This window comes from Oryctolagus cuniculus, chromosome 11 (genome assembly GCF_051225735.1).
Source record: "Oryctolagus cuniculus isolate XC-2025 breed Fujian yellow rabbit chromosome 11, ASM5122573v1, whole genome shotgun sequence".
Classification (NCBI taxonomy): domain Eukaryota; kingdom Metazoa; phylum Chordata; class Mammalia; order Lagomorpha; family Leporidae; genus Oryctolagus; species Oryctolagus cuniculus.
Window position 1 is genome coordinate 50,446,619 of NC_142877.1, and position 250,741 is coordinate 50,697,359.

Sequence of the window (250,741 nt, forward strand, 5' to 3'; positions counted from 1 at the left end):
TTCACATTCAATTTCCTGATAATGTGCCTGGGAAAGCAGCAGAGAACATGGTCCAAGTTCTCAGGCTCCTGACCCCAAGTGAGAGACGTGGAAGAAGGTCCTGAATCATGACTGTAGACGGTCCCAATCCAGGCCTTTCCAGCTATTTGGGGAGTGAGCCAGTGGATGAAAGATCTTTCTCTCTGTATCTTCCTCTCTCTCTCTAACCTTGCCTTCCAATAAATAAATAAATATTAAAAAGAGAATTAGCACTGAGCAATAATATTCAAATAACCACATAGTGAAAATTACATATTAATTATTTGATGAACAAGAGTCCATTGTGGGTTGTAATAAAATTGGAAAAACCACAAAAATTAATGAAGATAAATCAATCAAGGAAAAGGCAAACCATTTAAACAAATGATGAAATACACAGGTAGTAATATTAAATTCAAAGATAAGCTGCTGGCACTGTGGTGCAATGGGTTAAAGCCCTGGCCTGTAGTGCTGGCATCCCATATACGTGCTGATTTGAATCCCAGCTGCTCCATTTCTGATCCAGCTCCCTGCTAATGCACTCAGGAAAGCAGTAGAGGATGGCCGAAGTCCTTGGACCCCTGCACTCATGTGGGAGGCCTAGAGGAGGCTCCTGGCTCCTCCCCTCAGATAGGCTCAGTTTGTCCATGCAGCCAATTTGGGAGTAAGCCAGTGGATGGAAGACCTCTATCTGTGCCTCTACCTCTCTGTAACTCTGTCTTTTAAATAAATAAAAATAAAAATCTAAAAAAAAAATCAAATATAAAATATACAAAAGAGGTACACTATTTAAAATATAAATTATATTGCATTTGCCATAAATAGACCTCAGTTAGTAGGAATAATAATGTGACCATAGATATAGAAAAGTGGACTTGCTGAAAAATAATTCATCACAATTAGCTAGAAATTGAGAGAAGAATACATGGAAATATATAAAAAGCCATGACAGCAACCAGAGAAATTTTCAAGTGAAGTTTCTGGCATCTAGATAAACTCTTTAAAATTTAATAATGGAAGTAAATTTACTGTTTCATAGAAATCAGGAATATACAAGACATATATAAACTTTAAAAGGAAAATAATAACATTAGACTGTGATGGTTCTGAGAAATATTTGCATGAAAGTGTACAAGAGAAATTTAAGTTCAGTGATCTCAAAATTAAAATATGACAAAGATGCACTAGGTAGGAGGTAGCAAAGGCTAACAGTAGAATAGTCATGATGTACAATCTATTGGAAATAAATTCAAAAACAAACCTAAAAGTACAAAAGGATTGCACTTGTTAATGTAAATTCTATATTGTTTACAGCAAGTAAAACTCAGTTCATTGATGGGTGCAATAAGAAGTGAGACGTAGCTATAATGACTATTTGGTGAAAAACTCTGAATTACCTTTACATCAAAATAGAAAACAGGAAAAATACAAATGAATGAACACAAAATAAAATTATGTTGAATACCCAATAAATTTTAAATGAAGATATTTATAATTAGAGCTACATTATCAGCTTCAAAACAATAAGATAATTTATGTAATATTAAAAAACTATCTGTGAAGTTGTCAAGAAGGTTCTGAGAAATTGCTAGTAAACTGTCAAGAGAAGACAGAGATTTTCATTGAGTTGATATAATAATTAAAAAGATTACCAGGGTTAATATGGTTATGATTGGTTTTCATTAGGACACTGATGATTTCTACAGGTGATAGTAGTAAACTAAAACAAAAATAAAATAAAAAAGATATACCTATTATAACATAAGTCATATACTATTTACTGGAAGTAGCACTCAGAAATAATGTAGGTGCAATAGTAGGGTAGTGGCAGAAAACAGGAATTTTATGAACAATACTCAATTACAATTAAATAATTAGATAGTTACAAAAAGGAAAAGGAAACATCAGGCCAATTATCAGGATAATATTAAAGAAAACATATGCACATCAAGAACTACAACTATTAATTTCACAATTTATAAGTTATACTTGCCCAGACAAGAAGCTGAAGAGGACCAAGCTGCTGTCACATTAGGTGCTGCGGGAGCACCAGTCTCACTCCTTGATTTCTGAGGGCTTCACAGTTAAAACCGTGGTGAAGAACTCAGTTGTAAGGGATCTTCCTGAATTACAGGTGCTTGCTCTAAGGTAGGGGACTCGAGATATAGAGATTTGCCACCCTAGAATGAATTCTGACCCAATTTCCTGAATCATCTTCACCAAAAATCACAATTATTTATGTGCAACAGTGTGTTCCAAAACTAGTCCCACTCAGCAAAAGACCTTATAGAAGACAAGTTCTTAGCTTCAATGAACTTGAAAAATGTAACATGAGCTGATAGACAACTGAGAATGTAAACTCCTTAAATCATCTGCAAAAAGAAATTTCATCTATTTATCCTTGGAAATTTTAGAGTATCCTAGCATTTACTGTAACAACATTCTTACAAAATGGTAACATCCTGTGAGAGTACTGAAAGGCAACTCAATATGAAACTTGTCTCCTGATAGGCCTTTTATAAATCTTTTAAAAAATCCAAGCTTTATTTAGGTATTCCTGCCTTTTAACCAATTCATATTTCCTTTCTATTGTTTGGGATAATAAAAATAATTCTCAATACTTAAAAAAAAATATTTACAATGCACACCTGGCTTAGGTGTCGGTGTAACAGGTGTAACAAAGCCTTACCATTTTTTACATAGTTCTACATTCGGTATGCAAAAACAGATTTGCCGAGTAAACACTTGAGTGGGAAGAAGGCATGAAGTAACAAGCACAGCTTTCAAATCCATGTAATCTGTGTATCCCTTGGAGGATATGATGCATTATATGCTGACGCCTTTGTGAAATGAAGGGTGTTGTTTTCCAGTGTCACATTATTTGTTTTACTTATGTGTTGCAAACGTAATACTTGTTGCTAAGTTATGAAACGCTATGGTAAACCTTTAGACCAACTGACTTGCAGCTACACAAATGGATATTCTCATTTTTGAAATGTATGTCAGTTGAGATTAGTTAACACTATTGGAAATAGACTAAAATTCATTCTTGATGTAACTGCATTCCTTTTTCATGAAATTGCACATGGATAGGTTCTCATGACAGTCAAGATTACTCACCTTTTAGCAGTGTAGAACACCTTATTCAAGTTCAAAATCCATTTTTCTTTTACATAGTATTTATAATTATAATTTTGCAGATTTTTGAATGTTATATTTTAACTTCAAAATTGTGTAAGAAAATTGATGATTTTTTCCAAACATACGTTCATGCTTTCCTAAATCATGTTTTTTTTTTAAAGGTCAATTATTTAATTTTTTAACTTTATAAAACAGTTAACATTACATTGAAACAGAAATCTGGTTTAAGATAACAAATTTAAATATTGACATTTCATTAAAATATGTCATTTCCAAAAAGAAAACAAATCTAGAGAAGATGCCATTTTGTTATCTATGTCTTCACTAATGAAATAGACTGCAAAGAGAAAAGCAATGTTTCAGTTTGTTTTCACAGAAATAAAACATATTAAAATATATATTGCAAAAAATAAAAAGGAAAAACAATGCCTTTGTTGTTACAATTCGCTATACAGTAAGATAAACTTTCAGAAACTATAATTTTCTTCTTCAAGGCAAATACACATAAGGTTCTGTTGTCTTATTAAGTCACCAAAGAACAAAGCCTATTATAAAGATGGCATAAAATCTCTGTGAGTGAGATCCCAGTGGAAAGAACAGGTCTTCAAAGAGGGAGGTGCCTTTCTCTGAAGGGAGGAGAGAACCTCCACTTTGACTATGACCTTGTCTAAACAAGATAAGAGTCGGAGAACTCAAGGGGCTTCCATAGCCTTGGAAACTCATGACTGGTGCATAGGGAGATTATTGATGCCATAAACAGGAGTGTCAATTTGTAAAGTCAACAACAGGAGTCACTGTGCACTTACTCCTCATGTAGGATCTCTGTCCTTAATGTGCTGTACACTGAGGCTTAATGCTATAACGAGTACTCAAACAGTATATTTCACTTTGTGTTTCTATGGGGGTGCAAACGATTGAAATCTTTACTTAATGTACACTAAACTGATCTTCTGTAAAAAAAAAAAAAAAAAAAAAGAAATTATCAATTCCCAACTTGACTCTCACTGGGATTAAACATGACAATAGGTCTGATCTGATTTCATCATCATTTAAAAAAAAATCATCTATTATTTTTCACTTTATGTTTCTGTGTGGGAACAAACTGTTGAAATCCTTACTTAAGGTATACTAAGCTGATCTTCTGTATATTAAGATAATCGAAAATGAATCTTGATGTGAATGGAAGGGGAGAGGGAGTGGGAAAGGGGAGGGTTGTGGGTGGGAGGGACGGTATGGGGGGGAAAGCCATTGTAACCCATGAGTCGTACTTTGGAAATTTATATTCATTAAATAAAAGATAAAAAAAAAAAAATCCAGGCATTACTTTCTAGCTGACCCTCAAACACCAAGGACTACAAACAAAATTTAAAAGTATAATCTGTTACCTTCATATAAGTATAAATTAGTCTTATCTAAGCTTTCATTATTTGGCAGTGTTTATAACATATCTTTTAAGTATATTTTTCTAGGTCTTTTGGTTAAAATTAAGACTAAGAAATATTTTATTAGCAAATACCAATATTTTATAACACTATGCAGATTATCAAAGTGTTACATTTCCAAAAGTAATAATATCCCAAATTTAAAACAATTCTTTTTTTTTTAATTTATTTTTTACAGGCAGAGTGGACAGTGAGAGAGAGACAGAGAGAAAGGTCTTCCTTTTCCATTGGTTCACCCTCCAATGGCCACCGCGGCCAACGCGCTGCAGCCTGCGCACCACGCCGATCCAAAGCCAGGAGCCAGGTGCTTCTCCTGGTCTCCAATGTGGGTGCAGGGCCCAAGCACTTGGGCCATCCTCCACTGCACTCCCGGGTCACAGGAGAGAGCTGGATTGGAAGAGGAGCAACCAGGACAGAATCTGGCGCCCCAACTGGGACTAGACCCAGTGTGCTGGCGCCGCAGGTGAAGGATTAGCCTATTGAGCCACAGTGCCAGCCTGTTCTTTATTTTTTTGACAGGTAGAGTTATAGACAGTGAGAGAGAGAGAGAGAGACAAAGAGAAAGGTCTTTCTTCCATTGGTTCATCCCCCAAATGGCCACTAAGGCCGGAACTGCGCAGATGTGAAGCCAGGAGCCAGGTGCTTCCTCCTGGTCTCCCATGCCGGGGCAGGGCCCAAGCACTTGGCCCATCCTCCACTGCCTTCCAGGACCACTGCAGAGAGCTGGACTGGAAGAGGAGCAGCCGGGACTAGAACCGGCACCCATAAGGGATGCCGGCACCGTAGGCAGAGTTAGATTAACCAAGTGAGCCAAGTCAGCCCTCCCCCCCAATTCTTTATTACTTTGCACCATATGCTAAAGTAAAAATACATAGTAAAGGAAGACATTTAATAATAGGAACCCCAAAAACCCTAAAAGTTTCATTTAAAGTAGTCCAGTTCATTTCTTCAAAGCAAAAGAAGTCAGCATTTCTTTGACTTTCAAATTTTAGATATTCAGATTGCCATAGTGCCCTGCAAAAAATCATCATACACGAAATTCACAAATCCTTGTTGCAAGTGGTCTCTTCTCCTAAAGAAATCTGTCAAGGCATGAAGCTTCACACAACAAGCAACATAATCATCAAAGAAAATTCTGCCATTCTTACTGTAGCGTCTAACAATAGTATTTAACGTCTGAGGACTCAACCTATAACCCATAATAGCAATGGATTGACTCAACTCGTGATGCTCTACTGTGCCACTTCGGTCTCGATCAATAGTTATGAAGTTTTCCTTCCATGCAGTAAGAGCTGCCCAAAGCTCCTTGAATTCATTAAATCCCATTTTTCCTGTATAATCTCTATCCAACATGGCAATCATAATTCTGCATGTTTCCAAACTGAAGGGAGAATAAGTTCCACTAATTCCAGACTCTGTCAAACATCTCTGAAGTTCTTCAGCATCCACTTCACCATCCTGTCCAGCAACAGCTGTGAAGTAACTCCACATGGGGTCCCCAGCTGAAGAGTAACTGTCTGAATAAGGCAGGGGTCCGGGGTACCCACCAAGGAACACGTTTGGACCTGCCCCTGGCATTGGCTGCATCCCTGGCATCTGACTACTAAAATTTCCAAACCCTCCTTCGTATCCTGGGTAGGCCATGACGAGCCGAGCAACCTTCAGCCCTCCTGTCTGCATCCGCCCTCCTGAAAGAAAGGTACAGGTGCAGATACAGGTGCAGGCGCAGGTGACTCAGAGCAGCACCGGCCGCCTAAATCATGTTAATTCAATAACATAGCCTTACATCTAAAGTCATAGTTCTGAAGAATTAATATTTTAGTATTTCCAGACATGATAAATATGTCTACAAGATTAACAAAAGAATATGAAGAAGTTTTCCATATAGTTAATTAATTTAACGTTGTTATCTTCTTCCTTTTTCATATCATAAAGGTAAAATCTCTTAATGGTAATACATATCTCTCATTGGGTAAGTACTTTTTTACTTCATTTATCATAAATCATAAAATTTGAATGTAAATATTATTTACATTTATTCAATAACCATTTTAAGCACCCACTCTTTACTAAGCACGTGTGGGGATTTGGGATCAGCAAAGCACAGTCCTCATCCTTCATACTTCAAGGAAAAACATCAAAACCAAAAATAAAGTCTTCATGAGAGAAATACAACACCACTGTACAAAGTGACTTCAATGTGACACGAAGTGAACGTTTTCTTTTCCTATCTGGTATTTACATTTCACCATTTTAGTCTTCAGCCATGTAGATTTTTCAACATTACAAAGGAGAATATTCCTGCTCTTTCTGAAGGCCTTTTTCTGTTCAGAATGTGTATGCTGATTTGCTACTTGCCTTATAATCTCATGTTTCAAAAGCCACCATTTTTACAGGGAAACTTGAATTCTGCAAAGTAAAGCTAATTAATTAGATACTTCACCATCCCGGTGGTTTCCTACACAAGATAAGTGGAACTAAACACACTCCCAATGTTTTTCTTGAAGGTGCTAATAGTGGTAAAATATGCAAGCTAGATCTAAAATAGATTTGGTCAAATGGGCTATGCACACATAAATCTTCACTTAAAGCGATAATTTGTATATCAGAGTTCAAAAATACTCACCAAATGATAAAGGTTAATGGCAAGTTTTTAAAATCCTGATGTCAATAGTTTTTAATAGTGATTATTTTGCTTCTAAGAAATTTTCATTGCAATCTATATGAAAACAAGCAATCCCAAAAGCTCTGCAATCAGAGAATAACATCCAAATTAATGTTATTAAAGCATTAAAGACTGACAGGGAAAATACAGAATTTGAATATTTCATGGTTGATTTTCCTTTTTAAAAAAGATTTTATTTATTTAGAGATAAAGTTACAGACAGTGAGAGGGAAAGACAGAGAAAGGTCTTCCATTCACTGATTATCTCCCCAGATGGTCATAATGGCTGGAGCTGGATCCATCCAAAGCCAAGAACCAAGATCTTCTTCCAGGTCTCCCACATGGGAGTAGGGGCCCAAGCACTTGTGCCATCTTCTACTGATTTCCCAAGCCATAACAGAGAGCTGGATGGAAGAGGAGCAGCCAGAACTTGAACTGGCACCAATATAAGATGCCAGTACCACAGGTGGAGGATTAACTTACGTACCACAGTGCCAGACCCTGATTTTCCTTTTAATGGCCTGTGACCAGAAACCAGTAACCTGTAATGTGTTGTGTTCATCTCAGAGGATAGTGGATGCTTTCTGTGCTAATCTACCCTATCATAAACAAACTCGGATTTAGATGTGATAGTAGAGAAGTTCACATTAAACTTTATAAAACACAAATCTTTCTCTATAGATGAACTATGCTCATGGTTGAGGGAAATGGGAGAAATAATTTTCTCTTATTACTTTAGATACAGTTTTATATTTATCATACTTCATGTGATACACAGTGATAATGATCCATATTTGTAATTTATAAAGTAAGATATTGAATTAGCTGCTTTAGCAGAGACCAAATAACAATAGCTTTAAAGAGATGAAAATCGTCTCTGTCTCTTATCAGAGTTCAAGTTTGTCGGTAATCTAAGGAAGTTGCTGTTTTCCCTGTTCCCTGTGAGAGCAGGAGCCCTGTGTGCTATGACTGGAAATTCTGCGACTGCATGACAGGGCATGGTGTGTAGCTGGATCCCTGAGCAATCACTGTGTCTGGATTAAGAAAATCAGAGTTCCCTGTGTGCCTGGGGTAGGTCATTGCAGAGGTATCTGTGCTCACACTGAGGACCGCACAGATCCATTTTGTGGTACATATGCCTGTTTGATAGGGATGCGTAGTTACTGTTGGCTCATCCTGGGCATTGATCACCATGGAAGAGATGAGGTAGTGATCAGTCCTCATTTGGTAGACACTTTGGTTTCCTTTTCATTTCTTGAATATAATGAAGGTTTGCCTATTTAATTTTCTTTAGATATATATACACCCAGGAGTAGGACTGCTAGACCTTATGGTCTTTCTATTGGAGGTGTAGTAAGGATATAAAAGAGCACAAAGAAATTATAAGTTGTAAACATCAATTTCTAAGTCATAAAATGCGAATATATTGGATAATGTTTATATAGAGAGGTAATCCATAAAAACAAATACAACTGATAAAATACATTATTAGAAATACCAATTATATATATATAATATATATTCATATTCTACTAATTACTAAGTACCAGCAAGAAACAAATAGAAAATAGTATTAAAGGACAATAGGCAGACTAGAAAAAAACGTGCAAGAGAAATGAGAAAAAGGATTAAATTATGCAGTATCTTTAAACATTCTTTAAATCAATATGAAAATACAGACGACTCAACATAAAAAGAAGTGCACACATAGAATGAATAAGAATGGCTCTGAACCAATAAACAGCCATTAAATTGTAACTGACCTGAAGGAAGTTCCTGCAACACCCAAGTAGGATCTTCTAAGGAAGACGGACCGGGAGGCGGGAGGGAGGCCAGCAGTTGACAGGACCAGGGAGGAGAAAATCCCTCCTGCCACAGCGAGGCTGGAGCCGAAGACACAGTTGTGGAAATCAACCGGACTCCCTCTTATTTTTCCCATCTGTCACGACCAGAACTCCTGTGTCCCGCTACAGAGGATGCTGATTGGCTGCGTCTTTTAGACTTCGTGCCTGCACACCACAATGCAAGCTGTCCAATCAAAAGTGGTGGCTGAAAGCTGCGAAATCCCACGGGATGTTGACGTCATAGTAGTCTTCGGTTACCGGGAGGAGACAAGGTCTAGGACTGGGCCCCGTTGCTGGGGATCTGCAAAGGCAGCCGGCCTTGCTGGTCTCTGTCCGCGGTTCTCTGACCTTACATTGAAGGACGCCGCCCACCTCGGACACTGGGAAATGGTGAGTGTGGGGCCCGGGCTTGAGGAGAGGGGGAGGCGGAGTTCCTGGAAACTGTTGGAAAAGGCTGGCAGGATGCTGGCCTCACAGAGGTCATCTCTCTAGTCCGTAGGCCCCATCTCGCTGCTGGCCTGGCCCTTCCCTCGGCCCCCTCTGGTCCGCAGTGTGGGGACTCCGGGTGTCCTGTCCCTTTCCTGCTCACAGCCCAGGGCCATCTCTGGGCAGCTGCTGGCGGCAGCCCCTGCCTTCCCCGTTGATGCAGTGGGGACAGGAAGGTCATTCTGGGGAATATGGGCTGTGTGGAGGGTTCAGGCAGCGAGGAGCTGTCGTTCAAGGGGTCCTTGCTTCCTCTTTTTTCCCAGGGGTAACATGAATCTCCAAGTTTTCTGAATATGTGGGAGTCTTGGTTCACTTAGTCTAAGTCTTATGCTTAGTGACCTCAGTAGAGCTCTTCTGCGGGCCTGACCTCATTTTCTATCGGAAATAACAGTGTCATTGACACTGTTAACAACAGAGCAGTTTTATTTCTCTCAGGGATTTGGTCCAGGTTTTAGGGGGGCAGGAGGACACTGTAATTTGGTACTTGGGTGTCATCTAACCCATTACACGTTCCCAAAATATAAATTTTAGCTACTCACATTCATGGGTGTTTTAAAGACTGTTTCTGTTCCATGACAACCTTCCCAACCCCAAAGATATAAGTCTAGATTCCTAAGTTAGTTTTCACTTTTATTTTGGTATAGAGTGATTTTTTCAAGGTTATTGAAATATAATTGGCAAACAAAATTTGTATATAGTCAAGGCCTGCCACCTGATGTTTTGAAATGTGAGGGAACTTCTAAAAGTTTATAGAAATTCATGTGTTCTATTTTAATTTTGTTTGGGGCACCTCCATAGTGTTTTTCATAGTAGATGTAGCAATTTACATTCCCTCAAACAATTTATGTTTCTTTTTCTCTTCATCTGGTCCAATACTTGTCATCTAATTTTTGACAATAGCCATTTCTACATATGTAAGGTGATAGCATCATGGTCTTGGTTAGCAGTGCACAGCCCCTTTTAAAATATCTGTTGGCTGCTTTCATATCCTGATTGGAAAAACTGGTCTGATCCTTTGTCTATTTTTAATTACAGTTATGTGTTGTGTATTTCTTTGTATTACTCCCTTAATCATACTAGGTCTGCCAATATTTTCTCCCATTTTCTGTTTTCTCTTTTTAGTTTTCCTTTTAGAATGCAGAATTTTTGTTGTCTTTTAGTTTTTTGCAGTTTTCCTTCCTTTTGTCACCTGTGCATTTTGTGTCATATCTGAATCATTATTGAGGCTTGATACTAACACAGCTGTTTTAGGCATTTGTGAAGTGAATATTCTCTTTCCCTATCTGTTTGTGTGTATGTGTGTTTGTGTTTTTTTCTTTCAAACTAATTAAGAAACTTGTAAAAACTATTTGGAGTACTTGGTACCAAATCAGAGTTAGATGATAAGAGTAAGGTCCTAGTGTTACATAGAACAGTGGGGTGACTATCGTTCAGAGTAATGCACTCCTTATTTTATGAACAAATTAAAAAAAGATATTCCAAGGCTCTGATTATGAGCTATAATGTCAGAGAAGGGAAAATGTATCCTGATTTGATCATTACACATTGTATACATGGATTAAAATTTCACACTGTAACCGTAGATATGAATAATTGTTGTCAACAAAATATAAACTCAGATCCACATCTTACTGGGTATATAATGTTAAGGGATATCCAACTATTTAAATTAGAATCACAGCTACAATTAAGATCTTTGGAAGTATTTTATAAAGAGAAACATAATCTGAAAATAACTGAATTGGTGTTTTCCCAGGAAAAGTGGAGAAATTAGGAGGTGGTACTTTATGTTATATTGGTACTTAATACATGTTTTAAACTGTTTCACGTAAGCAAAATGAAGTGATTCTTTAAGTGCATATGTTATTAATTTGAATTAGAACAGTATCACACAAGAAGTAGGGAATGAAATGGTAGATTAATTTTGTTGAAAAAATTCTTGAAACGTGCATAGTATTTCATGCTTATCATTGTCCATGAATTGCAAGGCTCCTCATATTTATGATTTTAAATATTTTTGAGGCTGGCGCTGTGGCTCACTAGGCTAATCCTCCGCCTTGCAGCGCCAGCACACCGGGTTCTAGTCCTGGTCGGGGCGCCGGATTCTGTCCCGGTTGCCCCTCTTCCAGGCCAGCCCTCTGCTGTGGCCAGGGAGTGCAGTGGAGGATGGCCCAGGTGCTTGGGCCCTGCACCCCATGGGAGACCAGGAAAAGCACCTGGCTCCTGGCTCCTGCCATCGGATCAGCGCGGTGCGCCAGCAGCAGCGCACCGGCCGCGGCGGCCATTGGAGGGTGAACCAACGGCAAAAGGAAGACCTTTCTCTCTGTCTCTCTGTCTCTCACTGTCCACTCTGCCTGTCAAAAAAAATATTTTTGAACCAAAATGAGTATATTTAATTTCATGTTCCATAAAAATGTGAAACCCTCTCATATCCATTGGTATTCAGTTTCTTCTGTGAAGCCCAAACTCAGGAGCCTGTCTGCCCAGTCCTAACTGTCCTTTGATTGAAGTGAATGTTTCATGCTTTGTACTGCATTGGGAGCTACATAATCGTAAACATAGTCTAATATTAACATGTTTCCATTAATCTCAAAATTCTTCATATTGCTTACAGGAAAGCCTCGTTCACCATTAATTAATGCCTGTCCCAGACAGGCATTAATCTAAACTCTGTCTCCAGAGATTTGCTTTTTCTGGACATATCATATAATGGAATCATACAGTGTTATAGTATGTGAGGTTTTGTTTCTAATTTCTTGTTTTTGAGTTTTTATTTTTGTAGTCTGTCATTCTGATTGCCAAAAAGTGTACTACTAGAAAATATATACTACACACTGTTATTCTTACATATCAGCATTTGAGTTGCTTTCGCATTTGGTTTTCATAAACATTGCTGCAGTGAGCATATGTGTGCATGTTGATTTTTTATCTTTTGGCATATCTGGGAGAGAAACTGCTGAGGTAATAAGTAGTCCATGTAGAACACACTAAGAAACTGCAAATTATTTTTCACAGTGGCTGCACTATGGTCCTAAAAGTGTATGAGGGTTCCATGTTCTCCATTTATCTGTGTCAGCATTTATCCACAGCTGAATCACAATCATTTTACTGAATATTAAGTGATTTTTTTAGGTTTTGTTTGCATTTTTTGAATATTAAATGCCTTGTTGAAATAATTGCTTGCTGTTAAAAATTTTATGCTTATTCTGATATTTTTTAATTTTTCCAGTACAGAATCTAAGGTTTTTATTTCTTAAACTTCTTAGTGCATTTTGACTTTGATGCTACCTTGAATGTTAATGTTAATTATATTTTCAGAATATTCATTACTACTAAACAGAAATGTAATGGATACTTGTATCTATTTTATATTCTATAACATTGTGAATTTTACTTTGGGTTTTTAGTGAATTCCTCAGGATATGTTTTACTTACAAGATTTTTTTATATAAAAACACTTCAATTTGTTCATTAAAATAAGACATTTTAAAGACTTTAAAGACTTTATTTGAAAGATGGAGTTACAGAAAGAGGGGTAGACACACACACACACACACACACAACAGAGAGAGAGGGAGACAGAAAGAGAGAGAGAGATATCCTTTGTACTGGTTCACTCCACATACGGCCTCAATGGCTAGGGCTGGGCCAGGTTGAAGCCAGGAACCATGAGCTTGGAGCTTCTCAGGACTCCCAAGTGTATCTGTTTTTATGCTAGTACCACCTTTTGATTACTTTTGCTTTTGAATTAAGAGAATGTGAGACCTCCAACTCTGATTTTATTTTTAATAATATTTTGGGTATTTGGATCTTCGACATGCCATAGAGTTTTCTGTATATTCTATTTTATTTTATTTTCTGCAAGAAATAACTATTGAGGTCTTATAGTCATTTCAATCTATAAGTCATGTAGGATCATATTGACTTGTTACACATATTTTATAATCAGTGAATACAGTATATATTTCCATTTATTTGTATGTTAATTAATTCCTTTCAATAATACTTTATAGTTTTCAGTATTGAGATATTTTATTTCCTTGGCTAAGTTTTTTTCTAAGTACTTCATTCCTTTTCATGCTATTCAAAATTCAATTATTCCCATTTTTAATTTTTTATAAGGTGGACAAATTTCATGTGTTTCATATATACAGACTTAGGAACAGTTATACTTCTCACCTTACCTTCTCTTCTACCCATAGTCCCGACTTACTTCCATCCATCCTTTCTTATTTGCCTTTTAATTTTTAGAATAGCATACTTTCAGTATATATTATAAGTTTAAATGCCCACTAAGTAAAAATTCAACAAATAGTAAGTAGAAAACAGACAAAAAAAATGCTGTTCCTCAAGAATATAAACAAGGCCTGTCAAGCAGTAATCTGTTCTTGAAATGTCAATTTTATTCATATACATTTATTTTGTTGTACTCTGTATACTACTTATTACAAATCAGGAAAGATATAGGATATGTGTCTTTTTGGGTTTAGCTTATTTCACTGAGCATAATGGTTTCCAGTTCCATCCATTTTATTGCAAAATACAGGATTTCATTTTTTTGCCCATTTTTTTTTATTTAGTAAATATAAATTTCCAAAGTACAGTTTATGGATTCAATGGCTTTCCCACCCACCCATAATTTCCCTCCGACTCACACCCCTTCCAGCTCCCACTTCCTCTCCCATTCCATTCACATCAAGATTCATTTTCAATTATTTTTATATACAGAAGATTGATTTAGTATATATTAAGTAAAGATTTCATCAGTTTGCACCCACACAGAAACACAAAGTGTAAAATAGTGTTTCAGTACTAGTTATAGCGTTACTTCACATTGGACAACACATTAAGGATTGATCCCACATGAGAAGTAAGTACACAGTGACTCCTGCTGTTGACTTAACAATTTGACACTCTTGTTTATGGAGTCAGTAATCTCCCTAGGCTCTAGTCATGAGTTGCCAAGGCTATGGAAGACTTTTGAGTTTGCCGACTTCGATCTTATTCCGACAGGGTCATAGTCAAAGTGGAAGTTCTCTCCTCCCTTCAGAGAAAGGTACCTCCTTCTTTGATGGCCCATTCTTTCCACTGGGATCTCACTCGCAGAGATCTTTCATTTAGGTCTCCCTTTTTGATTCTATCAGTTAGTGTTAGCAGACACTAGTCTTGTTTGTGTGATCCCTTTGACTCTTAGACCTATCAGTGTGATCAATTGTGAACTGAAATTGATCACTTGGACTAGTGAGATGGCATTGGTACATGCTACCTTGAAGGGAATCTATTGGCATCCCCTGGCACGTTTCTAACTCCACCATTTGGGGCAAGTCCGATTGAGCATGTCCCAAATTGTACATCTCCTCTCTCTCTTATTCCCACTGTTATATTTAACAGGGATGACTTTGCAGTTAAAATTTAAACACCTAAGAATAATTGTGTGTTAATTACAGAGTTCAATCAATGGTACTAGACAAGACAAAACGAAACAAAATACTAAAATGGATAAAGTTTTACATTGTACATTAACAGTCAGGACAAGAGCTGTTCAAGTCACTGTTTCCTATAGTGTCCATTTCGGTTTTTTTTAACTTTTATTTAATGAATATAAATTTCCAAAGTACAGCTTATGGATTACAATGGCTTCCCCCCCCCATACCGTACCTCCCACCCGCAACCCTCCCCTTTCCCACTCCCTCTCCCCTTCCATTCACATCAAGATTCATTTTCGATTCTCTTAATATACAGAAGATCACTTAGTATACATTAAGTAAAGATTTCAACAGTTTGCTCCCACACAGAAACATAAAGTGAAAAATAATAGATGATTTTTTAAATGATGATGAAATCAGATCAGACCTATTGTCATGTTTAATCCCAGTAAGAGTCAAGTTGGGAATTGATAATTTCTTTTTTTTTTTTTACAGAAGATCAGTTTAGTATACATTAAGTAAAGATTTCAACAGTTTGCACTCCCATAGAAACACAAAGTGAAATATACTGTTTGAGTACTCGTTATAGCATTAAATCTCAATGTACAGCACATTAAGGACAGAGATCCTACATGAGGAGTAAGTGCACAGTGACTCCTGTTGTTGACTTTACCAATTGACACTCCTGTCTATGGCATCAGTAATCTCCCTATGCACCAGTCATGAGTTTCCAAGGCTATGGAAGCCCTCTGAGTTCTCCGACTCTTATCTTGTTTAGATAAGGTCATAGTCAAAGTGGAGGTTCTCTCCTCCCTTCAGAGCATAGTGTCCATTTCACTTCAACAGGTTTCCCCTTTGGTGCTAAGTTAGTTGTCGCTGATCAGGGAGATCATATGATATTTGTCCCTTTGGGACGGGCTTAATTCACTCAGCATGATGTTTTCCAAATTCCTCCATCTTGTTGCAAATGACCGGATTTCATTGTTTTTCACTGCTGTATACTATTCTGTAGAGTTCATGTCCCATAATTTCTTTATCCAGTCTACTTGCGATGGGCATTTGGGTTGGTTCCACGTCTTAGCTATTGTGAATTGAGCTGCAATAAACATTAGGCTGCAGACTGCTTTTTTATTTGCCAATTTAAATTCCTTTGGGTAAATTCCAAGGAGTGGGATGGCTGGGTCGAACGGTAGGGTTATCTTCAGGTTTCTGAGGGATCTCCAGACTGACTTCCATAGTGGCTTCACCAGTTTGCATTCCCACCAACAGTGGGTTTGTGTCCCTTTTCCCCTATATCCTCTCCAGCATCTATTATTGGTAGATTTCTGAATGTGAGCCATTCTAACTGGGATGAGGTGAAACCTCATTGTGGTTTTGATTTGCATTTCCCTGATTGCTAGTGATCTTGAACATTTTTTCATGTGTCTGTTGGCCATTTGGATTTCCTCTTTTGAAAAATATCTATTGAGGTCCTTGGCCCGTCTCTTAAGTGGGTTGTTGGTTTTGTTTTTGTGGAGTTTCTTGATCTCTTTGTAGATTTCTGGTTATTAACCCTTTATCTGTTGCATAGTTTGCAAATATTCTTTCCCATTCTGTCGGTTGCCTCTTCACTTTCCCTACTGTATCTTTGGAAGTACAGAAACTTCTCAATTTGATGCAATCCCAAATGTTAATTTTGGCTTTGACTGCCTGTGCCTCCCGGGTCTTTTCCAGAAACTCTTTGCCTGTGCCAATATCTTGAAGGGTTTCTCCAAAGTTCTCTAGTAACTTGATGGTGTCAGGTCGTAGATTTAGGTCTTTAATCCATGTTGAGTGGATTTTTGTGTAAGGTGTAAGGTAGGGGTCTTGCTTCATGATTCTGCACGTGGAAATCCAGTTTTCCCAGCACCATTTATTGAATAGATTGTCCTTACTCCAGGGATTGGTTTTGGATCCTTGATCAAATATGAGTTGGCTGTAGATGTTTGGGTTGATTTCTGATGTTTCAATTCTGTTCCATTGGTCTATCCATCTGTTTCTGTACCAGTACCATGCTGTTTTGATAACAACTGCCCTGTAGTATGTCCTGAAATCTGGTATTGTGATGCCTCCGGCTTTGTTTTTGTTGTACAAGATTGCTTTAGCTATTCGAGGTCTCCTGTGTCTTCATATGAATTTCAGCATCATTTTTTCCAGGTCTGAGAAGAAGGTCTTCGGTATCTTGATTGATATTGCATTGAATTTATAAATTGCTTTTGGGAGAATGGACATTTTGATGATATTGATTCTTCCAATCCATGAGCATGGAAGATTTTTCCATTTTTTGGTATGCTCTTCTTTTTCTTTCTTTAAGGTTTTGTAATTCTCATCGTAGAGATCTTTAACATCCTTGGTTAAGTTTATTCCAAGGTATTTGATTGTTTTTGTAGCTATTGTGAATGGGATTGATCTTTGGATTCTTCCTCAGCCATGGCATTGCCTCTGTATACAAGGCTGTTGATTTTTGTGCATTGATTTTATACCCTGCTACTTTGCCAAAATCTTCTATGAGTTCCAATAGTCTCTTAGTATAGTTCTTTGAGTCCCCTAAATAAAGAATCATGTCATCTGCAAAGAGGGATAGTTTGAGTTCTTCCTTCCCAATTTGTATCCCTTTAATTTCTTTTTCTTGCCTAATAGCTCTGGCTAGAACCTCCAGAACTATATTGAATAGCAGTGGTGAGAGTGGACATCCCTGTCTGGTCCCAGATCTCAGTGGAAATGGTTCCAACTTTTCCCCATTCAATAGGATGTTGGCTGTGGGTTTTTCATAGATTGCTTTGATTGTATTGAGGAATGTTCCTTCCAAACCCAGTTTGCTTAGAGTTTTCATCATGAACGGGTGTTGTATTTTATCAAATGCGTTCTCAGTGTCTATTGAGATAATCATATGGTTTTTCTTCTGCAGTCTGTTAATGTGGTATATCACGTTGATTGTTTTGCGCACATTAAACCATCCCTGCATACCAGGGATAAATCCCACTTGGTCTGGATGGGTGATCTTTCTGATGTGTTGTTGCATTCTATTGGCAAGAATATTATTGAGGATTTTTGCATCTATGTTCATCAGGGATATTGGTCTGTAATTCTCTTTCAGTGCTGCATCTTTTTCCGGCTTAGGAATTAAGGTGATGCTGGCTTCATAGAAAGAATTTGGGAGGATTCCCTCTTCTTCGATTGTTCTGAATAGTTTGAGAAGAATTGGAGTCAGTTCTTCTTTAAATGTCTGGTAGAATTCAGCAGTGAATCCATCTGGTCCTGGGCTTTTCTTTGTTGGGAGGGCCTTTATTACTGTTTCAATTTCTGTCTCAGTTATGGGTCTGTTTAGGTTTTTGATGTCTTCCTGGTTCAATTTAGGTAAGTTGCATGTGTCCAGGAATCTATCCATTTCTGATAGGTTTCCCTGTTTGCTGGCATACAAGTCCTTGTAGTAATTTCTGATGATTCTTTTTATTTCTGTGGTGTCTGTTGTTACGTTTCCTTTTTCATCTCTGATTTTATTGATTTGGGTCTTTTCTCTTCTTTTTTTAGTTAGTTGTGCCAATGGGGTGTCAATTTTGTTTATTTTTTCAAAAAACCAGCTCCTCGTTTGGCTGATTTTTTGTAATGTTTTTCTTGATTCAATCCTGTTGATTTCTTCTCTGATTTTAATTATTTCTCTTCTCCTACTAGATTTGGGTCTGGTTTGCTGTAGGTTTTCTAGATCCTTGAGGTGAATTGAAAGCTCATCCATTTGGTGCCTTTCCAATTTCTTGATGTAGGCACCTATTGATATAAACTTCCCTCTTAACACTGCTTTTGCTGCGTCCCATAAGTTTTGGTATGTTGTGCTGTTATCCTCATTTACTTCCAGAAAGTTTTTGATTTCTCTTTTGATTTCTTCTATGACCCATTGTTCATTCAGGAGCATGTTGTTCAATCTCCATGTGTTTGCGTATGCTCCAGGGATTCCTGAGTTGCTAATTTCCAACTTCATTCCTTTATGGTCTGAGAAGGTGCATGGTATGATTCTAATTCTTTTGAATTTGCTGAGACTTGCTTTATGGCCTAGTATGTGGTCAATCCTAGAGAAGGTTCCATGTACTGCTGAGAAGAATGTAAAATCTTTAGCTGTAGGATTGAAAGTTCTGTATATATCTGTTAGATCCATTTGGGCTATAGTGTCGTTTAAATCTACTGTATCCTTGTTGATCTTCTGTCCTATTGATCTGTCTATTTCTGAGAGTGGAGTATTGAAGTCCCCCTGTACTATTGTATTGGGGTCTAAGTCTCCCTTTAAGTCCGTTAACAAATCTTATAGATAAACTGGTGTGGTGCCCTGTAGTTAGGTGCATATACATTGATAATTGTTATATCTTCCTGTTGAATTGATCCCTTAATCATTATGTAGTGTCCCTCTTTGTCTCTCTTAACGGTTTTTGTGGTAAAGTTTATGGTGTCTGAAATTAAGATGGCTATGCCCGCTCTTTTTTCATTTCTGTTGGCATGGTGTATCTTTTTCCAGCCTTTCACTTTCAGTCTGTATGGATCTTTGTTGGAAAGAAAGATGTGTTTCTTGTAAGCAGCAAATAGATGGGTTTTGTTCCTTAAGCCAATCAGCCAATCGGTGTCTTTTAACTGGACAGTTCAGGCCATTCACGTTCAATGTGACTAATGATAAGTGGTAACTTTGCCCTGCCATTTGCCAAAGGTAAGTTCTAATATATGCTTTGAATTCCCTGTGATCTTTTGCTGTGAGCTTTCCTTCCTTGGTTTCCTTCCTTTACCTTCTTTCATACTGATGACCGTGTTTCTTTGTTTCTGTGTGTAACACATCTTTAAGCATCTTTTGCAGGGCTGGACGAGTGGCAACAAATTCTTTCAATTTCTGTTTGCTATGAAAAGTCTTTATTTCACCTTCATTCACAAATGATAGCTTTTCAGGATATAATATTCTGGGCTGGCAGTTGTTCTCTCTTAGTACCTGGGCTATATCTCGCCATTCCTTCCTAGCTTGTAGAGTTTCTGATGAGAAGTCAGCTGTGAGTCTGATTGGAGATCCTCTGAGAGTAATCTGACGTTTCTCTCTTGCACATTTTAGGATCTTTTCTTTATGTTTCACTGTGGAGAGTTTAATTACAACGTGTCGTGGTGAGGATCTCTTTTGGTCGTGTTTATTAGGGGTTCTGTGAGCTTCCTGTACTAGGATGTCTCTGTCCTTCTCCAAACCTGGGAAATTTTCTGCTAATATCTCACTAAAAAGGCCTTCTAATCCTTTCTCCCTCTCCATGCCTTCAGGAACTCCTAGAACCCGAATGTTGGGTTTTTTAATAGTATCCTGAATATTCCCGACAATATGTTTTAGATTTCTAATTTCCTCTTCTTTTCTTTGGCCTGACTGTATCCTTTCCTGTTCTCTGTCTTCTAAGTCCGATATTCTCTCTTCTGCTTCACCCATTCTGTTTGTAAGGCTCTCTATTGTGTTTTTCATTTGATCTATTGAATTCTTCACTTCAGTCACTATCCCAGTTTCCTGTTGTACTAGTTGTTTCGTTTCATTTTGATTCCTCCTTAATATTTCATTTTCACGAGAGAGATTTTCTATCTTGTCCATTAAGGATTTCTGTAGTTCAAGAATTTGTTTTTGAGAACTTCTTAATGTTCTTATCAATTTTTTGAGATCTGCTTCTTGCATTTCTTCTATGTCATCATCCTCATAATCTTGAATTGGGGTGTCTTTTTCATTTGAAGGCTTCATGGTGACTTCCTTGTTTTTATTACCTTGGTTTTTGCGTTTGTTATTTGGCATATTGGAGATATTTGGTTTCTTCACTGTGGTGCTTTTTCTTGTTATACTATGACTCTAGATTAAGTGGACTATCTGTTTTTGATGGAGCCTTAGGGCTTGAGATGGGTGTGGCCTGAGAGCTCTGTTTGGTGTGCCAAAGGTGACACTCCCAGGTTGGTCGTGGTAGACCTCTCTCTCTCTCTCTCTCTCTCTGTTTTTTTTTTGATTCAAAAGGGAAGTTATTCTGCACAGCTGAACGAAGTTGGAGGTAGTTAGCAGGCAAATGATATACCCACAGGAGCCAGAGATCAGAAGCTCTTTCCCAAGGACCACACAGGGAATCTGTTCGGCCCTCGGAGTGGGCTCAAATTCTCCTTCAGTCTCCCACTGGGTTGCCAAAGTTACGGAATTGTAGCGTCTCTGGAGAGTGCTCACGTGAATTCCGTGAGTTCTCTCCCCCACCGTCTCTTTTTTCACAGTCTCAGTTCAGTAGCACCACAAATTTACTAGGTCCTAATCTCCTGTTAATTCGCCCCGCCCAGAGTCAGGTTTTTCTGCTAGGCTCAGGGCCGGTGCAGACCTGAGGTCACTCTGCTTATGACGTATGTCCAAGATGGCGCCTGCTCTTTGTCTTGCTCGCCCTTGAGAGGTGAGCGGAGAGAGAGAAACCCGTGTCCGTACCAGTCATCTTTTTTTTTTTTTCCTCTCTCTCTCTTCCAGTTAGCCTGGTGAAGTTCCCCCCCCCCCCCGGGGGTCGTTCCCTCTAGTCTCCTCTCTCCGCTTGCCTGCCGGTGTCTCGGGCTATTGAGGTTCGGCTCACCTCGCGTTCCAGCGCTGGTGTGTTGAGTCTGCCGCTGGTGTCCCGAACTGTGGGCTCCCCCGCTCTCCACGCAGGTCCGCTCCCCTTCCAGTGCTGATGTGTGGACTCGGAGCCCTGGACATCCCAAGTCTCCCCGCTGTTGTCTGTGTGGCATGCATTCCCCTTTGAGCACTGGCGCGCAGACCCTGCAGCTTGCGCAGCTCGTTCCTGTGGCTCGGCTTCCGCGCGGTGGGTGACCTTGTTCTCCCAGTAGGTCCTCCAATTCACGGCCACTCAATCCAGAAGAGTTTCCTCTGCAATATTTTCCTGGTTCTTTTTTCTGAGGCTACCGTAACTCCCCTTTTATTAAACTAAATTTTCCCGGACTATCGGTGTGCGCCCTCACTATTCCGCCATCTTGGCTCCGCCTAAATAACATTTTTTAAAAACTTTCCTCCATTATTGTGAGATTCTGAATTTCCCTGTGATTTTTAAAATACTCAATGAATTAGTTCTACATAATATTAGTTCTACATATAACATGTAGAATCTTATTTTAAATAAAATATTTATTTTAAAGACAGGCTTAGAGAGAGAGAGAGAGAGAGAGAGAGATCTTCAAGATCTTCCTTCTTTTCACTCCCCAAATGACTGTGTTGGTTATGGATGGGCTAGGCCAAAATCAGGAGCTTCATCAGGTGCAGTGAAACAAGGATATGGAGCATCTGGGACTCAAATCAGAGCCCACATGGGATTTTGGTGCTGCAGGCAGAGATCCAATCTGCTGTACCATAGTGCCACTCTCCCCTTTTTTAAAGATTATTCACTTATTTGAAAGGCAGATATCACTGATGAACCAATGACTATGAGGCAGCTCAAGGGCAGAGCAATGGGCACTGAAAGAATTAAAGGAAACACAAAATAAAGAGAAGAAAAGCAGAGATCAGCGTACTCTCACATGATAGCACAAGAATGCCACTTCTCCCTTGCTCCTCACTTTATTGAGATGTGCAGGGTTAATCAATAATTGTTATTGTGTTTGGGGTTACAATACAGTAAAAATACGGATAGTGGATATATTCTATTAATGTACACAAATATATGTCAGTACAGAATGTATGCTCAAAAACAAAGTAATTAAAGGAACATAATTAACAAGGTTGTAACCCATCATCTGAATTTCCAAGTGCCAGGCAGTCTGGTAAAGGTCATCAGACAGCTTTTAATCCATATATCACTTGCATGGAACAAAGATCTCAGACATTGTTTGGCCAGACATCCTGTGTGACTATAGTATGCCTACAAGTCACAGGCTTTATTTCAAAAGGCATATTTATGAAGAAAATCCTTAGGGTATGCTAAAGTATTCCCAGATACCAGTACAAGCAATCAGTGACAAGTATAGTTTATAAGAACAAGCATGGTTCAGCACAAGGGAAGGTAAATTTAACAAGACTTTAGCAAAAGTTCAACAAAGGTAAAATGAAAGAGAATAAAAAACTCCCCACAGGAAGGGCGAGAGAGAGAGAGACTTCCCAGATGGCCACAACAGCCACAGCTGAACCAGATGGAAGTCAGAAGGCAGGAGTATCAACTGAGTCTGCCACGTAAATGACAGTCACCCAAACACTTGGAGCCATACTTCACTGATTTTCCCAGGACATTAATAGGGAGTTGGATTGAGAGTAAAACAACTAAGACTTAAACTGGTGCCCAAATGTGATTCTAGCATCACAGGTGGCATCTTGACCCATTAAACCACGATGCTGGCCACAACTGTCGCTTTTTTAAAAAATCACTTATTTTTCTCACAATAATCACAATTTGTATTTCATAACATTTGCATCCCTTATCATTTTGGGTTTCTGCCTTTGACATTGTAACTACCACCTTTTTGTGCCATCAGTATCTATTGTAAGCTGATCCTGGTAATTTGAAGCCACAGCTGTTCATGTGATTTCCATTGTGATTCCATCAACTCCCTGAAATTGTAATTCTCCCTTGCAACCTTTATGTACACAAGTTTTCAGAGAAAGTAAAGGCAAGACTTGACTATTGATCCTTTCTAGATAACATTTTGCAGATTTTGTGGATGCTTATGAGAATCTAAATTTACTTTTTATTTTTGAAGGTGTGTGGCATACATCTAGATAGTCAAATCCTTATTCAAAAAAATCATTTTAAAGGCAGAGTAGAAACGATAGATGGGGGGATCCCATCTATTTGTTCACCCTCCAAATTGCTACAGCACCTGGGACTGAGCCAGTCCTAAACCATGAGCCAGAAACTCCATCTGGATAGCAGGAAACTATGTAGGCCATCATCTGCTGCCTCAAAGATGCATTAGCATGAAGCTCGATCAGTAGTACAGAATAGGTGGTACTCTAATCCAATACTTAATATGGGATAGGGATGTGCCCAGTGGTTGCTTAATCGAATACACCACAACACCTCCCCCCTAGCATTGACATGTTTATTTTGACTTTGTAATAATATGGTCTTTATTATAGCTTTGTTGAAAAAAATTAATATTTATTTTTAATTCAGTTGTAATGATCTGTGCTTCAATCACTTTGTATATATTCACTTATCTTTCCATTATCTCCCCTACAAAGTTATTCATTTTTTTCTTACACTGATAATAATGTTTTTCACAATTGCATGACTTTTTAAATCTTTTTTTAAAATTATAGCTATTATCAGTGCATATTTTGAATATTTTAGTCTGAGCTACCCTAATACTATAAGCTTGTGGCAAGCTTGGTTAGCATTTTGTGAAGTCATCAACTCACCCAAATTTCTATAAGTTTCCTGACAATGGTCAGGAAACATTTTCTCACAGTTTCTCAAAAACATGATAGGCCACATGTTTTTTATTCTTTCTGGATGTTTATGAAACCCTAAATTTGCCTTTGATTTTTGAAACTTCTGTGTAATTCTATATATGTGAATCCATCATTTCATGTATTATAGAACATAATATGATCTTTGTGTGTTCTGTATTTCTGGGATTTTTTTCATATTTTCCAATATTGATATATTTATAATGAATTGCTTATCAGAAAATTTTATATGTCTGCATTTTATACCATTATTACACTTTTCAAATTGCACTTTTCTTCTCACAGTAATCACACATTTTATTTCATAACATGTGCAACCATTTTTATTTTTGTTTTGTCAGTAATCACAACACATTTTTATAACATCACCATGCCTCTTTTTTTTTTTTGGTCTGTTAATCTATTACTATGACTTTTGTGTATCACTAACATTCTACTCAGCTAGTGGTGATAACATGAACTTGTGCCAATCTTGGTTAGAGTTTTCATTGTGAGATCATCAGCTTGCTCAAAGGTCTGTAAAATCTCCTGGCAAATTTCATGTATATAGTTCAGAGTTTTAGGCCAGTTGTCTTTATTCTCCCTTTTCAGCTAACATATTTTACCTTTTCTGGATTTTTACCAGTGGTATATGAAATTTTCCATCACGTATTTCTAGACCTTGCTATATTTGTGTGAAGTGCAAAGATCTCTTCAAAATTTAAGATACTCAATTAAAAAAGTGATTTTAAACTTTATTTTAATGAACTCTTTTTCATCAAATATCTTTATATCTGCTAGTTACTCCATTATTATTCCTACCAAGTTGTTCAGTTTTACTTAAAGATTTAGCAACATATTTTATATCATGAATATCCCTTTTTGTTTTTGATTTTGTGTTTGAATTTACTGTTCTATCTATCTATCTATTATCTATTTGTCTATCTATGTATCTAATATCCTAGTTTAAGGGAGTCCTAGTATTACCAATCTGGAAGCATCTTGCTTGATTTTTTAGATTATGATGTCAACACGTCACTCAAAATTCTGAAAGTTGTGCTAGCAATATTCATGTACACTGTACATGATCTGTCTAGATTAAGTTTAATCTTTCACACTTTCAAAGTCGCATATTTTTAAACTTTCTTGATTTTTATGACTCCAAAGTTATCATCCACTGAAATTTTCCAAATTGTAGCTCTAGACACACTTTATCATAAAATTATTCCAGTAGGTGGAATGATCTTTGTTTTGCATTCATTGATTATTACTTTACTTTCACTTCAAATTTAATTGTAAATAACTATTTTTCAACAAATTACCTTACATCTAATTTTAAATAGAATTTATGGAATGTAAATTAAGATTTCATTTTAGAAATTTTCTTAAGTTTAGCTCTGGATACTAGGATGATTTCTTTAAGTTTATTTTCTCAAGCATCTTGGTCATTCCTAGATTCATGGTATTGGGAGATTCTTTAGTTTTTTAATGTAGTGGAATGTTTCTCCACCAAGTACTCTTTTATCTGCTTCTCACTATGTTATTGCTCATATCGCATTACTCAGCTTTGCTCCAATAATCTACTTTCTGTGTATTAGATAAAACATCTGTATCATCCACTTTATTTTGGGGATTTTTTTCGTTAGATCTGGAAAGAGACTATCAGTCAATTTATTCCAATTGATTTCACTCTTTTTTGGAAATGTAACATTTTAAAAAAATTTATTTATGGTATATAAATTGCATGTATTTCTTATATACAGATTCAGGAACATAGTGATATTTTTCACCTACTGTCCCTCCTGCCCATGCTTCCACCCCTCTTCTTCTTCCCTCTCCTATTCCTATTCTTAAATTTTTTCAAAAAAAATTATTTGAGAGATACTTAACAGACACACACACACACACACACAGAAAGAGGAAAAGAAGCCTTCTATCCATGGATTCACTCCCCAAATGGCTGCAATGGCTGGATTGGGCCAATCTGAAACCAAGAGCCAAGAGCTTGTTCCAGGTCTCCCACATGGGTGCAGGGACCCTAGCACTTGGGCCATTTTCTACTGCTTCCCCCGGTCATAGCAGAGAACTGGATCAGAAGAAGAACAATCAGTACATAAACTGCTGACCATATGGGGTACTAGCACCTCAAGCAGAGGCTTAGCCTACTACACTACAGTGCCAGACCCTCCCATTCTTAATTTTTACACAGACTTATTTTCAGTTAACTTTATACACATAAGATTAACCCTACACTAAGAGCTCAACAAATAATATGAAGAAAAAGCATTGTTCCTCAACAGTTGAGACTAGGGCTATAAACCATCATTGAAATTCAGAATATCAATTTCACTCTTATAGGTTACCTTTTAGGTACTCTATTAGTTATTACAGATCAGAGAAAGCATAATATTTGGCAAATTTCACTATGCATAATCATTTCCAGTTTATTTCATTTTGTTGAAAATGACAGGTTTTTTTTTTACCACTGTGTAATTTTCCATAGTGTATTTATACAAGAATTTCTTTATCCAGACTTCAGGTGATGAATATTTGGGTTTATTCCATATGTTACTTATTGTGAATTGAGCTGCAATAGACCTGAGGGTACAGATCACTCTTTCATATGCTGATTTCATTTTGTTTGGTTAAAAATCCAGGAGTGAGATGGTTGAGTCATATGGTAAGTCTATATTCATATTTCTGAGGTACGTCCATATTGTGTTCCGCTGTGGCTGTGCCAGTTTACATTCCCAAAAAACATGGACTGGGTACCATTTTCCCCACATCCTCACCTGTATTTGTTGTTTTTTGATTTCTAACTGGTGCAAGAAGAAACCTCATGGTGGTTTTGATTTGCACATCCCCAATGAGTAGTAATTCTGAGCATTGTTTTCATGTGTCCGTTAGCCTTTTGAATTTCCTCTTTTGAAAATATGTCTAAGTCCTTTGTCCATTTCTTAACTAGATTATTTATTTTTGTGTTCCTGAGTTTCTCGAGCTCTTTATAAATTCTGGACATTAATCCTTTATCAGTCACATAGTTTGCAAATATCTTCTCCCATTCGGTTGGTAGTCTCTTACTTTGCTGAGTGTTTATTTTGTAGTGGAGAAGCTTCTCAGCTTGATGTAATCCCATTTGTCAAATTTGGTTTGGTTACCTGTGCTTCTGAGGCCTTTTCCAAGAAATCTTTGAGGCCAGCACAGTGGTGTAGTAGGCTAAGCCTCTGCCTGTTATGCCAGCATCCCATTTGGGTGCCAGTTCGTTTCCTGACTGCTGCCCTTCTGATACAGCTTTCTACAAATGAATGTCCATTGTCACTCTGGAGTGACTGTGGGAGTCCAAAGCATGGCATAATGTTCTTAAGCAATGCTATGGATACCCCCTGTGCCTTTTCTGTTCTAGTTAGAAAGGCTTCTAGCCATACTTGGAAAGTATTTATTACCTGGGTAAGATCTACTATAGCTTAACCTGCCTTTCTAATACCTTCCTTCATGTAGCTACTTTCATCAGTAAACCACTGACATTTGGAATATCATTAAGAGCCCTGAGGCCTTTAACCTTTTTGTATCCTCTATTTGGCTTTAAAACATACAAGATAGGTGTATTACAGAGAGACATGGATATAAGAGACCATGTTTGAGAAACTTAATTAACTTTAATGAAGCACCTAAAGATGATAACAATCTCTTACAAAGGGACTGGACACTTAAACATAATTAAATCTTATGAGACATAAGCATACCCTCTACTTAACACACTAAGACAAAGTAAATCTTTTAGAGCATATTTACCATTAACTCTAATAATATAATTCTTTGAGGATAGAGGTCCTTCATGGGAAGTTAGTACACATTGGCTCCTGTTAATTTAACAATTAACACTCTAATGTGAGATATCAGTGATCACCCAAAGCTCTTGACATGAAATCCCTAGGGTGGAAGCCTCTTGAATCCATGAACCCCATCAGGTTTTAGACAAGGCAGTCCAGAGACCAGAGGCTGCAAGCTAGAGCATGCTAGGGAGAGAGAACAGGTGAGAGGACAGGCAAGAGAGAGAGATGGGCCCACCACTCTCCAGACTACTTACTAACTTCCAAAAGGCAAGTGGTTAAATAGCCCGATTAACAAGTGGATGGATACAGGCGAGATTACATGGAGACAAAGAGGTTATGGCCTCCAGCTCATGAAACTATTTCATTGACCAGTCCCATATCACCATATGGGCACCAATTTGTATCCTGGCTGCTCCTCTTCCCATCCAGCTCTCTGCTGGTGGCCTGGGGAAGCAGTGGAGGAAGGTCCAAGCTCTTGGGCCCCTGCACCCATGTGGGAAACCCAGAATAATCTCCCAACCACTGGCTTCAGATCAGCACAGCTTTGGCCATTGTGGCCACTTGGGGAGTGGACCAGCAGGAGGAAGACCTCTCTTTTGTTTTTAAGATTTATTTATTTATTTGAAAGTCAGAGTTACACAGAGAGAGGAGAGGCAGAGAGAGAGAGAGAGAGAGAGGTCTTCCATCAGATGGTTCACTCCCCAATTGATCACAATGGCTGGAGCTGTGCCAATCTGAATACAGGAACCAGGAGCTTTTTCTGGGTCTCTCATGTGGATGCAGGGGCCCAAGGACTTGAGCCATCTTGAACTGCTTTCCCAGGCCATAGCAGAGAGCTGGATTGGAAGTAGAGCAGCTGGGTCTCGAGCTGGCACCCATATGGGATGCTGGTGCTTCAGGCCAGGGCAGTAACCCACTGCACCACAGTGCCAGCCCCTGGAAGACCTCTCTCTCTGTCTCTCCATTTCTCTGCCTGTAACTCTGCTCCTCAAATAAATAAATTAATCTTTAAAAATACAGGATAAAGCATTATAAGTATATTATGATTATGCTTGTATAAATAATATCTGGATAGGAAAATGGTTCAAACTATAATATGGTTTTATCAAGCTACAAAATCTTTTTTGGAAAGAGAAGAAATTCTGTAAACAATTAGTTTAAAAACCCTGTAATTCCATCATCCAGGAAACCCACTGTCCACGCTGAAGTAGGTTCTGCTTTGTGACTGGTCTTTCCCCACTTAGCTTATTCTTTAGGCAACTTTTAACAGTCACATAGTATTGATATACCACAATCTATATGCATACAGTCATATTTGATATTATAAATTATTTGCAATATTTCATTGGAAAAAACAGCATAGAGTCAGGTCACTACCCTAAATTACTGAAATAGCTCTTATGGAAGTGACCATCAGAGTTTAAAGGAAACTGGTTAGAAATAGGGCTGGGAGTAGGGGGTGGGACTAGTGATCAGGTGGGGGTGCCTGCAGTGGAAAATGCAAGGAATGCATGTGGTTATCTAGGGGAATCTACTCTGCAGGGGTTTACAGATGTAAAATCTTAATGTTTTGCACTTAAACATGGTGAAATCTACATCTGAAATAGACTGAAGAATTCCTGAGCTCTAAACTCTGTCCTAAGCAAATGAAATTTGTCTCAAGTCTTTGTCTTGCACAGGAGACTTCACCTTGAGCCAGAGGCAAGGCAAGGCCTGGAGGGGCATCCTCCCTTATATCACTCTTGCAATCTGAGCTGTGGGTTGAAGCTGACCACGCAAAGCAATAGAGTAGGAAGCAGAGAATTGCTGCGTGGATACTTAGAAAGGCATGGGTGGTTGGGGCCAGTGCTGTGGCACAGTGGGTTAAAGCCCCAGGCTGCAGTGCCGGCATCCCATATGGGCAACAGTTCATATCCCGGCTTCTCTTTTGATCCAGCCCTCTGCTATGGACTGGGAAAGCAGTAGAAGATGGCCCAAGTACTAGGGCCCCTTCATCCATGTAGAAGACCCAGAAGAAGCTCCTGGCTCCTGGCTTCAGATAAGCTCAGCTCTGGTCATTGCAGTCATTTGGAGAGCGAATCAGTGGAATGGAAGACTTCTCTCTGGCTCTACCTCTCTATATAACTCTGTCTTTCAAATAAATAAAATAATTCTTTAAAAAAAAAAGAAAGGATGGGTGGGTCCAAAAAATCTGCAGATGGCAAAGAGGAAAAACAATGACAGCCAGGATCAGGGATGAGGCAGGGTTTCTGAGGGCAGAGGGGGCAATAAGGGATCCCGAGTGTGCCTGGGTTGCAAACGATACATGATGGGTGGCTGGTTGGTGCATCAGGGGTAGAGCTAAGGTCAGGAAAGTGGAGTGTGGGTTGTTGGGAGAACAGCAAGATCTTATACCTCTGGATGGCACTTCATTCTATGCTTCCATTCAGATGCCCCCAAATTACCCCTTTCCTTGAAGAAAGTGTTAGTCTGTGGCTGCTAGGCTAGGGTTCTGTGTTAGTAAAATGGCACAGTCTTATCTGTGGAGTAATCTATGTCCCAGACACCATCCTAGGCTCTAGCCCCCACTGCCATGGCTGGAAGCCAGGTGACCACATGGCCCAGCCACCAGTGTCAGCTCCACCCCCACCCTAATGGAATTCGCTGCTCCTACTTCCCTGACCACCCTGGCAAAGTTTTAAGCTGACCTGCTCCTGAACACGTGGCTCTGTCTCTCTCAGTCTCTCTTGCTCTCTGTCTCTTGATCTCCCTCACTCTCTCTCTCTCTTGATCTTTCTCTTATGCTCTCCTTCTCCCTCTTTTCCTTTTTTGTCCCTTCCCTCCCATCTGTCGGGTTTCCCTCAATAAACCCTTTCACTTACTCCAGTATTTGATGTGTTTTGTGGTGGCCTTACATTCTGGGATGTGGGGGAAAACAGGCAAGATAAGAGGGGGCTGATGGCTTGAATCAAACTGGAGGCAGTTCCCACCATCACAATCTACCCTGGCTGGGGTAAAATTATACCAGGATCAGCAGCTGACAACATGAAAGTCTGGAGGCCCAGATACTTAAGGGTGTAGCTGCCCTTCTCATGGGCCTGGTAAGGATGACCCTTGTCAGATCCATCCATGCTGTTTGCCATGGGAATGCTGGCTGCCAACTGGCAGTGAGGAACATGAGGCCAGGTTACCTCGGGCCTAGGTTGCCAGGGGGCTCCTAGGCCCTGCAGTGGAGATAGGAAGGGGGCACTGTAGCCACTTCTGGGTGGCCACCACCTGTCAGAGATGGAGGGTGGAGCCTACTTGCTGCCAGGATGAGGAATCTGTCATTCTCTCTGGTCTTTGCCTCTCCTCAATGTGATAGGCTGCTTCTTTATGCTGTCCTCATCTCCACAGACCCCCTCCTTTTTGACCATGATCACAGTCCCCATGATTCTTGAGGCCCTATTTGCTCTGCATTGCCCACCCTTAACCTCCTTTCAGCAGACTCCACACCTGGTTCCTGGCTCTATTCTCTGCACAGGCTCAACTTTTCCCTGTCCCACCCTTCCCTCTGTCCTTACCCCCTTCTTTTGTCTTGATCTCCCTCTGATTCATTGGCTCTTTTATCTGGAAGCCACATCAATGCTACTATCTCTGAGAATGACCAACGCTTAGCCAACATCACCCCAGAGGTGATGTCTGGCCAGCCACCTGTCCATCCTTGACCATGCCCAGGGCTGTGACTTCCTAAGGCTCTTGTGCTTGTTGCTCATTCTGGGGGCACTGGGTCAGCCTGCCCATGTGAGTGTTGACTCCATGGGCAGTGTGGGAAGTTATACCAGAATCTAATGATGAAGTGAGGAAAGAGGCAAAGCTGTTGAAAATGTGGATACTGAAGGGGAGATCTAACTGGGGGCAGCCTAAGATAAAACCCAGAATGCACACCAGTATCCCTAGCTCACAGTTTCTAACCTTTCTTGGCACCTTCTGAAATATTTCTTTAAGAACAATCTGTGGCCAGTGCCATTGCTCACTTGGCTAATCCTCTACCTGCAGCACCGGTACCTTGGGTTCTAGTCCCTGTTGGGGCGTCAGATTCTGTCCTGGTTGCTCCTCTTCCAGTCCAGCTCTCTGCTGTGGCCCAGGAAGGCAGTGGAGGATGGCCCAAGTGCTTGGGCCCTGCACTCTCATGGGAGACCAGGAGGAAGCACCTGGTTCCTGGCTTTGGATTGGCACAGCACGCCGGCTGTAGCGGCCATTTGGGGGGTGAATCAATGGAAAAGGAAGACCTTTCTCTCTGTCTCTGTCTCTCTCACTGTCTAACTATGCCTGTCAAATATATATATATATATATATATATATATATATATATTGCTCTTACTGCCTGAAACCCTTGGGAATAAAGAGCCAAAAATCAGGGCTTTGGCATTAAAGGTTGTGAAAGAACCTAAGGCATCAACCAGCAAGATTTTTTTTTTTTTTTTGACAGGCAGAGTGGACAGTGAGAGAGAGAGACAGAGAGAAAGGTCTTCCTTTTCCATTGGTTCACCCTCCAACGGCCACCGCTGCCGGTACGCTGTGGCCGAAGGCAGGAGCCAGGTGCTTCTCCTGGTCTCCCATGGGGTGCAGGGCCCAAGGACTTGGGCCATCCTCCACTGCACTCCTGGGCCATAGCAGAGAGCTGGACTGGAAGAGGAGCAACTGGGACAGAATCCGGTGCCCCGACCGGGACTAGAACCCAGTGTGCCAGCACCACAGGCGGAGGATTAGCCTAGTGAGCCGTGGCGCCGGCCAACCAGCAAGATTTAAAAACAATGCAGAACTGACTATAAGGAAAACATAGGAAGCACATAAAGATCCTCATAAGGAGGTGATGAGATCTGCTGAGGAAGTTGCATCAGTATTAGCTATTTCCATTAGTCCAGAGCAATGCATCAAAGTGCTTTGTCCTATCATCCAAACTGCAGATTACCCAATTAACCTGTCTGCAATCAAAATGCAAACAAAAGTGAGAGAGAGAGAGTCCAAGGAAACCCTTAACCTACTTTTTCCAGAAATTATGCCAGGCCTAATACAGGGTTACGATAACTGAGAGAGCTGTGTTCAGGAAGCTGATGTCTTCTGTCTGATGGCTGTTCATGCAGTGATTGGTGATGAACTAAAACCACATTTTAGTCAACTCACCAGCAATTAAATGAAGCTACTGAATCTTTACATCAAAAATTCACAGACAGGTTCTGGAGGAATTGATCCCACTACAGATATTCCTGGACAAAGTTAGTGAAGCTCATCAAAGTGATCCAGGTCTCTCCCGAAAAGGACAGACTACCCTCCTTAGTGAAAAGGAATTCTCAAATACATTTTTTGGAACTTAACCATTGTTCCCTAGTTTTAGCTTTTTTGTTTGTTTCATTTTGTACTTTCTGTAACAGAAGACTGTCCTTAGTCTGCATGTAACTTTTACGATAGTTATTCCAGATTTATGAAGAAGCAGTATTAACATCAATTGAACAGTACAAAGTAATTTTTAACCTAATTCATCATTTCACATGTTTGAACTTCTTTGTCTTCCCATTAACCTTTGCCAATGTTACGGCTAAATAATTTTTTAAAATGATGGTTAAACAGGAATGCTTAAAGCTTTAAAAATTAATACTCTTAAACATTTTTTGCCTTTATTCCACAGCAGAATAATATTTTTATGGCTACTTTGAGTTTTGTTCTGTATCATGTCCTATGCTAGAGATACTTAAATGTGTGAAACAATGCAGGACTAAGTTGGACTTCAGCTGACCTCTGTCAGTGTGATGGTGACACATGTCATTAGTTGGCACTTCTTAGGGGGTGATCTGTAGTTTGAAAACTAAGATCTCAAAGAGAAATGTTACAGAATCATCCAGTTCAGTAAAACTGATATTGTTTGTTGGTTATTGATCTTGCCATTTTTATTTAAAACCATATCCTTCTATGGTCCCTTAAGAAAGCTGCACCAAATTATCTCCCTGTTGTTTTCTTTTTTTTAAAGATTTATTTATTTATTTGAAAGTCATAGTTACACAGAGAGAGGAGAGGCAGAGAGAGAGAGAGAGAGAGAGATAGGTCTTCCATCCAATGGTTCACTCCCCAGCTGGCTGCAACGGCCGGAGCTGTGTCAATCCAAAGCCACGAGCCAGGAGTTTCTTCCAGGTCTCCCACGTGGGTGCAGGGGCCCAAGGACTTGGGCAATCCTCCACTGCCTTCCCAGGCCATGGCAGAGAGCTGGACTGGAAGAAGAGCGGCCGGGACTAGAACCAGCGCCCATATGGGATGCCGGCACTTCAGGCCAGGGCGTTAACCCACTGCACCACAGTGCTGGCCCCTGTTTTCTTAATATTTATGAAAATAGAAGGTTTAATTGCAGTGGTTTTGGTTTGTATCTTTGTTGTGAATGATGCTTTTTTGTATTTATTAATATCAAATTCACTTATGAATAAACTTGATAATGGAAACAGACAAAAATGAATCAAGTGCATGTGTGTCCTTGACCATATTCTGTTTCTTATGCAATAGACTAATTATTGAGACATGGGAGTCAATCAGCACCTTTTCGTTTGGTTATGGAACTTCCTGGTTTCCTGTTACCATAAAATTGTCTTACTTGAAAATGTTGATCCTAATCAGAGAGAAGATGATGCCAAGACTGTCTTCAGATAATGTTCTCAAATTCTCTACCTCTTCAGAGCAGATATATTTTTAAAGATTTATTTATTTATTTGAAAGTCATAGTTACACAGAGAGAGGAGAGGCAGAGAGAGAGAGAGAGAGAGAGATAGGTCTTCCATCCAATGGTTCACTCCCCAGCTGGCTGCAACGGCCGGAGCTGTGTCAATCCAAAGCCACGAGCCAGGAGTTTCTTCCAGGTCTCCCACGTGGGTGCAGGGGCTCAAGCACTTGAACCATCCTCCACTGCCCTCCCAGGCCACAGCAGAGAGCTGAACTGGAAGAGGAGCAACCAGGACTAGAACCTGGCACCTGCATGGGACACTGGCACTACAGACAGAGGATTAATCAAGTGAGCCACGGCGCCGGCCCCAGGGCAGATATTTCTAACTGAACTGCTGCCTATGGTGTCTTTAGGAAAGCTATTTCAAGGGTGATTTTCTATTAATTTTTAAGAACTTTTAAAATCATGTTGTGCTAGACCTGTTCTTTTCATGTGCAGCAAAACTTCAATAATTACCAGTTTTGGTGAAAGGCTAAATTAGATCATTTTGAACCAGAATGCTAATGGTTTCTCATCTTGACTTTTATTATTTTTTTAAATTTATTTGACAGAGTTATAGACAGTGAGAGAGAGAGACAGAGAGAAAGGCCTTCCTTCCATTGATTCACTCCCCAAATGGCTGCCACGGCCGGCGCTGTACCAATCCGAAGCCAGGAGCCAGGTGCTTCTTCCTGGTCTCCCATGTGGGTGCAGGGACCCAAGCACCTGGGCCATCCTCCACTGACTTCCCGGGCCACAGCAGAGATCTGCACTGGAAAAGGAGTAGCTAGAACTAGAACCCGGCAACCATATGGAATGCCGGCGCAGCAGGTGGAGGATTAACCAAGTGAGCCATGGAGCTGGCCCCTATTTTTTTAATCCTAACATAAAGTGAATTTGACTGGAAAGGCAAATAGCTATTATGGAAGCAATTTGTTATTGTTACTGAATTATCTGCACTTTCTTTGTGTAATTGAAAAAATTTAGAAATATATGTAAAGAATTTAAGACAAGCATGCTGAATGGATGACTCATCCTAGGCTTTTCTCTCCCTTTGTTTCTCTTTTAGCAGCAGGAAAATAGTTTCTCTATGCCCTCTCCGTATTACTTGTAACAGTTTTATTTTCTAATGTTAATGACATTGTATATTTATAGTTCTAAGCTTACTGTTGCACATATATTGGCAATAAAACTGTACATAATCTTACTTGGAAAAAATAATGTGTATCAACTGCTTTTCTGTCTTACTGTGTAATAGTTTTAGAAGTAGGTCTTGTAGCAGTGGTGTTCCCATGAATTTTGTAAGTGCATCTGGGGAGAAAAGATTCACCAGGAGCACAACTACAATCCAGTGTATATAGATGGTCGTATACATATGTAATATTACACCTTATCTTTAAGAAGAAAAGGCATTTTAAACATTGAAACATTATAAACATTTAAATGCAAAATTGCTTTATGTACCATGATCTCTGGTGTGTTTTACATTCATTTTAAATCAAAATATTGGTTTAATTTTAACCTCTGTTTTAGGATTCTGCTTTAACTACTGTTGACAGTTCTCAGTAGAATGACTTAAGCTGAATGATAATTCTGCCACTGGATCAAGGACCTGGCATTGAAAAGCAGACACTCAAGCAGTGGGTGAACTACGTAATAGAAAAGTATGGTTTAAAGTGTCTAAGTGGGGGCCAGTGCTGTGGCGTAGTGGGTAAAACTGCTGCCTGCAGTGCTGGCATCCTATATGGTCGCTGGTTTGAGTCCCAGCTGCTCCACTTCTGATTCATTTCTCTGCTGTGGCCTGAGAAAGCAGTACAAGATGGCCCAAGTCCTTGGACCCCTGCACCCACGTGGGAGACCCAGAAGAAGCTCCTGGCTCCTGGCTTCAGATTGGTGCAGCTCCGGCCATTGAGGCCATCTGAGGAGTGAACCATCGGAAGGAAGATTTGTGGCCAACTGGGGAGTGAACCAACAGATGGAAGACCTCTCTCTCTCTCTTTCTGTGACTCTCCTTCTCTCTGTGTAACTCTGAATTTCAAATAAATAAATATTTAAAAAAAAGAAGAAACCTTGCAAGTCATTAAAAAAATAAAGTATCTAAGTGAAAGCTAATTTATATAAGCAATAAAAAATAATGTTTAAAGTTCTCTATTTTCAGCTGATAAGACTATAATGAAGTTATTGCTTTTTCAGTTCATCATAGGCAATATTCCCTTACCTTTTTTATTCTAGAAACATACTTCAATGTCAACTATAAAAGAATTATAGCAAAAAACTGTTCTTTAAACTTTTTCCTCTCACTTTTCTCTTTCGAACTAATTCAATGTCATTCATTTACTGCATTGCTCAAAACTAATTAAAATCATGTCATTCCAAGTTATAAAAAATAAATAAAGAAAGAAATGGCCTCATTGCAACAAACCCAAAGGCTTATCTCTAAATGGAAGCAAGTGGGCATCTGGCTGCTTCCACCTGGAGTAGAGGGAACAGTATCCAGTTAAGTCCATAGCATGTTCAAAGGCAAATAGCTCACTACTACCTGAAGGGAATACACAAGGACAAGTATCATTTCTCTCCCCAGCTCTCTCCTGCCATACTGGATTAGCCACACCCACTTGCATATTGACTATGTGTTATGTGCTAATGTGAGTCCTCAAAGTATGTTTCCTCTAGTGAAAGCTCATGGGGATTCAATGATACTAAGGCCAAAAATTATGTTAAATTCTTCCTAGGTCCTACCAAGCACAGCATTTGTTTTCTCCATTGCTTTACAGTCTCTCCAAAAGTTTAGCCAAAAATCCCTGGGAAGACAAAGGCTGCCTTGTGTTTCACTATGGAATCTCTAGGAGAGGCAAATGACCAATATCCCTTTGAAAGACAGAATGCAATATACCTCTGTACATCACCCACTCCTGGAAGTTGGCTGATATGGGAGACACCAGGATTCTTAGAATTCTCATTCAAGGTGGGGTAAGAAGTCCTTTGGCCCTCAAATTCTTCTCTAGCTCCATCAATTTAGGTCATGTATAATGACTTCTGAAAGTCTTAACCTTCTCCATTGTGCAGAGAGTATACAGAATATGTACAATCAGCCAGACTCTGACACATCCAACTAAAACTAAGCATCATCATTAAGGAATCCTTCCAGGTTTGAATGTTGGCTTTGCTACTTCTTTTTTTTTTTTTTTAAAGATTTATTTATTTATTTGAAAGAGTTACACAGAGAGAGAAGAGGCAGAGAGAGGCCTCTCACCCCCAATTGTCCGCAAAAGCTGGAGCTGTGCTGATCAGAAGCCAGGAGCCAGGAGCTTCTTCCAGGTCTCCCATATGGGTGCAGGGGCCCAAGGGCTTGGGCCATCTTGTACTGTTTTCTCAGGCCATAGCAGAGAGCTGGATGGGAAGTGGAAGCAGCGGGGACTTGAACCGGTGCCCATATGGGATGCTGGCACTTCAGGCCAGTGCGTTAACCCACTGCACCACAGGGCCAGCCCAGCTTTGGCACTTCTTAACGATAGCATCTTGTGCAATCTCTGTTCTTCACCTGTAAAATTATGACAATAATGATGCCTACAGCTTAAGCAAGAATGGAATGGGGCAATACATTTAAAATGCTAAGAGCCATATCTGGCATGTAATGACTCAGTACTAGCTTGCCATTATTACTACTGTTGTCCCATCAAGTTAAGTCCAGTGGGCCACACTTGAGTTCCCATACTCTGAGCCCATAAGCCCAATCAACACATGATACAGCCTCAAACATAAAAATGTGTCTTGTATCCTGAGTGATCTAGACCTCACATAGTGTAAACTATATCCAAAAGGATTTTTAAAAGTTCATAGGAGAAATGGAGTTAAAAAGTAAGATAATGTTGGTACAAGTTTTGAAAATCAGTATCTAGTTTTTCCCTGATACACATTTTTAATCGAATTCTTGAAGACTCCTCTTGCACCCTAGTCTCTAATATGGACAACATATTGATGGCCAGAGTCCTCTTGCTTGTACATTATCCTTTCTCATCTGATTTCACTCACATGGAAAAGCTGTAGGAAATCATGGGAGTAGCCATTAGGAGGTCAGGCCTCCCAATATCAACAGTCCCTGGATTCCACACTCCTCTTACTTCTCACAACTAAATTCTGCTATGTAAAGGAAAAAAGGGTAGTTCTTTGTCTTCTCTTCCTGAAAACTTCACTCTTAAAACATTAAATGAAGTCCTCTTTAGAAATTTCAAATTGGAGAAAGAACACTTAGCAGAGGTCTATGACCTAGATAGCTGATTATTTTCAGCATCTTTGAGTAGGAATTGTTAATGAGCTTTTAATCTGAAGAGCTTAAATCACCAAAGTGTTAAAAGCTTTAGTGAAACACCCAGAATTCATAAAGGAAACCTCATCAATCTCTTCCCAGCAACTCCCTTCCTGACACCCACCTCCCAATAAAAGTAGCCAAGAGGGTTTCTAAGATCACAACATTCCAAGTCCTTGTTTATAAATTGGCTTTTAAATTGTAGGAGATTGAGGTAGTATACTTAAATCTCCAAACACAAGTCCACAAAACAAGAGATGCTGTGTGTTAGAAAGAGGAGAAAACATAAAGCCATAGTCAGACCAGTTTTATTTGGAAGAATAAAATCTGGGAGGGGCTCCCTCCCAGGTAAACTCATGGGAGAGAGTTGCCAGTGAACACATAGCAGAGGGAGAACACCCTCCCTTACAGACTAGTGGTTTATATAATACAAAGGGGCTGGAAGGGACTTGGAGGTTTGAGCTAAAGCTGGGCTGCTGAGACAGAGGGAGGGTTTGGGCTAGTGTTAAAGGTCCTTTGAGATAACAGTGTGAGATATGAGGGGTTTAGACTGAGGCTGGACTGTGAAGCTGAGCTTCTGAGAAGGGGAAGACAGCTTGAGAGGAGTTGGAGAGCTCTCAGACTGATAGAGTCTTCAGATAGTGCTGTGTCTAATAGTCCAGTTAGGGCAGGACTAGTCAATGTAGGGTGGGGATGTATTAGCAAGGTAGAGAAACAGGGGACTATTTGTTATGTAAGTAAGAGGTTAACATGGATTTAAAGCTTTTTGTCCTTACTCCATCACTGTGCATGAAAAAGTCAGAATAAAGCAGACTTTGATGAAGGCAATTTCTGGTAGAAAGTTAATAATGAAAATTTGGCCAGTCACAATCTATTGCAGTTCAGCTAGATTTCAGTATTTAGCTAAAGAGATTCATGTTTGCTGCCTTTCAGCTGGGAACCTGAGGAAATGACTAACAAAGGTAAATGCAATAAGAGTGGTCAAAGACTGTAATAGAGACAGTTTTGTACACCACCAGAGGCAAAATCCAGCCCAAATGATGAAACTACAAATCCCCAATGAAGGGCCACACATATAACATCTTTCAAGTCTGCAAGGAGTACTTATACTTTGAAAGAACTCTCAGTAAAACCTCACACTATGTGCATGCCTATTTTGTTTTAAGGAAATATTATTTGCTGGATCTTTTGCAGGAAAGACAAGCAGAATGTTAGCCACATTTAGTCCCTTCATTCACAACTTCAAACATTACTACTACTACCAATTCAGATTTAAGAAGAAGTCAGCTGCTAACCTTGGGTGTGCATCTTGGGGAAGGGGCAAATGGGATGTACTAACTGCTACCTCTTTGCTCTGTTTCTAGACTGCAAACCTCTCCACCCTTCTCTAGTAGTCCTAGGTAAGAAGTCAGCCTGTTCACTCACTCACTAGTCTGTCTTGAAAACCCCATGCCATATTCTCTCTGTGTCAGACCCTCACTCAGATCATGCTTGTGGGTGAGCACATTGGTCAACACCCAATGTTGCACATACTCTTTGCACTGTGACTCACAACCTGCATACATTAACCAGAATCTCATCTGGTGGCCTCTCAGCATTACCCACCCAGGTGTTGGGCTCAACCCAGGCTCAGCTAAGTTTAGAGGAGCATAAGAGGAAGGACATAGGATCAGGAGACCAGCCCACCTTCCCAGGACTGCCCCTGCCACATCACCCCCTGAAAATGCTGTTGCTATGGCAATCTCCAACCTTGTTGTGGCAGTGCTTCAGACTTCCTCTAACTTCAGGTCTCCATGTATCTGATGGCCTCAGCAGGCACTCCAGGTGCAGGCTTGGTCCATGTATACTGTGGTGCTGGCCAGACAGAGGCAGGGATAGCTTAAACTGCTGCCTACCACTCATTCCTAGTGTAGCTTCAGCTGCAGTCAGCATCACAAGGCCACAACCCACAATAAACCTTCATGCCTTCTGTGCCCTGCCTCCCCATGGGCAAATGTGTGATGAGACCAGCCTCTGAGGCTCCTGCTGGATCCTTTGACCAACGGATTCTAGTGGGTTTAGCTCTGAAAGGTATTTTTTTCTTTCTTTCTTTTTTGTTCTTTTTTAAGGCAGACTGTAAGGTTGAGCATGACCAAAATCCCCTCAGTTTCATCATCTTGAAGTATACCATAAAGTAAGTTTTGACTCATAAAATGAGTCTTCTATTTAGATGACACCTCAGTATTCTGTTCACTCAATACGTCATTATCATCTGTCCTCTGATGTGGACCTGTGGAGATCTGGTTGTAGGAGAGGTTTATGCTAAGAAGAAAATGTTAGAAAAGAGCCTTCTTACTAAAGAGAAAACCTCTGGGTAAAAAGATTCTTGCCTCAAATATAGGGAACTCCCACAGTCCCTCTAATCAGCCAAAGACAGATATGAGTTTCTCTTTCTTGGTAATGCCTCTCTTCTCTGCAAAGACATGGGAACCAGGATAGAAGCTTGGAGAGCTCAGACTTGTCCAGGTTAATGATAGGTTTGACAGCCTCTCAGTTAGGATCCATGTTCTGGCCCAGCTTAAGTTACCAAGCCTCTATATACCATATGTCTATCTTCATTTCAGATAATGGTATCATTTCTGGGCTCTGCCACCTCTCAAATCTGACCTTAATCCAATGTTTCCTGCCTGTCATGGGGATAGCATCCACAAATGATGTAAGTGATTCTATTGTGCACCTACAGCTTTTTTCACATTCTTTTGTAATTGTTTATGTCCTTGTCATCTGTCCCCCAGGAGTGTAGTTGCCTTTATATTAAGCATTATATACACATCTTTCATGTTGTATCAATTATATCCAGGGAAGTATCAGACATAATGCAGAAAAGTCACTCCCGTCTTCCTCCCTCCTCAGTTCCTCACTCCCACAGTGCTAGGGGCTCTTGCTCATTTTCTCCTCCACCACCCCTCCCTCTGCACACTTACCACTACCATGAGACACCCACACACCATGCTCCTGGCTCCATGTGCTCTCCAGCTCCAATGGCTCCAAACAGAATGATAGAATGACATAGCAAGTGAGTGAGGCTTACTTGTATCCGTGAAGCCAAGTGACTGTGCTCCATTAACATTAAGTGAATTTTGGATGCTGGCCTTGAATGCTCTGATTGTGCTCAGTTCTTATGGTTCCATGACAAGTGAGAGCATGGCAGTCTCCTAGAAATTAAAAAAAAATGGTTGCCTGAATATTACATTAGTTAAGGCCCATGGAGCTCTGCAGCACTGTTGTTGGAACCCTTTTCACTTACTGTTCACAGCTATTGCTGTGAACATCCACTCCCACCAGAGTAGCCAAGACACAGTGAATTTACTTAGGAGTCATGATGTTGACCCAGTGGCATGACACCTCATTTGGACTTTATAATGCATATTTTGGCTATTCTGGGAAAATTTTTACTTATTTTCTGCTTCATTGACATTGAGTACCTGAGGTTGGTGGATACATGAACTGTGAATTAGTGAGGTATGCCAAATTCAGCTTTGAGTGATTATAATTTTGTGGGTTTTTTAATTTAACTTTTTTATTTAGATTGTTCTTATACACACTTATTATGTCTTCTAGTTTCTAAGTAACTGCATCATAATAAGGACTATTATATATGGTAGCAGTTAAAAATGATTGGCTTGATGATTGACATTGCATCAACCTATGGGATTGTGGCCTGGTTTTATGGGAACTCTATAAGTTGATTGGAGGTAGATATTTATTATTGATGAGCATTATGCACTGAGAGCTCCTTGTACTTTAAATAATAAAATCTAATTTAAGATTTACACAGGAGTTTCCTTCTGCCTTCATCTACCATATTTGAGCATTGAAATACTATTGATTCTACCTTTTAGATCTCACTGTAATGTTTTGCCTCTTCTTCATTCACACTTGGTGCAGGTCCTACTAAATTACCTGTTGATAGCTTTGGGATCTGCAGGAGAAAAGGTTCACACTTCTGGGAATGGAGAGTCCCTACCCATACTTCTGGGAACAAAAAGTCCTTGTCAAGGTCCCTGTGGGTGCCTAAAGGTCAACCAGTGAGGGTCAGACCTGCCTCAACCTTTAACCCCCACACCCTGTATCTACAAAAGGAGCCCTCCCAACCTCTGACAAGTGACTTCCTCGGCCCCCGCTCTGTTGGGACTGATGAACCTCGCCTGTGAGTGGAATTCCAATAAAAGCTTGTAAATTAATTGATTCATCTGGCTGGGATGATTTGTTATGCATCAGACAACTTGCACCTGTAATAGACTCTTTTTTTTTTTTTTGACAGGTAGTTATAGACAGTGAGAGAGTGAGAAAAAGGTCTTCTTTCCATTGGTTCACTCCCCAAATGGCTGCTACAGCCGGTGCTGCTCTGATCTGAAGCCAGGAGCCTGGTGCTTCTTCCTTGTCTCCCATGCAGGTGCAGGAGCCCAAGCACTTGGGCCATCCTCCACTGCCCTTCTGGGCCACAGTAGAGAGCTGGACTGGAAGAGGAGTAACTGGGACTAGAATCGGGCACCCACATGGGATGCCAGTGCCGCAGGCGGAAGATTAACCAAGTGAGCCATGGGCTCTGGCCCCTGTAATAGACTCTTTAACTGACTTCCTTGCCTTTTGTCTTTTTACTTTTGTGTTCAAAACCTTTTGTGATTCAGCCCACTCTCTCTGCCTGTATTTGGTTGCTCAGTGTTTCTTACTCCAATTTCTAAGGAAATCAGGTGTCTGGTAGTTCTATCAACACACCACACAAAAGATTGCTCAAAAATGCTTATTAAATAAATAAATAGAAAGCCTTACATAGCTAGGATGAACATTTAACCTGTGTGGCCCTGGATGGTCTCTGTTTATACACTTCGACCCTGTGTAGTGATTTATATGCTCCTTTTATGATCAAATTTGTATCAGAACAACAAATTTTATATCCATCCAATTGTGGCAGTCATTAAATAGAATTTTAGTTTCTTGAATCCTCTACTAGACGATTCTTGGAGGTCAGAAATCTCATTTGTTTATTTTTTATATTTTCTTTTTTCTTTTTTTTTTTTTTTACTTTCAACAGTCTGTTTTAATTCAATATCAAGTTAACCTCAACTGCACACAAAAATTGTACTTCTATATTGTCTCCCACACTTTACATTATACATGTTCAACTTACACTTATTTATATTGTGTATCCATGGCATATTTTTACTTAGAGTTATTTCTAATAGTTTTTTTTAACTTTTATTTAATGAATATAAATTTCCAAAGTACGGCTTATGGATTACAATGGCTTCCCCCCCATAACGTCCCTCCCACCCACAACCCTCCCCTTTCCCACTCCCTCTCCCCTTCTATTCACATCAAGATTCATTTTCGATTCTCTTTATATACAGAAGATCAGTTTAGCATACATTAAGTAAAGATTTCAACAGTTTGCTCCCACACAGAAACATAAAGTGAAAAATAATAGATGATTTTTTAAATGATGATGAAATCAGATCAGACCTATTGTCATGTTTAATCCCATTATTTTCAACTATTCATGCAGCTAAGAGACTGTCAAGATGCTGAGTTACAATATCAGTGCAAGCATGTTTCTTGTCCTCAAGAAATTTTCAATTTGGCAAGAAAGAGGAATCTACTGAAAGAATATTGCCTGATGTAATAAATACTAGTGTGAAGTAAATGGATAAAAATTTAAGCATTCCTAATCTAGCAACAACCTAACCCCATGAACTATAATTGACAGAAGTAATCATAAACATAGAACTCAATGTCATCCAGTTATCTACTTATATTTTTATTAAAAACTAAAAAAAAAACACATATACTTAAGAATACTTAATATTTACATGCTTTCTTGATATTAAACCTAAAAAACCATGGAATAATAGCAACTTTGAATCTCCTTCCTTTTTTAGACAAATTATAAGTTATAATTGTTGGTGGTTCTCTACAGTGTAGATTATTTTTGTAGGTACTTTTCCTGTTTCTCAGTGTTTTTCCAGATGAGAAATCTAGGGTTTTAGAAACTGAGCCCCAAGACGAAAGAAAGATTTCCTAAACCAGTATTAGATTTTGGTTGACCTTTAACCCAGACCTTTTAGTGATATCACCATGAGTAAATGCTAAACTCTTTGCACCTCAGTTTCTTCTTTGTAAACTCCTGATGTTACTGTCTCCAGAATTAATCTAAGGTATAAATGATATGATGTAAGGTATTTAGTTCCTTAACCTGGCTCCTATAAGACACTCAACAATGTTAGTTCTGTATCCAGTTCTGCTGTTTGTTTCTGTGCTTGGTGAGTTAAAAGATGGTGAAAAATAATTTGAAAAGAACTATAGAGGCTGGCACTGTGGCGTAGTAGGTAAAACCACTGTCTGCAGTGCCAGCATTCCATATGGGCACTGGTTTGAGTCCAGGCTGCTCCAGTTCCTATCGATTTCTCTGCTATGGCCTGGCAAAGCAGAGGAAGATGGCCCAAGTACTTGGGCCCCTGCACCCATGTGGGAAACCTGGAAGATACTCCTGCTTCAGATAGGTTCAGCTCCAGCCACTGCAGCCATTTGGGAAGTAAATCAGTGGAAGGAAGACCTCTTTCTGGCTCTGCCTCTCAGTAACTCTGCCTTTCAAACAAATACGTAAAAATCTTTAAAAAAGAAATATAAACACCAATCAAACACAAATAAAAATTGTATTTTCAAATTTTGATGCTAAACTATGCCTTCTACATCTTTGCTGAAAGTTGTATTGTATTCATCGTTGTTTATTACCTGAGAGAAATTTCCAGGGACAAAGCAGCAAATAAGACTTTCTCAGAAGAATAGAGTTTATAAAGGAGCAAAAGTTTGGGTATCAGTTAGCAGCAGCGGGTGTCACTCTTTAAGATTTTTGTTCAGGAAAGGAAGAACACCAACTGATCCTTGAGATTTTGAGGTGAGAAGAAAGAGGAGGGATGTAAACAAAAGCAAAATCCTTCTGAAGCTCCTGGGGAGGGCCAGATGCCCCATTCTGGACTCCATTTCCCAGAGTCCTCAGGTGTCCTGACGTATTCCGTATCTGAGCCTGCCAATAAGAAAGAAACTGCGCGTGCGCGTTTCCTCCCCTGAGCCTCTGAGGAACAGAGGAAGCTCATTCACTGACCAGAGTGAGTACCAAAAGGCTGCTCTGATCTTTTCCACACTTTGCCTCTCGCTCCGCACTGCAGTCCCAGGCAGTTTGCGAGCACACACCCAGAGCCTGCCACACGCTGTGGCTGTGCCTCTTCATTTGCCGCCTGTGGGTTCCACGTGCTGAGGACTTTTTCTGCCCCACACTCTAATTTTCTCCTCGTGTGCCCTGAAGAAAGAGGACGTGCTCCCAGGACTTTCTATGGCAAGTATAGAGAATAGGAAGGTACTCGGATGCGTGTGTGGGGGAGGGGGTGGGTGCTAGGGCGGCTGGCGGCTCCCAGATGTGGCTTACTTGCTTCTCTCATCTGGCAGCTTTTCCCTGGGAAGTCAGGGCTGGAATCCGGGCTGTAGGGCCTCCCACTGCCGCTTGCAGCCTCCCAGCGCACGAACAGTTGCACGCTACCTCGCCCAAACTTTCCTTAATGTGCTATATTTAGTGGTTACAAGAGGAAAGTTATCGGATGGGGGGACTGCACAAGCAGGACAGGTAAGAGCACAACGAAGACAGCGAGACTCCTGTTCTCTATATTTACCTAAGGCCGGTTCTTACTTTGAGTAGATCAGAGAATGGTCGAGCCTCCCGTATCCAGAGGCCATTCCAGCAGGGCAGGTCTTGATGGCCTTCAGCTGGGAGCTGAGGGGGCAGGAGGTTGGAGAAGGAGAATCAGACTAGAATCTGCTCCCCCATCCTGCACCTCCTCGGCCCGATGGGGACCCTAAATGTTCAGCTGACTTTTTCCAAGCGGGAGCAGCATGAAGGGTGTGGTGTAGCTTTGTGGATTTTTCAATCTGGAATTTGAAGACATGGAATCATAGCTGTTGATTTATTTTGCTGTTTTTTGATGTCTGTCTTCAGCCCTTCTCCTGTTAGCAAGAATGTCAACTATTACTGTTAGGAAAAGAGTTGCAGATTGGTGCCTCCTCACACTGGGCACCAAAATGTCAGGAAAAGTGCAGAATAGAGAGGAGGCAGTGTATGAATTTACAGCCAGACTGAATTTATTCAGAGAAAATAAATTCCTAGAGGTGGGTGACCAACTGCCCCCATGCATGTTTATGGAACACGTGGCAGAAGGCCTCGACCCCTGTGGGCTGGGCCTTTGATAATTTAGGAGGGTTAGGGATGGGGGTGGGGATGGGGACAGCAGCTAGAGGGGAATTCCAGGAACTGGGTGGGGTCTTGGGAACCTGGAAAAGAATGCAGGGTGGGGATATGAAGGCAATGGGGTGTGAGACTCGATTGAAATTCAAGAGCAAGGAATAATGTTTAGCAAGGATGGCTAAGGCTTATATCCTTGTTCCATCAATTACTTGCCACTGATCCCTTTGCAAAGTTAGCTGAAGTTAACACAGTCTACTCTGTGGGTCAACTGGAGCTATTTTTTTATAAAGTAGAATTTTTTTTTATTTTTATTTTTTATTTATTTGACAGAGTTAGAGACGAAAGGTCTTCCTTCCGGTGGTTCATCCCCCAAGTGACCACCAGGGCCGGAGCTACGCCGATCTGAAGCCAGGACCCAGGTGCTTCTTCCTGGTCTCTGATGTGGGTGCAGGTGCCCAAGCACTTGGGCCATCCTCCACTGCCTTTCTGGGCCCCAGCAGAGAGCTGGACTGGAAGAGAAGCAACTGGGACAAGAACTGGGTGCCCATATGGGATGCCGGTGCTGCAGGTGGAGGATTAACCAAGTGAGCCATGGCACCAACCCCAGCTGGAGCTATTTTTATCTGGATTTGCATAAGTTGGAGGACTATAAAAACATAAATATAGAAAAGTAACACTTATTCTCTGCCTAGTTATTTTTTTTTTTTTTATTTTTTTTGACAGGCAGGAGTGGACAGTGAGAGAGAGAGAGAGAGAGAAAGGTCTTCCTTTGCCGTTGGTTCACCCTCCAATGGCTGCCGCGGCCGGCGTGCTGCAACCAGCACACCGCGCCGATCCAATGGCAGGAGCCAGATACTTATCCTGGTCTCCCTTGGGGTGCAGGGCCCAAGGACTTGGGCCATCCTCCACTGCACTCCCTGGCCACAGCAGAGAGCTGGCCTGGAAGAGGGGCAACTGGGATAGAATCCGGTGCCCCGACCGGGACTAGAACCCGGTGTGCCGGCGCCGCAAGGCGGAGGATTAGCCTAGTGAGCCGCGGCGCCGGCCTCTGCCTAGTTCTTTAGCCACCCAGTGATCCACCAAGCTGATTATCTTAACAGTCATTATGGTTTTAATTAAGAGGGCCCATTATTTGTCTTATTTTGGGTTCTGTGTTTAAGCCTATGACATTTTTGACATGGGAGGATATTAATTATATATTTTCATAATGACTATGTTCTGTGGAGGTATCTATACAAGTTGTTAATGTGAGGAAGGGTAAGAAAAAGAAGACAAAAAAGTGCCTCTCTCCCCACACAGAGATGCCCACATAGTGGAGTAGAAGAGGTGGCCTTGAAAACTGTTTCTGAGTTTTAGTATAACGAAGTTTTCGCATGCATAACTGTGTTTCAGTGATTCATGTGCTGTGGTTTTATCACAGATTACTAATTGTTGAGCATAATGAGACCATCTGGGAAGTAAAAATAGAAAGTGAATCCTGGATAGTGTCCTTTGATAGCTCAGTTGGAAAGTAAATCCTGGACAGAGCCTGGAACTCCTTTTGGGACTCCCATATGGGTGGCAGGGACCCAAGTTGTTAGGTTTGGAATAGCTCAGGATTCTAGCCTTTTGTATCCTCTAGAGATGGGAAAAGGAAACAGATCAAACTCAACAGAGACGGTTGCTTTATTGGAGACAAAGAGGGGTGGCAGCCCATTCTCAGGAGAGGGCAGCAGGCAGGCGAGTCAGGACTCACAGGTTTTATCCATTTAGGAGGGGTGCATTGCAAGGAGAAAGAAGGGTCACTTTGGCACCTAGGATATCCACAAAAGTGAGGAAATGGGGGGAGGAAGAAAGGGAGGAAGGGAAGGGTGGGACAAGTCTTTTATAAGTGTTGAGCCACCTTCTGCTGCCTTTCCCAGGCCTATTAGTACAGAACTGGATTGTAAGTAGAGCAGCTGAGACTTGAACTGGTGCTCTTATAGAATATTGGCATTGCAGGAGGTACATTAAACCAGCGTGCCACAAAACTAGGCCATCAATAGACAACTTGAAGTAGAATTAGTGGCTATGAAAATGCACTCTAAAGTTACAAGGGAAATGGGAAAAAGTTTCTTCTAACTCCAGTAGGTTCTAAGGGCCTTTATTGGACATCGGTCTGACTTGGCCAATAAGCAAAGTGAAAGAAGTCAGAACTTTAGTTAACATTTTACTCCAAATCAGAGTTGGGGAGCAGCCAATTTGTGGGCCATATAGGGTCCATGAAATCATCTGTTCTGGCCCTGCCAAGGCAACTGCATGTGGCACTGGATAATCAATCTATAGCGTATTAATTTTTAATTTGGTAATTTTGTGTGATCCATGAATGATGTTATAAATATCCAAATGACCTTGGCAGAAAAAAAAAATACATTCCCACCCCTGTCAAATGTTAATGGCAAATCCAAGGCCATTCACAAATTTGCTTAAGAGTGAATGAATGGCTACAATTACCAATCCTGTGGAAGACAAACAATTCTAGACAACATATTCCAAAGACATTAAGTTTCTACATACTGTCAAAGGATGTCAATCATGTGGTTGAAATGGTTCTATTACTTCTCAGAAAGAGAAATAGGAATTCTGTGTGATGAGAGAGGTGTGTGCATCCTAAATAATGTTGCTACTGGTGGCTCACAGAGAACCTGTTTCTGTAACAGTCTTAAATGGCATGTGGAGATGCATGCTTATGGCTAGTGTTCATGAGATATCCATGTGCACAATTTGTACCAACTCATGTACAGATGTTCTTTTCTAGATGTGCATGATGTGGAGACTCTTCAGTGTCTGTTCTTTCTTGGGGGAGGTAAAGAGAGGATGCATATGTGGGGGGATTGTGAAACTCAAAACTAATCTCTGAATATCAGGCCTACCATGAATGGCACTTTTTTAAAATATAGATTCCCCCATCTACTCTACTGGGTGACGTGGCTTTGCAAAATTCATTTCCCATGGAATATTGTATTCGAAGGTTTTTGTAAGTCTTTTTCTTTACTTGATTCAGGTGCATTTATTTCACCTGGAATGTGTACAGACCAAAATCAGCTATGTATAGACAACAGGGAACTGTTGATTTTTCTGACTGACCATGATATGCTGCTGCCTCCCAGTGGCTTCTGAAGCCTGTGGTGGCTCTTGGCTGAGCATCTGTAAGCCAGGAAGATGGAGTCTACAAATTGAGAACCCTAACTTACTTCTCCACTTTTTCTCTTGGCTGTTTCTGCTGGTCTGCAAAGAGGATGATTGCCCAGCAATAGTCACTGCCTTGATCCAAGATGCCACTTGGCCTCTCTCCCTGGGAAGACTGCTTCTTGTGTGACACTGGCCATTGAGAGACTCTGATGGACTCACATTGGGTACCTTCAAGTAGACAATTTGTCCTACCTTCCAATGTTTTGGCAGTGGAGTGAATGGCACTACATTAGCAAGTATAGTTTCCTATGGAATTTGATGGAGGAAAAGGGCTGAGGAAACTCATCCATCCCTCATTTTGTTGCTTTTCTCATTATGTTTCTCTGGTTGTGACATTATTTTCTAGCTTTTCCACTGATTCACGTCTAGCAGACTGCATGTAATTCTGCTTTCATAACTGTCAGCCCTTGTCCACATCAGGCTATTTTTCAGAGAAGGACAAATATGTTTTTAGTCACCATAAAATATTTCAAGTAACTGTGTTTTCCTTGTAACTGCAAGACTAAAAAGCTGACTTCTCTTCGGACCTAACAGGTTTGCTGGGTGGTTATTCTGAGGCTCACATTGAGTACTGGACATAGCTTTTCTGTGTGACTGGTTTATATTTCATGTTTCATCTTGTGGAAAAGCTTTGCTCATATTCTCTGAGTGCCTGGTTGGGTTATACCTGCCCATAGTGGGAACTAAGCCATTGTTTGGCTCACATGGGCAGTTTTCCTGGATCCTGGTGAGAATTGATGAATTGATGATGTTTTTTCAACCCACATTCTATTCTGAAATTTATTTCATTTTATTTTCTTAAGAAAACTATATCTAAACTTTGCTTCTACCTCTTCTGAAATTGGTGTGCTTCCATCCTCTTTATAAGCACAGACATGCATACCTTTTTTCTTTCTGTTTATGATATTGAGAAGAGTAATGGAGACATTTCAGCTCTTCAGGCTGTATCCTTGAATTAGGCACTGAGTTTAACTTGGTTGCACTAAAAGGGATCTGCCTATTGTTAATGTAACTTTACAATAAAAGTCATCATAAAATCAACCTGCCTTGAAAACCTCTCATCTGTTATTTTGAAATATGTTGTAAGTGTTTCTCTTATGTTGATGTCTGTAAGCTGGAGACTTCTAACATAGGGCAGGAGGCTGCCGAGGAATAGCACAACTGTAGCTTTGCTCTGTTATTTATATGTGGCTCCTCTTTTATCTTTTCCCTTTTTTTGTAAGAATTAAGCATTTTATTTTAAAGGCAGGTTTACAGAAGACACGGAAGGATGAGGATCTTCAATTTGCTGGTTCATTGCCACAATGAACAGGATTGAGCCAGTTGAAAGCCTGGAGCCTGGAACTCCATCCAAGTCTCCCATGTGGGAGCAGGGGCCCAAATACTTGGATCACCTTCTGCTTCTTCCCCAAGTGCATTAACAGAAACAGATCAGAAGTGGAGCAGATGTTACTTAAACTGGCACTCACAGGGCCAGCATTGTGGCACCATGGCTAAAACCACTGCCTGCAATTCTGGCATCCTTAATAGGTTATGGTTCATATCCCAGTTGCTTCACTTATGATCCAGCTCCCTGATAATGGTCTGGGAAAGTAGTGGAGGATGGCTCAAGTGTTTGGGTTCCTGCTTCCCAGTGGGAGATCCAGATGAAGCTCCTGGCTCCTGATTTCCACCTGACTCAGCCCTGGCTGTTGTGCCCATCTGGGGAGAAAACTAGCAGATGGAAGATCTCTCTCTCTTTCTTTTAGGATATATTTATTTGTTTGAAAGGCAGAGTTACAGAGAGAAACAGAGAGAGAGGGATCTTCCCTCTACTGGGTCACACCCCAGGTGGTTTTAGTAGTGAGGGCTGGACCAGGCCCTGGCTAGGCCCACACCAGGAGCCAGGAGCTTCATCCATGTCTCCCTCATGGATGGCAAGAGCCCAAGTACCTGGACCATCTTCTGCTGTCCCCGGCCCATTAGCAGGTAGCTGGATCAGAAGTGGAACAGCTGGGACAAGAACTGGTGCCGATATGGAATGCCAGCATTGCAGGTGGTGGCTTTACATGCTACACCACATTGCCATCCTCTGTGTGTGTGTGTGTGTGTGTGTGTATAACTTCAACTTTCAAATAAGAAAATAAATGGTATTCATGTGAGATGCCGTCATTTGAGGCTGTGGTGGCTTAACCCACCGCTTCCCCCCATTCACCCCACCATTTCCTTCTGTTGACTTGTGTGTCAAGATCTTGGAGAAGCCTATTAAACAAGTGTCAGCATTTTGTCAGACTGTTCTTTTAGTTTGATTGTCATTTGTTTAGTGGGAGATAGTGATCAAGGCTAGTTGTTACGTGATCAGTGGCTGAAGATGCTGTGTGTTAGGATGGAACTGGCTCAATCTTTTTATTTCCTCAAATATAAGTAGAAAATGAAATCCTCTCAAGGCTAATATGCTACAAAGTAACTACTAGAGACCAATATTCCTTTCTTCTCACCTAAGAGATGCAGCTGGTTTTTGTGTTTCTATCTTTTTAGTTCAAATCTGTATCAGACTCCTAGAGCAGAGGAAAACTTTTTAGTCCAGTCAGAACTCATAGATGTTATCCATTCTTCTTAGAGCATCAAAGCCATAGCTCTGCTATTAGCCTGGCTTGCATTGTGTGGTGGTGCCATGCCCACATGGAGATGGTTTCTTCATACAGGAATACATCTGAGTGGGGAAAATTCAGGTAGTCTATTTCTTGAACTGGAATGGAATTTTGATCAGGGCATTCTTGAGATTGTGGTTAGCAGGGTAGAGAAATTTTGTTTAACATGTTTCTGCCTTGTGGAGTGCTCTGTGTTCTTCCACTGTACACACAGAGAGCCTATGGCAATGTCTGTGATTGATTGAAAGTGTTTGTGCAGCTCTGCAGTATCTGAAGTTCCCTTTATGACCATCTCTAATTAGAAACCAAGGTGCAAAGTAAGGAGGATGCTGTCACCCTGAAACCATCCTGGGTTTGTGCCCCTTGCTCCTTTTCTTTTCCTTCAATACTGAAGCAGCCTTAAACAGAGTTATACTGGATAGCATTGGTACTTTTGGTATTTGAGTGCTTGGACAAGATAAATGATTTTTCTGTTGGAAAGCATTAGGAGGCACTAGACAAAGTAAGCAGTAGCTTTCTTGGATCCATCATATGTCAACTTGAGTCATAATATTTATGACCAGTTGTTTTCTTATTTTATAAAACTTTTTTTTTTTAAATCAGAAAGACAGAATGACAGGAATTTTTTTGTGTTTGTTTCTTTTTATTTTTTTGTTTTCTGTTACTCTAGGAGAGAGATGTTCCATCTGCTGGTTCACTCCCCAAATAGCCATAACAGCCTGGGCTGGGCTAGGCTAAGCCTGGAGCCAAAAGCCAGATCCCTGATGTGGTTGCAGGGGCCCAAGAAGTCAGGCCATCCTCTGCTGCTTTCCTAGACCATTAGCAGGGAGCTGGATGGGAATTGGAGCCACCAGGAAATGAACTGGTACCTTAAGGGATGGTGGCTCTGCAGGTTATGGTTTTAACTAGCTGGACCACAGTGTGGACCCTTTTTTGAAACACTTTTTTAAAAAAATATTTATTTATTTATTTGAAAGGCAGAGTTAGAACAAGGGAGACATCCACACCCCCACCACACACAAGAGAGAGAGAGAGAGAGAGAGAAATGAATCTCCCACCTACTGATTCATTCCCTCAGCGGTCACAACAGCCAAGGCTGGGCTGGGTCAATGCAGGAGCCAGGAGATTCATCCAAGTCTCCTATGAAAGAGCAGGGACACAAACACTTGGGCTATCCTCTGCTACATTACCTGGAAGCTGGTGGGACATGAACCACAGCCCATGTGGGATGCCAGTGTCATATGTAGTGGCTTTACTTAATATGCCACAATGCTGGCCCCATATATGCTGGAAATATAGTTAAGGGATATTAGAAGGTCTGCTTATTGCCATTAGATGCCATTCAGGCATGCACTACAGAATCATTTTGAAGTAAGTAAGATTTCTCCCATGACTGAATTGCAGTCTACAAGACCGTTCCAAAGGGAGAGAGTTTCAGGAACATGTGGGGCTGTGACGCAGAAAGGGGGTGAGGGATGAGTGAGGAGGAGAAAGCCAGGGGAGAGGTCAGGAAGTATTCAAAAGTACAAATAGAACACAGGTCATTTCTGTAGATTGCCAAAATTAACCTTTTATCTTTTTTTATTTTTTTTTAACTTTTATTTAATGAATATAAATTTCCAAAGTACAGCTTATGGATTACAATGGCTTCCCCCCCCCCCATAACTTCCCTCCCACCCACAACCCTCCCCTTTCCCTCTCCCTCCCCCCTTCCATTCACATCAAGATTCATTTTCAATTCTCTTTATATACAGAAGATCAGTTTAGCATATATTAAAGATTTCAACAGTTTGCACCCACATAGAAACACAAAGTGAAAAATACTGTTTGAGTACTAGTTATAGCATTAAATCACAATGTACAACACATTAAGGACAGAGATCCCACATGAGGAGTAAGTGCACAGTGACTCCTGTTATTGACTTAACAAACTGACACTCTTGTTTATGGCGTCAGTAATCACCCTAGGCTCTTGTCATGAGTTGCCAAAGCTATGGAAGCCTTTTGAGTTCCAAACCTTTTAGAGTTTTTTTTTTTTTTTAAATATTTATTTGTTTTTTTTTTTTTTGAAAGTCAGAGTTACACACAGAGAGAAGGAGAGGCAGAGAGAGAGGTCTTCCTTCCACTGGTTCACTTCCCAGATGGCCACAAAGCTGGAGCTGTGCCAATCCGATGCCAGGAGCCAGAAGCTTCCTTCGGGTCTCCCACATGGGTGCAGGGGCCCAAGGACTTAGGCCATCTTCCACTGCTTTCCCAGGCCATAGCAGAGAGCTAGATTGGAAGTAGAGCAGCCAGGACTTGAACCAGTGCCCATATGGGATGCTGGCACTGCAGGTGGTGTCTTTACCCGCATCTCCACAGCACTGGCCCCGGGGTTTTTTATTTTTTTAATTTAGAATTAATTAAAAAAATTTTTTTTCTGATATAGTTGACTCACTTTTCAGTTTTTTTATGTAGATATTTTTATAATTAGTAGAGAACTGCTGTAATTAAATGCAAAATGACACTCCTAAATAAGCAGTTCACAAGAGAGTTTTCATAGAGGGGTGAATATGGCTGTGTGTGTGTGTGTGTCCCTTGCTAAAAGCAGAAGTTTTATGACTGAATTGAGGTCATTAAAATCAGTTTTATAATGGAAATGCTGACCACTTTTACTGCTGTGGTTACTTTTAGCCCACACTCTACTTCCCTATGCAGATAGTCCACATGTGAGTAGAAGGAAAAGGGGTGAGACCTGGAATAATGCACATGTGCCCTTTGCTTAAACCAGGGGGCTGGAGTTCTTGGTTTCAGTTTGCATTTTTCTGAAGAATGAAATTAGCAATTTGGGCAAAGTATCCTATCTCCTAGAAGATGACTCCAGTTTGCTTGCTTGTTCATCCATCTGACATCACAGGTAATTTCCAAGGCAGTTGTTGGGCTATATGGAAAAAAAGAAGCCTCTTTAGGGATGAATTGTTTTCCCTGAAAAAATAATACAAATAATAACAATAGAATGATGAAAATCATGAGTTATTGATTCTAAGACAGTAATCCTATCCAGTATAGAATATAGAAAAAAAGATTCTATTGTTTTTAAATGAAAAATAAGAGAAGTGGTTGTAAGAAGAGCTTCATGGAGGATGCAAAATTCCCTAGGAAGGGGTCTGAAGTAATTCCCTTTAATTGTTCCTCCCTGAGGTAGTTCCTGATGCTCATTGCTCAAGGAAATAATAATAATATTTTTTTTTTAATTTTTTTTTAAACTTTTATTTAATGCATATAAATTTCCAAAGTACGACTTATGGATTACAATGGCTTCCCCCCCATACCGTCCCTCCCACCCACAACCCTCCCCTTTCCCACTCCCTCTCCCCTTCCATTCACATCAAGATTCATTTTTGATTATCTTAATATACAGAAGATCAGCTTAGTATACATCAAGTATGGATTTCAACAGTTTGCTCCCACACAGAAACATAAAGTGAAAAATAATAGATGATTTTTTTTTAAATGATGATGAAATCAGATCAGACCTATTGTCATGTTTAATCCCAGTGAGAGTCAAGTTGGGAGTTGATAATTTCTTTCTTTCTTTCTTTTTTTTTTTTTTTTTTTTTTTACAGAGGATCAGTTTAGTATGCATTAAGTAAGGATTTCAACAGTTTGCACCCCCATAGAAACACAAAGTGAAATATATTGTTTGAGTACTCGTTATAGCATTAAATCTCAATGTACAGCACATTAAGGATAGAGATCCTACATGAGGAGTAAGTGCACAGTGACTCCTGTTGTTGACTTTACCAATTGACACTCCTGTCTATGGCATCACTAATCTCCCTATGCTCCAGTCATGAGTTTCCAAGGCTATGGAAGCCCTCTGAGTTCTCTGACTCTTATCTTGTTTAGACAAGGTCATAGTCAAAGTGGAGGTTCTCTCCTCCCTTCAGAGAAAGGTACCTCCTTCTTTGATGACCTGTTCTTTCCACTGGGATCTCACTCACAGAGATCTTTTGCCAGAGTGTCTTGGCTTTCCATGCCTGAAATACTCTCATGAGCTTTTCAGCCAGCTCCGAATGCCTTTAGGGCTGATTCTGAGGCCAGAGTGCTATTTAGGACATCTGCCATTCTATGAGTCTGCTGAGTATCTCACTTCCCATGTTGGATCACTCTCCCCTTTATTTACTCCATCGGTTAGCGTTAGCAGGTACTAGACTTGTCTATGTGCTCCCTTTGACTCCCAGTCCCTCCACCATGACCAACTGTGAACTGAAACTGATCACCTGGAACAGTGAGATGGCATTGGTACATGCCACCTCGATGGGATTGAATTGGAATCCCCTGGTATGCTTCCAACTCCACCACTTGGGGCAAGTCAGCCTGAGCATGTCCCAAATTATACATCTCTTCCCTCTCCCATTCCCACCACCATGTTCAACAGGGATCACATTTCATTTAATTTTCAACACTTAAGAATAACTGTGCATCAATTACAGATCTAAACCAGTCATATTAAGTAGAACAGATAAAAAAACTACTAAGAGGGATAATGTATTTAGTTGTTCATTAACAGTCAGGGCTATGCTGATCAAGCCACCGTTTCCCATAGTGTCCACCTCACTCCAACAGGTTTCCCTCTTGGTGTTCAGTCAGTCGTCACCGATCAGAGAGAACATATGGGAAATAATAATAATATTAATATTAATAGACCAATTGCAAATGGCCCATGTGTGTCTTACATATGAATTGTCTACAGATATGTTCCCCAAGGCCTTTAAAATAAAACTGTACTACAGAGAAGAAGGTTGGCACTGTCTGCTGTCTTGGGCTAGCATCTGTGCATTTATTACCCGCTTACCACCCTTGCTCCTGTTGTACATCCCTTGATGGTTCTTTTTAGGTCACTCTTGTATCCAGATTCCTGAATAGGTGACACAGTTTTTTTTTAAGATTTATTTATTTGACAGGTAGAGACAGAGAGGCATTTTCAATCTGCTGGTTCACTCCCAGATGGCTGCAATAGCTAAAGGTGGGCTGATCTGAAGCCAGGAACCAGGAGTCTCCTCCAGGCCTCCAATACAGGTGCAGGGGCTGAAGGACTTGGGCTATCTTCTGCTTTCTCAGGCCATAACAGAGTTGGATCAGAAGTGGAGTAGCCAGGACTTGAATTTGTGCCATATGGGATACCGGTATGGCAGGTGGTGGTTTTTAACCACTTCACCATAGTGCCAGCCCCTTGACACAGTCTTTGATCAGCCTGCTGGTCTGTTCACTCAGCCTAAATTGGAGTTGGCTAGTTTGCACACCCATTCCAGGGTTAAGGGGGCCCAGAACTGCCCATGGCTGGCTCTTCCTCTGCTCACAGGTCCCAAGTGGCTTTGCTTGGTCCTCTTTCCTTGGTTTCCCTAGTGACCATGTTGATTCTCAGGTAGGCAAGGAAACCTGTTAGCTCACAGCAGCCTCTGGATTAATGTTTTACTCTCTGTGATGCAGTTAAAGTTTTCTCTTAGATCCCAAAAACCTTCAGTAGGGGGTGTTATTTTATACTAAGAGTCTCTTTATAAAGGCAGATATCCCTGAGGATTCTGTCCTCAGGAACAGCTGATCTCACCCAGGCCTGGATGGAGTTACAGGATCCTGGCTTCAGCCTGGCACATTCCTAGCTGTGTTTTTGGGCATTTGGGGAGGTACCAGCAAATGGAAGAAATCTCTGTTCTCCCTCTTCCCCTGCCTTTTAAAGGAAATGAAAAAATAGTTAAAAAATTAGAAAAACAATATTTTGCCTTATGTCCTAAGGAAAAGAAAATTACTGTTGCTGTATATAGTACTCATTTGTACACTTTGCAAATACTCATAAATCTCAACTTAAAGGCTGATTGATCATTGTTCTCTGGGCTGCCTACTTGAGCTCTCATTCTGTGATCCATCCCTTTTCATCATCTGCAGTTCACTGTGAGTGCTCATAAATCACCAAACTGCCTCCCAACTTCATATCCTGTGTTCTTTATACATAGCTTGGTCATAATCTCACTTTAGCAGCCTGCTTATTTCTCAGATGCTTCGTAGGCAAAGAGATAGTGAAGCGATTGATTTTTCTCTGAGCCTTCCCCCTAAGTGGTTTATTTTATGAAGCTGATTCTGGGTGATTGGTCAGAAGTTGGGGTTCAGAGGTTGCTGTTAGAGGAATAGGACTGTCACTGCCCATTCCACTCTGCCTCAACCCTGCAACCCATGCTTGCCTTTGGATTCTGTTTTTAGAGGCAGTAGTGATTCGATAAAAGAAAAAAAATTAATTTTTAAACATATTTATATTTATTAATATAAAGAGAACAGATTCCATGTATTTAATGGATATAATTTTAAAAACATAACCATACTTCTTTGTCTATATCCTCTTCCTTCATTTCTGTTTTTAAGGATTTAAAAAGTAGGCTTTATTTCTTAACCTAATTTTTATTCCCTCTTCTCCTGTCTTCCTGTCCAATCTGGTACTTTTAGGTTTTTATGTTTTCCCATTCTTTCTTCTACTTTTTTGCCTATCTCCACCCCAGTTCCAAAGATGGAATAATGAATAAAAATCATGAGCTATTGATTCAAAGACAGGAATTCTATCTAGTATGGAATATTAGAAAAAAAAGATTCCATTGTTTTTAAAGTTACCTTTTTTTTTTTATCTTTTTATAAGGTGTATTTACTTGAAAGGTAAGAGTTACAGAGAGGGAGAGACAAAGGCAGAGAGAGAGAGATCATCTATCTGCTAGTTGACTTCCCCAGTGACAATGGCCAAGGTGGGGCTTGGTGAAGCCAGGAGCCAGGAGCTTCATTTAGGTCTCCCAGGTGGGAGCAGGGGCCTGAGCACCTGGGTCATCATCTGCTACTTTCTCAGGCTCATTAGCAGGAAGCTGGATCAGAAATGGAACAGCCAGGACTCAAATTGGCACCCTTATGGGAATCCAGCAGTACAAGCAGGAGCTTTACTATGGCTATGCCACAGCACCAGCCCCAGATTCCATTTTAACAAAAGACAATACAGAATCCTTCTAGATGGCTTTTTCCTGTGGCTACACCAATAGGAATTTTTATTTCTTCTTAAAATGTGACCCAGATTATTTCCATGTTTCCTTATTAACATTCTCTATTGGTTCAGGAGGCTGGCAGGTTCACAGGCCAGGGAAAGAGCACCTGTTTTCTGTTTAGTTGTGCTGAGCTCCATGGAAGCTATACAAGAAATTTGTGAGCAGGAAAAATGAGGTTGGAGGCATGAGAGAAGGCAATGAAGAGGGTATATATAGAGAAATAAGTGCAGGACCATATTCACAGAGAAGTTTGGTATGAAATCTAAGTATTATCAGAGAGCTAAAAAGAAGAAAAGCTTGAAGATAGAGATCAAAAGAGATGGTAAATTGAAAGTATCTGAGGGAATTCTGACTGATCACACATACACATATTGAAGTTGTGAGAAAACAGGTTCTTGCACTCATTGGTGTGAGTGTAATGCAATAGAGTCTCTTTGGAAGAAAAATATGACACATCTCTCTATAAAATACTTTAAATGCAAATATTTTTTGGTATGATTCAACTGCAGGAATTTATCTTACATATACATACAAATACATAAAGCCATGTAAGTTCTTTGTAATATTGTTCATGATGGGAATAAAACAGAACCTAAATGTATATTGATAGAGAATTGATAAAATACATTATGGTATATCTGTACAATGAAATACTAAATATATAATGAACTGAAAATTATTTAGGGACAGAGTGCTTGTAAGTAAAACAAGGTACAGAAAAAAAAATGCTGCTTTGCAAAGAAAAAAAAGACACATGTATATATATATATGTCTTTTAAAAATTTTATTTACTTATTTTCATTTTATTCATAAGATAGAGAGACAGAAAGGGAGGGATTTTTCATCTGCTGAATCACTCCCCAATGGGTACAATGGCTGGAGCTGGGCCAGGCTGAAGCAAGGAGTTCCAACTGGGTCTTCCGCATGGGTGCCAAAGCCAAGGACTTTGGCCATCCTTTGCTGCTGTCCCAGACACATTCACAGAGAGTTCAATCAAAAGTGGAGCAGCCAGGACACAAACTAGTGCCCATAAGGGATGCCAGCCATTACACCACAATGCTGGCTCCATGCATATATATCTTTATGAAGGCACTTCAAAAGGTTCATGAAGTTAAAAGCTGACATTATTTTAGTGCAAAAATTGAAATTCATTCAATTTTTTTTTCATAATACACCCAAATGGTTTTGAAACCTTCTTGTATGCATGGGCTTAAAAATTTATTACAGTAAAACAGACAATAATTTAATTCCATTTTTTTATGATGCTTTAAAGTACCCTTCCATATGTGCATATGGAAGTCTCAGAAGGAAATGTAAGAATCCTTTAAGAGTAGTTTGTTCTAGTACTCCCTAGAAAGAAAGGAATAATGCTTATATTTTATGTTCTTTTGCAGTATTTAATAGCTAATATGCACATTATTGCTAAAGATGTATTTTTTTAAAGGCAGAGAAAGTGAGAGAGAGAGAGAGAGAGAGATCTTCCATTACTGGTTCACTCCCCAAGTGGATACAATAACTAGGGTAGGCCAAGATTAAGCCAAGAACCAGGAACCCCATCTGGGTCTCCACATAGTTGATAAGGACCATCTTTTTTCTGCCTTCCCAAGTGCATTACCAGGAAGCTGGATTACCAGAAAGCTGGAACAGAAGAGCAGCCAGGACTCATATCAGGCTTGCTATTATAGGATGCTGGCATTCCAAGCAGTAACAGCTTAACCTGCAGAATCACAATACTGCCCCATATATTATTTTTATAATTAAAAGATCTAGATTCTGATTTTCAAATAATAATTTGGAGTTATTGGAACAGAAAAAGGATATTCTATAATATGCAAGGAAATGAAAATATAGACTTTAGTTAATGATATGTCAATATTAGGGTCAGTGTTGTGGCACAGTGGGTTAGGCCATCAACTACAATGCAAGCAGTCACACCTCAGCGTTTGTTGAAGTCCCAGTTGTAACACTTCCAATTCATCTAACTGCTAATGAACCTGGGAAAGTAACAGACTATGGCCCAAGTGCTTGGGGCCCCTACTATACATGTGGGAATGCAGATGGAGTTCTGGGCTCTTTTTGGCTTTGGCTGATGATGGAAAAAGGATATAAGCCTTAGTCATTTTAGGTTCTTTTTACCCCTGCCTTCTTTAAAGAGGCAGTCTCACATCCTGTATTGTTTCTCACCCCAACCTTACATTCTTCTTCAGGTTTAAAAGCTCATAGAAAACTTGAAAAACCTGTATGGAGAAGCTCACCTCCACCTACTGTCCCCTACCGCCACCCCAGCCCACTTAAGATATAAAAAAGTTCCAGACTGCTGGGGTCTGGGCCCTCTGCCACATGTTCAGTCTGTGTGCACACTGGCAGTTGGTCAATCTGAATAAAGAAAGCAGAAATATTTGGAAATAGTCTTAATCTCCAATTTTGAGGTATTACAGCATCCCTTTTTAATAGTTCTTTGCTTAATTCATGACTGTCAATTTTCTAACCAACTTCAATAAGCTCTCTTCAATAAGCTTCTCTTCTCTTTCCCATTTCTGACTCTTAAAATTGTTCCAAGTTATAATTCCATGTGCTAATTATGACAGATCAAAGAGACATCCATTTTGTATCCTATTGCAGTAATCTTTCTCTGTCTCCTTTGAATATATACTCATTCTAAAGCATTTGAGTGATCACTTTATAACAATGATCAAGTCTCGTCTACATTATATCATAATGTTGAGGGCTCCTATTTCTACCAAATATCTTAAGCCTTCTTGGCATTTTTGACAGGCAAAGTTCCAAATTCTTTGGACTTTGATATTTCCAGGAGTGAGCTAGGCAGCAGGAGCAATGTAAGGATAGGTGGCAGGCCAATTAACAGCTGCTTTATATGGTGGTTTACCATCAGGGAGACCCAACAAGGCTGGTCCATTCCCAAATGGCACTGGTTTCAATATGAGGAGTCATGGCACTGGGCAAGCAGCTGTTGTCACAGAAACTGGCTCCTGAAGAGCCCTGCCTGTTCTGCTAAGAGCAAGGCCACTGAAAATAACTGCCCTGGGGGTTGAAGGACTCCTGGGACATAGCTCCAGGCCCTATTGGCCTTCCCTAAACTGAAAAAGCCCTCTGCCTAGCTTCCAAACTAACCACCACTGTTGGGGTGATGACCTAGGGTAACATTGCAGGCTCGAATTTTCTTTTAGAGATGCCACCAATTCAAAACAAACATTCAGTCCAACTCTTCTCCTAAGCCAGCTAGGTCGTGGAAGTCAACAGGCTGTCTTCCCTAAAGAGATTCACATCTCCCTTATGATGTCTCTCCTTTTTAAAGATTTATTTATTTATTTGAAAATCAGAATTACACACAGAGAGAAGGAGAAGCAGAGAGAGAAAGAGAGGTCTTCCATCCGCTGGTTCACTCCCCAATTGGCCACAATGGCCAGGGCTGTGCTGATACAAGGCCAGGAGCCAAGAGCTTCTTCTGAGTCTCCCACATGGGTGTGAGGGCCCAAGGACTTGGGCCATGCTGCACTGCTTTCCCTTTCCCAGGGCATAGTAGAGAGCTTGATCAGAAGTGGAGCAGCCGGGACTCAAACCAGCACCAATATGGGATGCTGGCACTGGAAGCAGCAGCTTTAACTGCTACACCACAGTGCTGGCCCCCTTATAATGTCTTCTAGCAACCCATATAAAGAGGTCTGGGTCTCATATACCTGGCCAGGCCTTAATGCCCACCTGGTTATTATCAAGCCCCTCTTGTCAGATTTTGCTTGCTTCTCAGTAGGAAAACTCCCTCCTGGTTTGGACAGCAGAAGATTAAACACTCTGTCCTTAGTTTTAGACCCTATGCATCTAATTTGCATGTTAGATTTGTTTCCTCCAGACATGAAGCAATGAAATTCTAGATGGCCATGCACATGAAACCTCAAATGGAGACAGTTTATGTGAGCTGATGTTGCAGCCCCTTGAGAAGCCACCTTCTGCCAAAACCCTGTCTTAACCACAAGTCTCTATATCACCCCTATTCAGCTTGAAGAAGTAAGAGCTGTCCTCACCTTAACCTCTGACAGTACCCATGGTTTCCATAAGCAGAGGGAGGAAATGAGGGATTCCAGGACTAGAAGCAGACCAGACTAACTCCATCCTACAGCTCCTTGCCAGCACATACACACTAAATAAAACAAGAGTGTTCAGACATATACCTATGGACAGGGCTCTTGTTTTCCTATATCCCCCTTTGTCCTCATCATTTTGGCCATCTTTTCCATTATGGTCATATAATTTCTCCTTTTAGACTCATAATCATAGGGCTCCTATTTCTACCATGTATAATTGACATGCTTCAAAGATCATTACAGGAGTGTATCACTTTTATATTCCAAGCCATCATGCAGGAACAACACAAGACTGGCACCCCATCTCCTTATCTCTACTCAGAGTCAGGACATAAGCCTCAGTCATTTTAGGTTCTTGCTACCCCTGCCTTCTTTCAAGAGACCGGTTCAGTCTCACATCCTGTATTGTTTCCCACTCGAACCCCTGCATTTTTCTTTAGGTTTGACAGCCCACAAATGAACTTGAAAAACCTTTGTGGAAAAGCTCACCCCCACCTACTGTTCTCCACCCCAACCCATAGCCCACCTAATTTATAAAAAGGCCCAGCTTCCTGGGGTCTTTGCTCTCTGCCATGTGTTCAGTCTGTATGCACACTGGCAATTGATCAACCTGTGCAATTTTGTTTTCTTTGAATAAATGTGGTCTAGTTGTCTCCTCTCTGTTTCTGCCCCCTTTTCCTTACAGCTTGTCCCAACCCCAGTCATTGCAGCAACTTGGGGAGTGAACTAATGGATGGGAGACCTCTCCCTCTCTCTGTCTGAAAATCTGCCTTTCAAATGATAATAAATATTTAAAAAAGAAGATAGTATATAAGTAGTACCACATTGGTTGTGGTAAGTGTACCATGTTAAAAGGAAATGTTAGTAGTAGTGGAAACTGAGGTGTGGGATATCTGTAAACACTTTTGTCTTTGCAATTTTTTTCTGTAAATCTGAAAAATATTTTTAAATAACATTTATTTTGAAAAAATAACTTGGAAATCTATATTATGGGAAAGGACCATAACTTGGCATTTAAAAGTTGAAAATTGAAGTGATGAATTAATGCAAAAAAATGATTCCTCTGGATCTAGAACAAATTAATTGGTTATGCTTCCTCTGAATGATGAAATGAATGGGAGTAGTAGTTGTTGGAAAAGTGTTTGATTTTGTTTACAAAATTAATTTGATGAATAAGGTTTTTAAAAATTAAGTGATGGTTATTTAAATCTCATAATCCAAAAATCACAGACTCATTGCAAGCTACATGGTGAACAGAGTTTAAAAATGAAAGCCTTGGGGTGGGTGTTACGTTTCATTGAGTTAAGCTGCCACTTGGGATGTCTTCATTGTGTGATAGAGTATATGGAATCTTGTCTTGTCACCACTCCAGTCTAGCTTCTTGTTAATGCTGAAGAATGTGAAGCAACATATGATGGTCCAGGTACTTAGCTTCTGTCTAGCAATATGAGAGAACCTGGCTCCTGGGTCAGCAGGACCCAGTTTCATTTGGGAAGAAAACCAACAGATGCCCTGTGGAAAGAAGGGGCCATCAAAGAAGGAGGTATCTTTCTCTGAAGGGAGGAGAGAACTTCCACTTTGATTATGGCCTTGTCTAAATAAATAAGGTCAGAGTTTGTGAACTCAAGAGGCTTCCATAGCCTCAAGTGATTATGATGCCATAAGTGAGAGTGTCAATTGTTAAATCAAGAACAGGATTACACTTTCTCCCCATGTAGGGACCTCTGTCCTTGATATGTTGTACTATGAGAACTAATGGTAAAACTAATCTTCAAACAGTACTTTATACTATGTGCATCTGTGTGGGTGCAAACTGTTAAAATCTTTACTTAGTATAGAGTTGATCTTCTGTATATAAAGATAATTAAAAATGAATCTTAATGAAAAATGGATGGGAGAGGGAGTAGGAGATGGGATGGTTTGCAGGTGGGATGCTGGTTATGGTGGGAAGAACCACTATAATCCAAAAGTTGTACTTTCAAAATTTATGTTTATTAAATAAAAGTTTTCTATTTAAAAAAAAGAAAAAAGAGGCCGGCACCGCAGCTCACTAGGCTAATCCTCTGCCTGCAGCGCTGGCACCCTGGGTTCTAGTACTGGTTGGGGCACTGAATTTTGTCCTGGTTGCTCCTATTCCAGTCCAGTGCATGGGAGACCAGGAGGAAGCACCTGGCTCCTGGTTTCAGTGTGGCGTGCTGGCTGTAGCGTGTAGCGGCCATTTGGGAGTGAACCAACGGAAGGAAGACCTTTCTGTCTCTCTCTCTCTCTGTCTAACTCTGCCTGTCCAAAAAAAAAAAAAAAAAAAAAAAAAAACCAACACACACACACACACACAAAAAAAACAAAAAACAAAACCCAACAGATGGAAGATTGTCTATCTTTCTCTTCATGCATTTCCCCTCTTTTGTTCACTCTTTCAAGTAAATAAATGAATGGGTGAATAAATAATTTTTTTTGAAGAGATTTAAAAGTGATCAAAAGATTAATGTTTTCTTTAAGTGAACAAAATGGAGTGGACAGAGAGCAGATGTGAATTGTCATTGTAATTCCATTTAGACACCTCTAAGTGGTCATTTCTATGACTTGTTTCTTCAAGATGGCATGATAAGAGCCAGGCCATGACACTTCATTCCTAGTCATCTTCCAAAGTAGATTCCTTTGTTCCTCATGCAACATCAGGGGTGATTGTAGCCATTGTCTGAGTTCTTTGCAGGATTAGGTTTGAGGAACAGAGCCTTACTATTGACTCAATATGATATGTGCTCATCTCTCTTCTTCTTCTTTTTTTTTTTTTTTTTTTTTTAAAGATTTATCTATTTATTTGAAAGAGTTACACAAAGAGAGGAGAGGCAGAAAGAGAGAGAGAGGTCTTCCATCTGATGATTCACTCCCCAATTGGCCACAATGCCTGGAGCTGCACCGATCGAAAGCCAGGAGCCAGGAGCTTCCTCCAGGTCTCCCATGTGGGTGCAGGGGCTCAAGGATTTGGGCCACCTTCTACTGCTTTCTCAGGCCACAGCAGAGAGCCAGATCAGAAGCGGAGCAGCCAGGTCTCGAACCGGCACCCATATGGGATGCTGGTGCTTCAAGTCAGGGCGTTAACTCTCTGCATCACAGTGCCAGCGCCTCATCTCTCTTCTTGCCTTTGGTTAAGACCAAATGTAAGAATTGCCCCTTTGAATCAATTTGTACTCTCACCAGAGGAAGGTGCCTTGGTATTACCTTTCTATGTAGTAGAGGAAGAATCTCTGAACCCTGTTACCCGTTGTTGGCACCTAGTTTAAGAATTGGTATCTTTGGTAGTATAGGGTACAGCCACTCTGGTATATTTATAGCCATTATCTAGTTCTTCAGCACTCAATCACAGGTACTACCTGTGATGAGTAACCTGTTACCTACTCTTCCAAAAATCCACACCTCATTTTGCATTTTTACCCGCAGTGTCTGAGAGTTATCTTTTCCCACATCATCACTAGCATTTGCTCTTTTTTATCTTTTTGGGATAAGATGACATAATATTGTGGGTTTTTTTTTCTTCCTATCAGTTTATTGTTTATTAAAAATTTATTTGTTTATTTGAATGGCAGAGTTTCAGAGAGAGGAAAATACAATCTTTCATCTACTGGCTCACTCCCTGAAGAGTCACAACAGCTGGGGAATGGCCAGACTGAAGTCAAGAGCTTCATCCATGTCTTGCACATGAGAGGCAGGGGCCTCAGACCTTGGGCCATCTTCTGCTGCTTTCCCAAGTACATTAGTAGGAGCTGAATTGGAAGTGGAATAGCCTGGACACAAACTGGCACTCACATAAGATGCTGGCATCACAGGTGGCATCTTAACCCACTGTACTGCAATTCTAGCCCTTCTCTGTATCAATTTAAATTCCTCAAAAAAAGTCATTAATATTGGCATCCACATCATTTTCTTTTCATTGTTATCATTCACTTTAATGAAATCTTAATTTTATTTCAACTGTTCCTCTTAAATTGCTCTTCCCAAGGTCATTAGTGATTACCATATTGGTTAAGTGCAGTTTATGCTTTAAATTTATTTACTGAGTGCATGTCATTCACATAACACTTCTTTAAAGTTCTATGTACCAAACACTCTTCTAGGCACAGAATATAGGCTCCTTTTCTCTTAGAGGTTAATATGACTGCATGCTAATAAAAAATTTATAAAATACAATTTCATTAAGAGCAAATAGCATTATAAAAATGATGCATTGGATAACTAATGAGAATGAAGGGGATTAGAAGGCAGCATCTGCCACATGTCCTAACTCCCTCCTCAAACTACCTCTTTTAGTATACATCATATCTCATCTCCCTGGCTTTCCTCTAGATTTCTTATTATTCCTTTTGAGTTCATTTGCAGTCTCTTCTGTCTAAATTAAATCTTGATATTGCTCAGGTATTTATCATTGCAGTGGTTATCTTTATACTTCATCAGTATATACAGTGCCAAGGTAATCTCATTTATTCCTCATGACTTTATATTTTATATTGTATTAAAGAAATTTACATTTCTCCTGAGCATAGAACTCATATATGCAACTATGATTTTCACAGGTTCCTCAAAATCAGTATGGTCAAAATTAAAAGTAAAACTTGCTTCCCCTTTGGAAAAGTTTATCTCAGAACATGTCACCAACATTCAAGCTCCTATAAAAGGCAAATATTTGGGAATCATCAATTTTTCTCTTTTTTGTCATTCACTTATCCGTGATTAGCTGATTCTATTCCTTAGCTGTTTTTCAAATGTCTTCATTCCACCTGCCACCTTCCTGGTCCCACCTTCCTTATATCTGCTATCTCCTACACAAATAATGTTGAAATAATTATTTAACATGGCTCCCACTCTTGCTGTCAACTTCAATCCATTCCCCAATAAAAAAGTAAAATGCAATAGATGTCACCTTATTTTACTTTCATACCTCAGCTAAGCCACATAATTCTTCCTCATCTCACTTTTGCTTATGTCTCCATCTTCATCTTTGTTGGTGGCTGCTGACCCCAACTCTGCTTTTAATCACTTGTGAACTTTGCACAGTTTCCGGCCTATGCCTTGCCTTTAACATACCGCTTGGCATGTAATAGCTCATGAACACTGCAGACTGCATAAATGAATGAATATTTTGCAGGTCATGATTCTGTGGAAGAATTTAATAAAAGACAGAAGAAAAAAAAGGAAAACAAAAGGTATCCTCAGTATATAAAGGCATTCTACTTTTGCAAGCCACAGAGAAGAGATTAAATAGGAGTTTAGCAGAAGGCAAGTACTGACACTGAAAAGTTCATGACAAGGCTAATAGGCATTGGTCAAGATTCTAACAAACTCTTTAGGAAAAGAATAAGTTTTTCTTTGCTTCTGTACAGACTCTGCTCTTCAAAGGTGAACAGGGTCCTCTAAACCCATTTGTTGCACAGACAAAAACACAAGCATTGCATTCTCTCACAGGTGTTGGAGCCTGATATTATGTTTTGATTTACATTTACCTAATGGCTAGTGACACTGAGCATATTCATATGTTTTGATCATTTGTGTTTCTTCTGAGAAATATCTATTCAGATCCTTGCCTTTCTTAACTGCATTTTTTTGTTAATTCTTTTGGAATTTTTCCGGTTCTGTATATGTTCAGGGTATCAGTCTTTTGTCACATTCAGAGTTTTCAGTGTCTTCTGCCATTCTTTTCTTTGTATAGTCACTCTGATGATTACTTTGTTGTGAAGAAGTATCTTAGTTTGATATAATCAAATTTGTCTATTTTTATTTTTGTTACTTGTGCTTTTGGAATCTTACCCAAAATCTATTGTCTATGCCAATGTTTTATAGTTTACTATGTTTTACATAGTTTTTTTTTACTATGTTTACTTAGTTTTTTGTCTTTAGATTTTTTTTTTTTTTTTTGACAGGAAGAGTTAGACAGTGAGAGAGAGACAGAGAGAAAGGTCTTCCTTTCGTTGGTTCACCCCCCAAATGGCCGCTACGGCTGGCGCTGTGCCGATCTGAAGCCGGGAGCCAGTTGCTTGTTCCTAGTCTCCCATGCGGGTGCAGAGCCCAAGCACTTGGGCCATCTTCCACTGCCTTCCCAGGCCACAGAGGCTGGACTGGAAGAGGAGCAACCGGGACAGAATCCGGCGCCCCAACTGGGACTAGAACCCGGAGTATCGTTGCCGCAGGCAGAGGATTAGCCTAGTGAGCCCCGCGGCACCGGCCTAGATTTTTTTAAAAATATTTTATTTATTTGAGAGAGAATTACAGACAGATAGAAAGATCTTCCATCTGCTGGTTCACTCCCCAAATGGCTGCAACAGTCAGAGCTGTGGTGATCCAAAGCCAGGTTCCAGGAGCTTCTTCTAGGTCTCCCACGTGGGTGCAGGGGTCCAAGTATCTGGGCCAGCTTCTGCTTTCCCAGGCCACAGCAGAGAGCTGCATCGGAAGAGTTGCAGAACTAGAACCGGTGTCCATATGGGATGCCAGCACTGCAGGTGAAGGATTAACTTACTGTGCTACAGTGTCAGCCCCTGGTCTTTAGATTTTTAATTCACTGTGAGTTTACTTTTGTATAGTTTAAGAGGTGTTGGGATATATTTTCAGTCTTCTAAATATGGATAATCAGTTTCCTCTGGACCATTTGCTAATGAGATTCCTCTTACTCCAGTGCATTTTGGATTCTTTGTTAAGGATGAGTTGCCTGTGGAAATGTAGGTTTATTTTTGGGCTGTCTATTCTGTCCTGCTGAATTATGTGTCTGTTTTTATGCCAGTTCTTATACTGCTTCTGTAATATGTCTTTTTTTTTTTTTAGAGAGAGATTTATTTATTTGAAAAAGTTACATAGAGAGGAGAGGCAGAGAGAGAGAAAGAGAGTCTTCCATCCACTGTTCATTCCCCAGTTGGCTGCAGTGGCTGGAGCTGTGTTGATCTGAAGTTAGGAGCCAGGAGCTTCCTCCAGGTCTCCCATGTGGGTGCAGGGGCCTGTCCTCCCAGGCCATAGCAGAGAGCTGGATTGGAAGCAGAGCAGCCGGGACTAGAAATGGTGTCCACATGGAATGCCGGCACTGCAGGCAGCAGCTTTACCCTCTATGCCACAGCACAGTGCTGGCCCCCTGTAATAGGTCTTGAATTCAGATACTGTGATTCAGATTTATTATGTTCAAGATTGCTTTGAATATTTCGTGATTTTCTTTTTTCAAATCAATTTGAGGTTTGTTTTTGCTAGTTCTGTGAGGAATTTTTCTTTATGAAAGATTTATTTATTTGAAAGGCAGAGAGAGAGAGAAGGAGAGAGAGAATTCTTCCATCTGCTTGTTCACTTCCTAAATGGCAACAATGGCTGGGGCTGAGACAGGTCAAATCCAGAGTCTGGAACTCCACCTAGATCCTCCCACATTGGTAGCAGGGACCTAGAAACTGGGTCATCTGCAGCTTTCCCAAGCACATTAGCAGGGCGTTATATCAAAATTAGAGCTGTCAGGACTTGAACAGTTCTTCTGATATGGGATGCTGGTTTGCAGGTGACAACGTAACTCAGCATATCCCATTGTACCACAGTGCTATCCCCTCTGAAGAATTTCATTGGTGTTATGATGCAAACTGCATCAAATGTGCACATTACCTTGGACAGCATTAAAATTTAATTGAACAAATTGTTTCAATCTAGGAACATAAGACACCTTTTCAATTTTTATATATTTAATATTTTCATCATCATCAGGTTTTTTATATACCAGGTTAAAGTTATTGCAAGGTATTTTTTTGTCATAATTGTAAATATTTCTTATATTTTTTCTCAATGAGTTCATTATTATGTATAAAAGTGCTACTGATTTTGTTTATATATTGTATTGTCAGTTTTACTAAATTCGTTTATCAATTCCAGAATTCTCTTGATGATGTTCTTAGATTTCTGTCCATATAGAACCATGCTCTCTACAAAAGGAAATAAAAATTTGAATTCTTACTTTCTTCTTTGAATGGATATTGTTTCTTCTCTTTTTTTTATTTCATTCACTTGAATTGTTTCCTATTTTTCTTACTTTAGCTAGAGAACCAGCTCTTCATTTTATTAATTTTAATATTGCTTAAGTTTCTTCTTTTTTTCTTTTTTTTTCTTTTCTTTCTTTCTTTTTTTTTTTTTTTTTTCTTTTTACAGGCAGAGTGGACAGTGAGAGAGACAGAGAGAAAGGTCTTCCTTTTGCCGTTGGTTCACCCTCCAATGGCTGCCGTGTCCAGCGCGCTGCAGCCGGCGCACCGCGCTGATCCGAAGGTAGGAGCCAGGTGCTTCTCCTGGTCTCCCATGGGGTGCAGGACCCCAAGCACTTGGGCCATCCTCCACTGCACTCCTGGACCACAGCAGAGAGCTGGCCTGGAAGAGGGTCAACCGGGACAGGATCCGGCGCCCCGACCGGGACTAGAACCCAGTGTGCTGGTGCTACTAGATGGAGGATTAGCCTATTGAGCCGCGGCGCCAGCCCCTTCTTTCTTTTTTTTAAGATTTCTTTTGGGGCTGGCGCTGTGGTGTAGTGGGTAAAGCCGCTGCCTGTAGTGCTGGCATCCCATATGGGCCCCAGTTTGAGTCCCACTTGCTTCACTTCTGATCCAGCTCTCTCCTATGGCCTGGGAAAGTAGTAGAAGATGGCCCAAGTCCTTGGGCCCCTGCACCCACAAGGGAGACCTGGAGGAAGCTTCTGACTCCTGGCTTTGGGTTGACGCAGCTCTGGCCATTGTGAACAACTGGGAAGTGAACCAGTTGATGGAAGACCTCTCTCTCTGCTCGCCTTCTCTTTATGTAACTCTGACTTTCAAATAAATAAAGTAAATCTTTTTTTTAAAGGTTTATTTTATTTGAAAAGCAGACTTACCGAAAGATTTAGAGACAGAGAGAGATCTTCCACTCACTGGTTCACTTCCCAAGTGGCCACAATGGCCAGAACTGAGCTGATATGTACCCAGGAGACAGAAGCTTTTTTCAGGTCTTCCAGCTCTCCCACATGGGTGCAAGGACATATAATCATATATATATAGATATAGATAGATAGATAGATATAGATATTATTGATATTATTCAATATTTATTTATAGTTGCTAAAAGATAAATACTGATGTGTCAGAAATAAAGGCTAAATCTTATCTTATAATATAACAGACTAGTCTACATGAAGGATGTCTTCCTAAAACCTTTCACCGGGATGATGCTGTGGCACAGTAGGTTGTCTCCACCTGTAGCACCAGCATCCCATATCGGCACTGATTTGAGTCCCTGCTTTTGCACTTCCAATTCAATCCTTGTTAATGGCCTGGGAAAGCAGTGGAATATTGCCTACATGCTTAGGCCCCTGCACCCATGTGAGAGACCTGGAGGAAGCTCCTGGTTTCTGGTTCCTGGCTTTGGATTGGCCCAGCATCAGCCATTGTGGCCATCTGGGGAGTAAATCAGTGTACAGAAGACCTCCCTCCCTGTCACACCCTCTCTGTGTCTGCAACTCTGCCTCTCAAATAATCTTAAAAAACAGAAAGAAAAAATCTTTCACATTTTAAATTTATATTACTCAAAACTAACACAGGATTACATTACACATAGGAAAGATACATTTTGAAAATCAAAAACTAGTGCATTGTAGCAGAAATTTTAACAAATATTTTTTATTTTCTCAGCATTATATACTAAATTAGTGACATAACGAGTCACTGTGGGTTTTTCAGTTCTTTGACAGCCACTTATAGTACTTAACAGCTTTTCCAGATTTATCACTTGTGTTTTTTTCAACACAGAAACTGGATTTTAATAGCTTAATGAACATGAAGTTGCCTATTACAGGATTTTTTAAAATTGCATTTTAATGGCAAATGTAATCAATATCTGCAAAGCTCTAATACACATATATAATTACATGAATCATTTATGAGACTGACATTTGAATGAGTTTCTTTTAGCTAATTTGGCATTAGTATGTGGCAGTTACAACCATAATTAATAATTACCTACTACTACTACTAATAATAATTAACTAAGCCAATCTAACTGGGGTATGGTGAAACCTCATTTTGGTTTCTATTTGGATTTCTGTGATTGTTAGTGATCAAGAATATTTTTTTAATGAGTCTGATAGCTATTTGAATTTCATCTTTGAAAAAATGTCTGTTTATATCCTCTGCTCATTTCTTGACTGGATTGTTTGTTTTTTTGTTCAGTTTCTGGAGCTCTTTATAGATTCTGGATATTAATCCTTTTTCAATTGTTTAGTTTGCAAATATTTTCTTCAACTCATTCAAATGTCAGTTGCTTCATGTTGTTGAGTGTCTACTTTGCAGCTCAGAAGCTCCTTAGCTTGATATAATTTCATTTGACTATTTTTTATTTCCTGTGCTTCTTGGGATATTTTCCAAGAAATCAGCCTTTGCCAATATCTTGCAGTTTCCCTGATGTTTTCTTCTTGTAATTTGATGTTAACACATCATAGATTTAAGTCATTGATCCATTTATACTTGATTTTTGTATAAGTTGTAAGGTAAAGCTCCTATTTCATATTTCTGCACAAGAAGTTCAAATTTTCTCATCACTATTTGTGATGAGACTGTCTTTTCTCCAAGGAATGCTTTTAGCTCATTTATCACAAATCTGTTGATTGTAGATGTGTGGATTAGTTTCTGGGGATTCTATTCTGTTTCCTTGGTCTACACGTCTTTTTGGTACTAATACCAGGCTGGTCTGATTATAACTGCCCTGTAGTACGTCTTAAATTCTGGTATAGTGATGCCTCCAGCTTTTGTTTTGTTGTTTAAGATTGCTTTAGCTATTTGGGATCTTTTACATTTTCATGAATTTTTGCATCATTTTTTTCTAGATCTGCGAAGAATGTTATTGGTATTTTGATTGTGGTCGTATTGAATCTGTAATTGCTTTTGAGGGGCTGGTTCTGTGGTGTACTAAGTGTAGCCTTTGCCTGTGTCACTGGTATCTCATATGGGCATTGTTTCAGGTCCTGGCTGATCTTGTGATCTAGCTCTCTGCTAATTGCCTGGGAATGCAGTGCAAGATGGTTTAAGTGCTTGGGCCTCTACGCCCATGTGGGACACCTGAGAGAAGCTCCTTGCTCCTGGCTTCATATCAACCCAGCTACAGCCATTGCAGTCATTTGGGGAATAAACCAGTGGTTGGAAGACCTCTCTTCATCTCTCCCTCTCTCTGTAACCCTGCCTCTCAAATAAATAAGCAAATCTTTATATATAAAATAGAACAGTTGCCAGCACTTTGACATAGCAGGTATAGTTGCTGCCTGTGGCATTGGCATCCCCTGTGGACGTCAGTTCAAATCCTGACTAATCCACTTATTTTTTTTTGGGTGGCCATAACTCCTTATTTTCTTTTTCTTTTATTTATTTATGTCTTTTTATTTTGGCAGTGTCTCTTTTACATTTTTAAAAGTTTATATGTTATACAGGTTTCATGTATTTCATATATACAGCTTTAGGAACATAGTGATACTTCCAAGCCTACTCTCCTGCCTGCCCACACTCCAGCCCTTCCTCCTCCTGCTCACATTCACATTTATAAAGATCTATTTTCAGCTTACTTAATGATCATAAAGTTAACCCTACACTATGTAAGAGTTCAACAAACAGTATGAAGAAAAAAACATTGTTCCTTAACAGAAGAAACAAGGGGACAATGGCTTAAACAATATATTATATTGTAGATACTCTATTAGTTACCTTGGAAGAGGGAAAATATATGATATCTGTGTTTCTGGGACTGGCTTATTTCACTAAGTATAATGGTTTTCATTTGCATCCATTATATTGCGAAAGACAAGGTTTCATTTTTTTTTTTTGTGGTGTGATTATTTTATTTTATTTCATTTTTTGTAAGAGTATAACACTTTATTTATTTATTTATTTATTTATTTTTAAACTTTTATTTAATGAATATAAATTTCCAAAGTACGATTTATGGATTACAATGGCTTCCCCCACATACCGTCCCTCCCACCCACAACCCTCCCCTTTCCCACTCCCTCTCCCCTTCCATTCACATCAAGATTCATTTTTGATTATCTTAATATACAGAAGATCAGCTTAGTATACATTAAGTAAGGATTTCAACAGTTTGCTCCCACACAGAAACATAAAGTGAAAAATAGATGATTTTTTTTTTAAATGATGATGAAATCAGATCAGACCTATTGTCATGTTTAATCCCAGTGAGAGTCAAGTTGGGAGTTGATAATTTCTTTTTTTTTTTTTTTTTTTTTTTACAGAGGATCAGTTTAGTATATATTAAGTAAAGATTTCAACAGTTTGCACCCCCATAGAAACACAAAGTGAAATATATTGTTTGGGTACTCGTTATAGCATTAAATCTCAATGTACAGCACATTAAGGACAGAGATCCTACATGAGGAGTAAGTGCACAGTGACTCCTGTTGTTGACTTTACCAATTGACACTCCTGTCTATGGCATCAGTAATCTCCCTATGCTCCAGTCATGAGTTTCCAAGGCTATGGAAGCCCTCTGAGTTCTCCGATTCTTATCTTGTTTAGACAAGGTCATAGTCAAAGTGGAGGTTCTCTCCTCCCTTCAGAGAAAGGTACCATGCTCAAGCTGACTTGCCCCAAATGGTAGAGTTAAAAACATACCAGGGGATTCCAATTCAATACCATCAAGGTGGCATGTACCAATGCCATCTCACTATTCCAAGTGATCAATTTCAGTTCACAATTGATCATAATGAAAGGACTAAGAGTCAAAGGGAGCACATAAACAAGTCTAGTACCTGCTAACACTAACCGATGGAATAAAGGGGAGAGTGATCCAACATGGGAAGTGAGATACTCAGCAGACTCATAGAATGGCAGATGTCCTAAATAGCACTCTGGCCTCAGAATCAGCCCTAAAGGCATTCGGATCTGGCTGAAAAGCCCATGAGAGTATTTCAGGCATGGAAAGCCAAGACACTCTGGCAAAAGATCTCTGCGAGTGAGATCCCAGTGGAAAGAACAGGTCTTCATTTTTTTTTAACAGCTGAGTAGTACTCCATAGCGTATATATACCATAATTTATCCAGTCACCAGTTGATGGACATCTGGGTTGATTCCATATCTTAAGTATTGTGAAATGAGCTGTAATGAACATGGGTGTTCAGATAACTCTTTCATATGATGATTTCTTTTGGTTTGGGTAAATTCTTAGGAGTAGGATGGACTGACTGCTCCACTTGTGATCCAGCTCCCTGCTAATGTGCCTAGGAGGGCAGTGGAAGATGGCCCAGATTTCTTATCCCATGCACCCTTGTGGGAGACCCAGAGGAAGTTCTGGGCTCCTGGCTTTGAATCAGCTTAGCCTTGGCTGTTGCAGCCATTTAAGACATGGACCAGTGGAAGCAGGACCTCTGTCTGTCTCTCTGCCTCTGCCTCTCTCTGAATCTGCCTTTCAAATAAATGAATGGATCCTTAAAAATAAAGCAAAATAAAATTTAAAAAATTTAAATACTGCTTTTGGTAGTATGGGCATTTTGGTGATATTAATTCTTCTAATTTATTAATAGGGAATATTTTTCCTTTTGTGTGTTTTCTTCTATTTCTTTTAATAATTTATAATTTTTCCTTGTAGAAATCTTTCAAATTCTTGATCAAATTTATTCCAAGGTAATAAAAGTTTTTTAGCTACTGTGAATGGTACTGATATGATAAGTTCTTTATCAGCCATGAGGTTGTTTGTTTACGTAAAGAGTACTGATTTTTGTGTATTGATTTTATATCTTGCAACTTTACTAAACTCACTTACAAGTTCCAATGGTCTCTTAGTGGGGTCTTTTGGTTTCCTTATATATAGGATTATGTAATATGCAGACAGGGATAATTTGACTTTCTCCTTTCTAATGCATTCCTTTGATTTCTTTTTCTTGCATTATTGCTCTGGTTAAAATTTTTAGAACTGTTTTGGATAGCTTGGTGAGAGTGAGCAACTTTGGTTCCAGATCTTAGTGAAAATGCTTCTAACTTTTTTCATTTAATATGATGCTGGTTGAAGATTGATCACATATTGCCTTGAATGTGTTAAGAAATGTTCTTTTTATACCCAGTTTGCTTAAGGTTTTATAAAGAAAGCATTTTGTATTTTATCACGTTTTTTCTCTGCATCAATTGAGATCATCATATGGTTTTTATTCAATTTATTAATGTGATATATCACATTTATTGATTTGCTTATGTTGAATCATTCCTGCATATCAGGGATACATCTCTCTTGGTCCATGTGAATAATTTTTCTAATGTATTGGTAGATTCCATTAGTTAGTCTTTTGATGAGGATTTTTGCATATATATTCATCAGGGGTATTGTTCTAGAGTTCTCTTTCTTTGTTGTATGTATTTTTAATGGTTTAGGAATTAAGATGATGCTTGCCTAATACAAGGAGTTTGGCAAGATTCCCTCCCTTTCAGTTGTTTTTAATAGCTTGAGAAGAAATTGTAGAATTCAACAGTGAAGCTGTCTGGTCCTGGGCTTTTCTTTGTTGGAAAGGTCTTTATTACTGATTCAATCTTTGTCTTATTTTTTGGTTTGTTTAGGTTTTCTGTGTGTTTTCATGACTCAATTTTGGTATATTGTATGCATCCAGGAATCTTGACTTTGTTTAGGTTTTCCATTTTGTTAGTCATCGCTTTAGATACCCACATTCTATATTGCAATGGTAATCTGAGTTTTGGGTACTCTACTTCCAAACCAGTTTCATGCTAATATCCCTGAGAAACAGTGGATGATGTATCAAATTCTTTAGTTCCTGTCACCTAGTTGTTTGATCTGTCATCTGAGTGGAGGACTTGAGAGTCTGGTCGAGCCACAGCTCTTGTAGACATTTAGAGAATGAACCAGCAGTTGGAAGATCTCTCCGCCTCTCTCTCCCTCTCTCTTTCTGTGTGTGTGTCTCTCTCTACCTCTTTAAAATCATTTTTAAGAATAGTTACTTATTTATTTGAAAGTCAACAGTTATAGAGAGAAGCAGAGACAGAGATCTTCCATCAACTGATTCACTCCTGAGATGGCTTCAATGGCCAAAATTTGGCCAGGTTGAAGCCAGGAGATTCTTCTGGGTCTCCCGTGTGTGGCAGGAGCCCCAGCACTTGGGGCATCTTCCATTGCTTTTCTCAGGCCACTGGCAAGGAGTTAGATCAAAAGTGGAATAACTGGGACTTGAACTGGCACCTATGCAGGATACCAGCTTAACAGGTGGCAGTTTTGCCCATTGTACCACAGCCAGCTCCCCTCTCTGCCTTTCGAATAAGCAAATCTTTAAAAAAGAATGAAAAGAATACCTAAAGTAGTAAAAGTCATCATGATTGAACACTGGGAAATCTATTGAAGTGATCAAGTTTTTAAAAGATTTATTTATATATTTGAAAATGTCATAGAGTGAGAGAGGGAGAGACTGATCTTCTTTCTGATTTGTTCACTCCTCAAATGGCTATAATGATTGTGGCTAGATTAGACTGATGTCAGAAGCCTGGAGCTTCTTCCAGGTCTCTCACATGGGTGCAGGGGACCAAGTATTTGAAACATCTTATGTTGCTTTCTCAGACACATTGGTAGGGAGCTGGATCAGTTTGGAGCATTAATGACTGTGATACTCTCCTTGCAGTTCAAGGATATAAAACCCACCTGGTACAAAGTCTCATTTATGGAAAGGCTAAGTATAACAGCTTTCAACTCTCCAAGGTTTGGACTAGATGGGTTCTGAGGAATTGTGTTAAAATATATATTAAGCCACAACTCTTGGTTTATGCTTTTGTTAGCAGAATTTCATGTTTGCCTGTGATAATGGCTAGGGCAACTTTGGATCTCTGAATTGCAACCAATGAAAAGCATCCAGAACAATAGTAGTGGGATCAATAGTCAGCAGAATGGTGTCTAGCTGAACTTAAACAGCAATTCTTGTTTGTTAGAGTTGATTTCCTGCAGTAACCTGACATCTGGACATAAACAGTAGACATTGGACGCCTTCCCCTCTGCCAAGTGGAGTATACCAAGTTTGGATCCATCCTATGATAGGGAGGCCTCAGTAGCCATGCTCAGGTTTTATTGTTCTATCTCCATGGCCAAAGTCCTAGTAGACAACATGGCTTGGACAATCACATGCTCAAGTTGTGTAGGAGTCTATATTTTGAGTATAGCACAGTTAACAGTCATCTAATTTAATTTTACTGGAACAAGGTTCCAAGAGAGGTAATTGATTGCATCACAGCCCTTAAGAACTAATGAACGTCACAGATGACCCAGAGAATTTAGAAGGCATGTGAGCCCTTATAGTGAAGAAGTCACTGAGAGCACTAAGGACAGTGCATATAGTATTTATTTTGACTGATTTTTGCACCTTTCATTGGAGGGGGACCCATATAACCTAGACTGATTTGTAGTATCAGTGATAACTTTTTAAATGAGGCATGCATTCCAAAAAAGCCAAGAAGGACTATAAGATATTAGCTTTGTATGTTCTTCACAATGTGTCAAATAGTATCATACAGGGAAGATGTCATCAATGTGATGCATGCTTGTATTTCCATTGGAAAAGTTGTGTTTGCTGGCAAAATCAGTGAGGTGCCCATGCATATCCTAGAAGAATCCTTCCAAAGTGAAGGCAAACAGAGACTGGGGGGCTTTTAGAAAAGCTTTGAACAAAATAGTTTCCACACTTGTAATAGTTGAGACACATCATTTATCTACTGAGAGGCATCAGCTATGTTAATATTAGATATAAGGTGCACTGGACATAATGGGTGGGATATAACATTAAGATTTTAGTAATCTAACATGAGATACTATTTATTTTTTCAGATTTAATAGATAAAATTGAGCTGCCAATAGGAAATAGTTGAAATAATCACCTTTTTGATAATTAAATCTAAGGTAATAAGTTTTAATGCATGAAGACCTTTAGTTTTTTATAGGGCAATCTTAATTATTTTAGTTTGGCATATCATATGAATTCTTATTTTCTCTAGCCAAGTAACTTGAAAACTTTACTCAAAATGTTAGACCATCTCTGCCACCTCTGGGATTTTTTTTTGTACAACTGACTATTGAAAATTTAGGTAATACTATAGTTAAAGTGAAATGCATCAAGTAAATTATTTATTTTTCTTCTGATACATGTTTTGAAACTTTTTAAAAAAAATCTAATGAGTATCCTGCTTAAATTTAGGGGGATCCCTGGATAGGACTACCTTACTACACTTGGCACCTATGAAACTTAAGGAATAAGTGCATATAAAACCTGTGAAAGTTAATGTTTATCAATAAATCTTTAAAAATATTTATTAATTTGACAGGCATAGTTACACAGAGATCTTCCATTCATTGGTTCGTTGGCCAAAATGATTGCTATGGCTAGGAGTGGGCCAGGCTGAAGCCAGGAGGTTCATCTGGGTCTCCCATGTGGGTGGCAGAGGCCCATACACTTGGGCCATCTTTTGCTGCTTTCCCAGGTCCGATAGCAGGTAGCTGGATCAGAAGTAGAGTGACTGGAACACAAACTGGCACAAGTATGATATACCAGCATTGTAGACAGCAGTTTAATCCACTGTGCTACAGTGCTAGTCTCATCTAGATTTTTGTTTTTATCTTTCCTTTAATCCTTTGCCTTTTTTTATCTTTCTTTGGTTTAGGTCTTTAGATAAAAAGTAAACCATAGTTTACTTTTTTTTAAGATTTATTTTTTGAAAGGCAGAGTTACACAGAGAGAGGGAGAGGCAGATAGACAAAAATGTCTTTCATCTCTTGGTTTACTTCCCAGAGGGCTATGAATGCCAGGAATCAGGACTTTCATTTGGATCTCCCTCATAGATTCAGGGCCTCAAGCTACACTCCACTGCTTCCCCAGGTTCACCAGCAGGGATCAGAAATGGAGCAGTCAGGACTCAAACCTATATGGGATGCCACTCCCATAGGCAATGGCTTAACTGGCTGCACCACAATGCTAGCCCCATCAATTTGTAATTTTTATATTTCTCTGAAAACCTGTGTGGATCATGTATGTGGCAGCAGATAATGCAGGCAGAGGTGGACATTCTTTAGTTTACCAAGGTCACGATAACAAATTACTGAACATTGGATTGTTTAAACAAAGACATTTATTTTCACATAGTTCTGTAAGTTGGAAGTCCAAGATCAAAGTGTCAGCAAGTTTGCTTTCTCCTAACAACTCTTCTGGTTTCCAGTTAGACATCATCTTTCTGTGTCATCTCATATTTCCTTTATTCATGTCCATCTCTTGTTTCTCTTCTTATAAGGTCACCAGTCTGGGTTAGGGTCTCATACATTTGATTTTTTTTTTTACTTTAATTGTGCCATTAAAGGCACCATCTCCAGATAGAGTCACACTGCATGTTAGAGACTGAAGATAGGAACTTTGGAGAGACACAATTCAGTGCATCACAATGGAAAGCACCTAGATGTTTGCCTCATGGGCAGCCAACTCTAACTAGGACTTACTGTGTGAAGTGAGTCTTGGGATTCCTTTTGTTACTATTTTAATACTATCTGACTAACCTGGGTGCATGCATGTACCTAACAAATTATCTGTGTACATCTACACAAACTAGAATATAGGTTACTGATAGTAGTGTACATGTAAAATCTATAGAGCTGTCCAGAAGATAGAATATTTGAAACTAAAACTGATGAGTAGAAAAATGATAATAAAATCTGAGCTCCATTATGATATATATGATATCCACTATTCATATTTTTTAAATAAATCACTATGAGGAAAATAAAAAATATTCACACCTTACAGATCTGTCTACATGCAAGTTAATCAGATAGTATTGAAATACTAACAAAAGGAATCTTAAGACTCAATTTACACAGTATGCAATATTAAAATTAATTTCCACATACAATGTGACTTCTGCATAATATGTTCTATACTTATTTGTGAATATGGCTATTAATTTGTAAGGAAATGTGTGAGTATGTCTACTGACCTAATATGGTTAATTCAGGGAACAGACCTTTTGTGCATGTGGGGAAAGGTGCCATTCAATGTTATCTCTGTTTTTACAAAATATGTTAATGAATAAAATTATTAGAAAACAAAACATGATCAGACAATGCTGGTTGATGCATTACTGTGTATTTTCATTAGTGGTGAGTAGCTCAAGATTGGCCTAAAATTTTAGGCCTTGAAGGATCCTGAATTAGCTTCTCTGTGGTCACCACTCTCTTTATATCACAGGGATATATTTTTCATTCTTCAATAAGTACTAATCAAGTATTAGAGCTCTTCTCTCTGACTCAGTGCTTGAAATTATAAATGCCAGTCATTACTCAGAAGGTATAACTAAGACCCAGGGAGAGAAAGTGAGTTGTAAAAGACCAATCAACAACAACCTAGAGTAGCCTTCCCACTTTCTCTCTTCTCAGGAATCCCCACAGAATCTTCATCTCCAATTCCAAAATGAGCAACTCCTGCTGGCAGAGGTATGTGGCTACCACTATAGGGAGCAATAATTCTTGGGAAGGACAAGGGAATCCACTATACCACTGTAGTTCCTTTATGCTTGCAACTTGATTTTCTGTTTAAATTGTATGAAGCTGGGAACTAAGAAATAATTTCTTCTAGGTCTGAGATGAAATTACTTAAGATGGGAGCTCAAGACTGAGGTCCTGGCAGTGGCACTGTGAAATAATAGATTAAGCATCTGCCTGCAGTGCCAGTATCCCATAAGGACATCAGTTCATGTCCTGGCTGCTCCTCTTCTGGTCTAGCTCTCTAGTATGGCCTGGGAAAGCAGTAGAAAATGGTCCAAGTGCTTGAGCCTGTTCACTAGTGTGGGAGACCTGGAGGAAACTCCTGGTTCCTGGCATCAGATCAGCCAAGCTTCTGCCATTGTGGCCATTTGGGGAGTGAAGCAGTGGTTGGAAGACCCCTCTCTGTCTCTGCCTGTCTATTTCTGTAACTCTGCCTCTTAAGTAAATAAATAAATCTTTAAAAAATTCTGTAATTATTAATAAAAAAGACTGATCTCCCTCAATTTGCAGAATAAAGTCACTGAAAGGCAATTGCCAGATTAGAGATGATACAGGAATTTGAACAGCACAATTGATACATTATACATAGAAAAATGACCAATAGCTGTGGGCCAAGAGTCAATGGCCTATGATACTACCACTCAAATGCTCAAGAAGTTGATCATAATTTCATGCCCATTCTCATTTATACAGGAAAAGGGGTAAAAGCAGGAGCTCCATGACATCTTCCTATTTGTCTCTTTGTCTAGTTTGTGGGAGAAACCACAAATTAAATGCAGTTCTCAAAAAAATTAAAGTTTTGTTAAATATATACAGATAGCTGGATGGAGTGATGAATAGATGAATTTCAGTAACTTTTGGGTGTAGAATTACCAGGTAGTGCAATTTTAAATTTTAACAAACATTTCAGAAGGCACTCACTTTTCCATCCGTATTAATCTACTTAATGTATCTGAATAATTTTCCTCACTGTGAAATGCGATCCATTGATGGCCCACAATTATTTTAGTAGGTTATATCAAGCATCATTTTAAAGGATTAAAAATGAGTTTTTCAAGAATATTAGTTTCTTCTGTGAATGTATTATGTTAAAAAGAGTCCTTTGAGGTTTTTTTTTTCCTAAATATCTGTAAAAAAGGATCTGGAACCATAATTTAATTATGAGAATTAAAAAATAATAAATTTCATGACAATTTCCAAAAATTATTTCCAAATTTGAATGTATCCAATTATAGCATGTTTCCTTCAAATGTAAATCTGTCAAACCAAGAATTAATGAGGAATTGGAGTATTATGTGGGTATCTTATGTGGTTAGACAAGTTCTGATGTACACCCTCTGTGTCCCAGGAGGCTGATTATCCAGTAAATATATGGATCATCCTCATTGCTTCCTAATGGAGGTATGCATTGTTTTATGGGAAACATATCCTCATATGCGATGATGTTCGGAGGACAGAACCATGGAAAGTTTCCTCTGGCTACCTTCTCAGCATGTGCCATTCCAAACACTACCACCATCTTTATACATTCCTGGGGCTGTGGCTTTCCTCATTTTACTCAAGAACTGTGTGAGTCATTTCTATTTCTGTGAATGCTAGTGTTGGGGTAGAAGAAATCTTGAAGAGCAGTACAGGTGCCTGTCTTTTGCTGGCATAAGTGACAGTCATGGATCTGAGGTGTTGGAATCTGTCATTCAGATGCACCCTAAAGATCTTGGCTGCTCCAGGAAGAGATGGCAGTGGTAGATCCTCAGTTCTAGAGCTGAAGAAACAGTGAATAAGGTTGGGCTTTCAAGGATTTTTTTGTCCAACGATGCACTGACAGAAGACCAGTGTGACTCCAGGTATACAGAAGGTAGTTCCAAAAGTCCTGTAGACAGTCTGTCTCATCCAAGATGGCCATAGGATGGAGATGGGTTTTTAGACCATTTCGGCTTAAATGTATATGGGGTGAATGTAGGTTGCACCTTTGTCACTCTTTACCCATCTGTAAGATGAGTATATTAGTAGTAGTAGTGAAATGTCCCCACATTTCCTGAGAAATCATTGTGAGATATGTGCAGGCTGACTTACACTGTGTGACAGTTGCATTTGTGGGGATTCATGGTATATCTTCTCCAAATGAACTTTCTGATTTCCTGCACTGTATAGACTGACCAGCACTACTCATTTGAGGTTATAGAAGTATATACAACACCTAGTTTCCAAGAACATGGAAATTTGAGTACCGGGTGTTAGTCCCATTTCCTTTAGAAGTGAGTAGGTTTTATGATACTTGAAGAAGGGAGCTCTAGGACTCAGAATAATTTCTGACAGAATTCTACGTGATGCTCTGAGACAGTACCTTACTACTCAGAGCAGAGAAAAAAGTCACTGAAATGCAAAGATCCTAGATTTGCATGGTCCAAGCAGTTATTGATCATACTGACCAGAATGAACAACATTTAGTTGATATTAACTTACCTCATCCATAAGTTATGAAAGACCAGGTGATATTGGAAGTTCTGGACCAGGCTTCAAAAAAAAAGTTGTGAATGGTTTAGAAAGGTAAGGGCCTTGCAAATGTTACTTATTTAAGTGGTCTTGAGGGTGTGGCCTGGGGTGGAGGGATAACCTCTCATGTCTGAGAGTCACTATCTACATTGCTTCCTACTACCACATGTCTATTACTTCATTCCACTCTTATGATTTCCAGAAATGGAGGGCTGTGAAACCTAGTCTGCCATACACTTGGTATCTAGAGCTATGCTGCTGCCCCCTGTACCCTAGTAATTCTTTTTGGTAGCTCAAGGAATGTCTGTTAGGGTCTCTGCATGTAAAATAAATGAAATAAATTGTATTTTGGGAGATAAGTGGTTTGAGTAGTGTCACATGATTTGTAGATGCATGGCATCCTAACTTTTGAATGGTGATTTCTGTTTTGCCACACTTAATTAGAAACACATTTATTTTTCAGATTAATTTCAGAAACTGTCGGCAGTTTCAAATAAGTATTGCTTTAGAAGATTGCCCTGAGCATGGCTTTCCTTTTGTTCCTGATGTTATTTATATATTGTGTGATTTCAAAAAACATATCATAAAATGTTCCCACTCACTGTCAGTATTTCTTGAATCTCTTGAACAATATTTAGTATACATACAGTGAGCTTTTTCCTATTTTCTGAATAGTAAAATTACACTAAATCAGATTTCATGTGCTAATAAGTTTCTTAAAATATAAACAAAGAGTATGATCACATATAAGCAGAAATGTGAAGCATAACCTTATGATCTCCAATGAATTTATTTGTGTGATTCCTAGGACTAATTTTTTTAGTATCAGAAGCTTTGCTAAGATCCAATTGATAGGCATAGATAATGTTTATAGGGGCTTTTTTCTAAGATTTTTAAAAATTATTTGCAAGTGTTATATATGGAGAGAGGAAGACACACAGATCTTTCATCTGCTGAGTCACTCCCCCAGACTGCTGCAATGGGCAGGGCTCAGATAGGCTGAGTCCACATCTGGGTCTTCTATATTAGTAGCATTTACCCAGGTACTTGGGCCTTCTTCCACTGTTTTTCTCAGGCCACTAGAAAAGAACTGGAACAAAAGCAGAGCACCCAGAATACAAATCATATGGGGTTTCTTTCATTGCAGGTGGCAACTTTATTTACTTGCTGTGTGCCAGTGCAGGTCCCATGTTTATGGAAACTTTTACATGAGAGATTGTGAAGTTCTATTGATTTTATTTTGTATGTAATGGAACTTTCTTCTCTTACACCAGGGTGTATCAGCATTTTTGTAGGAGAAATGAGAAAATACAATGGCTTAACAAATAGCCATTTGATTTATAATTCTAATTCAATATTTTGGGATGGGCTCAGTTGGGCAGTTCTTATGATAGCCTGGGATCAGAAATCAGGGTTTAGTCATCTGAGGAACTGATTGACAGTCATGCCTTAGAGATGGCTTCATTTAAATGTCTGGTGGTTTGTGATGAGTCTTGGTAAGATCCTATCTCTTCAATGGGCAGGCCCCAGGGCTTTCCAGAAGATAAGAAAAATCTGAGAAGGTAAATACTTTACAAACTATCTGTTTCTATTGCATTTACTGATATTCCAGGGGGTTAAGCAAATGAAAAATGAAATCCAGAGTCTTGTGAAGGGATGGATACAGGAAATGGTTTCATTTGGTTCCATCACTACTGATTCTTCAGCATTAGCTGGGAGCTAGAGAATGGAACTGGAACTGGCACTGGAAATTGAACCTAGGCACTTGAAGTAGAAGTAAGGTATCTTGGCTGGCATCATAAATATCAAGATAAATGCCTGCCCTCTTTTTTTTTTTTTAATGCTAAATCAGATCTTTATTTATGAACCTAACATAGGAACATTGCTACAAAAGGGAAATTGTTATCCCACTGATAAGTATTTCTACACAAAAAAATTCTTTAAAGATATTTGTAAAAGTTGTATTGACTTTTTTCTTCAGAGCTATTATATTATTTACTTGAAAGGCAGAGTTAGAGAGAGGGGGAGACAGAGAAAGATCTTACATCTCTGGATCACTTCCAAATGGCCAGAACAGCTGTGGCTGGACCAGGTTGAAGTCACATGGTTACAGAGGCCTAAGCAGCAAGGCCATCCTCCATTGCTTTTCCAGGCACATTAGCATGGAGCTAGATTGGAAGTGGAGCAGTCGGGACTCTAACTGACACCCATATGGGATGCCTGCATCACAGGTAATGGCTTAACCTGCTATGCCACAACACTAGCCCCTCAGAGCTCATCCACAAAGTATCAGTTGTGAATTATTAATTCAAAATTTACTAGCTAAGTCAGATGGAGAGCAAATTGCTTTCATTCAGTTGCAGAAAGTGTTTTTACTGAACTAGTTTTTCAATCTGGAAAATTATGTGCATTTATATACAGAATCTCTCAGATACCAACAAGTTTTTTCTATATATAGAATTTTGAAATGAGGTAGTCTGGAGTTTTAAGTTTCCCCATTCTAAGGGAATGGCTTGTGTCATTATCATGCTGCAGGCCATGGCTATTTTGTCCAGAGGCTGCCAGTTACTTTAATTCTTCTATTTTGGCAGGTCTGACTAATGGAAAGTTTGATCTAAGGACAAGAGAGTGCTTGTCCAAGTTGAAATTTTGCCCTCATCATCAAACCAACCAGATTTTTAAAAATAAAACTCAACTTAATCCTGTTTTTGCTGTTATATAACATTGGCACACATTATACACACTTTTTAAGCTTTTACTTTTAACGATTCTGTATCAAGCAACTTATAATTTATTATTATTTTATTTCCTGTTGTACTCAGTATCTTGGTAACTATGGCAAATCCTAACATGCATCTCATTTTATACAGGATATATTTCAATAAAAGTGTGGTAAACTAGATTTTTACAAACTGCTATCTGTTGCTCCCCCATTTGCGGAGGAACGACACAGGACCCTGCGCTGTTCTTTTGTCTGCTCGGCCCTTCCCGGGTTTGCTGCTGGTCCTTCCCGGGTTGGCTGCTGACCCCTCCACCTCTGTGGAGGGGCGGCTCCCGCTGCCACTTTCCCCGCTTCTGTGGAGGAGCGGCACACCGCCGGCCGGCTCTCTCAGGGGCTGCTCAGGTGTTCCTTCAGATGTTCCTGGTGCATGTTGTTTCTCTCCTCCTTTATAGTCCTCTTCGACCAATCCCAACTCTGCTACCCACACGCCGAGCACGCTGCTCTCCTCCAATCAGGAGCAGGATCAGCTCCTGCAGCTTATCAGTCAAATTGGCGAGAGGCAGCTGCGTAGAAGTTTACTCCTCCCCAGCGCCATATTGTGGGAGAGCAGATGCATAGAATTAGTCCTAGTTCCAGTAATTTAGTCTCAGTTGCTCCCCACAGCTATCCTCTCATATTATTATTTTTTTTCTCTCATATTATTATTAATAAAATGTTTATGCTAACTTCTAAATTATCTTCAGTTAATATATGATATGAAACCCTTAGGTTTTAGGCTGTAGGTAGTTTCCTTTTTCTCTCTTACCTACTTACCCCCAACAAGCCATTACAGGAGTTTATTTAACACAAAACAAACCTATACCAGAAACATTTCCTATTTAGAAAAATATAGGAAAAACAAATTACTAGGATGAGTTTTCTTAATGTATTGTAAAGGTTTCATATAAAAATCTCAGAAACAAATCATGGGAGGCATGATATTAAAAGCATAAAATCTAAGATTTTGAGCAAGACTGACAAAGTTTATCCTAAGTATTTAAGAATCTTAACACACATTAACATATCACAACTAAGCATTTATTATACTGTGAAAGAAGGTAAGCAACTGCAGTGATATTTCAGAAGCTATATCTTTTTTCTTAAATGTAATATATGCTCATAAACTCTAGACAGTATTTTGAAATATACAATCTCTCCAAAAGAAAATATTCAACTTAAAATAGACAACTTTTAATGCAAGTAAAGTGTTACTAGATTTTAAAATTAAAGTTATCATCAGATTTTTCACAGCACAATGTATAGAAATTTGCAAGCTTCCTGTACATAGTAGTATAATCTTTACTCTTGAGCAAGTCACTCAGTAACACACTGGTAATCTCCACTAGTTCCTGAAAGCTTTCTTCCAGCTGTTCATGTTGCATGCTTATTTCTATTTGGTTCATCTGGTTTGTCAGTTCTTCTGGTCTGAGACATTTTCTCATCTTAGCAAAATCTTTCTCTTTTTCTTATATGGGCTAGTCTTCTTTTAATATCCAATCTATATCTTCTATATTGTTCAGCGTTACTCATGTCAGTTACAAGGAGTCGAAGAATTTCATAAACCCGTCTAGCATGTTGCTTATTTATTTTGAATTTTTGTTGTGCCTCTATTGCCATTTCTTCATTGAATCCTTGCATTAACTTTTCTCAGGAAAAATAGGGCAAATCTTGGCAAAGTTTCACAAGCACAAAATCTCCTAATTTCACATAGCTTTTGGATGGATCTTCTGCTGTAATATCAAGAACTGAAGGAGACGCAATGTAGTATCTATGAACTGTTTCAAGAAGTTGAGCACCGTGGCCTTGACCTTGAAATGGAGTCAATATCAGCATCTGACTTACATGTGACCAGGTTTTGTCTGGGTACACATAGTAATTACAGACTGTCATGTAGCCTATGGTCGCAAAGAGTGTAGCTCCATCCTTATTATACTTCTCAAATACTAGAAAGTAGTGCTATCTTTCATCATCCACGTCAATAAAGCTAGCAGTTTCAATAAACCACATCAAAAAGGTCTGAAGCCTTTCATGATATTCTTGAAAGCCTGTACATGTCATGTCAGTCTTATATATCTGAAATGTGAAGTTTTCTCCTCCTGTGGGACTGAGAACTGAGTATGTATGGAGTAAGGTTCCAAATGGCTTGAAATCAACTTCTTTTTCCAGCAAAGAAAGAAAATCATTCGTGTTTGTGCTAAATCCAGGTGGAATGATTTGTCTAATTCTGCCCTCAACATCATCTGCCTCCACACAGTCAAAGTTCTCTTCTACTTTAGATGCATATTCAACACCGAACATTGTTGACAGGCTACCAGCAATATAGTATAATAAGATCTTCAGTCCCTTGTAACCAAAAGCATTTTCATCATCCCCAAAAAGCTGATGGGTATATTCAGGAAAGAAAGTTCTAATGTCATTCTCAAGATCTTCAGGAAAACAAACTAATTTTAGTTCAATGGCTGTATTGGTATTATATTTGTACTCTGCCAGTTTCTTCTCCACTGCGCTCTTGTATTCTACCAAAAATTTTTCCATAGCACCAAATCCCGCCATTTCTGAGCTGCGAGCAATGGCAGCTGAGGGAGGACGACCCTGCCCTCTTTTTTAAAATATTTTTCTCTGCCATATTTGAAGTGACTTTGTACGGTGTTTTTCTTGAAATTCTTCTCTGTTCATTCCCAAATAGCTCCACTGATGGTTTCTTGTCTTCTCACCTGAATATTGTACATTCTTCACCTTAACATAGCTCATTCAAGAGTCAATATTGTCCTTTTTTCAGCCTGCTGTGCAATTCCCCTTGACAGATGTGGCCCTCTGTGACCTGAAACTCCTATTTTCTTCTGGTTAGGGCATTTTTCACAGCCTTTAAACCATAGGTTTGACTCCCTGCTGAATGAATCTATGTGGCTGTCCAAATGCTCAACAAGTTGAAAATTAAAGCACATACTTCCTTCTTCATTCATACCTATGTGTAAGATAAAAATTCTCAGTGTTTGTTTTGTGACAGAGTTGATATATAGACCAGAAGTGTTCTATTACAGGTGATGATAGCATTTGAAGACCTGGCTGTTTACTTTACCTGGGAGGAATGGCAGAACATGAACAAAGCTCAGAAAATCCTGTACAGGGATGTGATGCTGGAGACCTACAGCAGCCTGCTTTTCTTGGGTGAGTGTCACCCACCACATGCCCAATGATAACATTTTCTTGCTATTTGAAAAATAAGCGGGGCCAGCACTATGGTGCAGTGGGTTAACGTCCTGGCCTGAAGAGCTGGCATCCCATATGGGCACTGGTTTGTGACCTTGCTGCTCCATTTCCAGTCCAGCTCTCTGCAGTGGCCTGGGAAAGCATTACAAGGTGGCCAAGTCCTTGGGCCCCTGCACCCACATGGGAGACCTGGAAGAGAAGCTCCTGGCTCCTGGCTTAAGATTGGTGCAGCTCCAGCCATTACAGCTGATTGGGGAGTGAACCAGGGGCTGGAAGACCACCCCTCCTTCCTCTCTTGTCTCTATGTAACTCTGACTTGCAAATAAATAAATAAATCTTAAAAAAAAAGAAAGAAAAAGAAGCGAACACTTTATAAAGTTGAATGTTGGACAGCTATAGAATTTGAGTCCATGAATAATCTGAATACCTATCATCTAGGAAAGGATTCAAATTGGAACTTTTGTTGCATAGCTCCTGGAATAAGCTGTAGTCCTTTAAATAACCCAAGATCGTGATTTCACAAAATCTTACATTGTTTCTATTAATAGGGCACTGCATTACCAAACCTGATTTGATCTTTAAGTTGGAACAAGGAGCAGAGCCATGGATGGTGAATGAATGCCTAAATCAGAGACTTCCAGGTCAGTACACACATATTGATGAGGAGGGGCAAGCAAGAAAGAGTACAGCAGATGTTGATTTATGCTCTTTCCATGAATTTTTCCCAGTGTTACTCCTGAGGACAGCTGGTTTTGTGCATCAGAAGGGGATTCTAGAGTATCTAGGGATGCCATTATATCTCTAACTCTTTTGTTCTTGATGAAGATGTTCTTTGATTTAAAAAAAAAAAATCCAATTCTTTTTCTGATGTTACAAAGGCTTTTTTTGAGGCTAGATACATTCCCAAATTCTAACTTGTCCTTCTCTATATTTAATGCCTTTTCCTTCATGCATTTATTTTTTTCTTCAGTTCTTGTTAGTTGGGTGAGTTATAGAAACTTGTTTCATGTTGAGCCCCCACTCATGGTTTTGGCCAGGCACAGAACTTGCTATTTTAAGCATCTCACAACTGAACCAATAAATGTAAACTCTCTCTCTTTTCTCTTTCTCTGTTCCTTTCAAATAAAATAAGAAAAAAATAGGTTGTTAGAAGCATTTGAGGAGAGAGCCTGTGGCTGGCAACCCTCTGTTTCATTCTCTCTTTGTGTCTTATTCTCTATCTCGCTGATTCTCAAGTTTGTAAATAAATAAGTGAATGCTAAGAGAGGGTCAGAAGTAAGCCTCTGTGCAGTGACATCAGAAATCCTGAAGCTAAGCATGAACTTGTATAGAAACATGAAAATAAGTGATCCTAAACTAACCAAGAAAGTCTTGAGATTCTGAATCCCAAGGTCAAGTAACCTCATGGTTTCATGTTGAATGTCTCAGATTTGTTTAGGAGTAGAGTTCGAAGTATGAATTCTCTCAAACAAAAAAGATAAGAAAGGCATAGGAAATGAAGATTTCTTCGAAAATAAGAGATAGCTTATCAAAATTTTCCAGAAACTCAAATTATCACATATGAATATTTATAGAAAAAGCTGAGGGGAGATAACCAGGGCTGGTGATTTCAGAATGAGCTAGAAAACACTTTTCAAAGAAAGTAAACACACTCTGGGTTGCAGAAACAAATTCTTTAAACTGTTAGGGAGTGTATATCCAAGGTGGTATATTGTGATGTTTCTGTACCAGTTGTAGTTCTGAGAAGCTGAAGATGTTAGATTTCCTTCGGAGTATGGGGAAGCTGTCATAGAGTGCAGATAAAAGCAGAGTTTTTCATCTGCAAAATCCCACAAATGCTATTTTCCTAGGAAGACTGAACATGAGATGACCATAGATTCAAATCTTGTTCTTTAAATGTGATCCTGTTTAGAGTAAAGACACATTTCATTCTTCTTCATCTGCAAGTAAATGATCCATTAAAATACTCCCATATTTATGGTTGAAATATCAGAGAAGCACAAAACATAAAATTTTTAGTAAAAATTAACTGAGGAAAAAGGACAGAGTAAAAAATGGTTGCTAGGCAATGGGGGAATTTATTTACTAAATATTTTTCCATTCTTTAAAATATTATAATTTTCTCATCATTGTTAAAGGCAGAGTGACAATAAGAGGAGAAAGAGATAGTTTATTAGCTCACTCCCCCAATGCCTGCAACAGTTATGTCTAACTAGTCTGAAGACAAAAGGATGGGATTTCATCTAGTCTTCTCTGATGTATCACAGGATCCCAAGCACATGAACCATTATTTGCTGCCTTTTAGTTTACATAAGGTAGAGCTTTGTTGGAATCAGAGTAGCTAGGGCTCAAACTGACACTATTTTGGGATGCAGGCACTTGAATCAGTGAATTAACATATCTAACCGGGAAAGCCCTTCTGCCATACTTGAATAAAATTCAAGTAGTAGACAAGATCATGATTGAACATTGGGGAATCTATTGGTACAACCTAATATATCAATGTCTTAAAGGAAAAAAAAAAAAACACCATAATGGGCATAAATGTCTTTTACTAATTATGTTAAAATCTCATGCCACTTAGATAACAAGCAGCTTCATTACCTTTACATCAGTATTCCAGGAGAAAGCACTTATATGTGATTCAGTAATTTTTTTTTTTCTCATTTCAGTTGCCATGAAAAGTGATGACATAATTAGGACCAACCAGGAAATTCAAGAAAAAAATTTGAATCAGGATGTTATGACAAATATCAAGACATCAACTCCCAAGATAGTTGAATTAAGAAAAAGACTTAATTTAAGTTCAAGCCATGTTTCAAAACTGATTATCAGAAAGGGAAATTATTCAGCAATGAAACCTGAGGAGCACAATGTGTGTCACAATGTGTATCCCCATGGTGGCCCTGATCAGCTGCAAGCTGGAGAGAAACTTGATGCCTCTAAGGTACCTGTGAACTCTGTCCAGTGCTATGAGCCTGTTAATGAGTATCACAAGATTCAGACTATGAAGCATTCATTTGAACGTAGTGGACAAGGGAATGACTTCAAAACAAAGAAGATATTCTTTAGATTTGGCACGGTCCATATGGGAGACATCTGTAATAAGTCAACTGTCACTGTTGGAAAGACAAGTGAAATAGAGAAAACTCTTCATAAAGATACTAATCTCAGTAAGCATCAACAAATCAACACAGGAGAGAAACTATATGAAGATATGGGATATGCGGAACCTCTCATTTACAGATCCGATCTTGCAATAAATCAGAGACAATATATATGGAAAAAGCCCTACACATGTAAGCCTTGTGGAAAATCATTCAATTGTAAGTCCTGCCATACCATCATTCACAGTACTCGCATAAAGGAAAACTCCCATGTGTGTAATGAATGTGGAGAAACCACATACCAAAAGTTAGATCTCTTTAGGCATCAGAAAATTGACACAAAGAAGAAACCTCATGAATGCAATGAGTGCAGAAAAGCCATTTTCCAGAAATCATACCTCATAACACATCAGAGAAATCACATAGAAGACAAACCTCATGAATGTAAAGATTGTGGAAAAGCCTTTGGCCAAAAGTCACATCTTGTAATGCATCAGAGAATTCACACAGGAGAGAAATCTTATGAATGCAATGGCTGTGGAGATGTCTTTCTGTGCAACTCACAGCTCATCAAACATGAGGGAATTCATGTAAGTGAGAAACCTCATGAATGTAATGACTGTGGAAAAGCCTTTGGACAGAAGTCACATAGAGTGCATCAGAGAATTCATAGAGAGAAACCTTATGAATGTAATGACTGTGGAAAAGCCTTCAGCTATAACTCACAACTCATAATCCATCAGAGAATTCACACAGGGGAGAAACCTTATGAATGTAATAACTGTGGAAAAGCCTATGGCTATAAGTCACAACTCCTAATCCATCAGCGAATTCACACAGAGAAGAAAGCTTATGAATGTGATGAATGTGGAAAAGCCTTTGGCAAGAAGTCACAACTTGTAACGCATCAGAGAATACACACAGGGGAGAAACCTTACGAATGTAATGACTGTGGAAAAGCCTTCAACTATAAATCACAACTCATAGCCCATCAGAGAATTCACACAGGGGAGAAACCTTATGAGTGCAATGGCTGTGGAAAAGCCTTTGGCCAGAAATCATATCTCATAATGCATCAGAGAATTCACACAGGGGAGAAACCTTATGAATGTAATGACTGTGGAAAAGCCTTCAGCTATAAGTCACAACTCATAATCCATCAGAGAATCCACACAGGGGAGAAACCTTATGAATGTAATGACTGTGGAAAAGCCTTTGGCCAGAAGTCGCATCTCATAATCCATCAGAGAATTCACACAGGGGAGAAAGCTTATGAATGTAATGATTGTGGAAAAGCCTTTGGCAAGAAGTCACATCTTGTAATGCATCAGAGAATTCACACAAGAGAGAAACCTTATGAGTGCAATGGCTGTGGGAAGGCCTTCATCTATAACTCACAACTCATAATCCATCAGAGAATTCACACAGGGGAGAAACCTTATAAATGTAATGACTGTGGAAAAGCCTTTGGCCAGAAGTCATATCTCATAATCCATCAGAGAATTCACACAGGGGAGAAACCTTATGAATGTAATGACTGTGGAAAAGCCTTTGGCCAAAAGTCAGGCCTCATTAAACATCAGAGAATTCACACAGGGGAGAAACCTTATAAATGCAATGACTGCAGTAAAACCTTTGGCCAGAAGTCGTATCTCATAATCCATCAGAGAATTCACACAGGGGAGAAACCTCATGAATGCAATTACTGTGGAAAAGCCTTTGGCCAAAAGTCAGGCCTCATCAAACATCAGAGAATTCACACAGGGGAGAAACCTTATGAATGCAATGACTGCAGGAAAACCTTTGCTCAGAAATCACAACTCATAATCCATCAGAGAATTCACACAGGAGAATAACCTCATGAATGTAATGATTCCAGAAAAGTTTTTTGCTGTAAATTACAACTCATAACACATGAGCATCGTTTGTAAGGCTGGGTGAGTGGTGACAAATTCAGTTTCTTTTTTTATGACATGTCTTTATTTCACATTGATGAATGAAAACTTTGCATGGTATAGTATTCTCCTTTGACCGATTTTTTTCTAAGACTCACACAGTATCTCCATTCTCTCATAGACCATAGAGATTCTAATGAGAAGTCACCTGTGAATCTATTTGGAAATTCTTGGAAATTTATCTGAAATTTCTGTCGTGCACATTTTGGAATTTTCTTTACATTTTACTGCTGAAAGATTGACTGCAATATCTCATGACCAGATCTTTATGGTCAGTGCTATTAGGAGTTGTATGTATTTATTATATTTGGACATCCCTTTATACCTAAAACTTAGGAAAGTTTTTGTAATATTTTACCGAAGATGCCTAGTAAACCATTCTCTCTTTCCATACCTGGAATTGTATTTTGGATCATTTCATTGTATCCCATAAATTGTCAACACTTTTTAAAAATTTTATTACCTACAATTTCATTTGTTTTTCAAGTTTTATATCGTTATTTATATATAAATATATATGTTAATACCCCCCCTTCGTCCCAAAAAGTTCCAGTCCTTCTCCCTCCTAGCTCTCTTATTCCTGCTCTTTATTTTTACAGTTTTTTTATTTACTTTATACAGATAAGTTTAACCTCACACTACATGAAAAGTTCAACAAATAGTATGAAGAATTAAAATAGTATTACTCAACAGAAGAGACACTTCAATATATTATATTGTAGATACCCTATTAGTTAACCACAAATCAGCAAAAATATATGATATCTGTCTTTTAGGGAGTAGCTGATTTTACTAAGTGTAGTGTTAGCCAGTTGTATCCATTTTGTTGCAAAAGAGAGACTTTTTTTTTCTTACAGCTGAAAAGAATATTTTTCATCCAGTCAGCAGCTATTGGACATCTGGGTTGATTTTGTATTTTAGCTATTGTCAATTGTGTAGCAGTGACCAGTTATCAGTGATACATATCTCTTTTAGATGCTGATTTATTTTGATTCAAGTAAATTCCCAGGAATGGAATGGCTGGATCATATGCTAGGTTTATATTCACATTTCTGAGATATATCCATACTGTCTTCCATAGTGGCTGGACCACTTTGCATTCCCATAAACAGTCCATTAGGGTACCTTTTCCCCACATTCTTGCCAGCATTTGTTGTTTGTTGATTTCTGTATGTGAGCCATTCTCAATGCAATGAAATGAAATTTCATTATACTTTTGATCTTTATTTCCCTAATGGCTAGTGTTCCTGAGCATTATTTCAACTGTCTGTTGGCCATTGTATCTTCTGAAAAATGTCTGTTCAAGTCCTTTGCCCATTTCGTAACTGGAGTGTTTGTTATGTTGTATTTGAATTTCTTGAGTTCTTTGTACATTCTGTATATTAATCCTTTGTCACTTGAGTAATTTTCAAATATTTTTCCCATTCTGTTGGTTGACTCTTCACTTTCCTGAGTGTTTCTTTTGCAATTCAGAAGCTTTTCAGCTTTGTGTAATCCCATTTGTCAATTTTGACTTTGATTAACTGTGCTTCTCTGGTCTTTTCCAAGAAGTCTTTACCTATGCCAATGTCTTGTAGGGTTTTCCCAATGTTTTCTAATAATTTGATGGTATTGAGTTGTAGAAATAGATCTTTGATCCATTTTGAGTCAATTTTTGTGTAAGGTGTAAGGTAGGCATCCTGTTTCATGTTTCTGAATGTGGAGATCCAGTTATCCCATCAACATTTGTTGAAGAGACTGTCCTTGCTCTAGAGATTGATTTTAGCTCCTTTGTCAAAGATAAATTGGTTGTAAGCCGGCGCCGCAGCTCACTAGGCTAATCCTCCACCTGCAGTGCCGGCATCCCGGGTTCTAGTCCTGGTCAGGGTGCCGGATTCTGTCCCGGTTGCTCCTCTTCCAGTCCAGCTCTCTGCTGTGGTCCAGGAAGGCAGTGGAGGATGGCCCAAGTGCTTGGGCCCTGCACCCACATGGTAGACCAGGAGGAAGCAGCTGGCTCCTGGCTTCAGATCAGCGTAGCATGCTGGCCATAGAGGCCATTTGTAGGGGGTGAACCAATGGAAGGAAGACCTTTCTCGCTGTCTCTCTCACTGTCTAACTCTGCCTGTCAAAAAAAAAAAAAAAAAGATAAATTGGTTGTAGATGTGTAGATTGTGTTCTGGATCTTTCTTTTTCATCTGTCTATCCATCTGTTTTTGTGCCAGTACCAGGCTGTTTTGATTATAACTGCCCTGTAATATGCCTTGAAATCAGGAATTATGATGCCTCTGACTTTGCTTGTGTTATATAAGTTTGATTTATGTATTTGGGGTCTCAGAATTATTTTTTATAGATCTGAGAAGAATGTTGTTGATATTTTGATTGGTATCGCATTGAATCTATGAATTTCTCTTGGTATTATGGGCATTTTGATGATACTGATTCTTCCAATCCCTGGACATGGGTGATTTTTTTCATTTTTATTTCTGTTATTTCTCTGTTTTATGTTTGGTAATTTTCATTGTAAAGATCTTTGACATTCTTGGTTAAATTTATTCCAAGATATTTAATTTTTTATAACTATTTTGAATGGAATGATCTTAAAAATTCTTAGCCTTCCCAATGTCTGTGAATGCAAATTCTCCTAATTTTTATGCATTAATTTTATATCCTGCAACTTTACAAAACTGTTTTATGAGTTCCAGAAGTTTCTCAGTGTAGTCTTTTGGATCCCATTTATAGAATCTACTCATTTGCATATAGGGGTAGATTTACTTCCTCCTTTCCAATTTTCATCCCTTTTATTTCCTTTTCTTGCCTTGTGGCTCTGGATAAAACTTCCAGGACTATTGAATAGCAATTGTGAGAGTGAGCATCCTTCCTTGTTCTGGATCTTAATAGGAATGCTCCCAGCTTTCCACCATTCAGTAAGATGTTGGCCATGGGTTTATCGTAGATTGCTTTGGTTGTGTTGAGAAATGCTCCTTCTATACCCAGTTTGTTTAATGTTTTTGCCATGAAAGGTTGCAGTATTTTTTTCAAATGCTTTCTCTGAATCAATTGAAATAATCATATGGTTTTTGTTCCTCAGTTTGTAATGGGGTGAATCACACTTATTTGCAAATGTGGAACCATCCCTGCATATGGTGATAAATACCACTTGGTCCAGGTGAATGATCTTTCTGATGTGTTGTTGGATTCAATTCGCTAGTATTTTGTTGAGGATATCTGCATCTGTGTTCATAGATATATCGGTCTACAGCTCTCTTTTTCTGTTGTATCTTTTTCTGGTTCAGTAATTATAGCTATGATGGCTTTATAGAAGGAGTTTGGGAGCACTCCTTCCATAAGAAAAAGCAAGAAGAAACAGAGAGGAGGCTGGATACAAACTTACAGCCAGTCTGAATTTATTCAGAGAAAAGTAACTCACAGTGGTTGATCAATTGCTAGTGTGAATACAGAATGAACATATGGCTGAGGGTCAAGATTCCATGGCCTGAGCATTTTTGTATCTTAGGTGGGTTATGGGTGGGTTAGGTGGGTGAATGAATGCAGAGGGTGAGACTGAATTGGGATTCAGTACAAGGAATGCCTTCATGACTCAATTTTGGTAGATTGTGTCCAAGAATCTACCAAATTCTTCTATGTTTCCCAATCTATTGACACAGAACTTTGTAGTAATTCCTGATTATTCTCTTAATATCTGTGGTATCCGTTGTTACATTTTGTTTTTTCATCTCTGATTTTATTGATTTGGGTGTTCTCTCCTTTTTTCTGTTGATAAGTTGTGCCAATATTGAATCAATTTTGTTTGTTCAAAAAATCAGCTGTCAATTTAACTGATCTTTTGTGATTTTTTTGTTTCAATTTTGTTTATTCTCTAATTTTTAATTGTTTCTTTCCTCCTAGTAATTTGCAGTTTGTGTTGTTTTTCTAGATCTTTGAGATTCACTGATAGTTCATTTGTTTAATAGCTTTCTAATTTTTTCAGTAGGTGCCATTTGCTCTAAACTTCCCTCTTAACACAGATTTTGTATCATCCCATAAGTTTTGATATGACTTATTGTCATCTTCATTCATTTCAAGAAATTTTATTTTGATTTCTTCTATGACCCACTGTCCATTCAGGAGCATGTTGTTCAGTCTCCATGTGTTTGTATATGATCTAGAGATTCCTGAGTTGTTGATTTCCAGCTTCATTCCATTATTTACATTTATTTATAGTCACATCTTTCTGTTGAATTGATCCCTTAATCATTATATAGTGCCATTCTTTGTCTCTTTTAATAGTTTTTGTTTGACATCTTTTTCCTTTGATATTAGCATTGCAACAACTGCCCTTTTAGCATTCCATTAGCATGGAGTATCTTTTCTAATCCTTTCACTTACAGTCTACATGTATCTTTGTTGGTGGGATGTGTTTCTTGCAGGCAGCAAACAGATGGGTTTTAAATCATTCAGTCAGTCTATACCTTTTAACTGGAAGTTGAGGCCATTTACATTCAAAATGACTATTGATAAGTAATTACTTTGCCCTGCCATTGTTTCATAAATATTCCTATTATTTACCTTGGATTTCTTTTGCTCTTTTGCTTGAGTATTTTCTGCCTTCACATTTTTTAAAGATTATTTATTTGAGAGACAGAGATACAGAGAGGCAGAGGCAGAGGTCAGAGAGAGAGAAGTCTTCAATTCACTGCTATACTCCCTAAATGGCTGCAATGGCTGGAGCTGGGTCAATCCAAAATGAGGAGCCTGGATGTTATTTCAGGTCTCCCATATGGATGTAGGGGCCCAAGGACTTGGGCCATCTTTAGCTGCTTTACCAAGCACAATAAGAGAGAGCAGGATCAGAAGTTCAGTAGTTGGGACTTGAACCAGTGCCTATATGGGGTGTTGGTGCTGCAGGCAGTGGCTTTACCTGCTATAATACAGTGCCAGCCCCTCACATTCTTTTATCATGCCGGCTATCTTTCTGTGTTTCTTGAAACATCTTTTGTAATGCCAGAAGAGTGATCAAAAATTCTTCCTACTTATATTATGAATGGTCTTTATTTCACTGTCATTCATAAATGAGAGCTTTGCAGGGTAAAGTATTCTGAGTTGACAGTTTTTTTCTCTTAAGACTTGAACTATGTCTTGCCATTCTCTCCTAGCCTGTAGGATTTCTTACGAAAAGTCCATGGTGAGTCTAATTGGAGATCCTCTGAAAGTAAGTTGGTGATCCTTTCGTGCACATTTTAGAATCTTCTCTATGTTTTTCTATGGAAAGTTTGACTACAATGGTCATATCTATTTTGAAATTCTATGTGCTTCCTGCAAATGGACATCTGTTTCTTTCTCCAAATTGGGGAAGTTTTCTGTATATATTTCAGTAAATAGACTTTCTAATCCATTCTCTCTTTCCATGCCTTGAGGAACTGCAAAGACCTGTATATTGGGATGTTGGGTACATTGATAGTATATGTTGTGTACATTGATAGTATCCCATAAATCTCCAGAATTGTTTTTAGGAAACCATGGACTCAGTGTAAATAAAAGGGATGTGTTTATCTCACCTCAATCTCCCCACAACAGTACCACTCCCTGGCTGAGAAAGTATGGTTGCAATTTTGGATTTAGGTGGTGGCTGCTGGTGACTTTGTGTACGTGCACAGCAACTGGCCAAGACAGAATGCCATCTTCTTAGTAGTACTGGCAGCAGTGGCAGGGAAAGAGCAGCATTTGGCCCATGGCTCTAGAGTATGTGTGTAATCCAGAGATTCAAATGGAAATAGCCACAGTCTCCACTTACTCTGAGCTTGACTGGAAGGATTGACAGGTGGTAAGGCGCCCATGAAGAACTGTAATTCAACCCCAGTAAGGCATAAAACAAGTTCTGGAGCTCAAGCTGCCTCAGTGTGAGCCTTGCATCCTGTGTGCTAAGACTATGGGGACTCCGTGGTTACATGAGAGGTTGCAAGGTGTAGCTGAGTCTCTGGGTCGATCACTGGTTGTTAGGAATTCAATCCTGGTTTCCCACATGGGTAGCAGGAATTCAATTACTTAGCCAACCCTGTGGACCCACAGAGCTGTGTTATCAGGTCCATGGAGTCACCAAGTGCTCTGATGAGGGGATGAGTGTCTTTACCTGCATCATTATCACCAGGTCAAATGTCTAGCCCAGATGTGTTTCAAATGAACATATTAGGATTGTTAATTTTTATCAACATTAAAGATTTTAGTGTTCATATGTTCTTTCTTAAAAGTTTACTTAATTATTTGGAAAGCAAATTTGGAGAGGGAGAGGAGAGGGAGAGGGAGAGGGAGAAAGAGAAACCATCTTTCAACTGGTTCACTCCCGAAATGGCTATGATGGCTGGGTCTTGGCCAGATTGAAGCCAGGAGCCAGGAGTTTCTTAGCCCTTTTGGGTGATGGGTCCAAGCATTTGAGATATACTCTACAACTTTCCCAGACCATTAGCAGGGAGCTGGATCAGAAACAGAGCTACTGGGATCTGAACCTGTACCATAGTGAATGCTGGCATAGCAGGTTGTGGCTTTACCTGCTTCAATACAATGCCAGCCCAAAATATTTTCTTGATTTTTAAACTATTTATTTGCTTGAAAGTCAAAGTTACAGAGGGAGAAGGAGAGACAGAGAAGTCCTACATTCACTAGATCCCTCCCCAAATGGTAACAATTTTTTTTTTTTTTGACAGGCAGAGTGGACAGTGAGAGAGAGAGAGAGAGAAAGGTCTTCCTTTGCGGTTGGTTCACCCTCCAACGGCCACTGGTGTCGGTACGCTGCGGCCAAAGGTAGGAGCCAGGTGCTTCTCCTGGTCTCCCATGGGGTGCAGGGCCCAAGTATTTGGGCCATCCTCCACTGCACTCCCTGGCCACAGCAGAGGGCTGGCCTGGAAGAGGGGCAACTGGGACAGAATCCGGCACCCTGACCGGGACTAGAACCTGGTGTGCTGGCGCCGCAAGGCGGAGGATTAGCCTAGTGAGCCGCGGCACTGGCCCCCCAAATGGTAACAATTGCCAGTGCTGGGCAAGGTCTCCCGTGTAAATGCAGGAGCCCAAACATTTCATCTTCTTCTGGTTTCCTAGGTACACTAGCAGGGAGCTGCATTGGAAGTAGAAGAAATGCGTTGTGAACCAGCACCTATATAAGATGCTGGCATTGCAGGTTGTGGCTTAACCTATTACAACACAACACTGGCCCCTTTCTGAGTTTTAATCTTCATCAGTATTTATAAGATAGGATAAAAGTTGATGACTTGGTAAATCTAAGCTGAACACATTGTAGAATAACCTGATTTTCTCAAATGACAAAGTATTAGTGAGTAGAATAAAAATTATTAACTGGCCGGTACCATGGCTCACTTGGCAGGTGGAGACCTGCAGTGCTGGCACCCGTTTCTAGTCCTGGTTGGGGCACTTCATTCTGTCTCGGTTGCTCCTCTTCTAGTCCAGCTCTCTGCTGTGGCCCAGGAAGGCAGTGGAGGATGGCCCAAGTGCTTGGGCCCTGCACCCACATGGGAGACCAGGAGGAAGCACGTGGCTCCTGGCTTCAGATCAGCGCGGTGCGCTGGCTGTAGCAGCCATTTAGGGGATGAAGGAAGACCTTTCTCTCTCTCTCTCTCACTTTCACTGTCTAACTCTGCTTGTCAAAAAAATCATTAACTGTAAATGTAATTTACATTTTTGCCATTCTTTTTTGTATAAAATTTAGACATAAATGGATTTTTGACTGTCAGTTTATCAAAAGCCCAACTATAGGCAGAGGAGAGAATATCCACTAACATAGGTTTTTACACTTCATATTTTCAGTGCACTTGAATCAACGTGATCTCATCAAACTCTGTTCTAGAGGGTAATAGAATATTTGGCTTGGAGCAGTGTTCACCTGCAGTATTACACAGGTTTTATCATAAAGTGTAGTTTGATGTTTGGATCCTTTTAAGGGATATAGGAACTACACAGAGCATTGAATTTGGAAAATAAATGGCTTTTAATCAGATCATGGCTAGTCCAGAACTTCACCACTTCATAATTTAATGTTCTTGGGAAACCAACTACTTAGTTTCTTTAGGTTTCAGTTTCATTTTCTTTAAAGTTAGATAATAGAAGTGATCCCATTTTTTTCTGAAAACATAAAGTGTTGGAAATATTGTTTAGTATAGAATAAATAATAGCTGTTATTTTTACGATCTCTTGATTTTTTACTAGCTGAAAAAAATCTAAATGCCATTTGTACATGATATTATACCTTACAAATTTAGGTACAACTGAAGAATTAATTGAAATAAAGTTGTGTACATTCAACTTTAGATTCATAATTTGAAACTTCATATTTCTCTACATTGAATAATAAACATTCATTTCCCCTTTTATTAGATTAGATTAAGCCATCTGCTACCTAATTTTCTAGATACTATTATTTATTTACTCATTTGTGATTTGTGATGGTACATTCATATTTTGAAAAAAGAGTAAATTAATGGTGTCATTTTCTTGTTCAAAAACGACCATTGATTTTGGGACCAGCATTGTTGCTTAAGAGGTAAAATCAATGCTTGCTATGTTGGCATCCCATATGTGTGCTGCTTGAAATCACAGCTTCTCTATTTCTGATCCAGTTCCCTGCTAATGGTTTGAAAAACTCAGCAGAAAATGGCCCAAGTGTTTGGGCCCCTGCGTACTTGTGAGAGACCTGGAAGAAGTGTGTGCTGCTTGAAATCACAGCTTCTCTATTTCTGATCCAGTTCCCTGCTAATGGTTTGAAAAACTCAGCAGAAAATGGCCCAAGTGTTTGGGCCCCTGCATACTTGTGAGAGACCTGGAAGAAGATTCTGTCTCCAGCCTTCATCCTGGAGCAGCCCCTGTCCCAGTTGTTGCAGCCATTTGGGGAGTGAACCAGTGATGGAAGACCTCTCTCTATCTCTCTGTTTCTCTAACTCTGCTTTTCAACTAAATTTAAAAAACTAAAATAAGGTAATATTCTGCTTGGGTACATCTTACTAAGAACAAAGAGTGTACTTTTTAACTGTGTCAGGTGTTTTTCATTCATCACATATTCATTCCCTGTACTAAACTCACAAATGAGTCTGAATGTTTTGAAATCATTTCAAGGTAAATTATGATAAATTAAGATGCTAATCATAGCCTACAAATCAGCGACCAGAAAATAATAAGAAGAGGTATTCAAATCATCCACAGAAATAGAAATAAAATCAGATATCAACAGAAAAGTATGCAGCAAAAATTGTCTATCATAAATGCAAAAGAAATAATAAAATGTAAGACTGAAATTCAACCACATAAGTAACCTGATTAAGTTTAAGTGGTATGAAAACCCACAAAAATGTCAGTTTTAACAGAATAAATATAAACAAAACACAAATATATACCAGTCAGAATTAATACATGTTAAAGATAAAGACATGAATGTGTTAAAAATAAAGGTCCATCTGTTAACACTAGCCAAACGAGGTCCCATTTTTTTAACTTTTATTTAATAAATATAAATTTCCAAAGTACAGCTTATGGATTACAGTGGCTTTTTCCACCCTATAACTACCCTCCCACCGGCACCCCTCCCATCTCCCACTCCCTCTCCCATCCTATTCACATTAAGATTCATTTTCAATTATCTTTATATACAAAAGATCAATTTAGTATATTTTAAGTAAAGATTTCAGCAGTTTGCACCCACACAGAAACACAAAGTGTAAAGTACTGTTTGAGTACTAGTTATAACATTAATTCACATTGTACAGCACACAAAGGACAGAGATCCTACATGAAGAGTAAGTGCACAGTGACTCCTGTTGACTTAACGAATTGACACTCTTGTTTATGGCATCAGTAATCACCCTAAGCTCTTGTCATGAGTTGCCAAGTCTTGGTTTTTTTTTTTGCCAGAGTGTCTTGGCTTTCCATGCCTAAAATACTCTCATGGGCTCTGAGGCCAGATCCAAATGCCTTAAGGGCTGATTCTGAGGCCAGAGTGCTGTTAGGACATCTGCCATTCTATGAGTCTGCTGTGTATCCCGCTTCTCATGTTGGATCATTCTCTCACCTTTTTATTCTATCAGTATTAGCAGACACTAGTCTTGTTTATATGATCGCTTTGATTCTTAATCCTGTCATTATTATCAATTGTGAACTTTAACTGATCACTTTAGCTAGTGAGATGGCATTGGTACATGCCGCCTTGATGGGACTGAATAGGAATCCCCTGGCACGTTTCTATCTCTACCGTTTGGGGCAGGTCAGCTTGCACATGTCCCAAATTGTACATTTCCTCCCTCTCTTATTCCCACTCATATTTAACAGGATTCACTTTTCAGTTAAATTTCAACACCTAAGAATAATTGTGTGCTTTTTTTTTTAAACATTTTTTTTTTAATTTTTTTGACAGGCTGAGTGGACAGTGAGAGAGAGAGAGACAGAGAGAAAGGTCTTCCCTTTGCCATTGGTTCACCCTCCAATGGCCACCGCGGGCAGTGTGCTGCGGCCGGTGCACCTCGCTGACCCAATGGCAGGAGCCAGGTACTTATCCTGGTCTCCCATGGGGTGCAGTGCCCAAGTACTTGGGCCATCCTCCACTGCACTCCCTGGCCACAGCAGAGAGCTGGCCTGGAAGAGGGGCAGCAGTGACAGAATCCGGCGCCCCGACTGGGACTAGAACCTGGTGTGCTGGCGCGGCAAGGCGGAGGATTAGCCTAGTGAGCCGTGGCACTGGCCTATTGTGTGTTTATTAGAGAGTTCAACCAATACTATTAAGTAGAACAGAAAAAAAAATACTAAAAGGGATAAAGTATTAAGTTGTTCATCTTCATTCAGGACAAGGGCTGATCAAGTCACTCTTTCTCATAGTGTCCTTTTCACTTTAGCAGGTTTCCTTTTTTGTAGTTGGTTAGTTGTCACCGATCTGGGAGAACATATGATATTTGTCCCTTTGGGACTGGCTTAATTCACTCAGCATGATGGTTTCCAGATTCCTCTGTTTTGTTGCAAATGACCGGATTTCATTGTTTTTGACTGCTGTATAGTATTCTATAGAGTACATGTCCTATAATTGCTATATGCAGTCTTCTGTTGATGGGCATTTAGGTTGATTCCATGTCTTATTGATTGTGAATTGAGCTGCAATAAAAATTAAGGTGCAGACAGCTTGTTTGTTTGCCAATTTCATTTCCTTTGGGTAATTTCCAAGGAGTGGGATGGCTGGGTTGTATGGTAGGGTTATATTCAGGTTTCTGAGGAATCTCCAGACTGACTTCCACAGTGGCTTAACCAATTTGCATTCCCACCAACAGTGGGTTAATGTCCCTTTTCCCCCACATCCTCGCCAGCATCTGTTGTTGGTAGATTTCTGAATATGAGCCATTCTAACCGGGGTGAGGTGAAACCTCACTGTGGTTTTGATTTGCATTTCCCTGATGGCTAGTGATCTTGAACATTTTTTCATGTGGCTTTTGGCCATTTGGGGTCTTTTCCAAGAAGTCTTTGCCAGTGCCGATATCTTGCAGGGTTTATCCAATGTTCTGTAATAATTTGATGGTGTCGGGTTGTAGATTTAGGTCTTTAATCCATGTTGAGTGAATTTTTGTGTAAGGTGTAAGGTAGGGGTCTTGCTTCTTGCTTCTGCATTTGGAAATCCAGTTTTCCCAGCACCATTTATTGAATAGGCTGTCCTTACTTCAGAATGGCTCTAGATCCTTGATCAAATATAAGTTGGCTGTAGATGTTTGGGTTGTTTTCTGGTGTTTCTATTCTGTTCCATTGGTCTATCCATCTGTTTCTGTACCAGTACCATGCTAGTTTGATCATAACTTCCCTATAGTATGTCCTGAAATCTGGTATTGTGGTGTCTCTCGCTCTCTTTTTATTGTACAAGATTGCTTTTCGAGGTTTCCTGTACCTCCATGCTCATAGATTGGAGAATTTTCATTCTCATGGAAGATGTCCCATATTTACATACAGCAATGGTAATTACTTTTATTTTTGTTATTGTTGTTGGAAAGCTTATATTTAATAAATATAAGTTTCAGAAGTACTGCTTTTGTAATATAACAGTTCTTCCTCTCCATAGCTACCCTCCCACCCCCACTCGTGTCCCACCTCCTACTCTCTCTCCCATCCCATTCTTCATTAAGATTCTTTTTAAATAATCTTCATATACAGAAGATCAACTCTATACTAAGTATATATCTCAACAATTTGCACCCACATAGACAACAAATGTATAAGTACTGTTTTAAGATAAGTTTTATCATTAATTCTCATAATATAACTCATTAAGGACAGAGATACTATATGGGAAGCAAGTGCCCAATGACTCCTCTTTTTGATTTAACTGTTGAGACTTTCATGGTATCAGTGATGACCCAAGACTCTTGTCCTGAGCTTCCAAGGCTGTGGAAGCCTTTGGAGTCCACAAATTCCATCATTATTTAGACAGGGCCATAAGCAAAGTAGAATTTCTCTCCTCCCTTTAGAGCAAAATACATCCTTCTTTGATGGTCCATTCTTTCCACTGGGATCTCACAGCGATCCTTCATGTAGGCCATTTTTTGCCAAAGTGTCTTGGATTTCCATGCATGAAATACTCTTATGGGCTTTTTTAGCCAGATCTGAATGTACTTAGGGCTGATTCTGAGGCCAGAGTGCTGTTTATGGTGTTTGTCATTCTATGAGTCTACTCTGTGGCCTATTTGCCATGTTGAATCATTCTCTGCTTTTTAATTCTCTTTTTCTTATTAGCAGACACTTGGTCATATTTATGTGATCCCTTTGATATTTATTCCTATCTTTATGTTCAGTTGTGTACTTAAAATTATCACTTTTACTAGAAAGATGTCATTTGTACCTTCCAACAGAATGGGTTTTGGAGTCCCATGACAAGTTTTAGCTTTACCCTTAGGTGTAAGTTCATGAGAAGGGGTGAAAAACTGTACATGTCCTCCCTCTCTTATTCCCATTCTTATTCTTTCCAGGGATCAATTTTCAATTGGATTTAAACACCTAAGAATATTTCTTCGTTAAGTAAAGAATTCAACCAGTGGTATCAAGTAGAAAAAGAATAACGAAAAGAATAAAATCTGTTCCTTGACAGTCAGGAAAAGAGCTGATCAAATTATTGCTTCTCATAGTGTCAATTTCACTTCTAGAGGTTTCTTATTAGGTGCTCAATTATTTGTCACAGATCAGGGAAAACAAATGATATTTGTCCCCTTTGTACTGGCTTATTTCATTCAGTATGATTTTTTCCAGATTCCTCCATTTTGTTGCAAATGGCCGGATTTCATTTTTTGTTTTTACCACTGTGTAGTATTCCATAGAGTACATATCCCATAATTTCTTTATCCATTCTTCTGTTGATGGGCATAGGTTGATTCCATGTCTTATGCATTATGAATTGAGTTGCAATAAACATGGTGGTACAGGTAGTTATTTTATTTTCTGATTTCATTTCTCTTGGTTAAATTCTGAGTGGGTGGATTGCTGGGTCATATGGTCAGACTATATTCAGATTTCTGAGGTATCTCCAAACTGTCTTCCATGGTGGTTTTACCAGTTTTGATTTCTACGAACAGTGGATTAGGGTACCTTTTTTCCCACATCCTTGCCAGCATTTGTTGTTTGTTGATTTCTGGATGAAAGTCAATCTAACCAGATTGATGTGAAATCTCATTGTGGTTCTGATATGCATTTCCTTGATGGCTAGTGATCTTGAAAATTTCTTCATGTGTCTTTTGGACATTTGGATTTCCTCTTTTAAAAAATGTCTTCTTAGGTCCTTTGCCTATCTCTTAAGTGGGTTGTTTTGTTGTGGAGTTTTTTGATCTCTTTGTAATTGCTGGTTATTAATCCTTTGTCAGTTGCATAGTTTGCAAAGAATTTCTCCCATTCTGTCAGCTGCCTCTTCACATTTCTTACTGTTTCTTTTGCTGTACAAAAACTTCTCAACTTGATGTAATCCCAGTTGTTAATTTTGGCTTTGGCTGCCTGTGCCTATGGGGTCTTTTCCAAGAAGCCTTAGCCTGTGCCAATATCTTGCATGGTTTCTTCAATGTCCTCTAATAATTTGGTGTCAGGTTATAGATTTAGATTTTTAATCCATGTTGAGTGAATTTTTTGCTTCATTCTTCTGCATGTGGAATTTTTACCCAGCGCCATTAGTTGAATCAACTGTTTTTGGTCCAGGAGTTGGTTTTATCTCCTTCATCAAATATAAGTTGGTTGTAGATGTTTGGATTGTGTTTTTAATTTGTTAATTGGTTTATTCCATCTGTTTCAGTATTAGTACCAGGCCATTTGATTATAAATGTCCTGTAGTATGTCTTGAAATCTGGTATTGTGATGCCCTGGCATTGTTTTCGTTGTATGAGATTACTTTAGCTATTTGAGGTCTCCCGAAACTTCATATGAATTTCAGCATCATTTTTTATGGATCTGCGAAGAATGTTTTTGGTATTTTCACTGGTATCACATGGAATGTGTAAACTGCTTTTGGAAGAATAGACATTTTGTTGATATTGATTCTTCCAATCTATGAACATGGAAGATTTTTCCATTTTTCTGTTTCTTTGACATCCTTGGTTAAGTTTATTCCAAGGTATTTGATTTTTTTTGGTAAATATTGTGAATGGGATTCATTTTAGCAATTCTTTCTCAGTGTGGCATTTTCTGTGCATACAAAGGCAATTAACTTTTTTTTTTTTTTTTGGACAGGCAGAGTTAGACAGTGAGAGAGAGAGAGACAGAGAGAAAGGTCTTCCTTTTCTGTTGGTTCACTCCCCAAATGGCCGCTATGGCTGGCATGCTGCACTGATCAGGAGCCAGGTGCTTCCTCCTGGTCTCCCATGTGGGTGCAGGGCCCAAGCACTTGGACCTTCCCCCACTGCATTCTGGGGCACAGCAGAGAGCTGGAATGGAAGAACAACCAGGACAGAATCCGTTGCCCCAACCGGGACTAGAAATGGGGGTGCCAGCACCGCAGGCAGAGGATTAGCCAAGTGAGTGGTGGCGCTGGCTTAAGGCTGTTGATTTTTGTGTATTAATTTTATTCCTGCTTTTACCAAACCCTTCTATGAGTTTCAGTAGCCTCTCAGTTGAGTCTTGTGGATTTCCTATATAAAGAATCATGTTATCTGCAAATAGGGATAGTTTGACATTTTGCTTCCCATTTTGTATCCCTTGTCTCTTTCTTGCCTAATGGTTCTGGCTAAAACTACTAGTAAAATATTGAATAGCAATGATGAAAGTGGGCTGGTACCGGCTCTCAGTGGAAATGTTTCCAACTTTTGCCCATTCAATAGGATGCTGGCTGTGGGTTTGTCATTAATTGCCTTTATTGTGTTGAGGAATGTTCCTTCTATACCCATTTTGCTTAGATTTTTCATCATGGAAGGGTGTTGTATTTTATCAAATGTTTGCTCTGCATCTATTGAGATAATCATATAGTTTTTCTTTAGCAGCTTATTGATGTGGTGTAACACATTGATTGATTTGTGACTGTTGAACCATCCATGCATAAGGGATAAATCCCACTTGGTCCTGGTGGATGATCTTTCTGATGTGTTGTTGGATTCAGTTGGCTATAATTTTGTTGAACATTTTTGCATCTATGTTCATCAGGGATATTGGTTTGTAATTTCTTTTAATGTTGCATCTTTTTCAGGTTTAGGAATTAATGTGATGCTATCTTTTTAGAAAGAATTTGGGAGGATTCCCTCTCTTTCAATTGCTTTGAATAACTTCAGAGTTATTTGAGTTAGTTCTTCTTTAAATGTCTGGTAGAATTCAGCAGTGAATCCTTGTTGTCCTGGGCTTTTCTTTGTTGGGAGGGCATTTATTAGTGGTTCAATTTCCCTCTTGGTTATGGGTCTGTTTAGATTTTTGATGTCTTCAATTTAGGTAGGTTGTATGAGTGTAGGAATTTATGCGTTTCTGCTAGGTTTCCCAGTTGGGCATACAACTCTTTGTAGTGATTTCTAATGATTCTTTTTATTTCCGTTTGGCATTTGTGGAAATACCTGTTTTTTTTATTATTTATTTATTTATTTTTTGTGGTAGTAGCTTTTATTATTGTACTATGACTCTGTAGATAAGTGGAATGTCTGCTTTCAATGAATCTCTGGAGGTTTGTAGTAGGTGTGGTCAGAGAGCTCTGTTTAGTTCTTCAGGGTTAAGGGCATGCCTAAGGTGACATACTCAGGTTTGGTGTGGTAAATCTTCTAGATCTCTCTCTCTCTCTTTTCTTTAATCAGAAGGGAACTTTGTTCTGCTCAGCTGAGGTCCTCTCCTCAATGGAGACCAGTTCCTGAGCACTAGCCCCAGTGCTTATAAGGGTATAATATTCATCTGCTCTGTCCCAAAGACCAGACAATGGGTCTGTGCAGTCTTCAGTGTAAGATCAGATTTCCCAGCAATGTAACCAGGTAACCAGGAACCCCCATGCTTGTGGAGTCTATCACTGAGACTGCTCAAAGTCCCAGCCACACTGTGAGTCCTCCCTAACTCTCAGTTTTTTCCACATTCTTGGTTCAGAAGCTTCACACAGCGCAAACTCCTAGTTACCTGTTAGTTCTCCCCACCAGAGTCAGGAGTTTTCACTCAGTTGGTTGCTTGGTGCAGACATGGGCTAGCACAGCTGTTACATATGTTCAAAATGGCACCTGCTCTGCTGGCTTCTTAGAATACCTGTAACAGTCTTGTAAAATGATCAGGGAAGAGAGACATGCCCATCCCATTTTTTTTTCTCTCCTCTAATTTGGCTGGTACACTTCCACCCATTGGGCTCAAAGTCTGGTTCCCTCTAGGTTCTACCTAACACTTTTTCGCCAGTGGCTTTGGCTGCTGTGGTCTGGTCTCACCTCACTTTCCAGCACTGGTGCATAGGCTCTAGGCTGTTGTAGTCCTGAGCAGTGGGTGCCCATGCACTCCACATAGGTTCATCGTGTCCCTCGAATTTTGGTAGAGTTTTCTCTGCCCTTTTTTCCCTAACTTCCCAGAGACTATACTATCTTCCCTTTTTTAAACTATCTTCTCCTAGGCTAGAGCAGTAAGCTCCCTTCCCAGTCCACCATCTCAGAAACTCCAATGTCAATTTCAAAACAAAGAATGTAATTCTCATTAAACGAATTTATTTGTCAGTTATAATGGGGAGAATCAAGCAGGAGATCATAACATTCTTTTTTAAAAGATTTTTTTTTTATTTGATAGGCCATGTGACTAGAGGGAAAAGCAGAAATAGATTTTCTATTCACTGGTTTACACCCTAAATGGCTTTGATGGGCCAGTCTAGGCCAGGTCGAATCCCAGAACTCCACCTGGGTGTCCTCCAGGAGTGGCAGGGCCCAAGGATTGGACCATCATCTGCTTCCTTCCCATGTACATTAGCAGGGAGCTGGATCAGTAACAGAGTACCTGGTACTAGAATTGGTGCTTGCATATGGGATGCTGATGTTTTAAGTGGTGCCTTAATCCACTGTGTCCCAAAACTGGCCCAATGTCAGTGATCCTAATAGCAAAACTTCAAAATACATGAAGAAAATATTGATAGAACTGCCAGAAAATAGCCATTCAACAAAATTGATATTAAACAGAGGTTCCAATGCCATATTGAAGGCATATAACATTTATCAAAAGAGTGATATTCCAGATTATGAAACTCTCTGAATATATTTATAAGAATATAATTTATTATATAAAGGTAAGGGTTATCTATTCTACTTCAGTATTGTACCAGGCATTTCAATCTGTTAAGATAAGATGATTTGAACTCGTTTTTCCAAGAAACCTTTATAAATTTCATCAACTTTTCTTTGTGAACTTTGGTCTTCATGATACATTCAATCCTGTCCCATGCAGCTGTGTTTCTGAGATTGACATGACTCCACCTTCATTTTCCAAGAACTTTAATCCAATGCTGTTTGCAAATAGGGCATTAGGAAATGCTTATCCAGATAGTTTGCAAAGAAAAATGATATTTTCTTCCTTTTGGCTACTTACAGTAGCAAACCTCTTGTTACTATAATTGGAATGTCTGACAAAAATAGTTATCCTTTCTCAGCTTTAGGACAAAGCTATCACTGACATGTATAGAAGTAGAATAGAATGACATCTCAATTTTGAGTTGGTAAATTAACCAAATTCTATGTTACAAGACACAATAAGATGTGTTCTGTGATATTTTTATAAAATCAGCATTCTTCAATAAGTAATCATAGAATTATTGTTTGTAATTTGTTCTATAAAGGTTATGATATAATTATTAAATATATCTGCAACTACTATTTTTTATAATACTAATATTTGAAATTGAATGGCTGTATATAACTAAAGAGGGCACAACAAATGGAACTCTTACTAATTTAATTATTTTGAAGTGTGTAGCTACCATTTTTTTGCACTTTTGTTCTGAAAGATTTACAAATCATTATATTCAGGCATTTTATCATCCTTTTAACTTTCATTCACATGTATTTTCTTGTGTAGATTTGAAAATTGTCAATTTTTCTGAATACTGTAGGATTAACTGCACTTTTTAAGAAAAAAATTAAAGATGATAAAATATATATTGTAAAGAAGGGATGCCAAGAAATTTGGATAACACCTTGAATAAGATGGTTTACATTTTCTGGAAAATGTCCTTATGTTATGAGGCTGTCATGTGTGTTTTAGTAATTAGAAGTTAGTGAATTTAGTGAATGTGTTTCACAAATGTACAGATGATGTCCTATTTATTGATAGATAATTTAGGGGAATAGAGAAGTAGATACATGGAAATCATTACTAGAATATTCATTTATGTTCATAGTGTTTCTGTGCTGTTATATAGTGGCTGATATATATTGTGGTTAAACAAATATAAATTGTTTAAACTTTGCAGTGAAAAAGTCACTACATCTTCCCATTTAAAAACTTTCTGTATATCAGGTATAGACATCTGCATCAAATATTGGAATTTTGAAAAACAAAGAATATGTCTTAAAATTAAAAGTTAAAAATAAACGAACTAAACTTATTGCTATTGTAGTTTGGCATACATTTAAGAACAGTTAATATTTAAGATTCATATAGTAATACATTAAATACATTAAAAAGCATGCCCTCAGGTTGAATGGAACATCAGTTATATTGCGTGGAAAACCTGCATCTTGGGATCAGTTCTTATTTCCTCTTATTCCAGCCTCTAACTAATGAACACTCTGGATGGTAGTGGTGACGGTTCAAGTAGTTGGTTTCTGTTGCCCTTGTGAGTGATTCAGATTCAGTTCTGCCTTCTCGTTTCAGCGTGGCTTAGTCTCAATTTTTGTGGCATTTGGAGCATGAAAAAGTGACTAGAAGCTCTCTCTCTCTCTCTCTCTGTATTGTCTCAACCTCCATCTTTTTCTTTCTTTTAAAAAATAGTAACAACTAAAAAAAAAAAAAAAATAGTAACAACTGGCCGGCGCCGTGGCTCAACAGGCTAATCCTCCGCCTGTGGCACCGGCACACCGGGTTATAGTCCCGGTCAGAGCACCGGATTCTGTCCCGGTTGCTCCTCTTCCTGTCCAGTTCTCTGCTATGGCCCGGGAGTGCAGTGGAGGATGGCCCAAGTCCTTGGGCCCAGGAGAAGCATCTGGCTCCAGGCTTCGGATCAGCGCAGTGCGCCTGCCGCAGTGGCCATTGGAGGGTGAACCAACGGAAAAAGGAAGATCTGTCTTTCTCTCTCTCTCACTGTCCACTCTGCCTGTCAAAAAAAAAAAAAAAAAGTAACAACTAGTAACAATAATAAAATATTTTTGGGGGGACTGGTGCTGTGGTACAGTGGGTGAAAGCCCTGGCCTGCAGTGCTGGCATCCCACATAGGTGCTGGTTTATGTCCTGGCTGCCCCATTTCTGATCCATCTCTCTGGTAATGCACCTGGGAAATCAGCAGAGGATGGCTCAAGTGCTTGGATCCCTGCACCCACATGGGAGACCCGGAAGAAGCTTCTGGATTCAGATCAGCCCATCTCCAACCACTAAGGCCATCTGAAGAATGAACTTGCGATGGAAGACCTTTCTCTCTCTCTCTCTGGCTCTCTCTCTTTCTGTGACTCAATCTTTCAAATAAATAAAGTAAATCTTTTAAAAAGGTATTTATTCTATTTTTATAACCCTAAAATTTAAATTATCATTTTAAGTAAAAATTAAGTGCTGCATACACTTATGAGCTACTAACCATTGTGTTGGGCCATATATTTATTATCATTGTGATGTATATTAATAAGTCAACTATAGTTACTTTTTTATATATTATAAGTTACAGTGAATGTTTTTGTGAGATAAACATAGAAAAATAATCCTGTTGCCTTTTTTTTTTTTTTTAACTCAGACCATGGGTTACACTAACTACTGTGAATGAATTGAGAAGCATAACTCTCAGTGTTGAGAAAAATTCTCTATAATACCAACCATTTTGTCAACAATTATAATTAATATTGTCATTTATAAGCAGAAAGCTACCTAGTTTTCTTTCTTTTAAAACCACTTGTCAACCCAAATATAAGGATCTCCAAGAGAAAATGGGTTGTCAGTGTTTGTCTTCAAGAACAACTAGTTCACATATGCTATTGTTAGTATTAAAGAAATGACAATAAAGTTTTTGGTTTTTAAGAAGTGGTTGGAAAATAATGTTATCCATCCATTCTTTCACCAAACAAAAGTTTACTGAGTTATTGCTATGGGCTTTTCATTGTTTTGGTCTCAGTGTTTAATATTATTATTATTTGTTTTAATTCCAAGAGTTACAGAGAGAGGTAGAGACAGAGAGAGGTCTTCCGTCCATGGACTTGGGCCATCTTCCACTGCTTTCCCAGGCCGTAGCAAAGAGGTGGATCAGAGAGGAGCAGCCAGGACTAGAACCAGTCCCCATAAAGGATGCTGGCGCTTCAGGCCAGGGCTTTAACCACTGTGACACAGCACCAGACCTGAGTGCTTAATATTATTAATACACAATCACACCCACCTCTTAGCCATTCTTTTTTTTTTTTTTTTTTTTTGAAGATTTTATTTATTTATATGACAGGTAGAGTTACGGACAGTGAGGGAGACAGATAGAGAGAAAGGTCTTCCTTCCGTTGGTTCACTCCCCTAATGGCCGCAAAGGCCAGAGCCACGCCAATCCAAAGCCAGGAATCAGGTGCCTCCTCCTAGTCTCCCATGTGGGTGCAGGGGCCCAAGGACTTGGGCCATCTTCCACTGCTATCCCAGGCCATAGCAGAGAGCTGGACTGGAAGAGGAGCAACGGGGACTAGAAACAGTGCCCATATTGGATGCTGGCACCACAGGCGGAGGATTAACCCAGTGCACCAAAGCACTGGCCCTCTCTTAGCCATTCTTTAACATTATCATGTAGTAGATTGAACAAATTTCCATAATTTATAATAATCAGAACAAAATACAGGCATGGATGAATGAATGAATTTTAGTCATTCTGTTGTAATGTGAATAGTAAAAATCATTTTTGAGCACTACGTGTTTTACAAGTACTTTTTTCAGAAACATGCTCACATAGCTTCATTTCAAACCAGCAATAACTTTTTAAGGTAAGTACCCTTATCCTTGGTTGGTAAGGGGAGTTATTTAAAGGCAAAAACTATGTACATGGTTACAGTCATGCACAGAATAGCAGAGTCAAGGCTCTCTGATGCCTGCACATTTCCTACACTATTATCCAAAGGTTCAAGTCATATATGATGAAATGTCAAACAGTATGAAGCACAGCACAATTTTTGCTCTAATTTCTATGTCTATACTTGAGTTAGTTGATAATAGTTAGAAGGAGGCAGGGAGAGAAGTACAGAGGTTTAATTTGATTTGTGAAGGATAATCAGGGTAAGTGAATGTGACAGAAGTAAAAAGAGCCTCCTTGGAAAAACCAAAGATTTCTGCAACTGGATGTCAGAATGCCTCCCAGGCAGGCCAATGATATCCCCAAGAATCAAGGGGGAGATTGTGTACCTCTGGTTGATGAAGAATAGTAACGGGTTCACAGACAGGGATAACCTAATCCTATTTGTGATTCTGAGTAATTTTCCTAGCAACGATGTGAAATGAGAATGATCCTAGACAGAATATGGAAAATATTCTACTTAAATTTGGGAAGTAAGATGAATGACTAAGAGGAGTGGTAGGCAGATATGAATGAAAGATTAACACAATTCCATTAATACATGGAGAAGATATAGATGAGAACTCAGCTTTATTAGTGAATAAAGTAACATTCATAATCAAATGCAATATTTGATTGTATTTTTTGCCCTTTGTCTCATCTCATGAAGGATCATCAAAACTGTTCTCCATTGCTGCCAAAAATCCCTGATTAAGAAGTGTTTGACTACATCTTGCTTCCTTGTCCTCTGAATTTGTTCCCTTGTTACTCCATTATACTACTTTCTGAATGAAACTAACCAGAAGCAAATAGCAAGAGTAACTGTTGTGGTGATTCTTCTGGCATAGAGTGAACAGCCAGTTCAGATTCTGTGGAGCGTAAACATATGAACAGCAAACCACACTTGCTACACTATAGCAAGCTGGCTGCTGACCATATATTGATGATGAGGTTTGAAATTTAAAGTGCAGCAAAGAATGGTTATGTAGAATTTTAGAATATGTGTGTGAGAGAATGGTGCCAGCTAAATGAGCCCTCAGTAGAAAGTAAAAAAAAATGCAATCTCTTCCTGTGCCTATGGGCCTCAACCCCTTTCAGGATCAATTTGTTGCTCTAAGCATTTAGGTATATTCACCATGTCCTGGGGCCCTCAAAAATGGACAGCCCAGTTCACTGGACACCCGGAGTGCTTTACAGTCACATATAGAGTTTCCAGTTGGGATCAACATCAGCAAGTATACTCACAGTTAAGATTCCGATGACAGTATATACTTGACTTTAGAGTCAAGTATTTACAGTATGGTGGTATAGACATCAGAATCCAGACACTAGTTCAAACCAAGTACTGACATTAAGACTGGTGATCAGGAAGCTGGGGCTGTGGCATAACAGGTAAAGCTGCTGCCTGCAGTGCCAACATCCCATTTGGGTCCTGGTTTGAGTCCCAACTGCTCTACTTCTGAACCAGCTCCCTGCTAATGCACCTGGGAAACCAGCGTGGGATGTCCTAAGTTCTTGGGCCCCTTCACCCACATGGAAGACCCAAACCAATTTCTTGACTCCTGGCTTCAGATTGGCCCAGCTCTGGCCATTGCAGCCATTTGGGAAATGAACCTGTGAATTGAAGATCTCGCTCTATCTCTTCCTCTCCTCTTTCTGTAACTCTGTCTCGCAAATTAAAAAAAAGACTGATGATCAGGAATATGGAATGTGATGACCTTAGAGAAGCTGCTGAATGGTCCAAGTGATATTTCCTCATGTCTTACAAGGGATGACATGTGAAACTTACATATAAAAATAAGAGGAAAATGTACTCGTTTTCTGTAGGAACTTGCCATTCTTCAATTCATACTTCATTTAGAAATTTTGTAGCTCTCCTCATCAGTTATAGTTATAAGGAGGAAATCTGCATTCCATGTACAACATAATCTTCATATCAAAAAATGTGTAGCTTAGAGAATAACTGGCACAGAAAGAACATGGGGACTCGAGGACAACATGAAATGAAAGAGGCTTTGTGGACAAGAAATTCAGTTACATGCAAGAAGAAATGTGTGGGCTAGCTCTACAGACTATAATACCACAGAATCCAAAACTGTATCCTTTAGGGTATTTGACATACAGGTGAGAAGCTTGAGTGCATTGTGATTTATGAGCCTGCCAAATACTCACCATGTATGATTTTGTTACTGCTTAGCTCTTCTTTACATCCTGCCTGCCGTGATATGAGTTGTGGATCTGGCAGTCTACCCAAGATTCTAACTCTAATAACAAATTGATTCTTCACAGGGAGGCTATTTTTTGTAAGGGTATTCAAACCCACGCAAAAGGAGAAATGGGATGGTGATTCCTCAGTGGAATTACAGTAGTGGCCTTGTATCATCAAAGAAATGACTTCACTTCTTGGAATCTATTTTCCTAGGTTTCTTCATCAAATAAGATCTCACCAAATTCCAACTGGGCTGCTCACCCTGTACCCCATGCCATGTACATGGAACACAATTACACAACACTATCCATACATCTATTGTAGAAAAATTTTATTTAATAAATATAAATTTTTGGCCATCACCGCTGCTCACTTGGCTAATCCTCCGCATACAGCGCCAGCACCCCGGGTTCTAGTCCCAGTTGGGGCACCGGTTCTGTCTTGGTTGCTCCTCTTCCAGTCCAGCATTCTACTGTTGCCTGGGAAGGCAGTGGAGGACAGCCCAAGTGCTTGGGCCCTGTACCCGCATGGGAGACCAGGAGGAAGCACCTGGCTCCTAGCTTGGGATCAGCACAGCGTGCCAGCCGTAGCGGCCATTTGGGGGATGAACCAATGGAAGGAAGACCTTTCTCTCTGTCTCTCTCTCTCTCACTGTCTAACTCTGCATGTAAAAAATATATATATAAAAAATATAAATTTTAAGTACAGCTATTGGAATAAAGCAGTTTTCCCCCCATAACCACCGTTCCACCCCCACTCTCATCCCACCTCCTACTCCCTCTCCCATCCCATTCTTCATTAAAATTCATTTTTATTTATATACAGAAGATCAACTCTATACTAAGTAAACATTTCAACAGTTTGAACCCACACAGGCACACAAATTATAAAGTACTGTTTGAAAATAAAGTTCACTATTAATTCTCGTAGTACAACTCATTAAGTACATGGGGAGCAAGTACACTAACTCCTGTTGTTGATTTAGCAATTGACACTATTCTTTATGATGTCAATGCTCACCCAAGGCTCTTGTCATGAGCTGCCAGGGCTATGGAAACCTTTTGAGTGCACAGGTTCTGTCATTATTTAGACAAGGCCATAAGCAAAGTGGAAGTTCTCCCCTTCTTTCAGAGAAAGATACCTCCTTTGATGTTCCCTTCTTTCCACTGGGATCTCACTCAGAAATCTTTAATTTAGGCCACTTTTTTGCCAGTGTCAGCTTTCCATGTCTGAAATGCTCTCTTGTTCTTAGCCAGATCTGAGTGCCTGGCTAATGCACTGAGGCCAGAGTGCTGTTTAGGGAGTTTGTCATTCTGAGCCTGCTGTGTAACCTGCTTCCCATGTTGGATCAATCTCACCTTTTTAATTTTGTCTATTGTTATTAGCAGACTCTTGGTCTTATTTATATGATCTCTTGGGCAATTATTCCTTTCTTTATCAGAAATGCACTTAAAACGATCACTTAAAGTAGTAAGATGTCATTAGTATCTGCCACCTTAATGGGATTTGAGACCCATGGCAGATTTTTAGCTTTGTTTTACTCTTAGAGGTAAGTCCGTGGGAATGTATGCCAATTTGTACATCTCTTCCCTCTTTTATTCCCACTCATATTTTTTTACAGGGATCAATTTTCAATTGAATTTGAATAATAATTCCATTTTAAGTAAAGGGTTCAACCAATGGTATCAAACAGAAAAAGAAAATACTAAAAAGAATAAAATAATTATCTGTTCCTTGACAGGAAAAGTGCTGATCAAGTCATTGCTTCTCATAGTGTCAATTTCACTTCTAGAGGTTTCCTTTTAGATGCTTAGTAGTCACAGATCAGGGAGAAGAAACGCTATTTGTCCCCTTTGGCTTATTTCACTCAGTTTGATGTTTTCCAGATTTTTCCATTTTCTTTCAAAAAACTGGATTTCATTTTTTTACCACTGTGTATTATTTCATAAAGTACATATCCCATAATTTCTTTATCCAGTCTTCTGTTGATGGACATTTAGGTTGATTTCATTGTACATTGAGCCGCAATAAAAATGGAAGTGCTGATAGCTTTTTTAATTTCTCAATTAAATTTCCCTTGGGTAAATTCCAAGTAGGATGGCTAGCTTGCACGGTAGGGCTATATTCAGATTTCTGAGTTATCTCCTAACTGTCTTCCATAGTGACTTTACCAGTTTGCATACCCATCAGCAGTGTATCAGGGCACTGTTTTTCCCACATCCTCACCAACATTTGTTGTTTGTTGAATTCTATATGAAAGTCATTCTAACCAGGGTGATGTGAAACCTCATGGTGGTTTTGATTTTCATTTCCCTAACAGCTAGTGATTCTGAACATTTTTTAATGTGTTTGTTTGCCATTTGGATTTCTTCTTTTGAAAAATGTTAGTTTAAGTCCTTGGCCCATGTCTTAAGTGGGTTGTTTTGTTGTTGTAGAATTTCTTGATCTCTTCTGGTTGTTAATCTTTTATCAGTTGCATAATTTGCAAATAATTTCTCAGAATCTGTTCATTGCCTTTTCATTTTCCTGACTGTTTCTTTTGCCATACATTAACTTCTCAACTTGATATAATCCCAGTTGTTAATTTTGGCTTTGGCTTCCTGTGCCTCTGGGGTCTTTTTCAGGAAGTCTTTCGCTATACAAATATCTTGTAGATTTTCTCCAAGGTTCTCTAAAAATTTGATGGTGTTGGGTCATAGATTTAGATCTTTAATCCATGTAGAGTGGATTTTTGGTTAAGGTGTATGATAGGGGACTTCATACTTCTGCATGTGGAAACGTGGTTTTACCAGCACAATTTGTTGAATAGACTGTACTTGGTCCAGGAATTGCTTTCAGATCCTTGATCAGATATAAGTTAGCTGTAGATGTTTGGACTGATTTCTGGTGTTTCTATTCTGTTCTATTTGTCTATCTGTTTCTGTAATTTTTTTTGGATTCAATTTTGTTAATTTCTTATCTAAATTTTAAACTCTTATTTAGTAAATATAATTTTCCAAAGTACAGTTTATGGATTACAATGGCTTTCCCCCCCTCATAACTTCCCTCCCACCTGCAACCCTCCCCTTTCCTGCTCCCTCTCGCCTTCCATGCACATAAAGAATAATTTTCAAGTCTCTTTATATACAGAAGATCAATTTAGTATATTTTAAGTAAAGATTTCAGCAGTTTGCACCCACACAGAACATAAACTGTAAAATACTGTTTGAGTACTGGTTATAGCATTAATTCACATTGGACATCATATTAAGGACAGAGATCCCACATGAGGATTAAGTACACAGTAACTCCTGTTGTTGACTTAACAATTTGACACTCTTGTTTATGGCGTCAGTAATCTCCCTAGGCTCTAGTCATGAGTTGCCAAGGCTATGGAAGACTCTTGAGTTCGCTGACTTCGATCTTATTTAGACAAGATCATAGTCAAAGTGGAAGTTCTCTCCTCCCCTCAGAGAAAGGTACTTCCTCCTTTGATGGCCCATTCTTTCTACTGGGATCTCACATGCAGAGATCTTTCATTTAGGTCATTTTTTTTTTCCCCAGAGTTTCTTGGCTTTCCATGCCTAAAATACTCTCATGGGCTCTTCAGCCATATCCAAATGCCTTAAGGGCTGATTCTGAGGCCAGAGTGCTGTTTAGGACATCTGCCATTCTATGAGTCTACTGTGTATCCCGCTTCCGATGATGGATCATTCTCTCCCTTTTTGATTCTATCAGCTAGTATTAGCAGACACTAGTCTTGTTTATGTGATCCCTTTGACTCTTAGACATATCAGTGTGATCAGTTGTGAACAGAAATTGATCACTTGGACTAGTGATATGGCATTGGTACATGCCACCTCGATGGGATTGTATTGGGATCCCCTGGCATGATTCTAACTCCACCATTTGGGGCAAGTCCGATTGAGCATGTCCCAAATTGTACATCGCCTCCCTCTCTTATTCCCACTCTTATATTTAACAGGGATCACTTTTCAGTTAAATTTCATCACCTAAATATAATTGTATGTTAATTACAGAGTTCAAACAATACTATTAAGTAGAACAAAATAATACTGAAAGGGATAAAGTATTACATTGTACATCAATAGGACAAGGGCTGAACAAGACACAGTTTCTCATAGTGTCCCTTTCACTTTAACAGGTTTCCTTTTTTGTGGTTGGTTAGTTGTCACCTATCAGGGAGAACATATGATATTTGTCCCTTTGGGACTAGCTTAATTCACTCAGCATGATGTTTTCCAGATTCCTCCATTTTGTTGCAAATGACTGGATTTCATTGTTTTTGACTGCTGTATAGTATTCTATAGAGTATATGTCCCATAATTTCTTAATCCAGTCTACTCTTGATGGACATTTGGGTTGATTCCAGGTCTTAGCTATTGTGAATTGAGCTGCAATAAAAATTAAGGTGTAGACAGCTTTTATATTTGCCAATTTCATTTCCTTTGGGTAAATTCCAAGGAGTGGGATGGCTGGGTTGTATGGTAGGGTTATATTCAGGATTCTGAGGAATCTCCAGACTGACTTCCATAGTAGCTTTACCAGTTGCATTCCCAGCAACAGTGGGTTAGTGTCCCTTTTTCCCCACATCCTCTCCAGCATCTGTTGTTGGTAGATTTCTGAATGTGAGCCATTCTAATGGGGGTGAGGTGAAACCTCATTGTGGTCTCAAGGATCTAGAAAAACTGCAGCAAACCAGCCCCAAATCTAGTAGGAGAAGAGAAATAATTAAAATCAGAGATGAAATCAACAGGATTGAATCAAAAAAAAAATTACAAAAGATCAGCCAAACAAGGAGCTTGTTTTTTGAAAAAATAAACAAAATTGACACCAAGTTGGCCCTACTAAGTAAAAAAAGAGAAAAGACCCTAATCAATAAAATCAGAGATGAAAAAGGAAACATAACAGACACCGCAGAAATAAAAAGAATCATCAGAAATTACTACACAGAGTTGTATGCTAGCAAACAGGGAAATCTATCAGAAACGGATAGATTCCTGGACACATGCAACCTACCTAAATTGAACCAGGAAGACATAGAAAACCTAAACAGACCCATAACTGAGACAGAAATTGAAACAGTAATAAAGGCCCTCCCAACAAAGAAAAGCCCAGGACCAGATGGATTCACTGCTGAATTCTACCAGACATTTAAAGAAGAACTAACTCCAATTCTCCTCAAGCTATTCCCAACAATGGAAAAAGATGGAATCCTTCCAAATTCTTTCTATGAAGCCAGCATCACCTTAATCCCTAAGCCAGAGAAGGATGCATCATTTAAAGAGAATTACAGACCAATATCTCTGATGAACATAGATGCAAAAATCCTCAATGAAATTCTCACCAATAGAATGCAACAGCACATCAGAAAGATAATCCACCCAGTCCAAGTGGGATTTATCCCTGGTATGCAGGGATGGTTCAATGTGCGCAAAACAATCAATGTGATATACCACATTAACAGACTGCAGAAGAAAAACAATATGATTATCTCAATAGATGCAGAGAAAGCATTTGATAAAATTCAATACCCTTTCCTGATGAAAATCTAAGCAAATTGGGTATAGAAGAAACATTCCTCAATACAGTTAAAGCAAGTTATGAAAAACCCATGGTCAGCATCCTATTGAATGGGGAAAAGTTGGAAGCATTTCCACTGAGATCTGGTACCAGACAGGGATGCCCACTCTCACCACTGCTATTCAATATAGTTCTGGAAGTCTTAACCCGAGCCATCAGGCGAGAAAAAGAAATTAAAGGGATACAAATTGAGAAGGAAGAACTCAAAGTATCCCTCTTTGCAGATGATATGATTCTTTATGTAGGGGATCTAAAGAACTCTACTAAGAGACTATTGAAACTCATAGAAGGGTTTGGCAAAGTAGCAGGGTATAAAATCAATGCACAAAAATCAATAGCCTTTGTATACACAGGCAATGCCACAGCTGAGGAAGAACTTCTAAAATCAATCCCATTCACAATAGCTACAAAAACAATCAAATACCTTGGAATAAACTTAACCAAGGATGTTAAAGATCTCTACGATGTGCATTATAAAATCTTAAAGAAATAGAAGAAGATACCAAAAAATGGAAAAATCTTCCATGCTCTTGGATTGGAAGAATCAATACCTTCAAAATGTCCATTCTCCCAAAAGCAATTTATAGATTCAATGCGATACCAATCAAGATACCAAAGACATTCTTCACAGATGTAGAAGAAATGTTGTTGAAAATCATATGGAGACGCAAGAGACCTCGAATAGCTAAAACTGTCTTGTACAACAAAAACAAAGCAAGAGGCATCACAATTCCAGATTTCAGGGCATACTACATGGTAGTTGTAACCAAAACAGCATGGTACTGGTACAGAAACAGATGGATAGACCAATGGAATAGAATTGAAACACCAGAAATCAACCCAAACATCTACAGCCAACTTATATTTGATCAAGGATCTAAAACCAATCCCTGGAGCAAGGATAGTCTATTCAATAAATGGTGCTGGGAAAACTGGATTTCCACATGCAGAAGCATGAAGCAAGATCCCTACCTTATACAAAAAATCCACTCAACATGGATTAAAGTCCTAAATCTACTACCCTACACCATCAAATTATTAGAGAACATTGGAGAATCCCTTCAAGATATCGGCACCGGCAAAGACTTCTTGGAAAACACCCTGGAGACACAGGCAGTGAAAGCAAAAATTAACTATTGGGATTGCATCAAATTGAGAAGTTTCTGTACTGCAAAAGAAACAGTCAAGAAAGGGAAGAGGCAACTGACAGAATGGGAAAAGTATTTGAAAACTATGCAACAGATAAAGCATTAATTACCAGAATCTACAAAGAGATCAAGAAACTCCACAACAACAAAACGAACAACCCACTTAAGGGATGGGCCAAGGACCTCAATAGACATTTTTCAAAAGGGGAAATCCAAATGGCCAACAGGCACATGAAAACATATTCAAGATTTCTTATCTAATTTTAATTATTTTTCTTCACTTTCCTGACCGTTTCTTTGCCAGTACAGAAACTTTTGAATTTGCCTCCGGGGTCTTTTCCAAGAAGTATTTGCCTGTGCCTATATCTTGCATGCATTCTCCTAGGTTGGTGTATCCATCTGTTTCTGTACCAGTACCATGCTGTTTTGATTACAACTACCCTGTAATATGTATTGAAATCTGGTATTGTGATGTCTCTGGCTTTGTTTTTGTTGTACAAGATTGCTTTATGTATTTGAGGTCTCCTATGCTGTTTAAAAATTTCAGCATCATTTTTTCTATGTCTGAGAAGAATGTCATTGGAATTTGATTGATATCACATTGAATTTGTAAATTGCTTTTGGAACAATGGACATTTTGATAATATTGATTCTTGCAATTCGTGAACATGGAAGATTTTTCCATTTTTCTGTTCTTAAATTTCTTTCTTTGTAATTCTCATCGTAGAGATCTTTAACATCATTGGTTAAATTTATTGTAAGGTATTTGAATTTTTGTAATCATTGTGAGTGGTATTCATCTTAGAAGTTCCTTCTCAGCATGTCATTGTCTGTATAGATAGGCTGTTGTTTTCTGTCTATTGACTTTATATCTTGCTACATGTTCTAGGTGGATGATCTTTCTGATGTCTTGTTCGATTCTCTTGGCTAGAATTTTGAGAATTTTTGCATATACTGTGAAATTGGTTTTTAATTCTCTTGCTCTGTTGCATCTTTTTCTGGTTTTCAAATTAAGGTGATGCTGGCTTCATAGAAAGAATTTGGGAGGATTCCCTCTCTTTCAATTGCTTTGAATAACTTCAGAGTTATTTGAGTTAGTTCTTCTTTAAATGTCTGGTAGAATTCATCAGTGAATCCTTCCTGTCCTGGGGTGCTCTTTGTTGGGAGGGCCTTTATTACTGGTTTCCCTCTTGGTTATGGTTCTGTTTAGTTTTTCTATGCCTCTATGGTTCAAATTAAGTAGGTTGTATGAATCCAATAATCTCTCCATTTTTGCTTTGTTTTCTAGTTTTTTGGCACACAACTCTTTGTAGTAATTTCTGATGGTTCTTTTTATTTCTGTGGTGTCTGTTGTTACATTTCCTTTTTCATCTCTAATTTTATTGATTTGTGTCTTCTCCTTTTTTTGGTTACTTTGGCCAATGGTCTGCACTTTTCTTTCTTTTTTTTTTTCCCCAAAAAACAGCTCTTCCTTTTGCAGATATTTTGTAATCTTTTTCATTTCAATTTTGCTGATTTCTTCTCTAATTTTAATTATCTATGTTATCCAATTTTTTTTTTTTGGTTTTGATGTTTTTTTCTAGATCCTTGAGATGCATTGACAGCTCACTTATTTGCTGTCTTTCATGTTTCTTAGGTTGGCAACTTTTGCTGTTAACTTCCTCTATTTTTTTAACTTTTATTTAATAAATGTAAATTTCCAAAGTACAACTTATGGATTATAGCAGCTTTTCCCCCCATAACCTCCATCCCACCCACAACCATCCCATCTTCCTCTCGCTCTCCCATCCCATTCTTCATCAAGATTCATTTTCAATTATCTTTATATACAGAAGATCTACTTAGTATTTACTAAGTAAAGATTTCAACAGACTGCTCCCACACAGAAATACAAAGTATAGAGTACTGTTTTAGTAGTAGTTTACCATTGGTTGTAGATGTTTTGATTGATTTCTAGTGTTTCTCTTCTGTTCCATTGGTCTTCTATTTTTTTCTGTACTAGTACCATGTTTTTCTAACTACCCTGTAGTATGTCCTGAAATCTGGAATTTTGATGCCTCTGCCTTTGTTTTTGTTGTACAACATTGCTTTAGGTATTCAAGGTCTCCTGTCCCTCCATATGAATTTCAGCATCATTTTTTCCAGATCTGAGAAGAATGCCTTTGGTGTTTTGATTGGTATCACAATGAATCTATAAATTGCTGTTGGGAGAATTGACATTTTGATGATATTGATTCTTCCAATCCATGTTCATTCTGGAGGATGTTATTCAGTCTCCATGAATCTAGAGATTCTTGAGTTGTTGATTTCCAGCTTCATTCCATTGTGGTCTGAGAAGATGCATGGTATGATTTTGATTTTTTTTTTTTTAATTTGCTGAGACTTGCTTTATGGCGTAACATGTGGTCAATCCTAGAGAACGTTCCAGCCACTGCTGAGGCAAATGTTTATTATGCAAATATAGGATGAAAAGTTCTGTAGATATCTGTTAGGTCCTTTGGTCTATAGTGTTTATTAAATCTGCTTTTTCCTTGTTGATTTTCTGTCTGGTTGATCTGTCCATTGCTGAAAGTGGAGTATTGAAGTAGTCCAAAACTATTGTTTTGGAGTCTAAGTCTCCCTTTAAATCCCTTAACATTTCTTTAAATAGCCAGGTGCCCTCTAATGAGGTGCACATACATTTATAATACTTACATCTTCCTGTTGAGCTGATTGATCCCTTAATCATTATATTGTCCCCTTCTTGTCTCTTTTACCAGTTTTTGTGTTAAAGTCTATTTTTTCTGATATTAAGTTGGCTATACCTGCTCTTTTTTGATTTCTGTTGATATAAAATATCTTTTTCCATCCTTTCACTTTCAGCATTTTTGTATCTTTGTTGGTAAAAAAATGAGGATAAGTGATGAACAGTAGAGTACTCAAAAATTAAATGTTATTCAATATTACAGGGAGTGTGCTGTCCAGTAATGAACAGATAAAAAGAATAGTTTTTCAGAGGATAATGCCTTTTTAAAGTTGTTTTATTTATTTCATTTTATTTGAGAGACAGGGAGAAACAATGGGAAATTTTCCATCTATTGGTTCATCACCCAAATCTTAACATCAGCCAGGGCTGGGCTAGACTAAAACCATGAATTCCATCTAGTTCTCCCACATGGGTGTCAGGGACCCAAGTATTTGAGCCATCACCTTTCCTAATTGCACATTAGTGGGAAGCTGGCTCAAAGTCAGAGTAGCAGGATTTGAACCAGGTACTCTAACATGGGATGCAGGTATCCCAAGTGGTTGCCAATCTGCTTTGCCAAATGGCTTCCCGAAAGGAAACCTAAATGCATGTGACTAACTGAAGACAGTCAGTCTGAGAAAGCTGCAAGTTTATATTCAAATTCCATAACATCCTTGGAAAGGCAAATGATGGAGACAGTGAAAAAGTCCATTGTTACTAGTGGTTCAGTGTCAGGAAATGATGAACAGGTGGGGCTCAGAAGGTTTTAGTGCAGTGCAGTGACTCTATATGATAGTACAGTTATGTGCACATCACTTTATATTTGTCCAGACAGAGCAGCAAAGGTGAACCTTAGTGTAAACCATGGACATTGGATGTGTCCATGTAGGTCATCATTTGATGTAAATTTATTGCTCTGGTGGAGAATTGACAATGGAAAACGCTCTGCAAGTGTGAGGTAGGAGGTGTATGGGAAATCTGTGATTCTTTATTCAGTTTTGTTGAGAACCTAGATCTGCCATAAAAATAAATTCTAAAACAAGGCAAGAATTTGAATACCCATTCATAGGCAAAAGCCTGAAGCTAGAACCACCTAACACCCCCCAAAAGTAGATTTCAATGAATCAAAGACAGACATTTATGAGTTCAAATTATGGCAGTTCTGTAACAAAAGACAGGGGGCAAGACCTCATGATCAGTGATTTGCCAATGGTCTTTTTTAATGACACCACAAGCACAGCAACAGAAGAAAAACAACTAATTTGAACCTCATGAAATTTAAAAATAGTTTTTCCTGAAAGAGCATTCTTGAGGGAGTTAAAAATAAAATCCAAGAATGGCAGAAGATATTTGTAATTCATAGATCTGATGGGGATCTTATACTCAAAATATATAAAGACCTCTTAGCACAGAGCATCAAAACAGTAATAACCTGCAACTTCTCTGAAAAGACCAAGAAATGGCCAAGCATCCTGTGAAGATGTGATCCAGCGTGTGTGGTGTGACATGAAGGCAGGCTAGACCACAGTGAGCCCACTCAACATCTGCTACAGTAGTTATGAATCAGGAAAACAGAACATAATACCTGAGAGTGAAGATGTTGAGGAATTGGACGATATGGGCTGTTTGGCGAGAGAAGTAATCAGTTGCAATCACAAGAGGAGGCAATGTGGTAGCTCTCAGAAAGGCAAACACAGCATTACCATTTTCACCTGATATTTTGACTTCTATTCATACCCCGAGATTCAAATACAGGTGTTTAAACAGATATCTGTGAATATTCATGGCAGCATTATTCACAAAATATTCCCAAAGGGGATGCAAACATACACAGATGATGGAAAATCAAGTATTGATGAACTATTTAAAGCATTTGAGTGTTATGAGGAGGGAACACTTCTTCATATAAGTAGCAAGTACTTCCTAAGACAAAAAATGTATAGGACAGATCCATAATGGACATAGATGGAAAAATCCTTCAAGACATATAACTTGCAAACTCTAACAAGATGTTGAAAAGAACATATGTGTTTATCAGTAGTGCATGGTGAATGACATGTGTGTTTCTACAGTGGATTATGATTCAGCCCACATGAAATCAGGAGTTGATAAGTGATCTAACATAGGTGAACCATGAACATATGATGGTATGAAACTGTTTGCAAAAGACCACAGATCACACCATTCTACTTGTGTGCAAAACTGAGAACAGATAAGTGAATAGATATATCCCTCACATCATGATTGTCAGAGAACTGAAGGTTTGGGGGATGGGGAATGACTGATTGATGAGCACAGCATTTCCACTGGGGATAGGGAGAACGTTTGGAACTAGACTGTCAGGATGGCTGCAGCATGCACATGTGTTGATGTCAAGGAATTGTGTGATTTCAAATTTTATGAAAGAAAACTATTTTATGTCATAATATAAAATATAAGCAACCATGAGAAACATGAAAATGAAAAAAAAATCACCAAAAAGAAAGGATTCCCTTGCATGTAGATGATGGGAAGTTTCTGGTTTGGGAGCTGGTATTGGCAGTATCTGGTGCTAGCACTGGAGCTGGTGCCACAGTGAATTCTGGCTGAGTCTGGTCGTAACTCATGGGCATTACCAAAGTTGCTTCTGTTAGGAGGTTCTAGCTCTGAAGCTCACACTGGTGCTCTTTCTGGATGTGATGTCACAGCAGGATGGGGCTCTGCCACTGAGGTCAGACCTGGGCCTGGAGGTGTTGCTAGCCCTGGGGAGGGAGCTACCTTACTAGACCTAATCTGCCTTAGGTCTAGTTTGGAGTGTGTCCTGATTTTGCTTTGGGGATGAGCCATTATGGTGCCATGAGAAGCATTGGAGGTGTCTGGGCTCTGGCTCTACCTTGGAGCCACAGCTGCTAAAGAGTAGCTGCTCCTCTGCAGCCTGTGCAGGTCTTGTTCTGGGATCTTTCAGAGCTGCCTCAGCTCTAAAGCTGCTACTGGGATTATCATGGAGGAGGTCCAGATTTAAGTGCAAAGCCACTCCAGCTCTGCAGTTGCTGAAGGATTGAACTGCTCATTCCTGATCTTTCCCCATATCCTGCACACAGCCTATGCTCCATGATGGAAACACTATGCAGTCTCACAGTACTCCAGGATGCCAGCATCAGGAATGCACTTAGTGCCCCTCAACTACAAAATTTCAAATGACTACAAAATTATAGTTCACTCAATCTAATAAATAAAATAAGATGCAATACAGCGAAAAAAAAAAACCAAGAAAGAATAAAAATTACAGAAATACCATTACAGAGAGAAGGACAGCTCTACCCTTGTCTGGCACTGGAGCTGGTGATTAGACACCTCCCAGAACTGGATTCAGCACCACAGGACTGATAGCTAAACAGAGCAGTGCTTGAATTGAAGGAGAAGAGCCCTTTTTCACCAAGTAAACAATAAGTTCTCAAAAACCACATATAATTCAATCCATGTCCAAGTTCTGACCTATATCTAACCAGACACGATTATACATGTGTATTCTGCTGTCCCCTTTTCCTCTCAGCTTTCATGTCAGTCTCTCAAGATCTGATTTTCTTGAGAACTAACAACTCTAGGTCTTCAAAACAATAACCTAGATCCAAGTAGTCTTTTCTAAAAGACACTGTCAAAAATGCTGTCTCCTTGCTATGCTACAGCACTCCCATCTGCCTCATGAAACCTCCCATTTTTTTTGGTGAGGATTAGATAGAGTAACTCATGCAAAGACCCATTTGAAGCACAAAGCAGATCTGTGAAGGTGTTAGTGCACCCCCCATCTCCTCCTCTTTAACCACCACTCTGCATCTTACAACATACAAATCCTCTCCATATTGGTTAAATAAAATACTAGAAAGATCTCGAAAGGTTAATATCGACACTATGACATAGGATTAGAATATGATGAATGCTGTATTAGTGGTATTTGATGGTGCAGCATATGTATAACTCAGCACTCTAATAAAACCAGGAAACACCTCAAGTCATAGCATAATGCAAACCTTTGTACTTTTAAAGAGATAATACAGTCTTAAATTTGCTTTAGCCTCATTTAGAAAATTTCAGTCCTTTCAACATTATTTTTAGGGAACTTTTTAAAGTGAACCACTCAAACCATCGTTCTATAAGTTAAATCATAGTAATATTAATTTGTTCCCTTTTGCAAATAAAAGTTTTTAACAGTAGCTGCAATTGTTTAACATTTCCAGTCTCACTGTTGACTTTCAATGTATTAGAAAATAAACCAAACAAAGATGATAATAAATATTTTTAAAGATTTATTTATTTATTTGACAGTCAGAGTTACACAGAGAGAGGAGAGGCAGAAAGAGAGAGAGAGAGTTCTTCTATCCACTGGTTCACTCCCCAGATAGCCGCAACAGATGGAGCTGTGCTGATCTGAAGCCAGGAGCCAGGAGCTTCTTCCAGGTCTCTCATGTGGTTGCAAGGACCCAAGGACTTGGGCCATCTTCTACTGCTTTCCCTGGCCCTAGCAGAGAGCTGGATTGGAAGAGGAGCTGCCTGGGCTAGAACTGGAGCTAGTTTCCACAGCATCATCTCTATGTTAAAAGGACAATAATCCTGACAAGAACACAGAGTTCAATGTTAATCATGTTAACAAAAGCACACCTTATTCTCTGAAAGAGTCAATGCTATGCTTATGCACATGTGCACAAAGTAGGACATCTTTGCTGAAGTAAACACATAAGGACACACTGCTCAGTTTCATGGAATCAAGCCCTGAGTGACTGTCTGCTGCTCAAGTCTGCATGAAGTTGATATGCCAATAGTGAAAAAGCAAAATACCTGGAATTAGAAATCAATCATGATACTTAGAAGCTATTTCATTTATGGTGAGTACCATGAAGCTATAAGTTGAAGCTGATATAACATGCAACTCAATGTTTTTTTTTTATAAGAAATTGAAGCAAAATTATAATTTTACATTATTTTGATAACTTCAACCTTCTGAGTTATGATATATAGAATCATTAGGTAAAGGCAGAAATTGCTGACACTCTGTGCATAATAATGTTAAACTAAAAGCTACTTTGCTAATTGTGTTGAATTGTTGGAGACATTGCTGGGTCTTAGTGCCATCAGATCATCACATCCTGACAAGCACTGAATCTGACCAAAGCTATTATAGGTTCAGTCTTGAGACTTTTACATAACCTTTTAAAGAATCTGGTGAAAAGGAAGTAGCAGAAATAATATCAGAGGATCTGAAACCATCCATTTCAAAGATCAAGACACTGTAAGTAGGTAGCTTTCAAATAAAATTTAGCAGAAAAATATGCATTTTTCAAGCAAAATCTTATGCAGGCTTTCAAATGCAACCAAAAATGTGTTGTTGCTCAAAGTTTACATGTTTAAAAGGGTTCTATTGTACATGCATCTCAACAGAACCAAGCAGCTTCTAGAAAATGTTAAAAACCTCTAATTGAATGCATACCAAAGACTGTCTTTGCAATATAAAAGGTATATAAAAGGTGAGCTATACTAGAAATCAAACAAAAATATAGTCATTCCAATTTTAGACTAATTTTTCTCCCTAAAAGGATAAACCTCAACAACCAAACATCACCAAATAAAAATAAAAGATCCCAGTCACACAAGTGGCTCTCCAGTGTTTCTGATAGTGAAATGACTAGTAGTTGTAAGAATCTGAGAGGTACTTGAGCTAAAGTGAAATACATCAATGGAATGCACTGCTATCCCTGTGAAACCCTCTAATATGAAATGTAATTCTTTATGTGATGCATGTAACAAAATTGGTGAGACTCTGATCATACAGGCCCTATGAAATTCAGCACTTGATATGTAGTGTATATTCCGTTTTCAATTCTTTTTTGTAATTTATTTTATTTATTTATTTATTTGACAGGTAGAGTTACAGAGAGAGAGAGAGAGACAGAGAGAAAAGTCTTCCTTCAGTTGGTTCATCCCCCAAATGGCCACTACTGCTGGCGCTCCACCGATCCAAAGCCAGGTGCCAGGCTGTTTCCTCCTGGTCTCCCATCCTCCACTGCCCTCCTGTGCCACAGCAGAGAGCTGGACTGGAAGAGGAGCAACTGGGACTAGAACCCAGTGCTCATATGGGATGCCAGTGCTGCAGGCGGAGGATTAACCAAGTGAGCCATGGCGCCGGGCCTTGTTTTCAATTCTTTTGGCAAGATTTGCCTTAGCATTCAGTTGTGTTATGCTTTAATGCTGAGAAATTTACAAGAGTAGTGAGTAGCATATATCCCTTTTTAAAAACTAAATAAAAATATTTGTATAGGAAAAACATTTTTTAAAGCTTTATTTCTTTGAAAGTCAAGAGTTAAACACAGAGAGAAGGGGGTGGAGGAGAGGCGTATTCCATCTGCTGGTTCACTCCCAAATTGGCAGCAATGCCTGGAGCTGTGCTGATCCAACGCCAGGAGACAGAAGGTTCTTCCAGGTGTCCCACATGGGTGCAGGGTCCCAAGGATTTGGGCTATCTTCCACTGCTTTCCCAGGCAATGGCAGAGAGCTGGATCGGATATGGAGCTGCTCGAACTCAAACTGGTGTCCACATGGGTTGCTGGAAATTCAGGCAGCAGCTTTACCCATTACACCACAGCACTGGCCCTGAAAATCATTTTCTTAAGTTGATGGCCAAATGTTAAAATGTTTTCATATCATTTATAATATTGTCACAATCCAATTAACAAAGTTTGCTTAGATTTCAGTGACAATTAATTCCAAGTATTATTCCCCCCTGATGGGGGTAAGAGTGGGAAATAAACTTACTATAATTAGTATCTATCATGCAAAATTTCATGCAGATGAAGTTTGCCTGTGATGTGATAATTTAAACATAGTTAAACAAAGAAGAATGCACAAATATTCTGCTGCTTAGGACACTGCAAATTTTAGGACACAGTTTGATATACTGATTTAAAAACAGAACAAACTGTTGAAATCTTTACTTAATATATGCTAAACTGATCTTCTGTATATAAAGAGAATTGAAAATGTATCTTAATGTGAATGGAAGGGGGGAGGGAGAGGGAAAGGGGAGGGTTGCAGGTGAGAGGGAAGTTATGGGAGGGGGGAAGCCATTGTAATCTATAAGGTATACTTTGGAAATTTATATTCAGTAAATAAAAGTAAAAAAAAAAAAACAGAACAGGATGAAATTTAAACAGTTGTATCTGACATGAATCTTACTTTTATTTTTAGATGTAGCTACCTGGTCCAGTGTCTTGAAACTTGTCTTGAAACTTTTAGCTTTTTTTGCACTTTCTTTTATTTAAATTTTATTTAAGGCATTCAAACTTCATCATTTCAAATATAAAAATTTGGGAGTTAGTGATCCTTCCCAAACTACACCCCTCTCTCCCGCATTCCCAAACTTCCTACCCCTCCCTCACTCCTATTCTCATTCTTTGTTTTTTTTTTTTTAACTTTTATTTAATGAATATAAATTTCCAAAGTACGGCTTATGGATTACAATGGCTTCCCCCCCATATCGTCTCTCCCACCCGCAACCCTCCCCTCTCCCACTCCCTCTCCCCTTCCATTCACATCAAGATTCATTTTCGATTCTCTTTATATAAAGAAGATCAGTTTAGCATACATTAAGTAAAGATTTCAACAGTTTGCTCCCACACAAACATAAAGTGAAAAATAATAGATGATTTTTTTAAATGATGATGAAATCAGATCAGACCTATTGTCATGTTTAATCCCAGTGAGAGTCAAGTTGGGAATTGATAATTTCTTTATTTTTTTTTTTTACAGAAGATCAGTTTAGTATACATTCAGTAAAGATTTCAACAGTTTGCACCCCCATAGAAACACAAAGTGAAATATACTGTTTGAATACTCATTATAGCATTAACTCTCAATGTACAGCACATTAAGGACAGAGATCCTACATGAGGAGTAAGTGCACAGTGACTCCTGTTGTTGACTTTACAAATTGACACTCCTGTTTATGGCATCAGTAATCTCCCTATACACCAGTCGTAAGTTTCCAAGGCTATGGAAGCCTTTGAGTTCACCGACTCTTATCTTGTTTAGACAAGGTCATAGTCAAAGTGGAGGTTCTCTCCTCCCTTCTGAGAAAGGTACCTCCTTCTTTGAAGACCTGTTCTTTCCACTGGGATTTCACTCACAGAGATCTTTCATTTAGGTTGGTTTTTTTTTTTTTTTTTTTTTTTTTTGCCAGAGTGTCATGGCTTTCCATGCCTGAAATACTCTCCTGGGCTTTTCAGCCAGATCGGAATGCCTTTAGGGCTGATTCTGAGGCCAGAGTGCTGTTTAGGACATCCACCATTCTATGAGTCTGCTGAGTATCTCGCTTCCCATGTTGGATCACTCTCCCCTTTATTTATTCTATCAGTTAGTATTAGCAGGTACTAGACTTGTTTATGTGCTTCCTTTGACCCTCAGTCCTTTCATTATGATCAATTGTGAACTGAAATTGATCACTTGGACTGGTGAGATGGCATTGGTACATGCCACCTTGATGGGATTAAATTGGAGTCCCCAGGTATGTTTCTAACTTTACCATTTGGGGCTTGAGCATGTCCCAAATTGTACATCTCTTCCCTCTCTTATTCCTACTCTTATGTTTAACAGGGATCACATTTCAGTTAAATTTCAACACTTAAGAATAACTGTGTATTAATTACAGAATTAAACCAGTCATATTAAGTAGAACAGACAAAAAAACTACTAAGAGGGATAATGTATTAAGTTGTTCATTAACAGTCAGGGCTATGCTGATCAAGTCACCGTTTCCCATAGTGTCCATTTCACTTCAGGAGGTTTCCTTTTGGGTGTTCAGTCAGTTGTCACCAATCAGGGAGAACATATGGTATTTGTCCCTTTGGGACTGGCTTATTTCACTCAGCATGATGTGTTCCAGATTCCTCCATTTTGTTGCAAATGACTGGATTTCGTTGTTTCTTACTGCGGTATAGTATTCTAAAGAGTACATATCCCATAATTTCTTTATCCAGTCTACCGTTGATGGGCATTTGGGTTGGTTCCAGGTCTTAGCTATTGTGAATTGAGCTGCAATAAACATTAGGCTGCAGACAGCTTGTTTGTTTGCCAATTTAAATTCCTTTGGGTAAATTCCAAGGAGTGGGATGGCTGGGTTGAATGGTAGGGTTATCTTCAGGTTTCTGAGGAATCTTCAGACTGACTTCCATAGTGGCTTGACCAGTTTGCATTCCCACCAACAGTGGGTTAGTGTCCCTTTTTCCCCACATCCTCTCCAGCATCTGTTGTTGGTAGATTTCTGAATGTGAGCCATTCTAACTGGGGTGAGGTGAAACCTCACTGTGGTTTTGATTTGCATTTCCCTGATGGCTAGTGATCTTGAACATTTTTTCATGTGCCTGTTGGCCATTTGGATTTCCTCTTTTGAAAAATGTCTATTGAGGTCCTTGGCCCATCTCTTAATTGGGTTTTTGGTTTTTTTTTTTGTGGAGTTTCTTGATCTCTGTGTAGATGCTGGTTATTAACCCTTTATCTGTTGCATAGCTTGCAAATATTTTTTCCCATTCTGTCGATTGTCTCTTCACTCTCCTGACTGTTTCTTTTGCAGTACAGAAACTTCTCAATTTGATGCAATCCCAATAGTTAATTTTTGCTTTGACTGCCTGTGCCTCCCGGGTCTTTTCCAGAAATTCTTTGCCTGTGCCAATATCTTGAAGGGTTTCTCCAATGTTCTCTAATAACTTGATGGTGTCAGGTCATAGATTTAGGTCTTTAATCCATGTTGAGTGGATTTTTGTGTAAGGTGTAACGTAGGGTTCTTGTTTCATGATTCTGTACGTGGAAATACAGTTTTCCCAGCACCATTTATTGAATAGACTGTCCTTGCTCCAGGAATTAGTTTTAGATCCTTGATCAAATATAAGTTGGCTGTAGATGTTTGGGTTGATTTCTGGTGTTTCAATTCTGTTCCATTGGTCTATCCATCTGTTTCTGTACCAGTACCATGCTGTTTTGATTACAACTGCCCTGTAGTAAGTCCTGAAATCTGGTATTGTGATGCCTCCGGCTTTGTTTTTGTTGTACAAGATTGCTTTAGCTATTCAAGGTCTCTTGTGCCTCCATATGAATTTCAGCACCATTTTTTCCAGATCTGAGAAGAAGGTCTTCGGTATCTTGATTGGTATTGCATTGAATCTATAAATTGCTTTTGGGAGAATGGACATTTTGATGATATTGATTCTTCCAATCCATGAGCATGGAAGATTTTTCCATTTCTTGGTATCCTCTTCTATTTCTTTCGTTAAGGTTTTGTAATTTTCATTGTAGAGATCTTTAACGTCCTTGGTTAAGTTTATTCCAAGGTATTTGATTGTTTTTGTAGCTATTGTGAATGGGATTGATCTTAGAAGTTCTTCCTCAGCTGTGGCATTGCCTGTGTATACAAAGGCTATTGATTTTTGTGCATTGATTTTATACCCGGCTATTTTGCCAAAATCTTCTATGAGTTCCAATAGTCTCTTAGTAGAGTTCTTTAGATCCCCTACATAAAGAATCATATCATCTGCAAAGAGGGATAGTTTGAGTTCTTCCTTCCCAATTTGTATCCCTTTAATTTCTTTTTCTTGCCTAATAGCTCTGGCTAGAACTTCCAGAACTATATTGAATAGCAGTGGTGAGGGTGGGCATCCCTGTCTGGTCCCAGATCTCAGTGGAAATGCTTCCAACTTTTCCCCATTCAATAGGATGTTGGCTGTGGGTTTTTCATAGATTGCTTTGATTGTATTGAGGAATGTCCCTTCCATACCCAGTTTGCTTAGAGTTTTCATCATGAACGGGTGTTGTATTTTATCAAATGATTTCTCTACATCTATTGAGATAATCATATGGTTTTTCTTCTGCAGTCTGTTAATGTGGTATATCACATTGATTGTCTTGCGCACATTAAACCATCCCTGCATACCAGGAATAAATCCCACTTGGTCTGGGTGGGTGATCTTTCTGATGTGTTGTTGCATTCTATTGGCGAGAATTTTATTGAGGATTTTTGCATCTATGTTCATCAGAGATATTGGTCTGTAATTCTCTTTCAGTGTTGCATCTTTTTCCGGCTTAGGAATTAAGGTGATGCTGGCTTCATAGAAAAAATTTGGGAGGATTCCCTCTTCTTCGATTGTTCTGAATAGTTTGAGAAGAATTGGAGTCAGTTCTTCTTTAAATGTCTGGTAGAATTCAGCAGTGAATCCATCTGGTCCTGGGCTTTTCTTTATTGGGAGGGCCTTTATTACTGTTTCAATTTCTGTCTCAGTTATGGGTCTGTTTAGGTTTTCTATGTCTTCCTGGTTCAATTTAGGTAGGTTGCATGTGTCCAGGAATCTATCCATTTCTGATAGGTTTCCCTGTTTGCTGGCATACAAGTCCTTGTAGTAATTTCTGATGATTCTTTTTATTTCTGTGGTGTCTGTTGTTACGTTTCCTTTTTCATCTCTGATTTTATTGATTTGGGTCTTTTCTTTTTTTAGTTAGTTGGGCCAAAGGGGTGTCAATTTTGTTTATTTTTTCAAAAAACCAGCTCCTCGTTTGGCTGATTTTTTGTAATGTTTTTTTGGATTCAATCCTGTTGATTTCTTCTCTGATTTTAATTATTTCTCTTCTCCTACTAGTTTTGGGTCTGATTTGCTGTAGGTTTTCTAGATCCTTGAGGTGAATTGAAAGCTCATCCATTTGGTGCCTTTCCAATTTCTTGATATAGGCACCTATTGATATAAACTTCCCTCTTAACACTGCTTTTGCTGCGTCCCATAAGTTTTGGTATGTTGTGCTGTTATCCTCATTTACTTCCAGAAAGTTTTTGATTTCTCTTTTGATTTCTTCTATGACCCATTGTTCATTCAGGAGCATGTTGTTCAATCTCCATGTGTTTGCGTATGCTCTAGGGATTCCTGAGTTGCTAATTTCCAACTTCATTCCTTTATGGTCTGAGAAGGTGCATGGTATGATTCTAATTCTTTTGAATTTGCTGAGACTTGCTTTATGGCCTAGTATGTGGTCAATCCTAGAGAAGGTTCCATGTACTGCTGAGAAGAATGTAAAATCTTTAGCTGTAGGATTGAAAGTTCTGTATATATCTGTTAGATCCATTTGGGCTATAGTGTCGTTTAAATCTACTGTATCCTTGTTGATCTTCTGTCCTATTGATCTGTCTATTTCTGAGAGTGGAGTATTGAAGTCCCCCTGTACTATTGTATTGGGGTCTAAGTCTCCCTTTAAGTCCGTTAACAAATCTTATAGATAAACTGGTGTGGTGCCCTGTAGTTAGGTGCATATACATTGATAATTGTTATATCTTCCTGTTGAATTGATCCCTTAATCATTATGTAGTGTCCCTCTTTGTCTCTCTTAACTAGTTTTGTGGTAAAGTTTATGTTGTCTGAAATTAAGATGGCTACGCCCGCTCTTTTTTCATTTCTGTTGGCATGGTGTATCTTTTTCCAGCCTTTCACTTTCAGTCTGTATGGATCTTTGTTGGAAAGAAAGATGTGTTTCTTGTAAGCAGCAAATAGATGGGTTTTGTTCCTTAAGCCAATCAGCCAATCGGTGTCTTTTAACTGGACAGTTCAGGCCATTCACGTTCAATGTGACTAATGAAAAGTGGTAACTTTGCCCTGCCATTTGCCAAAGGTAAGTTCTAATATATGCTTTGAATTCCCTGTGATCTTTTGCTGTGAGCTTTCCTTCCTTTACCTTCTTTCATATTGATGATTGTGTTTCTGTGTTTCTGTGTGTAACACATCTTTAAGCACCTGTTGCAGGGCTGGACAAGTGGCGACAAATTCTTTCAATTTCTGTTTGCTATGAAAAGTCTTTATTTCACCTTCATTCACAAATGATAGCTTTTCAGGATATAATGTTCTGGGCTGGCAGTTTTTCTCTCTTAGTACCTGGGCTATAGCTCGCCATTCCCTCCTAGCTTGTAGGGTTTCTGATGAGAAGTCAGCTGTGAGTCTGATTGGAGATCCTCTGAGAGTAATCTGACGTTTCTCTCTTGCACATTTTAGGATCTTTTCTTTATGTTTCCCTGTGGAGAGTTTAATTACAACGTGTCGTGGTGAGGATCTCTTTTGGTCGTGTTTATTAGGGGTTCTGTGAGCTTCCTGTACTAGGATGTCTCTGTCCTTCTCCAAACCTGGGAAATTTTCTGCTAATATCTCACTAAAAAGGCCTTCTAATCCTTTCTCCCTCTCCATGCCTTCAGGAACTCCTAGAACCCGAATGTTGGGTTTGTTAATAGTATCCTGAATATTCCCGACAATATGTTTTAGATTTCTAATTTCCTCTTCTTTTCTTTGGTCTGACTGTATCCTTTCCTGTTCTCTGTCTTCTAAGTCCGATATTCTCTCTTCTGCTTCACCCCTTCTGTTTGTAAGGCTCTCTATTGTGTTTTTCATTTGATCTATTGAATTCTTCACTTCATTATGATTTCTCGTCACTATCACAGTTTCCTGTTGTACTAGTTGTTTCGTTTCATTTTGATTCCTCCTTAATATTTCATTTTCATGAGAGAGATTTTCTATCTTGTCCATTAAGGATTTCTGTAGTTCAAGAATTTGTTTTTGAGAACTCCTTAATGTTCAATGTTTTGAGATCCGCTTCTTGCATTTCTTCTATATCATCATCCTCATAATCTTGAATTGGGGTGTCTTTTTCATTTGAGGGCGTCATGGTGACTTCCTTGTTTTTATTACCTCGGTTTTTGCGTTTGTTATTTGTCATATTGGAGATATTTGGTTTCTTCACTGTGGTGCTTTTTCTTGTTATACTAGGACTCTAGATTAAGTGGACTATCTGTTTTGATGGAGCCTTAGGGCTTGAGATGGGTGTGGCCTGAGAGCTCTGTTTGGTGTGCCAAAGGTGACACTCCCAGGTTAGGTGTGGTAAATCTCTCTCTCTCTCTCTTTTTTTTTTTGATTCAAAAGGGAAGTAATTCTGCACAGCTGAACGAAGTTGGAGGTAGTTAGCAGGCCAATGATATACCCACAGGAGCCAGAGATCAGAAGCTCTTTCCCAAGGACCCCACAGGGAATCTGTTTGGCCCTCTTGTGGGCTCAAATTCTCCTTCAGTCTCCCACTGGGTTGCCAAAGTTATGGAACTGTAGCGTCTCTGGAGAGCACTCACGTGAATTCCGTGAGTTCTCTCCCCCACCGTCTCTTTTTTCACAGTCTCAGTTCAGTAGCACCACAAATTTACTAGGTCCTAATCTCCTGTTAATTCGCCCCGCCCAGAGTCAGGTTTTTCTGCTAGGCTCAGGGCCGGTGCAGACCTGAGGTCGCTCTGCTCATGACGTATGTCCAAGATGGCGCCTGCCCTTTGTCTTGCTCGCCCTTGAGAGGTGAGCGGAGAGAGAGAAACCTGTGTCCGTACCAGTCACCTTTTTTTTTCTCTCTCTCTCTCTTCCAGTTAGCCTGGTGAACTTTCCCCTGCAGGGGGTCATTCCCTGTAGTCTCCTCTCTCCGCTTGCCTGCCGGTGTCTCGGGCTATTGAGGTTTGGCTCACCTCGCGTTCTAGTGCTGGTGTGTTGAGTCTGCCGCTGGTGTCCTGAACTGTGGGCTCCCACGCTCTCCACGCATGTCCACTGTGAATCACGTGTTCCAAAAGAGTTTTTTCTGCTGTTTCCTCCCCTACTCTTCCTTGAACCTGCAGTATCTCCACTTTTATTAAACTATCTCTCCCCGGAATATCAGTGTGCTCCCTTCCTATTCCGCCATCTTGCCTCCTCCCCTCATTCTTTGTTTTTAAAGATCCATTTTCAGTTAACAATATACTCGTAAGATTCACTTTTATATAAATAGTATGAAGAAAAAAAATTTCCTCAACTGTTGAGACAGTGGCTATTCAAAATCATCACATCTTAAAATGTCAGTTTCTCACCTATAGATTTTATTACTTTTAGGTGTGCTCTTTGTTACCACAGATCAGAGAGAAATATGGTATTTGTCTTTTGGGGGCTGTTTTATTTCACTAAGTATGATGGTTTCCAGTTACATTAATTTTATTAAAAATGGCATGATTTCATTTGTGTTTTTACTGCTGTGTAACATTCTATAGTTATATATGTACTGTAATTTCTTTATCCAGTCTTCAGTATTTGTATATTTGGGTTGATTCCAAATCTTAGCTATTGTGAATTGAGCTGCAGTGAACATAGAGTATAGATCAATATTTCATACATTGATTACTATTCATTTGGGTAAATTTTCAGGAATAGTACTAGTTCACATGGTAGATCTGGTTCACATGGAAGGTTGCCCAAATCCTTGGGCCCCTGCAACCATGTGGCACACCTCCTAGAGCTTTGTTTATTCCTGGGAGCTGAAGCAGGTGGGTACTTAAGGAGCCAGGTACCCGGGGCTTTGATTTCTAAGCTCCGCCCACTGGGGGAGTGGTCTCCCTGTTCCTTTGTTCAGTCTTTCCTGTCGCTGTGCCCCCTGCATGGCAAGGGGGGAGTCACTCTGAACAATTGTGATCCTTGTTCCTATGTGGAGTGGCCCCACAACTGATGTTTGTGTGCAGGAAAAGAAAGCACAGCCTGCACTCCTGCACAGGAATAAATGTAAATAAACAAGATGCCTGCTCTCTGCCCACTGCAGCTCCAGTTGGGAGGGGAAGACACTGAGGGATCGTGGTGTGTTCAACCTCTCTGTTCATCCCCCAGAATCTCATCCTCTTCCCCCTTATAGCAAGAAGTGCTGTTCACTTTGTTTCCCCCTCATCCGTGTCTGCATCTCCATGGGCTCACACTCTCTCACCTGGTTCCCCCAGGGTGAGGCAGGGTGAACCCTCTCACTGGTTCTCCACTCCATTCTCTTTCTGTAGTTCTGGCACCTCTGTTTTCCCCAGCGTGGTCCCTGGAACTCTGTGGCGAACTCCCGGGCCACTCTGCACAAACTCTCCATGGTTCAGTCACCTGATTGTATCCTCTCTGTTCATTAATCATTCATCTTTCTCTGCATGACTCAGAACATCCTACTGCTATACCGCCATCTTCCAACTCTCAACCCAATGCTTTCACATGGGACTTAGAGTCACAAGTGGTGACTGCCTGCATCTTTTAGGCACTGGAGACCCCTTCATTGATTCACACCTCAAGATTTTGAGCAGCTCACAGCAAGTTTCAATTAAGCAAAAAGACATAACTCTCAAGAGTATATCTCCACCCTGATATTTACAGCAAATACTATTGATGTAAAGGGAGAGACAGACTTCAATACAACAATAATGGTCACCTCAACACCACATTCTCATCAATGGACAGGTAATTCAGATAGAAGATCAATGCAGAAACCTCAGAATTGAAACATACTGTTGGCGGGCGCTGCGGCTCAATAGGCTAATCCTCTGCCTGCAGCGCTGGCACCCTGGGTTCTTGTCCTGGTTGGGGCGCCGGATTCTGTCCCGGTTGCCCCTCTTCCATGCCAGCTCTCTACTGTGGCCTGGGAGTGCAGTGGAGGATGGCCCAAGTGCTTGGGCCCTGCACCCACATGGGAGACCAGCAGAGGCATCTGGCTCCTAGCTTTGGATCAGCGCAGTGCGCTGGCCTCAGCGGCCATTGGAGGATGAACCAACGGTAAAGGAAGAACTTTATCTCTCTCTCTCTCTCTCACTGTCTAACTCTGCTTGTCAAAAAAGAAAAAAAAAAAGAAAGGAAAAGAAAAAAAAAGAAACATACTGTCAAGCAAATGGATCTAACTTTATAGGACATTTCACTCAACAGCTACAGTACACACATTCTTCTCATCAGCACTTGGAACATTTTTCAGGATAAACCACATATTAGGCCAGAAATTAAGTCTCAACAAAGTTTAAAAAGACAAATCACATCAGGTATCTTCTTTACCATAAATGAAAAAATAAAAAATCAACAATAATAATAAGATACACATAATAAACTTGAAATTTGAACTATAAAGTTGCAATAAAAGTTTTTCTTGAATAAATGGAAATGAAAACACAAAATACCAAAATCTTAAAGACTTAAATAACAAGAATAAATGAATCCCTAAGTCATCAGGAGGCAAGAAGTAATAGAGATTAAAGTAGAAATAAATTAAATTGAAATTTAAAAAATACAAAATACCAAGCAAAAAGATCTGGGTTTTTGAGAAGTTAAAATAGGTAAACCTGTAGCTAGATTAATAAAGAAATAAAGAAAAATAATCTCAAATAAATAAAATTTGATATGAAAAACAGGCATTATAACAGACACCACTAAATACAAAGTATCATAGGAAATTACTCTGAAGAACTATAAGCTAATACACTGGAAAATCCCAAAGAAAGAATACATTTTTGCAATCATAAAGCATAAATCAATAAATACACCCTGAAGAGACCCATAACCAACAGTGAGATTAAAGCAATATCAATATTTCTATCAAGGAAAAATACAGGAACTGTTGGCTTTAGTGCAGAATTCTACAAAGCATTCAAAGAGAAACTAACTCTGATAAGGAGCATCTTAGTTAATTGCCGTGCCTTGAAAAGTCATTGGCAGTGTCTCCATGCCCACAGTGGGCAATAGATCTGCATTGGCAGGAAATTTTCCTCTCCTGGATGTGAGGAAGTTGTGAGTCATCCAGGGAAGATGTAGAACAAATAGGGAGATTCATTTTCTAGACATCTACATCAGCTTATTGAGACATGAAAGCACCAAGTTGTCTCTCCAAGGCCAATGTGTTTGGCAGGCTTGCATCTGCGCCCCTAAGATCACAAAGTAAGCATGAGTAGCTTGTCACATTGAGGTGCCAAGGTGATACCTGCTTCCTAAGGAAGCTGGAAACAGGAATACTGCCAGCACTCCAACACGTGTTCAAGGCATCTCACAAGGATTCTGAAAACAGCTGATTTGAAATGCTCTTGAGAGCTATGAGTGTTCATTCTTCCAGATGCTATATCAGTACGCACAGCATTAGGGAGAGAGGTCTCAAAGCTGAGGACTTGAGTACATTTGAGGGGTAAATTAAGACTTCTCTGAGAAAGTGGCGTTGAACTAAGTCTGACCAAGGATGATGAAGTTTAGAGAAGGAAGTGGTGACTTCATTATTTCACGCAGTGAGACACATGTCCAAAGGCCTGTTGTTAGAAGTGAATCAAATGAAGACATATAATGCAAAATGGGGAAAAAAAAAGGACAGCACAATAAGCTTGGGAAGTGACCAAACCTAAAGGACAGCCATTCCAGCATCTATGCCATCATGCCTGTTCAATCCTCTTGCTCAGGCAGCTGGTAGATGTCCAGAGCATTGTAATAAGACTTGGCAATTAGTATTGTCAGCACATATATCTTCAAAGTTAGAGCTGCAGTTCTGCATCCTGGTAATATTGGAGGACAGTGCCAGCAGAACTTGCTTTTGAGAATTGCAGTGAAAAGAGATGTACAAACCCAGAGTGGGGAGGGGCAAATAGCTGACCCCAGGAGTAAGCCCAGAAGACTAATTTTAGAACACACCAGAAACATTGTATGTACTTGGGGATCTCAGAGGTACTAGAATAATTGAATACATAGTCAGAGAAATACTGCTTTGTGACTCTTCTATCCATAAACAGGAGATCTAGGAAAACACAGGTGCCGTGCAGCTTCAACCTACCTGCTGAAAACCCCACATAACTCCCATCTTCTAGCAGGACTGGATTGTTCGCTTCAATACACAATGTTCTAGGAAATGCTTGATTCCTGGTCTAAGTGAGAAAGGCACTCAGTGTTGTTCTGATTTGGGCCCTGCACACTAACTTGGAATCCCCTGTACTCTGAGGCCCCTCATCCTCCTTTCCATATGGCTCCTGTTTCCTCCCATTGATAAGGTTAGTTGTTCCATAAGCATGATGGTGGTCACCAACGATGCTTACCACCATTTTCTTTTTCTCATTCCAGATGTGTATTGGGATTATTCTCCATGATCTTTGTATGTCAGGGTGGGACTGTGAATCCTGTCCTGTCCAGTGAGCTATAAATGAAAATGATACGTGATAACAGACAAAAATGGAAACGAAACATATAGTAACTTATAAGATGTCACATACACTGTACTGAATGGGAAGTTTATAGCAATCTGCGTCTACATAAAAAGGAAAGATCTCTAATAGACAATGAACATTACAAATAAAGGATACAGGAAAAAGAAAAAAGGACTAAGAAATTTAGCAAAGAATTTTTAGAGAAAGATAAAAAGTGAAACAAGAAAAACAATAGAAAAGATTAACAATACTAAATGCTGCTTTAAAATATTTAAATGTAGAGATCCAGAGAGAGAGAGAGAGAGAGAGAGTGGAGAAAACAGACACAGAGATATCTTGCCACTGTAAATTGATTCCGTTAATGCTTATGAACATCAGGGCTGAACCAGGCCAAATACAGGAATCAGGAACTCATCCAGGACCTTGCTGTGAGTGGTTGGGGCACAAATAGTTGATTCATCACCTGCTGCTTCCTAAAGTGCAGTTATCAGGAAGCAGGTAACAGGAACACAACCTGAATTCCAAGGTGTGACGAAAGCATCTCAAATGACATCTTAGTTGCTCAACAAAATGTGTGCTCCAAAGTTTTCTCCTTCAAAAAACATAGTAGAGAATTAATGGACCCTTATCTAGACTAACAAAAAATGTGAAGATTCAAAAAGAAAATCATAACTGAGAAAGGAGGCATTACAACTGATGCCATAGGAATACAAAAAAAAAAAAAAATAAGACCAAAAATGAGTATACACCAACAAATTTGATTATAGGAGAAAAGGATGAATCCCTAGAAACATGCAATCTAATAAAGCAGAATCAGGAAAAAAACATAAAATATGAACAGAATATTAATCAACCAAGAGATTAAACAAGTAATAAAATATGGTCAATTAAATAAATCCAGAACCTGCACACTTATCCACCAGATTCTACCATACACTTAAATAATAACAATTCTAAGCTTATTCCAAGTTCATTTATGAAGCATGTTATGAGATTCTCCTGAAACAAAAGCCTAGCAAGAGGGCTGGTGTTGTGCTGCAGCAAGTTAAGCCACCACTTGTGATGCTGTCAACATAAGTGAGCAAAACCACAGGCCAGCATTCCCAATAGACACAGATGGAGCAGTTTTGACAAACTAAAATCAGGCTAAATTCAACAGCAGAAAAAAAGATGCTCAAGTCAGATTCCTTAAAATGCAAGGGTATTTCATCATATGTAAATCAGTTAGAGGATAAATGTTAATACAATAAAGAACAAAACATGATTGTCCCAATAAATGCACAAAATATATTTGACAATTTTGTTTTCATGATATGACCTTTAAGAAAACAACTACAGAAACAATGTGACAGATGCTACCAGCTCCCTCTCCCCTTTCTCTGCACACCTGTCCCTACATTTGTGCCATTTCCCAGATTATGAGGTCTCTGCCTTTCATCCGCAGAGTGGCTGACAAACAGCCACCTCAGACCACTCCCCCTTATGTGATCCTGAATATGCTGTAAATGAATCTTAAACAAAAATCTTTAAAAAATGTTAGCATCTAGTTAAAAATACTACTAGCAGGATGAGAAAAGAAATAGTGATTTCCATAATCTCATTAAGGTGTAAAGATCAACACTACAAGTGAGGCCTCCAAGCTAGTATGGATCTGATTGGCTGCATCATTGTGACATCATTGTGCATGCTCACTGCTGGGCAAACTGTCCAATCAGGTACCGTGACACCAACAATATATAATCTCTTGGCATCTTGTGTCATAATTGTCTGAGTTATGCAATAGACAGAGCACCAGGGAGACTGCTCCTCTGCTGTGGGACTCAAGATAACATCACCGTCACTGCTGTCTGACCTGTGATCACAGGACACCAGACACCTTGAAGCCAGAAATGGTCAGTGTATGGGATGGGGCATCCAAGAGTGGGAAGGGGGAGCTGGTGGAACCCGTGGGAGAAGACTGTGGCAGGACACTGAGCCTTCGAAAGGCCATCTCTGGAATGTGTGGTTGCCATATTGCCAGTGGCACAGAATTTTCCTGGGTTCCCTGTGACCCTGAGCTTGGAGAGTGACCTGGCACCTAGGATCCCAGGTATCCTGTCCCTTCCCTGTGCCAGTAACTCTGCTCATTACTGGAGTCATCCCTCAATAGGGATGTACCTGCAGCCCTACATCTCCCTCAGTGTGTGGTGAGTTTGGGAGGATGACCAGAGAGAATATGGGTGTATGTATGGGGTTTTTGCAGGGGAGAAGCCATCATTTGTGGCACCTTCAGGCTTCTTTATTCTCCATCAGTGCTGTTAGACCATAGTTTTCTAAATACATAGAAAGCAGGGTTTCAGTTTCAGACATTTTCCTTTCTGCATTGCTCTTTTAGGTGTCTGACACTGTTTTCGGTTGCTAATAATGCAGTGCCACAGACTGGTGAGTTGAAAGCAAGGTAGTTTTATTTGGTGCAGGGTTTTTGTCCAGGCTTAAGGAACAGCATCTAATGATGACCTTCGTGCTGGCAGAGACACAGTCTGCTCCTTATGGGGATGCAGTGAACTAAACCTTAGTTCCTACAGGTCAGCAGCATCTTGCTGGTGCTATCCCAGGGTCATCTCTTAATTTTCGTCTTTTTTTTTTTTTTTTTTTGCTTTCTCATATGGCAATTCTATTTTTTTTATTTAGTAAATATAAATTTCCAAATTTCAGTTTATGGATTACAATGACTCCCCCCCCCCATAATTTCCCTCCCACTCACACACCTCCCATCTCCCGCTCCCTCTCCCATTCCATTCACATCAAGATTCATTTTCAATTATCTTTATATACTGAAGATCGATTTAGTATATATTGAATAAAGATTCCATCAGCTTGCACCCACACAGAAACACAAAGTGTAAAATACTGTTTCAGTACTAGTTATAGCATTACTTCACATTGGACAACACACTAAGGACAGATCCCACATGAGAAGTAAGTACACAGTGACTCCTGTTGTTGACTTAACAATTGACACTCTTGTTTATGGCATCAGTAATCTCCCTAGGCTCTTGTCATGAGTTGCCAAGGCTATGGAAGCCTTTTGAGTTCGCCGACTTTGATCTTATTCCGACAGGGTCATAGTCAAAGTGGAAGTTCTCTCCTCCCTTCAGAGAAAGGCACCTCCTTCTTTGATGGTCCCATTCTTTCCACTGGGATCTCACTCGCAGAGATCTTTCATTTAGGTTGTTTGTTTTTTTTTTTTTTTTTTTTTTTTTTTTTTTTTTTTTTGCCAGAGTGTCTTGGCTTTCCATGTCTACAATACTCTCATGGGCTCTTCAGCCATATCCGAATGCCTTAAGGGCTGATTCTGAGGCCAGAGTGCTCTTTAGGACATCTGCCATTCATTCTTTGAGTCTGCTGTGTATCGCGCTTCCCATGTTGGATCGTTCTCTCCCTTTTTGATTCTTTTTTTTTTAATTTTATTTAAAAAAATTTTTTTAACTTTTATTTAATGAATATAAATTTCCAAAGTACAGCTTATGGGTTACAAAGGCTTCCCCCCAATAACGTCCCTCCCACACGCAACCCTCCCCTTTCCCACTCCCTCTCCCCTTCCATTTACATCAAGATTCATTTTCTATTCTCTTTATATACAGAAGATCAGTTTAGCATACATTAAGTAAAGATTTAAACAGTTTGCTCCCACACAGAAACATAAAGTGAAAAATACTGTTTGAGTACTAGTTATAGCATTAAATCTCAATGTACAGCACACTAAGGACAAAGATCCTACATGAGGAGTAAGTGCACAGTGACTCCTGTTGTTGACTTAACAAATTGACACTCTTGTTTATGGCCTCAGTAATCACCCTAGGCTCTTGTCATGAGCTGCCAAGGCTATGGAAGCCCCCTGAGTTCACTGACTCTGATAATTTTAGACAAGGCCATGGTCAAAGTGGAAGTTCCTTCCTCCCTTCAGAGAAAGGTGCCTCCTTCTTTGATGACTTGTTCTTTCCACTGGGATCTCACTCGCAGAGATCTTTCATTTAGGTTTTTTTTTCCCCCAGAGTGTCTTGGCTTTCCATGCCTGAAATAGTCTCATGGGCTTTTCAGCCGGATCTGCATGCCTTAAGGGCTGATTCTGAGGCCAAAGTGCTGTTTAGGACATCTGCCATTCTATTGGTCTGCTGTGTATCTCACTTCCCAAGTTGGATCATTCTCTCTCTTTTTTATTCTATCATTTAGTATTTGCAGACACTAGTCTTGTTTATGTGATCCCTTTGGTTCTTAGTCCTATCATTATGATCAGTTGTGAACAGAAATTGATCACTGGGACTGGTGAGATGGCATTGGTACATGCTACCCTGATGGGATTGAATTGGAATCCCCTGGTATGTTTCTAACTCTACCGTTTGAGGTAAGTCAGCTTGATCATGTCCCGAATTGCACATTTCTTCCCTCTCTTATTCCCACTCTTATATTTAACAGTGATCACTTTTCAGTTAAGTTTCAGCACTTAAGAATAATTGTGTATTGATTACAGTATTCAACCAAAAGTATTAAGTAGAACAAATAAAAAAAAATACTAAGAGGGATAACATATCAAGTTGCTCATCAACAGTCAGGGTGAGGGCTGATCAAGTCACCGTTTCTCATAGTGTTCATTTCACTTTAACAGGTTTCCTTTTTGGTGCTCAGTTAGTTGTCACCTATCAAGGAGAACAAGTGGTATTTGTCCCTTTGGGATTGGCTTATTTCACTCAGCATAATTAAATGGTTCAGAAACAGCCTCTTGTTTGAAGTTATCACTGATGTTCCTGCTTACTCTTCTGACTTGTGTGTGTTCTAATGTAGAAGGTGAAATGACCCATGTGAAGATGTATTGTTTATTATGTGATCTTCCCTTCCTCGACACCTGTGCCCCTGTGCAGTGTTTCAGGGTGCTCCTAGGTTTTCTTCCATCTTTAGTTAGAATTTGTTCTGTAGCTCAAGATTTTCTTTTCTTGGCTATTGTGTTTCTCAAACATGGCTCCCTAATTCCATAATATTCACTGCTACACAAGAGAACAAAACAAGGCAAAAGCCTTATTTATTTTCTGATCAACAAAAAATTCTCCAGAAATCTCAGAAATTGGCTGGTCCCTTCAGATTTCTTTTAACCACAACCATAAGTGATTCTTTTGTGTGTCACTTTCATGTCTGCCTCAATTCAGTTGCCTTTTTTCCATCTTGCTCCTATATTTAGCATGAAACTTATTATGTACAAAAACCCTTGGATATAAACAAACACAGGGCTGGGCAGGTAGGACACTAAGCTGTCCTTTCTGGATAAGAATCCCAAACTTTCATGTAATTTACATCAACTATATTTAGATATTTTTCTTTATCAGTCTTGTTGGAAAATAGCTAAGGTAGATGGAAAGTTATACTTAGATGCATTCACTTCAGAAATAACAGAATGCTGTTTTTAAATGATGTATACTTCAAGATTTATGTCTGGGAAAGTATAATGATTTTATGTTCAACATGGCAGTTATGTGGGAGCTTAGAAATACATTGGTATGGCAAGAGAACAGGCACAGAGTACAAGGAATTTTCTAGGAAATGGTATATCTGCAGGTTAAAAGCTGTTATTTTCAAACACGTGTAATGAGTCACAGAGAGAGGTAGAGACAGAGAGAGAGGTCTTCCATCTGGTGATTCACTCCCTAGATGGCCGAATCAGCCGTATCTGTGCCGATCCAAAGCCAGGAGCTTCTTCTGGGTCTCATAAGTTGGTGCAGGGGCCAAAGGACAAAGGCCAATATTTTTTCCATACCTTCTGCTACATCATCCAGGCCAATGCTTCTGTGCTCTGTTGCTCTGCTCTATCTGCAGAAAGAGACCTCAGGAGTGAAACAGGCAGATGGAGGCCAACTTTGGGAGTTTATAATGATGGGAAGCCAGGAGTGTTGAATGAAGGGAAGCAGGGGAGTATGCAGTGATGGGGTTGGGCCCAAATGGCTGTTGACTCTTTCCTTCAAAGCCAAGGATATATTAAGCTCTTTGAAAATTTTGTGGAAGGGTTTAAATTGGGCACTGTTAAAAATCCTTCTTGGTTTGCCTAAATCCCACATTGCATTGCATTGCTTAGAGTCCCTGATCCCAATTATGGCTTCCTGATAATTTTTGCTTTGGAAATGAATGGTAATGGCTCAAGTAGTTGTGTCCTGTCCACCCACGTAGAGGAGCTGGATTGAGTTCATGTCTTCTGACCTCAGCCTAGCCTAGCCCAGCCCCAACTTCTGCATTTATTTGCAGAGTTAACCAGTGGATAGGAGCATTCCTTCTGAGTGTGAGTGTGCATATTTGTGTATTTGTCTCTTTTTCTTTTAGATAAATTAAATTTGAAAAGCAAAAATGGGTTGAATAATTGGTATTAAATTAGAGTTATATCATAAAAGTATGTTCCTAGTGTTAAACTTCATAGTAGGATTGGTATAGTTCATAATATTCTATTTTATAAGAAAATAGAAGAAAGGAGCTCAAAGGCTCCAATCATGAATTAATGTCAAATAATGGAAAATGCTCCTTACCCGATATCAGTACACATTTTATAAATATATTGGCGTGCTACACTGTAGCACATAAGTATGTAGAATTATAGTTCACAAAATTAAACTGAAAATCTCCAGAATCTTATTCAACATATACGGTTAAGAGTGGTAAAATGTTTAAATTAATACAGCACCTAATATTATGATCCTTGGGAATAGCTTAATATTAAGACAATCCCCCTGTACATAACTGAATTTTAATTTTTGTCATGCTCTGTGGAGAGATTAGGAATCATTGCTTTATCTTAAATTGGTGTTTAATATATCATTTTGATTGTTTCATGTAGGGAAAAATAGTGTTATTTTTAGTGTATTTAGAATAAGCTTGAATTAAGACAATGTAAAACAAAAAAACAGAATAATAAAGAGGGTTTTTTATTTTTTTATGAAAACTTGCATTTAATAAATATAAATTTCAAAAGTACAACTTTTGGATTATAGCAGTTGTTTCCCCTATAATGACCCTCCCACCCACAAATCATCCCATCTCCTACTCAATCTCCCATCCCATTTTTCATTAAGATTCATTTTTAAATATCTTTATGTACAGAAGGTTAAGTCTATACTGAGTAAAGATTTCAACAGTTTGCAGGTAGGATTTATTTTGTTATATAAGCTTTTTGAAATGTATGAATCATTCTTAAGTGTTGCATATTAACATTTAAAAAGGTTTTGTATTCATGGTGTTAAATCTTTTTTATATCCAGGTTAGTATATATTAGTTTCAATTTTCACAAGATTATTGAAGTCTCCCCCTATTAATTTGTCTTCAGACTCCTCCTTAAAGCTAGAAATGAAGGAGTCAGTCAGGCTTCCCAGCCATGTTTGTCTTATGTTTTATGTGAATATTCCATACTTTGTAGTATTTAGGCAGTTACTTAGTCATAATCCCAGTCAAATAAAACATTTCCATAATCCCAAAGTATTTCTTGTTATTTATAGAACTCCTCATTCACCCCACCCTCAATCCGACATTGAGTAAATTTGTCTTTTCTGGAAATGTCTTAAGTTGGAATCATACAGAAATACATTGTGTGATATTTTTATTTATTCCTCTTTGTTTCTTTTTTATTAGTTTCATTACATTTGTGGCCTGGTATTTCTGAATTCATTTTGGTTGCCAAATAGTATTCGATTATAAAAATATACCATGCATTGTTTATCTTGCACATCAAAATGTGGGTATTTTTCAAATTTGGCCTTCATGAGTAATGCTGTAATAAGCCTTTTGTGTCCATGTGGGTTTCATATCTTTTACTGGCATTTCTGGGGTTGGAATTGTTGGGTCATTGTGACAATTCTATGTAAACTATGTTCAGAAACTGCCAGTTGTTTTCAGAGTGGCAGCACTATTTTATTACAAGTATATGAAAATTTTATATATTTCACATTCCTGTCAACAATTATCTCTTACTAAATCAGAGTAATTTTACTGAATGTGAATTGATTTTTTCTTGAGGCTTTGTTTTTGGACTTAATAATACTAAGCATATTTTACATAATAATAGAAATTTATGTACCTTTATGAAATGGTAAAATGTCTTACAACGTCTTCATTTACTCTGTATTTTTCAATACAAAATCATATTATCTTTTTCCTTAAATTTCTTATTGGTATTTATACTGTTTTTTAAGTCATTTACACTTTTTCAATTTTTATTAGTATCAGAATCATTTGTTAAACTATAACTGTAAGAAAAGTTTAGCTTCTGTCATCAAGTGACAGTATTATACTGGGTCATCATTTCCAGGAAAATGAAACTTTCATGCTTGTGTCCTAAAACTTTTATGTCTATGGGACTTAGAAAATATGTTATATTATTCATCACTGCAAACCTTACTGAATACTTATATTTGTTTTCTTGATAGCTTTTTTTAAGGTTGAAAATATTAATTAAGCTTATATTTTGTAATTTTTTTCCTGGTGTGTTTTTTAATCTTTCCCCCCTTTCTTTGATCCCAATTTCATACATAGCATGTGCTTAGATACTGAATTTATTTAGATAGTGAATGATTTAGTTAAAGGCACATTAATCATATTGATTATACTCTGAAGACAGACTTTAAAAAAATAAATAACTTGGGGGTCAGCACTGTGGCTTAGCAGGTAAAGCCACTACCTTCGGTGCTGGCATCTCGTATCGGTGCCAGTTCATATCACTGCTGCTTCACTTCCTATCCAGCTATCTGCTATGGCCTGGGAAGGCAGTAGAATATGGTCTAGTTTCTTGGGACTCTACACCCACATGGGAGACCTAGAGAAATCTCCTAGCTCCTGGATTTGGATTGGCTCAGTTCCAGCTGTTGCAGCCAATTGGTGAGTGAACCAGAAGATGGAAGACTCTATTGCCTCTTTTTTGAAAAGCTGTGTGTAACTCTAACTTTCAACTAAATAAATATTTAAAAATATATAAATAATAGCTTAAAAATATGTGTTGAGTATGGATTAATATAGTACAGACACCCTAATGCTTAAACTCACAAATATAGTTCATATCACAAAAGTTATTTGACCAAATTACAACCCTAAAGCATAATAATTTATGAGTGGGTTATCTAAGTAATTGCAAATAGGTTTATTTCAGAGCATCAGTGCAGGATTTTTTCTTTTAAAACTAAGCTGAAATTAATTAAATCAGTTTTTATTATCAGTAAGTAAAAATATTTCACACAACATTTAGAATATAGAAAACTGCTAAAAATGTGCAAGCATTTTAGTTTTTTCTTCTTTTTTCATGTTTCAAGTAGAAAATTTCATTACAACTATATGAGGAATAATAAGAACATCCTTACTGTATAAAGAAATTAATTATTAATCCCAGCTGTGATTTGTCTTCACTTCTGAATTTTTCTACTTACTGCAGTGTGCTTTTTCTATGTACTTTTTAGTGTAAGCACTTTTCTAACTTGAATATTACCATTTGATAATGATAAATGTTTTAGATGTAATAATGGAAAGTGAGGTAGAAGAGAGTTAAGGTCTCGGGCATAATTTTCTTAGCCTAGATCCCCATGTGAAGTGTGTGGAAGTATTTATGAAGTATTTGCATATCTTCTGGTAACTTTTCCAATAAAGACAAACCTGCATTGGTGAATATCTAATCACTAATGCAGTCAACTGATGAAATAGGAGAACTATTATTTGTTTTTTCAATTGTTCAAATTTTACGAGCTTGTGGCCGGCTCTGTGGCTCAATAGACTAATCTGCCTCCTGTGGTGCCGGCAAACTGTGTTCTAGTCCTGGTCGGGGTGCCGGATTCTATCCCGGTTGCTCCTCTTCCAGTCCAGCTCTCTGCTGTGGCCTGGGAGTGCAGTGGAGAATGGCCCGGGTCCTTGGGCCCTGCACTCGCATGGGAGACCAGGAGAAGCACCTGGCTCCTGGCTTCGGATTAGACTGGTGCGCCGGTCACAAGGCGCCGGCCACAGCGGCCATTGGGGGGTGAACCAATGGAAAAGGAAGATCTTTCTCTCTCTCTCTCTCTCTCTCTCTCACTGTCCACTCTCTCTGTTCAAAAAAAATTTATGAGCTTGTAAACCTTAAGCTGACGACAAATGAAAACCAATCCATTAAAAGTGGATCTTTTCAATATTTTTAAAGCTTAATAAATAGTTCTCTTGATGACTCCAGATCTGTAAGTCTGTTTGGTCATATTCAGAAACATGACAGTAATTACAGTTTTCCCATTTAGTTTGTAGTCTTCAATAATGATTAGAAATTACTTATATGAAACTGCTGTTAAACAAGTGAGACTATGTTTATGCATCCATCATTTTCAGGATTGTTGGTAAACTGAAAATATTTCTTCACATATATCCTTTCCTCCAATTCACTCACATTCATCTCAGGGTTCTTTTTAGCACTACATGCTGGCAGACAGAGCATCACTTTCATTTCTGGATGCAAGCCCATTTGTCTAATGGATCATATTTAGGCTGTTATCTCATAAAGCCATCTCCAACAAAGCAGACTTTGGTAACTGTGTTCTTCTATGTCTTTTTTTCCATACTGTCTTACACAATGGCTGGACCAGTTTACATTCCGACTAACAGGAGGTTAGAGTACATTTTTACACACATCCTCACCAGAATTTGTTGTTTGTTGATTTCTGTATGAGACCCATTCTAACTGGGGTGAGGTAAAACCTCATTGTGGTTTTGACTTGCATTACCTTGATGGTTCGTGATCCTGAGCATTTTTTTTAAGTATCTGTTGATCATTTGAATTTTCTTTCTTGAAAAATGTCTGTTCAAGTCCTTTGCCCATTTCTTCACTGGATTGTTTGTTCTGTTGCTATTGAGTTTTCTTAAACTCTTTGTAGGATATTTATCAGTTGTGTCATTTGCAAATATTTTCTTTGATTCTGTCAGTTGCCACTTCACTTTGCTTGATGTTTCTGTTGCTGTGCAGAAACTTGTCAGCTTGATATAATCGGAATTACCAATTTTGTCTTTGATTGCCTGTGCCTCTCTTGTTTTTTCCAAAAAGTCTTTGCCCGTGTCATTGTCTTGCAGAGTTTTCCCAGTGTTCTGTAGCAGATGGTATGGAATCATAGATTTTGATCTTTGATCCATTTTGAGTGGATTTTCATTTAAGGTGTGAGGTAGTCTCTCTGTGGAGACATGATTCTATGCATAAAATGTCTATGAATTCTATACATAGAATGTCTATATAGAATCATGTCATTTAAATTTCAGGATAATTTGGCTTCCTACTTTCCAATTTGTATCACTTTGATTTGTTTTTCCTGCTTAATTCTTGTGAGTAAAACTACCAGGATAATATTGAATAGCAATGGTGAGAGTGGGCATCACTGGTTCTGGATCTTTCTGGAAATATTTCCATTCAATAAGATGAAGGTCACGTGTTTGTCTTAAATTGCCTCGATTGTGTTCTGGGTTGAAATATTTTTCTCGTAAGACTTGAACTGTGCTTCTCCATTCTCTCCTAGTATGGAAATTTTCTCATGAGAAGTCAGCTGTGAGTCTAACTGGAAATCCTCAGGAAGCATTCTGACATTTCTCTTGTGCATTGTGGCACATTTTAGAATCTTTTCTTTATGTTTTCATTTGCTGGTTCCTTCCTTAAATGTCTGTAATAACTGGGTCTGGGCCAGGCCAAACCCAGAAGCCTGGAACTGCATCCAGGTCTCCTACATGGTTTGCAGAGATTTAAGCACATGGAGTGTGTAATTATACATTCCCAGGTGCATTATTAGGGAGCAGGATTTGAAGTGCAGCAGCCAGGACTTACTCAAATACTGTATGTGATGTCAGCTTTGCCGGCAGTGTTTTAACCCATGTATCACACACAGATCCTGAGACATACTTTTCATAGTCCTGAGTTAATAGCATGATTTTCTGCAGCATGGCTTCTTTTCCTCAATAAGTGTCCATGACCACATATTTATTTTTGCAGTATACAGGACCTTTCAGATCCTTTTCATGTTCAAGTGAATTATTTTCTATTTTTTAGACATTCTGTTTCTGAAGAACAGATTTTATAAAATGCTTTAAAATCCATTAGTTTCTTTTTGTAATTTTTGCTGTGATGTGAACTTATTTGCAAACAAACATGGCTGTTTTAATTATCTCCTGAGAATTATTGGTACATATAGTTAAGGTCTTTTGAAACAGTTTTGTCCAGGTCATTCTTACCCATAATCTGTTGGTATTTTTTTTAAAGAGTTATTTACTTTATTTGAAAGACGGAATTACAGAGAGGCTGAGGCAGAGAGAGAGACAGAGAGTCAGAGAGACAGAGATATAGGTCTTCCTTTTTCTGTTGGTTCACCCCCTAAGTGACCCCTGCGGTAGGCGTACTGCACCGATCTGAAGCCAGGATCCAGATGCTTCCTCCTGGTCTCCCATGCGGGTGCATGGCCCAAGAAACCTGGGCCACCCCCACTGCCCTCCCAGGCCACAGCAAAGAGCTGGACTGGAAGAAGAGCAACCAGGACAGAATCCGGTGCCCCGACCAGGACTGGAACCCGGTGTGCCAGTGCCACAGGTGGAGGATTAGCCTAGTGAGCCATGGTGCTGGCCTCTGTTGATATTTTTGAAACCATCAAAGGATGTTGGAGTTCTGCATACTTTTGTAACATCTATTTTGTTCTTAGAGGTATGAATATTTTTTCTAAAAGATGATTCTGATTTTATGCCAATGTTAGTAAACAAAGTGTGATATTCAAATACTTTTAAAAATATTTATTTATTTGAGAGGTAGAGTTACAGACAGAGAGAAGGAGAGCCAGAGGGAAAGATCTTCCATTCACTGGTTGCCTAACAAACTGGCTGCACAAATACTTTGCTACATACAATTCCTTTAATTCTTATAGCATTCTGACAAATTAAAACATTATTTGGTTTACCATTTTCATCAGTTTATAAGAAAAATGTTAAAATAAATATTTCTAAAAATATTCTATGCCCTTTCGACTACATATCAAGATAATATCATTTAATTTATTTTAAAATGATGGGCCTTCTTAGACATACAGATAATGGCAGTAATTAAATTAAATATTTCAAATTAATAAGGTCTCTAAATTTTAGGTGTACAGTCTCTAATAATCAAGTCTTCTACAATTTAATAATGCAAGTATGGTATTATTATGCTACAAATATAAATGTAGAATGACTTCTCTTAATAAGAAATAAAAATATGTAAAATTGTGTTAACAAGTGCTATCCTACAAAGACACATTTCTCTTCCCCGAAATACCCATCCATGTAGTTCATGTTCAACTAATGATCTTGCTTTCAAGTTGGTTAGTAATTTTATGCGGTCTAGGACATTTTAAGAATGCTCAGTATGAAAATTTGTATTATATTTGAGCAATTTCCGATAACAGTAAAGGCATGTAATGCAGAAACATTTATATGAACTCCTGACTGAAATTTAATTTATTCTTTTTTTTCACTGTCAGAAAAATACAATATACAATTTACAGCCTGAATTATTTCTAAGTGTACAGCATGGCAGTTATTAGTATACGTATAGTTAAAATATTTATTTTATTTGAAAGGCAGAGTTACAGAAATAGAGATGGAGAAATGGAGAGAGATTTTCCACCTGCTGGTTCACTTCCCGAGTGTCCACAATGGCTGGTGCTGGGCCAGGCTGAAACCAGGAGCCAGGAACTTCATCGAGGTTTCCAACATGGCTGAAGGGGCAGAAGCACTTGGGCCATCTTTAGCTACTTTGCCCGCATAGTGCTGGATTAAAAGTGTTGTAGCCAGAAGTAAGGCCATCTTTTGAGACAAGTACTTTGGGTTTGGACTCATTTTACATTAAATGAATGTTGATATTTTTATGGTGTAAGAAAGGAAAGAAATATAAGATAGAATTGATGAAAAGAAAAATTAAGAATAATTTAAATGCTGAAAAATATATATGAGTTGTAAGAACTAAATATCAGGGTAAACTAACAGAGCAGCACTAGTATTAAAGTGTACCATTCTTGAGCTTATAATTTGATAAGTGTTTAAAATATGACATTACTGTATTTTGTTTTATATACCAAATTAATGAATATACTAATTCAATAGAGGATCATAGCTTGAAAAATGTAAGCAAACAAATCAAAAATAGAAAAAGAAAACAAGAAAGAACTTCATCAAAAATAGGAAACAAATATAATTCAAATAAAGAAAGGTATATAAGGAAATAAGCTTATAATCCTGAATATATTAAATTATGCATTAAGATTAAGTGATCTCCATTGGGTGGGCATGATAGTGCAATGTGCTAAGCTAGTGCTTGGGACACCAGCATCCTATATTGTTGCTTCCTATTTGATTCCTATAGAGATTCCATTTCTCTGATAGTTTCCTGCAAATGGATGTGAAAGACAACATAAATTAGCCCAAATTTTAGGATTCCTCCTACCTATTCAGGAGATTTAAATGGAGTTTCAGGCTCCTGGCTTCAGCCTCACAGAGCCTTGGCTGTTACAGGCATTTCAGGGGGTGAAACAACATATGTAATATATATATATATATATATATATATATATATATATATATCTGTTTCTGTCTCAACTTTCCCATCATTATGCCTTTAAGTAAATAAATCCTTAAAGAACAGACAAGTGATCCTCAGATATAATGAAAACTATATGTAGATATACAAATTCTACACGACATGCAACAGAAGTCACATTATAAAAAATTAAATGTACATTTTTTTGACAGGCAGTGTTAGACAGTGAGAGAGAGAGACAGAGTGAGAGAGAGAGACAGAGTGAAAGGTCTTCCTTCCATTGGTTCACCCCCCCAAACTGCCACTACAGTTGGTGCCCTGCGCCAATCCGAAGCCAGGAGCCAGGTGCTTCCTCCTGGTCTCTCATGTGGGTGCATGGCCCAAGCACTTGGGCCATGCTCCACTGCCTTCCCGGCCACACCAGAGAGCTGGAGTGGAAGAGGAGCAACCGGGACTAGAACCCAGGGTGCCAGCACCACAGGGGGAGGATTAGCCTAGTGAGGTGCGGCACCGGCCTAAATGTACATTTTTTAAATGTACTGACTGTTGATGTACAGTGTAATACTTTATCCATTTTAGTATTTTCTCTTTGTTTTGTTCTAGTACTATTGGTTGAACTCTGTGATTAACACACAATTATTCTTAGGTGTTTAAATTTTAACTGAAATGTGATCCCTGTTAAATATAACAGTGGGAATAAGAGAGGGAGGAGATGTACAATTTGGGACATGCTCAATCGGACTTGCCCCAAATGGTGGAGTTAGAATCATGCCAGAGGATCCCAATACAATCCCATCAAGGTGGCATGTACCAATGCCATATCACTAGTCCAAGTGATCAATTTCTGTTCACAGTTGATCACACTGATATGTCTAAGAGTCAAAAGGATCACACAAATAAGACTAGTGTCTGCTAATACTAGCTGATAGAATCAAAAAGGGAGAGAATGATCCATCATAGGAAGCGGGATACACAGTAGACTCATAGAATGGCAGATGTCCTAAACAGCACTCTGGCCTCAGAATCAGCCCTTAAGGCATTTGGATATGGCTGAAGAGCCCATGAGAGTATTTTAGGCATGGAAAGCCAAGACATCCTGGGGAAAAAAAAAAAAAAAGAAGACCTAAATGAAAGATCTCTGCGAGTGAGATCCCAGTGGAAAGAACGGGCCATCAAAGGTGGAAGTACCTTTCTCTGGGGGGAGGAGAGAACTTCCACTTTGACTATGACCCTGTCGGAATAAGATCAAAGTCAGCGAACTCAAAAGGCTTCCATAGCCTTGGCAACTCATGACTAGAGCCTAGGGAGATTACTGACGCCATAAATAAGAGTGTCAATGTGTTAAGTCAACAACAGGAGTCACTGTGTATTTACTCCTCATGTAGGATCTCTGTCCTTAGTGTGCTGTACATTGAGATTTAATGCTATAACTAGTACTCAAGCAGTATTTTTCACTTTATGTTTCTGTGTGGGTGCAAACTGATGAAATCTTTACTTAATATATACTGATTGATCTTCTGTATATAAAGATAATTGAAAATGAATCTTGGTGTGAATGGAATGGGAGAGGGAGTGGGAGATGGGAGGGGTGTGAGCGGGAGGGAAATTATGGGGGGAGAGACATTGTAATCCATAAACTGAAATTTGAAAATTTATATTTACTAAATTAAAAAAAATAAAAAAAATTTTAAAAAGATTTATTTATTTACTTGAAAGTCTGAGTTACACAGGGAAAGGAGAGGCAGAGAGAGGGGGAAGGAGGGAGGGAGGGAGGGAGGGAGAGAGAGAGAGAGAGAGATATCTTCCAACCACTGATTCACTACTCATCCGAAGCCAGGAGCTAGGAGCTAGGAGCTTCTTCAGATATCCTATGCGGGTGCAGGGGCCGAACAACTTGGGCCATCGTCTACTGCTTTCCCAGGCCATAGCAGAGAGCTGGATAGGAAGTGAAGCACCTGGGTCTCAAACCGGCGCCCATATGGGATGCCAGCGCTTCAGGCCAGGGCATTAACCCGCTATGCCATGGCAGTGGCCCCTAAATGTACATTTTTATGATATACACATTTCATATACTTCATATATACAGATTTAGGAACATAACAATAAATTCCACCCTACCCTTCCTCTTGCCCATGCTCCAAAAGTTCCTCCTCCCTCTCATATTCACACTCATAATTTCTACAAAAATCTATTGTTAGTTTACTTCATACTCATAAGAGTAGCACTACACTAAGTAAAAAGTTCAGGAAATAGTGTGAAAGGAAAAAAAACACATTGTTCCTCACCAGTAGAGACAACAGCTGTGAATAATCTGATAGAGACTGAAAATCTATTGTATTGGAGTGAAATGAACATTTTGAGATCCAGTGATTGTTTAAACATACATTTTAATGGCTATGATTCATTTGTTGAAAATATGTTAACAAAATGTGTGCCATAATTCTGTTACATAAAATATGTTTCAAAATACACTTATACCTATTTCTTTTATAATCAAACAAAAATTCTAAGACAAAGTATAATAGTAATTGTGGCTGGTGCTGTGGCATCATGGGTAAAACCACCACCTGCACTTAGGCATCTCATATGGGTGCCCCCTTGGGTCCCAACTGCTTCACTTCCAATCTGGCTCTCTGCTATGGCCTGGGAAAGCAGTAGAAGATGGCCTAAGCCCTTGGGCCCCTGCACCCATGTAGGAGACCCAAAAAAGTTCTGGCTCCTGGCTTCAGATCAGCCCAACTGCTGCCGTTGCAGCCAACTGGGGAGTGAACCAGTGGATGAAAGATCTCTCTCTCTCTCTCTCTCTCTCTCTCTCAGCCTCTGCCTCTCTGTAACTCTTCCTTTCAAATAAATAAATACATATTTAAAAAGCATAATGGAACTTTAAAAAAAGATAGTAAATTAATTGCACTGATTTAATTTAATCTCAATATACACTAGGAAGTAAGGAAACATACTTTATTCCCATCAACAGTCTGGGTTGTGTGTTAGGTCAAAGTTTCTTATACTTAATTATTAGTTTTAACTGGCGCCGTAGCTTAGTTGGTTAAAGTGCCTTTCTAGTTATTCGTTGTAGTTTTTTTCTAAACAAATACAAACCTCTAAGTGTTCAAATTTTAACAAAAATAAAGACAAAATTCTTAAAACTTAATTCTTTAGAAACTTATTGCTGATAAAGTACTGATTTTTTAGCAACCTCAACTTTAAACAAAAGTAAAGACAAAATTCTTGGAAAATTAATCCTTTAGTTACCTATCCCAAATAAACTATTGAATTTTTGAGCAAACCAATATATGCACAATGATAACAAATACACTATTTTAAATGTAAAAATATGGTATTTGCTCTGCTGAGGAATAGCTTAGTAATACTATATTAAGAGTGAAAATATTATAATATATTTGTGATGGAAAATAAAATGACTATAAATAATTATATCAACCTATTATCTGCATACATGAATATCAATATTTTATGAAATAAGAGTAAATTTACTTCAGTATCAATATTTATCTGTTTTGTAAATGCTTCATCTTTTGAGTTTTTTAAAATCTATTTTTTGAGGAACACAAATTTCACATGTAGAACTTTAGAAATGTAGCTATTCATCCCACCATACCTGTCGTTCCACCCACACTCCCACCCTCCTCCTCTATACTTATTTGATAGGATTAGAGGAAGGGAGAATGAAGTTGAGAGTGAGGAAGAGAGAGAGAAAACTCCCATCTGCTGGTTCATTCCAAAAATGCCTGCAGTTATCCTGCACTGGGGCTGAAACCAGTAATCAAGAATTCTATCTAAAAATCCCATTGGGGAAACGGGGACACAACTACCTAGTTCATCAGTACTGCACCCCAGTATCTGAGTTAGCAGAAATCTGTAATTCAAAGCAGAAACAAATACACTAATAGGAGAGGTGGTTGTCTTAACAGCTAAGCCTAATTCCAATCCTAATTAAGTATTTTAAGAAAAAGATGGCTATTTATTTGAAAGACATAGGTGATGTCTCATTCTATGGTTTACTGCCTAAGAGCCAGCAAGCTAAGAACAGGGAATTCAATTTAGTTCTCACACGGTAGCTGTCAGAAACCCAATTATTTGAGCCACCCCCACCGCCTCCCCATATCTGCATTAATGGGAATCTGGGATCAGATACAGTTATCCAACCCAGGTGCTCCATTATGGTTCAAGGTGTCATAACTGTAAGGCCAAATGACCACCTTCAGTCCAACTCTCTCACAGGTGCTTGCAGTGCTCTCAGTTTGCCTGAAATACTCTCTTTTGATCACCTTGAAGACTCACCTCATTTATCACCTCATTCACTGCTCCCATGTAGGATATTCTATCTTCTCTGTGATTTTGGTTGCACTATTTTATATACTCTTAGTTTTAAATGTCTGCCACCATCAATCAATCTGAAGTCAAGGGTATATGTATCCTTCTAATATATATGAATAGGACCCTCTTTCAATGAATACTTTGTGCCTGACGTGCTATTAGGTGCTAGGAACACAGCAGTTGGAAATCCACATAGCTGGCATTCTAGTGTGGGAGGACATTGAACAAGGTGAATTTCATGTGGTATGGTCGTGTAATCAGAAAGATAAACCAGGAAAGAGGGAGAGAAGAAGAGTTGGAAAGGGTTGTGAGTTTACCTAGGGTGGCCAGAGATGGTTACATCTTAAAATGCAATATTTATGAAGGAGATGAAGGCAGTGAGAGAAATGTTTCCTGTAGAAAAAAAACATTAACTCAAAAACCTCAGCGGTCTTTTATGAACACAAAAAATTCTCTGCACAATTGAAAATAATGGCCTTTAACATCAAATGTAAAGATTGACATCAAGGCTATGAGTGGTGTATTGTAGTGTGACATAGAAACAATAATCACAAGTGGAAAAATAAGACCAAATGACCTCAGAAATCGCATTGGAAATAAACTTTTTTTCAAGGGACACTTCTGGCTCAGTGTCAACACAGATTTTAAACTCCCAGTCTTTCTTACTGTGCAAGCCTGTGTCTCAATGTCTCTCATTGGAAGAAAGTTTATTTTGGGCTGACTTCATGGCACAGTGAGAAAACTGTCACCTACAATGCCATATCCCATATTGGAGCACCAGTATGAGGACTGGCAGCTCTACCCTCATCCAGCTCCCTGATAATGCACCTGGGAAATCAGTGAAAGATGTCTCAAATACTCGGGCCCCTACCACAAATGTAGGAGACCAGATGCTGTTCCAGGCACCTTACATTGCCTCATTCATCTCTGGCTGTTGTGGCCATCAGGAGAGTGAATTAGAGGTTGAGGGTGCAAAAGCAGTCACTAGTTGTCTCTTTCTGTCACTCACTTTGCCTTTCCAATAAATAAAAACATTTTAAAAGAACATTAATTTAAAATAAATTGTGACAGTCTCTCTGCTGTGATTTAAAATGTTACCGTTGTATTTTATACTCCTATATTTTTGAAATTTGTATGATGAGCATATGCTACCTTTATTTAAAAGTATACAATGATCAAATCCAAAGAAAATATGCCAAGATTTTCCAATGTGTTTTATCTTGAGTGATAGGAACTTGAAGAATGGTTGTTCTTTATCCTTGTTGTATTTTGTGCATTTTTTTTTAATTTGACAGATGAGTTAGACAGTGAGAGAGAGAGACAGAGAGAAAGGTCTTCCTTCAGTTGGTTCACCCCCCAAATGGCTGCTACGGCCAGAACTACTCCGATTCGAAGCCAGGAGCCAGGTGTTTCCTCCTGGTCTCCCTTGTGGGTGCAGGCACCCAAGCACTTGAGCCATCCTCCACTGCCTTCCTGGACCGTAGCAGAGAGCTGGACTGGAAGAGGAGCAACCGGGAGTAGAACCTGGCACCCATATGGGATGCTGGTGCCACAGGTAGAGGATTAACCAAGTGAGCCATGGCGCTGGCCTGTGCATTTTCATAGTTAAAATTAAATCCATGAAAATGAATGGCCGTATTATTAAAATAAAGTTTATTTAAATCATTTGCAGTTCATGTACATCATATGTTTTATACAAGAATATTTATACCTTTATTAGACTGAAAATATTATTATTTCTCACTTATTGGTTGGAAAAAAAGAGAGATTATGACCTCTTCTAAAACTGCATTACAGAAAGAATTAAGACATGAATATATATTATTTTGCCCATGAGATTTGAAGCCAATATATTTCACTGAATATAGGGACTGATTAATTCAGTCAAAACTGCAAATTCAGCATTAGAGTTAAAGGAATGTTCCATTTGAAATCTATGCCTGGTAAACAGAATTTCCTCTTTCATTTGTGGTTAACAATATAGAATAAAACAAGTTTGGAGAGAACACTGATAAAAAGTATTCAAATATTAGCATTGATTGAAAGGGGTGTGAAGATCATAGAGAAACAAACTTCTGTTTTTCTTTGAATGTCTTGAAGATAGTCCAGTGTTGTGGCACAGTGAGTTAAACTACCAATAGCACAATGCTATCATCCTTTATTAGCAATGGTTCGAGTCCTAGCTTCTCCAATTCCAACCCAGATCCTTGCTGATGTGCCTGGGAAAGTAGTGGAAGATAGGCTAAGTACTTGTGTCCTTTTCACTCCTATTGGAGACCCAAATGAAGCTCTTGGTGCCTAAATTCAGGCTATCCCAACTCTGGTCATTGCAGTCATTAGAAGATTAAACCAGTACATGGAAGGTATTTCTTTCTCCTTCAATTACTCTGTGTAACTCAGTCATTCAAATAAATCAATATATATTTTTTAAAAGTGTAGAAAAATGCCAATTTTTCTGTGTCAAAGTTCATACCATCTCATCTCATCTGAATGGAGTTATTATCCTGGAGGATTAAGTAATGACACCAGATTAAATCAGATTTTCCAGGAGGACTTCTACTCTATGAGATCAATTTATTGTTAAATTTCTCCTTTGTGATCTCTGTGAGTGAGATCCCAGTGGAAAGAACAGGTCTTCAAAGAAGGAGGTACCTTTCTCAGAAGGGAGGAGAGAACCTCCACTTTGAATATGACCTTGTCTAAACAAGATAAGAGTTGGAGAACTCAGAGGGCTTCCATAGCCTTGGAAACTCATGACTGGAGCATAGGGAGATTACTGATGCCATAGACAGGAGTGTTAATTGGTAAAGTCAACAACAGGAGTCACTGTGCACTTACACCTCATGTAGGATCTCTGTCCTTAATGTGCTGTGCATTGAGATTTAATGCTATAACGAGTACTCAAACAATATATTTCACTTTGTGTTTCGATGGGGGTGCAAACTGTTGAAATCTTTACTTAATGTATACTAAACTGATCTTCTGTAAAAAAAAAAAAGAAATTATCAATTCCCAACTTGACTCTCAATGGGATTAAACATGACACTAGGTCTGATCTGATTTCATCATCATTTAAAAAAAATCATCTATTATTTTTCACTTTATGTTTCTGTGTGGGAGCAAACTGTCGAAATCCTTAATTAATGTATACTAAGCTGATCTTCTGTATATTAAGAGAATCAAAAATGAATCTTGATGTGAATGGAAGGGGAGAGGGAGTGGGAAAGGGGAGGGTTGTGGGTGGGAGGGACGGTATGTGGGGGAAGCCATTGTAATCCATAAGTCGTACTTTGGAAATTTATATTCATTAAATAAAAGTTAAAAAAAAATTTCTCCTTTGTATTTCCCCTTCAGATTCTAAATCACACTACTCTACTTTCTGAGATATTTTTAGTACTGCAGGACCTTGGTCACTATGATTTTTGTTCCCGAAAATCTGAAAACCTGCATAGAAAATTGCCATAGATAGATCTTAAATATAATTAAGTGTGTATAATTCAGAACTCCATGAGAGCTAAACTTAAATAGATTTATGGTCTATGATTCAGTTTGTTGAAGAAGAGAGCATAATTTCTATTGCAGCATGCTCAGTTTGAGGTTTTCTTGATGGTCTATGGTAATCAAAGAAAGACAATACTATATTTGCCACTCCTTTCTGCATTTTGACATTACACACCACCTCTCAGCCAGGTCTTGTCAATTAAAATATTTTCTTCCTTTTTAGTGTGCTTAAATCATAGTAATAACTTATATATGTAATTAAGATGTCACAGGAATGATCTAGGGAGATTACTGACGCCATAAACAAGAGTGTCAAATTGTTAAATGAACAACAGGAGTCACTGTGTACTTACTCCTCATGTGGGATCTCTGTCCTTAATGTGTTGTCCAATGTGAAGTAATGCTATAACTAGTACTGAAACAGTATTTTACACTTTGTGTTTCTGTGTGGGTGCAAACTGTTGAAATCTTTACTTAATATATACTGAATTGATCTTCTGTATATAAAGATAATTGAAAATGAATCTTGATGTGAATGGAATGGGAGAGGGTGTGGGAGATGGGAGGGGTCCGAGTGGGAGAGAAGTTATGGCTGGGGGAGCCATTGTAATCCATAAACTGTTCTTTGGAAATTTTTATTTACTAAATAAAAGTTAAAAAAAAAGAAACCATTCACAGTTTAAAAAAATTTTTGAAAAAAAAAAAAAGAAAAAGGAAATACAGATAAAGGGATGGAAATGGTAGAAAATAAGAGGAGAACCAACCTTTACACATTACTGAATATATGAACTGACAAGTATTAAATCATTTCATGAACATTTGTTATGGTTTATGACATTTCTGTTTAGGATTTTTCAATATAAGCATTTTATATTTAATCTTAAATTATGTATTTTGAAGAATTGGAGATTTTTGTTTCTCTTTCAGATGAAGAAAATAAGAAAAAATATTTTTTCTTAGCATTTCATTGTCACAATCTTATAATTAATAATCTTATAATAGATATAATATATTATATATCATATAAGAATATATCATAATATTATATATAATATATTTTATATAAGAATATATTTTTTTATATTTTATACTATTTGTATTGCTAAAATATTATATTATTTATCAGAATTTTACCACTATATTTCTTTTTTTTTTGACAGGCAGAGTGGACAGTGAGGGAGAGAGACAGAGAGAAAGGTCTTCCTTTTGCCATTGGTTCACCCTCCAGTGGCCGCCGCGGCCGGCATGCTGCAGCCAGTGCACCACGCTGATCCAATGGCAGGAGCCAGGTACTTATCCTGGTCTCCCATGGGGTGCAGGGCCCAAGCACTTGGGCAATCCTCCACTGCACTCCCTGGCCACAGCAGAGAGCTGGCCTGGAAGAGGGGCAACCGGGACAGAATCCGGTGCCCTGACTGGGACTAGAACCCGGTGTGCTGGCGCCGCAAGGCGGAGGATTAGCCTAGTGAGCCGCGGCACTGGCCCTTACCACTATATTTCTATAAACATATTCTTCATATATTTTTGAAATATTTAATTTATTTGAAGCATAGAGAAATGTTCTGTGTTTGGTTCAATATTTCCCTTACTTTTTGCCAAAATATCATGGTTTTTTTTTCCATAGAAAACATATATAATTTATTAGATGGACTTAAAAATCAACAGAAATCAATTTTAGGTACTTCTTGAGTACAGACTGTAGGATTTTCTTTTTCTTCTTCTTTTTAAACTAAAGAACAAAGACCTAGCAAGTATTCCCGTACAGATTTAAAGTTTAGTTTTTAGAACAACACACAAGGGCTAGACAGGTAATAAGAAATATTACATAACTAATCCAACTGTATTCTGTTACATTTCATTGCAATTTCATATGTTCTTAGGATCAAATAGAAGTATTCAAATCTCTAAATTCTAGCTTTCTATCCTTTACTCCACTATCAAGGTTTTAACCTAGCATACATTCCTTGAGGGAGCATAATACAGTTGTTTTTGTATAAGTGAATCTGTAAAGGTCTATTTTTCATATTATATCTGCAGCTGCATAGTCAATGCATGTCTTACAGCATATTTTGATAGAATTGTAAAGATAGGCTTTCCATTAGAGATTTCCTTAGATATCTAATGTTTATCTTTGTTTTTTTTTTTTTAAGTAAAGATGAGGAAGATAATGGAATGTGGGCATGGTTTGAAGAATATCTTTAGGTAAAACACTACGTATGAATTTGGTTTGGCATATTTTTCCAACTCAAAATGGCTGAACTGGTATTCTCCAAAGCATAACTGTCCTCAGTAACTGGAAGCTAATCCATATGTAAAATATCCTCCATGTCTAAATAATAACTCAAGGAGCTGGCAGAGTCTTATCCTTCCAAATCTACTCTGTATATGAAGTTAAAATTAAGAAGCATGAAAATGTTAAATATAGGGTAACTTACAGGATTTTACTGCAAGCAAATTTTGTGGACATGAAATTTTGAGGACATGAAAGTTACTTAAATAGAGTATCAGAGAATATGCTTTAACACATTTAGGATGTTTGCTTACTGTTGAGTAAGAATGGAAAGGTTCAACGTTAAGTCATGTGAAGAATCCTCTTCTCTTCACTTAGCCTTGAAAAAGGGATTGATGCCAGGATACAAGTGGGCAATTCCAGAGAAGATGACCCCATTAGGATAATCTATGATGTGCTGCTGTCCTCTATGTACAAAGGAGAACCCACTATATTCCTGAAAATGCCTGCAGAGAAAACTAAAAGTTGCCTGCAGTTTTTCTATTTACACTAATATAAACAGAGTTTGAGGTTGTCTGTACTGTATGTGGGTGCAGTAGTCACAGCAAGAAATGTAAAGTGCCTGTAAGAGAAGAGACAATACAGTCCCATTTATAGGCATCTTAATTAATATTAGACACTCAGACAAAAAAAGAACAGAACATCTCAAAAACTTCCTGCCTTTCTTCAAGTTCCCTGTGCGTTGAAACTCACTGAACTACCCACCAGGCAGTTCTCAAAAGGCCAGCAAACAAATTCTTCTTCCTTCTGTTTTGTGCTTCGCTTCTAAAAATCACTATTACTACCTTCACTAAAAACACCAGCCAGCACTGCCAAAGCACATTTTTATTCCTAAGGCAAAACGTCATATAAGAGAATGAATACCCACTTCCCACTGTCCCCAAGTCACCTGCCTTCATTATTATTTCTTTGTCCATCATGAGGGCAAAGATGTGCTGGGAGAGAAAAAGAACAGAAAAGTTCAAACAAGAACCTTAACATATACTTCATAAATGTGATTATGACAAAATTAAATATAATTAAATGCACATAGCATACATTTTCTGTTATCAAGATACCAAGAGAAGCTACATGACTTTCAAAATTAGTGTCGAAACAGGATATTTAAATCTAGCCACTTGTACAGATGAATCTTTGTTTCTGTTCAAAGCTGAACATAGTGACTATAAATGAGATATTTGCTTGAACTTCCAAGTAGCATATTAAAAATCCAAAAATACTGCCCTTTAATTCCACTTAAACTATACGTAAATTGCCCATGTAACTACTAATGAGGCTCTCTATCTTATCTGGAAGTTAACACTGTGAAAATGACGCTGACATCTTCAGCCAAGAATTGAAGTCTTGTTTTCCCAGTTGTAATTGCAGTCTTATGTAACAAGTACATAGACACCACCTCATTTTTAATACATAACCCAGATGGGTAGAAAGCAACCAAATCATGTTTTTACAATGTGGTAAAAGCGTCTGTGCATTCTCATGATGTCATCTCAGAATTCATTACACTAAACCAAATGTAAAATGTAGGGCATGCTTTAAATATCCAATTAAAAATAAATTTTAGCCAACACCTTGATGACACAGGAATGTGCTGGTACTGTGCTGAATTGATGTTGCAGCGATCAAGGAACTATTGGAATTAAAAAATGAAAAATACAAAAGGCATGGATTTGCATGGCTACTTTGCAGAATACTTGTCTCTGATAAATAGACTTGGGTTTTTAAGGGAATTTTTAATTTACGAGTAACTCATAATTATTTGAGAAAATATGAGAACATATAAACAAAGATTATTAATTGAGCATGTATGTTTGTAAAAGTATGTTGACCAATACTAAATGTTGAAATTGTATTTTGAACATATTATAAAACACAAAATATCCATTGTTAAATACTGATCTTTCATATCTGAGTTGGAATTAGAAATTGAGTATTTCAGGCTGGCGCCACGGCTCACTAGGCTAATGCTCCGCCTTGTGGCGCCAGCACACCGCGTTCTAGTCCCAGTCGAGGCACCGGATTCTGTCCCGGTTGCCCCTCTTCCAGGCCAGCTCTCTGCTGTGGCCAGGGAGTGCAGTGGAGGATGGCCCAAGTGCTTGGGCCCTGCACCCCATGGGAGACCAGGATAAGTACCTGGCTCCTGCCATTGGATCAGTGCGGCGCACCAGCCGCAGCGCGCCAGCCGCAGCGGCCATTAGAGGGTGAACCAATGGCAAAAGGAAGACCTTTCTCTCTGTCTCTCTCACTGTCCACTCTGCCTGTCAAAAAAAAATAACAATAAAAATAAAAATAAAAGAGATTGAGTATTTCATATTTGGCAGAAAAGAACTTTCAAAGTTTTCTCAATGCTAATAGTACATAGTATTATTCCTCACCAAAACCATTATTAAATTTAACATCGCTCTAAAAGTAGTTATTTTTTTCTTAAATATTCTAAATCTAAAAACTGGCCATTCAGATTAATCTTCAGGTTTTGAGGACATGAAAGATACTTAAATAGAGTATCAGAGAATATGCTTTAACACATTTAAAATGTTTGCTTAATGTTGAGACAGAAAAATCTGAAATTTTAGATATCAAACAAAATATCCTAAGCAAACACAGAAGGTATTTTGAGTCAAGTTATTTCCTAGTACAAACAGCACATCATGTCAACTGATTTTTTTTTTTGGACAGGCAGAGTGGACAGTGAGAGAGAGAGACAGAGAGAAAGGCCTTCCTTTACCATTGGTTCACCCTCCAATGGCCACCTCGGCCGGCGCGCTGCAGCCGGTGCACCATGCTGATCCGAAGGCAGGAGCCAGGTGCTTCTTCTGGTCTCCCATGTGGGTGCAGGGCCCAAGGACTTGGGTCATCCTCCACTGCACTCCCGGGCCACAGCAGAGGGCTGGCCTGGAAGAGGGGCAATCGGGACAGAATCCGGCGCCCTGACCGGTACTAGAAGCTGGTGTGCTGGCGCCACAGGTGGAGGATTAGCCTATTGAGTTGCAGCGCCGGCCTCAACTGATTTTAAAACCAAATTCTTAAAAACATTCCAAAAACATTCACATTTTATCATTGTCAAATTTATGTGGAAGATACAAGAAAACTTACAAAGACAAAAAAACTCAAATATTCCAATTTCTAAAATAAGAAATTTGCAAATTAATTAATGCTGTTGCTTGAGTATACGTTACTCTTAATTCTCAAATTCATTTAACTGCTTCAAATATAATTTAATAGTTAAAAAACTATAGCTAAATTATTTAATACTATTTATAAAGCATTAATTCTGTGGATAGACCTGTTTCCTATCAGTACTCAATTAACACTAAAAAGTAAAACCTTGATAGTTTTTTATCACAATTTATGATTGACTGATTCATGAATAATTTGGTTAGCAATTTAGATGGCATAATGACCAACAAAAAGAATAATCTGGTAATTACTCATTGTACAGTTCTGTCCATAAGTACTCCTAAACCAATAATTTGATAACATGTTCCACTTCATTGGATTATATGTTTTCATATGTGGGATTGGGCAAAAAAAGAGACACACAGTTACTAAGCTTTTGACTTTTCCTTTTTTTTTTTAAGAGTAGATCCATGATTTGGGGGCTAGTTAATACAACACAGAGAACAAAGAGGAAACATACAAAATGCCACTTACCACCAATGCCAGTGCTCATCTCACTATGGTTATAACCAAGAATATTATTAATTTTGTGTTACTTGTTTTTCTTTAGCACATAAACCAAAGCCATTAACTTGACTTGAGTGGTCTTTCAATCACCACAAGTAGATTGTAACATGAGTTCATTGATTATCAAATGTTTACCCAGTTTTCTCAACGGAATGCACTGAGTGATCTACTTCTTACTATAGAATTTTAATTTCACAATATATTCAAATGACACTTCTATACATAGTAGGCTGTTTCTATATAGGCTGTTATGTACTTTGAATAATTAATTAAAATCCAGAGATACAAGAGAGTGCTCCCATCAACTGCTTCACTCCTCAGACTCCTATAACAGCTTCAGTCTAGGGTCATCTGAAGCCCTGAGTTAAGAAGTCAATTCAGGTATCCCACCCATGTGGGAACCCAATCACTTGGACCTCCATGACTTCCTCACCAGGTTGCGTGAGCAGGAAACTGGTCTCAGGCTGCATCTGGTACCTGACTCAGGTACTCTGGCATTGTATGTGAGCAACTTCACTCCTAAGGCAAACATCTGCCCCTGTTACATACAGAATATTTAGGTTGTCTTTTTCTACATTTACTGTATTGTGTTGAGTGATAATAAATAGGGCCAATTAATCAAGTTGCTTCACTATATCCATTTGTAGTTATTTGTGCCATTGGTAAAAGCACAGACCTTGCTAAAACTAATACTGGGAAACATTATACACACAAATACACAAACACGGTTAAGAGGATGCACATTCACTCAACACAATAAGGTAAATGTAGAAAGAGACAACCCAAAAAATAAACAAATGGAAAACGCTTATCAAGTCTTTTGCCCACTTCTTAACTAGATTGTTTCATTATTGTTGAATTTCTTGAACTCTTCATAGTTTCTGGACATTAACCTTTATCAGTTGTATAGTTTTCAAATATGTTTCAAACATGTTTTATACAACAAATATGTTCTCTCTCTTCACTTTGCTGGTTTTGTTTTGTTTTCTGTTTTGCAGTGCAAAAGCTTCTAAGTTTGATGTAATCTCATTAGTCAGTTTGGACTTTGCTTGCCTGTGCTTCTAGGGTTTTCTACAAGAAGGTTTTTTATGCAAATGTCTTGCAGAGTTTTCCCAATGTCATCTAGCAATTTGATGGTATCAGGTCATAGACTTAGGTCTTTGATCCATTTCATTTTCATAAGGTGAACTGCATGTGGCAATTCAGTTTTCCCAGAACCATTAGTTAAAGAGGCTGTCCTTGCTCAATGAATCGATTTTAAGCTCCTTTGTCATAGATAAGTTGGTTGTAGATGTCTCCATAGATGTGTTCATTGGTCTACATGAATCTTTCAATTATAACTGTCCTGTAGTATGTCTTCAAAACTGGTATTGTGTTGCCTCCCAGTTTGTTTTTGTTGTTTAAATTTCTTTAGCTATTTGTGTTCTCTTGTGCTTCCTTTTAAATTTTAGCATTGTTTTCTATAGAGCTTAGAAGAATGCCATTTATATTTTGATTAGAATAGCATTGAATCTGTAAGTTGCTTTTGATAGCATGGACATTTTCATGATATTGATTCCTCCAATCCCTGAACTTGGAAGATTTTTTTCATTTTTGAGACTTCTACTTATTTCTTTAATGTTTTATAATTTTCATTGTAAAGATATCTGACATCCTTGGTTAAATTTATTCTAAATTATTTAATTTATTTATAATTAGTATTAATGGGACCGGCGCACTGCACTGATCTGAAGCCAGGAGCCAGGTGCTTCTCCTGGTCTCCCATGTGGGTGCAGCGCCCAAGGACTTGGGCCATCCTCCACTGCACTCCCAGGCCACAGCAGAGAGCTGGCCTGGAAGTGGGGCAACCGGGACAAAATCTGGCGCCCCAACTGGGACTAGAACCTGATGTGCTGGCGCCGCAGGCGGAGGATTAGCCTAGTGAGCCGTGGCGCCGACCCATAGTTAATTTGTGTGTTAACTTTATATCCTGCCACTTTATCAAAACCTTTTTTTTTTTTTTTTGAGTTCTAGTAGTCACGTACTGGAGTCTTTTAGCTCCCCTATACATAAAATCATGTCATCTGCAAATAAAGATAATTTGAATTCCTCCTTTCCAATTTTTATAAAGCTTCTGGGACTATATTGAATAGCAGTGGTGAGAGAGGAGATTCTTATCTGGTTCCCGATCTTAGTAGGAATGCTTCCAATTTTCCCGCATTCAATAAGATCCTGGCTGTGGGTTTGTCATAGATTGCCTTATTCATTACATAGCATCCTTCTTCACCTCTTTTGGCAGTTTTGTGTTAAAGTGTATTTTGTCTGTTATTAGGATGGCTACATCTGACCATTTTGGTTTACAATAGCATAGAATGTCTTTTTTCCATCATTTCACTTTCAGTCTGCTTGTATCTTTGTTGGTGAGATGTGTTTCATGTAGGTCACAAATAAATGAGTCTTGTATTTTAATCCACTTGAGCAGTCTGTCATTTAACTGGAGAGTTGGGACCATTTACATTCAAGGTGACTATCGATAACTAACAACTTGGCCCTGTCATTTAAAAAAATGGCTATCTTTCACTGCTGTTTGTAGCACATCCTTAAGCATCTTTTGTAAGGCTGGGTGAGTGCTGAAAATTCTTTCAATTTCTGTTTGTAATGGAAGGTCTTGATTTCAACTTCATTCATAAGTGGAAATTTGGAAGGGTACAATATTCTGGGTTGAGCTTTTTTCTTTTAAGACTTGGACTATGTCTTGCCATTCTCTCTGAGCCTGTGGGGTTTCTGATGAGAATTCAACTGTGACTCTAACTGGAGAGCCTCTGAAAGCAAGCTGACATTTTTTGTCTGCACATTCTAGAATCTTTTCTTTATGTTTTACTGTGGAAAATTGAATGCAATATGTGGTGGTGAAGATCTTTTCAGGTCATGTCTATTAAGAGTTGTATATGCTTTGTGTACATGGACATCCCTTCCTTTCTCCAAATTCTGGAAGTTTTCTGTAATTATTTCATTAAATAGTCCTAATCCATTTTTTCTCTTTCCACATGTTCAGGAACTCCTAAGACCTATATGGTGGGTTGTTTGATAGCATCCCTTCAACCTCCAACACTGTTTTTAAGTTTTCTATTTTTTTCTTGCATTTTTGGTCTGAGTAAAAGATTTGTCTTCTAGCTTAGATATTCTTCCTTCTGCTTTACACAGTTTATTGTTAAGGCTTTCCACTGCATTTTTATTTGAGCTACTGAATCCTTTATCTCTAATATTTCATTTTTATTTCTCTTTATAATCTAAATTCCATGGAATAAATTTTCATTCATTGTGGGGAGCAACTTGGACTAGACTAAGTTACTGGAATTAAGACTTATTCTATGCATCTGCTCTCCCACAATATGGCACTGAGAAGGGAGTAACAACTTCTACGCAGCTGCCTCTCGCCAATTTGATTGACTGAGCTGCAGGAGCTGATCTTGCTCCTGATTGGAGGAGAGCAGCGTACTCGGCGTGTGGGTAGCAGAGTTGGGATTGGTGGAAGAGGACTATAAAGGAGGAGAGAGACAACATGCACCAGGAACATCTAAGGGGAACATCTATCTGAAGGAACACCTGTGCAGCCCCCGAGAGAGCCGGCCGGCGGTGTGCCGCTCCCCTGCGGAAGTGGGGAAGGTGGCAGGGGGCCCGCCCCTCCACGGAGGTGGAGGGACGGTAGCCAACCCGGGAAGAACCAGCAGCAAACCCGGGGAGGGCCGAGCAGACAAAAGAACAGCGCAGGGTCCTGTGTCGTTCCTCCACGAAGAGGGGGAGCAACAATTCATGCCATGTATGGTTTTCTCAGTTTATGCATTTGTTTTTGATCCCTTTTTAATAATCTTATAATTATTTTTTAATTCTGTTTCAGACATTTCATCAATCTCTTAATCTTCACATTCTAATACTGAAATCTTGTGTTCCCTTGTGGGGTGTGAGGGGTCATGGTAACTTCCTTATTCTTGTTCTTTAACTTTCTGCATTTATTTTTAAGCATTTGTGGAGTTACTTGTTGGTTTTATCCTCTGATGATTTTTATCTTTGAAATATGCCTCTATGGCTTAGTAGAATGTTTGCACTTTCAGTGCAAATCAAGGCATGTGTACTGAATGTGGCCAAGGAGCTCTGGTCAGTGCTCCATGCTGGAGTGAGTATCCGAGTAACACCAAAGTTGGGCACGGTAGATCTCTTGTTATCTGAAGTAGGGAATAGTCAGCTATGTTGATGTCATCACCACCTGACTTTCTGTCTTTCAAGCTGAACAGTGCTTGAATATTAGCCCCCAGTGAGTTCAACACTCATCCAAGCCACCATATGAACCACACAGTTGTTCTGTATAGTCCTCTCTGAATACAACCAAGGAGCTTCAAGCATGTGAGCTGCACCCAGTGATTGCCCAGATACCCAGCATCACCCTGCACCTTCCCATCTATCCACCAAGTTCTTGGGGTCTCAGACAGTGCCTGGGTGCAGAAGTTTCACTCTGCCTACCTGGTTGTGCAATCAACAGAGAATCAGATGTTCCACAAGCCAGCTCCACTTAGGAATCATGAGACCCAGAGCCTGTGGTATGTTGGGTGGCTTGGGGCACCTCATAGTCCTATGTGGATGCCCAAATACCTGTCAATCCTCCAGCCAGGCTCAAAGTCAGTGGAACTATGGATTTTTTCCTCTGCTAAAAATCTCTGGATCACATTAGTACACAAGGGTCCCTGGCTGAATGTTGATCTCTTCCCACCGCTGTTGCTGGTACTGCCAAGAAGATGGTGTTCTTTCTCAGCCAGTTGCTGTGCATGTGCACAAAGCCTTCTGCAGCTGCCTCACAAACCCCAAATGGTGCACATCCTTTCTTAGCTGGGATATGGGTGTTGTTGTGGGGAAGTTGGAGTGAGATAAATGTGCCCCTTTTACTTCTACTGGGTCTGCAGATAACTGCTAGTAATCACTAATCACTAGGATTCAAGTCTGGACTCATGCAGTGCTCTCCCTCCAGCTATATCACCATGTCTTGTTGTAGACTGGTCTCATTTCCATCTCTAAGCTGCTATCTGCTCCCACTCTTGGCTGCTGCAGTCATTTTTGTGTCCATGTTCAAGCTGCATATCTGCACCTTCCACCCAGGTCTATGGCACTCCTCTTCCTTTTGTAGAATTTCCAGTATGGTTTTCTCTGTAATTCTGCCCTGAGATTGTATTTCCTATACTTTGTTTTTCACTCTTTATCCCTAACCTGGCACAGTATGTCATTCCCTAATCCATCAACTTAAAATCTGATGAAAAAGTTCTAACATTGAATGTGGTATTAGGTACATAACTCTGAACAAACATAAAAATTTTATGTAGTTAAACTATATAATGTATGAGTTACATTTCAACAAAGTTGTTTTATGAAATAAAACAAAAACACAGACCATAGGAATATGATAAAATTTAATAATTGATGAATGGGTGGAAGGCGTTTGAAATTGCCATTTTTATATTTCCCCAGGGAACCTGTTACAGCAGTAAATAATATCCCAACTATGCCAAGAATATGGGGGCTTTGGTCTTCCCCAGCCCTGCCTTTGTTTCTTCATTTGGCCATACATTTTTTGAGACTAGATAGAAAGTCATTCTTCATCACTACCTCAGAAGAAAATCCCCACAAATAAAGGTTCATGTTTATTTTAAAATATGAGGTGTTTTTCCAAAAGAGTGTGATACCTCCTTTTTGTTCCAGTTAGGGTAAGCATTATGAGTACCCACTTTTTAGTAGCTTACCCAGTGTCCTGATGCACTTGCCCTCCCACTACTATTTGTAGACTCTTATCACTTGTAAATCCATCTGCTGGTTCACTCCCAAGATGGCCACTTGGCAAGCATGGACCAAGCTGCAACCAGAAGTGAGGAGCTTCATGATGATGCTCCACATAGGTAGCAGGGACCTACACATTTGAGTCATCTTCTGTTACATTTTCCAGGCCATTAAAAAGGAACTGGGTTGGAAATGGAGCAGCCAGGACATAAACTGGACCTATGTGAGATGCCCACATTACAAGTGGCGACTTTGCTAGCTATACTATAACATCTTCCCCATTTGTTCCGTTTTTTTTTGGACAAAAATATAAATCAATAAAAATATTATTGATTTGTTTATAATTTTATTTATTCATCTGCATTATTTGAAAGGGAGAGGGAGAGAGAAAGAGAGAGAGAGGGAGAGAGGAGTGGCCACATGCTGCCAAATGTATGCAGTGGTTGGGACAAAGCTAGACTGAAAAAGAAGAGAACTAACCTTAGTATTCTGCATTGGAGTCAGGGATGCAAGTACTTCAGCCATCACCTGCTATTTCCCATGTTGTCAGGAGGCTGACATCAAGAGCATAGCTTGAACTTGAACCAAGGCACTCTGATATAGGATGCAGGAATCCCAAAGGGCATCTTCACAACTATGACAAATATTCATGCTCTGATGATTTATATCTTTTTAAAAACTTATTATTATTTTTTTGTATTTTTAAATTTTTTTGTATTTCTTTGAAAGACAAAGTCAGAGAGAGAGAGAAAATCTTCTATTAACTGGCCCACATCCCAGATGGCTGAATGGCCATACCAAAGCCAGGACCCAGGAGTTTTTCTAAGTTTTCTATGTATGTGCAGAGGCCCAAGTACTTGGGGCCATCCTTCAATTCCCAGGTACATTATCAGGGAGCTGGACTAGAAGTGAGACAGCTGGGGTTAGTACCAGTGCCCATATGGGATGCTGGCATCACAGGTAATAGCATCACTCACAAATGACCCCAGTGTCATTATCTTTGTACCAATCTGTTTCCATGTTGTCTAGAAATATTTTGCAGTGCATCATTGAAAGAATTTATTAAATATGATTCTCCATTAAATTCTGATAGTGTTTTTTAATTTAGGAATATATATACATGTCATTCTTGTTTATCCTATCAATGTGGATAACTGTGTTAAAATATTTTCTAATGCTGAATCTCACTTTTATTCCTGGTGTGAAGTCAAATTGATAATGAGATAATATGATGTTAATAAAATAAATGGCATCATTTTGAATGCTTAAATTTATATCCATATATCCCAAATATCTAGTAGTCTAATATCTAATATCAAATATCTAATAGTTCAATGCAGGCATAGCCTTCATATTATCCTTATATATTCTGCCTAAAAATATTGAGAAGATTGATTACATTATAATTAAAATTTAAATATGATTGGATTATTAATAAATTTATTTGTAGGATTTCTCTCTGAATAATATAAACTTTGTTTTGTGAGAGTGATCATTAATAAATATCTGATTTCTAAGATTATTGATAAATTTAAAATCTTTATGCCTTAACAAATATGCATTATATATATTACTAATATATTTTTGCATTGCATAAATTACATTGAATTGAACAAATGTAACCATATCCATTTTTGACACCAATATTTTATTTCAAGTTATTTTTTGCAATTTCACCTATTTGCCCATTCTTCTCAAGTTCTTCATTTAATTACATGTTGTTATCCATGATTAAGTAATCATATTCCTCACTAACTAATAAAGTTAGAGCTTCCACAAGACAACATCAGAGGGAAGCACAGAATCCTGTAAGAAACATATGCTTTTCTGTCAGTCCTTCTTGCTTTGGAGCTCAATCATTTCTACTCTCTCCACATGAGCCAGTGTACATATATGGATCAAGGGAAAGCAGATCTCTCTGGAGGTCCTTTGTAAACGTTGTAATTGCTCTTGATAATTTATCATTTGGACTATGTTTTAAAAATAACAATTCTCCCAGTTTGTAATGTCATTGTCACTTCTAATGAAATAATAATTACAGTGCTATGGGGAGGTGCTGTCACAGTCCACAAACCCATGTCTCCAAACTGACTGTCTCCTTCCCACGCAGCCTTCAAGAGTCTGACCATCACTGTGAGTTTACTGACCTTTCAGTGAAAAATCACGTAAATGATTTTAGCTTTTGGTCTTTGAAGCATATCCTGCAGTGAAAAAAATGCTACGGGGGAGGGCAGTGCTGTGGCAACGAAGGCTAAGCCTCTATCTATGGTGCCAGCATCCACCCATATGGATGCCAGTTCATGTGTTGGCTGCTCCTCTTCCAATCTAGCCCTCTGCTGATGGCCTAGGAAACAGTGGAAGATGGCCCAAGTGCTTGGACCCTTGCACTTATGTGGGAGACCCAGAAGAATGTCCTGGTCTCAGATAGGCCCAGATCCAGCTATTCAGCCTTTGGGGGAATGAACCAGGGGATAGAAGAACTTTCTCTCTTTCTCTCCCTCTTTCTGTAACTCTGCCTCTCAAACAAATAAAACAAAAGAAGAAAGTATAGGAGGAGATTGAATAAGTGTTTTTGTTTGAAAAAAAGGGATTTATTTGGGTTAGAAACAGTATCAAAGCTATGCAGGAAGAAAGAAATAATAACAGTCTTTTTTTTGAAGATAAAATATATTTATTTGATATATATAAAAATACAATATATAAAATAAAGTCTGTATATATCAAATAAAAAATACAGAGGAAAGACTTAACAATAGAATTAGTAAGGCAGACGAAAGAATATCCGAGCTAGAAGACAAATCTTTGGAAATATGCATATATTAGTATCTCATAAAATGTAAAATTTTTATAAGTACATAAAACAAATAAATTAATTTTAAAAAGGAAAATCTCACTGAAAGTCAAAAAACTATTAGAAATCATAAACAAGTTTAGTAAGTTTAGAAAGACTGCAAGCTACAACATCAATATACAGCAATCATATAGATAGCAATCATATAGATATCAAAATTTTAAAGTAAATGGAGAAATATACCATACTCATGAATAAAAACACTCAATATTGTTAAGATTTCAATTTTTCCCAAGTTTTTTCCTGGACTCAACACAATACCAATCAAATTTCTGGCAGGCTTTTATTGTAGTGACTGGCAAACTGATTCCAAATTCATAAATAGCTAGAAAAAATTTGAGAAGAGAAGTATAATTTGGAGGATTTTGCGCCAGCTAATTTCTTTCTTTTTTTTTTTATTTTATTGGTTTTTAAAAAACAGCCAAACGAGGAGCTGGCTTTTTGAAAAAATAAACAAAATTGACACCCCATTGGCCCAACTAACTAAAAAAAGAAGAGAAAAGACCCAAATCAATAAAATCAGAGATGAAAAAGGAAACGTAACAACAGACACCACAGAAATAAAAAGAATCATCAGAAATTACTACAAGGACTTGTATGCCAGCAAACAGGGAAACCTATCAGAAATGGATAGATTCCTGGACACATGCAACCTACCTAAATTGAACCAGGAAGACATCGAAAACCTAAACAGACCCATAACTGAGACAGAAATTGAAACAGTAATAAAGGCCCTCCCAACAAAGAAAAGCCCAGAACCAGATGGATTCACTGCTGAATTCTACCAGACGTTTAAAGAAGAACTGACTCCAATTCTTCTCAAACTATTCAGAGCAATCGAAAAAGAGGGAATCCTCCCAAATTCTTTCTATGAAGCCAGCATCACCTTAATTCCTAAGCCGGAAAAAGATGCAGCACTGAAAGAGAATTACAGACCAATATCCCTGATGAACATAGACGCAAAAATCCTCAATAAAATTCTGGCCAATAGAATGCAACAACACATCAGAAAGATCATCCACCCAGACCAAGTGGGATTTATCCCTGGTATGCAGAGATGGTTTAATGTGCGCAAAACAATCAATGTGATACACCACATTAACAGACTGCAGAAGAAAAACCATATGATCATCTCAATAGATGTAGAGAAAGCATTTGATAAAATACAACACCCTTTTATGACGAAAACTCTAAGAAAACTGGGTATGGAAGTAACATTCCTCAACACAATCAAAGCAATCTATGAAAAACCCACAGCCAGCATCCTATTGAATGGGGAAAAGTTGGAAGCATTTCCACTGAGATCTGGGACCAGACAGGGATGCCCACCCTCACCACTGCTATTCAATATAGTTCTGGAAGTTCTAGCCAGAGCTATTAGGCAAGAAAAAGAAATTAAAGGGATACAAATTGGGAAGGAAGAACTCAAACTATCCCTCTTTGCAGATGATATGATTCTTTATTTAGGGGACCCAAAGAACTCTACTAAGAGACTATTGGAACTCATAGAAGATTTTGGCAAAGTAGCAGGGTATAAAATCAATGCACAAAAATCAACAGTCTTTGTATACACAGGCAATGCAATGGCTGAGGAAGATCTTCTAAGCTCAACGCCATTCACAATAGCTACAAAAACAATCAAATACCTTGGAATAAACTTAACCAAGGACGTTAAAGATCTCTACGATGAAAATTACAAAACCTTAAAGAAAGAAATAGAAGAGGATACCAAGAAATGGAAAAATCTTCCATGCTCATGGATTGGAAGAATCAATATCATCAAAATGTCCATTCTCCCAAAAGCAATTTATAGATTCAATGCAATACCAATCAAGATACCGAAGACCTTCTTCTCAGATCCGGAAAAAATGATGCTGAATTTCATATGGAGATACAGGAGACCTCGAATAGCTAAAGCAATCTTGTACAACAAAAACAAAGCTGGAGGCATCACAATACCAGATTTCAGGACATACTACAGGGCAGTTGTAAACAAAACAGCATGGTACTGGTACAGAAACAGATGGATAGACCAATGGAACAGAATTGAAACACCAGAAATCAATCCAAACATCTACAGCCAACTCATATTTGATCAAGGATCCAAAAACAATCCCTGGAGTAAGGACAGTCTATTCAATAAATGGTGCTGGGAAAATTGGATTTCCACGTGCAGAATCATGAAGCAAGACCCCTACCTTTCACCTTACACAAAAATTCACTCAACATGGATTAAAGACTTAAATCTACGACCTGACACCATCAAATTATTAGAGAGCATTGGAAAAACCCTGCAAGATATAGGTACCGGCAATGACTTCTTGGAAAACACCCCAGAAGCACAGGCAGTCAAAGCCAAAATCAACTATCGGGATTGCATCAAGTTGAGAAGTTTCTGTACTGCAAAAGAAACAGTCAGGAGAGTGAAGAGACAACCGACAGAATGGGAAAAAATATTTGCAAGCTATGCAACAGATAAAGGGTTAATAACCAGCATCTACACAGAGATCAAGAAACTCCACACATCAACACAAAGAACCCACTTAAGAGATGGGCCAAGGACCTCAATAGACATTTTTCAAAAGAGGAAATCCAAATGGCCAACAGGCACATGAAAAAATGTTCAAGATCACTAGCAATCAGGGAAATGCAAATCAAAACCACAATGAGGTTTCACCTCACCCCAGTTAGAATGGCTCACATTCAGAAATCTACCAACAACAGATGCTGGCGAGGATGTGGGGAAAAAGGGACACTAACCCACTGTTGGTGGGAATGCAAATTGGTTAAGCCACTATGGAAGTCAGTCTGGAGATTCCTCAGAAACCTGAAGATAACCCTACCATTCAACCCAGCCATCCCACTCCTTGGAATTTACCCAAAGGAAATGAAATTGGCAAACAAACAAGCTGTCTGCACATTAATGTTTATTGCAGCTCAATTCACAATAGCTAAGACCTGGAACCAACCCAAATGCCCATCAACAGTAGACTGGATAAAGAAATTATGGGACATGTACTCTATCGAATACTATACAGCAGTCAAAAACAACAAAACCCGGTCATTTGCAACAAGATGGAGGAATTTGGAAAACATCATGCTGAGTGAATTGAGCCAGTCGAAAAGGGACAAATATCATATGTTCTCCCTGATCAGCGACAACTAACTGAGCACCAAGGGGGAAACTTGTTGAAATGAAATGGACACTATGAGAAACAGTGACTTGATCAGCTCTTGTCCTGACGGTTGATGTACAATGTAATACTTTATCCATTGTAGTATTTTTTCTTGTTCTAGTACCATTGGTTGAACTCTGAATTAACACACAATTATTCTTAGGTGTTTAAATTTTAACTTAAAAGTGATCCCTGTTAGGAATTTGGAAAACATTATGCTGAGTGTAATAAGCCAATCCCAAAGGGACAAATACCACTTGTTCTCCCTGATAGGTGACAACTAATTGAGCACCGAAAAGGAAACCTGTTAAAGTGAAATGAACACTATGAGAAATGGTGACTTGATCAGCCCTCACCCTGACTGTTGATGAGCAACTTGATATGTTATCCCTCTTAATATTTTTTTGTTTTTTCTACTTAATACTTTTGGTTGAATACTGTAATCAATACACAATTATTCTTAAGTGCTGAAACTTAACTGAAAAATGATCGCTGTTAAATGTAAGAGTGGGAATAAGAGAGGGAAGAAATGTGCAATTCGGGACATGATCAAGCTGACTTACCTCAAACGGTAGAGTTAGAAACATACCAGGGGATTCCAATTCAATCCCATCAAGGTGGCATGTACCAATGCCATCTCACTAGTCCCAGTGATCAATTTCTGTTCACAATTGATCATAATGATAGGACTAAGAACCAAAGCGATCACATAAACAAGACTAGTGTCTGCAAATACTAGCTGATAGAATAAAAAAGAGAGAGAATGATCCAACTTGGGAAGTGAGATACACAGCAGACCCATAGAATGGCAGATGTCCTAAACAGCACTTTGGCCTCAGAATCAGTCCTTAAGGCATGTGGATCCGGCTGAGAAGCCCATGAGACTATTTCAGGCATGGAAAGCCAAGACACTCTGGGGAAAAAAAAAAAAACCTAAATGAAAGATCTCTGCGAGTGAGATCCCAGTGGAAAGAACAAGTCATCAAAGAAGGAGGTACCTTTCTCTGAAGGGAGGAGAGAACTTCCACTTTGACCATGGCCTTGTCTAAATATGATCAGAGTCGGTGAACTCAGGGGGCTGCCATAGCCTTGGCAGCTCATGACAAGAGCCTAGGGTGATTACTGATGCCATAAACAAGAGTGTCAATTTGTTAAGTCAACAACAGGAGTCACTGTGCACTTACTCCTCATGTAGGATCTCTGTCCTTAGTGTGCTGTACATTGTGATCTAATGCTATAACTAATACTCAAACAGTATTTTTCACTTTATGTTTCTGTGTGGAAGCAAACTGTTGAAATCTTTACTTAATATATGCTAAACTGATCTTCTGTATATAAAGAGAATCGAAAATGAATCTTGATGTGAATGGAAGGGGGGAGGGAGAGGGAAAGGGGAGGGTTGCGGGTGTGAGGGAAGTTATGGGGAGGGGAAGCCATTGTAATCCATAAGCTGTACTTTGGAAATCTATATTCATTAAATAAAAGTTAACAGAAAGAGGAAGACCTTTGTCTCTGTCTCTCTGTCTCTCTGTCTCTCTCTCTCTCTCTCTCTCTCTGTCTCTCTCACACTGTCCACTCTGCCTGTCAAAAAAAAAAAGTATATCTTGGGGCCACTGCCTGCAATGGTGACATCCTATATGGGCACTGCTTCATGTACTGACTGCTGCACTTCTTCTTTTTTAAGATTATTTATTTATTTGAAAGGCAGAGCTACAGAGAAGCAGAGACAGAGAAAGAGGTCTTCAACCCACTGATTTACTCCCCAAATGGCCACAACAGCTGGAGCTGAGCTGATCCGAAGCCAGGAGCCAGGAGCTTTCTCTGGATCTCCCAGTCAGGTGTGGGGGCCCAGGGACTTGAGCCATCTACTGCTTTCCCAGAATACAGCAGAGAGCTGGATCAGAAGTGGAGCAGCTGGGACTCAAACTGGCATCCATTTGGGATGCTGGCACTACAGGCCGTGGTTTTGCCTGCTACACCAAAGCTCTAGCCCCTTCTGCACTTCTGATAAAGGGTTAATAACCAGCAGCTACACAGAGATCAAGAAACTCCACACATCAACACAAAGAACCCACTTAAGAGATGGGCCAAGGACCTCAATAGACATTTTTCAAAAGAGGAAATCCAAATGGCCAACAGGCACATGAAAAAATGTTCAAGATCACTAGCAATCAGGAAAATGCAAATCAAAACCACAATGAGGTTTCACCTCACCCCAGTTAGAATGGCTCACATTCAGAAATCTACCAACAACAGATGCTGGCGAGGATGTGGGGAAAAAGGGACACTAACCCACTGTTGGTGGGAATGCAAATTGGTTAAGCCACTATGGAAGTCAGTCTGGAGATTCCTCAGAAACCTGAAGATAACCCTACCATTCAACCCAGCCATCCCACTCCTTGGAATTTACCCAAAGGAAATGAAATTGGCAAACAAACAAGCTGTCTGCACATTAATGTTTATTGCAGCTCAATTCACAATAGCTAAGACCTGGAACCAACCCAAATGCCCATCAACGGTAGACTGGATAAAGAAATTATGGGATATGTACTCTTTAGAATACTATACCGCAGTAAGAAACAACGAAATCCAGTCATTTGCAACAAAATGGAGGAATCTGGAACACATCATGCTGAGTGAAATAAGCCAGTCCCAAAGGGACAAATACCATATGTTCTCCCTGATTGGTGACAACTGACTGAACACCAAAAAGGAAACCTGTTGAAGTGGAATGGACACTATGGGAAACAGTGACTTGATCAGCATAGCCCTGACTGTTAATGAACAACTTAATACATTATCCCTCTTAGTAGTTTTTTTATCTGTTCTACTTAATATGACTGGTTTAATTCTGTAATTAATACACAGTTATTCTTAAGTGTTGAAATTTAACTGAAATGTGATCCCTGTTAAACATAAGAGTAGGAATAAGAGAGGGAAGAGATGTATAATTTGGGACATGCTCAAGCTGACTTGCCCCAAATGGTAGAGTTAGAAACATACCAGGGTACTCCAATTTAATCCCATCAAGGTGGCATGTACTAATGCCATCTCACTAGTCCAAGTGATCAATTTCAGTTCACAATTGATCATAATGAAAGGACTAAGAGTCAAAGGGAGCACATAAACAAGTGTAGTACCTGCTAACACTAACCGATAGAATAAATAAAGGGGAGAGTGATCCAACACGGGAAGTGAGATACTCAGCAGACTCATAGAATGGCAGATGTCCTAAATAGCACTCTGGCCTCAGAATCAGCCCTAAAGGCATTTGGATGTGGCTGAAAAGCCCATGAGAGTATTTCAGGCATGGAAAGCCAAGACACTCTGGCAAAAGATCTCTGTGAGTGAGATCTCAGTGGAAAGAACAGGTCTTCAAAGAAGGAGGTACCTTTCTCTGAAGGGAGGAGAGAACCTCCACTTTGACTATGACCTTGTCTAAACAAGATAAGAATCGGAGAACTCAGAGGGCTTCCATAGCCTTGGAAACTCATGACTGGAGCATAGGGAGATTACTGATGCCATAGACAGGAGTGTCAATTGGTAAAGTCAACAACAGGAGTCACTGTGCACTTACTCCTCATATAGGATCTCTGTCCTTAATGTGCTGTGCATTGAGATTTAATGCTATAACGAGTACTCAAACAATATATTTCACTTTGTGTTTCTATGGGGGTGCAAACTGTTGAAATCTTTACTTAATGCATACTAAACTGATCCTCTGTAAAAAAAAAAAAACTATCAACTCCCAACTTGACTCTCACTGGGATTAAACATGACAATAGGTCTGATCTGATTTTATCATCATTAAAAAAAAATCATCTATTATTTTTCACTTTATGTTTCTGTGTGGGAGCAAACTGTTGAAATCCTTACTTAATGTATACTAAGCTGATCTTCTGTATATTAAGATAATCGAAAATGAATCTTGATGTGAATGGAAGGGGAGAGGGAGTGGGAAAGGGGAGGGTTGTGGGTGGGAGGGACGGTATGGGGGGGAAGCCATTGTAATCCATTATTCGTACTTTGGAAACTTATATTCATTAAATAAAAAAAAAATAAGACAAGAAAAAAAAAGATTTAAGTCTTTAATCCATGTTGAGTGGATTTTTGTGTAAGGTGAAAGGTAGCGGTCTTGCTTCATGATTCTGCACGTGGAAATCCAATTTTCCCAGCACCATTTATTGAATAGACTGTCCTTACTCCAGGGATTGTTTTTAGATCCTTGATCAAATATGAGTTGGCTGTAGATGTTTGGATTGATTTCTGGTGTTTCAATTCTGTTCCATTGGTCTATCCATCTGTTTCTGTACCAGTACCATGCTGTTTTGTTTACAACTGCCCTGTAGTATGTCCTGAAATCTGGTATTGTGATGCCTCCAGCTTTGTTTTTGTTGTACAAGATTGCTTTAGCTATTCGAGGTCTCCTGTATCTCCATATGAAATTCAGCATCATTTTTTCCGGATCTGAGAAGAAGGTCTTCGGTATCTTGATTGGTATTGCATTGAATCTATAAATTGCTTTTGGGAGAATGGACATTTTGATGATATTGATTCTTCCAATCCATGAGCATGGAAGATTTTTCCATTTCTTGGTATCCTCTTCTATTTCTTTCTTTAAGGTTTTGTAATTTTCATCGTAGAGATCTTTAACGTCCTTGGTTAAGTTTATTCCAAGGTATTTGATTGTTTTTGTAGCTATTGTGAATGGGATTGATCTTAGAAGATCTTCCTCAGCCATTGCATTGCCTGTGTATACAAAGACTGTTGATTTTTGTGCATTGATTTTATACCCTGCTACTTTGCCAAACTCCTCTATGAGTTCCAATAGTCTCTTAGTAGAGTTCTTTGGGTCCCCTAAATAAAGAATCATATCATCTGCAAAGAGGGATAGTTTGAGTTCTTCCTTCCCAATTTGTATCCCTTTAATTTCTTTTTCTTGCCTAATAGCTCTGGCTAGAACTTCCAGAACTATATTGAATAGCAGTGGTGAGGGTGGGCATCCCTGTCTGGTCCCAGATCTCAGTGGAAATGCTTCCAACTTTTCCCCATTCAATAGGATGCTGGCTGTGGGTTTTTCATAGATTGCTTTGATTGTGTTGAGGAATGTTCCTTCCAAACCCAGTTTGCTTAGAGTTTTCGTCATGAACGGGTGTTGTATTTTATCAAATGCTTTCTCTACATCTATTGAGATAATCATATGGTTTTTCTTCTGCAGTCTGTTAATGTGGTATATCACAATGATTGTCTTGCGCACATTAAACCATCCCTGCATACCAGGGATAAATCCCACTTGGTCTGGGTGGTGATCTTTCTGATGTGTTGTTGCATTCTATTGGAGAGAATTTTATTGAGGATTTTTACATCTATGTTCATCAGAGATATTGGTCTGTAATTCTCTTTCAGTGCTGCATCTTTTTCCGGCTTAGGAATTAAGGTGATGCTGGCTTCATAGAAAAAATTTGGGAGGATTCCCTCTTCTTCGATTGTTCTGAATAGTTTGAGAAGAATTGGAGTCCGTTCTTCTTTAAATGTCTGGTAGAATTCAGCAGTGAATCCATCTGGTCCTGGGCTTTTCTTTGTTGGGAGGGCCTTTATTACTGTTTCAATTTCTGTCTCAGTTATGGGTCTGTTTAGGTATCTATATCTTCCTGGTTTAATTTAGGTAGGTTGCATGTGTCCAGGAATCTATCCATTTCTGATAGGTTTCCCTGTTTGCTGGCATACAAGTCCTTGTAATAGTTTCTGATGATTCTTTTTATTTCTGTGGTGTCTGTTGTTACATTTCCTTTTTCATCTCTGATTTTATTGATTTGGGTCTTTTCTCTTCTTTTTTTAGTTAGTTGTGCCAATGGGGTGTCAATTTTGTTTATTTTTTCAAAAAACCAGCTCCTCGTTTGGCTGATTTTTTGTAATTTTTTTTGGATTCAATCCTGTTGATTTCTTCTCTGATTTTAATTATTTCTCTTTTCCTACTAGATTTGGGTCTGGTTTGCTGTAGGTTTTCTAAATCCTTGAGGTGAAATGAAAGCTCATCTATTTGGTGCCTTTCCAATTTCTTGATGTAGGCACCTATTGATATAAACTTTCCTCTTAACAATGCTTTTGCTGCGTCCCATAAGTTTTGGTATGTTGTGCTGTTATCTTCATTTACTTCCAGAAAATTTTTGATTTCTCTTTTAATTTCTTTTATGACCCATTGTTCATTCAGGAGCCTGTTGTTCAATCTCCATGTGTTTGCGTATGCTCTAGGGATTCCTGAGTTGCTAATTTCCAACTTCATTCCTTTATGGTCTGAGAAGCTGCATGTTATGATTCTAATTCTTTGAATTTGCTGAGACTTGCTTTATGGCCTAGTATGTGGTCAATCCTAGAGAAGGTTCCATGTACTGCTGAGAAGAATGTAAAATCTTTAGCTGTAGGGTTGAGAGTTCTGTATATATCTGTTAGATCCAATTGGGCTAAAGTGTCATTTAAATCTACTGTCTCCTTGTTGATCTTCTGTCCTATTGATCTGTCTATTTCTGAGAGTGGAGTATTGAAGTCCCCCAGTACTATTGTATTGTGGTTTCCCTTTAAGTCCCTTAAAGACTCCCGTTAAGTCCCTTAACAAATCTTTTAGATAAACCGGCACCCTGTAGTTAGGTGCGTATACATTGAGAATTGTTATATCTTCCTGTTGAATTGATCCCTTAATCATTATATAGTGTCCCTCTTTGTCTCTCTTAACAGTTTTTGTGGTAAAGTTTATGTTGTCTGATATTAAGATGGCCACGCCCGCTCTTTTTTCATTTCTGTTGGCATGGTATATCTTTTTCCAGCCTTTCACTTTCTGCCTGTATGGATCTTTGTTGGAAAGATGTGTTTCTTGTAAGCAGCAAATAGATGGGTTTTGTTCCTTAACCCAATCAGCCAATCTGTGTCTTTTAAGTGGACAGTTCAGGAGGCCATTAACATTCAATGTGACTAATGATAAGTGGTAACTTTGCCCTGCCATTTGCCGAAGATAAGTTCTAATATATGCTTTGAATTCCCTGTGTTCTTTTGCTGTGAGGTTTCCTTCCTTTACCTTCTTTCATATTGATGACTGTGTTTCTGTGTTTCTGTGTGTAACACATCTTTAAGCACCTGTTGCAGGGCTGGACAAGTGGCGACAAATTCTTTCAATTTCTGTTTGCTATGAAAAGTCTTTATTTTACCTTCATTCACAAATGATAGCTTTTCAGGATATAATGTTCTGGGCTGGCAGTTTTTCTCTCTTAGTACCTGGGCTATATCTCGCCATTCCCTCCTAGCTTGTAGGGTTTCTGATGAGAAGTCAGCTGTGAGTCTGATTGGAGATCCTCTGAGAGTAATCTGACGTTTCTCTCTTGCACATTTTAGGATCTTTTCTTTATGTTTCACTGTGGAGAGTTTAATTACAATGTGTCATGGTGAGGATCTCTTTTGGTCGTGTTTATTAGGGGTTCTGTGAGCTTCCTGTACTAGGATTTCTCTGTCCTTCTCCAAACCTGGGAAATTTTCTGCTAATATCTCACTAAAAAGGCCTTCTAATCCTTTCTCCCTCTCCATGCCTTCAGGAACTCCTAGAACCCGAATGTTGGGTTTGTTAATAGTATCCTGAAGATTCCTGACAATATGTTTTAGATTTCTAATTTCCTCTTCTTTTCTTTGGTCTGACTATATCCTTTCCTGTTCTCTGTCTTCTAAGTCCGATATTCTCTCTTCTGCTTCACCCATTCTGTTTGTAAGACTCTCTAATGTGTTTGTCATTTGATCTACTGAATTCACTTCATTATGATTTCTCGTCACTATCCCAGTTTCCTGTTGTACTAGTTGTTTCATTTCATTTTGATTCCTCCTTAATATTTCATTTTCATGAGAGAGATTTTCTATCTTGTCCATTAAGGATTTCTGTAGTTCAAGAATTTGTTTTTGAGAACTTCTTAAGGTTCTTATCAATTTTTTGAGATCTGCTTCTTTCATTTCTTCTATATCATCATCTTCATAATCTTGAATTGGGGTGTCTTTTTCATTTGGGGGTGTCATAGTGATTTCCTTGTTTTTATTACCTTGGTTTTTGCGTTTGTAATTTGGCATATTGGAGATATTTGGTTTCTTCACTGTGGTGCTTGTTATACTATGACTCTAGATTAAGTGGACTGTCTGTTTTTGATGGAGCCTTAGAGCCTTGAGATGGGTGTGGCCTGAGAGCTCTGTTTGGTGTGCCAAAGGTGACACTCCCAGGTTAGGCGTGGTAGATCCCTCTTTCTTTCTTTTTTCTTTCTTTCTTTCTTTCTTTCTTTCTTTCTTTCTTTCTTTCTTTCTTTCTTTCTTTCTTTCTAGATTCAAAAGGGAAGTAATTCTGCACAGCTGAACGAAGTTGGAGGTAGTTAGCAGGCAAATGATATACCCACAGGAGCCAGAGATCGGAAGCTTTTTCCCAAGGACCCCACAGGGAATCTGTTCTGCCCTCAGAGTGGGCTCAAATTCTCCTTCAGTCTCCCACTGGGTTGCCAAAGTTATGGAATTGTAGCATCTCTGGAGAGTGCTCACGTGAATTCCATGAGTTCTCTTCCCCACCGTCTCTTTTTTCACAGTCTCGGTTCAGTAGCACCACAAATTTACTAGGTCCTAATCTCCTGTTAATTTGCCCCGCCCAGAGTCAGGTTTTTCTGCTAGGCTCAGGGCCGGTGCAGACCTGAGGTTGCTCTACTTTTGACGTATGTCCAAGATGGCGCCTGCTCTTTGTCTTGCTCGCCCTTGAGAGGTGAGCGGAGAGAGAGAAACCCGTGTCCATATCAGTCACTTTTTTTCTCTTTCTCTCTCTCTTCTAGTTAGCCTGGTGAACTTTTTCCCCCGGGGTCGTTCCCTCTAATCTCTTTCCACTTCCTTGCTGGTGTCTCGGGCTATTGAGGTTCGGCTCACCTCGCGTTCCAGCGCTGGTGTGTTGAGTCTGCTGCTGGTGTCCTGAACTGTGGACTTCCACGCTCTCCACGCAGGTCCACTGTGAATCACTCGTTCCAGAAGAGTTTCTTCTGCTGTTTCTTCCCCTACTCTTCCTTGAACCTGCAGTATCTCCACTTTTATTCAACTGTCTCTCCCCGGACTATCAGTGTGCTCCCTTCCTATTCCGCCATCTTGCCCTCCTGCAGATTTATTTATTTATTTTAAAGTCAGAGTTACACAGAGAGAGGAGAGGCAGAGAGAGAGAGAGAGAGAGGTTTTCCATCTGATGATTCACTCCCCATATGGCCTCAATGGCCAGAGCTGCGCCGATCCAAAGCCAGGAGTCTGGAACTTCCTCCAGATCCCCCACGTGGGTGCAGGGGCCCAAGGACTTGGGCCATCTTCTACTGCTTTCCCGGGCCATAGTAGAGAGCTGGACAGCAAGTGGAACAGCAAGGTCTTGAACCAGTGCCCATAAGGGATGCCGGCGCTTCAGGCCAGAGCATTAATGCACTGCACCACAGCATCGGCCCCGCTTTTCTTTTTCTAAATATTCAAATCTTACAACTTTAGAAGTAAGTATATTTGTTTACTGTATAAATATCTTTCCTATCATTTTGCATATCTGTATCTTCCTCTGTATTTATTCTTAAACTACTGTTATAATACTGAAATTTACAGTTATGTATAATGCTGAACAACTGAAACTGTCTCTTTTTTTTGCTGGATAAGGCAGCTTTATAGGAAGTAAAGTAGGTAGTATGGATATACAATGATTTTTGGAAAAGCATATATTTATATATAAAAGCATATATATCAGTCAACTAAAAGTGGATTATGATGTTTAACCAAATGTAAAGAATTCAATGAATGGTAAGAGTCACTGATATTTAGAATTAGAAAGATCTTAGATGGTTATCAATAGAGCCATAATTTTTATGAAAAAATATTATTCAGTATAAAGTCAGTTTTGAGATAAATGAGCCTATTTTAGTGAACATAGAAATTTAAAATTACATTTCTTGGTGCTAGTTTATAGCTTAATACTTATTACTTGGTTTACGTATTTCATTTTAATACTAATAATAATACCCTGTACATAGTGGCAAAATATGTGTTAGACAATGTTCTAAAAATAAAATATGGGTATATGGGGTATACAATATATTGTAGATGATAAAATTTCTTTGCACAAATCAAGGAAGTCTTTATAAACAGTAATATAAATGGTAATAGTTTTCTAAATGACTTTCAAGGTCACAATGATATTAAACTAATTATAAGCATAATTGAAATAAATGATCTGTTTTGGAAGTGAGTCACTAATCTATTCTTTTTCAAAAATTCATTTTATTTATTCGAAAATCTGAAAGGGAGGGAGATACAGAAAGATACACACATGCACACACAGAGAAAGGGAAGAGAGAGAGAGAGAGAGAGCGAGCGAGCGCTTTTATCTACTGGTTCACAGCCCAGATGGCTGCAACAGCCAGAGTTGGATCTGGCTGAAGCCAGAAGCCAGGAACTCAATTTGGGTCTCCCACACAGGTGTAAGGGCTCAAGTACTTGGGCCATCTGCTGCCTTCACAGTTGAATTAGCAGGAGGCCTGATCAGAATTGGAGTAACCAGAATTCAAACTGTCACTGTGATATAGATTCTTAAAAGCAGTGGCTTAACTAGCTGCAGCATAATGCCAACTCCACTAGCACACTTCCTTTTAAAAAAGATTTATTCTGTTATTACAAAATCTTAAAGAAAGAAATAGAAGAGGATACCAAAATGTGGAAAAATCTTCCATGCTCATGGGTTGGAAGAATCAATATCATCAAAATGTCCATTCTCCCAAAAGCAATTTATAGATTCAATGCGATACCAATCAAAATACCAAAGACATTTTTTTCAGATCTGGAAAAAATGATGCTGAAATTCATATGGAGATACAGGAGACCTCGAATAGCTAAAGCAATCTTGTACAACAAAAACAAAGCTGGAGGCATCACAATACCAGATTTCAGGACATACTACAGGGCAGTTGTAATCAAAACAGCATGGCACGGTACAGACCATAGACCAATGGAACAGAATTGAAACACCTGAAATCAATCCAAACATTTACAGCCAACTCATATTTGATCAAGGATCTAAAACCAATTCCTAGAGCAAGGACAGTCTATTCAATAAATGGTACTGGGAAAACTGGATTTCGACGTGCAGAAGCATGAAGCAAGACCACTACCTTACACCTTACACAAAATTCACTCAACATGGATTAAAGACCTAAATCCATGACCTGACACCATCGAATTATTAGGGAACATCGGAGAAACCCTGCAAGATATTGGCACAGGCAAAGACTTCTTGGAAAAGACCCTGGAAGCACAGGCAGTCAAAGCAAAAATCAACTATCGGGATTGCATCAAATTGAGAAGTTTCTGTACTTCAAAAGATACAGTCAGGAAAGTGAAGAGGCAACCAACAGAATGGGAAAAAATATTTGCAAACTATGCAACAGATAAAGGATTAAAAACCAGAATCTACAAAGAGATCAAGAAACTCCACAACATAAAAACAAACAACACACTTAAGAGATGGGTCAAGGACCTGAATAGACATTTTTCACTGTTGGTGGGAATGCAAATTGGTTAAGCCACTATGGAAGTCAGTCTGGAGATTCCTCAGAAACCTGAAGATAACCCTACCTTTCGACCCAGCCTTCCCACTCCTTGGAATTTACCCAAAGGAAATTAACAAAAAGCTGTCTGCGCATTAATGTTTATTGCAGCTCAATTCACAATAGCTAAGACCTGGAACCAACCCAAATGCCCATCAACAATAGACTGGATAAAGAAATTATGAGACAGGTTCTCTATACAGCACTCGAAAACAATGAAACCCGGTCATTTGCAACAAGATGTAGGAATCTGGAAAACATTATGCTGAGTGAATTAAGCCAGTCGCAAAGGGACAAATATCATATGTTCTCCCTGATCGGCGACAACTAACTGAGCACCAAAGGGGAAACCTGTTGAAGTGAAATGGACACTATGAGAAACAGTGACTTGATCAGCCCTTGTCCTGACTGTTGATGAACAACTTAATATTTTATCCCTTTTAGTATTTTTTGTTCTACTTATTACTATTGGTTGAACTCTGAATTAATACAGAATTATTCTTAAGTGTTGGAATTTAACTGAAAAGTGAATCCTGTTAAATATAAGAGTGAGAATAAGAGAGGGAGGAGATGTACAATTTGGGACATGCTCTATTGGACTTGCCTCAAACGGTAGAGTTAGAAACATACCAGGGGATTCCAATTCAATCCCATCAGGGTGGCATGTACCAATGCCATCTCACTAGTCCCAGTGATCAATTTCTGTTCACAATTGATCATAATGATAGGATTAAGAACCAAAGGGATCACATAAACAAGACTAGTGTCTGCAAATACTAGCTGATAGAATAAAAAAGGGAGAGAACGATCCAACATGGGAAGTGAGATACACAGCAGACCCATAGAATGGCAGATGTCCTAAACAGCACTTTGGCCTCAGAATCAGCCCTTAAGGCATGCGGATCCAGCTGAAAAGCCCATGAGACTATTTCAGGCATGGAAAGCCAAGACACTCTGGGGGAAAAAAACCTAAATGAAAGATCTCTGCGAGTGAGATCCCAGTGGAAAGAACAAGTCATCAAAGAAGGAGGTACCTTTCTCTGAAGGGAGGAGAGAACTTCCACTTTGACCATGGCCTTGTCTAAATATGATCAGAGTTAGTGAACTCAGGGGGCTGCCATAGCCTTGGCAGCTCATAAGAAGAGCCTAGGGTGATTACTGACGCCATAAATAAGAGTGTCAATGTGTTAAGTCAACAACAGGAGTCACTGTGCACTTACTCCTCATGTAGGATCTCTGTCCTTAATGTGTTGCACATTGTGATTTAATGCTATAACTAGTATTCAAACCGTATTTTACACTTTGTGCTTCTGTGTGGGTGCAAACTATTGAAATCTTTACTTAATATGTGATAAATTGATCTTCTGTGTATAAAGAGAATTGAAAATGAATCTTGATGTGAATGGAAGGGGAGAGGGAGTGGGAGAGGGGAGGGTGTGGGTGGGAGGGAAGTTATGCGGGGGAAAAGCCTTTGTAACCCATAAGCTGTGCTTTGGAAATTTATATTCATTAAATAAAAGTTAAAAAAATATAAAAAAATCAAAATAGCATTGTATTATCCCTTTAATCATAATAAGTTTGCCAATACTTTCTCCCATTCTTTGCTTTCTCTTTTTAGTTTTTTCTTTGGTATACAGAATTTTTTTGGTTGTCGTTTTTACAGTCCTAATTTCTTTTATCACCTGTGCATTTGGTGCCATATCTAAATACTGGTTTAAGTCTGGTACAGCCAGAGCTGTTTTATTCATTTGTTTTTTTTTATTTTTTTTTTATTTTTTTTTATTTTTTTGACAGGCAGAGTGGACAGTGAGAGAGAGAGAGACAGAGAGAAAGGTCTTCCTTTGCCGTTGGTTCACCCTCCAATGGCTGCCGCGGCCGGCGCGCAGGGGCCGGCTCACCGCGCTGATCCGATGGCAGGAGCCAGGAGCCAGGTGCTTCTCCTGGTCTCCCATGGGGTGCAGGGCCCAAGCACCTGGGCCATCCTCCACTGCACTCCCTGGCCACAGCAGAGAGCTGGCCTGGAAGAGGGGCAACCGGGACAGAATCCGGCGCCCCAACTGGGACTAGAACCCAGTGTGCCGGCGCCGCTAGGCGGAGGATTAGCCTAGTGAGCCGCGGCGCCGGCCTGTTTTATTCATTTGTTAAATGAACCACTGGATGGGAGTATTCTTTTTTCTCTTTGTCTCTCTCTGTATATCTTTTTATTTCAAACTAATTAAAAAACTTGTTAGAAACTACTTGGGGTTATTGGTACCAAATCAGAGTCAGATTATAGGAGTGAGGTCTGAGTGTTACATAGAGTGGTGTAGTGACTATAGTACATCATAATGTATTCTTTCTTTTATGAGCAAATAGAAGCAATGTGTTCCAAGGCTCTGATTATAAGGTGTAATGTCAGAGAAGGGAAAATGTTGCTTATTCTGATGTGATAATTACTGATTATATGATGGATTAAAATCTACACTGCAGCCTGTAGATATGTATAATTATTGTCAACAAAAACAAAGCTTAAAACTGTATATTACTACGTGTATAAGGCTAAGAGGTGTTAAAGTATTTAAATTAGCATCACAACTATTATTGTGACCTTAGGAATTATTTTATTAAGACAAAGATAATCTGAAAGTAACAGAATTGTTTTTTTCCCAGGCCAAGTAGAGCAAGTAGCAGGCAGTACTTTACCTTAAATTGGTAATTAATACATCTTTTAAATTGTTTCACATAATGAAAGTGTAGTAGTTCCTTAAGTGTATATAGAATTAATTTGAAGTAGGGCAATATCAAATAAGAAATCTGAAACATGCATAGTTCTTTCACACTAGACATTGTCCATGAATCGTAAGGCCCCTCATGTTATAGTTTTTTTTTTTCTATTTCAGAAAACTTTTTGGAAGTTGTTTTATTTACAGTGCCAACTTTTAAAAGATCACTCAATTTAACTGGACAATAAACTAGGCAGCAATCACTCTGCGAGAAGAGAGGATGCCCCAAATGCCACTTTCTATCGAGGACCCACAGTTCAGTTTTATTCAGAGCAAAGTAAACAGGAACTTTCAATCATACTAGACGAAACTCGGGTTTGGAATCTGTACTCAAACTACACATGCAGTGAGGACAATATTCTGCTAAAACAAATGATTTGCTGCTGCATTTGTCTATGTTTGCCTAATATTAACAATTATAAACAGAGCAGTGCAACTAGTATTTGGAACAATCCTTACAGTGTTACAGTGCCAGGCACAACATTTCACTTCTCTTCACACCACTGGTTCTCTTTGTGTACCTGGGCTTCTTCTTCTTCAGTAAAGTCATTCCTAATGTTGACGGTCTTGCGAATCTCCTCAGGAGTCTTCCCCTTGATCATATTGGCAACAGTCTTGCACGTAAGGTCCAGCAAACCTTTGATGTCTAAGTAGTTTGCAGCCAGAATAAGCTCAAAAAGTGTTCCTTGGTCAACTTTCAGGAATTCCTGGTCCCAAACAGGGATATCATCCATTCGCTTTTCTTTGTTCTCATCGTCTTCAGGAGGAGAAGGGTCATCCTTGTGGTGAGTGCACCACTGAGTGACCTTTTTTAATATTGCTGCATTAACATTTGGTAGAGGAACCGGGTCATCGTCTCCTTCATCATCCATCCCCAAATCTTCCAACATGGTCTTGATAGTCACAGACTATTTGGCAATTTCTACATCAACTTCAAAAATCTCTCCATCAGAACTCTGCAACTTTATTGAAGGCATGGTGCTCGGGTTTGAGGAGCCGGCGGGCCGGAGGCTGACGAGAGAGGGGCGGCGTCAACGCAAGAAGAGAAAGGCGGACGACAAGGCCACTCAATAGTTTTAAATATTTTTGAACCAAAATGAGCATATTTTCATTTGTTCTTCTGTACAATGTACGAATGCCATCATATCGGTTGGTCTTCAATTTCTTCTGCAAAGCCCAAATTCAGGAGCCTGTCTTCCCACTCCTATTTATCCCATGTTTTAAGTAAGTGTTCCATGCTTTGTACTATTTTGGGAATTACATAATCATAACCACATTCTAATGTTAATGCAATTTCATTAATCCCTAAATACTACATATTATTTGTAGTAATACCTCATTCACCCACAGCCCCAGCAGGAATTAATCTAAACCAATCAAAAGATTGATCTTCTCTGGACATGTGCTATAATTGGAATCATACAGTGTTACAATATGTTGAGTTTTGTTTCATATTTCTTCTCTTGAGTTTTTAATTTTGTGTCATTTGTTAATTAATTTTGACTCCCAAACAGTATATCATTATACAAGATATATTACAGACTGTTTTTGTTACACATCAATATTTGAGTTGCTTTCATATTTGTCTTTCACTAATATTGCTGCAGTGCTCCTTTGTGTGCATGTGGATTCTGTGTCTTTTGGCATACCTGGGAGAGAAACTGCAGAGGTAAAAATAGTCCCATGTAGAACCTGCTTAGAAACTGCTAAATTCTTTCTCATGGAATTGCGCTATCTTATTGGAAGTATATGAAGTTTCCATTTTCTCTATGTCCCTGCAATGTTTATCTATGGCTGAATCAGAGTCATTTTACTGAATCTTAAATGATATGTTCCTTATGTTTTGATTTGCACTTCCCTAATGACTAATGGTAATCATGTCTTTGTTGTAATTTCAAAATATCTCATTGGAATCACTGCTTTATTTTAAAAAATGTATGATTTTTTATTTTTCCAGTACAAAATCCCAACATTTTTCTTAAATTTCTTAGTTTATTTACACTTTGATGCTACCTTGAACGTCAATGTTAATTATCTTTTCAGAATGTTTATTGCTACTATACAGAAATGTAATTGATACTTGCATCTTTTATATTCAGCAGAATTCTGAATTTTATTCTTAGCAAGTTCCTCAGAATATCTTTTCCTTGTAAGATTATGTATTTTTCAAATAAAAACACATCAGTTTGTCTTTCAAAATATAAAAAAATTTTAAAGATTCTTTAAACTTTATTTGAAAGACAGAGTTACAGAAAGAGAGGGAGAGAGAGAGAGAATCTTCCAAATGCTGGTTCACTCCCCATATAGCTTCATTGTGTGGGACTGGGCCAGGCTAAACCAGGATCCAGGATTTTGGAACTTCTCAAGTCTTCTATGTTTGTCTGATTTTATGTTAATATCACACTTTTTGTGGGTAGTAGCTAAGAGCCAATTACACCAGATTGATAATTCAATTCTGAGAGTATACTTTTTGTTCTGTTTCTAATTTGCGGGATTCTTTTTATTATTTTTGATATATGAGAGAGATAAATTATCACAGCAACCAAATGGTCAATCTTTAATTGGAAAAGTAAGTGCACTATTTTGAAGATGCTTCTCTTTAAATATAAAGAGTTGTATTGATATATTATTTAATATGGAAATGCACTTGTGTTTTAGGAAAAATAATGTCTTATAGTAAGGTTGTTTGAATAAATTTGTAATTGGTTCTGAAGACTACATGTCACTTTGGGTGAGTATCTAGATTTCCCTAATTATTTTTGTGTTGTGTCTTCATTCCCAGTGCCATTTTTGGAGGTACTCTATGCATCTTGCTCTTTCAGCATGACACCTGACTTCAATCAAAGAAATCAGCTTGCTATATTTTAAATACAACTATGAACCTGATCTATTTTGAGGAGGATGTACATTCATATTTGCAGTTTGATTGATATTCTTCATCATTCTTTTCAGTGGTATGTTTTATCCTTGACCTGTGCCTCTGTGGCTTAGTGGAGTGTCTGTTTCTTCAGTGGATACCTGGAGATGTGCGCTCATCAGGGCCAGGTAGCTCTGGTCAGTGCTCAAGGCAGGGGTTAGAAGCCAAAGTGACAGCAAAGTTGGGCTCGGTAGATCTCTATTGACAGTAGGTGGGAGGGTCTGATCATGCCTATTGCTATAATCACAACCTCACCTCCTTTCTTCTAAATTGGCAGATGCCCAGGATTATCCTACAGTGAGCATGAACTGCAAAAAAGATCTCTGCAGTCTTCAGAGTGAGCATAGAACCCTCAGTAGTGACCTATCCCAGGCAGTCGGAGAGTTCTGAGCCTCTGATTCCAGACACAGTAACTTCCCAGGGACCCAGCTAGGCCTCATGCTTTATCTTGTAGTCACAGATTTCCCATGGTCATGGGGTGCAGAGAATCCTCTCTCTGTCTCAATGAGCCTACCCTGTCCATGGAGAAAGCAGAGTCATTTCCAGAGTCAGCTGCTTCTGGGTACTCCACTTTGGTAGTTTGAGCCCCAGAGTCTATGATAGATTGAGAGGTTGAGGGCACCTGTCAATCCTAAGTGGGTGCCCCCTCAACTCTCCCAGCCAGACTCAAAGTCAGTGGGAAACATGGCTTTTTTTTGTCTGGTAAACTCCCCAGGTCATGCACATGAGAGCCAATACAGCTTGTACTGGTATCAAGATTGTACATTCTTTCCAATGATTGACAGCATCCTTGTGTGTGAATGGGGAGGAAAAAATGTGCTTTTCCTTTACTAGATTAGGTGGATACCCTCCTTCTCACTAGGTCTACAGGCTTGGTTCAAAGTCAGTGCAGTCCACAAAGTTCTCCTTCATGCAATATCACCAGTGGCACAGGCTGCCACAGTGTGCCCTCATCTTGCTCTTAGAGCTTGGCATTTCTTCCAGCCTCCATCTGTGGGATTCAGGACTATGTATATTGCAAATGTTGAAAGTCAGCAATTTTACCTTGTACCTGATCTTTTTTTTCCTTTTTTCTATTTATTTATTTATTTATTTTACAGGTAGAGTTATAGAGAGTCAGAGTGAGAGAGAGAGAGAGAGAGAGAGAAAGGTCTTCCTTCCATTGGTTCACTCCCCAAATGGCCGCTACAGCCGGTGCTGTGCCGATTCGAAGCCAGGAGCCAGGTGCTTCTTCCTGGTCTCCCACGTGGGTGCAGGTGCCCAAGCACTTGGACTATCTTCTACTGCTTTCCCAGGCCATAGCAGGGAGCTGGACTGGAAGAGGAGCAACTGGGACTAGAACCTGCCACCCATATGGGATGCCAGAGCCACAGGCGGAAGATTAACCAAGTGAGCCACGGTGCCGACCCCATCTTGTACCTGATCTTAAAATTTACTTCAGTATGGTTGATGGTAACTTTGTTTTTTTTTTCATATTTGGCTTTATTATGTTGAGGTAGTTTCCCTCTATTACTACTTTGTGGAGTCTCTATATCATGAAAGGATGTTGTGACAAATCTTTTTTCTGCATCAGTTTAAATTTTTGTATTTTTCCCTTCAAGCTTGTTAATGTGACATTAATACAATGATTCATTTTCGCATGTTTAACTAACCTTACTTTACAAGAATAAAGCTTTTGTATGAAATCTTTTAAATAACTGTTGCATTTATTTTGGTATTGTTTTGTACAGACTTTTTGTATCAGTATTCACAGGAGGTATAGTTTTTTGGTTTCCTCTTTCTTCTAGTGGCTTTGCCTGATTTTTTTTAATCAGGGTATTGCTTGTCTCATATAATCAATTAGAATTTTTCCTCCTCTTAATTTTATGTGTTTGGGAAATACTACTATTAATTATTTTGCATTTTTTTACAATTAATCAACCAAGGCATTTTGTCTTTTGATTTATCTTTATAGTTGGGTTTCATTATTAATTCATGAGTAATATCTCCCATAATTTAATATATCTCTGCTATTTTCTCATTAAACTCAATTGAAATTTTCTGTTTCTTTGTAACATATTCTTGATAGAATGTGCTTCTTGAAATTTGTCCATTTTTATTAGATTGTTTCATTTATAGGTATATAATTGTTGACAACATTCTCCTACAATTCTTTCCATTTGTGAAAAACTGTAGCAATGCCCCCTCATTTTTTTTTGCTGATTTGTTGATTTATTTTATTTTTGTTATTTTATTTCCATTTTTTCTTAACTCTGATACAAGTTAGTAAATTTTGCTTGTCTTTTAAAATTATTTACATTTCAAAATACTTTCATTATTATTCAAATGTGTGTGTGTGTGTGAGAGAGAGAGAGATAGAGAGAGAGAGATCTGCTGTCCTCTGATTCACTTCCCCAGTATCTTCAACAGCTAAGACTGAGCCAGACTGAAGCCAGGAGCCCAGAACTCAATATGGAGCTCCCACATAGTTGGCAGCAGTGCAAGCAGTTGAGTCATCATCTACTGCCTCACAGGTGTGCCTTAGTAATTACATGCATCAGAAGCAGAGAAGCTGGGGTACAAACCAGGCACTCAGATATGTGATATGGTTCCCTAAGTGGTGTCTTAACTGCTGTGCCAATGTTGGTGAATGTTCACCATTTTGAATAATCAAATCTTAGTTTCATTTATTTTCTTCATTGTTATTCACTTCTCTGAGCTGTATATCTATGCTATAATCTGTTATTTTCTTCTGCTATCTTTGAGTTTACTGGGTTCTTTTTTTACTGCATAAGTTAAAAACCTAGACATTTGATTCGCATTTTTTCTTTTTTAATGTGATTGCTTAGAGCTATGCATCTCCATTTTTGCACTGTTTTTGCTGCATCCCATTGGTTTAGTACACTGTGTTTCCATTTTATCAGGATATTTTCTAGCTTCCTTCATCATCATTTTTTAACCAACTGGTTAATCTCCATATATTGGTAAGTTTTCCCACTTTCATTGCTACTGATTTATTTTGTTTCACATGACCCCAAATGATAAGTGGAATGATTGCAGGCTTATAACTTATCAACACTAGTATTGTATTCCAACATGCTTTGCCTTGGAAAACATTTTGTATGCACTTATACTAAATGTTATTCTACTGTTCCTATGTGGGACACACACACACACATACATGTATACACATACACATGCATGCGTGTACATATATGTTCCACTTAATCTAAAGTATTACTCTAGTCCTATTTTTTCTTCTTGAACTACTCTCTGGTTTTTCTGTTCACTATTGAATGTAGGGTGCTAACATCTCTAGTCTTATAGAGATGTCTTTTTATCACTCTAACTGCATCAGTGTCTGCTTTCTGTATTTAGAGGTACAAATATTGGTGAATGCACCTTTATAAATTTATAGGTATTAGTAGAGTGACCACTTTTCATATTTTATCTTTCTTTGTCTCATAGCAGTTTTTGTCACAAATGCTACTTTTTTATAGTGATATAGCATCTTCTACTCTCTTTTGATTGCTATTTGCATGAAATACCTTTTTCTCATGCTTTCAGTTTTGAAGTATGAATATGATTATATTTGAAGTGAGTTTCTTATTCACACTATATTACTTAACCACTGTTGCTATTTATTCATTCATGATACCAATATTTCTCACTGGGAAGTTTTATCCATGTACTGGCAAATTAATTATGGTAAAAAAGCACTTAGTTTTATAATTTTGCTATGTGTTTTCTCTAGGTCTTATATTTTCTTTTACCATTTTGCCTACTTTATTGGCTTTCTTTGCATACAACTGGGTGTCTTTTTTGTACAGACTCATCCTGATTACTTTCTCATTTCCTTTTTTATATATAAAAATGTTCTCATCATTATTATGGGGATTATACACATTGTTCTAAATTTGTAATGACTCATGTTAAATTGATATCAACATAAGTTCATATGCATACAGATGTTCCAATACTTTGTAGTTTACTATTTATTCATGATAATTTTAAATCAGTGGGGGTCAGCACTGTGGTGTACCAGGTGAAGCCACTGCTTGCAGTGCCATCATCCCATATGGGAACCAGTTCAAGTCCCAGCTTCTCCACTTCTGATCCAACTCTCTGCTATGGCCTGGGAAAGCAGTAGAAGATGGCCTAAGTGCTTGGGTCCCTAAACCCATGTAGGTGACCTGGAGGAAGCTTCTGGCTCCTGGCTTCAGATTGACACAACTCTGGCTGTTGCAGTCATCTGGAGAGCAAACCAGTGGATGGAAGACCATATTTCAACACAATCATATTGAAAACATCTTGGCACTCTTCCAAAAATAGATGGATATGGATGGATATGCTAATGGGAAAGAAGAGTAACTCTGGAAATCAACCTAAGCATCTACAACTAACTTAGCTTTGACAAAGGAGCTAAAATCAATCCCTGGAGCAAAGACAATCTCTTCAACAACTGGTGCTGGGAAAACTGGATCTCCACATGTAGAAGTATGAAGAAAGACCCCTACCTAACACTTTACACAAAAACCCATTCAAAATCAATCAAAAACTTAAATCTACAGTCTGATACTCTCAAATTATTAGGGAACATTGGGGAAACACTGCAAGATATTGGCATAAGCAAATAGTTCTTGGAAAAAAAAGCCCAGAAACACAGGCAATCAAAGCCAAAATTGACAAATGGGATTACATCAAACTGAAAAGCTTATGCATTGCAAAAGGAACACTCAGCAAAGTGAAGAGGTAACCCGCAGAATGGGAGAAATTATTTGCAAACTATGCAGATGATAAAGGATTAATATCCAGAATCTATAAAGAGCTCAAGAAATGCAATAACCACAAAACAAAAAATCCATTGAAAACATGAGCCAAGGACTTAAACAGGCATTTTTTAACAGGAGAAATCTCAATGGCCAACAAGCACATGAAAAAAATGCTCAAGATCACTAGCCATCAGGGAAATGCAAATCAAAACCACAATGAGATTTCACCTTACCCTAGTTACAATGGCTCCTGTACAGGAATCAACCAGCAAAAAATGCTGGCAAGGATGTGGAAAAAAGGTACCCTAATCCACTGTTGGTGGGAATGTAAACTGCTACAGCCACTGTGGAAGACAGGATGGAGATATCTCAGAAATTTGAATATAGACCTACCATATGACTCAGCCATCCCACTGCAGGGAATTTACCCAAGGGAAATGAGATAGGTATGTGAAAGACTTACCTGTACCCCCATGTTTCTTTCAGCTCAATTCTCAATAGCTAAGTATGGAATCAACCCAAATATCTGTCAATGTAAGACTTGATAAGGAAATTATGGAATATGTACACCTACACAGCAGCAAAAAAAAAAAAAAAAAAAGGAAATCCTGTCTTTTGCAACAAAATGGAAGAAACTAGAAAACATTATACTTAGTGAAATACGCCTGTTCCAAAGGACAAATACCATATTTTCTCCCTGATCTGTGATAACTAATAGAGCACCTAAAAGACGATCTAGAGTATTAGAGTTTAACATTGAGTTCAAGAGGAAACCACTATTACTTTCAGAAGGCTCTCATGGGCCACTACTCCCTACTCACCCTTAAGGCTAGGGGTGAGAGAAGCAGTCTGTAAATCAGTGAATTTTTATATTTATGATTGTAAAATAATATAATAAATAGATCTTAAACATAAAAATGAAAAAAGCAAAAAGATATACTGTACTCTCTCATAAAGCAAGAATAGTTGAGATTTATAGCAGTGCCTGTTTTTATTAAATAAAAATAAAATGGTACCCTGTCTATAAAATTATACTTGTTCATTTTATATAATGATAAAAAACTTTAGAAATGCATTATCTCTCAGTAAATAAACATAGCATTGCAACCCATTTAAAATGGAAAAAAGTTATCAGACTGGCCCATGGAGATACCTAAGATTATTTTACAGCTCCTAATGTTAGAAAAATTAAACCAAATAAGGAAAAAATGAAAGAGAAACAAAAATTACAAAATTGCAATCATGACCTAAAAGACCATGCTGTAATATCTTCATTCAAATTCAGTAACTAAGTCATTTCTGGAATAAACACTGCAGATAATTATATTAGGAGAGTGATTTTGCTGGAACTCAAATCAATGTCAAAGGTATATAGAAATAATTTACATGCTTTATAAAGAAAGACTAACTCTGAAACAGAGGGACTGCTTAAAAATCAAAACTACTGATATACAGAGAGTATATCAAGAAGGGAAGCTTTGATTGAAGAAAATATTCAGTGGAAACACAACTAAAAGTCATAATCCTGGTTATGCTGCCTATTTTTTACAAATTTGAATAAAGGAAACATAATTGAAGGCACAACATGCATTGACAAACTAAAATGAGAAATTATGGACAATTTAAGAACCAAAATATTTTCTACTGAAGTAACAATACATACTTTTCAGTTGATTCAATGTGTAATGTTGACCTCATAAAGGTCTCTAGTGATTCTGCATTTTCCACTTCTTGAATTTCTTAGAGCTTTTGATCAAAATCTTGTTTTTTTTTTTTTTTTTCAAATAAGATCTTGTAACAACTAGTCCATCAAAATCTATTTCTGCCTTAGGCCTTGTTTTACCTAATCCCAGAATTGTCCTTGCTGATGTATCCTTCTCAAGGACTTCATGATGCTGTTAGGTTTGTTCTGGCTGGATTGATTTCCCTAAGAGGATTTCTGTGTTAGTGTAAATGAAGAATACTGTGACCACACCTGATTAGCTGCCCAAACCCAAAGAACTTACCCTATCAGATGAATTCATTGATACAAGTAAGCTCCACTTTTAGTTTTTTCCTCATAATTTATGGTTTCTGGTGTAAAGGGTTTTGCTGATTTTTTAAAATAGATTCTATTATAGCATACAAACATTTTAAAAGGCAGAGAGAGAAAGATAGAAGAGACAGAGATCTTATATCAGCTAATTAATTCCCCAAATATCTCAATAGGCAGAGTTGAAACAGAGTGAAACAGAAACCTGAAACTCTCTCTTGGTCTTCCACATATGTGGCAAAGATCCTGCTGCATCCCACAGTTCATGTTAGCAGGGAGTGGGATAGAAAACAAAGGAGCTGGAACTCAAATCAGGCATTCCAATATGGCATGCAGGTATCCAAAGTAGCATTTTAATGGCTGTGTCAATCACCTGTCCAAAGTCTATTTGTAAAAATTGTGTCGAAGTCACTTGTGAACTTATTCAGGGGAAAATTTATTATTTAAATTATAAAGATGGGAAAAAGAGACTATTTCATGTGTTTTGAGGGATGAAAACTATGGGTTCCAGAATATTATGGTAAAAGGTTCTTACTGTCTGCATGCAGATTTTATTTGTTTGCCATGCTTTGGATACCTGCCTCAACATTAAAGAAAAAGTATAGTTCCAACTATCCAGTATAGTTTTCTATAGGTCACTTAATAGTCCTGGTAAATAGGATGCGGTCAGAGATGTATTCTTTCAAATTTTGATGGTAAAAAAGTGCAATCTTTATTGTGTAACCAAAACCAAAGAAGATACTTAGGAGTACAGCTATAGATGCTTATGCAGCAGAACTCCAGATATAGATGGGAACAGCAGTCCTGTCTGTGCTATCTTGCACAGTAAAGTAAGTGAAACATATGTGAGGGGGCTTTAAAAAGTTCATGAAAAACAGAATTAAAAGTATGAGTTTACTATGTTACAACTTTTTGGCAAAAAGGGATTTTAATAATATATGGAAAATGCATAAAATAAAAAAATATGAATTTCAAAATTGGTATTACACCAAAATTGCCTCATATTTTAGTTTCATTTTATGAAGATTTAAAAATGTTTTAAGTATTTATTTATTTATTTGAAAGAGTTACAGATAGAGATGGGGAGAAAAGGAGGGAAGGAGGAAAGGAGAGAGGGAGAGAGGGAGAGAACGAGAGAGGGAGGGAGAGAGGGAGAGAGGGAGGGAGAGAGGGAGAGGGAGGGAGAGAGGGAGAGAGGGAGGGAGAGAGGGAGAGAGGGAGGGAGAGAGGGAGAGGGAGAGGGAGGGAGAGAGGGAGAGAGGGAGAGGGAGAGGGAGGGAGAGAGGGAGAGAGGGAGGGAGAGAGGGAGAGGGAGAGGGAGACCTTCTATATGCTAGTTCAATTCCCAGATGGCTTCAATGGCCTGGGCTGGGTCAGTTCAAACTATGGAACCAGGAGCTTCATCTGGGTCACCCATGTGGTGGCAAGGGCCAAAGGGTTGAGCCATCTTCTGCTGATTTTCCCAGGCCGTTGTCAGGGATTTGGGTCAGAAGTGGAGCAGCTGGGACTCAAACCGTTACCCATATAGGATGCTGCCATCACAGGCAGTGGCTTTACCCACTGCAACACAATTCTGTCCCCCAAAATATTTACAAATATATAAGCTTATTTAAAAGGCAGAGTGACTGAAAGAGATCTGTCTTCCTTCCATACTCTGGTTTGTCCCCATATGCCTGCAACAGCCAGGGCTAGGCCAGTCTAAACCCAAGACCAGGAACCCCTTTGTGGTCTATCATATGGGTGGCAGTAATACAAGCACTTTGGTCACCATCTACTACCTCCCCTGCACATTACTAGAAAGATGGATGAGAAGCAGAGGTAGGACTTGATACTCTGATGTGATATGTGGGCATTCCAAGTGGTGGCTAGACCAACTGCTAAACCGCTACTCCTTGAACATTTTGAAGTACCACATAAATATTTGATAAAATACCTTTATTTTACCAAGGTTCTTGTATTCCAGGTGTGACTTGTTATGTCCACAGGACCCATGTCAACCTTTCCAGCAAGGAAATGTATACCATGAAGAGAAATGCTGCAAGAAACAAACAAAACAAATCTTGAAATGTGAAGATTAATAAGAAAAGCAAATTCTTTTAATTAAATTGAAATAACTTTTCTATGCAGTGGCAAATATTTTATAAAATTCTTACCTGTAGTAGCTAGAAACACCATGAAAGCAGATTATCTCATTAAAAATTATTAGAAAATAATGCTTGGGTCTAGCACCATGGTGTAGTGGGTAAAGCTGCCACCTGTGAAGCCAGTATTCTATATGGGTTCTGGTTTGAGTCCTAGCTGCTCCACTTCTGATCCAACTTCCCAGTTGAGAGAGCAGTGGAGAATGACCGAAGTACTAGGGCCCCTGCATCCATGTGGAAGATTTAGAAGCTCCTGGGTCATGGCTTTGTATTGGTCCAGCTCCAGCTGTTGTGGCCATTTGAAGAGTGAATCAGTGGATAGAGGATCTCTCTCTCTCTCTCTCTTTTTCTCTCTCTCTCTTTTTTCTCCTTCTCTTTCTCCTTCTTCTTCTTCCCTCTGACTTCCAAGTAAATAAAGCAAATCTTTAAAAAAGGAAAATAATGTTCAGCAAGGTGATGATTTCTAGAAGAGAAGGAAAATTGAGTGTTTTTAAACGTCAGTCATGAATCAACCAATTTAATGAGACTTTGAAAATAAAGTAATTTTAGGAAAATAATGTGCTCTAAGCTTAAAGATCACATTAAAGGAGAGATCTGTCATTTTACCACTGCTTCAAGGTAATTTGCTTTAAGTTGAGATAACGAAAGATTGTTGGGTGATATCAATTTTATTGAAATTGAGATATCATTGTAGTATTATTTGCATTTCCCTGATGGCTAGTGTTTCTGAGGATTTTTTCTTATGCTGTTGACCACTTGTATTCCTTCCTCTTAAAAATGTCCATTCATGTTTGTTGTCCGTCTCTTTAAGGATTGTTTGTTTTGTTAATGTTGAATTTCATGAGCTCATTATATTTTATGAATATTAATCATTTACCAGATGTAATTCACAGATATTTTCCCCCACTCTGTCAGTTTCTCTTCTTTTTGTTGCTTCCTGTGCTGTATAGAAGTTTATTAGGTTGATGTAATTTCATTTTGAATATTTTCCTTTTTTCCTGTGTTATTGGGTTATAGCAGCATGAAATAGATTAAGAGAATTGCCATATCAGTAAGTTTTTCTTTGAAACTTTTATTAAATTATGGATATGTGTTTATTTTACTTTTGGCTCAAAAAATAACTCATTAAAATGTGAGAATCATTAGTAAACAACATAATGTCACATTAAGGAAGAAATTCACTACATCAAAATACCAAGCTTATATTTTCCTTTGCACATTGTGGAGCACAACTAGATAGAAACATTGACACCATTGTTAAAACATTGACTGATAATTGAAAATTTAGCTTGTCTTATAAACACACAAACCATCAGAAGTGATTTATTTGGAAATTTTTTATTATGTATTTATTTATTTGAAATCCAGAGTTACAGAAAGAGAGATAAAAAGAGATGTCTTCCATCCACTGTTTTACTCACCAAATGGCCACAACAGCAAAGGCTGGTCCAAGGTCAAGCTAGGAGCCAGAACCATCATCTGATCTTCCATATGAGTAGCAGGGGCTCACACATCTGGGATATCCTTCACTTCTTTATCAGGACATTAGCAAGAATCTGGCCCAGAAGAGAAGCATCTGGGACATGAACCAGTGCCTATGTGAGATGCTGACATCACAGGCAGAAGCTTTACACACTATACCACAATGCCAGCCTCTGGAAAACATTTTAACTATAAAAACACAATACTTTTTCCCATAAAAGTCATTGTCTCATCTTTACTATATTTCTTTGGATTTGAGGATTTTTAAGTTTGGTATATTTTAAATGTCTTACAGTCAAAACGTATGTGAGGAAACTTTTTTTTTGCCAACAGAGGGAAAGGATTTATTTTGTTTCTCTTGAGAGCTGGGAATAGAGTGAGTTTCTCAGGCATTCTCGAGGGTAGGGTTAAACATGAACAGTGCTGCACACAGTTTCTCTGCTCCATTCCAGCACAAAATACATCACAGAGCAATTGCTAGTTCAGCAACACAGAAGCACAAGTAGACCATAAGACTTGACAAGTAGTATAAGTTCCAAGAATGGTAAGACTCAGAGTGCCAGGCTGAGGTGGGATGGTCAACAATGGTTGGATTAAGAAGCCATTAAAAAATGAACATATTAATTAGTGACATTAACTTTTATATCACAAAATTTCCTACATAACATTACCATATAACATGCTCTGACATAGATTTAATTGCACAAAGTAGGGATTACTTTCACATCAGTGTTAGAAAAGTTTATTTTCACAATTTTAAAGAGGTAAATCCCAAAACTTTAAAATTCCTCAATTATTTTTCCCAAAACAGATTAAAAAGGTAAATAAAAAAAAGCATCAGAATATCAAACCATGTTTAAAAATCCTGTGGGCTAATTTTAAAATTTGAATTATCGGGGCAGAGCCAAGATGGCGGAATAGTGAGGGCGCGCACCGATAGTCCGGGAAAATTTAGTTTAATAAAAGGGGAGTTACGGTAGCCTCAGAAAAAAGAACCAGGAAAATATTGCAGAGGAAACCCTTCTGGATTGAGTGGTCGTGAATTGGAGGACCTACTGGGAGAACAAGGTCGCCCACCGCGCGGAAGCCGAGCCGCGGGGCCGAGCCGCGGGGCCGAGCCGCGGAAGCCAAGCCACGGGACCGAGCTGCGCAAGCTGCAGGCTCTGCGCGCCAGTGCTCGAAGGGGAGTGCATGCCACACAGACAACAGCGGGGAGACTTGGGACGTCCAGGGCTCCGAGTCCACACATCAGCACTGGAAGGGGAGCGGACCTGCGTGGAGGGCGTGGGAGTCCACAGTTCGGGACACCAGCGGCAGACTCAACACACCAGCGCTGGAACGCGAGGTGAGCCGAACCTCAATAGCCCGAGACACCGGAAGACAAGCGGAGAGAGGAGACTAGAGGGAACGACCCCGGGGGGGGGGGGAGAGAGGAAAAAAAAAAAGGTGACTGGTACGGACACGGGTTTCTCTCTCTCCGCTCACCTCTCAAGGGCGAGCAAGACAAAGAGCAGGCGCCATCTTGGACATACGTCATAAGCAGAGCGACCTCAGGTCTGCACCGGCCCTGAGCCTAGCAGAAAAACCTGACTCTGGGTGGGGCAAATTAACAGGAGATTAGGACCTAGTAAATTTGTGGTGCTACTGAACCGAGACTGTGAAAAAAGAGACGGTGGGGGAGAGAACTCACGGAATTCACGTGAGCACTCTCCAGAGACGCTACAATTCCGTAACTTTGGCAACCCAGTGGGAGACTGAAGGAGAATTTGAGCCCACTCTGAGGGCCGAACAGATTCCCTGTGGGGTCCTTGGGAAAGAGCTTCTGATCTCTGGCTCCTGTGGGTATATCATTTGCCTGCTAACTACCTCCAACTTCGTTCAGCTGTGCAGAATAACTTCCCTTTTGAATCAAAAAAAAAAAAAAAAGAAAGAGAGAGAGAGAGAGAGGTTTACCACGCCTAACCTGGGAGTGTCACCTTTGGCACACCAAACAGAGCTCTCAGGCCACACCCATCTCAAGCCCTAAGGCTCCATCAAAAACAGACAGTCCTCTTAATCTAGAGTCATAGTATAACAAGAAAAAGCACCACAGTGAAGAAACCAAATATCTCCAATATGCCAAATAACAAACGCAAAAACCAAGGTAATAAAAACAAGGAAGTCACCATGAAGCCCTCAAATGAAAAACACCCCAATTCAAGATTATGAGGATGATGATATAGAAGAAATGCAAGAAGCAGATCTCAAAAAATTGATAAGAACATTAAGAAGTTCTCAAAAACAAATTCTTGAACTACAGAAATCCTTAATGGACAATATAGAAAATCTCTCTCGTGAAAATGAAATATTAAGGAGGAATCAAAATGAAACGAAACAACTAGTACAACAGGAAACTGGGATAGTGACTGATGTGAAGAATTCAATAGATCAAATGAAAAACACAATAGAGAGCCTTACAAACAGAATGGGTGAAGCAGAAGAGAGAATATCGGACTTAGAAGACAGAGAACAGGAAAGGATACAGTCAGACCAAAGAAAAGAAGAGGAAATTAGAAATCTAAAACATATTGTCGGGAATCTTCAGGATACTATTAACAAACCCAACATTCGGGTTCTAGGAGTTCCTGAAAGCATGGAGAGGGAGAAAGGATTAGAAGGCCTTTTTAGTGAGATATTAGCAGAAATTTCCCAGGTTTGGAGAAGGACAGAGAAATCCTAGTACAGGAAGCCCACAGAACCCCTAATAAACACGACCAAAAGAGATCCTCACCACGACACATTGTAATTAAACTCTCCACAGTGAAACATAAAGAAAAGATCCTAAAATGTGCAAGAGAGAAACGTCAGATTACTCTCAGAGGATCTCCAATCAGACTCACAGCTGACTTCTCATCAGAAACTCTACAAGCTAGGAGGGAATGGCGAGATATAGCCCAGGTACTAAGAGAGAACAACTGCCAGCCCAGAATATTATATCCTGCAAAACTATCATTTGTGAATGAAGGTAAAATAAAGACTTTTCATAGCAAACAGAAATTGAAAGAATTTGTTGCCACTCGTCCAGCCCTGCAAAAGATGCTTAAAGATGTGTTACACACAGAAACAAAGAAACACGGTCATCAATATGAAAGAAGGTAAAGGAAGGAAACCAAGGAAGGAAAGCTCACAGCAAAAGATCACAGGGAATTCAAAGCATATATTAGAACTTATCTTTGGCAAATGGCAGGGCAAAGTTACCACTTATCATTAGTCACATTGAACGTGAATGGCCTGAACTGTCCAGTTAAAAGACACCGATTGGCTGATTGGGTTAAGGAACAAAACCCATCTATTTGCTGCTTACAAGAAACACATCTTTCCAACAAAGATCCATACAGACTGAAAGTGAAAGGCTGGAAAAAGATACACCATGCCAACAGAAATGAAAAAAGAGCAGGCGTAGCCATCTTAATTTCAGACAACATAAACTTTACCACAAAAACTGTTAAGAGAGACAAAGAGGGACACTACATAATGATTAAGGGATCAATTCAACAAGAAGATATAACAATTATCAATGTATATGCACCTAACTACAGGGCACCGGTTTATCTAAACGATTTGTTAACGGACTTAAAGGGAGACTTAGACCCCAATACAATAGTACAGGGGGACTTCAATACTCCACTCTCAGAAATAGACAGATCAATAGGACAGAAGATCAACAAGGATACAGTAGATTTAAACGACACTATAGCCCAAATGGATCTAACAGATATATACAGAACTTTCAATCCTACAGCTAAAGATTTTACATTCTTCTCAGCAGTACATGGAACCTTCTCTAGGATTGACCACATACTAGGCCATAAAGCAAGTCTCAGCAAATTCAAAAGAATTAGAATCATACCATGCAGCTTCTCAGACCACAAAGTAATGAAGTTGGAAATTAGCAACTCAGGAATTCCAAGAGCATACGCAAACACATGGAGATTGAACAACATGCTCCTGAATGAACAATGGGTCATAGAAGAAATCAAAAGAGAAATCAAAAACTTTCTGGAAGTAAATGAGGATAACAGCACAACATACCAAAACTTATGGGACGCAGCAAAAGCAGTGTTAAGAGGGAAGTTTATATCAATAGGTGCCTACATCAAGAAATTGGAAAGGCACCAAATGGATGAGCTTTCAATTCACCTCAAGGATCTAGAAAACCTACAGCAAACCAGACCCAAAACTAGTAGGAGAAGAGAAATAATTAAAATCAGAGAAGAAATCAACAGGATTGAATCAAGAAAAACATTCCAAAAAATCAGCCAAACGAGGAGCTGGTTTTTTGAAAAAATAAACAAAATTGACACCCCAATGGCCCAACTAACTAAAAAAAGAAGAGAAAAGACCCAAATCAATAAAATCAGAGATGAAAAAGGAAATGTAACAACAGACACCACAGAAATAAAAAGAATCATCAGAAACTATTACAAGGACTTGTATGCCAGCAAACAGGGAAACCTATCAGAAATGGATAGATTCCTGGACACATGCAACCTATCTAAATTGAACCAGGAAGACATCGAAAACCTAAACAGACCCATAACTGAGACAGAAATTGAAACAGTAATAAAGGCCCTCCCAACAAAGAAAAGCCCAGGACCAGATGGATTCACTGCTGAATTCTACCAGACATTTAAAGAAGAACTGACTCCAATTCTTCTCAAACTATTCAGAACAATCGAAGAAGAGGGAATCCTCCCAAATTCTTTCTATGAAGCCAGCATCACCTTAATTCCTAAGCCGGAAAAAGATGCAGCACTGAAAGAGAATTACAGAACAATATCCCTGATGAACATAGATGCAAAAATCCTCAATAAAATTCTGGCCAATAGAATGCAACAACACATCAGAAAGATCACCCACCCAGACCAAGTGGGATTTATCCCTGGTATGCAGGGATGGTTTAATGTGCGCAAGACAATCAATGTGATACACCACATTAACAGACTGCAGAAGAAAAACCATATGATTATCTCAATAGATGCCGAGAAAGCATTTGATAAAATACAACACCCGTTCATGATGAAAACTCTAAGCAAACTGGGTTTGGAAGGAACATTCCTCAATACAATCAAAGCAATCTATGAAAAACCCACAGCCAACATCCTATTGAATGGGGAAAAGTTGGAAGCATTTCCACTGAGATCTGGTACCAGACAGGGATGCCCACTCTCACCACTGCTATTCAATATAGTTCTGGAAGTTCTAGCCAGAGCTATTAGGCAAGAAAAAGAAATCAAAGGGATACAAATTGGGAAGGAAGAACTCAAACTATCCCTCTTTGCAGATGACATGATTCTTTATTTAGGGGACCCAAAGAACTCTACTAAGAGACTATTGGAACTCACAGAAGATTTTGGCAAAGTAGCAGGGTATAAAATCAATGCACAAAAATCAACAGTCTTTGTATACACAGGCAATGCCACGGCTGAGGAAGAACTTCTAAGATCAATCCCATTCACAATAGCTACAAAAACAATCAAATACCTTGGAATAAACTTAACCAAGGATGTTAAAGATCTCTACGATGAGAATTACAAAACCTTAAAGAAAGAAATAGAAGAGGATACCAAGAAATGGAAAAATCTTCCATGCTCATGGATTGGAAGAATCAATATCATCAAAATGTCCATTCTCCCAAAAGCAATTTATAGATTCAATGCAATACAAATCAAGATACCGAAGACCTTCTTCTCAGATCTGGAAAAATTGGTGCTGAAATTTATATGGAGGCACAAGAGAACTCGAATAGCTAAAGCAATCTTGTACAACAAAAACAAAGCCGGAGGCATCACAATACCAGATTTCAGGACATACTACAGGGCAGTTGTAAACAAAACAGCATGGTACTGGTACAGAAACAGATGGATAGACCAATGGAACAGAATTGAAACACCAGAAATCAATCCAAACATCTACAGCCAACTTATATTTGATCAAGGATCTAAAACCAATTCCTGGAGCAAGGACAGTCTATTCAATAAATGGTGCTGGGAAAACTGGATTTCCACGTGCAGAAGCATGAAGCAAGACCCCTACCTTACGCCTTACACAAAAATCCACTCAACATGGATTAAAAACCTAAATCTATGACCTGACACCATCAAGTTACTAGAGAACATTGGAGAAACCCTTCAAGATATTGGCACAGGCAAAGAGTTTCTGGAAAAGACCCGGGAGGCACAGGCAGTCAAAGCCAAAATTAACTATTGGGATTGCATCAAATTAAGAAGTTTCTGTACTGCAAAAGAAACAGTCAGGAGAGTGAAGAGACACCCGACAGAATGGGAAAAAATATTTGCAAACTATGCAACAGATAAAGGGTTAATAACCAGAATCTACAAAGAGATCAAGAAACTCCACAAAAACAAAACCAACAACCCAATTAAGAGATGGGCCAAGGACCTCAATAGACATTTTTCAAAAGAGGAAATCCAAATGGCCAACAGACACATGAAAAAATGTTCAAGGTCATTAGTAATCAGGGAAATGCAAATCAAAACCACAATGAGGTTTCACCTCACCCCGGTTAGAATGGCTCACATTCAGAAATCTACCAACAACAGATGCTGGCGAGGATGTGGGGAAAAAGGGACACTAACCCACTGTTGGTGGGAATGCAAACTGGTCAAGCCACTATGGAAGTCAGTCTGGAGATTCCTCAGAAACCTGAAGATAACCCTACCATTCGACCCAGTCATCCCACTCCTTGGAATTTACCCAAAGGAATTTAAATTGGCAAACAAAAAAGTGGTCTGCAGCCTAATGTTTATTGCAGCTCAATTCACTGTAGCTAAGACCTGGAACCGACCTAAATGCCCATCAACGGTAGACTGGATAAAGAAATTATGGGATATGTACTCTTTAGAATACTATACCGCAGTAAGAAACAACGAAATCCAGTCATTTGCAACAAAATGGAGGAATCTGGAACACATCATGCTGAGTGAAATAAGCCAGTCCCAAAGGGACAAATACCATATGTTCTCCCTGATCGGTGACAACTGACTGAACACCCAAAAGGAAACCTCCTGAAGTGAAATGGACACTATGGGAAACGGTGACTTGATCAACATAGCCCTGACTGTTAATGAATAACTTAATACATTATCCCACTTAGTAGTTTTTTTGTCTGTTCTACTTAATACGACTGGTTTAATTCTGTAATTAATACACAGTTATTCTTATGTGTTAAAAATTAACTGAAATGTGATCCCTGGTAAACATAAGAGTGGGAATAAGAGAGGGAAGAGATGTATAATTGGGGACATGCTCAAGGTGACTTGCCCCAAATGGTAAAGTTAGAAACATACCTGGGGACTCCAATTTAATCCCATCAAGGTGGCATGTACCAATGCCATCTCACTGTTCCAAGTGATCAATTTCAGTTCACAAATGATCATAATGAAAGGACTAAGAGTCAAAGGGAGCACATAAACAAGTGTAGTACCTGCTAACACTAACCGATAGAATAAATAAAGGGGAGAGTGATCCAACACGGGAAGTGAGATACTCAGCAGACTCATAGAATGGCAGATGTCCTAAATAGCACTCTGGCCTCAGAATCAGCCTAAAGGCATTCGGATCTGGCTGAAAAGCCCATGAGAGTATTTCAGGCATGGAAAGCCAAGACACTCTGGCAAAAGATCTCTGCGAGTGAGATCCCAGTGGAAAGAACAGGTCTTCAAAGAAGGAGGTAGCTTTCTCTGAAGGGAGGAGAGAACCTCCACTTTGACTATGACCTTGTCTAAACAAGATAAGAATCAGAGAACTCAAGGGGCTTCCATAGCCTTGGAAACTCATGACTGGAGCATAGGGAGACTACTGATGCCATAGACAGGAGTGTCAATTGGTAAAGTCAACAACAGGAGTCACTGTGCACTTACTCCTCATGTAGGATCTCTGTCCTTAATGTGCTGTGCATTGAGATTTAATGCTATAACGAGTACTCAAACAATATATTTCACTTTGTGTTTCTATGGGGGTGCAAACTGTTGAAATATTTACTTAATGTATACCAAACTGATCCTCTGTAAAAAAAAAAAAAAAGAAATTATCAACTCCCAACTTGACTCTCAATGGGATTAAACATGACAATAGGTCTGATCTGATTTCATCATCATTTAAAAAAAATCATCTATTATTTTTCACTTTATGTTTCTGTGTGAGAGCAAACTGTTGAAACCCTTACTTAATGTATACTAAGCTGATCTTCTGTATATTAAGATAATCGAAAGTGAATCTTGATGTGAATGGAGGGGAGAGGGAGTGGGAAAGGGGAGGGTAGTGGGTGGGAGGGACGATATGTGGGGGAAGCCATTGTAATCCATAAATTGTACTTTGGAAATTTATATTCATTAAATAAAAGTTAAAAAAAATTTGAATTATTTTAATTTATGACAATGATGGAATGTTTGCCAGTTAATCAAGCTTCCAAACTAACAGTCAAAATAAGAAAGAACTATCACTGGGATCCTGTTACATTTTAAATCACTGTAAAGGCTGATCAACTGTTATCATTAATAATGCTATTGCCATAGTAAATAATGCCATTGATATTCCAAAAGTATATTTGTCTTGCGAACCTTACACATTGATGCAAAAATCCGTGCTTTACCTGCATATTTTATTAACATAACAAATAATTTCTTCTATAATGGTAATTATAACAAAATATCAAATACCATCAGCCAACGTGCTGGCAAGTTCTATGGTCTTCTAATTAATAGACCAGAGCATAAACATGTATAAACCATACAGCCATATCAATTTATATGCAACAAATTCAAATTATTAGGAATATAAATTCAAATATTATATCAATTTATAAGCAATAAATTTAAAATGTTAGGAATATAATAAACTACATTTTAATAGTTTAATTTCCATATTTCATTAACATTTTTAATTCATGTCTCCCACTAAATTTTCTTCACTAAACTCAATTAAACTGTAGATTTAATACAGCAAAGCATAAGAGAGAAGGGTGTCAACAAAACAACTGAGTTTTATCAGTGTCTAAGTCACTTAAAGCTATTCTTCAAAAGACACATTATTTTTTTAACTTTTATTTAATAAATATAAAATATAAATTTCCAAAGTACAGCTTATGGATTACAATGGCTTTTTCCCCCACCATAACTTCCCTCCCACCCACAACCCTCACCTCTCCCACTCCCTCTCCCCTTCCATTCACATCAAGATTCATTTTCAATTCTCTTTATATACAGAAGATCAATTTAGTATATATTAAGTAACGATTTCAACAGTTTGCACCCACACAGAAACACAAAGTGTAAACAACTATTTGAGTACTAGTTATAGCATTAATTCACATTGGACAACACATAAAGGACAGAGATCCTACATGGGGAGTAAGTGCACAGTGACTCCTGTTGTTGACTTAACAAATTGACACTCTTGTTTCTGGTGTCAGTAATCACACTAGGCTCTTGTCATGAGTTGAATAAATAACTTTTTTAATTCCAGTTTTCATGAACCTTTTGAAAGTATTCCCACATAAGGTCATAAAAACACCTTAGTGTTAGGTGAAACCAATGTGAAAATTACCTACAATGTTTCTTTAAGTCCCTTTATTTCCACTAAGAAAGCTAGGCCTACCACTGGCTCTACCACTTCATTCCTATATAGAAGCTGAAGTATGATATCACTGATGCAATATGACTATTTTTCCACACTATGGTCTTATTTCTGCTAAGTCATTTTTATAGTCTTTATAAGTTGAAGTTGTTTTAACTGTCTTTTTAGACAAACTCTAAAATGGTAGATTCTAAAATGATATTGTTTAAAATTTTTTCCAATTCTGTTCCTCAAATACAATTTTGATATATTAGACAAACTAAACTATTAGACAACTAATATCAATGTTGTAAAGAGATTCAATTGAGTTTCAATTATCCTAAAAATGTAAGTGAACCTGAAGTGTGCACCTTGTGAAGTTATCTGAGAGTGAAAAACAAAAATTTAGAGACAATTATTAAATACAATGTTAACAAGTATACTGAACAGTAAGTTGGAACTCTTTTTATTTAACTGACATCTGCTTAGTTTTTTATTTATTTAAGTATAAAGGACCAGTTAATCAACTCATTAGACAAGGCAAGACACTTGAACTACATAATAGGATTTAAAAAGAAGTTGATGTTATAGTAGTTCTCTGGTAATCGCACACACACACACGCATACACACATACATATACACAAATTGGTAGAGTACTTCAGATAATAGATTTTCCCCTGTAATCTTATATAATGCACTGTTCACAATTTGTAGTATTTTGAAAACTACATAAATTGGCCGGTGCCGCGGTTCACTTGGCTAATCCTCTGCCTGCGGCACTGGCACCCCGGGCTTCTAGTCCTGGTTGGGGTGCCGGATTCTGACCTGGTTGCCCCTCTTCCAGGCCAGCTCTCTGCTGTGGCCCGGGAAGGCAGTGGAGGATGGCCCAAGTGCTTGGGCCCTGCACCCGCATGGGGGACCAAAAGGAAACACCTGGCTCCTGGCTTTGGATTGGCGCAGCACGCCGGCCACAGCGTGCCTGCTGTGGCAGCCATATGGGGGGTGAACCAACGGAAAAAAGGAAAGACCTTTCTCTCTGTCTCTCTCTCTCTCTCTAACTCTGCCTGTCAAAAAAAAAAAAAAGAAAGAAAGAAAAAGAAAAGAAAACTTCATAAATTGAACATGGCCAAAACAGAGATGTCTGATTGAACTCTTATGAAGCATTTAGGAACTTTGGCTACATTCCCAAAAAGACTGCTTCTTAAATCATAAAAATGAAAATTCATACAAAAGCACAACAGATTTAACAGACATCTTTAAAATAAATCAAATTGTAACTTAATTTTGTACTTTTTCAAATATGACTAAGAAAGTAAGTTACAAGAATGTCTACATTGAAAAAATATATTAGCCGGGTGAATTTGGGAGGGAGAGGAAAACTATACAGTATTAATGCACTCCACGAAATCTGCAGAATTCCAAAATGTGCTAGCACTGAAAAACCATCTTTCAGTAAGGTTTTTCAAGTGGTACAATGAGCCTGTCAAAAAGTATCTGGTCTGTACTAACAGTTTACTGTCTTCAGTACAGGCCTTCATAATGTCAGTCACTCTGTTCTTTCAAAATCCCTTAATATAAAAAAGTTTTCAATGCTAATAGGTCGGGCTATGACTGATGGTGTGGGATTGAATCCATATGTACATTGAGTTTCATTTCATTGTCAAAAATTTGAACAAGTTGCTGCATGGATGCAACGTGACCAGATTCCAGTTTAGACCATACAGGCACATCATTTAAAGTTATTTCAAATGCACCTGTTGACATACACTGGTTCTCAATCATATTGCTCAAGAAGAAAACCATGATACATGCATAGATATTTTCTGGCCCCAAACCAGATGCTAGGAGCTTGCATGCCAAAGAAGCCAAAAGGATCTTTGCCAACAATTATTAAGCCTATTAATACTAGTTTGAAGACTGACAGGAAAGATCTTATATGTCTATATATTGGTTGAGAGAGGTAATTCTCTCCTTCAATTTGGATGTCTGGGTACCGCTGGCTAATAACCCCCATGTACTCCTCAAAACACCCGCCTATACCCTCAGAAAACACAAATCTGGACTTAATCAGCGGCCCCATAGCAAACTGCATCTTTAATCTCTTGCTGGGCACGCTGCCCATGTTGGCGGAGGTCTTGCTCCAGGCCACCACCAACGCTGCCACAAGGAAAAGCAGCAGAAGCCTCATTTTAATTGAGCCTCAGACAGACTGTAGCTAGCTCAAAGCCCAGCCCCGAGCCACTGGGAAACTTTTCTATCCACTTATGTGGGCTATTGTGATTTTAGTATAAGTATCTTAAAATCTAGTTCCACCCATTTATTAAGTGCTAAAAATAATATTTCTAACTAAAAAATAGCCTATTGTTAAATAATTTATTTCTCCATCTAGCAGACACCACAGTCCCTTAAGAATTTTTGGAACTTCACTTCTGTTAGGGATCCATTCGCAAAGAAACGAAACTCATCATTTATCAGGGAAAGAAACTGCGCTGTAGCAAAGCTTGAAAGAGGAAATGGCCAAACCGCAAACCGTGTTATAACTATGTAACCGCTGCTGCTACGGACTACGGGGCCGAAGGGAGGAAACATAGGCGCGGCTGTCCCTAAACAAGTGTATACAGGAAGACCCTCAGACGCTTGTAATTTGGAGCGCTACTCAGCCTCCTTCCCCAGTCTGTAGAGCCTAGTGCCTGCAGGAGCCAGCTGAGTGGCCTTCCCTCCTAGTGCCGGTAAAGAGCGTTTAACCTGATTCTTCTCAGTCTCCTTTGTGAACTCTTCATCAGCGTCCTGGCCAGTCGTTGGTGGTGGGAAAGCTGACAATTTCCACATACATTATATCATAAGATACAGACTATTTATTATATTGAAGGAAGTTCTGTAAGTCTTGTAATCGTCAAGTTCTGTATTAATGACAATTTCACAGTAGATCGTGAATAATTTAGTTGGAGTTTGTCTTAAGAGATAACAGTTCAGTTAGTCTCAATGTGGTAATGTGTTTTTTCAGATGAAAACATGACTTTTATTTATAAAAGACTATGCACTATAGATAAATTCTATAGGTAAACAAAGAAAATTCCATAGGTAAAATTGTTATTTGAAATTATAGGGGTCAGTGCTGTGGTGCTGGCATCCCATATGGGCACTGGTTCGAAGCACTGGTTCGAATCCCAGCTGCTCCACTTCTGTTCCAGCTCTTTGCTATGGCCTGGGAAAGCAGTGGAAAATGGCCCAAGTCTTTGGGCCCTGCACCCATATGAAAGACTTAGAAGGATCTCCTGGCTCCTGGCTTCAAATCAGCTCATCTCCAATCATTGCGGACATCTGGGGAGTGGACCAGAGAATAGAAGACTTCTCTCTCTCTCTTGCTCTCTCTCTCTCTCTCTGCCTCTCTGTAGCTCTGCCTTTCAAATAAATAAATACATTTAGAAAAATTAAATAAAGAAGAAATTATAGGCAAAGGAGAAAAAGATCTGTTTTTTAAAAAATATTTTATTTGAAAATCAGAGTTACAGAGAGAGAAAGACACACACACACACACACACACACACTCAGTGATCTGTCATTTAATGCTGCTTCACTTCACAAATGACCACAACATCTGGTCAAAGCCAGGAACCTGAAACTCCATCTTTACCTCTCATGTGGGTAGTAGGGGCCCAGGAACTTGACCATCTTCCACTGCTTTCCCAGATGCATTAGTAGGAAGTTGGATCAAAGTGGAGCAGTTAAGAGTTTAATGTACACTCATATGGGATGCCAGCATTGCAGACAATGGCTTAACCCACTCTACCATAACATGGCCCCTATATATCTGTTTTTAAAGAATATATTAATGAATTTAATTACTACAAAATTGATAAGATACCATGGATGAATGACTGCATTTTTTCCCTTAATGATGAGTAGATGACATTAATCAGGAATTAATTCTTGAGGGATCCTGTCAGAGTCAGTTCCACTCTCTGTTAATATTAGAATATTAGAACTCATGCTACTGACTAGGTGCTTGAAATTATGGACTCCCATCTTTTTATGGAGATACAACTAATATTCAGAGAGAAGAAATAATTTGTAAAAGTTCAGTCAATACTTGAGTGTTATCTTCCCACATTTTCTTCTTAGAGATATCTATGGAATCCACATATCCAGTTTCAAAATGATGATCACTTAGAGGTATGTGGCACCAGTATAGAAGCAACAATTCTTGTGGAAGGATATATGTAGGCTTACTGCTCTATGGTGCCTTTCTGGTTCCTTTCTGCAAACTCAGTCTCTGATTCACAAATATGAGTCTGAGAACTGAGTATTAAATGTAGAATTTCTTCTGTGGCCTGAAGCAGAGTTTCCTAAGTTGGGAAACTCAAGACTGAGATTCCTTGGTTTGCAGAATAGAGTCATGGAGACCAATGTAGGATCAGAGATGATAAAGGAATTTGAGCAGCACAAATCATACTTTATGCATGGAGAAAATGGGGAATAGGTTTTTAGCTAATAGCTAGTCTCCCCAATCACACCCCCACTCAACTAATATCAACCCCGGTTACAGGAGAGTTATGCACACCCCATTTGGACAGCATCAGTGATAAGAGCAGGTACTTCATGAAACCCTGATATTCAGCTGTTTGCATCTTGTGTAGCAGAAATATATAAATGGTACATTTAGTTCAAGTTCAATTCTCAGAAAAATAAACTTTTGTTAGATAGATATATGGACAGATGGATTTCAGGAATTTTCTAGGTAAGTAATTAACAGACAATGGAATGTTAGAGCAGCACAATTATTATGGAATGCACCCACTCTATCCCTAAGCCATATTATTCCAATAAATACAGCAGGAAAATTTTCCTGACTGTGAGATATGATTCATTGATGGGTCACAAATTATTTTAGCACATGAGACTTTCAAAGTATTAAAATATGTTGCCATGATAGTAGTACTATATTTTTTCTTTAAGTATTTTAGAGTGACATAGAATATGTTTGCATTTCTCTGAATAATTATCTGCAATAATTTGGTGTGAGTTTTAAAACCACAGTATAATTATCAGAACTAAATAGAAGTAAAGTTAGTGAAAATAACAAAATATTCTTCATGTGTTTGATCGTATTCATTTATAGCACATTTATTTCAAATGCATATTACCAAACTACACATTAATAAAAAGTTAGAATTCCACGTGAGTTCTGATGTATCCTGCTTTCTGGGAAGATGAGCTGGCTGCACAGAAAATATATGGATCATCTTCCTTGTCATGTAGGAAATGTAATCTTCTGCTCCCATGATTCACCAGCTCAGGTTCATGAGAAGGAATTTCTAGGTTGCTTCTCAGCATGTGCTACTCCACCAACTTCTGACATATTCTTACTCAAAATTCTGGGCCCTATAGCTATCTGAATTCTGCAACACCATTCTGGAGTTGGATTCTACATCTGTGAGGTCCTGGGGCAAGGGTGAGAGGGAGCTCTAAAACCTTGGTTGCCCAGGAGAGTAAGCAATGTGTCCCCCACGTGGTGGAAGCAGAAGAATAGATAAATCTTAGGTATCATCAGCTGAATCTGACACGAAGTTACATGAGGGCTGGTCCAGGAGGGGATATGAGTTCAGATCCTCAGATTTTGAACTATAAAAATGTAACTAAGTCCATGAATTCAAGGATTGCATTGTCAGCAGATGGTGCATAGTCCCTAAGGCAATGTGTGTCTGTAAGTGTACAGAAGGTGGTTCCATGTGAGGTTTATTCAAGGTGGGGTTGGGAGTGGTGAAGAGTATGCAGAGCATATGAACTGGAACATGAGTGGTATGAATTCATGTTCTGGCTCTGCCACTTTTTACTCATTTGTAAGATGAGCATATTCATGGCAAGGAAATATCCCTAAATTCCCAGAGAAATCATTGTGAAGTGTGTGCAGACTGATTTGCATTGTGTGAAAATTTTAATTGTGAGATTTCGTGGAGTTTCTTCAGCAAGTTAAATGTCTAGCCCTCTCCAGACAATGTAACCTGCCTACAAGCCCTGGTTTGATTTTACTGAAGTTTCTGCAAAACCTAGTCTTCAGGAATGAGGAGTTATTCAAGGGAGTTTGAGATACTGAATGATACTGCCATTTCTTTGAGAAGAGAATAGTTCCTATGCTATATGAAGGAAGGGGATCCATGATTAGAATTTGACCTGAAACACCTTTTGTATTAAACCCTCTCCCATGGAGCTCTAAATGTAGTCTATTACCACACATTGTGTCTAGAACTGTGCTAATGCTCCCTCTATTCTTATAGTTCTTCGTGCTCAGCAAGATAACCAGGACTTTTTGCCTAAGAAAGATGAAAAAAAGGCTTTAAGAAATAAGAGAGTCGACCAGAGTAACATGGTTTGTAAGTGCTACATATTCCAATTTTTGACAAGTGTTCTATTTTGCTACAACTAACTAAAAGTGTATATTAATTTTTGAGGTCAATTTCATAAATTTCAGTCAACCTAGAACAAACTTTGCTTTATGGGACTTTGCCCATGGCATGGCTTTCCATTTTTTCTGAAAAAGTGTCTACATTGTATGAACTCATAGAGTTTGTAATATAGATCTTTGTCAATTAATATCATCAATCTGTACTGAAAATCACATACACTGCATATAGTACACATAAACGTACAGAATACTTTTATTAACCTATTTTTCTTTATTTAAAATATGAAAATTAGACTGACTCAAAGTTTTACTGCTAATAAGTTTTTTAAAAATATAATAAATATAAAATTTAATAAAAAAATAAATAAAACCCAACATATAATACATATATAAATAAAACACAATACCCATATGTGTGAAAAAACTTTTGATCCACAAAGAATTTATTTGTGTGGTTCACAAGGTCTCTCAGTGCTAGCAACCTTGCTGAATTCCCTGTGGATGATATTTGTCATTGTTTGTAAAGTTCTACATGTGATTTTAAGTTCGGTTCAATTGTGTTTGGCATGTAATTTTATTATTTTATTTTGCTCCACAGGATGTATCATCATTTGATGTATGGCAACTAAAAATCTTAGTGAAAAAAGCAAACATTTGATTTGTAATTAAGTCAGCATTTTAAGACGGGTTCAGCTGTACCCACAACTCAGCGTTTAGTCATGGACAGCATTCACAGGTCTTTTGTCTTGAAAATGGTTTCACTCAGATCTGGTCATTTGTCTTGGCTCTTTGTTAGGCTTTTGTTTTCAACAGGCAAGCCCCAGGCTTCTTCACAAAATGACTAGGTCCAATAAAGCAAAAACCTCTAAGTAAGTGCTTTTTAAATTATGTTTGTAGGGTACTTATGGATGTCGCACAATGAAAGCAATAGAAATGGAAAATTTAGGATCATTATGGAGGGCTATGTGATGGAATGGATACAGGGAACTGTTTCATTTGGAATTATTGCTGGAAAAGTGCACTACCAAGTATACATTATGTCAAATTTTCCTTTAGAACTGTGAATAAAAATGGTATACCACAAGATTAATTTCTTTTTTAAAATTGTAGGCATATTAAATCAAGAGGTGTTGTAGTGGGAAAAACATAATATGGAACTCTGTGTGGTACATTTATATTAATATGAAAATAGCTAATACTACTCCATTGCTTTTCTATAACATAAATTTTAGAGACAACACATTCTCCTATGATATACTTCATAGTTACCTTTTAAATTATTTCTTTGAAATAGCAATTTTTACCAATCCAGCAGCAAATAAATGTTTTAATTAGCCTAATGATAATTTGTTCTTAAATTCTGCTAATTAACAGAATTGTGAATGCTATTTGAAGGTACTCTTTCTTGACTCTTCTCATGTACAAAGGACTCTTTCTCACAGGGAGCCTGATTGTCATTATTCTTCCAGCTGATGTGTCCATTATTCTTTATTCATTTCTATCATGATCTTGCTTTGTTTTCAAATTGATTTTTTGGGGGGGGGGTCTTAGCATGGTTCATCTAGGAAGGTATATCATGAATTCTCACATGTTGGGCAATAGGATTCATCAGAGAATGAGTCCCACATCCATTCATCCATAAGCCAGTCTTCCCAACTCTTCTCTTAGCATCTATAGTTCTCATGTCTGTGTTTCTTCCAAATCTGGAATTTGGGAAACCTCCTCCCAAAAACACATTAGAAGGAAATGTCAAGCACCAAAATTTTGTGAAGAAGTGGTGGCCCTTGGAATCTAAAGGCTTTCTGAATGAAAAGAACCAGCCCTCTAGCAAGGCTCTTAAGTTGCACTCAGAATTTCCAAAGGAAGTGGAAAGGAGGATGGCACTTGAAAGATCCCTTCCTTCTCAAAAAATAAGATAGTTGCCTCCATCACTGAGTCAGAGAAGTTTCTGGAAAAGAAAAGCACATTATCTTGGAGGATCCCTGCTCCTTCAAAGAAGTGCAATACTATTTCATCCAAATTAGATTTGTTGGGTGAGTTCCAGGGTACCCTTCCAAAGATTAAGAGTCATCCCACTTGCTCCCTGAAGAAGTGTCCCAGAAGAATACTACACAGAACCCTATCCTGGATCACTCTGAAATGATTACTCCAGAGCAGCCCAAAAGCTACCAGGCAAGATGGTGCCAATCGATTATGAGATGGGGGACTAAGGACCCAAAGAACATGTCAGTTCATTGGATCAATGAAGTATTGTCAACTGTGACAGAGATGTGCATTGTGACAAGTACATCTATCCCCCCCACACACATACACACACACACTGCATCATGGATTACAAGATTAGATGGAGTGGTATATGGCAGTAGCACACAGTCAATGCCACAACCTTCAAGATTGCTTGGAGCCAGATCTTGAAGATATTCACAAGGAAGATAATGGTGGGGCATGGCATCCACAATGACTTCAAAGCCTTCCAGTACTTTTATCACAAGTCCATCACATATGATACTTCCTCTATCCATCACCTCAGTTGGAAATCCATCTGCTCAGAGAGGGCCGCCATGTCTCTAAACATCTCACCAAGAAGCTGCTGGACCAGGCATACAAGTTAAGAAAAGTGGATAATTCTCTGTGGAAGCTGCTGAGGGCATCACAGAAGTTTGCAAGTTGGTTGAAGTTGAGTGGGAACAGTACCTGTTCCCAACCCCCCCAAAACATTAGCAGTGGTGGGAATTTTGGTGATGTGGGGAGGCAGAGGCAACACCAAAGAGAACCAGGGCAGTGGACCATTGGCAGCTCTACCAGCTTCATACCTCTGGAAGGTACACTCATTTGGAAAGAGTGAGGCTGTACTCTAGACTTAATATTCACTGCAATCTCATCTGAGCTGTTGTGTTTTGTGTCTCTTTGGGCATCCTTTGGAATGGGGTAATCCATCATGTCAGAATCTAGTTCTATACTCTTTACCACTTACATGATGCTCATCACAGGTCGAATAGTACAGTTGCCAATCAAGAATTTTGACTTTCAAGGGTAAAGGGTTGTGGGGAGCAACTCGGACTAGACTAAGTTACTGGAATTAAGACTTATCTATGCATCTGCTGTCCCACAATATGGCGTTGAGAAGGGAGTAACAACTTCTACACAGCTGCCTCTTGCCAATTTGATTGACTGAGCTGCAGGAGCTGATCTTGCTCCTGATTGGAGGAGAGCAGCGTACTCAGCGTGTGGGCAGCCGAGTTGGGATTGGTGGATGAGGACTATAAAGGAGGAGAGAGGGCCGGCGCCGCGGCTCAATAGGCTAATCCTCTGCCTAGCGGCGCCGGCACACCGGGTTCTAGTCCCAGTCGGGGCGCCGGATTCTGTCCCGGTTGCCCCTCTTCCAGGCCAGCTCTCTGCTGTGGCCAGGGAGTGCAGTGGAGGATGGCCCAGGTGCTTGGGCCCTGCACCCCATGGGAGACCAGGAAAAGCACCTGGCTCCTGCCATCGGATCAGCGCGGTGCGCCGGCCGCGGCGGCCATTGGAGGGTGAACCAACGGCAAAGGAAGACCTTTCTCTCTGTCTCTCTCTCTCACTGTCCACTCTGCCTGTCAAAAAAAAAAAAAAAAAAAAAAAAAAAAAAAAAAAAAAAAGGAGGAGAGAGACAACATGCACCAGGAACATCTAAGAGGAACATCTATCTGAAGGAACACCTGTGCAGCCCCCAAGAGAGCCGGCCGGCGGTGTGCCGCTCCCCCGCAGAAGTGGGGAAAGTGGCTAGGGGGAACCGCCCTTCCACGGAGGTGGAAGGGTCGGTAGCCAACCCGGGAAGAACCAGCAGCAAACCTGGGGAGGGCTGAGCAGACAAAAGAACAGCGCAGGGTCCTGTGTCATTCCTCCACGAAGAGGGGGAGCGACATAATGGTGCCGTGACTCGGATATGAAGCCTAGGCAGGGTTTAGTGTCGTTCCTCCACGAAGAGGGGGAGCAACATAATGGTGCCGTGACTCGGATAGGAAACCTGGGAGGGAAGAAACGGGAAGAAGAGGGAAAATACCGGAGAGACTAGCCAAGAGCCTAGGGAAAAGCCGGACGGAAAAGGTGCCGGAAGAAGCTATTGAAAGCCTAGGCATAGACTCGGATATGGACTGTGGGAAAGAAGTTAGGATTTAAAGTGAAAGCAAGAAGAAACTTAGACTCAGATACGGACTGCAGGTTGAAAGTGAAAGTGAAACCTATAAGAAACTTAGACTTGGATACGGACTGTGGGGAGAGGCCAGGAGAAATGAGGGAGGAATATTGTTGGAAGAAAACTTAGGGAAACATACCGGGTAGAGAAAAATGTTAGGGAAATTGAAGCCGCGGGGGCAGGCCGAGGTGGAGACGTAAGCCAGCTTGGAATTCTTCAAGTCAGCCCGGGGAGCAAAAGGCGAAAATCTGGAACCAGAGGCAGAGACGTGGGCCGCCAGGTTGGAATTCGCCAGGTTAGTCTGGGGAACTTGGACTGAATGCCGGTGGCGGAAACGTGAGCTACGCTGTGTGATTCGCAGAAGCCGCTGCGTGCAGAGAGAGCATGGGGCGTGAATAGATAGGGAACGCGGGGCTGGCGCGAAGGCCGTGGTGAGGGCGCGAAGGGCGTGGAGACCGCAGAGTGCGCGCGCAAAGCCGGGAAGCCGCGCAGATGAGAGAAGCGTGGGCTGAAGTGGCTCAGAGCCGGGAAGCCGCCGAGAAGCAGCCTCGGGGCGGGCGCCGGGATGCCGCAGGGATAAGAGAAACAGAAGTTTAGAAGTAAAATGAGAGAAATAGGAATGCTGGTAAATAGAAGTAAAATAGGAGAGATAGGAATGCCCGGAGATAGAGAAATAGAGAAAAATAAGGCCTCCCCTCAACATGGCAATGAGAGAGCTTGGATTCGGTCTGCCTGATTAGGGAGGTGGTGAGCACCTGTGGGCGACTAGCAGCTTATGCGCCGCAGGTCACCGAAGACAGGCATGAATTAACATCAATAAGTCTCCCCACAATACCGCAATGAGAAGGCTTGGATTCAGTCTGCCTGATTAGTAAGGCAATAAGCACCAGTAGGCAGCTCGACCAGAGTATGAGCTGCAGGTCACCGAAGATAGGCACGAATCAACACCAATAAGTCTCCCCACAATACGGCAATGAGAAGGCTTGGATTCGGTTTGCCTGATTGGTAGGGCTTGTAAGCACCTGCAGGCAGTTCTAGCAGAGCAGAGCATGCGCTGCAGGGCACCGAACACAGGCATGCATCAGCGCCTAAAAACCTCCTCACAACATGGCGAAGAGAGGACCCGGATTCGGTTTGCCTGATTGGTAGGGCTTGTAAGCACCTGTGGGCAACTCTAGCAAGCAGAGCAGAGTGTGTGCCACGGGGCACCGAAGACAGGCGTGTATCAACGCCAAAAAAATAAAAAGAAAGGGGGATCTGTGGGGAGCAACTTGGACTAGACTAAGTTACTGGAATTAAGACTTATTCTATGCATCTGCTGTCCCACAATATGGCGCTGAGAAGGGAGTAACAACTTCTACGCAGCTGCCTCTCGCCAATTTGATTGACTGAGCTGCAGGAGCTGATCTTGCTCCTGATTGGAGGAGAGCAGCGTACTCGGCGTGTGGGTAGCAGAGTTGGGATTGGTGGAAGAGGACTATAAAGGAGGAGAGAGACAACATGCACCAGGAACATCTAAGAGGAACATCTATCTGAAGGAACACCTGTGCAGCCCCCGAGAGAGCCGGCCGGCGGTGTGCCACTCCCCCGCAGAAGTGGGGAAAGTGGCTAGGGGGAACCGCCCTTCCACGGAGGTGGAAGGGTCGGTAGCCAACCCGGGAAGAACCAGCAGCAAACCTGGGGAGGGCCGAGCAGACAAAAGAACAGCGCAGGGTCCTGTGTCGTTCCTCCACGAAGAGGGGGAGCGACAAAGGGTATACTGGGAAATGTAGTGTTCCATGATGCCTTATAGAGGTTTCATTTTATGCCTTTTGTCCTTGAGTAATTAACAATACCTTCTTTTACTCTCAGAAAAGCCCTGCTCAGATGATGAATTGTATGGTTGCATTACATATCACAGACTCATGGCTCTGAGTCTACATGCAGCTTATATCAGGTATTCCCTGTTGTTCCCCCCTTGATTTCCTTGAGAGCCATTGGTGGTGAGGTGTAGATGTCCATGGAATTTCAAGGCAGTGATGTAAAAGACTGTAGCTGAGAAAATTTTCTGATTGAGAAAAGATATCTTTTATATAAGGTGATAATGGCTTCATTTAATTTAGGTCTTGTTCAGTAGGTTAAAGAAAAATTTAAATGCTCTTAATGTAAATGGATACAACTACCAAGGATGGGCCAAGCTCAAGCCAGGAGCCATAAACTCCATTTATCTATCCCATTTGGTTGGCAGGGGTGCATGTACTTTTGCCATCTTCTGTTGCATTAACAGGTGCATTAGCAGGGTGCTGGATTGGAAGCAAAGCAGCTAAGACTCATAACAGTACTCATTAACGTGGCTTGTTGTTGCAAGCCATGGCTTAACTTGTGCCACATTGCTAGCCCCTATATTCACCTGCTCTTTCAGATATAATTCTAATGTCTTCTATGTATTCCAAAATCAAAGAAAATGAGTACATCTTCAATAAGTTACTTATTCCTCACCTTATTTTATATTATTTTAGGATCTTTATAATAGTTCTCTAAATAAGGTGGAAAATTAAGTAAATTTAAGCTTTAGGGAAAGTACATAAATAAGATAAAATTGAATGGTTATAAGATACTAAAGCCACCAAACTGAGTGAAAATATTTCTCTGTTTTTTTTTTTTTTTGGTGTTATAGCAAAAATTTGTTACAATTCCAAATTGAAACCTAAAGAATAATATGCAAATTCTGTGAAACACGAAGTCTGTAAGTCTCTTGTCAAATAGATGATATAGTGGATGGTGTTTTAGTACCAAGATGGAAAAAAAACTCAATATCCTGCAGGTGTGACTTTGGAAATCTATATTCATTAAATAAAGTTAAAAAAATATCCTACAGGTGTGACCACTACTAGTACTAAAACAAATAATTTAAAAGGTTTTCCAAGAGTTGCTGCCATAGTGTGGTCCTCAATTGCTTTTAGAGTTTGTGCTTGTTTGATAGCTATACCTGGGGGTGTGTAGAGACTGTACTGCAGATCCTTATATAAATCTCTATATATTTATTTCAGCTATTCTATATGTACAAGTTATACCGCCAACTGTCCAAGTTATATTTTCAGGATAATATTTGCATTTCTTCTTTGCATTTTAACCAACTCAATATAGTCTTGCATTAGCATTTCAGAAATGTGCCAATAACTGAATTTCTAGTCAATTTAAAGACTACTTTCTAGCCTTTACACTTATTTTTCAGGCTTTGTTCTGATGATTAACTGGGAAACCCTAGGTGTCAGTCAAGCATTGTTTTTCTAATTTGAATTTTATCAGTCAGGTGCAGCAGCTGGAGAATTTTCTTGTTGGCTGGGTACACCCTGGATTCCTTGTATAGGGGACAATACTTTTGCAAAGTCAAGTGAAAATCCACCCTAGATAAGTGTTACCAGATCTGACAAGCAAATGAATTTATGGCACACCAAGGTTTGGCTATACATCCAAAGCCAGGAGCCAGATGCTTCTTACAGGTCTCCCCCATAGGTGGAGGGATCCAAGGCCTTGGGCCATCTTCTACTGCTTTCCCAGGTCATAGCAGAGAGCTGGATCACAAGTGGAGCAGCAGAGACTTGAATTGGCATCCATATAGGATGCCAGTAACACAGACAGAGGCTTAACCTACTATGCAAGACCTTGTCCTTTTCACTTTGGAATTTCCTGAGTAGGATAAGTGCCATTATAAATTATTTCTATGCAGTGATATTTATTTTTATGATTTATTTATTTATTCAAAAGGCTGAGTTACAGAGAGGCAAAGGCAGAAAAAGAGATGGTCTTTTATCTGCTGATCACTCCCCAAATGGCCTCATTGGCTGGGGCTGGGCCAATCTGAAGCCAGGAGCTTGGATATTCTTCCAGGTCTCCCATGTGGGTGCAAGGGGCCCAAGGATTTAGGTCTTCATCCACTGCTTTCCCAGTCCATAGTAGAGAGTTAGATCAGAAGTGGAGCGGGTGGGGTGCTCATATGAGATGCCCACACTGCAGGAGGTGGCTTTACCCACTACTCCACAGTGACGGCCCCTGACATTGATTTTTTTTAACAGAATTGGTAACAAATTAATATTTTAATTAGCCTAACAAGAGTTTATGTTTAACCTGAGTGATTGGTAGAATTGTGTGTGTTCTTTCAGAATCTTTTCTTCTCTTCCCATGTTTAAAGGCTATATTCCCCCATAGGGAGGCTACTTTATTTTTGTTGCCCAGCTAATATGACCATTTTTCTATATGCATTTCATTCATGATCTTGCTTAGAACAGTAGAATCTAGGAAGAATCTAGACTATTTTGTCTCATCCGTCTCTCCTCTTCTCTTGCAGATAAGATTCTATATAATGGCCACATCACATGGCCACATCATGTGGCCAAGACCAATAAAAATGAATACATTGCCAGTAAGTTGTTTATTTATTCCTCAGCTTCTTTCACATTGTATTTTAAGAGCTTTATAAGATTTTGTTAATTAATTGGAAAGCATAAAGAAATATAATTCAGAATAAGGGCTTATATAAGACAAAATGAGCATGGCTGCAAGACTTAAAGCCATCAGAACTGAATACACATTGGTCTCAATTTTTTTTATTGCCATAGCTTCAAGACTTTTTATATGGTTCAAGATGAAACTTAGAGAAGAATTCGCTACATCAGAAAGAATTAAAAAGTTTATATTTAAATTGTTAAAGTAGGGTATCCTCAAAAGCTTTTTGGAGGCTGAACTTGTTTCATGGATTAGATCAGAAAATGTGTAGAGGATAGAATCTATTGCAGATCCTTAAATAACTCTCCATAGTTTTATCACAGTAAGTCTACAAATGCAGGATTACTTCAGACTTGGCAAAGTCATGTTTTCAGGCAAATTATTCCATTTTTCCATACATTTATCAATAACATAAACTATGCACAGAGCCAAAGACAGTTCTGTAGTCTTTTCTTTACTTGAATCTGCTGACATCTTAAAATATTTGTATACTTTGAGAAGAATGAATAGATGAAAATATATATAGAGAGAGACCTTTTTTAAAAAATGTTTATTTATTTATTTATTTATTTGAGGGGCAGAGTTACAGGAAGATTTACACTCCAAACAACCACAGCAGCAAGGGCTGGGACAGGGTCATAGCTGAGAGCCAGGAATGTAGTCCTGGCCTCTCACTTGAGTTGCAGAAGCCTGATTTCTTGAGTTGTCAACACTGACTTTTAGTGTTTACATTTGCAAAAATCTAGAATTAGGAGCCAGTGCTGGAAGCACTGAAATGCTGGAAGCCAGAAATGCTGATGTAGGACTAGGGCACCAAACTTAATGACTGCCTCACTTTTAGAATCATTTCCCTTGCCATAGTTGAAACTACTAGACAGCCTTCAGGAAGTTATCTGGTTTGTATTATGACATCACTGATGGTTTCTTCTCTTTTTACTGGTGTCCTGTTGATTCCACTCTGCAATTCACCTTGACAAGTTTGACCTTATGTGGTCTGACACATCTGTTTCCCTCCAGCTTGGGTTTCTTGCACAGCCTGTAGACAACTATATCTACTCCCTGTTGAGTGTTTCTTTGTAGCTGTCCAAATGGCACCTCAAGCCACACAATTCTAAAATGAAATCGTGGGGCTGACATTGTGACATTGGGTACATTGGGTTAAACAGCTAACTGGGATTCATGCATCCCTTATGAGTTCTGGTTTGTTTCTTGGTTGCTCCACTTCCAATCCAGCTCTCTACTTAGGCACCTGTGAAAGCAACAGAAGATGATCCAAGTGTTTGAGCACCTGCCACCCATGTGTGAGCACAGATGAAGCTTCTGGTTCCGTGTTTCAGTCTGGCCCAGCTCTACCTGTTACAGCCATTTAGGGGAGTGCAGCAACAGATGGAAGATCATTTTCTGTCTTCTGCTCTCTCTCCAAAACTATATCTTTCAAAATAAAAAAGTAAATCATTAAAAATAAATAAGATGAAAAACACATAATTTATTCTTTGCTTTTAAATATTACTACCAAGTAGCCTTGACCCAAATCATCGAAATGGAAATTTTCCTGGAATGCGCCTTTCATATCTTTTTCCCCAGAAACCTTTTATTTAAGGAATATAAACTTCATGCATTTCATAATTACAACTTTAAGAGCATAATGATTCTTCCCACCATAGCCTCTCTCCCACCTACACTCTTCTTCCTCCCTCTCCTATTCCCATTCCTATTTTTTACTAAGATCTATTTTCAATTAAATTTATACACATATGATTAACTCTATACTAAGTAAAAAGTTCAACAGATAATATGAAAAAAACTTTCTCAATAGTCAAGACAAGGGCTATTCAAAGTCATTGCTTCTCAAAGTGTCAATTTCATTTCTATAGATTACCTTTAGGTTTCCTGTTAGTTATCACAGATCAGGGAGAACATATGGTATTTGTCTTTTTTGGACTGGCTTATTCACTAAGCATGATGCTTTCCAGTTTCATCCATTTTGTTACAAATGACAAGATTTCATTTTTTTTAACCTCTGTTAGTATTCCATGGAGTTTGTATCTCATAATTTCCTTTTTAAGATTTTATTTATTTATTTGAGCGGTAAAGTTATATATATAGAGAGAAAAGTCTTCCATCTGCTGGTTCATTTCCCAAATGGCTGCAATGACCAGGGCTGAGCTGATCTGAAGCCAGGAGCCAGGAGCTTCCTCCAGGTCTCCAACATGCAGGTGCCCAAGCCTGGGGCCATTCTATACTGCTTTCCCAGGTAATATCAGACAACTGGATCAGAAAAGGAGCAGCCATGACTTGAACTGGCACCCATATCGGATGTTGGTGCCACAGGTGGAGGCCTCGGCCACTATGCTATATCACTGGTCTTTTCCTATAATTTCTTTATCCAGTCTTCAGTTGACTGACATTTGTGTTGATTCCATATCTTAGCTATTGTTAATTGATCTGCAATAAACATAGGAGTACAGGTAACTCCTTCAGATTCTGATTTCATTTCCCATGAGTAAATTCCCAGGAGTGCGGTGGCTGGGTCATATGATACGTCTATATTCAGATTTCTGAGGTATCTCTATACTGTCTTCCATAGTGGCTTTACCAGTTTACATTCTCACCAACAGTGGATTAGAGTTAACTTTTCTCTACATCTTTGCCATCATTTGTTTTATTTCCATGTGAATGCCATTCTAAAAGGGGTGAGGTAAAACTTCATTGTGGTTTTGATTTACATTTCTCTGTTGAATAGTGATCCTGAGCATTTTTTCATGTATCTGTTGGCCATTTGGATTTCTTTTTAAAAATGCCTGTGTAAGTCCTTTGCCCATTTCTTCACTGTGTTGCTTGTTTTGTTGTTGTGGAGTTTCTTAAGCTCTTTATATATTCTGGTTATTAATCAGGTGGTGGCATTACCCACTACACAACAGTGCCAGCCATTCCTTAACAAAATGTTAAAAAAAATCTCCAAAACTGTACAAAACTGAAAAGGATCATGAATAGTCAAATCAATCTTGAAGTAAAAGAAGAAGGCTGGAGTGGTCACACTACTTGATGTATATTACAAAGATATAGTAATCAAAATGGCATATCACTGGCATTAAAACAAATACAATGACATTGCTAACGCTGGATTTTAAATGTTCTTACCATAAAGAAATAATTATATGAGGTAATTGATATGATAATTAGCCTGATTTAATAATTCCAAAATTCTACATTTATCAAGATGTCGTGATTCACAAATGTATACTATATATAAGTTTAGAAAAAAAATTAAGCAAGCCAGAGATTATAGTGTTAATTTATCCAAAACAATATCAAACAGTATATTGTGTTCAGGAGAAACATTCAAATACATAAATATTGAACATTAGAGGATGAAAATGGATATAAAATGTAAACTAATTAATGAAGAGCTGATATGCTTTCTGGCCATTTTAATAAGGGACAGAAGGAGCTCTAAAACAAAAAAAAATGTTACTACAGATAAATAAGGACATTTTAGGGCAAAATGAAGTCAATCTGAATAACATTTAAATTGTAGATATATATGTATCTAACAAGAAAGCCCAACATTAAATGAAAAAAAAAATGACAAAAAGGGAGAAGTAGACTTGTCAAGACTAGTATTAAGACACATTTGTTTACCATTTTCAGTGATGGAAAGAAGTTTGCAAAATAGCTTGCAATATATTGGAAAGAATATAGGAGATATGAACATCATGAAAGAACTTGACAGTATAGTTGAACAAAAGAATACCCTTGCTGTTCAGGTGCACATGTAACACTCTCTGCAGAAGACCTTTTGCTAGGTCAAAGAGCCTAAATAAACTAAAAGGATACAAATAAAACAATGAGTGTTCTATGACCACAAGGGATTTATCTTGAATGTCAAAAACAGAAGGACTTTTGAAAAAAGTGGACAAATATGTGGAAAATAGCAACATATTCCTAAATAGAGAGGCATAGAAAAAAGATCACAAGTGAAAGTAGAAAATATGAAATGATCAGAAATGAAAATGAAACATAAAAATTAATAGGATTTAGTTAAAACAGGTTACAAACATGATCACTTGTTCAATTCCTATAGCTTTATAAGTACTAAAATAGAAAATTGTGATCACTTCAACTTTGCTATTCATCATTGTGTTTGTAAAGTCAATACTTAACAAAAAATGTATTAGTTGCATCAGAAGTCCAGCAGAGGGCAGCAAGAAACCACTAAACTGTGAGTGAGCCTGAACTCACCCTAGAGGCTCCACATGGTGTGCATTCTTAATCCACCAGGTGATGTAGGTGCTATGCCTACAGTAAATACAAGAGCAGTTTTCCTTCAAGACTGTAAGGAGGCACAATTGCATCTTCTGAAAGACTTGGGGCTGTTTCCACAAGGAGGAAATGATCCTGAACTGACCCTGATGGCTTAGGATGAATTGTTCTTGTTGCTGTCCAGGATGTTTCTCACTTTTAAAAAATTTTTATTTGAAAGAAAAAGACAGAGACAGACACACAAACATCAACAGAGAGAAAGAGAAAGAAGGAAGGAGAGAGATTGATTTTCATCAGCTGGAACTGGCCAGGCCAAAGTCAGAAGCTGGTCACTCATTCTGAATCTCCCATATTGGTGGCAGAGAGACAACTATTGAGCTTCCTGCTTCCCTGGTTGTACATGTGCAGGGAGATGGATCAGAATCAGTACTGGGACTTGAACCCAGACATCACTGTATGGAATGTGGGTCTTTTAACTACCATGCCAAGTGCTTATTTCCTGGATGTTTCTCTTAATTAGCAACAGAGAAGCACTCATTTTCTGAAACGTTCCCAGGTGACTTACTTATTTTTTTCATATAAAGTTTAAGGAAAAGTCATGTATCCATCATTGAGTGTTTTAATAGGATAACGGTACATCAGGCTCTGTTGTTGTTGTTTTATCCAGGAGTGTTTGGAGGAAGAAATACCAATACATATGCAGAGATTGGCAGACAACTAAAATATGGTAACAAATTTATCGGAATTTTTCAGTACAAACTTGAGGACCACTCAACTGCTGGTTGAGCCAGAGGCAAAAGGAAAACATGTGACCTCCTATGTTAATGCCTTCATTAATTCTCGATCACTCACTTTTTTTTTTTTAAATCTGGGAGGCAATATTGAGTAGTGTCTCTCAAAGCAATACAGTATGTTTTTAAAGATTTATTTTATTTATTTGAATGTGTTACAGAGAGAGGTAGAGCTATAAATAGGTAGGTAGGTAGGTAGGAAGGTAGGTAGGTAGGTAGATAGATAGATAGATCGATAGATAGATAGAATGTGTCTTCCATCCACTGGTTCACTCCCCAAATAACCACAATGGCCAGAGTTGAGCTAATCCAAAAGCAGGGGCTTCTCCCAGGTCTCCCACATCGGTGCAGGGCCCAAGAACTTGGGCCATCCCCTGCTACTTTCTAAGGTGCATTACCAGGGAACTGGATTGGAAGTGGAGCAGCCAGAACCTGAATTGGCTCCCATTTGGGATGCAGATGCTTCAGGCTGGTGCTTTTACCCAGTGTACCACAGCACAAGCCCAAATCACTCACTTCTTTACAACTTCAAAATAGTTCTAAATGTCTTCAAAATCAGAGGTGTTGAAATTCATGTAATCGTGGCTGGTGCTGTGGTGTAGTGGGTAAGACATTACCTGCAGCACTGGCATCCATGTAAGAGCTGGTTCATATTGCAGCTGTCTCACTTTCAATCCTGCTCCCTGTTAATGCACCTGGAAAAGCAAAAGGATGGCCCAACTGCTTGGGCCCTGCTACACACATGGAAGACCCCAATGAAGCTCCTGACTCCTGGCTTCAGAACTTCCCAGCTCAGGCCATTTTGGCCATTTGGGGAGTGAGCGAGCAGATGGAAGATTCCTCTCTTTATGACTCTGTTTCTCTCACTTTCTGTAACTTTGCCATTCAAAAAAATAATTCCTTAAAAAATAACAAAGTTTATGTCAAGCTAAGATATGTTATTTGTACACAGACCTTAATGTTTTAACTTCTTACTTTCCTGAACTTATTAAAAACAAACTTTTAAATAACATTTACGATAACTCCTGGGAGTATCTTATTTTCATTTGTGAGATTTTCCAAATTTGACAAGTTTTTTCAAAGAAATGTCAGTTTTTCCTTATTTTTCAGTAGAGAAAGAGTTTCCTGAGGGAAAATAATCCAACAATATTAGCTCAGATGGAATTTGATACAGCAGTTGTGTTGCCAGTTGGAAACCCACCTACAAGAGTGCCCAGAATAGAGTCCTGGCTCTTCTCTTAATTCCATCATCCTGCTAATGTGCACCCTTGTGGGTTAAAGTACTTAGATTCATGCCATCCATGAGAGAGACCTAGAATGAGTTGTTGGTGCCTCACTTTGGCCTCACTCAGTCCCAACTATTGTGGGCATTTTGAGACTGCACCAGCAGATGGTGTCTCTGCTGTCTCCTTCAGTCTATCTGGAATTCAAAGAAAATATTAGTTTAAAAATTTAAGATGATGGGATTTGGCATAGTGATTGGAGTACTCCTTGAGAAGCCTATCTTTTATGTCAGCATGCCTGGGATCAAGTCTCAGCTTTGCCCTTATTGCAGGACATACCTCCAATCTGGTTAGTGGTGTTGCTATAGAAACCCCTAACCTGTATATACTTGCCCAAAACACAATAAACAAATCACTGACATTGGTGTGATGGGGTAAAGAAGCATTTATTTTAAAGCCCAGATCGAGGAGCAAGGGACCTATTGCTTAACTCCAGGACTCTCCAAGAAGTTAGAGGCAAAGATTCTTATAGATTGAAATTAGAGGTGACAGATGCATGTTCAGCTTGTATCAAAGTTCCTGATTGGTCCGTGGTGTTTTTGACCTTCATCTTATTGGTTGAAGATGCCATATTCTTTAAGGAATTTTAATGATGTTCAGATGGGCTACAGTTAATCTGGGAGTTTACATACAATTGGCAGTTATTTGCTGCCCCAGACTGGAATGTTTCCTTACCTGGTTTTAGAACTCTCCTAAATAAACCCATCCAGACAATATTGGCCAGCAGGGTTTTATCTATTGCAGAAACAAATGACTTCTTATGTACAGTGATTAAAGGCTTGCTGTATCAATCCCTCAATTCAGTGAATTATTTTTGATATAGTATGGGTAAAGATGCCCTGGTCTTAGAGAGATAGAGAAGATGCTTGGTCCTGCTACAGGGGTTTTATCTCAAATGTTTTTATTTTTTGTTACTCCTCCATCATTAGGAAAAAGGAACAATGTCAGACTGCTTTGTGAAATTTGTGGAGTTATGTGTGAGTATTTTAAGGATGAAAGGAGAGGAGGTTGTAGGAATTTATTTTATTTTATTTATTTATTTATTTATTTGCTTGCTTAATAGTTACACAGAGAAAGAGAGATATCTTCCATCTGCTGGTTCACTTCCCCAGGTGGCTGCATCAGGAGCCAAGCACTTCTTCAGGTCTACTGCATGGGTGGCAGGGACATAAGTACCTGGGTCATCTTCCATTGTTTTTGAAAGGCCATTAGCAAGATGTTGAATTGGAAGTGAAGCAGCCAAGACTAAAAGCAGTACTCATATGGGATGCTGGAGTCATAGTCACCAATTTTACCTGCTACACCGCAACAGCAGCCGCTGTAGGCCTTTCTTTAAAAAAAAAAAAAAAAAAAAAAAAAAAAAAAAAAAAAAAAAAACTGCCGGCGCCGTGGCTCACTAGGCTAATCCTCCGACTTGCAGTGCCGGCACACCAGGTTCTAATCCTGGTCGGGGCGCCGGATTCTGTCCCGGTTGCCCCTCTTCCAGGCCAGCTCTCTGCTGTGGCCTGGGAGTGCAGTGGAGGATGGCCCAAGTGCTTGAGCCCTGCACCCACATGGGAGACCAGGAAAAGCACCTGGCTTCTTCCATTGGATCAGCGCGGTGCGCCGGCCGCAGCACGCCAGCTGCGGCGGCCATTAGAGGGTGAACCAATAGCAAAAGGAAGACCTTTCTCTCTGTCTCTCTCTCTCTCTCACTGTCCACTCTGCCTGTAAAAATAAAAAAAAATAAAACAAAAACAAGAAAAACTTCCTAGTTCTGGGTTTTGCTGTAGCAGTCTTCCATATAAATAGAAGGGTTACACAGCCAGTCTCTGAATAGCTTTATCTTGCAGATGCATCATCACTTTACAGCTGTAATAAAAAAATACACTAGTTTTCTGTACCTTAAGTGTAGCCAGAGAAATTAGTGATTTTCTGCCAGAAAACTTCCAGTTTAAAATGAGGAATAGAGTCACTGATTAAGACTTTGTGTGC

At 38.9% G+C, this 250,741-nt stretch overlaps 1 protein-coding gene and 5 pseudogenes across 7 annotated transcripts; 2 read left to right on the forward strand and 4 right to left on the reverse strand.

Annotated features, from left to right (window-relative positions):
• Positions 1-5,102: 5,102 nt before the first annotated feature.
• LOC149123456 (grancalcin pseudogene) lies at positions 5,103-6,349 on the reverse strand (annotated as a pseudogene). Its single transcript, XR_016217130.1, has one exon. The product of XR_016217130.1 is annotated as a grancalcin pseudogene (transcript).
• Positions 6,350-46,375: 40,026 nt separating this feature from the next.
• LOC108175946 (uncharacterized) lies at positions 46,376-209,046 on the forward strand. 5 transcript variants are annotated; one of them, XR_016216693.1, is made up of 6 exons: positions 46,376-46,642; positions 92,363-92,489; positions 93,080-93,172; positions 95,204-97,575; positions 207,218-207,389; positions 208,453-209,046. XR_016216693.1 is itself a non-coding variant. In XM_089308234.1 (5 exons), exons 3-5 carry the CDS (start codon positions 92,366-92,368, stop codon positions 97,492-97,494), a joined length of 2,508 nt encoding a protein of 835 aa, XP_089164360.1. In that variant the 5' UTR covers positions 46,391-46,642; positions 47,873-47,961; positions 92,363-92,365; the 3' UTR covers positions 97,495-98,067. The 5 variants fall into 5 exon arrangements, 4 of the variants coding, with proteins under 4 accessions (XP_089164361.1, XP_089164362.1, XP_089164360.1 ...); XM_089308234.1 differs by lacking the exons at positions 207,218-207,389; positions 208,453-209,046 and adding an exon at positions 47,873-47,961 and having other exon boundaries at positions 46,391-46,642; positions 95,204-98,067; XM_089308233.1 differs by lacking the exons at positions 207,218-207,389; positions 208,453-209,046 and adding an exon at positions 83,960-84,016 and having other exon boundaries at positions 46,505-46,642; positions 95,204-98,067.
• Positions 90,621-91,946, reverse strand: LOC100349368 (histone acetyltransferase type B catalytic subunit pseudogene; annotated as a pseudogene).
• LOC100348953 (S-phase kinase-associated protein 1 pseudogene) lies at positions 204,585-205,497 on the reverse strand (annotated as a pseudogene). The gene has a single exon (XR_016216694.1). The product of XR_016216694.1 is annotated as an S-phase kinase-associated protein 1 pseudogene (transcript).
• LOC100348704 (selenoprotein T pseudogene) lies at positions 228,485-229,612 on the reverse strand (annotated as a pseudogene).
• Positions 235,460-236,498, forward strand: LOC149123457 (interferon-stimulated 20 kDa exonuclease-like 2 pseudogene; annotated as a pseudogene).
• Positions 236,499-250,741: the final 14,243 nt, after the last annotated feature.

Coding starts and splice junctions, on each gene's coding strand:
- LOC108175946 (XM_089308233.1), top strand. Junction 84,017..92,362: donor AGCAACTCCTGCTGGCAGAG/GTATGTGGCTAC, acceptor GTTCTATTACAG/GTGATGATAGCATTTGAAGA. Junction 93,173..95,203: donor CCTAAATCAGAGACTTCCAG/GTCAGTACACAC, acceptor TTCTCATTTCAG/TTGCCATGAAAAGTGATGAC.